The following is a 250,017-nucleotide window of genomic DNA, read 5'->3' as shown; positions in this document are numbered from 1 at the left end:
TCTCTCTTACCTCGCACTGCCTTTCTCTCGCACTCTTACGTCGCACTGTCATTCTCTCACGCTCTTACCTCGCACTGCCTCTCTTGCGCTCTTACCCCGCACTGCCTTTCTCTCGCGCTCTTCCCTCACACTGCCTTTCTCTCACGCTCTTACCTCGCACTGCCTTTCTCTCGCGCTCTTACCTCGCACTGCCTTTCTTTCGCGCTCTTACCTGGCACGGCCTTTCTCTCGCTCTCAAAGCTCGCACTGTCTTTCTCTCGGGCTCTTACCTCGCACTGCCTTTCTGTCGCTCTCTTACCTGGCACTGCCTTTCTCTCGTGCTCTTACCAAGCACTGCCTTTCACTCGCGCTCTTACATCGCACTGCCTTTCTCTCGCGCTCTCTCGCTCGCACTGTCTGTCTCTCTCTCGCGCTATCTCCCTCGCACTGTCTGTCTCTCTCTCGCACTCTCTCCCTCGCAATGTCTCTCTCTCTCACGCAATCTCCCTCGCACTGACCCTCTCCGTCACATGTTCTCTCTCTCTGACGACCTCTCTCCATCTCCCTCGGACTGTAGCTCTCTCTCTCTCTCTCTCTCACTCGGACTGTCGCTCTCTCACTCGCGCTCTCTCACTCGGACTGTAGCTCTCTCTCTAGCGCTCTCTCACTCGCACTGACCTTCTCTTTCTCTTGAGCTCTAAACTCGCACTGCCTTTCACTCGCGTTCTTACCTCGCACTGCCTTTCTTTCGCGCTCTTACCTCGCACTGCCTTTCTCAAGCGCTCCTACCTCGCACTTCCTTTCTCTCACGCTCTTACCTCGCACTGCCATTCTCTCGCGCTCTTACCTCGCACTGCCTTTCTCTCGCGCTCTTACCTGGCACTGCCTTTCTCTCGCGCTCTTTTAACCCGCACTGCCTTTCTCTCATACACTTACCTCGTACTGCCTTTCTCTCGCGCTCTTACCACGCACTGTCTTTCTCTCCCGCTCTTACCTCGCCCAGCCTTTCTCTCATGCTCTTTGCTCGCACTGCCTTTCTCTCGCGCTCTTACGCCGCACTGCATTTCCCTCACTCTCTTACCTCTCACTGCCTTTCTCTCACACTCTTACCTCGCACTGTCTTTCTCTCACGCTCTTACCTCGCACTGCCTCTCCCGCGCTCTAACCCCGCACTGCCTCTCCCGCGCTCTAACCCCGCACTGCCTATCTCTCGCGCTCTTACCTCGCACTGCCTTTCTCTCGCGCTCTTACCTCGCACTGCCATTCTCTCGAGCTCTTACCTGGCACTGCCTTTCTCTCGCGCTCTTACCTCGCACTGTCTTTCTCTCCGGCTCTTACCTCGCACTGTCTTTCTCTCGGGCTCTTATCCCGCACTGCCTTTCTGTCGCTCTCTTACCTGACACTGCCTTTCTCTCGTGCTCTTACCTCGCACGGCCTTTCTCTCAAGCTCTTACCTCGCACCGCCTTTCTCTCGCGCTCTTACATCGCACTGCCTTTCTCGCGCACTCTTACCTCGCACTGCCTTTCTCTCGCGCTCTTACCCCGCACTGCCTTTCTCTCGCGCTCTTACCTGGCACTGCCTTTCTCTCGCGCTCAAAATTCGCACTGTCTTTCTCTCGGGCTCTTATCTTGCACTGCGTTTCTCTCGCGCTCTTATCCCGCACTGCCTTTCTGTCGCTCTCTTACCTGGCACTGCCTTTCTCTTGTGCTCTTACCTCGCACAGCCTTTCTCTCACGCTCTTACCTCACACTGCCTTTCTCTCGCGCTCTTACCTCACACTGCCTTTCTGTCGCTCTCTTACCTGGCACTGCCTTTCTCTCGTGCTCTTACCTCGCACTGCCTTTCACTCGCGCTCTTACCCCGCACTGCCTTTCTCTTGCGCTCTCTCCCTCGCACTGTCTGTCTCTCTCTCACACTCTCACCCTCGAACTGTCTCTCTCTCACGCAATCTCCCTCGCACTGACCCTCTCCGTCACATGTTCTCTCTCTCTGACGACCACTCTCCATCTCCCTCGGACTGTAGCTCTCTCTCTCTCGCTCTCTCACTCGGACTGTTGCTCTCTCTCTAGCGCTCTCTCACTCGCGCTGACTTTCTGTTTCTCTTCCACTCTAAACTCGCACTGCCTTTCTCTCGCGTTCTTACCTCGCACTGCCTTTCTTTCGCGCTTTTACCTCGCACTGCCATCCTCAAGCGCTCCTACCTCGCACTGCCTTTCTCTCACGCTCTTACCTCACACTGCGTTTCTCTCACGCTCTTACCCCGCACTGCCTTTCTCTCGCGCTCTTACCTCGCACTGCCTTTCTCTCGCGCTCTTACCTCGCACTGTCTTTCTCTCGCGCTCTTACCCTGCACTGCCTTTCCCTTGTGCTCTTACCTCGCACTGCCTTTCTCTCGCGCTCTTACCTCGCACTGCCTTTCTCTCGTGCTCTTACCTCGCACTGCCTTTCTCTCACACACTTACCTCGCAATGCCTTTCTCTCGCGCTCTTACCTCGCACTGCCTTTCTCTCACACACTTACCTCGCACTGCCTTTCTCTCGCGCTCTTACCTCGCACTGTCTTGCTCTCCCGCTCTTACCTCGTCCTGCTTTTCTTCACGCTCTTTCCTCGCAATGCCTTTCTCTCACGCTCTTACCCCGCACTGCATTTCCCTCACTCTCTAACCTCGCACTGCCTTTCTCTCACACTCTTACCTCGCACTGTCTATCTCTCACAGCCTTACCTCGCACTGCCTTTCTCTCGAGCTCTTACCTCGCACTGTCTTTCTCTCACGCTCTTACCTCGCACTGCCTTTCTCTCGAGCTCTTACCTGGCACTGCCTTTCTCTCGCGCTCTTACCTCGTACTGTCTTTCTCTCGGGCTCTTACCTCGCACTGCCTTTCTCTTGCGCTCTTATCCCGCACTGCCTTTCTGTCACTCTCTTACCTGGCACTGCCTTTCTCTCGTGCTCTTACCTCGCACAGCCTTTCTCTCACACTCTTCCCTCGCACTGCCTTTCTGTCACTCTCTGTCCCTCGCACTGTCTGTCTCCCTCTCGCGCTATCTCCCTCACACTGTCTGTCTCTCTCTCGCACTCTCTCCCTCACACTGTCTCTCTCTCACGCAATCTCCCTCGCACTGACCCTCTCCGTCACATGTCCTCTCTCTCTGACGACCTCTCTCCATCTCCCTCGAACTGTAGCTCTCTCTCTCTCTCTCTCTCTCACTCGGACTGTCGCTCTCTCTCTCACGCTCTCTCACTCGGACTGTCGCTCTCTCTCTAGCGCTCTCTCACTCGCACTGACTTTCTCTTTCTCTTGCGCTCGAACCTCGCACTGCCTTTCTCTCGCGTTCGTACTTCGAACTGCCTTTCTTTCGCACTCTAACCTTGCACTGCCTTTCACTTGGTCTCTTACCTCGCACTGCCTTTCTCTCGCGCTCTTACCTCGCACTGCCTTTCTCTCGCGCTCTTACCTCGCACTGCCTTTCTCTCGCGCTCTTACCCCGCACTGCCTTTCTCTCACACTCTTACCTCGCACTGCCTTTCTCTCACACTCTTACCTCGCACTGTCTTTCTCTCGAGCTCTTACCTGGCACTGCCTTTCTCTCGTGCTCTTACCTCGCACTGCCTTTCTCTCGCGCTCTTACCTCGCACTGCCTTTCTCTCGCGCTCTTACCTCGCACTGCCTTTCTCTCGTGCTCTTACCTGGCACTGCCTTTCTCTCGCGCTCAAAGTTCGCACTGTCTTTCTCTCGGCCTCTTACCTCGCACTGCCTTTCTCTCATGCTCTTATCCCGCACTGCCTTTCTGTCGCTCTCTTACCTGGCAGTGCCTTTCTCTCATGCTCTTACCTCGCACAGCCTTTCTTTCGCACTCTTACCTCGCACTGCCTTTCTCTCGCGCTCTTACCTCACACTGCCTTTCTCTCGCGCTCTTACCCCGCACTGCCTTTCTCTCACACTCTTACCTCGCACTGCCTTTCTCTCACACTCTTACCTCGCACTGTCTTTCTCTCACGCTCTAACCTCGCCCTGCCTCTCTCCCGCTCTTACCCCGCACTGCCTTTCTCTCTCGCTCTTACCCCGCACTGCCTTTCTCTCGCGCTCTTACCTCGCACTGCCTTTCTTTCGCGCTCTTACCTCGCACTGCCTTTCTCTCGAGCTCTTACCTGGCACTGCCTTTCTCTCGTGCTCTTACCTCGCACTGCCTTTCTCTCGCGCTCTTACCTCGCACTGCCTTTCTCTCGTGCTCTTACCTCGCACTGCCTTTCTCTCGTGCTCTTACCTGGCACTGCCTTTCTCTCGCGCTCAAAGTTCGCACTGTCTTTCTCTCGGCCTCTTACCTCGCACTGCCTTTCTCTCGCGCTCTTATCCCGCACTGCCTTTCTGTCGCTCTCTTACCTGGCAGTGCCTTTCTCTCATGCTCTTACCTCGCACAGCCTTTCTTTCGCACTCTTACCTCGCACTGCCTTTCTCTCGCGCTCTTACCTCGCCCTGCCTCTCTCCCGCTCTTACCCCGCACTGCCTTTCTTTCGCGCTCTTACCTCGCACTGCCTTTCTCTCGTGCTCTTACCTCACACTGCCTTTCTCTCGCGCTCCTACGTTGCACTGCCTTTCTCTCGCACTCTTACCTCGCACTGCCTTTCTCTCGCGCTCTTATCCCGCACAGCCTTTCTGTCACGCTCTTACCTCGCACTGCCTTTCTGTCGCGCTCTTACCTCACACTGCCTTTCTCTCCTGCTCTTACCTCACACTGCCTTTTTCTCGCGCTCTTACCTCGTACTGCCTTTCTCTCGCGCTCTTACCTAGCACTGCCTTTCTCTCGTGCTCTTACCTCGCACGGCCTTTCTCTCACGCTCTTACCTCGCACTGCCTTTCTCTCGCGCTCTCTCCCTCGCACTGTCTGTCTCTCACTCACGCTCTCTCCTCGCACTGTCTGTTTCTCTCTCGTGCCCTCTCCCTCGCACTGACTGTCTCTCTCCCGCGCACTCTCCCTCACACTGTCAGTCTCTCTCTCGCCCGATCTCCCTCGAACTGTCTGTCTCTGTCTCGCGCACTCTCGCTCGCGCTGTCTGTCTCTCTCTCGCACTCTCTCCCTCGCGCTAGCTGTCTCTCTCGCGCTCTCTCTCTCGCACTGCCTCTCTCTCTCACACGCTCTCACTCGAATGGCCTTTCTTTCTCTCGTGCCCTCTCCGTCACACTCTCTCTATCTCTCCCTGGCAATGTGGCTCTCTCTCTCTCCCTTGCACTCGCACTGTCTCTCCCTCTCTCTCGTGCTCTCCCCTTGTGCTGCATCTCTCTCTAGTGCTCTCACCCTCGCAGTGTCACTCTCTTGTGCTCTCTCCCTCGCACTGTCTCTCTCTCGCGCTCTCTCACTCGCACTGTCTCTCTCTCGTGCTCTCTCCCTCGCACTGTCTCTCTCCCGCGGTCTCTCCCTCGCACTGTCTCCCTCCCGCGCTCTCTCCCTCGCACGGTCTCTCTCTCGCGCTCTCTCCCTTACACTGTCTTTCTCTCTAATGCTCTCTCCCTTGCACCATCTCTCTCTCTCTCTCATGTTCTCTCCCTCGCCCTGTCTGTCTCTCTCTCATGCGTTCTCCCCTTCACACTGTCTCTCTCGCAATGGCTCTCTCTCTCATTCTCTCCCCCTCGCAGTCTCTCTCCCTTCCTCGCACGCACTCAGACTCGCACTTTTTCTCCCTCGCACTGTCTCTCTCCCTCGCGCTGCCTCTCTGTCTCGCGGTCTCTCCATCGCACTGTCCCTCTCACTCACTCGCGCTCTTTCGTGCTCTCTCCCTTGTGCTGTATCTGTCTCACTCATGCTCTCTCCCTCGCACCCTCTCCCTTGCACTGTCTCTCTCTCTCGTGCTCTCTCCCTCGCACCCTCTCTCTCTCTCTCATGCTCTCTCCCTCGCATGCACTCCGTCGCACTGTCTCTCAGAATCTGTCGCGCTCTCTCCCTCGCAGTACCGCTTTCTCCCTCGCACTGTCTCTCTCTACCTCTCGCCCTCGCACTGTCTCTCTCTCTCATGCTTTCTCCATCGCACGGTCTCTCTCTCACGCTTTCTCCATCACGCGGTCTCTCTCTCACACTTTCTCCGTCGCGCAGTCTCTCTCTTACGCTCTCTCCCTCGCACTGTCTGTCTCTCTCTCGCGCTCTCTCCCTCACACTCTGTCTCTCTGCCGCGCTCACTCGCTCGCACTGTCTGTCTCTCTATCCCACTCTCTCCCTCGCACTGTCTGTCTCTCTGTCGCGCACTCTCCCTCGCACTGTCTGTCTCTCTCTTGCGCTCTCTCCCTCGCGCTGTCTGTCTTTCTGTCACGCTCTCTCCCTCGCACTCTCTGTCTCTCCCTCGTGCTCTCTCCCTCGCACTGTCTGTCTCTCTGTCGTGCTTTCCCCCTCGCACAGTCTGTCTATCTCTCGCGCTCACTCCCTCGCACAGTCTGTCTCTCTCTCGCGCTCTCTCCCTCGCACTGTCTGTCTCTCTCTCGCGCGCTCTCCCTCACACTGTCTGTCTCTCTGTCGTGCTCTCTCCCTCGCACTGTCTGTCTCTCTGTCATGCTCTCTCCCTCGCACTGTCTGTCTCTCTGTCGTGCTCTCTCCCTTGCACTGTCTGTCTCTATGTTGCGCTCTCTCCCTCGCACTGTCTGTCTCTCTCTCGCACTCTCTCCCTCGAACTGTCTCTCTCTCGCGCTCTCTCCCTCGTACTGCCCTCTCTCTCCCTCGGACTGTAGCTCTCTCTCTCGCGCTCTCTCACTGAGACTGTCGCTCTCTCTCTCGCGCTCTCTCACTCGGACTGTCGCTCTCTCTCTCGCGCTCTCTCACTCACACTGTCTTTCTCCTTCTCTCACGCTCTAACCTCGCACTGCCTTTCTCTCGTGCTCTTACCTCGCACTGCCCTTCTCTCGCATTCTTACCTCGCACTGCCTTTCTTTCGCGCTCTTACCTTGCACTGTCTGTCTCTCTCTCGCGCTCTCTCCTTCGCACTGTCTGTCTCTCTCGCGCTCTTTCCCTCGCACTGTCTGTCTCTCTCTCGCGCTCTCTCCCTTACACTGTCTTTCTCTCTAGTTCTCTCTCCCTCGCACCGTCTCTCTCTCTCTCTCATGCTCTCTCCCTCGCACTGTCTGTCTCTCTCTCGTGCGTTCCCCCCTTCGCACTGTCTCTCTTGTACTGGCTCTCTCTCTCGTTATCTCTCCCTCGCAGTCTCTCTCCCTCCCTCGCACGCAATCTGACTCGCACTCTTTCTCCCTCGCAATGTCTCTCTTTCTCCCGCTGCCTCTCTGTCTCACGGTCTCTCCATCGCACTGTCCCTCTCACTCACTCGCGCTCTTTCGTGCTCTCTCCCTTGTGCTGTATCTCTCTCACTCATGCTCTCTCCCTCGCACCCTCTCCCTTGCACTGTCTCTCTCTCTCGTGCTCTCTCCCTCGCACCATCTCTCTGTCTCATGCTCTCTCCCTCGCATGCACTCCGTCGCACTGTCTCTCAGAATCTGTCGCGCTCTCTCCCTCGCAGTACCGCTTTCTCCCTCGCACTGTCTCTCTCTACCTCTCGCCCTCGCACTGTCTCTTTCTCTCTCACGCTTTCTCCATTGCGCGGTCTCTCTCTCACGCTATCTCCCTCGCACTGTCTGTCTCTCTCTCGCGCTCTCTCCCTCACACTCTGGCTGTCTGTCGCGCTCTCTCCCTCGCACTGTCTGTCTCTCTCTCTCGCGCTCTCTCCCTCGCACTGTCAGTCTCCCTGTCGTGCTCTCTCCCTCGCACTGTCTGTCCCTCTCTCGCACTCTCTCCCTCGCACTGTCTGTCTCTCTCTCGCGCTCTCCCTCACGATGTCTGTCTTTCCCTCATGCTGTCTCTCTCTCTCAAACTCTCTCCGTCGCACCATCTCTCTCTCGCGCACTCTCCCTTGAACTGTCTCTCTCCCTCACACTGTCCCTCTCTCTCGCTCTGACTCTCTCTCTCGCGCTCTATCCCCCGCACTGCTTCTGTCTCTCACGCTCTCTCACTCGCATGGCCTCTCTCTCTTGTGCCCTCTTCGTCACACTCTTTCTCTCTCCCTGGCACTGTGGCTCTCTCTCTCTCCCTCGCACTCGCACTGTCACTCCCTCTCTCTCGTGCTCTCCCCTTGTGCTGTATCTCTCTCTCTCTAGTGCTCTCTCCCTCTCAGTGTCTCTGTCTCTTGCTCTCTCCCTCGAGCTCTCTCGCGCTCTCTCCCTCGCACTCTCGCAGTCTCTCCCTCGTACTGTCTCTCTCTCGTGCTCTCTCCCTCGCACTGTATCACTCCCGCGTTCTCTCCCTCGCACTGTCTCACTGCCGCACTCTCTCCCTCGCACTGTCTCTCTCTTGTGCTCTCTCCCTCGCTCTGTCTCTCTCTCGCGCTCTCTTCATCGCACCGTCTCTCTCTCTCTCTCTCTCATGCTCTCACTCTCGCACTGTCTGTCTCTCTCTCGTGCGTTCTCCCCTTCGCACTGTCTCTCTCGCACTGGCTCTCTCTCTCGTGCTGTCTACCACGCAATCGCTCTCACTCCCTCGCGTGCACTCTGCCTCACACTTTTTCTCCCTCGCACTGTCTCTGTCCCTCACGCTGCCTTTCTGTCTCGCGCTCTCTCCATCGCACTGTCCCTCTCACTCACTCGCGCTCTTTCGTGCTCTCTCCCTTGTGCTGTATCTCTCTCACTCATGCTCTCTCCCTCGCACCCTCTCCCTTGCACTGTCTCTCTCGTGCTCTCTCCCTCGCACCATCTCTCTCTCTCATGCTCTCTGCCTCGCATGCACTCCGTAGCACTTTCTCAGAATCTGTCGCGCAGTCTCCCTTGCAGTATCGCTTTCTCCCTCGCACTGTCTCTCTCTACCTCTCGCCCTCGGACTGTCTCTCTCTCTCACGATTTCTCCGTCACGCAGTCTCTCTCTCGCGCTCTCTCCCTCGCACTGTATGTCTATCTCTCGCGCTCTCTCCCTCACACTCTGTCTCTCTGTCGCGCTCTCTCCCACGCACCTTCTGTCTCTCTGTCGCACTCTCTCTCTCGCACTGTATGTCTCTCTGTCACGCTCTCTCTCTCACACTGTCTGTCTCTCTCTCGCGCTCAACTCCCTCGCACTGTCTGTCTTTCTCTCGCGCTCTCTCCCTTACGCTGCCTCTCTCTCTCTCGCACTCTCTCCGTCACACCGTCTCTTTCTCTCGCACTCTCTCCCTTGAACTGTCTCTCTCCCTCACATTGTCCCTCTCTCTCGCTCTGCCTCTCTCTCTCGCGCTCTCTCCCTCACACTGTCTCTCTCTCGCGCTCTCCCTCACGATGTCTGTCTTTCTTTCGCGCTCTCTCCGTCGCACTGTCTCTCTCGCTCTCGCGCTCTCCCTAGAACTGCCTCTCTCCCTCACAATGTCCCTCTCTCTCGCTCTGACTCTCTCGCGCTCTCTCACTCGCATGGTCTCTCTCTCTCGTGCCCTCTCTGTCACAATCTCTCTCTCTCTCCCTGGCACTGTGGCTCTCTCTCTCTCCCTCGCACTGTATCTCCCTCTCTCTCGTGCTCCCCGCTTGTGCTGTATCTCTCTCTCTCTAGTGCTCTCTCCCTCGCACTGTCTCTCTCTTGCGCTCTCTCCCTCTCACTGTCTCTCTCTCACGCTCTCTCCCTCGCACTGTCTCTCTCTCGCACTCTCTCCCTCACTCTGCCTCTCCCTTGCTCTCTCTCCCTCACACGGTCTCTCTCTCGCGCTCTCTCCCTTAGACTGTCACTCTCTCTAGTGCTCTCTCCCTCGCGCCATCTCCCCCTCTCTCTCATGCTCTCTCCCTCGCACTGTCTGTCTCTCTCTCGTGCGTTCTCTCCCTCGCACTGTCTTTCTCGCACTGGCTCTCTCTCTCATGCTGTCTCCCTCGCACCCTCTCCCTTGCACCCTCTCTCTCTCTCGTTCTCTCTCCATCGCATCATCTCTCTCTCTCATGCTCTCTCCCTCGCATGCACTCCCTCGCACTGTCTCTCAGAATCTGTCGTGCTCCCTCCCTCACAGTTCCGCTTTCTCCCTCGCACTGTCTCTCTCTACCTCTCGCCCTCGCATTGTCTCTCTCACACGCTTTCTCCGTCGCGCGGTCTCTGTCTCACGCTTTCTCCTTCGCGCAGTCTCTCTCTCGCGCTCTCTCCCTCGCACTGTCTGTCTCTCACTCGCGCTCTCTCCCTCGCACTGTCTGTCTCTCTGTCGCGCTCTCTCCCTCGCACTGTCTCTCTGTCACGCTCTCTTCCTTGCACTCTCTCTGTCGCGCTATCTCCCTCGCACTCTCTGTCTCTCTGTCGCGATCTCTCTCTCGCACTGTGTCTCTCTGTCGCGCTCTCTCTCTCACAGCGTCTCTCTGTTGCGCTCTCTCCCTCGCACTGTGTCTCTTTGTCGCGCTCTCACTCGCACTGTCTGTCTCTCTCTCACGCTCTCTCGCTCGCACTGTCTGTCTCTCTCTCGCGCTCTCTCCCTCACACTGTCTGTCTCTCTCTCGCGCTCTCTGCCTCGCACTGTCTGCCTCGCTCGAGCTCTTTCCCTCGCACTGTCTGTCTCTATCTCGCGCTCTCTCCCGCGCACTGTCTGTCTCTCGCTCGCGCTCTCGCCCTCGCACTGTCCGTCTCTCTCTTGCACGTTTTCAATCACATTGTCTCTCTCTCGCGCTCTCTCCCTTGCACTGTCTGCCTCTCTCTCGCACGCTCTCCCTCAAACCATATCTCTCTCGCGCTCTATCCCTCGCACTGTCTGCCTCTCTGTCGTGCTCTCTCCCTCGCACTGTCTGTCTCTCTGTCGCGCTCTCTCCCTCGCACTGTCTCAATATCGCGCTCTTCCTCACGATGTCTGTCTTTCTCTCGCGCTCTCTCCCTCACGCTGTCTCTCTCTCTCGTGCTCTCTCCATCGCACCGTCTCTCTCGCGATCTCACCCTTGCACTGCCTCTGTCTCTCACGCTCTCTCACTCGCATGGCCTCTCTCTCTCGTGCCCTCTCCGTCACAATCTCTCTCTCTCTCCCTGGCACTGTGGCTCTCTCTCTCTTCCTCGCACTCGCACTGTGTCTCCCTCTCTCTAGTGCTCTCACCTTGTGCTGTATCTCTCTCTCTCTAGTGCTCTCTCCATCGCAGTGTCTCTCACTCGCGCTCTCTCCATCGCACTGGCTCTCTCTCGCACTTTCTGCCTCACACTGTCTCTCTCTCGCGCTCTCTCCTTCGTGCTCTCTCGTGCTCTTTCCCTCGCGCTCTCTCTCGCGCTCTCTCCCTCGCACTGTCTCTCTCTCACGCTCTCTCTCTTGTTCTGTCTCTCCCTCGCGCTCTCTCCCTCGCACTGTCTCTCTCTCGCGCTCTCTCCCTCACACTGTCTGTCTCTCGCGCTCTCTCCCGAGCACTGTCTCTCTCTCGCGCTCTCTCCCTCGCACCGTATCTCTCTCGCGCTCTCTCCGTCGCACGGTCTCTCTCTCGCGCTCTCTCCCTCGCTCTGTCTCTCTCTTGTGTGCTCTCTCTCGTACTCTCTGTCTCTCTCGCGCTCTCTCTCTCGCACTGTCTGTCTATCTCTCGCGCTCACTCCCTCACACCGTCTGTCTCTCTCTCGCGCGCTCTCCCTCGCACTGTCTCTCTCGCGCACTCTCCCTCGCACTGTCTGTCTCTCTCTCGCGCGCTCTCCCTCGCAATGTCTGTCTCTCGCGCGCTCTCCCTCGCACCGTCTCTCTCTCGCGCTCTCTCCCTTGTACTGTCTGTCTCTCTGTCGCGCTCTCTCCTTCGGACTGTCTCTCTCTCGCGCTCTCCCTCACGATGTCTGTCTTTGTCTCGTGCTCTCTCCCTCACGCTGTCTCTCTCTCTCTTGTGCTCTCTCCGTCGCACCATCTCTCTCTCGCTCGCGTTCTCTCCCTTGAACTGTCTCACTCCCTCACACTGTCCCTCTCTCTCGCTCTGTCTCTCAACTTGCGCTCTCTCCCTCGCACTGCCTCTCTCTCACACGCTCTCTCACTTGCATGGCCACTCGCTCTTGTGCCCGCTCCGTCACTCTCTCTCTCTCCCTGGCACTGTGGCTCTCTCTCTCTCCCTCGCACTCGCACTATCTCTCCCTCTCTCTCGTGCTCTCCCCTGGTGCTGGATCTCTCTCTCTCTAGTGCTCTCTCCCTCGCAGTGTCCCGCTCTTGCGCTCTCTCCCTCGCACTGTCTCTTTCTCGCGCTCTCTCCCTCGCACTGACTCTCGCGCTCTCTCCCTCACACTGTCTCTGTCTCACGCTCTCTCCCTCGCTCTGTCAATCTCTTGTGTTCTCTCCCTCGCACGCACTCCCTCGCACTGTTTCTCAGAATCGGTCATGCTCTCCCTCGCAGTACCGTTTTCTCCCTCACAGTCTCTCTCTACCTCTCGCCCTCTCACTGTCTCTCTCTCTCATGCTTTCTCCGTCGCGCGGTCTCACTATCACGCGTTCTCCGTCGCGCGGTCTCTCTCTCACGCTTTCTCCATCGCGCGCTCTCTCCCTCGCACTGTCTGTCTTTCTGTCACGCTCTCTCCCTCGCACTGTCTGTCTCTCTGTCGTGCTCTCTCCCTCGCACTGTCTGTCTCTCTGTCGCGCTCTCTCCCTCGCACTGTCTGTCTCTCGCGCTCTCTCACTCGCACTGTCTCTCTCTCGCGCTCTCTCCCTCGCACTGTCTCTCTCGCACTGGCTCTCTCTCTCATGCTCTCACCCTCGCAGTCTCTCTCCCTCCCTCGCACGCACTCTGCCTCGCATTCTTTCTCCCTCGTGCTGCCTCTCTGACTCGCGCTCTCTCCATCGCACTCTCCCTCTCTCACTCACTCGCGCTCTTTCATGCTCTCTCCCTTGTGCTGTATCTCTCTCACTCATGCTCTCTCCCTCGCACCCTCTCCCTTGCACTGTCTCTCTCCCTTGTGCTCTCTCCCTCGCACCATCTCTCTCTCTCATGCTCTCCCCCTTGCACGCACTCCCTCGCACAGTCTCTCAGAATCTGTTGCGCTCTCGCCCTCGCAGTACCGCTTTCTCCCCCGCACTGTCTCTCTCTACCTCTCGCCCTTGCACTGTCTCTCTCTAATGCTTTCTCCGTCGTGCGGTATCTCTCTCACGCTTTCTCCGTTGCGCAGTCTCTCTCTCGCGCTCTCTCCCTCGCACTGTCTGTCTCTCTGTCACGCTCTATCCCTCGCACTGTCTGTCTCTCCCTCGCACTGTCACTGTCGCACTCTCTCCCTCGCACTGTCTCTCTGTCGCGCTCTCTCCCTCGCACTCTCTGTCTCTCTCTCACCTGCACTCCCTCGCACTCTCTGTCTCTCTCGCGCGCTCTCTCCCTCGCGATGTCTGTCTCTCTCTCTCGCGCGCTCTCCCTCGCACTGTCTGTCTCTCTCTCACCCGCACTCCCTCGCACTCTCTGTCTCTCTCACGCGCTCTCTCCCTTGCGCTGTCTCTCTCTCTCACGCGCTCTCCCTTGCACCGTCTCTCTGTTGCGCTCTCTCCCTCGCACTGTCTCTCTCTCGCGCTCTCTCCCTCACACTGTCTGTCTCTCACGCTCTCTCCCGAGCACTGTCTCTCTCTCGCGCTCTCTCCCTCGCACTGTATCTCTCTCGCGCTCTCTCCGTCGCACGGTCTCTCTCTCGCGCTCTCTCCCTCGCTCTGTCTCTCTCTCGTGCGCTCTCCCTCGTAATCTGTCTCTCTCGCATTCTCTCCCTCGCACTGTCTGTCTATCTCTCGCGCTCACTCCATCACACCGTCTGTCTCTCTCTCGCGCGCTCTCCCTCGCACTGTCTGTCTCTCTCGCGCGCTCTTCCTCGCACTGTCTCTCTGTCTCTTGCGCTCTCTCCGTCGTACGGTCTCTCTCTCGCGCTCTCCCTTGAACTGTCTCTCTCCCTCACACTGTCCCTCTCTCTCGCTCTGTCTCTCTCTCGCGCTCTCTCCCTCGCACTGCCTCTCTCTCTCACACTCTCTCACTCGCATGGTCTCTCTCGTGCCTTCTCCGTCACACTCTCTCCCTAGCACTGTGGATCTATCTCTCCCTCGCACTGTCTCTCCCTCTCTCTCGCGCTCTCTCTCTCGCACTGTCTCTCTCTCGCGCTCTCTCCCTTGCACTGTCTCTCCCTCGCACTGTCTCTCTCTTGCGCTCTCTCCCTTGCACGGTCTCTCTCTCGCGCTCTCTCCCTTACACTGTCAATCTCTCTAGTGCTCTGTCCCTCGCACCGTCTCTCTATCTCTCTCATGCTCTCTCCCTCGCACTGTCTGTCTCTCTCTCGTGCGTTCTCTCCCTCGCACTGTCTCTCTCGCACTGGCTTTCTCTCTCATGCTCTCTCCCTCGCAGTCTCTCTCCCTCCCTCGCACGCACTCTGCCTCGCACTCTTTCTCCCTCGCACTGTCTCTCTCCCTTGCACTCTCTCCATCGCACTGTCCCTCTCTCACTCACTCGCGCTCTTTCGTGCTCTCTCCCTTGTGCTTATCTCTCTCACTCATGCTCTCTCCCTTGCACCCTCTCCCTTGCACTGTCTCTCTCTCTCGTGCTCTCTCCATCGCACGCACTTCCTCGCACTGTCTCTCAGAATCTGTCGCGCTCTCTCCCTCGCAGTACCACTTTCTCCATCGCAGTCTCTCCTACATCTTGCCCTCGCACCGTCTCTCTCTCACGCTTTCTCCGTCGCGCGGACTCTCTCTCACGCTTTCTCCATCGCGCAGTCTCTATCTCGCGCTCTCTCCCTCGCACTGTCTCTCTGTCGCGCTCTCTCCCACGCACTGTCTCTCTGTCGCGCTCTCTCTCTTGCACTCTCTGTCTCTCTGTCACGCTCTCTCTCTCACACTGTGTCTCCCTGTTGCGCACTCTCCCTCGCACTGTCTATCTCTCTCTCGCGCTCTCTCCCTCGCACTGTCTGTCTCTCTGTCGCGCTCTCTCCCTCGCACTGTCTATCTCTCTGTCGTGCTCTCTCCCTCGCACTGTCTCTCTGTCGCGCTCTCTCCCTTGCACTCTCTCTGTCGCGCTATCTCCCTCGCACTCTGTCTCTCTGTCACGCTCTCTCTCTCGCACTGTGTCTCTCTGTCGCGCTCTCTCTCTCACAGTGTCTCTCTGTTGCGCTCTCTCCCTCGCACTGTGTCTCTTTGTCGCGCTCTCACTCGCACTGTCTGTCTCTCTCTCGCGCTCTCTCACTCGCACTGTCTGTCTCTCTGTTGCGCTCTCTCCCTCGCACTGTCTGTCTCTCTCTCGAGCTCTCGCCCTCGCGCTGTCCGTCTCTCTCTCGCACGCTTTCAATCACATTGTCTCTCTCTCGCGCTCTCTCCCTCGCCATGTCTGTCTCTCTCTCGCGCGCTCTCCCTCACACCATATCTCTCTCGCGCTCTATCCCTCGCACTGTCTGCCTCTCTGTCACGCTCTATCCCTCGCACTGTCTGTCTCTCTGTCGCGCTCTCTCCCTCGCACTGTCTTTCTCTCGCCCTCTCCCTCACGATGTCTGTCTTTCTCTCGTGCTCTCTCCCTCACGCTGTCTCTCTCTCTCGCGATCTCACCCTTGCACTGCCTCTGTCTCTCACGCTCGCTCACTCGCATGGCCTCTCTGTCTCGTGCCCTCTCCGTCACAATCTCTCTCTCTCTCACTGGCACTGTGGCTCTCTCTCTCTTCCTCGCACTCGCACTGTCTCTCCCTCTCTCTCGTGCTCTCTCCTTGTGCTGTATCTCTCTCTCTCTAGTGCTCTCTCCCTCACAGTGTCTCCTTCTTGCGCTCTCTCCATCGCACTGGCTCTCTCTCGCACTTTCTCCCTCACACTGTCTCTCTCGCGCTCTCTCCTTCGTGCTCTCTCGCGCTCTTTCCCTCGCGCTCTCTCTCGTGCTCTCTCCCTCGCAGTGTCTATCTCTCGCGCTCACTCCCTCACACTGTTTGTCTCTCTCGCGCGCTCTCCCTCGCACTGTCTGTCTCTCTTGCGCGCTCTCCCTCGTACTGTCTGTCTCTCTCTCGCACGCTCTCCCTCGCACTGTCTGTCTCTCTCTCGCGCTCTCTCTCTCGCAATGTCTGTCTCTCGCGCGCTGTCCCTCGCACCGTCTCTCTCTCGCGCTCTCTCCCTTGTACTGTCTGTCTCTCTGTCGCGCTCTCTCCTTCGCACTGTCTCTCTCTCGCGCTCTCCCTCACGATGTCTGTCTTTGTCTCGTGCTCTCTCCCTCACGCTGTCTCTCTCTCTCTCGTGCTCTCTCCGTCGCACCGTCTCTCTCTCTCTCGCGTTCTCTCCCTTGAACTGTCTCACTCCCTCACACTGTCCCTCTCTCTCGCTCTGTCTCTCTCTCTTGCGCTCTCTCCCTCGCACTGCCTCTCTCTCACACGCTCTCTCTCTTGTGCCCGCTCCGTCACTCTCTCTCTCTCCCTGGCACTGTGGCTCTCTCTCTCTCTCGCACTGTCTCTCCCTCTCACTCGTGCTCTCCCATTGTGCTGGATCTCTCTCTCTCTAGTGCTCTCTCCCTCGCAGTGTCCCGCTCTCGCGCTCTCTCCCTCGCACTGTCTCTCTCTCGCGCTCTCTCCTTCGCACTGACTCTCGCGCTCTCTCCCTCGCACTGGCTCTATCTCGCGCTGTCTCCCTCGCGCTCTCTCCCTCACACTGTCTCTGTCTCACGCTCTCTCCCTCGCTCTGTCACTCTCTTGCGCTCTCTCCCTCGCACGCACTCCCTCACACTGTCTCTCAGAATCTGTCATGCTCTCTCCCTCGCAGTACCGTTTTCTCCCTCGCAGTCTCTCTCTAACTCTCGCCCACTCACTGTCTCTCTCTCTCATGCTTTCTCCGTCGCGCGGTCTCTCTATCACGTTTTCTCCATCGCGCGGTCTCTCTCTCACGCTTTCTCCATCGCGCGCTCTCTCCCTCGCACTGTCTGTCTCTCTGTCACGCTCTCTCCCTCGCAATGTCTGTCTCTCTCTCGAGCTCTCGCCCTCGCGCTGTCCGTCTCTCTCTCGCACGCTTTCAATCACATTGTCTCTCTCTCGCGCTCTCTCCCTCGCCATGTCTGTCTCTCTCTCGCGCGCTCTCCCTCACACCATATCTCTCTCGCGCTCTATCCCTCGCACTGTCTGTCACTCTGTCACGCTCTCTCCCTCGCACCGTCTGTCTCTCTGTCGCGCTCTCTCCCTCGCACTGTCTGTCTGTCTCTCGCGCGCTCTCCCTCGCACTGCCTGTCTCTCTCTCGCGCGCTCTCCCTCGCACTATCTGTCTCTCTCTCGCGCTCTCTCCCTTGCACTGTCTATCTCTCTCTCGCGCTCTCTCCCTTGCACCGTCTGTCTCTTTCTCGCGCTCTCTCCCTTGCACTGTCTGTCTCTCTGTCGCGCTCTCTCCCTCGTTGTGTCTCTCTCTCGCGCTCACTCTCTCGCACTGTCTCTCTCTCGCGCCCTCTCTCTCGCACTGTCTCTCTCTCGCACTCTCTCACTCGCACTGTCTCTCTCTCGCGCTCTCTCCATCGCACTGTCTCTCTCTCGGTTCTCACCCTTGCTCTGTCTCTCTCTTGCGCTCTCTCCCTTCCACGGTCTCTCTCTCGCGCTCTCTCCCTTACACTGTCTCTCTCTCTAGTGCTCTCTCCCTAGCACCATCTCTCTCTCTCTCTCTCATGCTCTCTCCCTCGCACTGTCTGTCTCTCTCTCGTGCGTTCTCTCCCTCGCACTGTCTCTCTTGCACTGGCTCTCTCTCTCATGCTCTCTCCCTCGCAGTCTCTCTCCCTCCCTCGCACGCACTCTGCCTCGCACTCTTTCTCCCTCGCGCTGCCTCTCTGTCTCGCGCTCTCTCCATCGCACTGTCCCTCTCTCACTCACTCGCGCTCTTTCATGCTCTCTCCCTTATGCTGTATCTCTCTCACTCATGCTCTCTTCCTCGCACCCTCTCCCTTGCACTGTCTCCTTCCCTCGTGCTCTCTCCCTCGCACCATCTCTCTCTCTCATGCTGTCTCCCTCGCACGCACTCCCTCGCACAGTCTCTCAGAATCTGTTGCGCTCTCTCCCTCGCAGTACCGCTTTCTCTCCCGCACTGTCTCTCACTACCTCTCGCCCTCACACTGTCTCTCTCTCACGCTTTCTCCGTCGCGCGGTCTCTCTCTCACGCTTTCTCCGTTGCGCAGTCTCTCTCTCGCGCTCTCTCCCTCGCACTGTCTGTCTCTCTGTCACGCTCTATCCCTCGCCCTGTCTGTCTCTCCCTCGCACTGTCTCTGTCGCACTCTCTCCCTCGCACTGTCTCTCTGTCGCGCTCTCTCCCTCGCACTCTCTGTCTCTCTCTCGCGCTCTCACCCTCACACTGTCTGTCTCTCTCTCGCACTCTCTCCCTCGCGATGTCTGTCTCTCTCTCTCGCGCGCTCTCCCTCGCACTGTCTGTCTCACTCTCGCCCGCACTCCCTCGCACTCTCTGTCTCTCTCACGCGCTCTCTCCCTTGCGCTGTGCTCTCTCTCTCACGCGCTCTCCCTCGCACCGTCTCTCTGTTGCGCTCTCTCCCTCGCACTGTCTCTCACTGTCGCGCTCTCTCCCTCGCACTGTCTCTCTCTCGCGCTCTCCCTCACGCTGTCTCTCTCTCTCTCGCGCTCTCTCCGTCGCACGGTCTCTCTCTCACGCTCTCCCTTGAACTGTCTCTCTCCCTCACACTGTCCCTCTCTCTCGCTCTGTCTCTCTCTCGCGCTCTCTCCCTCGCACTGCCTCTCTCTCTCACACTCTCTCACTCGCATGGTCTCTCTCTCTCGTGACTTCTCCATCACACTCTCTCCCTAGCACTGTGGCTCTCTCTCTCCCTCGCACTGTCTCTCCCTCTCTCTCGTGCTCTCCGCTTGTGCTGTATCTCTCTCTCTCTAGTGCTCTCTCCCTCACTGTGTCTCTCTCTCACGCTCTCTCTCTCGTACTGTCTATCTCGCGCTCTCTCCCTCGCACTGTCTCTCTCTCGCGCTCTCTCCCTCGCACTGTCTCTCTCTCCTGCGCTCTCTCCCTCGCTCTGTCTCTCTCTCGCGCTCTCTCCCTTGCATGGTCTCTCTCTCGCGCTCTCTCCCTTACACTGTCTCTCTCTCTAGTGCTCTGTCCTTCGCACCGTCTCTCTATCTCTCTCATGCTCTCTCCCTCGCACTGTCTGTCTCTCTCTCGTGCGTTCTCTCCCTCGCACTGTCTCTCTCGCACTGGCTCTCTCTCTCATGCTCTCTCCCTCGCAGTCTCTCTCCCTACCTCGCACGCACTCTGCCTCACACTCTTTCTCCCTCGCACTGCCTCGCTCCCTCGCGCTCTCTCCATTGCTCTGTCCCTCTCTCACTCACTCACGCTCTTTCGTGCTCTCTCCCTTGTGCTGTATCTCTCTCACTCATGCTCACTCCCTCGCACCCTCTCCCTTGCACTGTCTCTCTCTCTCGTGCTCTCTCCATCGCACGCACTCCCTCGCACTGTCTCTCAGAATCTGTCACGCTCTCTCCCTCGCAGTACTGCTTTCTCCATCGCAGTCTCTCCAACCTCTCGCCCTCGCACTGTCTCTCTCTCACGCTTTCTCCGTCGCGCGGTCTCTCTCTCACGCTTTCTCCGTCGCACAGTCTCTATCTCGCGCTCTCTCCCTCGCACTGTCTGTCTCTCTGTCGCGCTCTCTCCCTCGCACTGTCTGTCTATCTGTCGCACTCTCTCCCTCGCACTGTCTCTTTGTCGCGCTCTCTCTCTTGCACTCTCTGTCTCTCTGTCGCGCTCTCTCCCTCGCACTGTCTGTCTATCTGTCGCACTCTCTCCCTTGCACTGTCTCTCTGTCGCGCTCGCTCTCTTGCACTCTCTGTCTCTCTGTCGCGCTCTCTCTCTCGCACTGTGTCTCTCTGTCGCACTCTCTCCCTCGCACTGTCTATCTCTCTCTCGCGCACTCTCCCTCGCACTGTCTGTCTCTCTGTCACGTTCTCTCCCTCGCACTGTCTATCTCTCTCTCGCGCTCTCTCTCTCGCACTGTCTGTCTCTCTGTCGCGCTCTGTCCCTCGCACTCTCTGTCTCTCTGTCGTGCTCTCTCCCTCGCACTCTCTGTCTCTCTGTCGCGCTCTCTCCCTCGCACTGTGTCTCTTTGTCGCGCTCTCACTCGCATTGTCTGTCTCTCTCTCGCGCTCTCTCGCTCGCACTGTCTGTCTCTCTGTCGCGCTCTCTCCCTCGCACTGTCTCTCTGTCACGCTCTCTCCCTTGCACTCTCTCTGTCGCGCTATCTCCCTCGCACTCTCTGTCTCTCTGTCGCGCTCTCTCTCTTGCACTGTCTGTCTCTCTCTCGCGCTCTCTCCCTCACACTGTCTGTCTCTCTCTCGCGCTCTCTCCCTCGCACTGTCTGTCTCGCTCGAGCTCTCTCCCTCGCACTGTCTGTCTCTCTCTCGCGCGCTCTCCCTCACACCATATCTCTCTCGCGATCTCACCCTTGCACTGCATGTGTCTCTCATGCTCTCTCACTCGCATGACCTCTCTCTCTCGTGCCCTCTCCGTCACAATCTCTCTCTCTCTCCCTGGCACAGTGGCTCTCTCTCTCTTCCTCGCACCCGCACTGACTCTCCCTCTCTCTCGTGCTCTCTCCTTGTGCTGTATCTCTCACTCTCTAGTGCTCTCTCCTTCGCAGTGTCTCCCTCTCGCGCTCTCTCCATCGCACTGGCTCTCTCTCGCACTTTCTCCCTCACACTGTCTCTCTCTCGCGCTCTCTCCTTCATGCTCTCTCGCGCTCTCTCCCTCGCACTGTCTCTCTCTCACGCTCTCTCTCTCACACTGTCTCTCTCTCGCGCTCTCTCCCTTGCACTGTCTCTCTCTCGCGCTCTCTCCCTCGCACTGTCTCTCTCTCGCGTTCTCTCCCTCGCACTGTCTCTCTCTCGCGCTCTCTCCCTTGCACTGTATCTCTCTCGCGCTATCTCCGTCGCACGGTCTCTCTCTCGCGCACTCTCCCTCGCTCTGTCTCTCTCGTGCGCTCTCTCCCTCGTACTGTCTGTCTCTCTCGCGCTCTCTCCCTCACACTGTCTGCCAATCTCTCGCGCTCACTCCCTCACACTGTCTGTCACTCTCTCACGCGCTCTCCCTCGCACTGTCTGTCTCTCTCGCGTGCTCTCCCTCGCACTGTCTGTCTATCTGTCGCACTCTCCACCTTGCACTGTCTCTCTGTCGCGCTCTCTCCCACGCACTGTCTCTCTGTCGCGCTGTCTCTCTTGCATTCTCTGTCTCTCTGTTGCGCTCTCTCTCCCTCACACTGTCTCTCTCTCGCGCGCTCTCCCTCGCACTGTCTCTTTCGCGCTCTCTCCCTCGCACTGTATCTCTCACACGTTCTCTCCCTCGCACTGTATCTCTCACGCGCTCTCTCCCTCGCACTGCCTGTCACGCGCTCTCTCCTTCGCACTGTCTCTCTCTCGCGCTCTGTCCCTCGCACTGACTCTCTCTTGTGCTCTCTCCCTCGCACTGTCTCTCTCTCGCCCTCTCTCCCTAGCACTGTCTCTCTCTCGTGCTCTCTCCTTCGCTCTGTCTCTCTCTCGCGCTCTCTCCCTTGCTCTGTCTCTCGCTTTCGCTCTCTCTCTCGCACGGTCTATCTCTCGCGCTCTCTCACTTACACTGTCTCTCCCTCTACTACTCTCTCCCTCGCAGGGTCTCTCTCTCTCTCCTGCTCTCTCACTCGCACTGTCTGTCTCTCTCTCGCGCTCTCTTGCTCGCACCGTCTGTCTCTCTGTCGCGCTCTCTCCCTCGCACTGTCTCTCTGTCACGCTCTCTCCCTTGCACTCTCTCTGTCGCGCTATCTCCCTCGCACTCTCTGTCTCTCTGTCGCGCTATCTCTCTCGCACTGTGTCTCTCTGTCACGCTCTCTCTCTCACAGTGTCTCTCTGTTCCGCTCTCTCCCTTGCACTGTCTCTTTGTCGCGCTCTCACTTGCACTGTCTGTCTCTCTCTCGCGCTCTCTCGCTCGCACTGTCTGTCTCTCTCTCGCGCTCTCGCCCTCGCACTGTCCGTCTCTCTCTCGCACGCTTTCAATCACGTTGTCTCTCTCTCGCGCTCTCTCCCTCGCACTGTCTGTCTCTCTCTCGCGCGCTCTCCCTCACACCATATCTCTCTCGCGATCTCACCCTTGCACTGCCTCTGTCTCTCATGCTCTCTCACTCGCATGACCTCTCTCTCTCGTGCCCTCTCCATCACAATCTCTCTCTCTCTCCCTGGCACAGTGGCTCTCTCTCTCTTCCTCGCACCCGCACTGACTCTCCCTCTCTCTCGTGCTCTCTCCTTGTGCTGTATCTCTCTCTCTCTAGTGCTCTCTCCCTCACAGTGTCTCCCTCTCGCGCTCTCTCCATCGCACTGGCTCTCTCTCGCACTTTCTCCCTCACACTGTGTCTCTCTCTCGCTCTCTCCTTCGTGCTCTCGCGCTCTCTCCCTCGCACTGTCTCTCTCTCACGCTCTCTCTCTCGCGCTGTCTCTCTCTCGCGCTCTCTCCCTCGCACTGTCTCTCTCTCGCGCTCTCTCCCTCGCACTGTCTCTCTCTCGCGCTCTCTCCCTTGCATTGTATCTCTCTCGCGCTATCTCCATCGCACGGTCTCTCTCACGCGGACTCTCCCTCGCTCTGTCTCTCTCTCGTGCGCTCTCTCCCTCGTACTGCCTGTCTCTCTCGCGCTCTCTCCCTCGCACTGTCTGCCTATCTCTCGCGCTCACTCCCTCACACTGTCTGTCACTCTCTCACGCGCTCTCCCTCGCACTGTCTGTCTCTCTTGCGCGCTCTCCCTCGCACTGTCTGTCTCTCTGTCGCGCTCTCTCCCTCGCACTGTCTGTCTATCTGTCGCACTCTCTCCCTCGCACTGTCTCTCTGTCGCGCTCTCTCCCACGCACTGTCTCTCTGTCGCGCTGTCTCTCTTGCATTCTCTGTCTCTCTGTCGCGCTCTCTCTCCCTCACACTGTCTCTCTCTCGCGCTTTGTCCCTCGCACTGACTCTCTCTTGCGCTCTCTCCCTCGCACTGTCTCTCTCTCGCCCTCTCTCTCTAGCACTGTCTCTCTCTCATGCTCTCCCCTTCGCTCTGTCTCTCTCTCGCGCTCTCTCCCTCGCACTGCCTGTCTCGCGCTCTCTCCCTCGCACTGTCTCTCTCTCGCGCTTTGTCCCTCACATTGACTCTCTCTTGCGCTCTCTCCCTCGCACTGTCTCTCTCTCGCCCTCTCTCCCTAGCACTGTCTCTCTCTCGTGCTCTCTCCTTCGCTCTGTCTCTCTCCCTTGCTCTGTCTCTCGCTTTCGCTCTCTCTCTCGCACGGTCTCTCTCTCGCGCTCTCTCACTTACACTGTCTCTCCCTCTACTACTCTCTCCCTCGCACCATCTCTCTCTCTCTCCTGCTCTCTCCATCGCACTGTCTGTCTCTCTCTCGTGCGTTCTCTCCGTCGCATTATCTCTCTCGCGCTGGCTCTCATTCTCATGCTCTCTCCCTCGCAGTCTCTCTCCCTCCCTCGCACGCACTCTGCCTCGCACTCTTTCTCCCTCGCACTGTCTCTCTCCCTCGCGCTGACTCTCTGTCTCGCGCTCTCTCCATCGCACTGTCCCTCTCTGACTCACTTGCGCTCATTCGTGTTCCCTCTCTTGTGCTGTATCTCTCTCACTCATGCTCTCTCCATCGCACCCTCTCCCTTGCACTGTCTGTCTCTCTCTCGCGCTCTCTCCCTCGCAATGTCTGTCTCTATCTCACGCAGTCTCCCTCGCACTGTCTGTCTCTCTCTCGCGCGCTGTCCCTCGCACCGTCTCTCTCTCTCTCTCGCGCTCTCCCTTGAACTGTCTCTCTCCCTCACACTGTCCCTCTCGCTCGCTCTGTCTCTCTCTCACGCTCTCTCCCTCGCACTGCCTCTCTCTCTCGCATGGCCTCTCTCTCTCATGCCTTCTCCGTCACACTCTCTCTCTCTCTCCCTGGCACTGTGGCTCTCTCTCTCTCCCTCGCACTGTCTCTCCCTCTCTCTCGTGCTCTCCACTTGTGCTGAATCTCTCTCTCTCTAGTGCTCTCTCCCTCCCTGTGTCTCTCTCTCGCGCTCTCTCCCTCACACTGTCTCTCTCTCGCGCTCTCTCCCTCGCACTGTCTCTCTCGCGCTCTCTCCCTCGCTCTGTCTCTCTCTTGCGCTCTCTCCCTTGCACGGTCTCTCTCTCTCGCGCTCTCTCCCTTACATTATCTCTCTCTCTAGAGCTCTCTCCCTCGCACTGTCTCTCTCTCTCCCATGCTCTCTCCCTCGCAATGTTTGTCTCTCTCTCGTGCGTTCTCTCCCTCGCCCTGTCTCTCTCGCACTGGCTCTCTCTCTCATGCTCTGTCCCTCGCTGCCTATCTCCCTCCCTCGCACGCACTCTCCCTCGCACTGTCTCTCAGAATTGTTGTGCTCTCTCCCTCGCAGTAAAGCTTTCTCCCTCGCACTGTTTCTCTCTACCTCTCGCCCTCGCACTGTCTCTCTCTCTCACTCATACTCCATCGCGCGGTCTCTCTCTCGCGCTCTCTCCCTCGCACTGTCTCTCTCTCGCGCTCTCTCCCTCGCACTCTCTCTCTCTCGCGCTCTCTCCCTTGCACTGTATCTCTCTCGCGCTATCTCCGTCGCACGGTCTCTCTCTCGCGCACTCTCCCTCGCTCTGTCTCTCTCTCATGCGCTCTCTCCCTCGTACTGTCTGTCTCTCTCGCGCTCTCTCCCTCGCACTGTCTGCCTATCTCTCGCGCTCACTCCCTCACACTGTCTGTCACTCTCTCACGTGCTCTCCCTCGCACTGTCTGTCTCTCTCGCGCGCTCTCCCTCGCACTGTCTGTCTCTCTGTCGCGCTCTCTCCCTCGCACTGTCTGTCTATCTGTCGCACTCTCTCCCTTGCACTGTCTCTCTGTCGCGCTCTCTCCCACGCACTGTCTCTCTGTCGCGCTCTCTCTCCCTCACACTGTCTCTCTCTCGCGCTTTGTCCCTCGCACTGACTCTCTCTTGCGCTCTCTCCCTCGCACTGTCTCTCTCTCGCCCTCTCTCCCTAGCACTGTCTCTCTCTCATGCTCTCTCCTTCGCTCTGTCTCTCTCTCGTGCTCTCTCCCTCGCACTGCCTGTCTCGCGCTCTCTCCCTCGCACTGTCTCTCTCTCGCGCTTTGTCCCTCGCACTGACTCTCTCTTGCGTTCTCTCACTCGCACTGTCTCTCTCTCGCCCTCTCTCCCTAGCACTGTCTCTCTCTCGTGCTCTCTCCTTCGCTCTGTCTCTCGCTTTCGCTCTCTCTCTCGCACGGTCTCTCTCTCGCGCTCTCTCACTTACACTGTCTCTCCCTCTACTACTCTCTCCCTCGCACCATCTCTCTCTCTCTCCTGCTCTCTCCATCGCACTGTCTGTCTCTCTCTCGCGCTCTCTCCCTCGCAATGTCTGTCTCTATCTCGCGCAGTCTCCCTCGCACTGTCTGTCTCTCTCTCGCGCGCTGTCCCTCGCACCGTCTCTCTCTCTCTCTCTCGCGCTCTCCCTTGAACTGTCTCTCTCCCTCACACTGTCCCTCTCTCTCGCTCTGTCTCTCTCTCACGCTCTCTCCCTCGCACTGCCTCTCTCTCTCGCATGGCCTCTCTCTCTCATGCCTTCTCCGTCACACTCTCTCTCTCTCTCTCCCTGGCACTGTGGCTCTCTCTCTCTCCCTCGCACTGTCTCTCCCTCTCTCTCGTGCTCTCCACTTGTGCTGTATCTCTCTCTCTCTAGTGCTCTCTCCCTCCCTGTGTCTCTCTCTCACGCTCTCTCCCTCACACTGTCTCTCTCTCGCGCTCTCTCCCTCGCACTGTCTCTCTCGCGCTCTCTCCCTCGCTCTGTCTCTCTCTTGCGCTCTCTCCGTCGCACCGTCTCTCTCTCTGGCGCTCTCTCCCTTGAACTGTCTCTCTCCCTCACACTGTCCCTCTCTCTCGCTCTGACTCTCTCGCACTCTCTCCCTCGCACTGCCTCTGTCTCTCACGCTCTCTCACTCGCATGGCCTCTCTCTCTCGTGCCCTCTCCGTCACAATCTCTCTCTCTCTCTCCCTGACACTGTGGCTCTCTCTCTCTCCCTCGCACTTGCACTGTCTCTCCCTCTCTCTCCTGCTCTCCCCTTGTGCTGTATCTCTCTCTCTCTAGTGCTCTCTCCCTCGCAGTGTCCCTCTCTCGCGCTCTCTCCCTCGCACTGTCTCTCTCTCGCACTCTCTCCCTCACACTGTCCCTCTCTGGCGCTCTCGCCGTCGCGCTCTCTCCATCGCGCTCTCTCTCATGCTCTCTCCCTCGCACCGTCCCTCTCTCTCTCTCATGCTCTCTCCCTAGCACTGTCGGTCTCTCTCTCGTGCGTTCTCTCCGTCGCATTGTCTCTCTCGCGCTGGCTCTCTTTCTCATGCTCTCTCCCTCGCAGTCTCTCTCCCTCCATCGCATGCATTCTCCCTCGCACTCTTTCTACCTTGCACTGTCTCTCTCCCTCGCGCTGCCTCTCTGTGTCGCGCTCTCTCCATCGCACTGTCCCTCTCTCACTCACTTGCGCTCTTTCGTGCTCTCTCCCTTGTGCTGTATCTCTCTCACTCATGCTCTCTCCCTCGCACCCTCTCCCTTACACTGTCTCTCTCTCTCGCACTCTCTCCCTCGCACTGTCTGTCTCTCTCTCGCGTTCTCTCCCTCGCACTGTCTGTCTCTCTCTTGCGCTCTCTCCCTCGCAATATCTGTCTCTCTCTCGTGCACTCTCCCTCGCACTGTCTGTCTCTCTCTCGGGCGCTCTCCCTCGCACTGTCTGTCTCTCTCTTGCGCTCTCTCCCTCGCACCGTCTCTCTCTCTCTCGTGCTCTCCCTTGAACTGTCTCTCTCCCTCACACTGTCCCTCTCTCTCGCTCTGTTTCTCTCTCGCGCTCGCTTCCTCACACTGCCTCTCTCTCTCGTGCCTTCTCCGTCACACTCTCTCTCTCTCTCCCTGGCACTGTGGCTCTCTCTCTCTCCCTCGCACTGTCTCTCCCTCTCTCTCGTGCTCTCCACTTGTGCTGTATCTCTCTCTCTCTAGTGCTCTCTCCCTCCCTGTGTCTCTCTCTCGAGCTCTCTCCCTCGCACTGTCTCTCTTTCGCTCTCTCTCCCTCGCTCTGTCTCTCTCTTGCGCTCTCTCCCTTGCACGGTCTCTCTCTCGCGCTCTCTCCCTTACACTGTCTCTCTCTCTAGTGCTCTCTCCCTCGCACCGTCTCTCTCTCTCTCTCTCATGGTCTCTCCCTCGCACTGTCTGTCTCTCTCTCGTGCGTTCTCTCCCTCGCACTGTCTCTCTCGCACTGGCTCTCTCTCTCATGCTCTGTCCCTCGCTGTCTATCTCCCTCCCTCGCCCACAATCTCCCTCGCACTGTCTCTCTCCCTCGCGCTGCCTCTCTGTCTCGCGCTCTCTCCATCGCCCTGTCCCTCTCTCACTCACTCGCGCTCTTTCGTGCTCTCTCCCTTGTGCTGTATCTCTCTCACTCATGCTCTCTCCCTCCCACCCTCTCCCTTGCACTGTCTCTCTCTCTCGTGCTCTCTCCCTCGCACCGTCTCTCTCTCCCTAATGCTCTCTCCCTCGCACTGTCTGTCTCCCTCTGGTGCGTTCTCTCCCTCGCACTGTCTCTCTCACACTGGGTCTCTCTCTCGTGCTCTCTCCCTCGCAGTCTCTCTCCCTCCATCGCACGCATTCTCCCTTGCACTCTTTCTTCCTTGCACTGTCTCTCTCCCTCGCGCTGCCTCTCTGTCTGGCGCTCTCTCCATCGCACTGTCCCTCTCTCACTCACTTGGCTCTTTCGTGTTCTCTCCCTTGTGCTGTATCTCTCTCACTCATGCTCTCTCCCTTGCACCCTCTCCCTTACACTGTCTCTCTCTCTCGTGCTCTCTCCCGCGCACCATCTCTGTCTCTCATGCTCTCTCCCTCGCACGCACTCCCTTGCACTGTCTCTCAGAATTGTCGCGCTCTCTCCCTCGCAGTACAGCTTTCTCCCTCGCACTGTTTCTCTCTACCTCTCGCCCTCGCACTGTCTCTCTCTCTTACGCATTCTCCATCGTGCGGTCTCACTCACGCGCTCTCTCCGTCGCACCGTCTCTCTCTGGTGCTCTCTCCCTTGAACTGTCTCTCTCCCTCACACTGTCCCTCTCTCTCGCTCTGACTCTCTCTCTCGCGCTCTGTCCCTCGCACTGCCTCTGTCTCTCACTCGCATGGCCTCTCTCTCTCGTGCCCTCTCCGTCACAATCTCTCTCTCTCTCCCTGGCACTGTGGCTCTCTCTCTCTCCCTCGCACTGTCTCTCCCTCTCTCTCGTGCTCTCCCCTTCTGCTGTATCTCTCTCTCTCTAGAGCTCTCTCCCTCGCAGTGTACCTCTCTCGCGCTCTCTCCCTCGCACTGTCTCTCTCTCACACTCTTTCCCTCACGCTGTCTCTCTCTCGCGCTCTCTCCATCGCACCGTCTCTCTCTCTGGCGCTCTCTCCCTTGAACTGTCTCTCTCCCTGACACTGACCCTTTCTCTCGCTCTGACTCTCTCGCGCTCTCTACCTCGCACTGCCTCTGTCTCTCGCTCTCTCAGTCGCATGGCATCTCTCTCTCGGCCCTCTCCGTCACAATCTCTCTCTCTCTCCCTGGCACTGTGGCTCTCTCTCTCTCCCTCGCACTTGCACTGTCTCTCCCTCTCTCTCGTGCTCTCCCCTTGTGCTGTATCTCTCTCTCTCTAGTGCTCTCTCCCTCGCAGTGTCCCTCTCTCGAGCTCTCTCCCTCGCACTGTCTCTCTCTCGCACTCTCTCCCTCACACTGTCTCTCTCTCGCGCTCTCACCGTCGCGCTCTCTCCATCGCGCTCTCTCCCTCACACTGTCTCTCTCTCGCGTTCTCTCCCTCACACTGTCTCTCTCTCGCGCGCTCTCCCTCGCACTGTCTCTCTCGCGCTCTCTCCCTCGCACTGTATCTCTCACGCGCTCTCTCTCCCTCGCATTGTATCTCTCACGTGCTCTCTCCCTCGCACTGTCTCTCTCGCGCTCTCTCCCTCGCACTGTCTCTCTCTCGCGCTCTGTCCCTCACACTGATGCTCTCTCGCGCTCTCTCCCTCGCACTGTCCCTCTCTCGCCCTCTCTCCCTAGCACTGTCTCTCTCTCTCGCGCTCTCTCCAGCGCTCTGTCTCTCTCCCTTGCTCTGTCTCTCTCTTTCGCTCTCTCTCTCGCACGGTCTCTCTCTCGCGCTCTCTCACTTACACTGGCTCTCCCTCTACTACTCTCTCCCTCGCACCGTCTCTCTCTCTGTCTCATGGTCTCTCCTTCGCACTGTCTGTCTCTCTCTCATGCGTTCTCTCCGTCGCATTGTCTCGCTCGCGCTGGCTCTCTTTCTCGTGCTCTCTCCCTCGCAGTTTCTCTCCCTCCCTCGCATGCACTCTGCCTCGGACTCTTTCTCCCTCGCACTGTCTCTCTCCCTCACGCTGCCTCTCTGTCTTGCGCTCTCTCCATCGCAATGTCCCTCTCTGACTCACTTGCGCTCATTCGTGCTCCCTCTCTTGTGCTGTATCTCTCTCACTCATGCTCTCTCCCTCGCACCCTCTCCCTTGCAGTGTCTCTCTCTCTCGTGCTCTACCCCTCGCACCAGCCCTCTCTCTCTCATGCTCTCTCCCTCGCACTGTCTGTCTCTCTCTCGCACTCACTCCCTCGCAATGTCTGTCTCTCTCTCGCGCACTCTCCCTCGCACTGTCTGTCTCTCTGTCGTGCGCTCTCCCTCGCACTGTCTGTCTCTCTCTCGCGCTCTCTCCCTTGCGCTGTCTGTCTCTCTCTCGCGCGCTCTCCCTCGCACCGTCTCTCTCTCTCTTTCTCGCGCACTCCCTTGAACTGTCTCTCTCCCTCACACTGTCCCTCTCTCTAGCTCTGTCTCCCTCTCGCGGTCTCTCCCTCGCACTGCCTCTCTCTCTCGTGCTCTCTCCCTCGCAGTCTCTCTCCCTCCATCGCATGCATTCTCCCTCGCACTCTTTCTCCCTTGAACTGTCTCTCTCCCTCGCGCTGCCTCTCTGTCTGGCGGTCTCTCCATCGCACTGTCCCTCTCTCACTCACTTGCACTCTTTCGTGTTCTCTCCCTTGTGCTGTATCTCTCTCACTCATGCTCTCTCCCTCGCACCCTCTCCCTTACACTGTCTCTCTCTCTCGTGCTCTCTCCCGCGCACCATCTCTGTCTATCATGCTCTCTCCCTCGCACGCACTCCCTCGCACTGTCTCTCAGAATTGTCGTGCTCTCTCCCTCGCAGTAAAGCTTTCTCCCTCGCACTGTTTCTCTCTACCTCTCGACCTCGCACTGTTTCTCTCTCTCACTCATACTCCATCGTGCGGTCTCTCTCTCGCGCTTTCTCCGTCGCGCGGTCTCTCTGTCGCGCTCTCTCCCTCGCACTGTCTGTCTCTCTCTCGCACTGTCTGTCTCTCTCTCGCGCTCTCTCACTCGCACTGTCTGTCTCTCTCTCGCGCTCTCTCCCTCGCACTGTCTGTCTCTCTCTCGCGCTCTCTCCCTCGCACCGTCTGTCTCTCTCTCACGCGCTCTCCCTCGCACCGTCTCTCTCTCGCGCGCTCTCCCTCACACCGTCTCTCTCTCGCGCTCTATCCCTCGCACTGACTGCCTCTCTGTTGCGCTCTCTCCCTCGCACTGTCTGTCTCTCTGTCGCGCTCTCTCCATCGCACTGTCTGTCTCTCTGTCGCGCTCTCTCCCTCGCACTGTCTCCATATCGCGCTCTCCCTCACGATGTCTGTCTTTCTCTCGCGCTCTCTCCCTCACGCTGTCTCTCTCTCTCACGCTCTCTCCCTTGAGCTGTCTCTCTCCCTCACACTGTCCCTCTCTCTCGCTTTGACTCTCTCTCTCGCGCTCTCTCCCTCACACTGCCTCTGTCTCTCACTCGCATGGGCTCTCTCTCTCGTGCCCTCTCCGTCACAATCTCTCTCTCTCTCCCTGGCACTGTGGCTCTCTCTCTCTCCCTCGCACTCGCACTGTCTCTCCCTCTCTCTCGTGCTCTCCCCTTCTGCTGTACCTCTCTCTCTCTAGTGCTCTCTCCCTCGCAGTGTACCTCTCTCGCGCTCTCTCCCTCGCACTGTCTCTCTCGCGCTCTCTCCCTCACACTGTCTCTCTCTCGCGCTCTCTCTGTCGCGCTCTCTCCCTCGCACTGTCTCTCTCTCGCGCTCTCCCTCACGATGTGTCTTTCTCTCGCGCTCTCTCCCTCACGCTGTCTCTCTCTCGTGGTCTCTCCCTCGCACTGTCTCTCTCTCCTGCGCTCTCTCCCTCGCTCTGTCTCTCTCTTGCGCTCTCTCCCTTGCACGGTCTCTCTCTCGCGCTCTCTCCCTTACACTGTCTCTCTCTCTAGTGCTCTCTCCCTCGCACCGTCTCCCTATCTCTCTCATTCTCTCTCCCTCGCACTGTCTGTCTCTCTCTCGTGCGTTCTCTCCCTCGCAGTCTCTCTCCCTCCCTCGCACGCACTCTGCCTCGCACTCTTTCTCCCTCGCACTGTCTCGCTCCCTCGCGCTCTCTCCATCGCACTGTCCCTCTCTCACTCACTCGCGCTCTTTCGTGCTCTCTCCCTTGTGCTGTATCTCTCTCACTCATGCTCACTCCCTCACACCCTCTCCCTTGCACTGTCTCTCTCTCTCGTGCTCTCTCCATCGCACGCACTCCCTCGCACTGTCTCTCAGAATCTGTCGCGCTCTCTCCCTCGCACTGGCTCTCTGTCGCGCTCTCTGTCTTGCACTCTCTGTCGCGCTCTCTCTGTCGCACTGTGTCTCTCTGTTGCGCTCTCTCCCTCGCACTGTCTATCTCTCTCTCTCACGCTCTCTATCTCGCACTGTCTGTCTCTCTGTCGCGCTCTGTCCCTCGCACTGTCTGTCTCTCTGTCGCGCACTCTCCCTCGCACTGTCTCTCTGTCACGCTCTCTCCCTTGCACTCTCTGTCTCTCTGTCGCGCTCTCTCTCTCGCACTGTGTCTCTCTGTCGCGCTCTCTCTCTCACAGTATCTCTCTGTTGCGCTCTCTCCCTCGCACTGTGTCTCTTTGTCGCACTCTCACTCGCACTGTCTGTCTCTCTCTCGTGCTCTCTCGCTCGCACTGTCTGCCTCTCTGTCGCGCTCTCTCCCTCGCACTGTCTCTCTGTCACGCTCTCTCCCTTGCACTCTCTCTGTCGCGCTATCTCCCTCGCACACTCTGTCTCTCTGTCGCGCTATCTCTCTCGCACTGTGTCTCTCTGTCGCGCTCTCTCTCTCACAGTGTCTCTCTGTTGCGCTCTCTCCCTCGCACTGTCTCTTTGTCACGCTCTCACTCGCACTGTCTGTCTCTCTCTCGCGCTCTCTCGCTCGCACTGTCTGTCTCTCTGTCGCGCTCTTTCCCTCGCACTGTCTGTCTCTCTCTCGCGCTCTCTCCCTCACACTGTCTGTCTCTCTCTCGCGCTCTCTCCCTCGCACTGTCTGTCTCGCTCGAGCTCTCTCCCTCGCACTGTCTGTCTCTATCTCGCGCTCTCTCCCGTGCACTGTCTGTCTCTCTCTCGCGCTCTCGCCCTCGCACTGTCCGTCTCTCTCTCGCACGCTTTCAATCACATTGTCTCTCTCTCGCGCTCTCTCCCTCGCACTGTCTGTCTCTCTCTCGCGCGCTCTCCCTCACACCATATCTCTCTCGCGATCTCACCCTTGCACTGCATGTGTCTCTCATGCTCTCTCACTCGCATGACCTCTCTCTCTCGTGCCCTCTCCGTCACAATCTCTCTCTCTCTCCCTGGCACAGTGGCTCTCTCTCTCTTCCTCGCACCCGCACTGACTCTCCCTCTCTCTCGTGCTCTCTCCTTGTGCTGTATCTCTCACTCTAGTGCTCTCTCCTTCGCAGTGTCTCCCTCTCGCGCTCTCTCCATCGCACTGGCTCTCTCTCGCACTTTCTCCCTCACACTGTCTCTCTCTCGCGCTCTCTCCTTCATGCTCTCTCGCGCTCTCTCCCTCGCACTGTCTCTCTCTCACGCTCTCTCTCTCACGCTGTCTCTCTCTCGCGCTCTCTCCCTTGCACTGTCTCTCTCTCGCGCTCTCTCCCTCGCACTGTCTCTCTCTCGCGCTATCTCCGTCGCACGGTCTCTCTCTCGCGCTCTCTCCCTTGCACTGTCTCTCTCTCGCGCTCTCTCCCTCGCACTGTCTCTCTCTCGCGCTCTCTCCCTCGCACTCTCTCTCTCTCGCGCTCTCTCCCTTGCACTGTATCTCTCTCGCGCTATCTCCGTCGCACGGTCTCTCTCTCGCGCACTCTCCCTCGCTCTGTCTCTCTCGTGCGCTCTCTCCCTCGTACTGTCTGTCTCTCTCGCGCTCTCTCCCTCACACTGTCTGCCAATCTCTCGCGCTCACTCCCTCACACTGTCTGTCACTCTCTCACGCGCTCTCCCTCGCACTGTCTGTCTCTCTCGCGCGCTCTCCCTCGCACTGTCTGTCTATCTGTCGCACTCTCCACCTCGCACTGTCTCTCTGTCGCGCTCTCTCCCACACACTGTCTCTCTGTCGCGCTGTCTCTCTTGCATTCTCTGTCTCTCTGTCGCGCTCTCTCTCCCTCACACTGTCTCTCTCTCGCGCGCTCTCCCTCGCACTGTCTCTCTCGCGCTCTCTCCCTCGCACTGTATCTCTCACACGTTCTCTCCTTCGCACTGTATCTCTCTCGCGCTCTGTCCCTCGCACTGACTCTCTCTTGCGCTCTCTCCCTCGCACTGTCTCTCTCTCGCCCTCTCTCCCTAGCACTGTCTCTCTCTCGTGCTCTCTCCTTCGCTCTGTCTCTCTCTCGCGCTCTCTCCCTTGCTCTGTCTCTCGCTTTCGCTCTCTCTCTCGCACGGTCTCTCTCTCGCACTCTCTCACTTACACTGTCTCTCCCTCTACTACTCTCTCCCTCGCAGGGTCTCTCTCTCTCTCCTGCTCTCTCACTCGCACTGTCTGTCTCTCTCTCGCGCTCTCTCGCTCGCACCGTCTGTCTCTCTGTCGCGCTCTCTCCCTCGCACTGTCTCTCTGTCACGCTCTCTCCCTTGCACTCTCTCTGTCGCGCTATCTCCCTCGCACTCTCTGTCTCTCTGTCGCGCTCTCTCTCTCGCACTGTGTCTCTCTGTCACGCTCTCTCTCTCACAGTGTTTCTCTGTTCCGCTCTCTCCCTCGCACTGTCTCTTTGTCGCGCTCTCACTTGCACTGTCTGTCTCTCTCTCGCGCTCTCTCACTCGCACTGTGTGTCTCTGTCGCACTCTCTCCCTCGCACTGTCTGTCTCTCTCTCGCGCTCTCTCCCTCACACTGTCTGTCTCTCTCTCACGCTCTCTCCCTCGCACTGTCTGTCTCGCTCGAGCTCTCTCCCTCGCACTGTCTGTCTCTATCTCGCGCTCTCTCCCGCGCACTGTCTGTCTCTCTCTCGCGCTCTCGCCCTCGCACTGTCCGTCTCTCTCTCTCGCACGCTTTCAATCACGTTGTCTCTCTCTCGCGCTCTCTCCCTCGCACTGTCTGTCTCTCTCTCGCGCGCTCTCCCTCACACCATATCTCTCTCACGATCTCACCCTTGCACTGCCTCTGTCTCTCACGCTCTCTCACTCGCATGACCTCTCTCTCTCGTGCCCTCTCCATCACAATCTCTCTCTCTCTCCCTGGCACAGTGGCTCTCTCTCTCTTCCTCGCACCCGCACTGACTCTCCCTCTCTCTCGTGCTCTCTCCTTGTGCTGTATCTCTCTCTCTCTAGTGCTCTCTCCCTCACAGTCTCCCTCTCGCGCTCTCTCCATCGCACTGGCTCTCTCTCGCACTTTCTCCCTCACACTGTGTCTCTCTCTCGCTCTCTCCTTCGTGCTCTCGCGCTCTCTCCCTCGCACTGTCTCTCTCTCACGCTCTCTCTCTCGCGCTGTCTCTCTCTCGCGCTCTCTCCCTCGCACTGTCTCTCTCTCGCGCTCTCTCCCTCGCACTGTCTCTCTCTTGAGCTCTCTCCCTTGCATTGTATCTCTCTCGCGCTATCTCCATCGCACGGTCTCTCTCACGCGCACTCTCCCTCGCTCTGTCTCTCTCTCGTGCGCTCTCTCCCTCGTACTGCCTGTCTCTCTCGCGCTCTCTCCCTCGCACTGTCTGCCTATCTCTCGCGCTCACTCCCTCACACTGTCTGTCACTCTCTCACGCGCTCTCCCTCGCACTGTCTGTCTCTCTCGCGCGCTCTCCCTCGCACTGTCTGTCTCTCTGTCGCGCTCTCTCCCTCGCACTGTCTGTCTATCTGTCGCACTCTCTCCCTCGCACTGTCTCTCTGTCGCGCTCTCTCCCACGCACTGTCTCTCTGTCGCGCTGTCTCTCTTGCATTCTCTGTCTCTCTGTCGCGCTCTCTCTCCCTCACACTGTCTCTCTCTCACGCTTTGTCCCTCGCACTGTCTCTCTCTCGCCCTCTCTCCCTAGCACTGTCTCTCTCTCATGCTCTCCCCTTCGCTCTGTCTCTCTCTCGCGCTCTCTCCCTCGCACTGCCTGTCTCGCGCTCTCTCCCTCGCACTGTCTCTCTCTCGCGCTTTGTCCCTCGCATTGACTCTCTCTTGCGCTCTCTCCCTCGCACTGTCTCTCTCTCGCCCTCTCTCCCTAGCACTGTCTCTCTCTCGTGCTCTCTCCTTCGCTCTGTCTCTCTCCCTTGCTCTGTCTCTCGCTTTCGCTCTCTCTCTCGCACGGTCTCTCTCTCGCGCTCTCTCACTTACACTGTCTCTCCCTCTACTACTCTCTCCCTCGCACCATCTCTCACTCTCTCCTGCTCTCTCCATCGCACTGTCTGTCTCTCTCTCGTGCGTTCTCTCCGTCGCATTGTCTCTCTCGCGCTGGCTCTCTTTCTCATGCTCTCTCCCTCGCAGTCTCTCTCCCTCCCTCGCACGCACTCTGCCTCGCACTCTTTCTCCCTCGCACTGTCTCTCTCCCTCGCGCTGACTCTCTGTCTCGCGCTCTCTCCATCGCACTGTCCCTCTCTGACTCACTTGCGCTCATTCGTGCTCCCTCTCTTGTGCTGTATCTCTCTCACTCATGCTCTCTCCATCGCACCCTCTCCCTTGCACTGTCTGTCTCTCTCGTGCTCTACCCCTCGCACCGGCCCTCTCTCTCTCATGCTCTCTCCATCGCACTGTCTGTCTCTCTCTCGTGCTCTCTCCCTCGCAATGTCTGTCTCTATCTCGCGCAGTCTCCCTCGCACTGTCTGTCTCTCTCTCGCGCGCTGTCCCTCGCACCGTCTCTCTCTCTCTCTCGCGCTCTCCCTTGAACTGTCTCTCTCCCTCACACTGTCCCTCTCGCTCGCTCTGTCTCTCTCTCACGCTCTCTCCCTCGCACTGCCTCTCTCTCTCGCATGGCCTCTCTCTCTCATGCCTTCTCCGTCACACTCTCTCTCTCTCTCCCTGGCACTGTGGCTCTCTCTCTCTCCCTCGCACTGTCTCTCCCTCTCTCTCGTGCTCTCCACTTGTGCTGTATCTCTCTCTCTCTAGTGCTCTCTCCCTCCCTGTGTCTCTCTCTCGCGCTCTCTCCCTCGCACTGTCTCTCTCGCGCTCTCTCCCTCGCTCTGTCTCTCTCTTGCGCTCTCTCCCTTGCACGGTCTCTCTCTCGCGCTCTCTCCCTTACATTATCTCTCTCTCTAGAGCTCTCTCCCTCGCACTGTCTCTCTCTCTCCCATGCTCTCTCCCTCGCAATGTCTGTCTCTCTCTCGTGCGTTCTCTCCCTCGCCCTGTCTCTCTTGCACTGGCTCTCTCTCTCATGCTCTGTCCCTCGCTGCCTATCTCCCGCCCTCGCACGCACTCTCCCTCGCACTGTCTCTCAGAATTGTTGTGCTCTCTCCCTCGCAGTAAAGCTTTCTCCCTCGCACTGTTTCTCTCTACCTCTCGCCCTCGCACTGTCTCTCTCTCTCACTCATACTCCATCGCGCGGTCTCTCTCTCGCGCTCTCTCCCTCGCACTGTCTCTCTCTCGCGCTCTCTCCCTCGCACTCTCTCTCTCGCGCTCTCTCCCTTGCACTGTATCTCTCTCGCGCTATCTCCGTCGCACGGTCTCTCTCTCGCGCACTCTCCCTCGCTCTGTCTCTCTCTCGTGCGCTCTCTCCCTCGTACTGTCTGTCTCTCTCGCGCTCTCTCCCTCGCACTGTCTGCCTATCTCTCGCGCTCACTCCCTCACACTGTCTGTCACTCTCTCACATGCTCTCCCTCGCACTGTCTGTCTCTCTCGCGTGCTCTCCCTCGCACTGTCTGTCTCTCTGTCGCGCTCTCTCCCTCGCACTGTCTGTCTATCTGTCGCACTCTCTCCCTTGCACTGTCTCTCTGTCGCGCTCTCTCCCACGCACTGTCTCTCTGTCGCGCTGTCTCTCTTGCATTCTCTGTCTCTCTGTCGCGCTCTCTCTCCCTCACACTGTCTCTATCTCGCGCTTTGTCCCTCGCACTGTCTCTCTCTCGCCCTCTCTCCCTAGCACTGTCTCTCTCTCATGCTCTCTCCTTCGCTCTGTCTCTCTCTCGCGCTCTCTCCCTCGCACTGCCTGTCTCGCGCTCTCTCCCTCGCACTGTCTCTCTCTCGCGCTTTGTCCCTCGCACTGACTCTCTCTTGCGCTCTCTCCCTCGCACTGTCTCTCTCTCGCCCTCTCTCCCTAGCACTGTCTCTCTCTCGTGCTCTCTCCTTCGCTCTGTCTCTCTCCCTTGCTCTGTCTCTCGCTTTCGCTCTCTCTCTCGCACGGTCTCTCTCTCGCGCTCTCTCACTTACACTGTCTCTCCCTCTACTACTCTCTCCCTCGCACCATCTCTCTCTCTCTCCTGCTCTCTCCATCGCACTGTCTGTCTCTCTCTCGCGCTCTCTCCCTCGCAATGTCTGTCTCTATCTCGCGCAGTCTCCCTCGCACTGTCTGTCTCTCTCTCGCGCGCTGTCCCTCGCACCGTCTCTCTCTCTCTCTCTCGCGCTCTCCCTTGAACTGTCTCTCTCCCTCACACTGTCCCTCTCACTCGCTCTGTCTCTCTCTCACGCTCTCTCCCTCGCACTGCCTCTCTCTCTCGCATGGCCTCTCTCTCTCATGCCTTCTCCGTCACACTCTCTCTCTCTCTCCCTGGCACTGTGGCTCTCTCTCTCTCCCTCGCACTGTCTCTCCCTCTCTCTCGTGCTCTCCACTTGTGCTGTATCTCTCTCTCTCTAGTGCTCTCTCCCTCCCTGTGTCTCTCTCTCGCGCTCTCTCCTTCACACTGTCTCTCTCTCGCGCTCTCTCCCTCGCACTGTCTCTCTCGCGCTCTCTCCCTCGCTCTGTCTCTCTCTTGCGCTCTCTCCGTCGCACCGTCTCTCTCTCTGGCGCTCTCTCCCTTGAACTGTCTCTCTCCCTCACACTGTCCCTCTCTCTCGCTCTGACTCTCTCGCACTCTCTCCCTCGCACTGCCTCTGTCTCTCACGCTCTCTCACTCGCATGGCCTCTCTCTCTCGTGCCCTCTCCGTCACAATCTCTCTCTCTCTCTCCCTGACACTGTGGCTCTCTCTCTCTCCCTCGCACTTGCACTGTCTCTCCCTCTCTCTCCGGCTCTCCCCTTGTGCTGTATCTCTCTCTCTCTAGTGCTCTCTCCCTCGCAGTGTCCCTCTCTCTCGCTCTCTCCCTCGCACTGTCTCTCTCTCGCACTCTCTCCCTCACACTGTCCCTCTCTGGCGCTCTCGCCGTCGCGCTCTCTCCATCGCGCTCTCTCTCATGCTCTCTCCCTCGCACCGTCCCTCTCTCTCTCTCATGCTCTCTCCCTCGCACTGTCGGTCTCTCTCTCGTGCGTTCTCTCCGTCGCATTGTCTCTCTCGCGCTGGCTCTCTTTCTCATGCTCTCTCCCTCGCAGTCTCTCTCCCTCCATCGCATGCATTCTCCCTCGCACTCTTTCTACCTTGCACTGTCTCTCTCCCTCGCGCTGCCTCTCTGTGTCGCGCTCTCTCCATCGCACTGTCCCTCTCTCACTCACTTGCGCTCTTTCGTGCTCTCTCCCTTGTGCTGTATCTCTCTCACTCATGCTCTCTCCCTCGCACCCTCTCCCTTACACTGTCTCTCTCTCTCGCACTCTCTCCCTCGCACTGTCTGTCTCTCTCTCGCGTTCTCTCCCTCGCACTGTCTGTCTCTCTCTTGCGCTATCTCCCTCGCAATATCTGTCTCTCTCTCGTGCACTCTCCCTCGCACTGTCTGTCTCTCTCTCGGGCGCTCTCTCTCGCACTGTCTGTCTCTCTCTCGCGCTCTCTCCCTCGCACCGTCTCTCTCTCTCTCGTGCTCTCCCTTGAACTGTCTCTCTCCCTCACACTGTCCCTCTCTCTCGCTCTGTTTCTCTCTCGCGCTCGCTTCCTCACACTGCCTCTCTCTCTCGTGCCTTCTCCGTCACACTCTCTCTCTCTCTCCCTGGCACTGTGGCTCTCTCTCTCTCCCTCGCACTGTCTCTCCCTCTCTCTCGTGCTCTCCACTTGTGCTGTATCTCTCTCTCTCTAGTGCTCTCTCCCTCCCTGTGTCTCTCTCTCGAGCTCTCTCCCTCGCACTGTCTCTCTTTCGCTCTCTCTCCCTCGCTCTGTCTCTCTCTTGCGCTCTCTCCCTTGCACGGTCTCTCTCTCGCGCTCTCTCCCTTACACTGTCTCTCTCTCTAGTGCTCTCTCCCTCGCACCGTCTCTCTCTCTCTCTCTCATGCTCTCTCCCTCGCACTGTCTGTCTCTCTCTCGTGCGTTCTCTCCCTCGCACTGTCTCTCTCGCACTGGCTCTCTCTCTCATGCTCTGTCCCTCGCTGTCTATCTCCCTCCCTCGCCCACAATCTCCCTCGCACTGTCCCTCTCCCTCGCGCTGCCTCTCTGTCTCGCGCTCTCTCCATCGCCCTGTCCCTCTCTCACTCACTCGCGCTCTTTCGTGCTCTCTCCCTTGTGCTGTATCTCTCTCACTCATGCTCTCTCCCTCCCACCCTCTCCCTTGCACTGTCTCTCTCTCTCGTGCTCTCTCCCTCGCACCGTCTCTCTCTCCCTAATGCTCTCTCCCTCGCACTGTCTGTCTCCCTCTGGTGCGTTCTCTCCCTCGCACTGTCTCTCTCACACTGGGTCTCTCTCTCGTGCTCTCTCCCTCGCAGTCTCTCTCCCTCCATCGCACGCATTCTCCCTTGCACTCTTTCTCCCTTGCACTGTCTCTCTCTCTCGTGCTCTCTCCCGCGCACCATCTCTGTCTCTCATGCTCTCTCCCTCGCACGCACTCCCTCGCACTGTCTCTCAGAATTGTCGCGCTCTCTCCCTCGCAGTACAGCTTTCTCCCTCGCACTGTTTCTCTCTACCTCTCGCCCTCGCACTGTCTCTCTCTCTTACGCATTCTCCATCGTGCGGTCTCACTCACGCGCTCTCTCCGTCGCACCGTCTCTCTCTGGTGCTCTCTCCCTTGAACTGTCTCTCTCCCTCACACTGTCCCTCTCTCTCGCTCTGACTCTCTCTCTCGCGCGTTCTCTCCGTCGCACTGTCTCTCTCATGCTGGCTCTCTTTCTCGTGCTCTCTCCCTCGCAGTCTCTCTCCCTCCCTCGCACGCACTCTGCCTCGCACTCTTTCTCCCTCGCGCTGCCTCTCTGTCTCGCGCTCTCTCCATCGCACTGTCCCTCTCTGACTCACTTGCGCTCATTCGTGCTCCCTCTCTTGTGCTGTATCTCTCTCATTCATGCTCTGATCCTCGCACCGGCCCTCTCTCTCTCATGCTCTCTCCCTCGCACTGTCGTCTCTCTCTCGCACGCTTTCAATCACATTGTCTCTCTCTCGCGCTCTCTCCCTCGCACTGTGTCTCTCGCGCGCTCTCCCTCACACCATATCTCTCTCGCAATCTCACCCTTGCACTGCATGTGTCTCTCATGCTCTCTCACTCGCATGACCTCTCTCTCTCGTGCCCTCTCCGTCACAATCTCTCTCTCTCTCCCTGGCACAGTGGCTCTCCCTCTCTTCCTCGCACCCGCACTGACTCTCCCTCTCTCTCGTGCTCTCTCCTTGTGCTGTATCTCTCACTCTAGTGCTCTCTCCCTCGCACTGTCTCTCTCTCACGCTCTCTCTCTCACGCTGTCTCTCTCTCGCGCTCTCTCCCTTGCACTGTCTCTCTCTCGCGCTCTCTCCCTCGCACTGTCTCTCTCTCGCGCTCTCTCCCTCGCACTGTCTCTCTCTCGCGCTCTCTCCCTTGCACTGTATCTCTCTCGCGCTATCTCCGTCGCACGGTCTCTCTCTCGCGCTCTCTCCCTTGCACTGTCTCTCTCTCGCGCTCTCTCCCTCGCACTGTCTCTCTCTCGCGCTCTCTCCCTCGCACTCTCTCTCTCTCGCGCTCTCTCCCTTGCACTGTATCTCTCTCGCGCTATCTCCGTCGCACGGTCTCTCTCTCGCGCACTCTCCCTCGCTCTGTCTCTCTCGTGCGCTCTCTCCCTCGTACTGTCTGTCTCTCTCGCGCTCTCTCCCTCACACTGTCTGCCAATCTCTCGCACTCACTCCCTCACACTGTCTGTCACTCTCTCACGCGCTCTCCCTCGCACTGTCTGTCTCTCTCGCGCGCTCTCCCTCGCACTGTCTGTCTATCTGTCGCACTCTCCACCTCGCACTGTCTCTCTGTCGCGCTCTCTCCCACACACTGTCTCTCTGTCGCGCTGTCTCTCTTGCATTCTCTGTCTCTCTGTCGCGCTCTCTCTCCCTCACACTGTCTCTCTCTCGCGCGCTCTCCCTCGCACTGTCTCTCTCGCGCTCTCTCCCTCGCACTGTATCTCTCACACGTTCTCTCCTTCGCACTGTATCTCTCTCGCGCTCTGTCCCTCGCACTGACTCTCTCTTGCGCTCTCTCCATCGCACTGTCTCTCTCTCGCCCTCTCTCCCTAGCACTGTCTCTCTCTCGTGCTCTCTCCTTCGCTCTGTCTCTCTCTCGCGCTCTCTCCCTTGCTCTGTCTCTCGCTTTCGCTCTCTCTCTCGCACGGTCTCTCTCTCGCACTCTCTCACTTACACTGTCTCTCCCTCTACTACTCTCTCCCTCGCAGGGTCTCTCTCTCTCTCCTGCTCTCTCACTCGCACTGTCTGTCTCTCTCTCGCGCTCTCTCGCTCGCACCGTCTGTCTCTCTGTCGCGCTCTCTCCCTCGCACTGTCTCTCTGTCACGCTCTCTCCCTTGCACTCTCTCTGTCGCGCTATCTCCCTCGCACTCTCTGTCTCTCTGTCGCGCTCTCTCTCTCGCACTGTGTCTCTCTGTCACGCTCTCTCTCTCACAGTGTTTCTCTGTTCCGCTCTCTCCCTCGCACTGTCTCTTTGTCGCGCTCTCCCTCACACTGTCTGTCTCTCTCTCACGCTCTCTCCCTCGCACTGTCTGTCTCGCTCGAGCTCTCTCCCTCGCACTGTCTGTCTCTATCTCGCGCTCTCTCCCGCGCACTGTCTGTCTCTCTCTCGCGCTCTCGCCCTCGCACTGTCCGTCTCTCTCTCTCGCACGCTTTCAATCATGTTGTCTCTCTCTCGCGCTCTCTCCCTCGCACTGTCTGTCTCTCTCTCGCGCGCTCTCCCTCACACCATATCTCTCTCGCGATCTCACCCTTGCACTGCCTCTGTCTCTCACGCTCTCTCACTCGCATGACCTCTCTCTCTCGTGCCCTCTCCATCACAATCTCTCTCTCTCTCCCTGGCACAGTGGCTCTCTCTCTCTTCCTCGCACCCGCACTGACTCTCCCTCTCTCTCGTGCTCTCTCCTTGTGCTGTATCTCTCTCTCTCTAGTGCTCTCTCCCTCACAGTCTCCCTCTCGCGCTCTCTCCATCGCACTGGCTCTCTCTCGCACTTTCTCCCTCACACTGTGTCTCTCTCTCGCTCTCTCCTTCGTGCTCTCGCGCTCTCTCCCTCGCACTGTCTCTCTCTCACGCTCTCTCTCTCGCGCTGTCTCTCTCTCGCGCTCTCTCCCTCGCACTGTCTGTCTCTCGCGCTCTCTCCCTCGCACTGTCTCTCTCTTGCGCTCTCTCCCTTGCATTGTATCTCTCTCGCGCTATCTCCATCGCACGGTCTCTCTCACGCGCACTCTCCCTCGCTCTGTCTCTCTCTCGTGCGCTCTCTCCCTCGTACTGCCTGTCTCTCTCGCGCTCTCTCCCTCGCACTGTCTGCCTATCTCTCGCGCTCACTCCCTCACACTGTCTGTCACTCTCTCACGCGCTCTCCCTCGCACTGTCTGTCTCTCTCGCGCGCTCTCCCTCGCACTGTCTGTCTCTCTGTCGCGCTCTCTCCCTCGCACTGTCTGTCTATCTGTCGCACTCTCTCCCTCGCACTGTCTCTCTGTCGCGCTCTCTCCCACGCACTGTCTCTCTGTCGCGCTGTCTCTCTTGCATTCTCTGTCTCTCTGTCGCGCTCTCTCTCCCTCACACTGTCTCTCTCTCGCGCTTTGTCCCTCGCACTGACTCTCTCTTGCGCTCTCTCCCTCGCACTGTCTCTCTCTCGCCCTCTCTCCCTAGCACTGTCTCTCTCTCATGCTCTCTTTTTTGCTCTGTCTCTCTCTCGCGCTCTCTCCCTCGCACTGCCTGTCTCGCGCTCTCTCCCTCGCACTGTCTCTCTCTCGCGCTTTGTCCCTCGCACTGACTCTCTCTTGCGCTCTCTCCCTCGCACTGTCTCTCTCTCGCCCTCTCTCCCTAGCACTGTCTCTCTCTCGTGCTCTCTCCTTCGCTCTGTCTCTCTCCCTTGCTCTGTCTCTCGCTTTCGCTCTCTCTCTCGCACGGTCTCTCTCTCGCGCTCTCTCACTTACACTGTCTCTCCCTCTACTACTCTCTCCCTCGCACCATCTCTCTCTCTCTCCTGCTCTCTCCATCGCACTGTCTGTCTCTCTCTCGTGCATTCTCTCCGTCGCATTGTCTCTCTCGCGCTGGCTCTCTTTCTCATGCTCTCTCCCTCGCAGTCTCTCTCCCTCCCTCGCACGCACTCTGCCTCGCACTCTTTCTCCCTCGCACTGTCTCTCTCCCTCGCGCTGACTCTCTGTCTCGCGCTCTCTCCATCGCACTGTCCCTCTCTGACTCACTTGCGCTCATTCGTGCTCCCTCTCTTGTGCTGTATCTCTCTCACTCATGCTCTCTCCATCGCACCCTCTCCCTTGCACTGTCTGTCTCTCTCGTGCTCTACCCCTCGCACCGGCCCTCTCTCTCTCATGCTCTCTCCATCGCACTGTCTGTCTCTCTCTCGTGCTCTCTCCCTCGCACTGTCTGTCTCTCTCTCGCGCGCTGTCCCTCGCACCGTCTCTCTCTCTCTCTCGCGCTCTCCCTTGAACTGTCTCTCTCCCTCACACTGTCCCTCTCGCTCGATCTCTCTCTCTCTCACGCTCTCTCCCTCGCACTGCCTCTCTCTCTCGCATGGCCTCTCTCTCTCATGCCTTCTCCGTCACACTCTCTCTCTCTCTCCCTGGCACTGTGGCTCTCTCTCTCTCCCTCGCACTGTCTCTCCCTCTCTCTCGTGCTCTCCACTTGTGCTGTATCTCTCTCTCTCTAGTGCTCTCTCCCTCCCTGTGTCTCTCTCTCGCGCTCTCTCCCTCACACTGTCTCTCTCTCGCGCTCTCTCCCTCGCACTGTCTCTCTCGCGCTCTCTCCCTCGCTCTGTCTCTCTCTTGCGCTCTCTCCCTTGCACGGTCTCTCTTTCGCGCTCTCTCCCTTACATTATCTCTCTCTCTAGAGCTCTCTCCCTCGCACTGTCTCTCTCTCTCCCATGCTCTCTCCCTCGCAATGTCTGTCTCTCTCTCGTGCGTTCTCTCCCTCGCCCTGTCTCTCTCGCACTGGCTCTCTCTCTCATGCTCTGTCCCTCGCTGCCTATCTCCCTCCGTCGCACGCACTCTCCCTCGCACTGTCTCTCAGAATTGTTGTGCTCTCTCCCTCGCAGTAAAGCTTTCTCCCTCGCACTGTTTCTCTCTACCTCTCGCCCTCGCACTGTATCTCTCTCTCACTCATACTCCATCGCGCGGTCTCTCTCTCGCGCTCTCTCCCTCGCACTGTCTCTCTCTCGCGCTCTCTCCCTCGCACTCTCTCTCTCTCGCGCTCTCTCCCTTGCACTGTATCTCTCTCGCGCTATCTCCGTCGCACGGTCTCTCTCTCGCGCACTCTCCCTCGCTCTGTCTCTCTCTCGTGCGCTCTCTCCCTCGTACTGTCTGTCTCTCTCGTGCTCTCTCCCTCGCACTGTCTGCCTATCTCTCGCGCTCACTCCCTCACACTGTCTGTCACTCTCTCACATGCTCTCCCTCGCACTGTCTGTCTCTCTCGCGTGCTCTCCCTCGCACTGTCTGTCTATCTGTCGCACTCTCTCCCTTGCACTGTCTCTCTGTCGATCTCTCTCCCACGCACTGTCTCTCTGTCGCGCTGTCTCTCTTGCATTCTCTGTCTCTCTGTCGCGCTCTCTCTCCCTCACACTGTCTCTATCTCGCGCTTTGTCCCTCGCACTGACTCTCTCTTGCGCTCTCTCCCTCGCACTGTCTCTCTCTCGCCCTCTCTCCCTAGCACTGTCTCTCTCTCGTGCTCTCTCCTTCGCTCTGTCTCTCTCCCTTGCTCTGTCTCTCGCTTTCGCTCTCTCTCTCGCACGGTCTCTCTCTCGCGCTCTCTCACTTACACTGTCTCTCCCTCTACTACTCTCTCCCTCGCACCATCTCTCTCTCTCTCCTGCTCTCTCCATCGCACTGTCTGTCTCTCTCTCGCGCTCTCTCCCTCGCAATGTCTGTCTCTATCTCGCGCAGTCTCCCTCGCACTGTCTGTCTCTCTCTCGCGCGCTGTCCCTCGCACCGTCTCTCTCTCTCTCTCTCGCGCTCTCCCTTGAACTGTCTCTCTCCCTCACACTGTCCCTCTCACTCGCTCTGTCTCTCTCTCACGCTCTCTCCCTCGCACTGCCTCTCTCTCTCGCATGGCCTCTCTCTCTCATGCCTTCTCCGTCACACTCTCTCTCTCTCTCCCTGGCACTGTGGCTCTCTCTCTCTCCCTCGCACTGTCTCTCCCTCTCTCTCGTGCTCTCCACTTGTGCTGTATCTCTCTCTCTCTAGTGCTCTCTCCCTCCCTGTGTCTCTCTCTCGCGCTCTCTCCCTCACACTGTCTCTCTCTCGCGCTCTCTCCCTCGCACTGTCTCTCTCGCGCTCTCTCCCTCGCTCTGTCTCTCTCTTGCGCTCTCTCCGTCGCACCGTCTCTCTCTCTGGCGCTCTCTCCCTTGAACTGTCTCTCTCCCTCACACTGTCCCTCTCTCTCGCTCTGACTCTCTCGCACTCTCTCCCTCGCACTGCCTCTGTCTCTCACGCTCTCTCACTCGCATGGCCTCTCTCTCTCGTGCCCTCTCCGTCACAATCTCTCTCTCTCTCTCCCTGACACTGTGGCTCTCTCTCTCTCCCTCGCACTTGCACTGTCTCTCCCTCTCTCTCCGGCTCTCCCCTTGTGCTGTATCTCTCTCTCTCTAGTGCTCTCTCCCTCGCAGTGTCCCTCTCTCGCGCTCTCTCCCTCGCACTGTCTCTCTCTCGCACTCTCTCCCTCACACTGTCCCTCTCTGGCGCTCTCGCCGTCGCGCTCTCTCCATCACGCTCTCTCTCATGCTCTCTCCCTCGCACCGTCCCTCTCTCTCTCTCATGCTCTCTCCCTCGCACTGTCGGTCTCTCTCTCGTGCGTTCTCTCCGTCGCATTGTCTCTCTCGCGCTGGCTCTCTTTCTCATGCTCTCTCCCTCGCAGTCTCTCTCCCTCCATCGCATGCATTCTCCCTCGCACTCTTTCTACCTTGCACTGTCTCTCTCCCTCGCGCTGCCTCTCTGTGTCGCGCTCTCTCCATCGCACTGTCCCTCTCTCACTCACTTGCGCTCTTTCGTGCTCTCTCCCTTGTGCTGTATCTCTCTCACTCATGCTCTCTCCCTCGCACCCTCTCCCTTACACTGTCTCTCTCTCTCGCACTCTCTCCCTCGCACTGTCTGTCTCTCTCTCGCGTTCTCTCCCTCGCACTGTCTGTCTCTCTCTTGCGCTATCTCCCTCGCAATATCTGTCTCTCTCTCGGCACTCTCCCTCGCACTGTCTGTCTCTCTCTCGGGCGCTCTCCCTCGCACTGTCTGTCTCTCTCTCGCGCTCTCTCCCTCGCACCGTCTCTCTCTCTCTCGTGCTCTCCCTTGAACTGTCTCTCTCCCTCACACTGTCCCTCTCTCTCGCTCTGTTTCTCTCTCGCGCTCGCTTCCTCACACTGCCTCTCTCTCTCGTGCCTTCTCCGTCACACTCTCTCTCTCTCTCCCTGGCACTGTGGCTCTCTCTCTCTCCCTCGCACTGTCTCTCCCTCTCTCTCGTGCTCTCCACTTGTGCTGTATCTCTCTCTCTCTAGTGCTCTCTCCCTCCCTGTGTCTCTCTCTCGAGCTCTCGCTCTCTCCCTCGCACTGTCTTCTCTCGCTCTCCTCCCTCGCTCTGTCTCTCTCCTTGCGCTCTCTCCCTTGCACGGTCTCTCTCTCGCGCTCTCTCCCTCGCACTGTCTCTCTCTCGCCTCTCTCCCTAGCACTGTCTCTCTCTCGTGCCTCTCTCCTTCGCTCTGTCTCTCTCCCTTGCTCTGTCTCTCGCTTTCGCTCTCTCTCGCACGGTCTCTCTCTCGCGCTCTCTCACTTACACTGTCTCTCCCTCTACTACTCTCTCCCTCGCACCATCTCTCTCTCTTTCCTGCTCTCTCCATCGCACTGTCTGTCTCTCTCTCGCGCTCTCTCCCTCGCAATGTCTGTCTCTATCTCGCGCAGTCTCCCTCCACTGTCTGTCTCTCTCTCGCGCGCTGTCCTCGCACGTCTCTCTCTCTCTCTCTCGCGCTCTCCCTTGAACTGTCTCTCTCCTCACACTGTCCCTCTCACTCGCTCTGTCTCTCTCTCGCGCTCTCTCCCTCGCACTGTCTCTCTCGCGCTCTCTCCCTCGCTCTGTCTCTCTCTTGCGCTCTCTCCGTCGCACCGTCTCTCTCTCTGGCGCTCTCTCCCTTGAACTGTCTCTCTCCCTCACACTGTCCCTCTCTCTCGCTCTGACTCTCTCGCACTCTCTCCCTCCGCACTGCCTCTGTCTCTCACGCTCTCTCACTCGCATGGCCTCTCTCTCTCGTGCCCTCTCCGTCACAATCTCTCTCTCTCTCTCCCTGACACTGTGCCTCTCTCTCTCTCCCTCGCACTTGCACTGTCTCTCCCTCTCTCTCCGGCTCTCCCCTTGTGCTGTATCTCTCTCTCTCTAGTGCTCTCTCCCTCGCAGTGTCCCTCTCTCGCGCTCTCTCCCTCGCACTGTCTCTCTCTCGCACTCTCTCCCTCACACTGTCCCTCTCTGGCGCACTCGCGTCGCGCTCTCTCCATCGGCTCTCTCATGCTCTCTCCCTCGCCACCGTCTCCCTCTCTCTCTCTCATGCTCTCTCCCTCGCACTGTCTGTCTCTCTCGTGCTCTCTCCCTCGCACCGTCTCTCTCTCTCTCTCTCATGCTCTCTCCCTCGCACTGTCTGTCTCTCTCTCGTGCGTTCTCTCCCTCGCACTGTCTCTCTCGCACTGGCTCTCTCTCTCATGCTCTGTCCCTCGCTGTCTATCTCCCTCCCTCGCCCACAATCTCCCTCGCACTGTCTCTCTCCCTCGCGCTGCCTCTCTGTCTCGCGCTCTCTCCATCGCCCTGTCCCTCTCTCACTCACTCGCGCTCTTTCGTGCTCTCTCCCTTGTGCTGTATCTCTCTCACTCATGCTCTCTCCCTCCCACCCTCTCCCTTGCACTGTCTCTCTCTCTCGTGCTCTCTCCCTCGCACCGTCTCTCTCTCCCTAATGCTCTCTCCCTCGCACTGTCTGTCTCCCTCTGGTGCGTTCTCTCCCTCGCACTGTCTCTCTCACACTGGGTCTCTCTCTCGTGCTCTCTCCCTCGCAGTCTCTCTCCCTCCATCGCACGCATTCTCCCTTGCACTCTTTCTCCCTTGCACTGTCTCTCTCCCTCGCGCTGCCTCTCTGTCTGGCGCTCTCTCCATCGCACTGTCCCTCTCTCACTCACTTGGCTCTTTCGTGTTCTCTCCCTTGTGCTGTATCTCTCTCACTCATGCTCTCTCCCTTGCACCCTCTCCCTTACACTGTCTCTCTCTCTCGTGCTCTCTCCCGCGCACCATCTCTGTCTCTCATGCTCTCTCCCTCGCACGCACTCCCTCGCACTGTCTCTCAGAATTGTCGCGCTCTCTCCCTCGCAGTACAGCTTTCTCCCTCGCACTGTTTCTCTCTACCTCTCGCCCTCGCACTGTCTCTCTCTCTTACGCATTCTCCATCGTGCGGTCTCACTCACGCGCTCTCTCTGTCGCACCGTCTCTCTCTGGTGCTCTCTCCCTTGAACTGTCTCTCTCCCTCACACTGTCCCTCTCTCTCGCTCTGACTCTCCCTCTCGCGCGTTCTCTCCGTCGCACTGTCTCTCTCATGCTGGCTCTCTTTCTCGTGCTCTCTCCCTCGCAGTCTCTCTCCCTCCCTCGCACGCACTCTGCCTCGCACTCTTTCTCCCTCGCGCTGCCTCTCTGTCTCGCGCTCTCTCCATCGCACTGTCCCTCTCTGACTCACTTGCGCTCATTCGTGCTCCCTCTCTTGTGCTGTATCTCTCTCATTCATGCTCTGCCCCTCGCACCGGCCCTCTCTCTCTCATGCTCTCTCCCTCGCACTGTCTGTCTCTCTCTCGCGCTCTCTCCCTCGCAATGTCTGTCTCTATCTCGCGCACTCTCCCTCGCACTGTCTGTCTCTCTCTCGCGCGCTCTCCCTCGCACTGTCTGTCTCTCTCTCGCGCTCTCTCCCTTGCGCTGTCTGTTGCTCTCTCGCGCGCTGTCCCTCGTACCGTCTCTCTCTCTCTCTCGCGCTCTCCCTTGCACTGCCTCTCTCTCTCATGCTCTCTCCCTCGCAGTCTCTCTCCCTCCATCGCATGCATTCTCCCTCGCACTCTTTATCCCTTGAACTGTCTCTCTCCCTCGCGCTGCCTCTCTGTCTGGCGGTCTCTCCATCGCACTGTCCCTCTCTCACTCACTTGCGCTCTTTCGTGTTCTCTCCCTTGTGCTGTATCTCTCTCTCTCATGCTCTCTCCCTCGCACCCTCTCCCTTACACTGTCTCTCTCTCTCGTGCTCTCTCCCGCGCACCATCTCTGTTTATCATGCTCTCTCCCTCGCACGCACTCCCTCGCACTGTCTCTCAGAATTGTCGTGCTCTCTCCCTCGCAGTAAAGCTTTTTCCCTCGCACTGTTTCTCTCTACCTCTCGCCCTCACACTGTCTCTCTCTCTCACTCATACTCCATCGCGCGATCTCTCTCTCACGCTTTCTCCGTCGCGCGGTCTATCTGTCGCGTTCTCTCCCTCGCACTGTCTGTCTCTCTCTCGCACTGTCTCTCTCTCGCGCTCTCTCACTCGCACTGTCTGTCTCTCTCTCGCGCTCTCTCCCTCGCACTGTCTGTCTCTCTCTCGCGCTCTCTCCCTCGCACTGTCTGTCTCTCTCGCGCGCTCTCCCTCGCACCGTCTCTCTCTCGCGCGCTCTCCCTCACACCGTCTCTCTCTCGCGCTCTATCCCTCGCACTGTCTGCCTCTCTGTCGCGCTCTCTCCCTTGCACTGTCTGTCTCTCTGTCGCGCTCTCTCCCTCGCACTGTCTGTGTCTCTGTCGCGCTCTCTCCCTCGCACTGTCTGTCTCTCTCTCGTGCTCTCTCCCTCGCACTGTCTGTCTCTCTCTCACGCTCTCTCCCTCGCACTGTCTCTCTCTGTCGCGCTCTCTCCCTCGCACTGTCTGTCTCTCTCTCGTGCTCTCTCCGTCGCACTGTCTGTCTCTCTCTCGCGCGCTCTCCCTCACACCATCTCTCTCTCGCGCTCTATCCCTCGCACTGTCTGCCTCTCTGTCGCGCTCTCTCCCTCGCACTGTCTCCATATCGCGCTCTTCCTCACGATGTCTGTCTTTCTCTCGCGCTCTCTCCCTCACGCTGTCTCTCTCTCGCGCTCTCTCCGTCGCACCATCTCTCTCTCTGGCGCTCTCTCCCTTGAACTGTCTCTCTCCCTCACACTGTCCCTCTCTCTCGCTTTGACTCTCTCTCTCGCGCTCTCTCCCTCGCACTGCCTCTGTCTCTCACTCGCATGGGCTCTCTCTCTCGTGCCCTCTCCGTCACAATCTCTCTCTCTCTCCCTGGCACTGTGGCTCTCTCTCTCTCCCTCGCACTCGCACTGTCTCTCCCTCTCTCTCGTGCTCTCCCCTTCTGCTGTACCTCTCTCTCTCTAGTGCTCTCTCCCTCGCAGTGTACCTCTCTCGCGCTCTCTCCCTCGCACTGTCTCTCTCGCACTCTCTCCCTCACACTGTCTCTCTCTCGCGCTCTCTCCCTCGCACTGTCTCTCTCTCGCGCTCTCCCTCACGATGTGTCTTTCTCTCGCGCTCTCTCCCTCACGCTGTCTCTCTCTCGCGGTCTCTCCCTCGCACTGTCTCTCTCTCCTGCGCTCTCTCCCTCGCTCTGTCTCTCTCTTGCGCTCTCTCCCTTGCACGGTCTCTCTCTCGCGCTCTCTCCCTTACACTGTCTCTCTCTCTAGTGCTCTCTCCCTCGCACCGTCTCCCTATCTCTCTCATGCTCTCTCCCTCGCACTGTCTGTCTCTCTCTCGTGCGTTCTCTCCCTCGCAGTCTCTCTCCCTGCATCGCACTGTCTCGCTCCCTCGCGCTCTCTCCATCGCACTGTCCCTCTCTCACTCACTCGCGCTCTTTCGTGCTCTCTCCCTTGTGCTGTATCTCTCTCACTCATGCTCACTCCCTCACACCCTCTCCCTTGCACTGTCTCTCTCTCTCGTGCTCTCTCCATCGCACGCACTCCCTCGCACTGTCTCTCAGATTCTGTCGTGCTCTCTCCCTCGCACTGGCTCTCTGTCGCGCTCTCTCTCTTGCACTCTCTGTCTCTCTGTCGCCCTCTCTCTCTCGCACTGTGTCTCTCTGTCGCGCTCTCTCCCTCGCACTGTCTATCTCTCTCTCGTGCTCCCTCTCTCGCACTGTCTGTCTCTCTGTCGCGCTCTGTCCCTCGCACTGTCTGTCTCTCTGTCGCGCTCTCTCCCTCGCACTGTCTCTCTGTCACGCTCTCTCCCTTGCACTCTCTCTGTCGTGCTATCTCCCTCGCACTCTCTGTCTCTCTGTCGCGCTATCTCTCTCGCACTGTGTCTCTCTGTCGCGCTCTCTCTCTCACAGTGTCTCTCTGTTGCGCTCTCTCCCTCGCACTGTCTCTTTGTCACGCTCTCACTCGCACTGTCTGTCTCTCTCTCGCGCTCTCGCTCGCACTGTCTGTCTCTCTGTCGCGCTCTTTCCCTCGCACTGTCTGTCTCTCTCTCGCGCTCTCTCCCTCACACTGTCTGTCTCTCTCTCGTGCTCTCTCCCTCGCACTGTCTGTCTCGCTCGAGCTCTCTCCCTCGCACTGTCTGTTTCTATCTCGCGCTCTCTCCCGCGCACTGTCTGTCTCTCTCTCGCGCTCTCGCCCTCGCACTGTCCGTCTCTCTCTCGCACGCTTTCAATCACATTGTCTCTCTCTTGCGCTCTCTCCCTCGCACTGTCTCTCTCTCGCGTGCTCTCCCTCACACCATATCTCTCTCGCGATCTCACCCTTGCACTGCCTCTGTCTCTCACGCTCTCTCACTCGCATGACCTCTCTCTCTCGTGCCCTCTCCATCACAATCTCTCTCTGTCTCCCTGGCACTGTGGCTCTCTCTCTCTTCCTCGCACCTGCACTGTCTCTCCCTCTCTCTCGTGCTCTCTCATTGTGCTGTATCTCTCTCTCTCTAGTGCTCTCTCCCTCGCTGTGTCTCCCTCTCGCGCTCTCTCCATCACATTGGCTCTCTCTCGCACTTTCTCCCTCACACTGTGTCTCTCTCTCGCTATCTCCTTCGTGCTCTCTCGCGCTCTTTCCCTCGCGCTCTCTCTTGCGCTCTCTCCCTCGCACTGTCTCTCTCTCACGCTCTCTCTCGCGCTGTCTCTCTCTCGCGCTCTCTCCCTTGCACTGCCTCTCTCTCGCGCTCTCTCCCTCGCACTGTCTCTCTCTCGCGCTCTCTCCCTCGCACTGTCTCTCTCTCGCGCACTCTCCCTTGCACTGTATCTCTCTCACGCTCTCTCCGTCGCACGGTCTCTCTCTCGCGCACTCTCCCTCGCTCTGTCTCTCTCTCGTGCGCTCTCTCCCTCGCACTGTCTGCCTATCTCTCGCGCTCACTCCCTCACACTGTCTGTCACTCTCTCACGCGCTCTCCCTCGCACTGTCTGTCTCTCTTGCACGCTCTCCCTCGCACAGTCTGTCTCTCTCTCGCGCGCTCTCCCTCGCACTGTCTGTCTCTATCTCGCACTCTCTCCCTCGCACTGTCTGTCTCTCTGTCGCGCTCTCTCCCTCGCACTATCTGTCGCACTCTCTCCCTCGCACTGTCTCTCTGTCGCGCTCTCTCCCACGCACTGTCTCTCTGTCGCGCTCTCTCTTGCATTCTCTGTCTCTCTGTCGCGCTCTCTCTCCTTCACACTGTCTCTCTCTTGCGCGCTCTCCCTCGCACTGTCTCTCTCGCGCTCTCTCCCTCATACTGTATCTCTCACGCGTTCTCTCCCTCGCACTGTATCTCTCACGCACTCTCTCCCTCGCACTGCCTGTCTCGCGCTGTCTCCCTAGCACTGTCTCTCTCTTGCGCTCTCTCCTTCGCTCTGTCTCTCTCCCTTGCTCTGTCTCTCGCTTTCGCTCTCTCTCTCGCACGGTCTCTCTCTCGCGCTCTCTCACTTACACTGTCTCTCCCTCTACTACTCTCTCCCTCGCACCGTCTCTCTCTCTCTCGTGCGTTCTCTCCGTCGCACTGTCTCTCTCGTGCTGGCTCTCTTTCTCGTGCTCTCTCCCTCGCAGTCTCTCTCCCTCCCTCGCACGCACTCTGCCTCGCACTCTTTCTCCCTCGCACTGTCTCTCTCCCTCGCGCTGCCTCTCTGTCTCGCACTCTCTCCATCGCACTGTCCCTCTCTGACTCACTTGCGCTCATTCGTGCTCCCTCTCTTGTGCTGTATCTCTCTCACTCATGCTCTGCCCCTCGCACCGGCCCTCCCTCTCTCATGCTCTCTCCCTCGCACTGTCTGTCTCTCTCTCGCGCTCTCTCCCTCGCAATGTCTGTCTCTATCTCGCGCACTCTCCCTCGCACTGTCTGTCTCTCTCTCGCGCGCTCTCCCTCGCACTGTCTGTCTCTCTCTCGCGCTCTCTCCCTTGCGCTGTCTGTTTCTCTCTCGCGCGCTGTCCCTCGCACCGTCTCTCTCTCTCTCTCTCTCCCTTGAACTGTCTCTCTCCCTCACACTGTCCCTCTCTCTCGCTCTGTCTCCCTCTCGTGCTCTCTCCCTCGCACTGCCTCGCTCTCTCGCATGGCCTCTCTCTCTCAGGCCTTCTCTGTCACACTCTCTCTCTCTCTCTCCCTGGCACTGTGGCTCTCTCTCTGTCCCTCGCACTGTCTCTCCCTCTCTCTCGTGCTCTCCACTTGTGCTGTATCTCTCTCTAGTGCTCTCTCCCTCCCTGTGTCTCTCTCTCGCGCTCTCTCCCTCACACTATCTCTCTCTCGCGCTCTCTCCCTCGCACTGTCTCTCTCGCGCTCTCTCCCTCGCTCTGTCTCTCTCTTGCGCTCTCTCCCTTGCACGGTCTCTCTCTCGCGCAATCTCCCTTACACTATCTCTCTCTCTAGAGCTCTCTCCCTCGCACCGTCTCTCTCTCTCTCTCTCTCTCATGCTCTCTCCCTCGCACTGTCTGTCTCTCTCTCGTGCGTTCTCTCCCTCGCACTGTCTCTCTCGCACTGGCTCTCTCTCTCATTCTCTGTCCCTCGCTGCCTATCTCCCTCCCTCGCACGCACTCTCCCTCGCACTGTCTCTCTCCCTCGCGCTGCCTCTCTGTCTCGCGCTCTCTCCATCGCCCTGTCCCTCACTCACTCACTCGCGCTCTTTCGTGCTCTCTCCCTTAAGCTGTATCTCTCTCCCTCGCACCCTCTCCCTTGCACTGCCTCTCTCTCTCGTGCTCTCTCCCTCGCAGTCTCTCTCCCTCCATCGCACGCATTCTCCCTCGCACTCTTTATCCCTTGAACTGTCTCTCTCCCTCGCGCTGCCTCTCTGTCTGGCGGTCTCTCCATCGCACTGTCCCTCTCTCACTCACGTGCGCTCTTTCGTGTTCTCTCCCTTGTGCTGTATCTCTCTCACTCATGCTCTCTCCCTCGCACCCTCTCCCTTACACTGTCTCTCTCTCTCGTGCTCTCTCCCGCGCACCATCTCTGTCTATCATGCTCTCTCCCTCGCACGCACTCCCTCGCACTGTCTCTCAGAATTGTCGTGCTCTCTCCCTCGCAGTAAAGCTTTCTCCCTCGCACTGTTTCTCTCTACCTCTCGCCCTCGCACTGTCTCTCTCACTCATACTCCATCGCGCGGTCTCTCTCTTGTGCTTTCTCCCTCGCACTGTTTGTCTCTCTCTCGCGCTCTTTCTCTCGCACTGTCTGTCTCTCTCTCGCGCTCTCACTCGCACTGTCTGTCTCTCTCTCGCGCTCTTTCCCTCGCACTGTCTGTCTCTCTGTCGCACTCTCTCCCTCGCACTGTCTGTCTCTCTCTCGCGCTCTCTCCCTCGCACTGTCTGTCTCTCTCTCGCGCTCTCTCCCTCGCACTGTCTGTCTCTCTCTCGCGCGCTCTCCCTCGCACCGTCTCTCTCTCGCGCTCTCTCCCTCGCACTGTCTGTCTCTCTCTCACGCGCTCTCCCTCACACCGTCTCTCTCTCGCGCTCTATCCCTCGCACTGTCTGCCTCTCTGTCGCGCTCTCTCCCTCGCACTGTCTGTCTCTCTGTCGCGCTCTCTCCCTCGCACTGTCTCAACATCGCGCTCGCTCTCACGATGTCTGTCTTTCTCTCGCGCTCTCCCCCTCACGCTGTCTCTCTCTCTCGCGCTCTCTCCGTCGCACCGTCTCCCTCTCTGGCGCTCTCTCCCTTGAACTGTCTCTCTCCCTCACACTGTCCCTCTCTCTCGCTTCAACTCTCTCTCTCGCGCTCTCTCCCTCGCACTGCCTCTGTCTCTCAATCGCATGGGCTCTCTCGTGCCCTCTCCGTCACAATCTCTCTCTCTCTCCCTGGCACTGTGGCTCTCTCTCTCTCCCTCGCACTCGCACTGTCTCTCCCTCTCTCTCGTGCTCTCCCCTTCTGCTGTACCTCTCTCTCTCTAGTGCTCTCTCCCTCGCAGTGTACCTCTCTCGCGCTCTCTCCCTCGCACTGTCTCTCTCGCACTCTCTCCCTCGCACTGTATCTCTCTCACGCTCTCTACATTGCACTGTCTCTCTCTCGCGCTCTCTCCTTCGCACTGTCTCTCTTTCGCGCTCTCTCCCTCACACTGACTCTCTCTCGCGCTCTCTCCCTCGCACTGTCTCTCTCTCGCGCTCTCTCCCTCGCACTGTCTCTCTCTCGTGCTCTCTCTTTCGCTCTGTCTTTCTCTCGTGCTCTCTCCCTTGCTCTGTCTCTCTCTTTCGCTTTCTCTCTTGCACGGTCTCTCTCTCGCGCTCTCTCACTTACACTGTCTCTCCCTCTACTACTCTCTCCCTCGCACAGTCCCTCTCTCTCTCTCATGCTCTCTCCCTCCCACTGTCGGTCTCTCTCTCGTGCGTTCTCTCCATCGCATTGTCTCTCTCGCGCTGGCTCTCTTTCTCGTGCTCTCTCCCTCGCAGTCTCCCTCCCTCTCACGCACTCTGCCTCGCACTCTTTCTCCCTCGCACTGTCTCTCTCCCTCGCGCTGCCTCTCTGTCTCGCGCTCTCTCCATGCACTGTCCCTCTCTGACTCACTTGCGCTCTTTCGTGCTCCCTCCCTTGTGCTGTATCTCTCTCACTCATGCTCTCTCCCTCGCACCCTCTCCCTTGCACTGTCTCTCTCTCTCGTGCTCTACCCCTCTCACCGTCACTCTCTCTCTCATGCTCTCTCCCTCGCACTGTCTGTCTCCCTCTCGTGCGTTCTCTCCCTCGCACTGTCTCTCTCACACTGGGTCTCTCTCTCGTGCTCTCTCCCTCGCAGTCTCTCTCCCTCCATCGCATGCATTCTCCCTCGCACTCTTTCTACCTTGCACTGTCTCTCTCCCTCGCGCTGCCTCTCTGTGTCGCGCTCTCTCCATCGCACTGTCCCTCTCTCACTCACTTGCGCTCTTTCGTGCTCTCTCCCTTGTTCTGTATCTCTCTCACTCATGCTCTCTCCCTCACACCCTCTCCCTTACACGGTCTCTCTCTCTCGCGTTCTCTCCCTCGCACTGTCTGTCTCTCTCTCGCCCTCTCTCCCTCGCAATATCTGTCTCTCTCTCGCGCACTCTCCCTCGCACTGTCTGTCTCTCTCTCGCGCGCTCTCCCTCGCACTGTCTGTCTCTCTCTTGCACTCTCTCCCTTGCGCTGTCTGTCTCACTCTCGCGCGCTCTCCCTCGCACCGTCTCTCTCTCTCTTTCTCGCGCTCTCCCTTGAAGTGTCTCTCTCCCTCACACTGTCCCTCTCTCTCGCTCTGTTTCTCTCTCGCGCTCTCTTCCTCGCACTGCCTCTCTCTCTCGTGCATTCTCCGTCACACTCTCTCTCTCTCTGCCTGGCACTGTGGCTCTCTCTCTCTCCCTCGCACTGTCTCTCCCTCTCTCTCGTGCTCTCCACTTATGCTGTATCTCTCTCTCTAGTGCTCTCTCCCTCCCTGTGTCTCTCTCTCGCGCTCTCTCCCTCGCACTGTCTCTCTCTCGCGCTCTCTCCCTCGCACTGTCTCTCTCTCGCGCTCTCTCCCTCGCTCTGTCTCTCTCTTGCGCTCTCTCCCTTGCACGGTCTCTTTCTCGTGCTCTCTCCCTTACACTGTCTCTCTCTCTAGTGCTCTCTCCCTCGCACCGTCTCTCTCTCTCTCTCATGCTCTCTCCCTCACACTGTCTGTCTCTCTCTCGTGCGTTCTCTCCCTCGCACTGTCTCTCTCGCACTGGCTCTCTCTCTCATGCTCTGTCCCTCGCTGTCTATCTCCCTCCCTCGCACGCACTCTCCCTCGCACTGTCTCTCTCCCTCGCGCTGCCTCTCTGTCTCGCGCTCTCTCCATCACCCTGTCGCTCTCTCACACACTCGCGCTCTTTCGTGCTCTCTCCCTTGTGCTGTATCTCTCTCTCGTGCTCTCTCCCTCGCACCGTCTCTCTCTCCCTCATGCTCTCTCCCTCGCACTGTCTGTCTCCCTCTGGTGCGTTTTCTCCCTCGCACTGTCTCTCTCACACCATCTCTGTCTCTCATGCTCTCTGCCTCGCACGCACTCCCTCGCACTGTCTCTCAGAATTGTCGCGCTCTCTCCCTCGCAGTACAGCTTTCTCCCTCGCACTGTCTCTCTCTTACGCATTCTCCATCGCGCGGTCTCGCTCTCGCGCTTTCTCCGTCGCGCAGTCTCTCTGTCGCACTCTCTCCCTCGCACTGTATGTCTTTCTCTCGCGCTCTTTCTCTCACACTGTCTGTCTCTCTCTCGCGCTCTCTCACTCGCACTGTCTGTCTCTCGCGCGCTCTCCCTCACACCGTCTCTCTCTCGCGCTCTATCGCTCGCACTGTCTGTCTCTCTGTTGCGCTCTCTCCCTCGCACTGTCTCCATATCGCGCTCTTCCTCACGATGTCTGTCTTTCTCTCGCGCCCTCTCCCTCACGCTGTCTCTCTCTCTCGCGCTCTCTCCGTCGCACCGTCTCTCTCTGGCGCTCTCTCCCTTGAACTGTCTCTCTCCCTCACACTGTCCCTCTCTCTTGCTTTGACTCTCTCTCTCGCGCTCTCTTCCTCGCACTGCCTCTGTCTCTCACTCGCACGGGCTCTCTCTCTCGTGCCGTCTCCGTCACAATCTCTCTCTCTCTCCCTGGCACTGTGGCTCTCTCTCTCTCCCTCGCACTGTCTCTCCCTCTCTCTCATGCTCTCCCCTTCTGCTGTACCTATCTCTCTCTAGTGCTCTCTCCCTCGCAGTGTACCTCACTCGCACTCTCCCCCTCACTGTCTCTCTTGCGCTCTCTCTGTCGCGCTCTCTCCCTCACACTGTCTCTCTCTCGCGCTCTCCCTCACGATGTCTGTCTTTCTCTCGCGCTCTCTCCCTCACGCTGTCTCTCTCTCGCGCTCTCTCCATCACACCATCTCTCTCTCTGGCGCTCTCTCCCTTGAACTGTCTCTCTCCCTCACACTGTCCCTCTCTCTCGCTGTGACTCTCTCGCACTCTCTCCCTCGCACTGCCTCTGTCTCTCACGCTCTCTCACTCGCATGGCCTCTTTCTCTCGTGCCCTCTCTGTCACAATCTCTCTCTCTCTCCCTGACACTGTGGCTCTCTCTCTCCCTTGCACTTGCACTGTCTCTCCCTCTCTCTCGTGCTCTCCCCTTGAGCTGTATCTCTCTCTCTCTAGTGCTCTCTCCCTTGCAGTGTCCCTCTCTCGCGCTCTCTCCCTCGCAATGTCTCTCTCTCGCACTCTCTCCCTCTCACTGTCTCTCTCTCGCGCTCTCGCCGTCGCGCTCTCTCTCACGCTCTCTCCCTTGCACTGTCTCTCTCTCGCTCTCTCTCCCTCGCACTGCCTCTCTCTCTCGTGCCTTCTCCGTCACACTCTCTTTCTCTCTGCCTGGCACTGTGGCTCTCTCTCTCTCCCTCGCACTGTCTCTCCCTCTCTCTCGTGCTCTCCACTTGTGCTGTATCTCTCTCTCTAGTGCTCTCTCCCTCCCTGTGTCTCTCTCTCGCGCTCTCTCCTTCGCACTGTCTCTCTCTCGCGCTCTCTCCCTCGCACTGTCTCTCTCTCACGCTCTCTCCCTCGCTCTGTCTCTCTCTTGCGCTCTCTCCCTTGCACTGTCTCTCTCTCTAGTGCTCTCTCCCTCGCACCGTCTATCTCTCTCTCTCATGCTCTCTCCCTCGCACTGTCTCTCTCGCACTGGCTCTCTCTCTCATGCTCTGTCCCTCGCTGTCTATCTCCCTCCCTTGCACGCACTCTCCCTCGCACTGTCTCTCTCCCTCGCGCTGCCTCTCTGTCTCGCGCTCTCTCCATCGCCCTGTCCCTCTCTCACTCACTCGCGCTCTTTCGTGCTCTCTCCCTTGTGCTGTATCTCTCTGTCTTGTGCTCTCTCCCTCGCACCGTCTCTCTCTCCCTCATGCTCTCTCCCTCGCACTGTCTGTCTCCCTCTGCTGCGTTCTCTCCCTCGCACTGTCTCTCTCACACCATCTCTGTCTCTCATGCTCTCTCCCTCGCACGCACTCCCTCGCACTGTCTCTCAGAATTGTCGCGCTCTCTCCCTCGCAGTACAGCTTTCTCCCTCGCACTGTTTCTCTCTACCTCTCGCCCTCGCACTGTCTCTCTCTCTTACGCATTCTCCATCGCGCGGTCTCGCTCTCGCGCTTTCTCCGTCGCGCAGTCTCTCTGTCGCACTCTCTCCCTCGCACTGTCTGTCTCTCTCTCACGCTCTTCCTCTCGCACTGTCTGTCTCTCTCTCGCGCTCTCTCACTCGCACTGTCTGTCTCTCTCTCGTGCTCTCTCCCTCGCACTGTCTGTCTCTCTCTCACGCTCTCTCCCTCGCACTGTCTGTCTCTCTGTCGCGCTCTCTCCCTCGCACTGTCTGTCTCTCTCTCGTGCTCTCTCCGTCGCACTGTCTGTCTCTCTCTCGCGCGCTCTCCCTCACACCATCTCTCTCTCGCGCTCTATCCCTCGCACTGTCTGCCTCTCTGTCGCGCTCTCTCCCTCGCACTGTCTCCATATCGCGCTCTTCCTCACGATGTCTGTCTTTCTCTCGCGCTCTCTCCCTCACGCTGTCTCTCTCTCTCTCGCGCTCTCTCCGTCGCACCGTCTCTCTCTCTGGCGCTCTCTCCCTTGAACTGTCTCTCTCCCTCACACTGTCCCTCTCTCTCGCTTTGACTCTCTCTCTCGCGCTCTCTCCCTCGCACTGCCTCTGTCTCTCACTCGCATGGGCTCTCTCTCTCGTGCCCTCTCCGTCACAATCTCTCTCTCTCTCTCCCTGGTACTGTGGCTCTCTCTCTCTCCCTCGCACTCGCACTGTCTCTCCCTCTCTCTCGTGCTCTCCCCTTCTGCTGTACCTCTCTCTCTCTAGTGCTCTCTCCCTCGCAGTGTACCTCTCTCGCGCTCTCTCCCTCGCACTCTCTCCCTCACACTGTCTCTCTCTCGCGCTCTCTCTGTCGCACTGTCTCTCTCTCGCGCTCTCCCTCACGATGTGTCTCTCTCTCGCGCTCTCTCCGTCGCACCATCTCTCTCTCTGGCGCTCTCTCCCTTGAACTGTCTCTCTCCCTCACACTGTCCCTCTCTCTCGCTCTGACTCTCTCGCACTCTCTCCCTCGCACTGCCTCTGTCTCTCACGCTCTCTCACTCGCATGGCCTCTCTCTCTCGTGCCCTCTCCGTCGCAATCTCTCTCTCTCTCCCTGACACTGTGGCTCTCTCTCGCTCCCTCGCACTTGCACTGTCTCTCTCTCGCGCTCTCTCCCTCGCACTGTCTCTCTCTCGCGCTCTCTCCCTCGCACTGTCTCTCTCTCGCGCTCTCTCCCTCGCACTGTCTCTCTCTCGCGCTCTCTCCCTCGCACTGTCTCTCTCTGGCGCGCTCTCCCTCGCACTGTCTCTCTCTCGCGCTCTCTCCCTCGCACTGTATCTCTCTCACGCTCTTTCCATCGCACTGTATCTCTCTCGCGCTGTCTCCATCGCTCTGTCTCTCTCTCGCGCTCTCTCCCTCGCACTGTCTCTCTCTCGCGCTCTCTCCCTCGCACTGACTCTCTCTCGTGCTCTCTCCCTCACACTGTCTCTCTCACACTGGGTCTCTCTCTCGTGCTCTCTCCCTCGCAGTCTCTCTCCCTCCAATGTATGCATTCTCCCTCGCACTCTTTCTACCTTGTACTGTCTCTCTCCCTCGCGCTGCCTCTCTGTGTCGCGCTCTCTCCCTCGCACTGACTCTCTCACGCTCTCTCCCTCGCCTGTCCTCTCTCTCTCGCGCCCTCTCCGTCACAGTCTCTCTCTCCCTCGGACTGTCGCTCTCTCTCTCTTGTTCTCTCTCACTCGGACTGTCGCTCTCTCTCTCGGGCTCTCTCACTCGGACTGTCGCTCTCTCTCTCGCGCTCTCTCACTCGCACTGTCTTTCTGTCGCGCTCTTACCTCGCACTGCCTTTCTCTCGCGCTCTTACCTCGCACTGCCTTTCTCTCGTGCTCTTACCTCGCACAGCTTTTCTCTCGCGCTCTTACCTCGCACTGCCTTTCTCTCGCGCTCTTACCTCACACTGCCTTTCTCTCGCGCTCTTACCTCGCACTGCCTTTCTCTCGCGCTCTTACCTCGCACTGCCTTTCTCTCGCGCTCTTACCTTGCACTGCCTTTCTCTCGCGCTCTTACCTCGCACTGCCTTTCTCTCGCGCTCTTACCTCGCACTGCCTTTCTCTTGCGCTCTTACCTCGCACTGCCTTTCTCTCACGCTCTTACCTCGCACTGTCTCTCTCTCTCTCTCTCTCTCTCCCTCGCTCTGTCTCTCTCTGCCACGCTATCTCCTTCGGACTGTCGCTCTCTCTCGCCCCCTCTCACTGTCTTTCTCTTTCTCTCAGGCTCTCTCACTCGCAATGTCGCTCTCTCTCTCACACTCTCTCTCTTGTACTGCCTCTCATTCTCGCGCTGTCTCCCCCGCACTGCCTTTCTCTTGCACTCTCTACCTCGCACTGTCTCTCTCTGTTCCTCGCACTGTCTCTCTCTCTCTCGTGCTCTCTCCCTTGTGCTGTATCTCTCTTTCTAGCACTCTCTCCCTCATGTTGTGTCTCTCTCTCCCTCACGCGCTCTCCCTCGCACTGTCTCTCTCTTCCCCTCACACTGTCTCTCTCTCTATCTGTCTATCTTTCTCTCTCCCCCTCACCCTGTCTCTTTCTCTCTCTCCCCCTTCAATGTCTCTCTCTTTCTGTCCCCCTCAGTTTCTCCTCTCTCTCCCTCTCACTGCCTCTCTCTATTGCAAACCCCTCACAATCTCTCTCTCCCCCTCACACACTCACTCCGTCTCTCTATCCCCCCATCACACTGTCTGGAACACAGTGCCGAAAGAGAATGAATGATCTTCTCTGTTCCACCAAGCTAAGTCACACTCATCACTTTCAACTCACACACTGACAAACCCATCACACATCCACAGGGCCCTCACTCACTGCCGGTTCAAGGGACATCACCGTTCACTCTCTCACACTCACCTTCATTGTCCTTATCCCGTCCATGGACCACTCACTACCCACACATGCCAGGCATAGTAATCATCTGGCCTGGCATGTTCCTGCTTACACTTTCTCCGTCTCTTTTCATGTAGGACAAGCTGGCACACAACAAGGAGGTTGCAGACCGGTGAAGGAATGACTGAAATCAAGGTCCTCATGGACTTTAAAAACAGAGCCATCCAGCTGGCCGGTGAAGGTCCGGACCGGTCCTGTGCTGGCGGTGAGGTAGACGGTGCTCTACGAAGTGAAGATCCAGCAGTGCAACATACATCAGACAGCCATGTTGTGAGTAATGTGTACTGTTTCACAGGCCACTGCCATGCACTAATTATCTCTCCTTGCTTCTGCAGGCACATCTGGGAAACTGCCAACAGAGTCCATGACACAGGCCCTCCAATCAAGACCCGAAGAAATCTCTGAAGAGAAATATGGAGGCACTCTCCTTGAAGTCCTGTCACAGTGCTCACCCACACCCTCCACCAGCACAGAGACACACACCTTGGTGGGACCTAGCTTTAGAATAGCCTCGGGATCACAATCTGGTGAGAACATCACACTGTCTGATCCACAGCAAAAGGGACTTCCCAAGTCCCTGACACTCAGAGGACTGCTGGACACCAGAAATTTGCTGAGTCCGAGTCAGATGGCGAGCCCCTGGACTCAGTCATGTCACAGTTGCTGGAGCTGCAAAGGCAAACTCCAGAACATCAGGAAGCGATGTCCACTGTACTCCTCAGATTGCAAGGAATGATGGAGGAGTCTGTCCACTTTCACTCTGAGGTGATAGCGCTGGCATGCCAACGCACCGAGGTCAACACTGGTAGGATGGTAGCCGCCATGAAGACCTTGGTCCAGGACGTTGCTCCTGCCTGCAGCGTGGTCTCAACTCCATTGCTGATGCCACAGTTGACCTCCAATAGTATGTATGCGAGAAGGTTGCCGGGCAGCTCGATCTCACTCCAGCTACCCCTTCTCCTCAAGGAGTCAGCCAGGGTCCTCAGGCACCCATTGGAAGGAATCAGCAGGTGCACACTCCGGGCCCATCCACCCAGGTGACTCCCGGAATGTCCGGCCCATCTGAATCCCCTCTTCTTGTGATCTCAACAGCTCCAGCTCCACTGCCACAAAGCAGGACCCCAAAAGCAGGCCAGGACCCTCCAAGTCTTGGCCCTTCAGAAGGATGCCCACCAAGGTCATCACAGAGTGTCGCGGTCAGCAGGCTGCCTCCACCTCCACTGTGGATGTCTGGGGAGCACCGAGATGTAGTGGCAGGGTCAGGAAAGTTAAGAAGTAGTAGCTGCACAGCCTGGGAACGGGTGTTAATCACTTGTATATGCTGTTCACTATTGTCAAAAAAACTCCCAAGAATGTTTCCCTGCCTTGTTCTGATGAGCAGTGTTCTTGTCACTCAGATGTGAAATCTTTCTGCACAAGATAAAGACAGGTGTCTGAGTCCCAGCCCAGTCCAGCACAGTCCCTGTGCTCTGTGCAGCCTTCAGGCCAAAGTGATGGTTCGGGCTCACACTCCCTGAACACATTACCGATGACTGCACCTCGGCGGTACTTGTCAATGCTGCCAGAATGTGCCACAGAGTTCTCACATTCTCTCTGTGTGCTCTCAGCAGCTTTAAGGTGGGGCTGGCCCCCCTCTCTAAGCATCTGTGACCACTGATACTGTGCTGCTGAAGGCAGACAAAGGATCAGGTGCTTCTAAAGTTTTATGGCTGTTTCTCTATGATATGACCCTGATCACAGAGTGCAAGCGAGCTGCCCTCAGCCAGACAGGAGTCAGACATTCTCAGAGGCTATGTGAAGATCTATGGAGTGTCCGCACTGCATGTTGCCATCATCCTCCTGCAATCGAATGACTATTAGGGTTTCGACTGTGTCTCCATGACAGGAGCATATCGCAAGAGGATATTTGCACTGTCATAAGCCAGACTGGCGTCAAACGTTCACAGATGCAATGGGAGGATCTATGGGGTCACCTCACTGCATGTCATCATCCTCCAAATCTAGCAGCTACGAGGGCCTCCCAAGCACGCCTGCCTCGTCTAGCCAGTGCGATGGCCTCATCCCTGTCATCGTCACATTCGAGGACCTCCTCACCCTCATCCCCCTCAGTGTCCTCCTCATCAGAGACCTTCAGCTCCTTCAACTCCTTCTCAGCCAGCTTGTGTCCCCGTTGCAGCGCCGGGCTGTAAAGAGCACAGCAGGCAACGGCCATGCGTAACACCCTCTGCGGACTCTCTTGCAGGGCACCACCACTGTCCAGGCACTGGAACGTCATCTTCAGCATCCCGATGGTCTACTCCAAGTTGCGAGCTGCAGCATGAGCCTCATTACACCGTCCCTCTGTTGCAGTCTGAGGCCGCTGCATGGGTGTCATCAGCCACAGCCTGTGCGGGTAGTCCTTATCCCCTAGGAGCCAGCCCTGCAGCTTCTGTGTACCATGGAAGATTTCAGGAATCTGTGATCGACTGAGGACATCCTGGGACTCTCTGGGGACCGTGTGCACACCTGCAGGATGTGTTTCTGGTGGTTGCACACCAGCTGCACAGTGAGTGGAACCCCTTATGGTTGATGTAGTTCACCATATGTTGCGCCCGAGATCTGAATGAGTACAGTCGATCGCACCCTGCACCTGTGGGAAACCAGAGATCTGGGCAAATCCAATTGCTCTTGCATCCTGGCTGCCCTGATCCCGGATGAAATGCACAAAGTTTTGTGACCTCGCAAAGATGACATCCATGACCTCATGGATGCATTTGTGGGTGGAGGCTTGAGATCCCACAGAGGTCACCTGTGGAGCCCTGAAAGGAGCCAGTGGCATAGAAATTGAGCGCCACGGTCACTTTCACGGCCACTGGCAGTGGATGCCCTCCATGTTCTCATGGTGCCAAATCCTGCATATGTGACTGACTAGTTCCCTAGGCATGCGCAGTCTTCAACAACACTAGTTCTCGGTCATCTGCAGGAATGAAAGGTAGCATCTATGGACCCTGGGTTTCGCTAGGCGCTGACCAGCGATGGCTCGCTGTGGCTCTTTGGCGGTTTGCGTGGGAGCCCCAGTTGCCCCTTCTTCCTGAGGTTGTTACTTCTGCCTCTGCGCAGCCAGGAGCCTCAGTCACTCTCTCCTCCATCCTCTTCGCTCTCTGTAGGCCATCAGGCAGACAGCTGGTTCACCAGGCTCCATGATGTTAATGTACTTCTCCTGCAGGATGGAAGAGAGGGGTATGTAGGTTAGCATGGGTGTACTAAGAACCTGTGCTGGTTAAGTATGCTTCCCAAAGGGTGCTGGCCACCACTTGGGTGGTCACGAGATTAGTGTGCTGCATGGCTGCCCGAAACCCCACCTCCGTCCCACTTCACCCAACCGATTGGCAGCAGCTTTACCCATTGAACAGCATGCTGTGCTCTCAATTCAGGCGTAGGCATTCTCCTTATCCATCTGTAAGGCCGCACTGTTAGCTTCAATCATGGGGGAGGCTGGTCCAAACCAGGATGCTGACATTACAAGGGACTGTGAGCGCCTCCAGCAGCGACTACTCCATGGCCAGCTTTCGGGAAGAGATTGTACAACATGTGCAGTTGCCCATGAATTTTCAGTCTGAGCCAGGGTTTGAGGGTGGAGGGGTGGGGTTGAAAAGCTCTGGAGCACTTGGTGGTACTTTGGTGCCTCTGCATTGCTTGAGTGCAAAGATAAGCTTGAAGCCGGACTCCAATTATAGCACTGTGGTTGCGCCTTAACTGTCTCAGTTACAGAGGAATGGTCACTGTATACAGGTTTCCCTAATGTGTTGCTGCTTCCCTCACCCACCCCACCCCAAATGCTTGTGTGCTATATTGAACAGCAAGGCAGTCCTTGCACCCCTCTCACCAAAAAAAAATCCCCTCAGCCGCAAGGAAGCTCTTGCCCCCCTGCACAAGTCACCTCAATGGCAGAGCTGCCCTTAACCACCCCCCCCACACAAGTTGCCTCAATGGCAAGGCTGCCCTTAACAGCCCTCACCCACCCCCCCAACCCGGGGCGAGTTGCCTCAACTGCAAGGCAGGCCCTTGCTCCCCCAAGTCACCTCAACCGCAAGAAAGCCCTTCCCCCTCCCCCCCCAAAAGTTGCCTCAATGGCAGGGCTGCCCTTAATACCACCCCCCCCACCGGACAACTCCCCTCAAGCTTGAAGTCCACCAGGTCACCCTGGCAGGAGTTTCCCAACTGATACTGTGTACTCACCTCCGAGTTCCCCTCAAAAGTGCAGCCTGCCAAGTGCACGCCTTCCATGAGCTGTTGTGAAACACATCAGCATGCTTTCCTGCCAACGTGGACAGACGATCCAGCAGTGGTGGAGGGGGGGGGAACAATTCCAGCGGGCTGGCCTAATAATGATATGCAGACATAAAACAATGAGGTTCCTGATGTCTGATGGTGGGAAACGTGGCCCGCCATCGCAGGGCTGAGGGGACAATCGCCGTTGTGAAAGCGATCGTGCCATATTGTCTGCTCACGCCTGACAGAAATAATCCTGTCTGCTGCTCTAATTTTAATCTCTCTACTGGTACTCTATCTGTTGGCTATCCCTTTTAAAAGTTTGGGTTTTCTAGCTTTCAGGCGAAATTCTAATTCTAAGTGCCTTCGTAAATCTTATAACTGTTCGAGGGACAGAACTATTATATCCTCAAAAGTAACTTCCCCTAATTCTCCTAGAAAAGCACTGGCATCAAATGTGGACATTTTTACTCTTTAATAGTACAGACTCAAGAAAGCCTTTTTGCAAGTTTTAAAATTGCTTTCAAAGAAACAATTTACTTCTCCACCCTAATTCATTTGTTTCTTCTGTGGGAAAAATTCTGGCACTGAGCCCCAACTTGTTATGACCGGTCCCTGAGCGAGGTCCCCAATTTATGATGATGCCGGATAAGGTACCCCAAATTGTTATGCTCCCGGGTAGGGAGGGGTGAACTGGCTCCCTTTCTTTATTCAACCGCCTTGGTTGGTTGCAACAAGGTTAATTTAAAAGAGATCCTTTCCCTAGTAGATACCTTTTCCCAGTCCAAATGTATTTATGTCTTAAAAGGAGCCAATTTAACCAGATTGTCTTGAGTGAAAGAAACTGTGAGTTTATTACTTACTAAATGCGAGAAAAAAAAATGCAACACCCATACACACAGATTAGAAATGAGAAAGAGTCCAAAAATAAAAGTTAAAAAGGTAATGAATCAGTCCTTTGGCTTGTTAGTGAGCAGTAGATGGTGAAACTTTGTGGTCATTAAGTTGGAGTGATTCTGATAGAGATTACTTTGGTAGTTGACCAGTTGGTTTGGAGATTCTTGGGTCAGCAGGTTAGTTGAAAGGAGTTGTCCTGTTTCCTTTTTGATTGTGCTTTTGCTGACTTGTGACTTGCTTCCAACAATCAGAGTTTTTTTTAATCTGCAAGAGCAGGGATGCCCAGTTGGTGTTCTTCAGCTGTGACGTTCACAGCACAACATACCAAAACAGAACACCAGCGTAACACACAGAACTAGGGTTGCAGTTGTATATTCTGGAAAGGAAAAACAAACATGTCTTTCACCCAGATTTGTTTTCTTTTCAACTCAGTTCATGTTTGCAGTCCGGGAGATAACTCAACAGGAGGTGGTTTTGGCTGAGATGGTAATCACCACCACCATTAACACTCACTTTGTCTTGTGTCCATACAACTTTGCCACTCTCTCCTTAACACTCCCCTCCCCAATCGCTGACCTTCTATCCATCTTCACCTGCTCCACCCCACTTAAACAGTATAAATTTCATCATATTTCTACTTCTCTTTAGCTCTGAAGTCATACGGACTTGAAACGTTAACTCTGTTTCTCTCTCCACAGATGCTGTCAGACCTGCTGAGATTTTCCAGCATTTTCTGTTTTTATTTCAGATTTCCAGCATCTGCAGTATTTTGCTTTTATCTTATGATAATCATTTGTCCATTATCTCCACAACCACAGGAGATTACAGTTCAGTTTGCATTGTATCTTTTCCTTTTAAACACCTATATCTGAAGTAGGCTGTGTCACACCTTTTAGGTGTGACATTCCGTTCTCTCTGAACTAGTTGGTCAAGTAATCCATTTAGGAATTTTCCAGCAAGTGGTTACCTTACAGTTTCAGCCAGGTCTTGCTTGTATGTTCTTCTTTAAAAACACGTCTTACTTAAAAGTTCAGTATGTCCTTAAGTAATTCAGGGATAGGATCTGTGGTCCTGGCATAGACAGCAGTGTTCCTCAATGGTCAGTCACAAATCACTGCTTTTTTGATATTAACTTGGATATTGAAATACAGAATAAAATTTCAAAATTTGCTGATGATACCAAACATGGATGTGTAGCAAACAGTGAAGATGAGACTAATCGACCACAATAGGAGATAGATAGGCAAACAGAATGAGCAGGCAAGTGGCAGATGGAATGTAATAAGTTTGAGGTGATGCAATGGGGATAGTGAAATGGAGCATATATATATATATATATATAGATTTAGCAATATAGACTTGATAGGACCGAGATAGATAGGTTCTTGATTGGTAAGGGGATCAAAGGTTACGGGGAGAAGGCAGGAGAATGGGGTTGAGAAACTTATCAGCCATTATTGAATGGCGGAGCAGACTCGATGGGCTGATTGGCCTAATTTCTGCTCCTATGTCTTATGGTCTTTAAAGAGTGTGCAGGGACAGAGGGATATGGGCTTTCACATGCTTTTTGCTTTGAAAATGGGAGGACACATTCAGAGAGCAAGTAACAAAGCATATGGGATTTTGGGCATCATAAATAAAGGTATTGAGTTCAATTTCAGGGAAGTAATGTTGAACCTTTATAAAACTCTGGTTAGGCTACGACTATTCTGTCCAATTCTGGTCACCACACTATATAACGGATGAGAGAGTTTCCTCAAGGAGGTGCAGAGATTTACCACAATGGTTCCAGGGATAAGAGATTTTAGCAACAAGATTACTGGAGAAGCTGGGGTTGTTCTCCTTGGAGAGAACAAGATTGACGGAAGATCTGATACAAGTGTACTAGATTTTGACAGTTTTAAATAAGGTAGAGAAAGAAAAAAAATCCCATTAACTGACGATACAAGAACTAAGGTTCACAGATTTAAAGTTTTGGGCAAGAGATGAAAGATGAATGTTCGGAAGAACCTTTTTACAGAGCGAATGGTATTTGCCTAGAACTATGCAGATTACAAGGATGGTTGAAATGGAGATGATCAATGATTTCAGAAGGAAATTGGATGGGCACTTGGAAACAGACTTTGAGAGCTACCGGGATAAAGCAGAGGATTGATTGCACTACACAAAGCCGGTATGGACTCAATGGGTCAAATCGCCTCCTTGTAATGACTCTATGATTCCAGATTAAAATTAATAGCTCTCTTTGAACTAACAGCAATTTCTGCATGTAACTGCACATAATCAGACTCCAAAAAGTGTCAGGCTTAGAGGAGTAATAACAACAAGCACTGACAATTTCGCCGCCATTACGACTCAAACATCCAGGCCTAAAAATTGAACGGTGACGTAGACCCAGGTCCCTGTATGGTCTATTCTTGTTCTTATATTCTGCCAAAGAAAGATATGGTGGGAAAACAGTTGAACACAATGAAAATTCTACCTGCACATGTTGAATTTCGAGATAAAAAAACTAAGCAGTGTCCCAGCAGAGAACAATTATCGCACCACATTTGTATCAAAACGGCTGCAAATCAAATTTCATCAATTATCTCAGAATAATAATCATCGATCTTGTTCCTTTCCAAGTACTCTATGTATCCCCTTTCCAGTAGCCCTTTGCCTTGTTTCCCATGTACACATTTCAGTTGTCGTCCTGTCCTCCTGTTGCCTGATCCCACCCCTTGCCACCGCTGATTGGCTGCTTTGGAAACTGCCTGATCAGTTATTGGTCGAGCATTTTGTCAATCAGGGACGGGTTTCAGCGCCTAATTCTCCATTCCCTCCTCGTGTAAAACGAGGTATGCTTGATGACGTCACTTACAGACTTCCCTCCCCCCCCTTCTTTGCTGTTGTGGGAAGCACTTGGAGGTGCAGGAGATTTCTTCAGAGTCGGAGAGAAAAGTGAACAAGGTAAGGTGGGCAGGGACAAGCACCTGGTGGGGGAGACGGCACCTAAAGTTTACTTCAGTTCTTTTTCTCGTCTCGAACTAATCGATAAACTACTGACACAACTGGCGATAAGACAAATCTCGCTTGTTCTGCTTTTATCTTTTTGTGGAGCAGTAGCCCCATACTTTGAATTTCCTTGCTTTCAGATTTCCCCACGATTACGCTGACGCATCATGAGGTGACAGCAGAGAAATAAACTTGTGGATCGAGGCTGGCGTCAATTTTAGTCCGACAACAGCCAACTACCCCGCCCTACCCCCACCGGACTCTCAAAAATGTAAATTGCCCCGCTGTGAGAGTAAGGGTCCGTAAGGACCCACGTGAGCAGAGAGGATTAAAGTGTTGATGAGTTCCCATGTGCGCGGCCAGCTCTTGGCTCCATTGCCCCGTTTCGAACACAAGTGAGTTGAATAAAGTGTTTCGGGCCGGTTCCCGCCGGCGCGCGCTGTCCCACCGAACTCAAAACCGTTTAACTGGAAAAGAAGCCCCGGAGCGCAGCGTTCCATGGCCTCGAGCTAGCCCGTTATCACGCGCTACCCCACACGAGTTTGTTCATGTTAGTGTCGAGTAAAGGAAGCACAGCCCGCTCGCATCACTCTACTATCGCTGATACTAGGTGGGGTTCGTATTCTGATCCTTTATAATGAGGTACTGTAACTGGAAAGTCAGCATCCCAGCCAGAACAGGTAGCAGTTAGATTTAGATCTTGTAAATGAGCCCACATATTGATTCACTCGTTCAACCAATGAACCGTGTCTACTTTTCAATGACACATTGAAACCAAAAAAACGGTAGTTAGCAGCTGCGCACTGTTCCCTCACACTTTTTAACAAGGCGTATTGTAAAGTCACGACTTTGACCAAAACGAACCACTGGAAAAGATGCATTTATTGTGGGGAAAAGCAATGATTGCAAGCCTCATTAAAAAATAGTGCTTAATAATTAACGTTCAAGTTAGACCCACCAAAAGTCATATTCTTCGTTATAGCAATAGGCAACAGCAATGAACACCTCCGATTTGCTTCTTCGAATGGCTGATGTAAGCATTTTTATTTATTTTGATACCCATTGGATTTAATTAGTTGTTTGTGATTTTTGTTGTTTATGAAGGACTAAACAGAGTCATCAATAGCTATTTCAATCATATCATAGGTTTGTGTTTCCTTTGTCTTACTTTCTCCATCAAGACTTAGTGAAGTCTATTGAAGGACGAGAAAACAATCTTAAAGATGATATTGGTAGGAAGAGTGAAGTCAGACAGTGCAAGAAAACCTTCACTGTCAGTGGTTGAGGTAGTGATTTGAGATTGGGTATGTATCTTAAACAAGGATGGCTTCCAATTGCTGTCCATGACATCAATTAAGTCTTTGGAACTGTTTTTTGTAGGTACGGGTTAAGTTTGTACCAACTGGCATTGTGTCCCAGTTAATTCTCCATTAGGAGTTTTCTATAGCAAATAATTCTAACTTTATAGTTTAATGCATTCTGAAATGATAGCATATATCAAGTTGAAGATTGAGTTCAAGTTGAATTGTCTCCTACGCTTTCAGAAAGTACTGGCCATTGTTAATGAAGAACCTTAAAATCTTTAGCTTTGATTATTTGTGGAAGCACTAAGAACAGAAATTGGGAAAATAAATACATTGAAAGCAAAGAAACAAGTAAACGATTAATCACCTTGTCAGATGGTCTGAAAACTTAGTCTTCCAGCAGTGAGAGAAGAAATACCCGGAACCAAACATTTCCCCAATTGAAGTAGGGCTTCTTCTGCCTTGCTTTCAATCTTGTTGGAATTATTAGGTAACAATTTGACTCATCTATCCAGAAGGATCTATCATTCCTCCCTTCCTCCCCTGTGAATGTTTTTTTTTACGTGATTCCAGAGTTTGCGACTCTGTCCTATTCAAAACACATTCCACGTGTTGATTATTTTTGTGTGGATGAAGCTACAAAATTTAGCCTAATACCGTGAAGCCATATTTAAACTTGCCGTTTTCTATTTTATGTACTTAAATAAGTCCACCTGTTGCTTTCTTGCACACCTGAAAAGCCTAAGTTTTTCTTAATTCATTGCTTTAATGCTATATGTTAGTTGTAACCAAACTATAGTGGGCAGGATTTTCCAGTAGGTAGTGATGGTGTTCTGTTCAATTTGACTGAAATTGAGCAATCAAAAGGCAAAAAAAACCCACAGAAATTTAAGCACATTGCAGAAAGTGTTTCTGCTATCTTTTGTGCTGGTTTAAAAATAACACATTCAAAGCTGGTCCTAACCACAAAACTGGTTACACTGGACTTATCGATTCCACCCAAAGCGGAAACTAGGTTTTTATTTTTCTTAGAGCAGTGATGCTTCCCAAAATTGTTTCCCCGCACCCCCCCGCCGCCCCGGGTTAGAAGTATCTTATTCTCTGTCAAAAAAGATTTTCAGAGATTTATCACAGATATCAGCCCACTTAACAATGAACAGCAAATTGGAGCTGTGTGAATATGTTCTGGATACTGACCACTTTGGCAATGTTATTCTCTAAAGAAGTGAAAACATTTTTTTAAATTTCAGTGAGAATAGTTTAATTTCAGGTAGAATCAAATGGAATGATGTCTGTTTTACCCACCCATCTTTGAATGGGATTCAAGTCTTACCTCTATTTTAATTCCAAGTAATTTGACAAAATTGTATATACTGGATAGGCTACAAAGCAATAATTATAAATGTATAGCATACCTCTAACAATGAAACACAGGTATCATTGAAGTTTTAATCTGTGGTAATCAAGTGGAATCAGCTGTTTGCTGCAATACCTATCAATACCAAAAAAATCTTGAAGAAAACAGAATAAAATATGACCCAAAAACTCCACTTCCATGTAAAACAAGAATTAAACTAGACCACATCCTGTATATCCTGAAAGTGTTTTGTATTATGGTTATGATAGATTAGGAAACAGTAATAAAACAGTAGTTGGAGCAAAGAAGGCTCTCACAGGATGGGAATATCATGGAAGGGACCATACTTAATGTGCTGCATCACATTCATTGGTGTTGTCATTGCTATAAATAAACCTGAAGTAAAAAAAGACTTGAATGATGATTGGTATCAGTTTTACTATTCTGTGGAGGGGAAAAAAGACATTACATGTACAAAACAGTAACAAAATAGGGGATTCAAACGATGAGAAAGTCTAAAGCTTGTCAATTTGATTCCATTGTTGTTACTGAATATAATAATCTACATACGGGAGCCATTTTGTCCTGAAGATTTATATGAAATACATCCAAACTATATTTTTCTTCCTTTTTGACAGCTGCTAATGAGTTTTTTGATGAGGTTACAGAGGGGGTTGATGAGGGTAGTGCTGACGATGTGAGAACAATTCCAAAACTTCCAAAAGTTTTTGATAAAGTGCCACGTAACAGGCTTGTCAGCAAAGTTAAAGCCTGGGAGGGAGGGAGGGGAGGGGGGTGGGGGCCGGTGGTGGTGGTTGAGGAGGGACAGTAGCAGTGTTGAAACAAAGGTGGCTGAGGAACAGGAAACAGTTGTTCAGACTGGCAAAATGCATATAGTGGCTTTCCCTGGGATCTTGTTGTTAGGACCACTGTTTTTTCTAAATTAATGAATTAGACCCATTTGAATTGAGGACAATAGTGATAGATCTGAGGAGATTTGATTGAGGTGTTTAAAGTCATGATGGGTCAGGATAGATGGGGAGAAGTCCCATTGCAGAAGGGTTAAGAAACAGGACATTTTAAGGTGAGTGGCAAAAGAACCAAAGGCAATTGGAGAAAAGCCTTTTTTTGTGCACTGAGCGGCTAGGATTTGGAATACATTGCCCGAGAATGTGTTGGAGGCAGATTCAATCTTAGCTTTGAAAAGAGATTCGGATAATTAGCTGAAGAGACAAAATTTCACAATCTTTACAGTGCAGGAAGAAGCCATTTGGCCCATCGAGTCTGCACTGGCCGTCTGAAAGAGCATTCTACCGAGCCCCACTCCCCCACCTTATGCCTGTAACCTTGCACATTTTCTCTTTTCAGGTAGCAGTCCAATCCCCTTTTGAATACCTTGATCAAACTTGTCTACACCGCCCTCTCAGGAAATTCATTCTACACTCCAACCTCTCCTGGGTGAAAAAAATTTTTTCCTCTCACTTTTATTCCTTTTGCCAATTATTTTGAATCTGTGCCCTCTAGTTTTTGATGTTCCCTTGGGTGGGAACAGTTTCTCACTAGTTGCCCTGTCCATAACCCTCAGGATCTTTAAATACTTCTATCAAGTCTCCTCTCAACCACCTTTTCTTAAAAGGAAAACTGATCCAACCTATCCTCTTGGCTACAGTTCTTTTATCCCTGGAATAATTCTTGTGAATCTCCTCTATACTCTCTCCAATGTCTTCACATCCTTCAAGTATGGTACCCAGAACTGGATGCAGTACTCCACTTGAGGCCTAACTAGTGTCTTATACAAGTTTAGCATGACTTCTACACACATGCACTCAATACCCCTATTGATAAAGCCTAAGATACCAAATGCTTTATTAACTGCTCTCTCAACATGCCCTGCCATCTTCAATTACCATTTCACCATATTTTCCCTGCCAGAATGAATCACCTCACTTTTCTGCATTGAACTTCATCTGCCACTTGTCTCCCCAATCCAGACCTCCTTCCAGTCTGAAAAATAACAATTTATCACTACAGTTTACTGTCACTCAGCCAATTTCTTAACCAAGTGCCTACTTTCCTTTGTAGCCCATGAGCTAGGATTTTGCTCACAAGTCTGTTGTGTGGCACTTCATCGAATGCCTATTGAAAATCCATACGTACCACATCAACAGCCCTTATCAACCTTCTGTTACCACCCCAAAATACTCCTAAGTTAGTTAAACATGATTTTCCCTTAATGAATCCATGCTGGCTTTCCTTGATTATCCTGCATGTGCCTAAGTGATTGATTTTATCCTGAACTAATTTTCCAGAAGTTTCCCTAACACTGAAATCAAACTGACTGGTCTGTAGTTGCTATCATTATCCTTGCAACCCTTGTTGAACAAGGGTGTAACATTCACAATTCTCCAGTCCACTGGCACCACCCCTTTGTCTAAGGCAGACTGGAAGTGCCTCTGCAATTTCTGCTCTCACTTCCCACTACCCTTGGATGCATCTCATCTGGTCCTGGTATCTTGTCTATTTTAAGTAAAGATGTCCTTTCTAACACCACCTCCTTCTCAATTGTAAATTTTCCTAGTGTACCAGTAACTTTGTCTCACCTTGGCCTTGGTGGCATCATCTTCCTTTGTTATGACACATGCAAAGTGCTCATTTAATATTTCTCCTAACTCCACGTGCAAGTCCCCCTTTTGAACTCTGATTGGCCCTATTCATTCTTTTGACACCCTTTTATTGTTTATATGCTTATGGAAGACCTTTTCAGCTTCATTTCTATCTCTCTTGTCATCCAGGGCGCTCTGGATTTATTTCTCCTACCTTTCCCCTTCAAGGGAATATACCTTGACATTGTCTGCAGTATTTTTTCAATGAAGGTGGCCCAGTGCTCAGCCACCGCCTTTTCTGCCAACGTTTGATTTCAAGTCACTTGACTCAGATACATTCTCACCCCATTGAAGTTGGCTTTCCCGCCAATTAATTATCCCTACTCTAAATTGTTCCTTGTCCTTTACCATGGCCAACCTAAACCTTCTGATACAATGGTCACTGTCACCTAAATGCTCACCCACTGATATTTGACCTACTTGGGTGAACTCATTCCCCAGAACCAGGTCCAACAGTGCCTGCCCATTTGTTGGACTGGAAACATATTGCTGCAGAAAATTATCTTGAACACATTGGAACTTCTTGTCCCTTTGCACTATTTCTATCCCAGTCTATATTTGGATAATTGATGTCCCCCATTATAATTACTCTATAATTCTTGCACCAATCTAATTTTTTTGCAGATTTGTTTCTCTACATCCATTCGACTGGTTGGCGGTCGATATACTACATATACTCTTGGGTTCGAATCCCGCCGCACAGATGGTAGAATTTTAATTCAATAAAAATCTGGAATTAAAAGTCTCGTGACCATAAAATCATTGTTGACTCTTGTAAAAACCCAACTGGTTCATTAATGCCTTTCAGGGAAGGAAATCTGCTATCCTTATCTGGTCTGGCCTACATGTGACTCCAGATCCACAGTAACGTGGTTGACTCTTAAATGCCCTCTGAAATGGCCTATTAAACCACTAAAAAATCAATAAAAAGGAATGAAATGGATAACCCAGCATTGACCTAGGCACCAGAAATGACAACAGCAAACCCAGCTCTCTCCACTCTGCAAAGTCCTCCTTACTAACATCTGGGGACTTGTCAAAATTGGGAGAGCTATCTCACAGACTAGCCAAGCAAGGGCCTGACATAGTCATACTTATGGAATCATATCCTGAATATCAAGTCCCAGACACACATCATATAAGTCCTGTCCCACTGGTAGGCCTGATCCAGTACACTCCATGTTGAACACTACTTGGAGGAAGCACTGAGTAGCAAGGAAGCAGAATGTATTCTCGGTGGGGGACTTCAATGTCCATCACCAAGAGTATCTCGGTAGCAGCACCAGCACAGACTGAGCTGCCTTGGTCTTAAGTCCTAAAGGACATAGCTGCGAGACTGGGTCTGTAACAAGTGGTGAAGGAACCAGCAAGGGGGAAAAGCATACTTGACCTCATCCTCACCTGCCTGCTACAGATGCATCTGTCCATGACAGTATCGGTAGGAGTGACCACCTCAGTCGTTGTGGAGATGAAGTCCCGCCTTCACTTTGAGGATACCCTCCATTGTGTTGTGTGGCACTACCACCGTGCTAAATGGGATAGATTTTGAACAGATCTAGCAACTCAAGACTGGGTATCCATGAGGCGCTGTGGACCATCAGCGGCAGCAGGATTGTACTTGAACACAATCTGTAAACTCATGGCTTGGCATATCCACCCGACCATTTCCACCAAAGCAGGGGATCAACCCTGGCTCAATGAAGAGTGCAGGAGGGCATGCCAGGAGCAGCACCAGGCATACTTAAAAATGAGGTGTCAACCTGGTGAAGCTACAACACCAGCTACTTGCTAAGCAGCAAGTGATAGACAGCGCTAAGCAATTCCACAACCAACGGATCAGATCTAAGCTCTGCATTCTGCCATATGCAGCCGTGAATGGTGGTGGACAATTAAACAATTCACTGGAGAAGGCTCCATAAATATCCCCATCCTCAATGATGGAGGAGCACAACACATCAGTGCAAAAGATAAGGCTAAAGCATTTGCAACAACTTTATGCCAGAAGTGCCAAGTGGATGATCCATCTCTGCCTGCTCCAGAGATCCCCACCATCACAGCTGCCAGTCTTCAGCCAACTCTATTCACTCCACGTGATATTAAGAAATGGTTGAAGGCACTGGATAGTGCAAAGGCTATAGGGCCCGACAACTTTTCAGCATTCTAGTTAATGAAAAGGAGTGAAATATTTGATACGATAAACGTAATGGGAGGAAGCACTGGAGGGACTGATTTCCTTGAAGGTGGATAAATCACCAGGGCCAGATGGACTGTATCCCAGGCTGTTTAAGGAAGCAGCGGAGGAAATAATCGATGCCCTGAGGATCATTTTTCAATCCTCACTCGGTACAGGTGAAGGACCAGAGGATTGGAAGTCTGCGAACGTTGTACCATTGTTTAAAAAGGGTATGAACGGTAAGCCAAATAATTATAGGCTAATCAGTCTGACTTTGGTGGTGGGCAAATTATTAGAATCAATTCTGAGACAGCATACGACGTACAATAGAGGCACAATTGGGAAATTTGCAAATGACAAAAATTGGCCGTGGAGTTGATAGTGAAGAGGATAGCTGTTGACTCCAGAATGTTATCAATGGTTTGGTTGAGTGGGTGGAAAAGCGGCAAATATAATTCAGCCTGGAGAAATGTGAGGTAATGCACTTTGGAAAGGAATACACAATAAAAAAAGAGATTGAGAGGGGTAGAAATGACAGACCTTGGAATGCATGTCCACATGTCCCTGAAGGCGGTAGGACAGGTGGTAAAGAATGCTTTCCTTTATTGGATGAGGTATAGAATACAAAAGCAGGGATGTAATGCTGGAACTGTATAAAACGCTGGTTAGACCACAGCTGGAGTTTTGCGTACAATTCTGGTCTTCACATGACAGGAAGGACATAATTGCTCTGGAGAGAGATTACAGAGGAGATTTACAAGAATGTTGCCAGGGCTCAAAAATCGCAGCTAAGATTCGGTAGGCTGGCATTATTTTCCTTAGAACAGAGGAGGCTGAGGGATGACTTGATTGAGGTGTACAAAATTGAGGGGCCTGGACAGAGTAGACAGGAAACGCTTGTTTCCCCTAGAGGTCAGTTATCAGGGGCCACAGATTTAAGGTGATCGGTAAAAGGATTAGAAGGGACATGAGGGAAAACCTTTTCACCTGGAGGGTGGTAGGTATCTGGAATTCGCTGTCTGGATTGGTGGTTAAGGCAGAAACCCTCAAATCATTTAAAAGGTACCTGGATCGAAACCTGAAGTGCTGTAATCTGCAAAGCTATGGAGCAGGTGCTGAAGGTAGGATTAGAATGGGTGGCTAGTTTTTTCAGCTGGCACAGGTGTATAAAATTATGAGGGGCATAGATAGGGTAGACAGGAAGGAACTTTTCCCCTTGGTGGAGGGATCAGTAACCAGGGGGCATAGATTTAAGGTAAGCGGCAGGAGGTTTGGAGGGGATGAGAGGAAGAATTTTTTCACCCAAAGGGTGGTGGGAACCTGGAACTCGGCCTGAAAGGGTGGTAGAGGCAGAAACCCTCATAACATTTAAGTAGTATTTGGATGTGCACTTGATGCCATGGCATACAAGGCTATAGGCCTAGTGCTGGAAAATGGGATTAGAATAGTTAGGTACTTGTTTGACCAGCACAGACTTGATTGGCCGAAGGGCCTTTTTCTGTGCTGTAGACCTCTGACTCTGAGCTGAATGGTCTCTTTCTCTGCTGTAACTTTTCTATAGTTCGAGTTGTTTTGTTGACAAAACCCGAAGAGGTGGTATTTCAGTGCGGTAGTCATCTTCAGCTTGTTGACTCTAGTTGCAGTCAGTCTTCGTTGAACAATTCCTGTCATGAGATGCAAGAAATTCCACCACGTAAGCCACCACTTCAAAGCCAGACTCCCTCGCCAAGGTGGTGATTTCACGAGGAACCTTAGGGACAGCGTTGTGAGATTCTCCATGACCACTGACACAATCAAGCCACAATTTCTGCCACACCGTTCAGACATCATGATGGGAGTTCATCCCATGTAACAGCAATTTTGTCAATGCCCTTGAGGATGTTATTGCCATGCCAAAGTTCCCTGACTGATGGTGCATTCTCACCATCTGCTATCTTGATGAGCTGGGAGAAGATATAGTGTAGGTAGTCTGTCTTGAATGTGCAGTTGCTCCCTGACCCTTGGGCTGTAGCAATGAAGTAGTGTTGGATGCTAAGAAAATGGCCTTCATATTTTCAGACAATTCATCAAGGCTGACAGGATGACCCGTCAAGAGGAGCAATATCTTGAAGGTGAGATTCTCTCTGGCACAATATTCCCTCCAAGCAGGGATGGCATACAAGGAAAGCAGCTGTAAATGTGCACAGGCTGATAGCTTCTTGGAAATTACTTGCTTCCCTTTCTGCAAGTACCCATGGCCATTAGGGTAGCTCAGCATGAACTGGTCACATTCCTTAATCAAAGTGTTCATTTGTCAGTGAGTAGTATAACCTAAAAATAACAGATGTGTGCACAGTTCACAGGGAGGTGCCATGTTGCCACCATATTTTGGGAGCAGAATGTGCTGCCAGTTTTTTAACTGAGCCATCCAGCATGCAGGGGGCTGATAGACAACAACAATAACCCTCCAAACACATGAGTGCTAATACTGCCTATGCACTCTGACAGAATAGCGCTGCAATAGAGCCACAGTAATCCTCATATCTGAAATAATGCGTCTGCTGCCTGCATTGTTCATGGGGCACACTCTGATATTGGCTACACCAAGTTCACTGCCTGGTGGTGGTTTGCTAAATAATACCTTAACTCAGTACACCCAAGTATAGGTATTAGCAATAAAAAAACATGCTGGAAATACTCAGGTTTGGCAGCATGTGGAGAGCGAAAGAGTTAATGTTTCAGATTGTGACCAATGAATTGCTTATGGACATGAGCATCTAGAAGCTGGCCATGACTTGGTGTGGGCGAGAAAATGGAATGATTTTCAGTAGTGCAATCTGGCAGCTAGAGACACCCAAATACCTCACCAATTATCGTGGTTTTCTTCCGAAGATCAACCTTTGACCAACTTATGAGTACTGTGCACAATTCTGATCTCCACTTTACAATAGAGATGTAGAAACATAGAGGAAAGTGCAAAAAAAGTTGTGCAAGAATGTTACCAGATCTGAGAGAGTGCAGCTATCGGGAAAGACTGAACAAGTTGGGGCATTTTCTAGAAAGATAGAGACCTGATAGAGGTTGTTAAAATTATGAAGGAGCTCAAATGGATAGATAAGATGTTTCCACTTGTGTAAATATTAGATAATCACTAAAATCTAATAGGGAGGAGAGGCTCTGTGGAAAAAGGAATAGAAGGATATGTTGATAAGGTATGTTGAGGTAATGTGGAAGGAGGCTTGTGTAGCGCATAAACATTGGCATAGACATTGATTTGATTTGCCTGTTCCTTTGCTGTAAATTCTGTGCAGCAGTGGTCCTTTCATGCATGTGCACAAAGATACATGTATGTACACATATCTAAACAGTCCAAATCTTTTTCAGCTTCCAACAGCGATCAAACAATATAGCCACTGATGGTGTTACCAGATAATGTCTTTCCTAAGTCCATCGTTTGCCATTTCACTGCAACTGGAGGGGCTGTTCCTGTGACTTAAGCATGATTGGTGGAAGGATGCTGTTGTTCAAATGAGTACTAGAGATAGCTATTTACTGGCAACTTCTAGGCCATGCGACATAATGGCTGAAGTCAATACACCTTGGCTGATGCTAGAACTATTTGGCTCAGCTGAGTTAGTGGCACTTATACAGGCATTGGAAGAGCATGTGAGGAGCATGCAGCTTCATTGCTCTTTGTCCTTCCTGTGGCATTGTGCCTGGCTCCATTGTGTGACATGGCCACACTGATTTACGTGACAATAGCTTGCTGGAAATGTGTAATCTGATGCAAATCGGTATTCTCCATTCCTCCTTCCAGTCAGTTCACTTCTGGATAACTTTCCCAGGTTGGAGGAGATTGTGGACACCAGAGGTTGAATGATAGCAGTTTGATTTTTCAGTGAAGCGACCACACTGGTGACAAAGACTTGTAAATTGTAAGCTTTGTTGTAGCTTCTACGGAAAAGACCACAGATGCCATGTTAAAGTGCTGAGTGTTGCATGTTGATTTCTCCATGTTTCAGCCATATTTTGGCAGCTCCTCGTAAGGTTGCCCAATGCATCCACTGGCGTATTGCCAAGATCCTCTTAAAAGTGAGGGCAGTGAAAAGTACATTCCTGCTTCTTCAACAGTGCTTGGGCATGGATTCATTCTCCAGGCAATCGTGTTCTCGTCTATCTTCTATCACTGCCAGCTGCTGCTGATTTGTTATTCATTTACTCATTTATTTATTCACTTACTCAGTGAAGACTCCTTTAACTCCTATCTTAAATGTCCTCTGAAATGGCCGAGCAAGCCACTCAGTTGCGTCTAACCGCTACAAAGTCTGAAAGGAATAATGAAACCACAATAATGAATCACCCAGCATTGACTTAGGCATCAGAAACACCAATGGCAACCCCAGCCCTGTTGACCCTGCAAAGTTGTCCTTACTAACAGCTGGGGGCTTGTGCCACAATTGGGAGAGCTGACCCACAGACTGTCAAGGAACAGCTTGACAATCATACTCTCAGAATCGTATCTTACAGGCAATGTCCTAGGCACCAGCACCACCATCCCACTGACAGTACAGAACCACCACCAGAGGTGGCAGCACAGTGATATACAGTCAGGGAGAAGTTGCCACAGGAGTCCTCAAACATTGGCTCTAGACCCCATGATGTCTCATGGCATCAGGTCAAACTTGGGCGAGGAAGCTTCCTGCTGAGTACCACCTACTGACCGAGGTGGCTGTGTCCTAAAGGACATAACTGCTAGACTGGGTCTTTGTCAGTTGATGAGGGAACCAACGAGGGGGTGAGGGGGAAGTGTACTTGAGCTCATCCTCACCAGCCGACCTGTTGTAGATGGATCTGTCCATGACAGTATTGGTAGGAGTGCTCACTGCACAGTCCTTGTGAAGACAAAGACCCGTCTTCACAGGTAGCATTGGTGATCTTTCAAAATTCTATCAACTCTGGAACGGTTACTGCAAATTGGAAGGTGGCAAATGTAACCCCACTATTTAAGAAAGGAGGGGGGAGAGAAAATTGACAACTACATACCTCTTAGGCTGACATCAGTAGCAGGGAAAATGCTCAAATCTATATTAAAGGATGTGTTAACAGAAAATAATGGTAGGATTGGGCAGTCAACATGGATTTATAAAAGGGAAATCATGTTCAACAAACCTGCTGGAGTTTTTTGAAGATGTAACTAGCAGAATTGATAAGGGGAACTGGTGGATGTGTAATATTTAGATTTTTGGAAAGGTTTTGATAAGAGGTTAGTAAATAAAATTACAGCACATGGAATTGGGGGAGTATATTGGTATGGATTGAGAACTGGTTAATGGACAGAAAACAGTAGGAATAAATGGGTCATTTTCAGGTTGGCAGGCTGTGACATGTGGGATACCGCAAGAATCAGTGCTTGGGTCCTAGGTATTCATAATCTATATCAATGAGCTGGATGTGGCAATTAAAGTGATATTTCCAAGTTTGCAGATGACAAAACTAGGTGAAAGTGCGAGTTGAGGAGAATGCAAAGACACTTGCAGGAGATTTGGGGAGACAGTGAGTATGTAAAAATTTGGCAGATGGAATAAGATGTCGAAAAATGTGAGGTTATCCACTTTAGTAAGATAAACAGAAATACACTGGCCCAGATTTTTACCTTGTGCAGGCGTGGCGGGCGGGCCCGGGAGCAGTTGTGAAGTCAACCACCGCCTGCGACCAGGCCCTAACAGATTTCATGCTGGTTGGCCAATTAGCAGCTAGCCAGTGTGAAAGACGCATTGCCGGGATGGGGGCGGGAGGAGGGCGAGTGCGGACGTTGCCCAAATGTGCGCAATATAAGTGCACTGAGGTACAGAGCCGCCTCAGAGCTGAAGATTTAAAAATTCAAATAAAAAAACTTACCACTGTTTAAAAATATGTCCCCTAATGTGACTGTCACATGAGCAGGAACATGTTATGAATTAAATTGAAAAGTCTTTAAATTTAATTTTTAATTGTTGTTGGAAACCTCATCCTGTCCGTAGATGAGGTTGCCTAAAAAATCCAAAGGCCACTTGGCCTTTTCGCCTGCCCACCAACTGTGAATTTGGACGGGCAGTGAGAAATTTCATTCAGTTGTGACTTTAATGTCTTTAATGGGCGTGTTAACTGTTGTGCTGCTGGCTCCTGCGTGCACACGCCGACTGAAATATCACATGAGTGCGCAATGACGTCGGGATGCTCTCCCAATGTCATCGCACGTCATTTTACACAAGCGGGCACGCGGCCACCTGCGCAGCGCAAATTTCAGCCTAGTATTCCTTAACTGGTGAGGGGCTGGGGAGTGTTGAACTTCATGGACTTGGTTGTCTTTGTTCATGAATTACTGAAAACTAACACGCAGGTGCAGCAAGCAATTAAGGAGGCAATTGATACGTTGGCCTTTATTGCAAGATGGTTTCTGTATAGAAGTAAAGATGTCTTGCTGCAGTTATATAGAGCCTTGGTGAAACTGCATGTGTGCGCAGTTTTAGTATCCTTACATAAGGAAAGATATACTGACCATTGAGGGAGCGCATGGAGGGAATGTTCACAAAATTGATGCTGGGATGGTGGGTTTGTCCTGTGAGGAATGATTAAATGTACTGGGCCATTATTCTCTGGAGTTAAGGAGGTTAGGTGATCTCATTCAAACATAGAATTCCTACAGGGCTTGACGGGGCGATGAACCAGAGGATACAGTCTCGGAGTAAGAGCAGGCCATTTAGGACTGGAATGAGGACGAATTTCTTCAGAGGATGGTGAATCTTTGGAATTCTTTGCCCCAGAGGGCTGTGGAGCTCTGTCGTTGACAATGTTCAAAGTGGAGATGGATATAGTGCAGGAAAATGGTGTTGGAAGTAGATGATCAGCTATGATGTCATTGAATGGTGGAGCAAGCTCGAGGGGCTGAACGGCCTACTCTTCCCTCTTACGTTCGTATCCCACAACCAACAGATCAGATCTAAGCTTTGCAGTCCTGCCACATTCAGTCATGAATGGTGGTGAACAATTAAACAAATAACTGAAGGAGGCTCCACAGATATCCCCATCCTCAATGATGGAGAAGCATCATTGCAAAAGATAAGGGTGAAGCCTTTGCAACCACCTTTGGCTGGTGCCGAGTGGATGACCCATCTCGGTCTCCTCCTGAGGTCCCCAACATCACAGATGCCAGTCTTCGGCCAATTTGATTCACTCTGTGATGTCAAGAAACGACTGAAGACACTGGATGATACAGCAAAGGCTATGGGCCCTAACAAGCATCCGGCAATAGTACTGATGACTCATGCTTCAGAACGAGCCACACTCCTAGCCAAACTGTTCCAGTACAGTTACAACACTGACATCCAGCAATATGGAAAATTGCCCAGGTATGTCCTTCCACACAAAGCAGGACAAATCCAACCTCTCCAATTAGCACCCCATCAGTCTACTCTTGATCATCTGGAAAGTGTCGTCGGCAGTTTTATCAAGCTCAGGGATAACCTCGCTGACTCTGTTTAGGTTTCCCCCAGGGCCACTCAGCTCCTGACCTCACTACAGCCTTTATCCAAACACGGGTAAAATAGCTGAGCTCCAGAAGTGAGGTGAGAGTGACTGGCCTTGACATCAAGGCAGCATTTGACATTGTGGCATCAAGAAGCCCAAGCAAAGCTGGAGTCGATGGGAATAAGGGAGAAACTTCTCCACTGGTTGGAGTCATATCTAGCACCAAGGAAGATGGTTGTGGTTGTTGAAAATTAATCATCTCAATCACTGAATCTCAATGACACAGAAGGAGGCCATTCGGCCCATCATAGCTGCAACGGAACTCCAAATGAGCATTATGACCTAGTGCCATTGCCCTGCCTTTTCCCTGTACCCTTGCACATTGCTTTTATTCAAATAATCATCTTAACGTCCACTTGAATGTCTCAATTGAACCTGCCTCCACCACACTTGCAGGCCTGAACCACTCATATGAAAAGGTTTTTTTCCTCATGTCACACTTGCTTCTTTTGCAAATCACTTTAAATCTGTGCCCTTGCGTTCTTGATCCGTGTACGAGCGGGAACAGCTTCCCCCTATCTACTGTCCAGCCCCCTCATGATTTGGAACACCTATATCAAATCTCCTCTCGGCTGCCCTTTTCGCCAGAAAAACAGTCCCAGCCTCTCCAATCTATCCTCATAGCATCCCTGGAACCATTCTTGTAAACCTCTAATGCACTCTGCCCAGTGTGTTCACATCCTTCCCATAATATGGTGCCCAAAACTGTACACAATATTGCAGCTGAGATTTGATCAGTGTCTTATATAAATTCAGCATAACCTCCCTGCTCTTGTATGCTATGCCCCTATTAATGAAGCTGAGGATACTATATGCTTTATTAACTGCTCTCTCCACCTGCCCATCACTTTCAATGAACTGTGCACATTTACACCCAAGTCTTTCTGCCCCTGCATCCCCATCAAAATTTCACCTCTCATTTTATATTGTCTGTCCATGTTCTTCCTACCAAAATACGTCACCTCTCACTTCTCAGCATTGAACTTCATCTGCCACCTATCTGCCCACTGCACCACCAACTTGTCTGTCCTATCAAAGATCCACACCACCGTCCTCGCAGTTCTCAACACTCCCAAGGTTCGTAACACAATCTCTCAGTGCAGAAGAGGCCCTTCAGCCCATCGAGTCTGCACCAACACGTGAGAAACACCTGACCTACCTACCTAATCCCATTTACCAGCACTTGGCCCATAGCCTTGAATGTATGACATGCCAAGTGCTCATCCAGGTACTTATTAAAAGGATGTGAGGCAACCCACCTCCAACACCCTCCCAGGCAGCGCATTCCAGACCGTCACCACCCTCTGGGTAAAAAAGTTTTTCCTCATATCCCCCCACTAAACCTCCTGCCCCTCACCTTGAACTTATGTCCCCTTGTGACTGACCCTTCAACGAAGGGGAACAGCTGCTCCCTGTCCACCCTGTCCATGCCCCTCATAATCTTGTACACCTCGATCAGGTCACCCCTCAGTCTTCTCTGCTCCAACGAAAACAACCCAAGTCTATCCACCATCTCTTTGTAACTTAAATGTTTCATCACAGATAACACCCTGGTGAATCTCCTCTGCACCCCCTACAAAGCAATCGCATCCTTCCTATAATGTGGCGACCAGAACTGCACACACTACTCCAGCTGTGGCCTCACCAAGATTCTATACAACTCCAACATGACTTCCCTACTTTTGTAATCTATGCCTCGATTGACAAAGGCAAGTGTCCCATATGCCTTTTTCACCACCCCACTGACATGCCCCCCCCCGCCGTCAGAGATGTATGCGCACACACACCAAAGTCCCTTTGTTCCTCAGAACTTCCTAGTGTCATGCAGTTCATTGAATACTTCCTTGTCAAATTACTCCTTCCAAACTGTATCACCTCTCACTCAGGGTTAAATTCCATCTGCCACTTATCTGCCCATTTGACCATCCCGTCTATATCTTCCTGTAGCCCAAGATTTGTCCACTTTTATGCCTGCCAACACCTCCAATACCTTGTCACTCCCTATATTAATTTGCTCAAGAACCTCGCAGTCTCTCTCTGTGTTCCATACCTTCATCCTCATTCTATACCTTCATCCTCATTCTCTTGGGTGAAGACGAATGTGAAGTATTCATTCAGCACTTTACTTATGTCTTCTGGCTCCACCCATGGATTGCCCCCTTGGTCCCTAATGGGCCCTACTCTTTCCCTGGTTATCGTCTTCCCATTGATATACTTATAGAATATCTTGGGATTTTCCCTACTTTTACCAGCCGGAGCTTTCTCATATCCCCTCTTTGCTCTCCAAATTGCTTTTTGAAGCTCCACCCTGCACTTTCTGTACTTCGCTAGTGCCTCTACTGATTTGCTCCCCTTGTACCTGCTAAAAGCCTCTCTTTTCCTTCTCATCGTACCCAGAATATCTCTGGTCATCCATGGTTCTTTGGGCTTATTACTCCTTCCTATCACCCTAGCGGGAACATGTTGAGCCTGTACCCTCCCCATTTCCTTTTTGAACACCCCCCACTGCTCTTCTGTAGATTTCCCCACAAGTATCTGTTCCCAGTCTATCTTGGCCAGATCCTGCCTTATTTTATTAAAATCCGCTCTCCCCCAATCCGAAACATTTTTTGCAACTTGTTTATTTCTTTGTCCATAACAAGCTTAAATTGTACCATGTTGTGGCCGCTATCACTAAAATGCTCCCCCATCACCACCTCAGCCACCTGTCCCGCTTCATTCCCCAGAATTAGGTCCAGCACTGTGTCGTCCCTTGTTGGACCCTCTACATATTGACCTAAAAAGTTCTCCTGTGCACATTTCAAGAAATCCACTCCATCTAAGCCCTTAACACTATGTCTATCCCAATTAATGTTGGGAAAGTTGAAATCACCTAATATAATTACTCTATTGTTATTGTTTTTACACACCTCCACAAATTGTGCACATATTTGCTCCTCAATTTCCCGCTGACTGTCTGGGGGTCTATAATAAACACCTACCAATGTGGTTGCCCCTTTTTTATTCCTAAGCTCTACCCACAAAACTTCATTCGATGCCCCCTCCAAGATATAATTTCTCCTTACTGCAGTAACTGACTCCTTAACTAATAATGCAATGCCTCCTCCTCTTTTATCCCCTGTCTTGCCTGAAGATTCTATGTCCAGGAATGTTGAGCTGCCAATCCTGCCCCTCCCTCAACCACGTGTCTTTGCTGGCTACTATATCACAATTCCACATGTCAATCCTCACCCTTAACTCATCCGTTTTACCTGTAATACCACTGGCATTAAAGTAGAGGCCATGCAGCCTTGCCTTACCCCCACCCCCTGAAACTTAATGCAGCTCTACTCCCTCTGACTTGATTGTTTTATTGTATTATGATGTGTCCCTATTCTGCTAACATTCTGTGTCCCCTCCCCTTGCCGAATTAGTTTAAACTCCTCCCAACATAACTAGCAAACCCACCCGCAAATTTTGAAATTTTTTTTATCAATGTTGCTACTGTCCCCTTTATTCCATTTCTCTCAAGTCGGTCGTGTGGCACTGATAAATGCTTCCATGTACGCCACATCAACAACATTACCCTTATTGACCTTTTCTGTTACTGCTTCAAAAAACTCCAAGTTAAATACGATTTCCCCTTTAGAAATCCATGCTGGCTCTTCCTTATCAGCCCATATTTTTCCATGTTACTACTAATTCTAACCTGAATAATTGTTTCTAGAATCTTTGACACATCTCATCCAGTCCTGGTGCCTTGTCGACTCCAAGTACCGGCAGTCTGTTCAACACTTCTCCCTTATCAATTTTGAACCCTTCTACTGACTGAGTTTCCTCATCTGTCACCATGGCCTGTGTAGCATCTACCTCCTTGGTAAAGACAGATGCAAAGTATTCATTTAATATCTCAGCCATGGCCCCCTTCGTCCATGTGTAAATTCCCTTTTAGGTCCCTAATCGGCCCTACTCCTTCTACCACCCTTTTACTATTTATTTGCCTTCATGTTGGCTGCCAGTCTTCTCTCATAACTCTTTTTCACTTCGGTAATACGCTTTTTCACTTCCCCTCTGAACCTTCTGTATTCCCCTTGGTTCTCAATTGTATTTTCTACCTGACACCTGTCATAAATGCACTTTTTCTTCTTTATCTTAATTTCAATCTCCTTTTTCATCCAGGAAGCTCTGGATTTGTTTGTCTTGCCTTTCCTTTCAGTGGAATATGCCTTGATTGTGCTCAAACTAATTCTTTTTTGATCATTGTTCAGCTATAGTTTTTCCTGCCAATCTTTCGTTTCAGTCTATCTGGTCCAGCTCCATTCTTGTCCAGTTAATTTTTACTCTGCATTGCCTATAGTCCTTTTCTATCATCATTCTAAAGTGTACAATACAATGATCACTGTCTCCTAAATATACCTCCAATGACACTTGATCTACTTGGCCTGTCTCATTTCCAAGAACCAGGTCCAATAGTGCATCTTTTCTTGTTGGATTGGACCCATACTGCTATAGAAAATTCTGCTGAACACAATCTAGTAACTTTTGCCCCTCTCTGCCCTTTACACTATCACTATCCCAGTCTACATTCGCCTAATTAAAGTCACCCATTATGACTACTCTATAATGCTTGCGTCACTTTAATTTCCCTGCAGATTTGTTCTTCTCCCTATTTGACGGTCTACAGACTACACTGAGCAATGAAATTGAGCCCTTTTTGTTCCTTAGCCCTAGCCAAATTGATTCTGTCCTTCAACCCTCTGGGACATGCTCTCTCCAGCACTGCAATGCTCTCCTTAACCAATACCGCTACCCCTCCTTTCCTATCTCTTCTGAACACCTTGTATCCAGGAATATTTAACACCCAGTTCTGCCCTTCCTTGAGTCAGGTGTCTGTTATCGCCACAACATCATATTTCCACATGGCAATCTGCGCCCATAACACCCTGATCTTATTTATTATACTCCATGCATTCACACACATGTATAGTCACCCTGATTTAGATTTTGTTACTTTTCCCCCTTACTCCGACTTTACTTATTAACTTACTATTCTTTATATTCGTGCTATCTGTCTATCCCAGTATTTTGTGCACCCTGGTATTCCCCTCATATTTTTTCTTGGTTCTCATACCTCTGCCGAGTTTGTTTAAAGCTTTCCCAACAGCACTAGCAAAATGCCCCGCAAGGAACTCAGTCCCAGCCCTGTTCAGGTGCCATCTCCCCCTGAGCCAGTCCCAGTATCCCAGGAACCCAAACCCCTCCCTTCTACACCACCTTTCCAGCCATGCATTAATCTGCCTTATCCTCCTATTTCTGTGCTCACTGGCACTGGGCACAATCTGGAGATTACTACATTTGAGGTCCTGCTTGTTAATTTTCAATCTAGCTCCCTAAATTCTGATTGAAGAACAACAACCCACTTCCTACCAAAGTAATTGTTACCAATGTGGGTCACAACCTCTGGCTGATCACCCTCCCGCAGAAGAATGTCCAGCAGCCACTCTGAGACATCCTTGACCCTGGCACCAGGGAGGCAACTTACTATCCTAGAGCCACATCTACAGCTGCAGAAATGCCTGTCCGTTCCCTTAATCAATGAATCCCCCATCGCTATAGCCCTTCCTTCTTCCTCCCCTGCTGTACAGCCGAGCTGCTTGTGGTGCCACAAACTTGGCTCTGACTGCACTCCTTAGGAACAAACACCTTCATCCTCACCAGCTTCCAAAATGGAAAACCTACTTCTCTTGGACTGCCTGGTGGTCACCAATTCCCTCTCTGTCTCCAGGCCCCTAAGCTGTGGTATGACCGTCTCTCTGAACATGCTATCCACATAGCTCTCAGCCTCACGGATGCGCCACAGTGACTCCAGCTGCCAATCGAGCTCTGAAACCCGGAGCTCAAGTTTCCGCAGCCGACAGCACTTCCTGCATATGTGGTTGCCTCGGACACTGGTAGCATCCATGACTTTGCACATATTACAGGACACGCATTTTGCTTGATTGAGCTTCCCTGCCATGTCTTAACTCTACTTCCCTTACGTTAACTTTATTCTACTTTGGATTATTTATATTACTTTATTATATTGGCCCTAAATTTCCCTTATTCCTGGCGCTTCGCAGTAAATAGGAACTTGAAAAATATTACACTTTTCCAATTTACTCACCAGTTCCTACTTACCAAGGCCGGCGCTCTTCTTTCTGAGCAAGGGTAGAAAAAGAAAGGAGCACTTCCTCCCTTCTCACCAAACTCCCTCAGTCACCAAATTCCAACTGACACTCTCTACTGCAGCCAAACACAACACCCCAGTGCAGACAAGGTTAGCACCATAAGATGGCCTACTTTTATACTCTCTGAACCTAGCTTCTGAAAACCTGATTAAGCCAGTTAACTAGTTGCAGCTGCAAGCAGAGCCTGTATGAGCCCTGTTTTAAGGCTGAACTAATGTGTCAGCTGTGGCTCAGTTCATAGCACCCTCGCCTTTGAATCAGAGGGTTGTGGGTTCATGTCCCACTCCTGGAAAACCAAGAACTGTGATTGTACTCGAAAGAAGTTGCAATCTGTGACTGTTGGTAACTCGAAAGAGTTTCCAACCCTAACAGCAACTTTTAGCCAATTGCTAAATTTAAGAAAGACTAGACTTTAGATGGAATTTAACCCTTAAACTCCCTCAATCACCAAACTGCAACTGAGGCTCTCTACTGCAGCCAAAAACAGCACTCCAGTGCAGACAAAAAAAAAATCACTGCAGCAGCTCTTCAGGATAGTGTACTGGGCCCAACCACCTTTAGCTATTTCATCAATGACCTTCCCTCCATTATAAGGTCAGAAGTGGATGATAGCACAATGTTCACCATTCGTGTCTGCTCAGATACTAGGTGGGGGACATAAGTTCAAGGTGAGGAGCAGGAGATTTAGGAGGGATGTGAGGAAAACTTTTTTACCCAGAGGGTGGTGACGGTCTGGAATGCGCTGCCTGGGAGGGTGGTGGAGGCGGGTTGCCTCACGTCCTTTAAAAAGTACCTGAATGAGCACTTAGCACTTCATAACATGGACCAAGTGCTGGTAAATGGGATTAGGTGGGTAGGTCAGGTGTTTCTCACATGTCGGTGCAGACTTGATGGGCCGAGGGGCCTCTTCTGCACTGTGATTCTGTGAAGCAAGACCTGAACAATATCCAGGCTTGGGCTGATAAGTGGCAAGGAACATTCACGCCACAAGTACCAGGCAATAATCGTCTCCAACAAGAGCAAATCTAAACATTTTCCCTCAACATTCAATGGTATAACCGTCACTGAATCCCCAGTATCAACATTCTAGGGGTTACCATTGACAAGAAACTGAACAGGACCTGCCACATAAATACGATGGCTACAAGAGCAGGTCAGAGGCTGGGAATTCTGGGGACAGTAACACACCTGACTCCCCAAAGCCTGACCACCATCTACAAGGCACCACAAATAATTCACTGCAAGTAAATAATTCATTACAAATCAACCACTCATGTATTCAGTTCATAAGTGTAAGATCGATTTGTAGTGCCTTGTAGATGGTGGACAGGCTCTGGGGAGTCAGGAGGTGTGTTACGCTCCACAGGATCCCCAGCCTCTGTCCTGCTCTTGTAGCCACAGTATTGCTATGGCTGGTCCAGTTCCTAAATAATTCACTGTAAATCAACCACTTAGTTCATAAATGTAGGATCATACACGTTCTCTGTTTAACTTAGAAGTGTAAATATTTTACAAACATTCATCTAAGTTATACATAAATCAAAAGTGGGAGACCTTATAAAGGACATTTTAAGAAAGAAAACAAAACATGTTTATTATTGTTTTCTCATACAGATTCAAAATACCCTTTGTGACCATGACAGCGGAAAGCCTGGACATGACAAATGGTTCCCATAAACTTGGATCTGTGACCCAGAATGAAGCTGCACTCCTTGCTTTGATGGAGCAGACAGGCTACACAATGATACAAGAAAATGGACAAAGGAAGTTCGGTGGACCACCACCAGGTAGGAATGTGATGTGAAAACTGGAGCAAGAATTTCTGTAAGGTTTCCCAATTTCCCATCTCAACATCAACAGATTGACAGAAACATAAGAGAAACAGCATAAATGGTGAAGATCAAAGAACCTCCATGAAAATCCCATGGATAATTGAAGATAGGAGCATTTCTTATAAGATTTTAGCTACAATTTACGATATAAGCTACAACTTACGTAGCTACAAGCTATGATTTTAGCTACACTTGCGTTACATAGACTATGGCCTAAGCAATTAAGGGGAGATTGTACATGCTGATTCTTTCTAACACTGATTGTGCTGGATTTAGTGGTAGGAACTTCATATTTTTGGGGCTGATGTGTGTCCTTACCACTACTCCTGAATTTTGCTCTTGTTCCCTCCTCCCAGAGAAACTATTTATGTATCTGTTACACATTTTGCATCTTGGCTTAGGTGTTCCCTTGGGTATCATGGCACTACTCCACCGTCTGATTGTCTTATGTCTAGGGGTGTGTCTGCCTATTATCTGACTATACACCAGACTAATTCAGGGGTGTAATTATAGTAACCATTGCAAGCTGAGCTGGACACTTTTGATAAAAGCAAAATACTGCGGATGCTGGAAATCTGAAACAAAAACAAAATAGCTGGAAAAACTCAGCAGGTCTGACAGCATCTGCGGAGAGGAATACAGTTAATTATATTCCTGGACATTTTTGACTTCGTACATGTTTTTTTTCAACCTTTCAAGGGTGAATGAAAAAAGCATCTGGCAAGGCCAAATAGAAGTCGTTAAGCTGCTTTATTTTCACAGTGGAGTTAAGGCCACAATCAGATTAGCCATGACTTTATTGAATGACGGAGGTGGATGAATGGGCCAGATAGTCGATGATTACTAAGTAAGAGGATGCTGACAATATATTCGTAGAAGTGGAGATGGTAGATGCATTGAAGGAGAAAAAATTGAGAGGTAGGGCGTCTGGAAAGGCTGGCTATTCTGCAAGTGGACAAGTCATCTAGTCTCGGTGGCATGCATTCCATGTTGTAAAGGATTGGAAAGGGGATGGAAATAGTGGAAAGGCTTGCCATAATCTTTCAATCTTCCCTGGATACAGATAGGTATCAGAGGATTGGAAAGTGGCAAATGTAACACCTTTTGTTCAAGGAAGGGTGTAGGGACATTCCTATTGACTACAGGCCAATTTAACATCAATGTGGGTGAGGCTTTAGAAAAATAACCAGAAAAAAAAACAGGGACTGGGAAAGGCTTCAGGTGATTAAGAAGAGCCACCCCAGATTTGTAAAAGGCAGATCATGTTTGACCCACATGTTTATATTTTTGAAGTAACAGAGAATGTTGATGAAGGAAATGCAGTGAATGTTATCCATATGGATTTTAAGAAAGCATTTGACAAAGTACCACATAAAGGCTTGTTAGCATAATTGAGGCTCATGGAATAAATGTCAGCTTCAGAATAAAAAATGGAGTTGTGGTAAATGGTTGTTTTTTGGACTGGAGGATGGTAGGTAGTGGTGCCCCTCAATGTTCAGTGCTAGGACCAATGCTTTATTTTATATACATATGAATTATTTGTCTATTGGATTATGAAGTAAAACGTAAATATTGGTACACTAAGTTTGGTGGTATTGGTAGATCAACTGCATCATGACAAATGTAATAGAAGGAATAGAAAAGTGGCAGATGGAATTAAATCCCAAGACGAGTGCATTTTGATGGAAAGAATAGAGAGGAGCAATGTATACTGTGTGGCACAGTTCTAAAGAATGTGCAGGGACAGAGGGACCTTGTGTCAAGTAGTGAGAGTTCAAGGAGTACGGGGCCATAAAGAGCAGTGAGAGTTATAGAATCATACAATGGTTACTGCAAAAGGAAGGCCGTTCAGACCATTGTGCCTATACTGGCTAATTGCAAGAGCAATTTCATTAGTCCCATGCCCCTGCCTTTTCCCCATTATCCTGCGAACTATTCCTCTAGAGATAATGATCCAGTTCTCTTTCACAGAATCTCAGTGCAGAAGAGGCCCTTCGGCCCATCAAGTCTGCACCGACATGTGAGAAACACCTGACCTACCTACCTAATCCCGTTTACCAGCACTTGGCCCATAGCCTTGAATATTATGACGTGCCAAGTGCTCATCCAGGTACTTTTTTAAAGGATGTGAGGCAACCTGTCTCCACCACCCTCCCAGGCAGCACATTCCAGACCATCACCACCCTCTGGGTAAAAAAAGTTTTTCCTCAAATCCTCCCTAAACCTCCTACCCCTCACCTTGAACTTGTGTCCCCTTGTGACTGACCCTTCAACTAAGGGGAACAGCTGCTCCCTATCCACCCTGTCCATACCCCTCATAATCTTGTACACCTCGATCAGGTCGCCCCTCAGTCTTCTCTGCTCCAACGAAAACAACCCAAGTCTATCCAACCTCTCTTCATAACTTAAATGTTTCATCCCATGCAACACCCTGATGAATGTCCTCTGCACCCCCTCCAGTGCAATCGCATCCTTCCTATAATGTGGCGACCAGAACTGCACACACTACTCCAGCTGTGGCCTCACCAAGGTTCTATACAACTCCAACATGACCTCCCTACTTTTGTAATCTATGCCTCGATTGATAAAGGCAAGTGTCCGATGTGCCTTTTTCACCACCGCATTAACATGCCCCTCTGCCTTCAGAGATCTATGGACACACACGCCAACGTCCCTTTTGTTCCTCAGAACTTCTTGGTGTCATGCCATTCATTGAATACTTCCTTGTCAAATTACTCCTTTCAAAGTGTATCACCTCACACTTTTCAGGGTTAAATTCCATCTGCCACTTATCTGCCCATTTGACCATCTCGCCTATATCTTCCTGTAGCCCAAGACACTCAACCTCACTGTTAACCACCCAGCCAATCGTTGTGTCATCCGCAAACTTACTAATCCTACCCCACACATAGTCATCTATGTCGTTTGTATAAATGACGAATAATAGGGGACCCAGCACAGATCCCTGTGGTACGCCACTGGACACTGGCTTCCAGTCACTACAGCATCCTTCTGTCATCACCCTCTGTCTCCTACAACTAAGCCAATTTTGAATCCACCTTATCAAATTACCCTGTACCCCATGTGCATTTGCCTTCTTTACAAGTCTCCCATGTGGGACCTTGTCAAAAGCTTTGCTGAAATCCATATAAACTACATCAACTACACTACCCTCATCTACACACCTGGTCACCTCCTCAAAAAATTCAATCAAATTTGTTAGGCATGACCTCCCTTTGACAAAGCTATGCTGACTATCCCTGATCAAACCTTGCCTCTCCAAATGGAGATAGATACTCTCCTTCAGAACTTTCTCCAAGTTGTTTCCCTACCACTGACGTGAGGCTCACTGGTCTGTAGTTCTCTGGCTTATCTCTACAACCCTTCTTAAATAGCGGAACCACATTGGCTGTTCTCCAGTCGTCTGGCACCTCCCCCGTGCCCAGAGAGGAATTACAAGTTTGGGTCAGTACCCCTGCGATGTCCTCCCTTGCCTCCCTCAGCTGTCTGGGACACAAATCATCCGGACCTGGAGATTTGTCCACTTTTAAGCCTGCCAACATCTCCAATACCTTGTCACTCCCTATATTAATTTGCTCAAGAACCTCGCAGTTTCTCTCCCCAAGTTCGATACCTTCATCCTCATTCTCTTGGGTGAAGATGGATGTGAAGTATTCGTTCAACCGCTCAACCAATGTCCTCTGGCTCCACCCATAGATTGCCCCCTTGGTCCCTAATGGGCCCGACTCTTTCCCTGGTTATCCTCTTCCCTTTGATATAATTATAGACTATCTTGGGATTTTCCCTACTTTTACCAGCTAGAGCTTTCTCATATCCCCTCTTTGCTCTCCTAATTGATTTCTTAAGCTCCATTAATGCCTCCACTGATCTGTTTCCCTTGTACCTGCAAAAAGCCTCTCTTTTCCTTCTCTTCATATCCTGAATATCTCTGGTCATCCATGGTTCTCTGGGCTTGCTCCCACTAGGGTGATAGGAAGGAGTAACATGTTGAGCCTATACCCTCCCAATTTCCTTTTCGAACGCCCCCTACTGCTCCTCTGTAGATTCCCCCACAAATAGCTATTCCCAGCCTACCTTGGCCAGATCCTGCCTTATTTTACTAAATCCGTTCTCCCCCAATCCAAAACTTTTTTTTGCAACTTGTCTATTTCTTTGTCCATAACAAGCTTCAATTGTACCATGTTGTGGTCGTTATCACTAAAATGCTCCCCCACCACCACCTCAGCCACCTGTCCGGCTTCATTTCCCAGAATTTGGTCCAGCACTGCGCCATCCCTTGTTGGACCCTCTACATATTGACCTAAAAGGTTCTCCAGTTCACATTTCAAGAAACCACTCCATCCAAGCCCTTAACACTCTGTCTATCCCAATTAATGTTGGGAAAGTTGAAATCACCTAATATAATTACTCTATTGTTATTTTTTTTACACACCTCCGCAAATTGTGCACATATTTGCTCCACAATTTCCTGCTGACTATCTGGGGGTCTATAATAAACACCTACCAATGTGGCTGCCCCTTTTTTATTCCTAAGCTCTATCCACAAAGCTTCATTCGATGCCCCCTCCAAGATATCACCTCTCCTTACTGCAGTAACTGACTCCTTAACTAATAATGCAATGCCTCCTCCCCTTTTACTCCCTCGCCTGAAGATTCTATATCCGGTTTTGAATTTTCCCTCTTCAAGCGCAGGTCATGTCCTCTGGTTCGACTGTTCTAGACGAATTGAATTAACTTGTCATGGCCTACATTATCTAGTCTCTTATCCTATCACCTCTCAACCTTTTTTCCAGTGAGAACATGCCTGTTTACATAATTGCTCCTCATAATGCCAACCCTCCCTCCATCTGAATCATGCTGTTCTTCCGTATGCTTTCAGGGGATACAATATTCATTTTAACAAGGACCGTTACTGCCAAAAGTATTTCAGTGCAATGGTACTAATGATTTACAAATTGGCCCTATTACCTTCAAAAAGAGCAAGGCCAAGCGAAGAGAGGTTAAGGACCGCAGGGTTATAAAAAGTGGCGTGAGTTCAAGGAGAGTGGGGCCAAGCGGAGAGCATGGCCAAGCGGCAAGAGCTCGAGAGCAGAGCCATGAAAATTGGCGAGGGCTTGGAGAGCAGGGCCGAGGAGAGCAGGGCCAGTCTATCCAGTCAGTGGGTTCAGAGCCCACATTTGGAAATAAAAAATCAAGGTCTGAAATCACAGGTAAGCAGGTTTGTGATTGCTAGTGGGTATTTCCTACTTGTCTTGCCCAATCTATAGAAATTCAATCGGGGCAGCTGGAAGATTATTGAAATAAGAATATAAGCACAGGCAAGACTAGATGCATTAAATTTTTTTTAAAAGTTTATTAAAATGCAATACAGATTGCAGTGCTGGTTTGCAGTATGTGGAAGTTTGTTGACACTGCAGATCTGGCCACAACAGATCAGTGTCTCTGGTTCAAAGAACTTCGGCTCAGAGCCTTTGAACTGGAGACCAAACTACAGACGGTGCAATGCATCAGGGAGGGGGAGAGTTCCCTATATTCTCTAGCCTAAGGTGTGTGAGTGCCTTCTAGAACTGTGTGTTTTGATTTGGTTAATGGTCAGTGACAGGAGGGTGTACTGTGGGTGAGGCAGGTATGGGGACCCAGAAGGTAGAAGTGGAGGAGCCTCAGTCCTCTTTTGGCCAACAGGTTGGAGGTTCCTGCAGCTTGTATGAATCAGAGCGGGGGTTGCAGGGTGGATGAGTGAATTGACCATGGCACCCTGGTGCAGGAATCCATTCAAGTGGGGGAATTAAGTAGAACTATAGTTTACAGTATAGACTGGGGGATAGATATAGTTTGCTGCAGCCAAGAGTGAGTCCAGATAGCTCTGTTGCTTGCCTAGTGCCAGGATTTGGGACATCTGCTTGGGCTGGAGTAGAACTTGCAGTGGGAGGGGGAGGATTCAGGTATTGTGATTCACGTAAGTACCAACAACATAGGTAGAACTAGGAAAGAGGTTCTGCATGGGGAGCATGACCAGCTAGGGGCTAAATTAAAAAGCCGAACCTAAAAGATGATAATCTCGGGATTATTACCTTAGTCACGAGCAAATTGCCGTAGGGCAGGTAATATTATGGAGTTGAATGTGTAGTTCAAAAATTGGTGTGGGAGAAATGGGTTTCAGTTCATGGGACATGGCACCAGTACTGGGGAAAGTCGGAGCTGTACCATTGGGATGGTCTTTGTCTGAACCATACTGGGACCAGTGTTTTCACAAGTCGCATAACTAGGGTGGTGACGAGGGCTTTAAACTAAATAGTTGGGGGTGGGTTATGTGAGGGAAGATGTGGTAAATTTAAATGTAAAGGATGAGGCAAAAGAAGAAGTAGCAGTAAGGATAATGACAGCCAGAGGCAGGAAGGGGCAGGGTACACAAACTTGAGTGTTACAGCTGATAAGGCCAGAGTTTGCAAAAATAGTCAAAAGCCAAAACTGAAGGCTCTGTATCCCGAATGCCCAAAGCATTCGTAACAAAATGGATGAATTGTCAGCTGAAATGGAAATAAATATGTATGAGGCTCCTTAGACAGCGCCTCCCAAACCCACGACCATTATAACCTAGAAAGACAAGGGCAGCAGAGACATGGGAACACCGCCACCTGGAAGAACCCCTCCAAGCCACTCATCAGCCTGACTTAGAAATATATTGCCATTCCTTCACTGTCGCTGGGTCAAACTCCTGGAACTCCCTCCCTAACAGCACTGTGGGTATACCTAAATCACATGGATTGCAGTGGTTCAAGAAAGCAGCTCATTAACGCCTTCTCAAGGGCAACTAGGATTGGGCAATAAATGTTGGCCCAGCCAGCGAAGCCCACATCCTTTGAATTCATTAAAAAAATGACCTGATGGCAGTCAGAGATGTGGCTGAAATGTGACCAATGCTGGGATCTGAATATTCGAGGTTACTTGACATTTCAGGAGGATAGGAAGCTAGAAAAGGGTGGTGAGGTTGTCGTCTTAATTAAGGATGACATTAATGCAATAGTGAGAGATGACCTTGGTTCGAAAGATCAAGATGTAGAATCAGTATGGGTTGAGATAAGAAATAGCAAAAGGAAGAAGTGAGTTGTGGGAGCAGTTTATAGGCCTAATAGTAAGGATGCTGTAGGCTGGGATGTGCAGGTAGAAATAATAGGGGTTTGTAAGATGGATGTTAAAATTGTGGGTGATTTTAATAAAAATATAGATTGGACGAATCAGATTGGAAAAGGTAGCCTGGAAGATGAGTTCATCGTGTATTTTTGGGACAACCTCTTAGAGTCTCATGTTCTCAAGCCAACCAGAGAGCAGGCTATTCTAGCCCAGGTATTGTGCAATGGGGCAGGTTTAATGAATTACCTCATAGTACAGGAGCCTTTGGGCATCAGTGATCATGATTGAATTCAGTTTGAGGAAGAGAAGAGTGGATCTAAGACTAGTGTTTTAAACCAAAGGCAATTAAAAGGGTCTGAAAATGGAGCTGATTAAATGAGCTGGGGAAACAGGTTAAGGTCAGTAGAAATGCAGCAGCAGACATTTAAGGAGATATTTTATAACGTTCAGCAAAGATAGGTTACAGTGAAAAAGACTCTAGGAGATGCTTGCACCATCCGTGGCTAACTAAGGAAGTTAAAGATAGTATTCTGCGAAGATTAGTGGTAGGTGCGCAGGTTGGACAGAATTTTAAAAACAAGCAAAGAATGGCCAATGTAATGGGGAGTATGAGAAATAGCAATTAGAATATAAGAGAAATCTAGCTAGGAATATAAAAACAGTAAGATTTTCTACAAGCACTTAAAAAGGAAAAGAGTAACTGAAGTGAGTGAGAGTCCTCTAGAGAGAATTAATAATGGGAAATAAGCCAATGGCCGAAGCATTGAACAGATAATTTGTCTGTCTTCACTGTTGATGCAAGTAACACCCCAGAAATACTTGTAAATCAAGAGGTGAAAGGGAGGGAAGGAACTTTCAATCACCAGGAAAAGGGTGCTGAGAATATTAGGACTAAAGGCTGACAAGTCTCAAGGGTCAGATGGATGTCATCCCAGGGCCCTACAAGAAGTGGCTGTGGAGATAGATGCATTGGTTTTCATTTTCCAAAATTCCCTTGATTCTGATTGGGGGAAAAAAAATGTAACACCTCTATTCAAGAAAGGAAGGAGACAGAAAGCAGGTAACCTCAGGCCAGTTAACCTAACATCTGGCAATTTTGGGGGAAATGTTAGATTTTATTATTAAGGAGGTTCTAGCAGGGCACTTCGAGTCAACAAGGTTTTGTGAAAGGGAAATTAGTCTTTCTAATTTATTAGATTTCTTTGAGGAAATAACATGTAACATGGAAACTGTAGTTCTGATGTACTGGAATTTTCAAAAGACATTTGATAAAGAGCCATATCAGAGGTTGTTACACAAAATAAGAGCTCATGGTGTAGGGGATAGAGATTTGTTTGGCAAACTGGAAACAAAGTAGGGATAAATGGGCCATTTTTGGGTTGGCAAGCTTTAACCAGTGGAGTGCCATGAGGATCAGCGCTGGGGCCTCAACTATTTACAACCTGTATCAATGACTTGGATGAAGAGACTGAATGTATGGTGATTAAATTTGCTGATGACACAAAGATAGGTAGGAAAGTAAATCAAGGAGGGCATAGAGTTAACAAAGGGATTTGAATAGGTTAAATGAATGGACAAAAAAAAATTTGCCAGATGAAGTATAATTTGGGAAAATGTGAACTTGCTCACTTTGGCAGGAAGACTAGAAAAGTGATATATTTAAATAGAGAAGGAAAGATTGCAAAACTCTGGTACAGAGATGGGAGTACATAGGAACTTAGGAAATAGGAGCAAGAGTAGGCCATTTCTTATCTAGATCGTTGCTGATTGGAGGAATATCTTTTAAAGCGTCCTTGACAAAGTCACCCATGAACAAGTATTTGTATGTGGGTGTGTGTCGTCTTACCCGAGGAGTGAGAAATTCAATTTAAAACAACCCAGCAGCAAAGCTTTTTTAGTTGAAAGGTAAAGGTTAGTTTATTTCACACTATTGCTCTGGAAGTCACCTGAGAAAATGTAAAGTTACTACTGCATCAAATGAAGATAATTAACTTCGGTCTGTAATTGGTGTATGCCCAATATGTTTTGAAGTTGTGTGTTGGCTGAAGTGAAGGTCGTTGGGCTTTAGTGTTGCCTCTGCAGCTGCGATGGCTTCCACTGTTGAATTGCCAGAGGTTGCTTTAACAAGTGAGTTTAGGTGAAATCAGTTTTATAGGGAGGAAAGAAGGTTCCTTACTTCCATTTGCAGCTGTGGCATTTTTATCTTCCTAGTTACTTTGCAGCAGACCAGTAGCTGTTTTTAGATGCCTTTCTATGTCCCTCCCTGAGTTGAAGCTTCAAGATGGATCTCTTGAACCAGGTTGAATTTTCCGACTACATATACCTTTAACAGGGAGCCAAGATGGCCATGCTGTCATGTGATCAGGACGCAATGCCAAACAGTAATCCCATTTTGCAATCCAACGTCTCCTTGACAGTTAGTGTCTTTGTGTGAAGTCAATTAGTTTCTGTTTACTCATTTGAACAATCATTCAATTTCAAAATGGTTTATTTTTCTAGACAATGTGTCTGGAGATGTATCTGTGCCTTCTCGGGAGGTAACAGAAAGATGGTTGAAATCCACAATTCTATCTGATGGGTTGAAGCCACTTTGAGAACAGTCTTTAAACTCGGGCTGGAATTTTCCAGGCATGTTGGCATTATGGCACTGGGGGGACGGGGGATGACAAAATGGCAAGAAGGCCAAAAATCAGTTTTGCACTGTCGGTGGGCCGTGTTTCCCACTGCCACATGTCAGGAAACTAATTTCAGTACTTTAGCATCCCATTGGATCTTCCGAGCGCCCACGCTGACGTATTTCACGATTGTACATAAGTGACATGCGCCTGGTAAGCTGCCCTGTGCTCGGGACTTCGAGGTTTGTTTGCCTACCTTGATTCAGGCAGCACTCGCGGTAATCAGCACCAGGCTTTGCAGGCAGCAAAACATCACTGTTAGGGGGGCTCATGGGTAGGTCTTTACCTACCAGACCAGGGTGTGTGTGGTGGTACATGTTGATCTCTACAAGTGGCCTCAAGATGGTGAGGGCTGAGGAGGCAAGTCTCCAGAGAGAGGAGGCCAAATGTGAGGGTATGCGTGAGAGTGAGTGGTGATGTCCCTTGAGCTGGCAGACTGAGTGAGATGCCAGTGAATGTGTGATGGCCTTGTAAGTGTGAAAGTTTAGAGTGATAAGATAGTTGCCTTATCCTGGCAGCACGGATGAGAGCATTCATCCGTTTTCTGTACTGGATGTCAGACCTTGTGTGGCATTGGCACTGACCACCTCTGCCACTGCCTCTCAAGCCAGAACAGTGAGACTGATGGGCCTCCTGCAGCCAGAGTGGGGGTAGAGGACGTCGCAGCAGGCCTCCACAGTATCCAGAGGGCATCCCAGGGTTGCGTCATTGATTTGGGGAGCTGTACTCTTGGCTTTTGGGGCCATGTCTTCACTGGTGCTCTCCTGGGCTGCAAGCATTGAGAAGTATGCATGCAGCTGCAAATATGGCACCCTGCAGGAGGAAGCAGCAAAGTAATATCATGACGGCCAAATCAGAGGCTGCCCGCCAGTGAGACGGTATGTTTCCTGTGGCTGCATAATTAATGGGAGACGAAAACCTGCCATTGGCGGCCTGCGGGTAAAACAACTTTTTTCCCGCCTGCTATTGCACTTTGTGTAAATCTGGGACGATTCCGCCCTCTGTTTCAAAAAAATATAACCTATAAGAATACCTTTCTAAAATCATAACTGCGCACCGTAACACAGATCTTTTATTTCAATACCATTTTCCTGCATTATCCCCATATCCTTAGATTTCTAGAAATTTAAGCTATCAATCAATCTTTGCCTTGAATATACTCGATGATTGAACCTTCACAGCCCTCTGGGGTACAGAATTCCAAAGATTCACCATCCTGAGTAAAGAAATTCCTCCTCGGCTCAGTCCTTAATGGCCTCCTTCTTATTCAGAGACTCTGTCCCCTGGTTCTCAACACACCCCAGCCTGGGGAAACATCCTTCCTGCAACTATCCTGTCGAGCTCTGGTTGAATTGTGCATGCTTCAGTGAGGTTACCTCTCGTTCTTCGAACTCTAGAGAATGTAGGGCCAATCTCTTCTCCTAGGACAATCCCACAAGCCCAGGAATCAGTCTGGTAAACCTTTGCACTGCCCCTATGGTAACTATATCCTTTCTTAGGTTAGGAAATCAAAACTGTATGCAGTACTCCAAACGCGATCTCACCAAGGCTGCATACATTTGCAGCAAGACTTCTTAACTCTGTATATAAATCATCGGACCAGCAAATCATTGCCTTTCGATTTGCTTGCTACACTTGCACGTTATCTTTCACTGGCTTACGAACAAAGATGCCTAGGTCCCTTTGGACATCAACACTTCCCAATGTCTCACCATATAAGAAATGTGAATGAATATTATACATATAATATAAAAATACATGAATCATAAGATTAGTATGCAGGTACTGAAAGTGATTCAGCAGGCAAATGGAATGTTTTGGTTTATTGCAAGTAGGAAAGTCTTGCTACAATTGTATACGGCGTTGATAAGAACATACGAATTAAGAGCAGGAGTAGGCCACTTGGCCCCTCAAGCCAGCTCCACCATTCAATAAGATCAGAGCTGATCTGAATGTAACCTCAACCCACATTCCTGCCTACCCCAGATAACCCCTCACCCCCTTGTTAATCAAGAATCTATCTAGTTCTTCCTGAAATATATTCAAAGACTCTGCTTCCACTGCCTTTTGAGGGAGTTTCAAAGATTCAAAACTCTCAGAAAAAATTTCTACTCATCTGTCTAAATGAGCGACCCCTTATTTTTAAACAAGTTTAAACTGGTTCTAGATTCTCCCACAAGAGGAAACATCCTCTCCACATCCACCCTGCCAAGGACCCCCTCAGGATCTTAAAGGTTATGGAGAAAGGTTGGGCCTGTATCCTTTGGAGTTCAGAAAAAAAATTTAGAAGAATTGAAAGATATAAGACCCTGAGAGGAATTGAGAGGGTGAATGCTGAGGCAATGTGGGAGAGACTAGAACTAGGACTTAAAAATAAAGGGTCTCCAATTTAAGACTCAGATGAGAAATTTTTCTTTGAGGGCCTGTGGTCTTCCCTAGAGAGCAGTGGAGGCAGGGTCATTTAATATTTTTAACAATGAATTATGGATTCTTGATTGACAAGGGAGTCAAAGGATATAGGGGATAGGTAAGAAAGTGGAGTTGAGGCCATGGTCTTGCCAAATGATTGAACAAGCTCGAGGGGCCAAATGGTTTACTGCTTCGAATTGATATGTTTGTGTTTAAGTTCGCATATGGGATCTTAGGCTACAGAAATAGAGGGCAGAATTTTTAGCTCAGCGTGTGGGCATGCGCCTGACCTGACCAAGCGTGAAATAATGCTCGATGACGTCAGCTGAGCGTGCAGACGTCAATGCGCAGTCGCGCGATAGTTGGTTGGCGGGTGTGCGCCGGAGCCGGCAGCGCACCTGCCAACAATTAAAATGCCTATTAAGGCCATTAAGTTAACAATTGACTTCAGTTTTTCACTGCCCATCCAACCTAACGGCTGGCGGGCAGGTTAAAGGGCAAGCGGCCATTGCATTTTTTTTGGGAAACCTCATCCATGGGCGGGATGAGGTTTTCAAAAGCAAATACAAATAAAATAAAAATTTTAAAAACATGTCCCTGCTGATGTGGCAGTCACATGAGGGGACATGTTTTGTTTTATTTTTCTGCTCTTCATTATGTTTTTTGAAAATTCTTCATTTCCCTGAGACAGCTCAGTGCCCCAGGGAGATTATTCAGTGCTCTCTGGCGCACAAGGCCTGCTCATGCCCTTTCCACTCCCCCCCCGCCCCCCCATCCGCTTCGCACAAGCCACGCTCAGCGCTGCCGCTAACGTATCATGCTGTGCGGGCCTTAATTGGCTCGCCTGTGTAAAATCGCAGAGCACTGCCGATCATGGGTGGCGGTCGGCTTCCCGACCGCCCCTGCCGATCCCGCACGCGAAGGGCAAAATTCTGTCCAGAGGCATTGGCCTTGGTGTTTTTGCTCCCGAGGTGGGTGTGCCGAGCTGTGAAATTGCTGGCTTGCTGTACCTGTCTCTGGAAAAAGTGCCCCATGTGGCAGAATCTTCATTCCAGGCATATGGGGGTGCTGCAGTGGCAGGGGTGTGCTGCATGGCGTTGGGCCTGCAGTGCCCAGATGTAGATTAGAGGCAGCCATGAGCTGCTGAATGTCGAGGCAGACTGTTTAAAATTTCTGCCTTGGTTCCCTGCCACTTTTCTCCCAATTGTTTTCACAAACATTAAGCTCTCTAGCCCTCACCCCTCTACCACTTTGACCACTGCCCATGCCTATTACATGCCAACTCATGTCAACTTGCCCCCACCCACCCCCTTGGCTCCATTTAGCCCCATGCCAACCTAGTGCCAATTGTGCCAACTCATGACCCACAAACCTTCACTATGGCCCCTATTAAAAGCCCATATGCCAACTTGATGCTAACCAATGCCAGCTTGTGACCTGCAACCCCGCCCCCACCCCACCTTCCATACCAACTCACTCAGAATCCACCATGGGCATTCCTGAGGAGCCATACTGAGATTAAATAAAATAAAGTTCTGAATATTTATTACAAAGTAGTTGTATTCACAGCCCCCAATCAAAGAGAGCTAATCTTTAATAATCCCATTGAGCTGTCAATCAGATTGGATTTAACAGTCAGTTGTGGAATGAAGTCAAGCATTAACAGTGGCGTACCACAGGGATCTGTGCTGGGTCCCCTTTTATTCGTCATTTATATAAACAACATAGATGACTATGTGGGGGGTAGGATTAGTAAGTTTGCGGATGACACAAAGTTAACAGTGAGGCTGAGTATCTTGGGCTACAGGAGGATATAGGCGGGATGGTCAAATGGGCAGATAAGTGACAGATGGAATTTAACCCTAAAAAGTGTGAGGTGATACACTTTGGAAGGAGTAATTTGACAAGGAAGCATTCAATAAATGGCATGACACCAAGAAGTTCTGAGGAACAAAAGGGACCTTGGCGTGTGTGTCCATAGATCTCTGAAGGCAGAGGGGCATGTTAATGGAGTGGTGAAAAAGGCATATGGGACACTTGCCTTTATCGTTCGAGGCATAGATTATAAAAGTAGGGAGGTCATGTTGGAGTTATATAGAGCCTTGGCCACAGCTGGAGTAATGTGTGCAGTTCTGGTCGCCATATTATAGGAAGGATGTGATTGCAGAGGAGATTCACCAGGATGTTTCCTGGGATGAAACATTTCAGTTATGAAGAGAGGTTGGATAGACTTGGGTTGTTTTCGTTGGAGCAGAGAAGACTGAGGGGCGACCTGATCGAGGTGTACAAGATTATGAGGGGCATGGACAGGGTGGATAGGGAGCAGCTGTTCCCCTTAGTTGAAGTGTCAGTCACGAGGGGACATAAGTTCAAGGTGAGAGGCAAGAGGTTTTTACCCAGAGGGTGGGGACGGTCTGGAATGTGCTGTCTGAGAGGGTAGTGGAGGCAGGTTGCCTCACATCCTTTAAAAAATACCTGGATGAGCACTTGGCACGTCATAACATTCAAGGCTATGGGCCAAGTGCTGGTAAATGGGATTACATAAATAGATCAGGTGCTTCTCACGTGTCGATGGGCCGAAGGGCCTCTTCTGCACTGAGATTCTGTGAGTGATGCTGTCATAATAGCAATTAGGGTTATGTCAACAAAGTTATTGAATCTGATAGAACAGATTTTATTTCATCTCTCAGATAAAGGCAAGTAGTTTTTTTTTCAGTTTTCAAAGAGCTTCATGAGCATTTACAACTTCGCTAATGATTCGCAACTCCCACACTGTGGGGTAAGGCCCTTACTGCAGTGAAAATTTTGTCTGTTTGAACTCTGCGCTCAGCTGAAGTGGTCCTGCAGAGTTTGGGTTTGTATAATCCACAGCTGAAGCCAGTGGATACTGCAAAGGCTATGGGCCCTGACAATATTCTGGCAATAGCACTGAAAACTTCTGTTCCAAAACTTGCTGTGCCCCTCGCCAAACTCTTCCAGTACAGCTTACAACACTGGTATTGTGGAAAATTGCCCAAGGTATGTTCTGTGTACACAACACAGGACAAGTTCAACCCAGCCAATTAGTGTCCCCTCTGTCTACTCTCAATCGTCAATAAAGTGATGGAAGGGGTCATAAACAGCGCTATCTAGCGGCATTGCTTAGCAATAACCTGCTCACTGACACTCAGTTTGGGTTCTGCCAGGCCACTCTGCTCCTGACCTCATTACAACCTTGATTCAAACATGGACCGAAGAGCTGAACTCCCGAGGTGAGGTGAGAGTTGCTGCCTTGACATCAAGACAACATCTGATTGAGTATGGCATCGCGGAGACAGTGAGAAATGGGGGAAACCTTTCTGCTGGTTGGAGTCATACCGAGCACAAAGCAAGGTGGTTTTGGTTATTGGAGGTCAATCATCTCAGTTCGAGGATACCATTGCAGGAGTTCCTCAGGGTGGTGTTCCTAGGCCAAACCATCTTCAGCTGCATCATCAATGATCTTCCTTCTATCATAAAGTCAGAAATAGGGGTGCTCGCTGATGGTTGCATATGCGACGACTCAGATACTGAACCTCCATGTCCAAATACAGCAAGACCTAGACAATATCCAGGATTGAAAAGTGGCAAGTAACATTCACGCCACGCAAGTACTACGCAAAAAGAGAGAATCTAACCATCGCCCCATGACATTCGATGGCATTACCATCAGTGAATCCCCAACTGTCAACATCCTGGGGGTTACCATTGACCAGACACTGAACTGGACTAGACATATAAGTACTGTGGCTACAAGAGCAGGTCAGAGGTAGGAATCCTGCAGCGAGTAACTCACTTCCTGACCACCCCATCCCATCCCAACCAAAGCCTGTCCACCATCTATAAGGTACAAGTCAGGACTGTGATGGAATACTCCCCACTTGCCTGGATGAGTGTAGCTACCACAACACTGAAGAAGTTGGACAAAGCAGCCCGCTTGATTGACAATGGTTTCATGGTCGTTATTAGGCTTTTAACCTCCATGTTTTTTTATTGAAATCACATTTCACTGTCATGGTGGGATTCGAACCCTGGTCCCCAGAGCATTACCCTGAGTCTTTGGATTATTCGTCCAGTGACAATACCACTACCCCACCCCGACAGCTGGACAGCTCTTTGAGAGCTTTGACAGTTCCAGTGAGCTTATGCATAAAAAGTACACAATTATGTTCATTTTTAACAAGCCCATAGGATGCCTTGCCTCTCCCAAAGGTGTTCGGGAACCTATCCAAAGGGATAGGAGCATACTATATTCCCAAACACCTCTCCCAAGGGATACCCTGGCTATTCAAACAAATCCATCAAGTTCAGACCTCCCCTTACTTGTCCTAATCTACACTGCCTGGATTCCACACTCCTGGCCTTACAAAATCTCACTTCAGGGGAAGCAGCTGGTGACTTTAAATAACCAGCTGTCTCCATGAATTGTGCATGCGCAAACCCTGGACTGACTCCAGTTCCATGCCTGCGAAAATGAGAAATGCTGGGTTCAGGGCATGACTTAGAAGCTTTCTGCCATTTCTGGGGGTGTGGCGAAAAACCGGACCATTTTCTTGGAAGTGTGTGAAATTTTGGATGGGATGAAAGATGTTTGGCATCCTTGAAAGTGGATAACTCATCTGGACCAGATGGAATAAGTACTAGATTGTTAAGAGAAGCAAGGGAAAAAACAGCAGAGGCGATGGTCATTATTTTCCAATTCTTTCTAGCTATAAGGCATGGTATAGGAGGATTGTTTGCATATCATTATTTAAAAAGGGAGGAATAGATAGCTTGAATAATTGAAGGTCTTTCATCCTGACCTCAGGCAATTTATTGGGAAAAAATTCAGACAGTGTAAATAATCATTTTTTAAAAACACACAATCATTAACAGCATAAATTTGTTATGGGAAGGTTGGACCTGACTGACTTGATTGTGAAGTGGTAACAAGGAGAGTCAATAAAGATAATGTGTTTGCAGTCTATGTGAATTTTAGGCTTTTGATAAGGTCCCATGTGGCAGACTGGTCAGAAAATTTAAAAGCCCGTGGTATCCAAAAGCAAGCAGCAAGTTGGATCCAAAATTGATTTAGTGGCACAGAGCAAATGGTAATGCACGACGGCTGTTTTTGTGTCTGGGAGGCTGTTTCCAGTGGAGTTCCACAGGGCTCAGTGCTGGGTCCCTTGCAGTTCATGGTTTCTACCAATGATTGAGACTTAAATGTAGAAGGCATGATTAAGAAGTTTGCAGGTGACATGAAAAATGCATGTGTGGTTGATAGTGAAGATGAAAACTATAGATTGCATTAATGGACTGGACAGGTAGGCAGAAAAGTGGCAAATGGCATTCAGCCCAGGGAAGTGTGTGAGTTGATAATGCTTTTGGGTAGAGCAAGCAATACTTGGAAGGATTCTAAAATGTCGAGACACAGTGGGACCTTGGAGTGCATGTCCACAGATTCCTGAAGGTAGTAGGGCATGTAAATAAGGTGGTTATGAAGGCAGGCATAATTTCCTTTTATTAGTTGAAGCATAGGTATAAGAGTAGGGATGGTATGCTGGAACTGTTAGACTGCAATTAGGGTGCTGCGTACATTTCTGGTCACCAAATTACAGAAAGGATGTGATTGCATTTGAGAGAGTAAAGAAAGGAATTGAGGATGTTGCCAGAAATGGGGAATTTTAGCTGATTTTTTTGGACCAGAGGAAACTGAGGGGAAAATTAATTTAGCTGCATAAAGTTATGATAGAGTGGATAGGAAGGACCTATTTCTGTTTTAAGGCAGCAGTCGATAGATTCTTGTTAGGCAAGGGAATCAAAGGCTATCGGGGGTAGATGGGAATGTGGAATTCGAAACAAGATAATCAGCCACGATCTGAGTGAATGGCAGAACAAGCTCAAGGGGCCAAATGGTCTACTCCTATTCCTATTTCTTATGTTCTACTTCTGTTCTTTAAGGTTTTTAGTATTTTTTGTTTTTATTTATTTACGGGATGTGGGTGTACCTGGCTAGGCCAGCATTTATTGCCCATCCCTAATTGCCCTTGAGAAAGTGATAGTGAGCTGCCGCCTTGAACTGCTGCAGTCCCTGTGGTGTAGGTACACCCACAGTGTTGCTGGGGAGGGAATTCCAGGATATTGACAGCGAAGGAACGGCGATATACTTCCAAGTCCGGATGGTGAATAGCTTGAAGGGGAACTTGCAGTTGGTGTTCCCATCTATCTGCTGCCCTAGACCTGCTAGATGGTAGCAGTTGTGGGTTTGGAAGGTGTTGCCTAAGGAGCCTTTGAGTTCCTGCACTGCATCTTGTAGATAGAACGCACTGCTGCCACTGTTTGGTGGTGGTGGTGGAGGGAGTGAATGTTTATGGAAGAGGTGCCAAATCAAGTGGGCTGCTTTGTCCTGGATGGTGTCAAGCTTCTTGAGTGTTGGAGCTGCAATCATCCAGGCAAGTGGAGGGTATGCCATCACACTCCTGACTTGTACCTTGTGGATGATGGACAGGCTTTGGCTAGTCGGGAGATGAGTTACTTGCTGCAGGATTCCTAGTCTCTGACCTGTTCTTGTAGCCACAATATTCATACGCCTAGTCCAGTTCAATTTCTGGTCAATGGTAATGCCCAGGATGTTGATAGTTGGGGGTGTTCAGTGATGGTAATGCCTTCGAATGTCAAAGGGCGATGGTTAGATTCTCTCTTGTTGGAGGTGGTCATTGCCTGGCACTTGTGCAGCACTAATATTACTTGCCACTTGTCAGCCCAAGCCTGGATATTGTCCAGGTCTTGCTGCATTTGGACATGGACTGCTTCAGTATCTGAGGAGTTGAAAATGGTGCTGAACATTTTGGAATCATCAGCAAACATTCCCACTTGTGACCTCATGATGGAGGGAAGGTCATTGATGAAGCAGCTGAAGATGGTTGGGCCTTGGACACTATCCTGAGGAACTCCTGCAGTGATATCCTGGAACTGAGATGACTGACCTTCAGCCAGCAGAGTGTTTTACCCCCCCCAATTCCCATGGGCTCCTTGAAATCAAAGGCAGTCATTCCCATCTCCCCTCTGGAGTTCAGCTCTTCTGTCCATGCTTGAACCAAGGCTGCAATGAAGTCAGAAGCTGAGTGACACAGGCGGAACACAAACTGAGCATCAGTGAGCAGGTTATTGCTAAGCAATAATCATTGCTGATGACCCCTTCCATCACTTTACTGATGATCAAGAGTAGGCTAATGGGGCAGTAATTGGCCGGGTTGGATTTGTCCTGCTTTTGTGTACAGGACATAGCTGGACAATTTTCCATATTGCCGGGTAGATGCCAGTGTTGTAGCTGTACTGGAACAGCTTGGCTAAGTGTGCAGCAAATTCTGCAGCACAAGCCTTCGTTGTTATTGCGGAATATTGTCAGGGCCCGTAGTCTATGCAGTATCTAGTGCCTTCAGCTGTTTCTTGAAATGACATGGAGTGAAGCAAATTGGCTCAAGACTGGCATTTGTGATGCTGAGGATTTTTGGAGGAGGCTGAGATGGATTATCCACTCTGAGGAGGCGATGGCGTAGTGGTATTATCCCTGGGCTAGTATTCCAGAGACCCAGGGTAATCCTCTGGGACCCTGGGTTTGAATCCCACCACAGCAGATGGTGAAATTTGAATTCAAAAATCTGGAATTAAAATCTGATGACCATGAAACCATTGCCAATTGTCATAAAAACCTATCTGGTTCAGTAATGTCTTTTCGGGAAGGAAATCTGCCATCCTTACCTGATCTGGGCTACTTGTGACTCCAGACCCACAGTAATATGGTTGACGCATTGAAACAAGGGCAACTAGGGATGGGAAATAAATGCTGGTCTAGCCAGCGACACCCACATCCCATGAACGAATAAAAAAAAAACTTCATGGCTGAAGATTGTTGCAAATCATTCAGCCTTATCTTTTGCACTGATGTGCTGAGCTTCTCCGTCATTGAGTTTGGGGATTTTGTGGAGCTGCCTCCTTGAGTGAGTTGTTTAATTGTCCACCACCATTCATGACTGGATGTGGCAGGACTACAGGTCTTAGACCTGATCCATTGGTTATGCAATCGCTTAGCTCTATCACTTGCTGCTTATGCTCTTTGGCACCTAAGTAGTCCTGTGTTGTAGCTTCACCAGGTTGATACCTCAAATTTTTAGGTATGCCTGGTGCTGCTCCTGGCATACTCTCCTGCACTCCATTGAACCAGGGTTGATCCCCTAGCTTGGTGGTAATGTAGAATGGAGGATATGCTGGGCCATGAAGTTACAGATTATGGTTGAGCACTACTACTGATGGCCCACAGCGCCTCATGGATGCCTAGTCTTCAGTTGCTAGATCTGTTCATTTAGCACAATGGTAGTGCCGGAACACAATGGAGGGTATCCTCAATGTGAAATCAGGACTTCATCTCCACAAGGTTGCTCCTGCAGGTACTGTCATGAACAGAGGCATCTGCGACAGGCAGGTTAGTGAGAATGAGGTCAAGTATGTTTTTCCCTCTTGTTGGTTCCCTCACCATCTGCTGCAGGCCCAGTCTCGCAGCTGTGTCCTTTAGGACTCGGCCAGCTCAGCCAGTGGTGGTGCTACCGAGGCACTCGTGGTGATAGACATTTAAGTTCCCCACCCGGAGTACATTCTGAGCCCTTCCCACCTTCAGTGTTTCCTCCCACGTGGTGCTCAACATGGAGAAGTACTGATTCATCAGCTGATGGGGAGGTGGGGTGCGGTGCATGGTGATCTGCAAGAGGTTTCCTTGCCCATGTTTGACCTGATGCCATGAGACTTCATGGGGTCCAGAGTCGATGTTGAGGATTCCTAGGGCAACTCCCTCCTGACTGTATGCCACCCTGCCATCACCTTAAGACCATAAGACATAGGAGCAGAAGTAGGCCATTCGGCCCAGTAGTCTGCTCTGCCATTCAATGAGATCATGGCTGATCTAATAATCCTCAACTCCACTTTCCTGCCTTATCCCCATAACCCTTGATTCCCTTACTGATAATCTGTCTATCTCAGCCTTGAATATACATAACAACCCAGTCTCTACAGTCCTCTGCGGTAGGTTGACTACCCTCTGTGAGAGAAGAAATTCCTCTTCATCTCTGTCCTAAATGGGCAACCCCTTACTCTGAGATTATGCCCTCTGGTCCTAGACACTCCCACAAGGGGAAACAGCCTCTCAGCATCTACCCTGTCAAGCCCCCAAAGAATCTTATGTTTTAATAAGGTCGCCTCTCATTCTTCTAAACTCCAAATGAGTACAGGCCCAACCTACGCCACCTCTCCTCAAAAGAAAACCCCTCCATACCCAGGATTAACCTCGTGAACCTTCTCTGGGCTGCCTCCAATGCTGGTATATCTTTCGTTCGATAAGGGGACCAAAACTGCTGACAGTATTCTAGGTATGGTCTAACTAGTGCCTTGTATAGTCTTAGCAAGACTTCCTTATTTTTTATGCTCCATTCTCTTTGAAATAAAGGCCACCATTCCATTTGCCTTCCATTTACCTGTTGAACTTGTATGTTAGCTTTTTGGGATTCATACACAAGGACTCCCAAATCGCTTTTCTGCAGTCTTTCTCCATTTAAATAATATTCAGCTTCTCTATTCTTCCTGCCAAAGTGCATAACCTCACATATTCCCACATTATATTCCATCTGCCAAGTTTTTGCCCACTCACTTAACCTTTCTGTATCCCTCTGCAGACTCTATGTCATCCTCACCACTTGACTTCCTGCCTATTTTTGTATCATCTGCAGACTTGGCAATGGTACATTCACTTCCCTCGTCTAAGTCATTAATATATATTGTAAATATTTGTGGCCCCAGCACTGACCCCTGTGGCGCTCCACTAGTTGCAGCTTGCCATCCTGAAATTGCCCCCCCTTACTACAACTCTGTCTCCTATTCGTTAGCCAATCCATCCTAATATACTATCCCCAACACCATGGGCTCTTATCTTGTTAAGTAGCCTTATGTGCAGTACCTTATCAAACGCCTTTTGGAATACTGATTCCCCTTTATTCTGCTAGTTACCTCCAGAAAGAATTCTAATAAATTTGTCAGGCATGATTTCCCCTTCATGAAGCTATGCTGACTCAGCTTAATTATATTATGCATTTCTAAATGCTCTATTACATCCCTTATAATAGACTCTAACATTTTCCCAATGACAAATGTTAAGCTGACTAGTCTATAGTTAGCTTTTTTTTGTCTCCTTCCCTTTTTGAATAAGGATGTTACATTGACAGTTTTCCAATCTTCTGGGACTTTTCCAGAATCTAAAGATTCTTGGAAGATTACTACCAATGCATCCACTATTTGCACGGCTTTAATATGCTAGGATGCAACCCATCAGGTCAAAGGGACTTATCGGCCTTTAACCCCATTAGTTTCCCAAGTACTCTTTCTCCAGTGATAGTTATTGTATTTATTTCCTCCCCCCATTTTGCCCCTTGATTATTTAGTATTTTTGGAATGCTGTTAGTGTTTTCTACTGTGAAGACTGACGCAAAGTATTTATTCAACTTCTCTGCCATTTCCTGGTTCCCTATTATTATTTCCCCAGCCTCATTCTCTAAGGGACCTATGTTCAATTTGGCCTCTCTTACTTTTTATATATTTAACGAAGCCCTTTACTGTCCATTTTTATATTACTTGCAAGTTTACCCTCAGTTTATTTTCTCCCTTTTTTTTGTCATCTTTTGGTTTTTAAAACTTTCCCAATCCTCTGGCTTACCTCTAATCTTTGCTACATTGTATGTTTTTTCTTTCAATTCGATATTATCCTTAACTTCCTTGGTTCGTCATTGTTGGTTTATTCCCCTTCCGAGAATCCTTTTTCCTCAGTGGAATATATCTTTGTATATCTGTTGAGTCTGTCCTGCTGGTGGGAGAGGACATACTCTGGGATGGTGATGGTGGTGTCTGTGACATGATCTTTAAGGTATGATGCAATGAGTATGACCATGTCAGGCTGCTTGACTAGTCTGTGAGACAACTCTCCCAATTTTGGCACAAACCCTTAGTTGTTATTAAGGAGAACTTTGCATGGTTAACAGGGCTGTGTTTGCCATTGTTTTCGGTTCTAGGTCGATGCTGGGTTGTCCATCTGGTTTCATTCCTTTTTATTGACTTTTTAGTGGTTTGATACAGCTGAGTGGCTTGCTAGGCCGTTTGAGAGGGCATTAAGAGTCAATCACATTACCGTGGATCTGGTGACCAGGTGAGGTTGGCAGATTTCCTTAATGGGCCTTAATAACCAGATGGATTTATACGACAATCGACAATGGCTTCATAGAAACATAGAAGATAGGAGCAGGAGTAGACCATTCGGCCTTTTGAGTCTGCTCCGCCATTCATTATGATCATGGCTGATCATCCAACTCAATAGCCTGCTCCCGCTTTCTCCCCATATCCTTTGATTCCTTTCCCCCCCAAGAGCTATATCTAACTCCTTCTCGAAAACATAGTATTTTGGCCTCAACTACTTTCTGTGGTAGCGAATTCCACAGGCTCACCACTCTGGGTGAAAAATCTTCTCATCTCAGTCCTAAGGCCCGTATCCTCAGACTGTGACCCCTGGTTCTAGATTCCCCCACCATCAGAAACACCCTTCCTGCATCTACCCTGTCTAGTCCTGTTAGAATTTTATAGATTTTTATGAGATCCCCCCTCATTCTTCTGAACTCCAGTGAATATATCCTAACCCACTCAATCTCTCCTCATATGTCAGTCCTACCATCCCAGGGTTTCATGGTCATCATTAGACTTTTAATTCCAGATTTCTTTTCATTGAATTCCAATTCCACCATCTGCCGTGGTGGGAGTTGAACCCGGGTCCGTAGAGCATTGCCCTGAATCTACATTACTAATCCAGCAACAATATTATTACATCACTGCTTCCCCCTATATGAGAGCAGGAGATAGCACTGATTCAATCATCTATGTGCTGGAGAAAGAGGTGAGGGAAGGGACATGAGTGGGACTGGAAAAAAGAATGGAAAAAAGGCAGGCATAGTTATGCACATGAGGCCATGCATACGAACCCCTATGGGTTCAACAGCAACGCCTTTTCAGAGTGAGTGAGTGGAGTTAAAGGGGAAGAGAATGCACAGCTGCAAGATCAGAGAGGGATAGGTTGGAGTGCATGGGGGGGGACGGGGGAGCAGAGCATTCCATTCTCGCAGGTTCTTATACCCTCTTTTACTGGTACATTAAGAACATAAGATAAGAAATCAGAGCAGTTGAAGGCCATTTCTCACCCTTGAGCCCCCTCTGCAAATCAGTAAGATTATGGATTTAACTCCATATTCCTGCATAAATCCTCCTGCAACGATCCCGCCGCCCCAAATATTTGACTCCTTTGTAAATCAAAAACCTGTCTAACTGAGTCTTGAATATGTTCAAAGATACAGCCTGCACTGCTCTCTGGAGTAGTGAATTGTAAAGATTAACGACCCACTGAGAAGAAATTCCCACTCATCTCTGTTTTATTTTACAACTGTCTGCCCTAGTTCTAGATTAACCCACAAGGGTTAGCACCCACTCAGCATCTAACTTGTCAGCCCCCTCAGAATTTTGTGTTTCAATAAGATCATCTCTCGTTCTTCTCAACTGGAATCTGTGTAGGCCCAACCTGCTCAACATTTCCTCTTAAGCCAACCTCTTCATCCCAGGAATCAACCTAGTGAACTGTTTTAGAACTGCCTCCAGTGCAAGAATATTGCTCCTTAAGTAAGGACACAAAACTGTACACAGTACAAAACCTCCAAGTACCCTAGGTGCAGCCTCGCATTAGCCTGGTACAGTTGTAGCAAGATGTCCCTACTTTTATGCTCAGCCCCCTTTGCAATAAAAGCTTCCTAATTGCTTGCCATACCTGAATGCTAACACTTTGTGATTCATGTATGAGGACACCCAGATCCCTTTGTATCGCAGCGTTCTGCAATCTCTCTCTCTTTAAATAATAATCTGCCTTTTCCATTCTTCCTGCCAAAGTTTTCAACCTCACATTTCCTACATTATGCACTATCTACTAAATTTATACCCAAACACTTTACCAATATTCTTTTGCAGGCTGTGTCCTCTTCACAACGTGCTTTCCAATCTGTTGTTGTATCATCAATAAATTTGGTTACAATACACTCCGCTCACCTATGTCATTAATATGGATTCTAGTTGATTGAGGCCCCAGCAATGATCCCTGTGGCACCTCAGCTAATTATAGTTTGCCAACTGGAAGATAACCCGTTTATCCCAACTCTGTTTCCTGTTAGCTGCCCAATCCTCTATTCATGCCAACATATTGCCCCATAACCATGAGCTCTTATCTTGTGTAGTAACCTCTTATGTGGCACCTTGTTGAATGTCTTTTGGAAATCCAAATACATAGATCTACTGCAAAACAAAAATAAAAATACCTGGAAAAACTCAGCAGGTCTGACAGCATCTGCGGAGAGGAACACAGTTAACGTTTCGAGTCCGTATGACTCAACAGAACTAAAGAAAAATAGAAGAGAGGAGAAATATAAGCTGGTTTAATGGGGGGTGGGACGAGTAGAGCTGGATAGAGGGCCAGTGATAGGTGGAGATAGCCAAAAGATGTCATAGACAAAAGGACAAAGAGGTGTTGACAGTGGTGATATTAGCTAAGAAATGTGCTAATAGGTGACATTGAGCAGGACGAGCAAGGTACAGATAGCCCTAGTGGGGGTGGGGTGGGGGGAAGGGATCGAAATGGGCTAAAAGGTAGAGATAAAACAATGGATGGAAATACATTTAAAAGTAATGGAAATAGGTAGGAAAAGAAAAATATATTTAAAAATTATAAATTATTGGGAAAGGGGGATTGGAAAGGGGGTGGGGATGGAGGAGCGAGTTCATGATCTGAAGTTGTTGAACTCGATGTTAAGTCCGGAAGGCTGTAAAGTGCGTAGTCGGAAGATGAGGTGCTGTTCCTCCAGTTTGCGTTGAGCTTTACTGGAACATTGCAGCAGGCCGAGGACGGACATGTGGACATGAGAGCAGGGTGGTGTGTTGAAATGGCAAGCGACAGGGAGGTCTGGGTCATGCTTGCGGACAGACCGAAGATGTTCCGCAAAGCGGTCACCGATTCTGCGTTTGGTGTCTCCAATGTTGCCTTCATCACCTTGCAGCCTTCCACACCACTGTAAAGGTTGCCTAAAGTAGCATGTTCTCTGGTTTGCTTCCAGAACCTTTTGTTCTAAGAAACTCTATGAACCCATCATCAAGGCCACCTTTGTTAATTTGATTTGTCCAATCTGTATGAAGATTAAAATCATCCACAATTTTTTCATTTTTGTGTTGTGGGGAGTATTCCATCACACTCCTGACTTGTGCCTTGTAGATAGATGGTGGACAGTCAGGAGGTGAGTTATTCGTTGCAGGATTCCTAGCCTCTGACCTGCTCATGTACCCACAGTATTTATATGGCTAGTCCAGTTCAGTTTCTGGTCAATGTTAACCCCCAGGATGATGATGGTGGGGAATTCAGTGATCATACTGCCATTGAATGTCAAGAGGCGATGATTAGATTCTCTCTTGTTGGAGATGGTTATTGTTTGACACTTGTGTGGCACAAGTGTTACTTGCCACTTATAAGCCCAAGCTTGGAAATTGTCCAGGTCTTTTGCATTTGGACATGGACTGCTTGTGGTTCTTTTACAAGCCACATTATTTCTTGATTTTATTCTCTGTCCTACAATGTAACTACTGTTAAGAGGGGGGACATATAAACTATTAACAGCGCACTTCCTCCCTTGATGATCTGAGCCAGGATCATTCCTCACAACTGTAGTAATTTCATATTTTATTAACAGAGCTATCCCATCTCCATATCCCTCTTTCCTCTCCTTCTGAAATGTTAAATACCCATGAATATTCCATTCCTTGTCTTCATCACCTTGCAGCCACACCTCTGTAAAGGTTGTCATGTCCATTTATTTCAAATTATGCTATCAATTTATCCATCTTGTTAGGAGTGCTGCAGGAATTCTGATAAAGGGTCTTTATTCTGCCTTTTAACCATTTTTCCTACTCTGACCTTATTTGCTGGTGCACTTTAATGTTTGTATGCTCTGTTCCTTCCTGTTGCACTCTGCTTATCATTACCTGCATTGCCACCCTGCAATAACATCTTATCCTTTGTCATTAACTTTCTAAATTCCCCCTCCTATGAAGCCTCCCACCCCCACCCGCTCAACCCCCTGCTACTGTCCCTGACCACGGACCAAATCAGAGGCACCTAACCCAACTTGTGTGACTGCCTCCTGGATCAGAATGACCAGGTAACTTTTCCCTGATTCATCGCAGTGTCCAAAGCTCCAACTCCAGCTCACCGATGCAGAGCCAAAGTTCTTTGAGCTGCAGACACTTACTGCCAATATGTGACAAATATAATGCAGTATTAATATCTCCCCAGTACTATTGTCCCAATTTAGAGAAAAATAGAACCCTAAAAACCCTAAAATTCACCAACCAATCACTTACCTGCTTACCCCATTAATGCCGCTGCACTTCAGTTTTCGGGTCTCACTCTCCCTCGGACCACTCCTTGTTCTGTAAAAGACTCTTTCGCTCACTGCACCAAACTCCCTCACTCACCAAATTCCTGGGTTCAGTACTTTGTTTAGCAGTACTCTGTCTCCATGCTATTTACTCTTGTCAGTGAGCAAAAACCTGAAATTCCAAAGATCTGAGTCAGGCCCTGCTGGCTAGGGAACCAGTTCTAACTAGCCATCTAATTAATTAACTGTACGACTGCCACTAGCAGGCTGACTAAGACTAGAAGAAACTACGGCCAGAATCTTGTGCTCTTGTTCGTAGTGAACTTGGAACAGGGAATTTAATAAGACTTCTGCCCTGGGTCTTGATTCCAGGAGAAGGCCTGCTGCTGCCTGATTGGCATATTGGGCAGTGGGTCTTCCCAAAAAGAGACAGTACTGGGGTCTCGCCAGCTCTCCAGCCAGCAGGTGAGACCCTTGACTCCTCAGTGAGATTTCACCCTACAAGATGAAGAGGTGAATGTTTAAGTTGGTGGATGGGGTGCTGATCAAGCAGACTGCTTTGTCCTTAATAGTGGAGAGGCCTGAAAAGCCATCAGTCTGCTCAGTGTTCACTGGTTTCGATGTTAGAAGCAGGACTCCAGGCTGAACAACAGCCTGCTCCTCAATGTCTATCGCTGCTGGAAAATATCCTACCATCCTATGCAGAACTGACCTAGTCTCTGTGTGCCAACTTCATTTTATGGTATCAGCTACAACTGTAAAGAGAACTCTACAACTCCGGTCTTCGGCCAGCTGAACTCTAACTCCTTCGTGAAAGAGTCCTCACTGGACTTTGATGTTCACATAAATATTCATTTGTGGTTCTTTTACTGTTACTATCCATAGCTGTAAAACTTTCTCTCTCTCTTTATCCCCCACCCCCCACCCTTATTGTGTGTGTGTGCATGCGCGTGCATGCACGTGTACTGGAGTGAGACATTGCGAACACTCCTCCCACGGGTTTGAATGGGAATAAGCTAACGCTCTGAGTCAATCCTAATGTGAGCTTGCTGTGAGTTATTCATAAATTGGATCTCACAAATTGAGGGTTTGGGAAAACATGCCACAGCCTACTTTAAAAATAATTCAAAAACACCTTCTGCTTCTGGACAGTTTGTGACAAAAATTTGCCTTTCCTGTCCGTAACAACAATGACACTCAAAAAAAAAAGTAACTAATTAGTTGTAGAGTTGTTTTGGACATCTTGAGATCACGAAAGGTGCAATGCAAATATATGCAAGTCTGTCTTTCTCTCTTCCTACTGAGGATGTGGAACTGAAGCCCAAGATCAGCTATGATGATATTGAATGGTAAGGGAGGTTCAACAGGCCATATAGTCTACACCTGCTCCTGACTCTTGTTGTGATGCTCTGATCCAGGTGCCTAATTTAAAAAAAACCTTTAGATTTTTTTTCTTTCAAATATTTATGTGGACCTGCATTCCATATAAACTTGGACATGAGGTGGATCTGATTTATACCAGCACTGATCTAGTTGTATAAAATGATTGGATTTCAGATTGTCAGACAATTGAAGATCAATGTGCTGTAATCACACCTATGAAAGCCAAATAATTAGGCCAGTAAATGGTGGAAATTGTGGAAAGGGAAGGAAAATTACTTTTAATTCCAAATGTTCCTTTATTCTATATTGTAAAATGGTATTAACATAATACTGTTCCCACTAGTAGAAGGATTGAGAACAAGAGGGAACAGATTTAATTGGCAGGTGTAGCAGATATGTAGAGATTTAATTTGATTGATTGTGAGATTGCGTAGCTCTTTCTAAAGCATACTGCTCCCACAGTTCAGGATGTTTGCAGGCCTGTGTTGTAGTTTCACCAGTTGGTGCCTCTTTGGGTATGCTTGGCTATGTTCCTGGCTTGCTGCCCTATGTTATTCATTGCATCAGAGCTGGGCGCTTGGTTTGATAGTAACAGTAAAGTGAAAGATATGCTAGACTGAGGTTACAGATCACAGTGGAGTACAATTCTACTGCTTCTGATGGCCAGCAATGCCTCGTTGAGGATGCCCAGATTTGAGCTGCTTGATTTGATCTGAAACTATCCAATTAAGCATGGTAGTGCCACAAAACATGATGGAAGGTGTTATCAATGCAAATATGTGACTTTGCCTGCGCACAGGCTATGCAGTAGCCACTTCTGCCAATACGATCATGACACATGTATCTGCAACAGGTAGATGGTGATGCAAGGTCAAGTTAATTTTTTCCTCCAGCTGGTGTTCTCACCACATGCCACAAACACAGTATGGCAGATATGTCCTTCAGGATTTGCACTGTTCAGTCAATAATGGTGCACCTAAGCCAATGTTGATAAATTCCCAGACAGAACTTAGTGTGCATTTTCTAATGGCTGCTTGAGGGACAGTTTTTGGAGAACTCATGGTACTGGCTCTCCATATGTTTAATTACAATTAGTGCCTGACCTGAGAAAAGGGGACAACATAATTTGAGGAAAAGGTTTCAAGTGCATACCAGAATTTAATATAAACAATTTTATAAGTAAATCTATTTTTGTGATCTTATTCAGATGTAATTTGCTGCAAATAAATGTTCAATTTGAAATTGTGGCATTAAAAGTTAATCTGTTTTTATACTATCATATCTAATTTTGTAATTTTGTAACTTTGTACGTTTTATTATTTATAGCATGATTCCTAATCTATTAATTACCTGATACTGATTGTACCAAATGATTAAACACATCTTCTGCTTTAACAGGTTGGGAAGGTCCTCCACCACCTCGTGGATGTGAAGTCTTTGTAGGAAAGATTCCACGAGACATGTATGAAGATGAACTGGTACCTGTGTTCCAGCGGGCAGGGAAAATTTATGAGTTTAGACTGATGATGGAATTTAGTGGTGAGAATCGAGGTTATGCTTTTGTAATGTATACTACAAGAGAAGAAGCTCAGAATGCAATCAAAATGCTTAACAATTATGAAATTCGACCTGGAAAATTTATTGGTGTTTGTGTTAGCTTGGATAACTGCAGATTGTTCATTGGTGCAATTCCAAAGGAGAAAAAAAAGGAAGAAATCCTTGAGGAGATGAAGAAGGTTACCGAAGGTGTCGTCGATGTTATTGTCTACCCCAGTGCCACTGACAAGACTAAGAATCGCGGATTTGCATTTGTAGAATATGAATCTCACAGAGCTGCTGCAATGGCTAGAAGAAAACTTATCCCAGGTACAACGTTATTTTAAGAGGAATTTAATATGGCAGCCTGATGTGACTGTTGAATCACCAAATTTATCAACCCTAATTTTGTTATAGAAGAAATCTAGGGGAGAAAAAAAACATTGACACAAGAACTTCTTCTAAAAAAGGTGACTCAACCTGTAGAATGTTATCATCAACTACTTTTAGGCTCCTGATTTCAGCTGGGCCTTTGATAGAGTTATTGAGTGAGTGTCAGGATTTACTCTTGGCGAAGGACAAAGGGAAAACCCAAATTGAAGTCACATTTCTTGGTTTCACACAGGCCCTGGAGCCCAATCCAGAGTGACTTAAATAGAAAGAGTGGTGCATGGCCCTTTTGTTTCGAAATGGGTTAATCTAAAAAGAGGCACTAAATTATACACAAATCACAGAATCTCACATTCTTCAGCCCATGTGTCTGCACTCACACGTGAGAAACGCCTCACCTACCTACCTAATCCCATTTACCAGCACTTGGCCCATAGCCTTGAATGTTATGATGTGCCAAGTGCTCATTCAGGCACTTTTTAAAGGATGTCAGGCAACCCGTCTCCACCACCCTCCCAGGCAGCGCATTCCAGACTGTCACCACCCTCTAGGTAAAGAAGTTTTTCCCCTCATCGTGACTGACCCTTCAACTAAGGGGAACAGCTGCTCCCTATCCACCCTGTCCATGCCCCTCATAATCTTGTACACCTCGATCAGGTCGCCCCTCAAGTCTTTTCTGCTCCAACGAAAACAACTCAAGTCTATCCTCTCTTCATAACTGAAATGTTTCATCCCAGGCAACATCCTGGTGAATCTCCTCTGCACCCCCTCCAATGCAATCACATCCTTCCTATAATGTGGTGACCAGAACTGCACATCGTACTCCAACTGTGGCCTCACCAAGGTTCTATACAACTCCAACATGACCTCCCTACTTTTGTAATCTATGCCTCGATTGATAAAGGCAAGTATCCCAAATGCCTTTTTCACCGCCCCACTAACACGCACACACGCCAAGGTTCCTTTGTTCCTCGGAACTTCCTAGTGTTATGCCGTTCATTGAATACTTCCTTGTCAAATTACTCCTCCCAAAGTGTATCACCTCACAGTTTTCAGGGTTAAATTCCATCTGCCAATTATCTGTGCTCGGTCCCCTATTATTTGTCATTTATATAAACGACATAGATGACTATGTAGGATTAGTAAGTTTACGGATGATACAAAGATTGGCCAGGTGGTTAACAGTGAGGTTGAGTGTCTTGGGCTACAGGAAGATATAGACGGGATGGTCAAATGGGCAAATAAGTGACAGATGGAATTTAACCCTGAAACGTGTGAGGTGATACACTTTGGAAGGAGTAATTTGACAAGGAAGTATTCAATGAACAGCAAGGCACTAGGAAGCTCTGAGGAACAAAGGGACCTTGACGTGTGTGTCCATAGATCTCTGAAGGCAGAGGGGCATGTTAGTGGGGTGGTGAAAAAGGCATATGGGACACTTGCCTTTATCATGCCTGGGATGAAACATTTAAGTTATGAAGAGAGGTTGGATAGACATGGGTTGTTTTCATTGGAGCAGAGAAGACTGAGGGGCGACCTGATCAAGGTGTACAAGATTATGAGGGGCATGGACAGGGTGGATAGGGAGCAGCTGTTCCCCTTAGTTGAAGGGTCAGTCACAAGGGGGCATAAATTCATGGTGAGAGGCAGGAGGTTTAGGGGGGATGTGAGGAAAAATGTTTTACCCAGAGGCTGGTGACGGTCTGGAATGCACTGCCTGTGAGGGTGGTGAGGCAGGTTGCCTCACATCCTTTAAAAAGTACCTGGATGAGCACTTGGCACATCATAACATTCAAGGCTATGGGCCAAGTGCTGGTAAATGGGATTAGGTAGGTAGGTCAGGTGTTTCTCACGTTTCGGTGCAGACTCGATGGGCCCAAGGGCCTCTTCTGCACTGAGAGTCTGAGATTTGCCAATCGAGTCTATATCTTCCTATATCCCAAGATACTAAACCTCACTGTTAACCACCTGGCCAATCTTTGTGTCATCTGCAAATTTACTAATTCATCTCACCACATAGTCATCTATGTCGTTTATATAGATGACGAATAATAGGGGACTGAGCACAGATCCCTGTGGTACGCCACTGGACATTGGCTTCCAGTCACTAAAGCAACCTTCTGTAACCACCCTCTGTCTCCTACAACTAAGCCAATTTTGAATCCACCTTATCAAATTACCCTGTATCCCATGTGCATTTGCCTTCTTTATAAGTCTCCCATGTGGGACCTTGTCAAAGGCTTTGCTGAAATCCACATAAACTACATCAACTGCACTACCCTCATCTACACACCTGGTCACCTCCTCACAAAATTCAATCAAATTTGTTAGGCATGATCTCCCTCTGACAAAGCCATGCTGACTTTCCCTGATCAAACCTTGCCTCTCCAAGTGGAGATAGATTCTCTCCTTCAGAATTTGCTCTCGATAGTTTCCCTACCACTGACGTGAGGCTCACTGGTCTGTAGTTCCCTGGCTTATCTCTACAACCTTTCTTACATAGCGGAACCACATTAGCTGTTCTCCAGTCCTCCGGCACCTCCCGGGTAGGTCATTCAGGACTGAGACGAGGAAGGATTTCTTTACTCAGAGCATGGTGAATCTTCAGAATTCTCTACCCCAAGAGGGATGTGGAGGCTCAGTCATATATGTTCAAGACAGAAATCGATAGCTTTCTAGATAATTAAAGACAACAAGGGAAAATGGCATTGAGCTAGAAGGTCAGTCATGATCTAGTTGTATAGCAGAGCTGGCTCAAGAGGCCAAATGGCCTACTCCTTTTTTTCTATGTTTTTAATTTCTGCCACACTTCTGGTGCATTTATGGGCAGAGCAGGGGAAGTTATGAGGAAGTTCACCCTATGACAAAAGAGATTGCTACCTTTAGAACAAACAGCTTAAGTTTAAATGAGTAAGATTTCCGTGAGTTTCCCCAGTATGTTGTCATTATTTTAGCAAAACCCTGAAGCATTGAGGTTTCTGTGAGGTTATGGCCAGAGATTGGAGAACCACAACATAACAGGCATAATATTGAGATGGAACTGTTTATAAGGTGAACCAATTCGAGAAGAAAATGCTACCGTTTCCATTCTTTTACTACCACACACAACAGTGGTTCCTACTCGTTTATATATAGTGGCATTATGAAAGTTCACCTGGTTCAGATTGTTCTAAATTTCTTAAATAGATAGTATCCTTCAGAATATATTTTTCCCATGGGATCCTATTTGTAGGTGTTGATCGAATATGGAGGACCCTATCTGGTATAGGTAATGTAACATTTATGGATCTTAAGCATTCCTTAATAGAATTTTAGTAGTAGTTTGGTACAACACAGTTCCAACATATAGAGTCATTATGTCACATCGGGTCCATGTAGACTCTGTACAACAATCTAGTTAATCCCATTACCCTGCTCTTTCCCCATGGCCCTGCAAGTTTGTTTCTCTCATCAAATTTCGTTTTGAAATGGTTGATCATCTCTGCTTCCACCACCCTTGTAGGCAGTGAGTTCCAGGGTATTCACACTTGCTGTGTAAAAATAAATAAATCTTTCTCACTTCCCCCACATCTATTTCCAAAACCTTAAACTTGTGTTCCCCAGTTTGATGAGCAAATAGAGATTGCTATTCTTTGTCTTCTTTATCTAAACCTGTCATAATCTATACAGCACTATCAAACCTCCCCTCAATCTCCTTTGCTGTAAGAACAACCCCTGCTTTTCAAACTAACCTTGTAGCTAAACTCCCTCATCCCTGAAATCATTGTTACATCTTCTCTGCAAGCTGTCAAGGACCCTCAGACTTTCCAAAGTGTGGTGAGCAAAATTCGATGTAGTTGGAGGCAAGTTGGGGCCTAGCCAGAGCTTCAGAATGGTTCAGCATAATTTCCCTGCTTTGTTACTCAATGCCTCTATGAAGCCCACGGTCCCATATGCTTTGCTAATTAGTGCCTCAACATGTCCTGCCAAGTTCAGGGAACTTTGCATGTGAACTCACCCCCTGCCCCTGGCCTTCTGCCCTTGCACACTCTTCAAAATTGTGCCATTTAACCCATATTGTCCACAATGCATCATCTCATATTTCTTTGAGTTCAGTTCCATCTGCTACTTATCTGTCCACTCTACTAGCCTATCTATGTCGTGTTGTGATTAATTGGTACCGTTCTACCATTGACCCTTGGGGAACATCATGCTTATCATTCTACATGGTAAACAACTATTTACCCAACAGCAAAACTAATCCAACCATGGCTAACAAAAGAGTATGTATTAGATCAAAGGAAGAGGTTTATAAAGTTGCCAAAAATTAGTAAGCCTGAGGATGGTAAGCACTTTAGAATTCAGCAAAAAGGGGCCAAGAAACTGATGAAGAGAAAATATAATATGAAAGTAAACTAGCGAGAAACATGAAAACATACTGTAAAAGCTTCTATAGGTATGTAAAAAGGAAAATTCTAGCAAAGAAAAATGTAGGCCCGTTTCAGGCAGAGACCTGGGGAAAAAGGAAATGGCAGAGAAACCAACAAATACACTGGGTGGAATTTCCCACTTCCGTCAGCTGAGAGAATTGTGGCGGGCAGAGGCACAAAATTTGGCATGATGGAAAAAGTCAGTTTCCGCCTCCAGGAAATTAGTTTGGAATCTTGTTCTCCCGACTTTGGTGGGTTAAAGGTCGGTCAGGTTTACCACTCATATCTGCCAGGAGCCATATTTGCATTTATTTTCATCTCAAGAATGTGCATTAAAAGGCCTGCTACCCGGAATCTCTCTCCCCCTCCAAATTAGAATGGTCTATTTCCCGACTGTAAAGATAAAAACAAAAAACTGCGGACGCTGGAAATCCAAAACAAAAACAAATAACTGGAAAAACTCAGCAGGTCTGGCAGCATCGGCCGAGAAGAACAAAGTTGACGTTTCGAGTCTTCATGACCCTTCAACAGAACTAAGTAAAAATAGGAGAGGGGTGAAATATAAGCTGGTTTAAGGTGGGGGGGAAGGGGGGTTAGGGGAGAGAAGTGGTGGGGGGGAGTGGGTGTAGGGACAGGCAAGCAGTGATAGGAGCAAATAACCAAAAGCAGTCACAGACAAAAGAACAAAGAGCTGTTGAAGGTGGTGACATCTAAAAGAATGTGCTAATTAAGAATGGATAGCAGGCCACGCAAGGTACAGATAGCTCTAGTGGGGGTGGGGTGAAATAAGACTAAAAGGGCATAAAAGGTATAGATTTAAAAATAATGGAAATAGGTGGGAAAAGAAAAATCTTATAAATTATTGGAAAAAACAAAAGGGAGAGGGAAGAAACGGAAAAGGGGTGGGGATGGAGGAGGGAGTTCAAGATCTAAAGTTGTTGAACTCAATATTCAGTCCGGAAGGCTGTAAAGTGCCTAGTCGGAAGATGAGGTGCTGTTCCTCCAGTTTGCGTTGAGCTTTGCTGGAACAATGCAGCAAGCCAAGGACAGACATGTGGGCAAGAGAGCAGGATGGAGTGTTAAAATGGCAAGCGACATGGAGGTCTGGGTCATTCTTGCGGACAGACCGAAGGTGTTCTGCAAAGCGGTCGGTCGCCCAGTCTGCGTTTGGCCTCTCCAATGTAGAGGAGACCGCATTGGGAGCAATGAATGCAGTAGACTAAGTTGGGGGAAATGCAAGTGAAATGCTGCTTCACTTGAAAGGAGTGTTTGGGCCCTTGGATGGTGAGGAGAGAGGAAGTGAAGGGGCAGGTGTTGCATATTTTGCATATGCATGGGGAGGTGCCGTAGGTGGGGGTTGAGGAGTAGGGGGTGATGGAGGAGCGGACCAGGGTGTCACGGAGGGAACGATCCCTACGGAATGCCGCCAGGGGGAAGATGTGTTTGGCGGTGGCATCATGCTGGAGTTGGCGGAAATGGCGGAGGATGATCCTTTGAATGCGGAGGCTGGTGGGGTGATAAGTGAGGACAGGGGGGACCTATCATGTTTCTGGGATGGAGGAGAAGGCGTGAGGGCGGACGCACGGGAGTTGGGCTGGACACGGTTGAGGGCCCTGTCAACGACCGTGGGTGGAAAACCTCGGTTAAGGAAGAAGGAGGACATGTCAGAGGAACTGTTTTTGCAGGTAGCGTCATCAGAACAGATGCGACAGAGGTGAAGGAACTGAGAGAATGGGATGGAGTCCTTACAGGAAGCCGGTAGGCTTGTAATGGATATTGGTGGACAGTCTATCACCAGAAATTGAGACAGAGAGGTCAAGGAAGGGAAGGGAAGTGTCAGAGATGGACCATGTGAAAATGATGGAGGGGTGGAGATTGGAAGCAAAATTAATAAATTTTTCCAGGTCCCGACGAGAGCATGAATCAGCACCGAAGTAACCATCGATGTACCGGAGAAAGAGTTGTGGGAGGGGGCCGGAGTAGGACTGGAACACTTCTCTTCAAGAAATGCCTACCTTGAAGAAGTTTTGTGCTACTCTCTGTCAGGATTTTCGAATCTCTCTCTTGCCTTGTTCACCTTCATTGCTTTCCATTTCTCTCCTGGTGTTTGACAAGGTGTTTACTGAAACCCGCTTTCACAGCCATATTTCCTTATTTCCTTTCTCAGTGACTGTCTCCCTCTCCGGCTTACCCCACGTGGATTTCAACTGAAATTCCGTCCCTCATGTTTTGAACCCACCCAGGATTACAGGTATCTCCGGGACATAAAACGTTTCTCGGACTGCTGTTCCCGTCGCATTCTGAGATCCACACCCAGTGCCATGCTCCGCCATATGAACACACTCGACCTCTCCCTCCAGCAGTACCGCCGCACCCTTTCTCAATGCTGCGCGTGCCCCCAGTTTCATTTTATTCTTCGTCTCATCCGACGCCTCAACAAGAAACTTGTTCTCTTTCTCTCAAGTGCTAAGGAACGCAAGCCCCAACAACTCATCAGCACCAACACCCATTTAGGACCCTCCACCCCTGCCTGTCCCTCCGTCCCCACCCCATCTTCCAATCCCAGCCCCGGCCGTGTATTCACTATACCCCCTGACCTTCCCCTCTCCGACGCTGAACGTTCAGTGCTCAGCAAAGGACTTGGTTTCATACCCTTACGCCCTCATCTGAATGAATTTTGGGCTCGGCACGATGCTGAACTCTTCTTCCGCCACCTTCGTCTCCGTGCTCACTTCTTTGGGCAGGAGTCTTCTCCCCGTTCAACGGACCCTTTTACCCACCTCCAATATTCTCCCTCCACCTGGACCCCTCCCTCTGGATTTTTACCTTCTCTTGATCTTTTCATTGAGAACTGTCGGCGTGACATTAGTCGTCTCAATTTCTCTGCTCCTCTCACCCATTCTAACCTGTCTCTCTCTCAACTTACTGCACTCCGTTCTCTCAGGTCCAACCCTGACATTGTCATCAAACCCGCTGACAAGGGTGGTGCTGTTGTTGTCTGGCGCACTGACCTCTACCTCGCGGAAGCTGAGCGTCAACTCGCAGACACTTCCTCCTATCTCTCCCTGGACCATGACCCCACCACTGAACATCAAGCCATTGTTTCCAGGACTATCACACCTCATATCCTCTGGAGATCTTCCTCCCACAGCTTCCAACCTGATAGTCGCCCAAACTCGGACGGCCCGCTTCTACCTCCTACCCAAAATCCACAAACAGGACTGTCCCGGCAGACCGATCATGTCAGCCTGTTCCTGCCCCACGGAACTCATTTCTTGTTATCTTGACACCCTTCTCTCTCCCCTTGTCCCGCCCCTTCCGACCTACATCCGTGATTCCTCTGACACCTTACGTCACATCAACAATTTCCAGTTCCCTGGCCCCAAGTGCCTCCTCTTCACCATGGATGTCCAATCCCTCTACACCTCCATCCCCCACCAGGATGGTCTGAGGGCTCTCAGCTTCTTCCTCGAACAGAGGCCCAAACAATCCCCATCCACCACTACTCTCCTCCATCTGGCTGAACTTGTTCTCACACTGAACACTTTCTCCTTTAACTCCTCTCACTTCCTCCAAATAAAAGGTGTGGCTGTGGGTACTTGCATGGGCCCCAGCTATGCCTGTCTCTTTATGGGGTATGTGGAACATTCCTTGTTCCAGTCCTACTCCGGCCCCCTCCCACAATTCTTTCTCCGGTACATCGATGATTACTTCGGTGCTGCTTCATGCTCTCGTCGGGACCTGGAAAAATTTATTGATTTATTGGCGTGAGGCCCAGGTTGTGTACGGCTGCAGCGTGAGGCCCAGGTTGTGTACGGCTGCAGCGTGAGGCCCAGGTTGTGTACGGCTGCAGCGTGAGGCCCAGGTTGTGTACGGCTGCAGCGTGAGGCCCAGGTTGTGTACGGCTGCAGCGTGAGGCCCAGGTTGTGTACGGCTGCAGCCTGAGGCCCAGGTTGTGTACGGCTGCAGAGTGAGGCCCAGGTTGTGTACGGCTGCAGCGTGAGGCCCAGGTTGTGTACGGCTGCAGCGTGAGGCCCAGGTTGTGTACGGCTGCAGCGTGAGGCCCAGGTTGTGTACGGCTGCAGCGTGAGGCCCAGGTTGTGTACGGCTGCAGCGAGAGGCCCAGGTTGTGTACGGCTGCAGCGAGAGGCCCAGGTTGTGTACGGCTGCAGCGTGAGGCCCAGGTTGTGTACGGCTGCAGCGTGAGGCCCAGGTTGTGTACGGCTGCAGCGTGAGGCCCAGGTTGTGTACGGCTGCAGCGTGAGGCCCAGGTTGTGTACGGCTGCAGCGTGAGGCCCAGGTTGTGTACGGCTGCAGCGTGAGGCCCAGGTTGTGTACGGCTGCAGCGTGAGGCCCAGGTTGTGTACGGCTGCAGCGTGAGGCCCAGGTTGTGTACGGCTGCAGCGTGAGGCCCAGGTTGTGTACGGCTGCAGCGTGAGGCCCAGGTTGTGTATGGCTGCAGCGTGAGGCCCAGGTTGTGTACGGCTGCAGCGTGAGGCCCAGGTTGTGTACGGCTGCAGCGTGAGGCCCAGGTTGTGTACGGCTGCAGCGTGAGGCCCAGGTTGTGTACGGCTGCAGCGAGAGGCCCAGGTTGTGTACGGCTGCAGCGAGAGGCCCAGGTTCATTGCTCCCAATGCGCTTTCCTCTACATTGGAGAGGCCAAACGCAGACTGGGCGACCGCTTTGCAGGACATCTTCGGTCTGTCCGCAAGAATGACCCAGACGTCCCTGTCGCTTGCCGTTTTAACACTCCACCCTGCTCTCTTGCCCACATGTCTTTCCTTGGCTTGCTGCATTGTTCCAGCGAAGCTCAACGTAAACTGGAGGAACAGCACCTCATCTTCTGACTAGGCACTTTACAGCCTTCCGGACTGAATATTGAGTTGAACAACTTTAGATCTTGCACTCCCTCCTCCATCCCCACCCCCTTTCCGTCATGAGGACTCGAAACGTAAACTTTGTTCTTCTCCGCCGATGCTGCCAGACCTGCTGAGTTTTTCCAGGTATTTCTGTTTTTATTTCCCGACTATAAAGGTTGGGTGCACGGGAGGGAAGAGTGAGTTGTGAAAACTGTCCTGGGGCAAGAGTTATAAGACTGTCCTGCGGCTGAGGCCGCGCTGTCAGGGGCATCTTGTATAGACTGTCCTGGGGCTGAAGCCAAGCTGTCAGTAGCATATTGAGTACTCTCCTGGGCTAAGGCCCACTCTTGGGGACATATTAAGCGGACTGCCCTGGGGCTGTGTGGACCATGTTAGAGGCCTCTGCATGTCTTGGTTCCACTTTGTGAGGGGGAAGGCCTCTTTGGGCAGTGATGGTCATGCACCTTTTAGTGTACAGGGCGTGGTCAGTCACCTAAGGAATTTAGTCCTCGGAGTTAGCGGCAGCGTATTGAGGCAGATGGCACAGTCGCAGTCAGGGGAGGCATATGCATCCTGTAAGCCGGGAGCTGTAAATTAATCGGGGTGTATTGGATGGTCTCATGGTGGAGGGGGAGACCTGGAAAGTGAATCACAAAGTGGTATGTGGATCAGCTTGACAAAGGGCAAGGGGACATCAACACTAAAGGGTCCGGGGGGAAGAACAGGAATATCAGCATGAATAATGATGGGTTCAAGGGTAATGGGGAGGCTGGATAGTGATTGCAGGAAGGGGAATTAGGAGGCGGTGAGGATGGAGGAGGATAGGAGGGACTTGGGTGACAGCGGGAGGTTGGAAGCTGGTCTCTTACGCGAATATTAGTAGCACCATTTTCGACTTGCCTTCCAATGGCACGGTCCGAAAATCAAGCTAGAGAGAAAAACGGTCAAGGAGGGGTCTTGGTGTGTGGGAGGAAGTCACAGCAAATATTGGCTGATTGAAAGAGCACCCTATAACCTTCCTGTGCAAACCATGGAGAGCATGGCTCACCTGAACTTAAGGGTCTCATATGCACAATGAATCAGCTTGGTTCTTTTTCTAATGATGTGCATTCAGGCCGCAATCCATTGTGCATTCAGGCTGCAATCCATTAAGTTTAGATGCTGTACTGCATATGGTCCTAAGCATCTGCTTCTCTCAGAGGCATGTCTGAATGGATGCAGGCTTCAAGAGCCAATGGTCACACATGCTGCACAGATGCAGCATGAGCCGTACAAGCCTCCATCTTCCCAGTGCATTGAAGGCACCACTCTTGCAGTCAGGACAGATTTGCAAGGACTGGGTACCCATAGCTGTAAATGTCACTGGAGGACAACCACAAGGCTGACTGACTCCTCGGACTTTGGCCTTTTGACACTAATGAACACCCTCTTTCTGAATGTGTCTTCCAAGTCTGAGGGGATCTGCCACCTGTCTTCAGGATGTTATCATCCAGCAAGGAGTGGCCTTGGTACTTGATGTTCAGTCTAAGGGAAATGCAAAGGCTTGTTGAGAATGCATAGCTGCCTTGTATATGGAGGAAAACAAATAAACAAGAATAACATTAATTTCTCAATTCACAGAAACAAGGTGGATTTGAGAATGCAGGCTGGAGGCAATGCTGCCACCTTTACCTTTTCAAAAAAGCTCACCATTACGTGCAGTTCAGCATGGATGAAGCAAGCCGGCCTGCCAGAGCTATGGGATTCGCTGCGACCTCAGGCTTTCCACAGGTGCAGGGCACCATTGACTACACACATGTAGCCTTGAAAGTACCCTGGCAGCAGCCTGAGAGATTCATTAATAGACGACGTCCAACTAATCTGTGATCACAGGACGCAGATCATGCATGTTTGTGCTAGATAGCCAAGGGGCTGTCATGGCACTTACATCTTGTCACCAACAGGTGCCACAGAACTTTGAGGGCCTTAGTGCTTAAGAGGGTTGGCTCCTCTTTCTTAAGGGGTACCCCCTAAAGACATGGCGAATGACGCCTGTCGGTCGTTTAGAGTGCATCTGAGGAGAGATACAATGCCACAAGGTCCTTGATAGAGCAGACTGTTGGCCTCTGAAAAATGCTTTTCAGATGTTTGGACCGATCAGGCGAAGCTGTCCAGTGCTCGTCAGAGAGGATGTCCCAAATCATCATTGCTTGCTGTGCCCTACAGAACCTAGTGCTGCCAAGGGGGATGCATTGCCAGCGGGAGACACAGAGGAACATGTCTTCTCTGATGAAGATGTTGAAGGTGATGAATTTGAATAGGGCGAGGATTCAGAAGAGCCACGTGATGCCATTGCATGAGTATGACAACGAAAGATGTGCCCATGGCAACCTTATAGCTACAGGATTCAGGAGGAGTAAGGTGAAGACAAGTTAATAAGCGCAGTTCTCTTCACACTTCAATGCAGGGGAGACAGTAAGACCTCATTATTCATCTTCAGCATCTCGCAAAAGGTCATCAATCTCAAAATGATAATGAAGGAAACATAAGTCATCTTCAACCCTAATGATGGGGTCACCCCTTGAAGGGGCAGTAGCCTCTGGTTGCTGTGTAATGGGGTAAGCACTCCACTAGTGCACATCTTTAGACAACTACACACAATGCATTCCTTTCAACCAAGTTGCAAAAATGTCAGCCACGGCAGCCTTCAAGAGGCAGAAATGCTATTGCACACATTGATGCATTTATTACCAGTGTGACAGTAACTTAGCAAGGTGGTCTAAGAGGAAAAACATCCATCAGTGGTTATTGCTTGACCGTCTGAAGACAAAACTACATCCGGACAGCATTATCTCTCCTGCATCTTGATTCTGAACCCCAAGGTGTCTCTGGACATTTGGACACAGTGATCTGTCACATGACAGCATGGACACAAGTCTGCATTATATTAGCATTGTACGGGACATTCTGCGGGACCATCGTCTGATTATTGACAAACACTGATAACCCTGCATTGGTTGGAAGACAGCCAAGTTTACGTCGTGCATTGCCTTGGCATTTGGGACAGATGTGGCCCAGTCACTTTTGACGCAGCAGTCAATGATAACTTAACCCCTTCATAGATACTGATGAGCACCAGGAGACATGCCAGAGCATCCCTTTCATAACCATTGCAGTTCTTGATATTGTGAGATGGACAAAGGTCAATCCTTGCTATGAACCCTAAGCTACTGATTGCACAGTCATGCAATGAATTCCATATCACTTAGCATTGTGACCTCGCAAAGGGATTCCATTAAGCATCACTAGGCAAGTTGTTCAGGCGTAAAGTAACATCCTCACTGGTAATTTTTAAAATATATTATTCAGGGCTTGTGGGCTTCGCTGACTGGGCCAGCATTTATTGCCCTTCCCTTGAAGGTGGTGGTGAGTTGCCGCCTTGAACCGCTGCAGTTCATGTGGTGTAGGTACACCTACATGCTGTTAGGAAGGGAGTTCCAGAATTTTGACCCAGCGACATTGAAAGAACGGCAATATATTTCCTAGTCGCAATGGCGAGTGACTTGGAGGGGAACTTCTATGTGGTGGTGTTCCCATCTATTTGCTGCTCTTGTCCTTCTAGATGGTAGTGGTTATGGGTGTGGAAGTTGCTGTCTAAGGAGCCTTGGTGAGTCCCTGCAGTGCCTTGGACAGCTTTATCAGGATGAACACGCACCTCTGACATCTCACACACATTCCCATCTAGCAGATATCTCAAATGTCACCAAGTTGAATGAGCTTCCATCGCTCAGCGTCACACATGGGGAGAGAGGGAATTAATAAAGGAGTAATGTTCAGCCTTAAAAGCAGAGACAAAATAATGCTGCAGAGTGGCATGAAAGGCTTTGGAACTTGACAATGAATAATACTTTTACCAAAGCCTCGCAGTTACAAAGTAAAAGCAATGGTATTGTGCACTTGCATGGAAAGATGCCAACGTGGGTCGCAATAAATACTTATAATGTCCACAAAGAACAGACTTCAGTGCGGCAGCAGCAGGAAAATCAGGATAATCTTCCATGAACAATTATCATTGTCATGAAGATGTATATAATATCGGAAATTATTTTTTTTTAAGAGGTTTAGTCTGTGGGTGTTGTCTGTGTGTTAATTGGATTAAAGATAGCTAGTCTGGGTGCTTTGATGTATAGTAGGTTTGAAATGTAAACTCAGTTAGAGGACATTTGCATTTTGTTGAATAGAGCATTCAAAGACTGGGTGAAATCTTACATCTAGTTAGGAGACACCAAGCATTGTTTATGTTACTTATAAAATTGGTACTATGAAAGGGGTTTTGTTATTAGAAGGGTTGGAGTGCAAAGGGCCTGGGGGTACAATGAAAATTTACATTCAAAGAGAAGTGCTGGGTATAACAGAAAGTGGTTTTGTGTGTGCAGGGCAGAGGAATGTAACATTAAAGCAGCTGTAAGCCTACAACTGTCTGCAAATGAACCAAAGTGAAAGGAACCTCACTTTGAACTTGTAAGGTGAAAATGCTTTGCCTGATATCTGCTTAAAGTCTATGGGTTATTGTTGCCTCAGAGATTAGTTTGGGAATTTGTTAAAATGTCGTGATAGTAATTTGTAGCCATGTGTATTTGTTTAACTTGTGTAAATTAATAAATGTCTCATGTAGTTTGATATAAAAACCTCTCGAACTGGTGGTCTTATTCCTGAATTTAGAGCTGTAACTCAAAACACACCACTTGAAAGTATAGGTTATGACAGTTGTTTAAAGTTTCCCTCTGGGATTTTAAATAACAGCCTTTTCCAACTGCTGTGTCACAATAGTCATGAGGTCACATTGAGTCCAGCCATCATTTCCTTATAGGAAGTGGCCTTGTTCGTGTCACTGTGGAACTAAAGGTGATTGACTGTGATGAGATTGAGAGACACTTCATGGAGCTGAGGGGCAAGATGGGAGATAATTGTTGGGGGTGGGGGGGCAAACAAAATGGGAGATAATGGGGGGGCATCATCAGATACCCTTGATTGAACCTTGCATTACATTGATTAGCCATTCAATACTTGTGATTTGGAGAGGGCCAAAACTGAAATATATTTACAATAGTGCAGATAGTATATAGTGAATGAATGCCTGTGCCACTGTTGTACATTCAAAATATATTAATTTTTCTTACCCTACTGCTACGTTTAGGTGCAGCCCTGACATCCGCAGCAGAGGTGAAGACACCCTGTTGACTGAGATTACTTTGGTGGGCATCCTCTGGAGATCTGAGGCCTGGAGAGCCCTCACCTGCTAAGGGCCACCTGTTCCAGGGTAGGTGTGCACCCTCCTTGGCCTGACCTCCTGTAGTTGATGGGGTCACAGGCAGAGGGGGTTTGGAACGCAGGGCACCCTTGGAGACTCATGGGTGGGTGCTCCCAGGGTGTCCGGTTGGCACTCCTCCTCCCTTTGTGTGTCTGTGGGCCCCTTCCTGACTCCTCAAGGAGTAGAGGCACCTGGAAGGAGGTTGAGGTGCCCTGTCCCACCCCCTCCCCCCGCCTCGCCTAGCCACTGCTGGAACTCACCCATGGCTAGAGCATTGGAGTGCAGGCCCAACTGCAAATCTGGCAGAAACTCAGCGTTCTGCTGGATCTGGGTCTTCAAGGTGGCCACCACCCTTCCCATGGAGACTTCAATGAGCTCGCATGCCAGAGCCAGGACATCAGACCACGTGGACGGACTCCCCCCTCAAACAACCCTGCCTGATGTTCCCCCACCTGTCTCTATACCTCCAACATTTCTCTCCACCTCCAACTTTTCTCTCCAGGCTGATTGTAGAGATTCATCATCAGACTGTGACCCTGCAAAAGCCTGGTCTCCCGCAGTTGTCTAACTGCTCGAGACCTCGGCTTTCACTGCCTCTGCCTGCTGTGGACAGATTGTGAACCCGAGCCTACTCTAGAACTAGGACCCACTGAATTGCGTGTATTTGTGCTGTTGGAGGGTGCAGGTGAACCCAGAGACAGATCTTCATCAGACGAGTGTTCAGCATCATCATTTGAGGTGGGCTGGGGTGCTTGCTGGTGGTCTTTCTCCACCTTTTCTCGCTGGTAACTGGAACAGAGAAGAAAGATAATTAGTGATTGACAAGGCAGGCTCCTACACTATAGGTCACTCAGTCATTGTCTGAATGTGATGTATACTGGAGGACCCTGACTGGCTTGTTGGGGAGGCCAATCTCGTCTTCTGCACAGGAATGATCTCTGTTCTTTTGCTTTTATCTGTTCTCACCAGCTAGCTCTGCAGTCTGCTCTCCCTGGGATGTAAATGCCCTCGGGTTCAGGATACCCACTCTGGCCTTGGCCCTTTTACACTGACTATGAGCAAGTTTGTGCTGCATAAAGACAGATGGATTTACTATGAGCACTATGGATGAAAGAGGAGCTCAGAAGCATGCATGCCTGCGGTGTGCTGAGCCCTTCCCAGTAAGGGATGAAGATGCCATTTGTGCGGGATCTAACATAGGATGGGGATCTTAAAGTGGCTGGCAGACATGCAGTGCTGATGTCCCATCTGGCCATGTGTGACATCCCTGTGGACTCTAATCCTTAGTCTGCTTAATGCCTTTATGGGAGTGGGAGTTTTGAGTGAGAAGGTGGTTCACTTCCCCTGGCAGGGTCCATCAGATAATTCATGCTTTTCCTGCGCTGACCTCCCTGGCGACCTCCCTCTCAGGCTGGCAGTGTGTGTGTGTGTGTGTGTGTGTATGTGCCTGCCAAGACCTTCGACACCATAAGGTATCAGTGGGATGGACGAATAATTGCCTACCCCCCCACGAGTTTCGACAAGCTCCTCGCTGGTGCATAATGAATGAGCTGAAAAGCTAAAGATCTGGTGTGAAAATCCACCCTGTTGCCCAGTGGGAATCATGCCGACTTTCCGGCCTGCCACCGCACTTAGTCCCCAGAATGGAAAATTCCACTCCGTGTCTTTCAGAGGAGGTTACAAAAGCCTCCCAGAGTACAAGACAGCCAAGGGACTAGCGAGAATGAGGAACTGAAATAAATTAGTATTTGTAAAAACAGCGGTACTTGAGAAATTATTGGGACTGAAAAGCTGAGATAAATCCCCTGAATGTGATGATCTACATGCCAGAATATGGAAAGAGGTGTGGAAGTGGTGGTCATCTTCCAAAATTCTGTAGATTGTGGAATGGTTCCTGCAGATTGGAAGGTAGGAAATGTAACCACCTCCCCGCCCCAGCCCTTCAGAAAGAAGTCAGAGAAATCAGGGAACCACAGACCTGTTAGTCTGACATCAGTAGTAGGGAAAATGCTAGTATCTATTTATTAAAAAGGACATGATAACTGGACACTTAGAAAATAATGGCAGGATTGAGCAGAGTCAACATAGATTTATGATGGGGAAATCATGTTTAATAAATCTGTTGGAGTCATTTGACGATGCAACTAGCAGAATAGATAAGGGGTGACTAGTGAATGTGGTGTATTTGGATTTTCAGAAGGCTTTCAATAAGGTCTCAAGAGGTTAGTAAACAAAATTAGAGTAACTCACTGGCATGGATTGAGAATTGGTTAACGGTCAGAAAACTGAAATAGGAAAAAGTGGGCAATTCTCAGGTTGGTAGTCTGTGTCTAGTGGGGTATCACAAGGGTCAAAGCTTGGACCCCAGCTATTAACAATCTATATCAGTGATTTGGATATGGAGACCAAGTTTGCTGATAACACAAAACTAGGTGGAAATGTGAGTTGTGAGGAGGATGCATAGAGGCTTCAAGGGGACTGTTATGATGCGGCAGATGTTGTGTGCCAGGCGGGTCAAATCCACGAGGGAAACTTAATCATGCTATCACAATGGTTTTGCAATTTGTATTTATTTTGAGATGCGTGCCCTGAATTCAGAAGTAATAAGTCTACCAGGACCTCATTTTTTTTTTAAAAACTGAATTAAACATTTATTAACAAAAGAAAAGATTTCAAGCACATAGGTCTACAAATTACTACTGTTATAACTCCTAAAACCCCTTTTTAATCTGGCTTTCAGTTAAACCTCCATTAAGACAACAGTTTTAAAAAAAAAAATAGATTTTAAATAGATCCAGCAAGTTAACACAATACCCTGGACAATAGAATTCAAAGTGGCTTTTTCCAGCCTCAGTTTCTGTGGACAGAAATACTAGAGGCTTCTCACGCTTCTGTTAAAGCTTACAATGCCTTCCTGACACACAGCCTCATTCTCTTTTATACATGCTTGTCCTTTTAATATGTAATTTCCATTGTCCATATGTCTTTGGAACTTTACCTTTCTCATAATATAAATCATTTCATGTTGCCACTATACTGTCAATAAAAATAAACACATTCCTTAACTTGTTTGTCTGACTGTTTGTAAACGGACAGATCCCTTTGAATACCAAACCCCCCCACTTATCTAAAAATGCAAATTCCCGTTACACTTTGCATGCTAGGACCCCAACCATGTTTACTCATTAATATATTAAAGACACTTCTACACCTTACCTCTTGATAACTTCAACCTGCTTGGCTACAGAATGTAGTTAAATCTCTCTCAAACAGACAACAACACAACCCCTCATAAACCTACTTTACACTAAACCAAAAAAAAATTATGAAAATTATTATACCTTCATCACAGAGATTTAGACAGGCTAAGTGAATGGGCAAGAACATGGCAGATTGAGTATAATGTGGAAAAATGTAAAGTTATCCACTTTGGTTGGAAAAACAGAAACGCAGACTATTTCCTAAATGGTGAGATTGGGAAGTGTTGATGGCCAAAGGGACCGGGTGCCTATGTTCATGAGTCACTGAAAACTAACATGCATGTGCAGCAAGCAATTAGGAAGGCAAATGATATGCTGCCCTTATTACAAGAGGATTTGAGTACAGTAGTCTTTCTGCAATTGTATAGAGCCTTGGTGAGACTGAACCTGGCGTATTGTGTACAGTTTTGGTCTCCTTACCTAAGGAAGGATATACTTGCCATAGAGGGACTGCAACAAAGGTTCATCTGGGATGGCAGGCTTGTCCTAGGAGGAGAGATTGAGGAGACTGGCCTATATTTTCTAGTGTTTAGAAGAATAGGAGGTGATCTCATTGAAACATACAGAATTCTTACAGGGCTCGACAGGATAAATGCAGGAAGGATGTTCCCATTGGCTGGGAGTGTAGAAGCAGGCAATAAGGGAAGAATACTTCGAACTGAGATGAGGAGGAATTTTTTCGCTAACTGGAATTCTCTAGTGCTGTGAAGGCTCAGTCATTGAGTATGTTCAAGTCAGATCAATAGATTTCTAGATATTGAAGATATCAAGTGATATGGGGATAGTGTGGGAAAATGGCATTGAGGTAGAAGATCAGCCACAATCTAGAATGGCAGAGCAGGTTTGAGAGACTGAACGGTCCAATCCTGCTCCTACTTCCTATGTTCCTATTTATCATGTTTTCTGTCCTTAAACCATATTTTCTATCTGAGCTGACACTGATCCTCCTATTCCAACGGCCTCTTTTTTTAACTAACCTTTTATATGTACTTAGTCAAACACTATCTTAAAATCCTTATAGACAACATCCATTGCCTTCCCTGCATCAACCTTCTCTATTCCATCAAAAAGTTGAATTTGATTAGTTAAGCACAGTCTGCCTGTTACAAATCTATGTTGGTTCTACTTAATTAGTGTAAATCTCTCTGCCTCTTCCATTTTTGCCTGCTTATTGTTTCCAAAACCTTACCTACCACTGATGCTCAACTGACCTGCCTGAAGTTACTAGGAATTATGGTGGCCATTGCTGGACACCAGAGTGGCAGCACTATGGCACAGGAGGAAAGACCTCCACCACCACACCGAGAACTATAGGCCTCCCATCCACAAGGCTGCAACTAAAAACACACTAGGAGCATCTTTGTTTTTCTCAGTCAGCCGTGCTTTCTTATTAATAACATGAGAAAAACAAATGTCATCCACCGAAAGCAAATCTGAGCCCAGCCAGCGCAAAGTGCTGATGCTGTGGTTCTTCGACAAGCTATTGCCACTGATGGAAAAGCCAAACCAGCCCCATTTGCTCATAACCATAACATGGGCCTGCTGCACATGACGAACTTAAGAAACCCAGAGCCTAGTAGGAGCAGGCGAGGCAGGGTCGCATTACTGGGGTAGCTATGATCTATAAGCTTTCACCAATTCACACCCAGGACGCTGTGTCTGATCTTTGTGCCTGTTGCATTTTCCAACACAGCTTTGGGATGTGACATGGGATAGTGCTGGGCACATTCCTAGATACAGATGCTGGTCACGGGTCTGTCAAAAGTTAGTCATGGTAATGTTTAGGATATGGTATGGGTAGAATCCCTCCTTTCTAAACCTTTACGTTTGAGTGTGTTTGCTAAGTGAGGGGATTCAATGGATACCCTTGCCCCAAGCAGCAGGTTTGAAACCACAATTGGCTTTATGCTCCCCGTATGGGATCGCACCAAAGATGGTGAGAGTCTGTTCCCTCCTGGGAGGTTTACTTGCCTTTGCTCCATATGTTGAAATAATTTTGCAAAATTACTTTAGGTCCTTGCCTGTTTAAATGATTCTTCAGCCCTAACCCTAATTTCCTGAAAATAAAGGCATCCAGTACCAGGCAGTGGACAGGCAACCTTACTAGGAATCTCCTTATACCCTTCCTTGGATAAGGGTGTTGCATTTGCCACTCTCCAATCCCCTCCTCCTCCTTTATATCTAGGGAAGAACAAAAGATTTTCACAAGCTTTCCACCCTAACTTCCTTTAGAACCTGGGGCGCAAGTCACCTGGACCAGGTGATTTACTACTCTTGGCATGGCTATCCTTTCCATTACATCTTGCATATCAATTTTCATCCCATCCATTAACTCTAGCATCTGTTTCTACCAATATTTTGTCTGCAACTTCTTCCTTAATAAACACTGGCACAAAGAGTAATTAAGTATTCTAGCCTTGCCCTTGGCATGTCGGTAGAAAATTTTTGGTTTCCCTTTCACGCTGCCATTCTATTCTCACATTCTCTCTCAGTCTTATTTTCCCCTCCACCTTCTCAACTTATTGTATTTGACCTGGTTTTCACTTGAAGAATTCACATGTATCAGATCTTTTTTATTCTGTTCTCTCTTTCTTTTATCACTTTAGGAACCCTTATTTGAATGTACCTAGTCTGTACTGAAACTTCTTACAGATCACACATTTTTCTATTACAGTTTTTCCTGTCAATCTTTGGCTCTGTTTTTTGTTGGCTAGGTTCTCCCCACATCCCATTGAAATTAGCACGCTTTCTATTTGGAAGTTCTCCTTTAGATTGCTCCCTTCCCTTCTCCATTACTAATGTAAACTTTATGATATGATGGTCACTCTTCCCCAGGTGTTGTTCTGCCAAAGGCACTTGAAAAATTTTGGCCCACCTCCTTTACCAGCACCAGATGCAGTAATGCCTCCTCCCGAGTTGAATCGAAAACATACTGGCCAAGTAAGTTCACCTGAACACGTTTTAGCAATCTCTCCCCCTCCTTTCTTTTTACTCTAACATTTTCCTAATTGATAACACTGAAAGAAATATTCGGGATAGAATCAGTAGTCACATGGAAAGATATGGGTTGATAAGGAAGAGCCAGCATGGATTTTTAAAGGGGAAATCGTGTTTAACTAACTTGCTGGAGTTTTTTGAAGAGTTAACACAAAAGGCAATGCTGTTGATGTGGTGTACATGGACTTTGAAAAGGCATTTGACACAGCGCCACACAACTGACTTGTGAGAAAAGTTATTGCTCATGGAATAAAAGGGACAGTAGCAACAAGGATACAAAATTGGCTGAAAAATAAGAAGCAGAGAGTAATGGTCAATGGATATTTTTCGGGCTGGAGGAAGGTTTGTAGTGGAGTTCCCCAGGGGTCAGTGTTGGGGCCCTTGCTTTTCCTGATATATATTAATGATCTAGATCTTGGTATGCAGGGGACAATTTCAAAGTTTGCGGATGATACGAAGCTTGGGAGTGTTGTGAACTGCGAGAAGGAGACAGTGTGGAATGTCAAAAGGACATAGACAAGTTGGTGGAGTGGACAGATAGATGACAGATTAAGTTCAATGCAGGGAAATGTGAGATGACATGTTTCGGTGGGAAGAACATGGACAGGCAATATAAAATAAGGGGTGAAATTTTGAAGGGGGTGCAGGAGAAGAAAGACTTGGGTGTATATTTGCATAGATCATTGAAGGTGGTAGGACAGGTGGTGAGAGCAGTTAATAAAGCATATAGTATCCTGGGCTATATTAACAGGGGTATGGAGTACAAGAACAGGGAGGTTATGCTGAATTTATATGAGACACTCATTAGACCTCAGCTGGAATATTGTATACAGTTCTGCGCACCATATTATAGGAATGATATAGGAATGAAGAGAGTGCAGAAGAGGTTTACAAGAATAGTTCCAGGGGTGAGAAACTTCAGCTATGAAGATAGATTGGAGAGGTTGGCACTGTTCTCCTTGGAGAGAAGGTGGCTGAGGGGAGATTTGATGGAGATGCTGAAAATCAGGAGGGGGCTGAACAGAGTCGATAGGGAGAAACTGTTCCCACTCGTAAAAGGATCAAGAATGAGAGGGCACAGATTTACAATGATTTACAAAAGAAGCAAGTGTGATGTGAGAGAGAACTTTTTCACATAAGTGGTTCAGGTTTGGAATGCATTGTCTGGAAGTATGGTGGAGGCAGGTTCAATCGAGGCATTAAAGAGGACATTAGATGATTATTTGAATAGAAACAATTCACACGGTTACTGGGAAAAGGCAGGGCAATGGCACTAGGTCATAATGCTCATTTCGAGAGCCGTTGCAAGCATGATGGGCCGAATGGTCTCCTGTGCTGTTAAGATTCTGTGAAGTCTCCCAATATCACCACTCTTTCACATCCATGAGTACCCTGCAGATGTGCTCCTCTATTTGCTGTTTGGAGGCCTGCAGAATATCTCCAGTAGCATGATTATACCTCTTGTTTCTTAACTCTAACCAAATGGATTGTTCCTGACCCCTCAAGGACACCCTCTTTCCAACACTGCATTGTCTTCCTGAATCAGCACTGCCACTGCATCTCCGTTTTCTCCTTCCCTATCTTTAATGAACACTGTATCCTTGAATGTTAAGTGACCAGTCCTTCCCATTTTAAAGCCTGGTTTCCATTATTGCCACTACACCTTACTCTGTCATGGTGATTTGTGCTTGTTAGCTCAGCAACCTTATTCACTGCATCTTGTGTTTACATACATACATTCCAAACCTGTCATTATATTCCTTGTAGTACTCCTTTAGTGTGCTCCTAATTAATGTGGTACCATTCCTTCTCAAGTAGTATCCAATGTGTTCACTCATTTATGCACCTAATTCCTTTTCTCCACTTCTGTATACAAAGAACAAAGAAAAGTACAGCACAGGAACAGGCCCTTCAGCCCTTCAAGCCTGCGCTGATCGTATTGCCCGTCAACTAAAACATTTTGCACTTCCAGAGTCCGTATCCCTCTATTCCCATCCTATTCATGTATTTGTCAAACTGCCTCTTAAACACCACTATCGTACCTGCTTCCACCACCTCCTCTGGCAGCGATTTCCAGACACTCACTACCCTCTGCATAAAAACTTGCCCTGCACATCTCCTCTAAAGTTTTCTCCTCTCACCTTAAATCTATGTCCCCTACTAATTGACTCTTCCACCCTGGGAAAAAGTTTCTGACTATCTACTCTGTCCATGCCACTCATAATTTTGTAAACTTCCAAGTCGCCCCTCAATCTCCGTCGCTCTAGTGAGAACAATCCGAGTTTCTCCAACCTCTCCTCATAGTTAATGACCTCCAGAACAGGCAGCATCCTGGTAAACCTCCTCTGCAACCTCTCCAACGCCTCCATATCCTTCTGGTAATGTGACGACCAGAATTGCATGCAATATTCCAAGTGTGGCTTAACCAAAGTTCTATACAGCTGCAGCACGAGACCAAGGTTCTATACGGCTGCAGCACGAGACCAAGGTTGTGTACGGCTGCAGCGTGAGACCAAGGTTGTGTACGGCTGCAGCGTGAGACCAAGGTTGTGTACGGCTGCAGCGTGAGACCAAGGTTGTGTACGGCTGCAGCGTGAGACCAAGGTTGTGTACGGCTGCAGCGTGAGACCAAGGTTGTGTACGGCTGCAGCGTGAGACCAAGGTTGTGTACGGCTGCAGCGTGAGACCAAGGTTGTGTACGGCTGCAGCGTGAGACCAAGGTTGTGTACGGCTGCAGCGTGAGACCAAGGTTGTGTACGGCTGCAGCGTGAGACCAAGGTTGTGTACGGCTGCAGCGTGAGACCAAGGTTGTGTACGGCTGCAGCGTGAGACCAAGGTTGTGTACGGCTGCAGCGTGAGACCAAGGTTGTGTACGGCTGCAGCGTGAGACCAAGGTTGTGTACGGCTGCAGCGTGAGACCAAGGTTGTGTACGGCTGCAGCGTGAGACCAAGGTTGTGTACGGCTGCAGGGTGAGACCAAGGTTGTGTACGGCTGCAGCGTGAGACCAAGGTTGTGTACGGCTGCAGCGTGAGACCAAGGTTGTGTACGGCTGCAGCGTGAGACCAAGGTTGTGTACGGCTGCAGCGTGAGACCAAGGTTGTGTACGGCTGCAGCGTGAGACCAAGGTTGTGTACGGCTGCAGCGTGAGACCAAGGTTGTGTACGGCTGCAGCGTGAGACCAAGGTTGTGTACGGCTGCAGCGTGAGACCAGGGTTCTGTACGGCTGCAGCGTGAGACCAAGGTTCTGTACGGCTGCAGCGTGAGACCAAGGTTCTGTACGGCTGCAGCGTGAGACCAAGGTTCTGTACAGCTGCAGCATGATTCAACATTCAAAGTGGTTATTTATGTTATAAGCAGCTTTCTGCCCTTTTTGATGTTTTTTTTGCAGGTAAGCCATAATGGCCATTATTATCATGTGACTTGTACAAGAACACTGAGCCACTTTCCAATAGTGGTAATCTTATTTTGCAATCCGAAGTCTCCTTACCACCTGCCGTGTTCAAAAAGGCCTGAACTGTTCACACCTAGTGGCTTATCATTTAGTCTCTTTGTGTTTGGAGGAAAAACCATCAAGTCAATGAGTTTCCGCTTACTAATTTGGAACACTGAATTTCAAGATGTCTTTTTTTAAATCTGTCGGGATGCAACCTTGTCTTCTCAGTCGGTAAGAGAAAGGCAGTTGAAATTCACGATTCTGTTTGGTAGCTGGGAGCCATTTTGAAAAGAATCTTTAAACTCAATACAAGCTTTTAGAATAAAATAAATTATTATACAGGATTTTAGAACTTTGGAACAGTTTTCTAAAAATTTGTAATATCATAACTGTGCACCATCATAGTCCTCCCTTTGTGGAAAAAAACTGCAATTCCTTTTTTTACATGTTTTTTCTTATGAAACAAAAGATAAAAGAAATACATACACTCCTTTTTGTTTTCTTCACATGCACAGTTGGCTGATGCAATACAGCTTCCTATTGCATTCTTTCCCTCCCAGTATTTTCCAATTACATTTCATCTGATGAATGGCTTTTATAGTTAGAACACAAAAGTTAAGAATTGGAAATATCAACCATAAGATTCCTAAAGCAGTTAGCATTTGAGGAAAATTTAGAATTCATGCAGGTTGTTAAAGCAATGTCAAATGTCACCAGGTTGCTGTTGGAATGAAGGCTGATAATATGCAAATTAAGTTGCCTGCCTGGAGAAAGGTGTTGGAAAGTTTGCTTGGATGTGTTCAAAATCCAGGAGCTTGTGAACTCCGGTGTCAGCTCACTGAGGATTTGCACTTTTAGGATGATGGAGTGGGGTACATTTGTTTTGGACCCCTGGGACATGTCAGCAGCACTTGAACTTCCTTTTGGGCTCTAATCTGTGCAAGAATGCCAAATCACTTTTCAAATAGTGGTAATCCCATTTTGCAATCCGAAGTCTCCTGTTACACCTAGTGGCTTATCAGTTAGTATCTTTGTATTTGGAGGAAAATTCATCAAGTTGATGAGTTTCTGCAGTTTTGCTTTTGAGGTAATCATTCCCCACAGTAACAGAACTGGGGAATGGGTTGGTCTGCAATCTGCCTCATGTCTTTTGGGAGACCCTGAGTCACAGGTGGCTGGCTGGCTTCTGCTGCCCTGCCCTGTGGCTGTTCAAGTGGGTGAGGCGTCTCCCTCACCATCTGTTTGTCTGTTTGGGAACTCTCCTGCTCCCCCTCTAAATCTGGAAAGGTTTCTGCAAGCCACACTGCAGGCAAATCTTCTTCAACCTTTAACTTCCCTGTTTCAACCATTTGTGTTCCCCCCCAGGCTCTGTCTTGGCCATCTCAAGGTCAGTAGGCTCTAACCCAACCTCTTAATTCAGTAGGTTCTCCCAATACCCCTTTCAGGCTCTGTCCTGGGCTTTTTGACTTCTCGTAGCTTCAGTTAGACATCTTTTGACTCGGTGGCTTCTCCTGAACCACTTCAACCCTCATGGGTCCCATTGCCTCCTGCAGGGCCTCGGAACCTTTTCCAGCTTTCTGCACTCTTGCAAAATTCTCTCTCTTTCTCTGACCTCTTCAACCTCTCTGGACTGACCCTGAATTTTTGGGGTAACACCTTCTAGCCTGCCAGGTCCTTCCCCAATAAAAGGTCAAACAAAGTTTAAAAACAAACTTGCATAGGCAAGTTTGGGATCATACCTACCATTACCAACCCCATAACAAGTTAAGTCTTTAAGTGATTTTTTTTTACTACTGGTTCCTCAATACATTCTCCAGTGAGTCCCTTGACTAGTACATTGGAATTTGTTCTGCTTCTGCGTGGGAAATCTTCTGTTTTCCCTGCTAGTGGTGTCTGTAAGTACCCAGTATCTCGGAAAATGTTAAACTCCTTTTCTGGCTCCTTAGAAATACGAGGGGGCCACCTTCTAGAATACAAAATCCTGATGTGCCCACTCTGTAATGTTTGCACAGAGACTTACAACTTTTGTGATCAGATACTGGCTCGCTGTGGTTCTCCAGGCATGCCAGCAGTTCTCCTTGACATTTCCTGGCTTGCCACAAAAGCAGACAGGGCGTGGCCTTGCTGGTTTGTTTTCCAGTTCCTGCTTTTAAAAGTTGGAGATTGGTTACTCTCCTCTTCCTTAATCTACTTCTGTTCTGTCTGTTCTCCCTTTTATCTCTTCCTTGCTGATATGAACTTCCTGACCCAGGCCTATTGTGATTTACTTGTTGGGAGTCAGTTCGTAGTCCTCAGCCATAACTGCAGCCGCCTTTGTTAAAGTAACATTTTGTTCTTCGAGGTGCATTTTTATATTAAAGTGAAGGCAAATTTTAAACATCTCTAACAGCACCAATTCCCTTATCCTCATTAAAGTGCAGACTCTGGTCAAATATGATCTGTCTAATTCTTTTGAATTCCAAATACGTCTGTGTGGTTTTCTTATGGGAATTCTGGAATTGCTGATGCTAGGCCTGTGGGACCAACTCATAAACACTAAGAATTGTGGCTTTGGTCTGTTCGTAATTAGCCATCGCTTCAGGGGACAGCATGGATTAGATTTCCTGGGCCTTCCCTAACAGCCGACCCTGTATCATGAGTGTCCATAATTCTTGTGGCCATTGTAGCTGATCTGTTATCTTCTCATAAGTGATTTAAAAAAAAAATGATTCTACATCTCCCTCTTCAAACTTGGAACAAATTTGGAGAATTTTAGGGCCTCAAAACCTGTTTCTGGGTGATAGGGATTTGTTACCAGGCAGAGTGAGATTTATCCTTGCAGCCTCAAGCTGTCTTAGGCCTCTCTCTTTCTGTGCATGCAAAGCAGCTCTGATTTTTTTGAGCTGGAAAACCATTTCTTCTCTTGTGCTTCCTTTATTTTTCCCTTTTTTTTCTGAGCTTCTCATTCCCTCTCTTTTTCTTTTTCCTGAAACTCTAGCTTTATTTTCAGGTTTTGCAGCTGTATTTTGACTAAAGTAACCTGTTCTGGTTCCAATTTGGCTTCTTCTACCTGTCCTGACTCTAGGCTGAGTCCCAAATTCTCAGCCAGCATCTAGAGAAACTCATGTCTAATTGGGTATTTGAAGTCCTACCTCTTCAGCTCTGGCTTTTAGCTGTTCTATGATTCAGGATGCTAATTTTTGCCACATTACATTCTCCTAGCCTATAAACATCTGTGCATTAAAACTAGTCATAACTTCTGTTGTTAGTTTTTTCAGAAACTACTTGCTGCAGGTTCTCATTTTATTTCAAACAATCCTGCTCTATCTTATTAACCCCTTCTACTTCCAATTTTTTTAAAATTCAAATTTTGCTGGTTTGCAAATGGATTCAATCCTGGATTCAAGCCCCCAATTTTCATGGGTGCTTTAAAAGCTGTTCGTTTTTTTAAAAATTCGATCATAGGATGAGGGATTCGTTGGCTGGATCAGCGTATTGCCCATCCCAAATTGGTGGTAGTGAGCCTCCGCTTTGAACTGCTGCAGTCCACGTGTTGTAGGAACACCTAGAGCTATTAGGAAGGGATCTCAGGGATTTTGACTGGTGATAAAGTTCTAAACCAGGATGGTGTATGGCTTGGAGGGAGAACTTGAAGGTGGTGGTGCTCCTGTGCATCTGTTGCCCCTTGTCTCTCTAGGTGGCAGAGGTCGCAGATTTGGAAGGTCAAAAGAGTCCTGAAGAGTACACCATCTTGTAGATGGTGTGCACAGCTGCCACTGCGTGTTAATGCAGGGGGGTAGTAATGTTTAAGGTGGTGAATGGGTGCTCATCAAGAGAGCTGCTTTGTCCTGGATGGTGTGGGTGTGGGGGGGTAGAATTTGGTGGGAGGGGCAGAAATTGGTTTCACACTGGCACCAAACCATAGCAGGATCATCGATGGTGTCCGCCATGGTGCATTGCGAATCCCGCTTCCAGCCAGCGTGAATCCGATTTGCATCCCGCGAATGGGATGCAAAGTAAGGCCTGACCAGAATCGTCCCCCCATTCCCGATTTACCATTAACGCCGCCGGGCAAACATGCTGGCCCAGAGCACGTCTGGACAAGCGTGCCGTTGAGAAATTGGGATTTACCTTTCGGGCTTTGCTCAAATCGCGGACATCTGAGGAGATGATGATGCTGGACCCCTACAGTTAACGGACCCTGGAGGAATATGTGCATCGCACGAGGCTCCGCCATGATGCAGCTCTCAGAAGCTGGGAGGTCTCCACGCAGCAGCTTCAACTTCCATTGAGGCTTTGGACCTTCACGGGCTCGCACCATCTTCCATGGTCTCCGTTGATGTTTTGGGCCTGCTTCGACCATCACGGACTTCGCCGTGGGCTCGAACCATGTTCTGTGGTCTTCGTTGATGCTTCGGGCCTGCTTCGACCTTCACTGACTTCGCCATTGGCTGGTATGAATGATCAGATAAAGTGGGGGGTGGTGAGGAAGGTCTAGGTGTGAGTAGAAGAGGAAGGTGTACAAGCAGGGGGTTAGGTTCGGGGAGGGGGTGAAGGCATCTGGGGATAGCGGGGAGTATTGGGGGAGGAGGGTGTAACGGAGAAGAATGTTGCAAGTGGGGAGGTAGGTGTAAGGAAGGAAGTTTGGAGAAGGGAAGGTATCCAGAGGAAGGAGGGAGTTTGGGGGGCGGAGGGGTGGAGGGGAAAGGTGCCCTGGGGAAGGAGGGAGTTTGGGGGAGAGGGAGAAGGTGTCCGGGAGAAGGAGGGAGCTCGGGGGTGGTGGAATGTCCAGGTGAACGTGTAAGGGAGTGGTCAGTGGAGTCAATGACTGCCTCTTGGGGAGCGAACTCGGGGTGGGCGTGATAGGATGGGATGCTGAGTGTGAGAGGGGGCAGAGGGTGCCGGGAGGGTGAGGGTGCATCGGTACTGGTAGAAGAGGCAGTGAGGGTGCTTGGTGGTATTGTAGTTCACCTTACAAATCACCAGAGACTCCGGTATAGGCTACGATCGTTTATTTATTCTTCAAGCGTACGCAGGGAGAGACAGCCTTCGGCAGTCCAAGCCCGTGCTCTACAGATTACAGCAAAATCACCTTTTTTTAAAACAGTCATATACATGCATTCTAATCTTACCAACTCAATCACATGCTCAGCAGTTGCCTCTGGCTTTGGTCACTTATTTCCTGTGTGTACAGCCACTAGACATTGTTCTTGTCATTGTAAGAGCACCACATCTTGCTGATTGTGCAGGAGTCTGGGCCTCTTTGATTCCAACACCCACTCCTGGACCTTGTCCTTTGTTTTACTAGCTTGCCTATCTCATTTCTTATCCTGCCTGAAACACATCTGTTAACTTCCCAGTTCTGCTTTTCTGCTGACAGTTCTGTTTTTACTGAAACATATCGATGGGAATACGGAGGCAAACATGGATCCTGGGGGTGGGAAGGAAGAGGCTGGCGAGGTCGATGTGGATGGTGGTGGGATTTTCACGAAGGTAGGAAATGTGCACAATCACCTGAACATTCATGAAGTAGGAGGGTTTCAGGTTGTAGAGTAACGGTGAGGAGGTTGACTCTGATGGAGGAAAGTACATGGGCGACTGGGGAAGGGGAAAGGATAGGGGCAATTTCAAGAAACTTAACTACGACCAACTTATTCAAATCGAAAGCGAGCAGAGCCTCGTGTTGGACGGGCACAGGTGTGCACTCGGTGCGCAGAGATGCAGATCAGCTGAGATGGACAACTGAAAGAGAACTCCAGGCAGCATTGAAAATGCTTGAGACAGATGAGTGTGATGGATGAAGGCTCTCCGTGTGCATGGGAGAGCACTTGCACGAGCCTTCGAAAGGCACTGCCACACACGCACACTTCCTCCAGAATCATTCCTGGTCCAGCTGAACTGCTAGTGGGGGTGGATGCAAGGGGAGGACTCGCGAAGCCAGTAAATGAAACTGAAAGACAACATCACACATTATTCAGTGAAAGTGAGAATATTTTCAGATTACAGCGACAAAATGTGTTCACCCGTGTGACCACTTGTGATCAGAATTTCTTAACTTTTCTAGGCCTACCCTCCTTCTAGGTGCTGCCCTGACATCTGCATCGGGAGTGGAGACAGCCTGTGCAATGGTTGGCCCTGTTGACTTTGATTACTTTGGCATGCGTCCTCTGGAGATCTGAAGCCTTGATGGCCCCAGCTTGCTTTGGCTGCCCTCCTGTGGGCCAGCTGCTCCCTCTGCAATGAGAGAGATCGAGGTTGAGGGGGCCACAGGCAAAGGGGAGTTGGAGGGACCGGACAGCCTTAGATTCCTGACTGGATGACCCAGTAGCGTCCAGCTGTCGCTACTCCTCCCTTTTGGTGTCCAGGGGCCCTGACCTGACTCCTTGAGGGGAAGGAGCACCTGGAGGGACATCGAGGTGCCCTGTTTCCCCCTCGTGTTGCCATTGCAGGAACTTACCCATGGCCACCGCGATGGAGTGCAGGTTGGCACACATCTCCATGTTCTGTTGAACCAGTGTCTCCAATGGCGTCCGCCATCCTTCCTATCCTCCCATGTGCACACGTGGGCACCACTTCACCAGAGATCAGGTGGACGCACTCCTCCAACTCATGTGCCACTCTGAGGGCTTCCAAAAGCTCTGCATGATGTTTCCCCGCCTGTTGACTTTCCATGATGAATTGGAAAGCCGAATCCAGAGACTCATCATCTGATTCAGACCTCACAGATGCCTCTTCCCCAGCAGTCCTCTGAGTGCCAGGGACCTTGGCTGAACCTGCCACCTCCTGCTGCGGACGTGTGCCCGTGTGGTGATCGCAGATTGTGAACTCGAGCCTGCCCTAGATCTAGGTCCCACCAAGGTGTGTGTCTCTGTGCTGGTGGAGGATATGGGTAAGTGCTGTGAAGGGTCTTCCAGACTGCTTATTTCCGTCTCTTCAATGGAGGTAGTATCCTCTTGGCTGGAGGTGAGGGACTGGCTGGCTGAGGGCAGAGTTGCTTGGCAGAGCTCCCTGTGAACCAAAGTAGAGATAATTAGTGCATGGCAGCAGAGTTAAGAACAAGAGAGGGAACACTCAGTTATGATGAGAGAAGGGTGATCTGGTGCAGGATCCTCACGTGGGTGTTTTCCGCCAACCTCTCTGTCGCTGCAGGCACGGTCCACATCCTCACCAGTCAGAGTGAGTGAGGGTCTTAATGTTGGCCACTCCACCCCCAGCCTGGGACCTCTCCCTACTCTTGTGAGCCAGCGTCTCCTGCATGAAAATAGACGGAGAGAGTGTGAGCAGACACATGCCACTGTGTAGAATGTTTGTGTGGTGAGTGGAGCCATGACGAGATGAGGACGCAAGCTCCAGAGGATATGAGCCTGATTGAGATGCAAGGGTGTGTGTGAGAGTTAGTGGTGTCGTCCCTTGAGGTGTGAGATCCCTGCGGATGTGTGAAGGGTTCGGGAGTGTGTGTTGAGATTAATGAGCTGGTTGATTTACCCCAGCAGAACTGATGAGAGCATTCATCCTCTTCCTGCACTGGATGGCTGACTTCCTTTGTGCTCTGCTGGCACTGACCACCTCCTCCAAGGCCGAATTGGTGACTCTGTTGGAGCTCCTGCGGCCAGAGTGGGGGTAGAGGAGTTCGCAGCAGCATTCCATTGCATCCAGGAGGTGCTCTAGAGAGAGGACTGATGTCACCTTTGTTTTCGGGTCCATCTGTGGCCTGGAGCAGTCCTGGTCTGTAGATTTGAAGTAGTCTGTGCTCTGGTGCACTTTAAATATGGTGCCTGGAGGGAGGAAGCGCTGAGGTCACGGCATGGTGGGCAATTCCCTGCCCACCATCCAGCAATCCGTGAATGCGTTATTAATGAGTTGGAACACACTGGGAAAGGGATATTACGATACGAAAATCTGCCATTGTGGCCAGTGGGGAGCAGGTAGTTTTTCACGCCCGCTACTGTACTCAGTGCAAATCTGGGATGGTTCCACCCCTTGTTTTTTTTTGGTTACCTTTTTAACCTCTGCCTGTCCTAACTGACAAGTCTCAAGGTATAAGGCACTCAATATTACTGTTGCCTTCCCCTCTCTATCCCTTAGACTGCTTTTCCTGGGGACCACTTGGGATTCGTGCCTTCCTTAGTCATTTTACTTAAAATCATCTTGTTCTTGTTTGCCAAGAATTTGGTGAATGAACTTTCGGCTCCCCGCTCTGAGTTCCAGCTGCTATTGCTGGCGCTTATAGTCCGACTATTGTCACTCTCCTACGGTAAACGATCTTCTCCCATTTTACCCTCCTTATTCCCTATGGGTCCCATCCCTGTTTTACCCCACGGCTGTTTGTTAATTCGCTTACCTTGAGAACAGGCATCTTTAGTTACTTCACCCATAGACTTATTTTCTGGTTTGGATTCTCAAATCGGCCTGGCAGCTTCCTGTCCTGAACACCGATTACCCTAACGAATAGGAGGTAAAGTAAACTACTCGCCCACCCTCTGATGTCAACATTCGATCCAGCAGTTGGTGTAGTAAAAATTACCATACTCAAATATGAGGTTCAAGCAAGCAAAGATCTTTGAGCACGTGCAAGGGAGAAGCTCCTGGTCACCCAAGGAAGTAGCACCCTTTTTATAATTATTTTAGCACATTCATCACATGGAGGGTTTCTTAACCTAATCAGTGAGCCAGATGATACATGCTTAGCAGATGCTCCCTGCTATCTCAACTTGCAACCTTGGCGTGGCTAGTTTCTACTGTGACACAATCGCCCTGTCTAAAATTCAGCTCCCTTATCTCCTTCTCAGCAGCAACAATAGCAACAATCCTTGGCCAAACCAGACCCTGGAACGTGGAGGTAGGTGGGTGGGGGGGTTAGGGACCAGTCATGTTTTGTTTCAAGTAGTTAAAGGTTGAGATTAAAGACACCTGCTTTTAGAATGAGGCCACAAGATTCCACGGATTTGGAACAAACAAAAACAAAATTTACTATACAAGTTTAGAAACTTTAGTGCTATAAAACACTTATGGCATGTCCTGCGGTCATGAAAGGCACTATGCAACTGCAAGTTTTTTCTTTCTTGAAATCCCAATTGGATTTAATAGTACATATCCTATATGTATGATTCTTAGTTTTGGCCTCCCCGCATGTGGAAACATTTCCTCTATTTGTCAAATGTCATCAATTTTAAAGACCTGTATTAGGTCAACCGACTTCTTTCCAGAGATAAGAGCCTGAGCCTGTTCAGCCTTGCCTAATAAGTACATCCTCTCAGTTCTGGTATCATCCACATAAATCTTTCTTGCATCTTCTCCAGTACCTGTGTATAATTTGTATAATATGGGCACTAGAACTATGCAGAAGTTCTGGAAATCATTAGCCAAAGTAATTCAGTATGCATCTGTAAAGATAGCATTCTTTTCTTAAACAGGCCAATCTAGATTGGTTTTGTGCACTTCCTCTTGGCTTCCCAGAAATATGGTCAAACCAATGTTCAAAATAAATTTAACGTAACTTTTTTTTTCAATTCTTTCTCTCTAGAAACAAAACCCCAGTGCTGTGCTTGCTTTTAAAACATAGATGAGTGCATCTGTGCCCCAGATCCCTTTTCCCCTCTTGCAGCATTTAGACTTTTACTTTCCAAAAAGTTGTGACCTCCTTATTTTTCCAACCAAACAACTCATACTTGTCTATATTAAAATTAATTTATAGATTACACAACTATTCTGCAAGTTCATTTATGTAATGCATTTTGTCACAGTCTTTCGCGGTATCAACTATATTCTCAATTGGATATCATTGCAAATTTTCATATCCCCTGTTCCTGGATTCAGCTTGTCTATTTAAATTGTAAACAACCGTGTTCATGTTCACACCACTTTCCACCTTTGCCAGTCTTGAGTGGCTACCCTTAACTCCTACTCTCAGCTTCCTGTTTTGTAGCTAGCTTTCTACCCATTCTGCTACTTATTCCCTGACTTCGCATGCTCTGACCTTAGTCATGAGTCCACCATGTGATATCTTATTGAAGGCCTTTTGAACCTCCAAATATATTACATCTGCCACTCTTTCTGTTACTTCTTCAAATCCAACCTAATATGGGGCATTATGCTCCTTAAGTTAGTTCATCAATTTCTTCCTCTTTCTGTTTTAAATGTCTATATCTTTTATTATCGCTTCTAACACCGCTTGGCACTTCATTTTCTCCCCAGTAAGTACAGAGGCAAAGTCATTGTTCGATATTTCTATATTTCACTGAGAGTAGTGTAACCTTACCTTGTGCTTGCATGATGGCCCTAACCTGATTTTTTTTGTTATTGATGTATCTGTAGAATATCTTATTTATTTTTATGTTTCTTGATCATTTTGTTTCATAGGATGGAACTTTACGGCCATGTTTTGGCAGGGGCAGGGCTTTAAAATGTGGCAAGCTATTCCAAAGTCCATTGACTTCGCAAGGACTGTAAAATCCCGCCAGCATAAAATTCCGTCTTCTGAATAGTTTGTTCTGCCTTCTTTCCTCATCTCATCGTATTTCCTTTTGTTATCCACTCCTTTGTTGTCTATGGGTAGAATTTTTCACTTGGCGTGCGCCCGACATGCTCAAGTATGAAATAGCGTGCAATGACATCGGGCGAGCATCCCAACGTCATCACACACTCACGTGATATTTCGGTCGGTGGGCACGCATGAGAGTCGGCAGCGAGCCCACCAAAAATTGAAGCCAATTAAGGCCATTAAAGTAGCAATTGACGGCGATTTTTCACTGCCCATCCAACGTTACAGTTGGTGGCCAGGCCAAGCAGCCTTTGCCTTTTTGAGGAACCTCATCCAAGGGCATGATGAAGTTTCCGAGATTAATTTAAAAAAAGATCAAAATGTTTGGACAGAATTTTCAGCATTCGTATGTTGAGGTGACTCATTCTGATGTGTGGACACTTTTCCCGGATTTTACATTCTGTTTTTATTGATTTCAAATGAGTCAGCTCCCTGAGGCAGCTCTCTGCCTTCAGGGAGCTTTCCTACCAAGCTCCCCCCACGCCCACGCTGACTTCAGTGCTCACACTTCTACTGCCCCCACTTGGCAGAGCTGAGCCTTTCATTAATTGAGCTGTTAATCGGCCAACCAGCGTAAAATCACAGTCGGGGGCTGATTGCGGTTGGCAGTCTGTTACCCAGCTGCCCTTGGGCCTGCCAATCGCAGCCGACCAGAAAATTCTACCCTGCGTATTATATATTTAAAGCAGCCTTTTAATAAAACCTGGTGCTTTTCCATTTTAACAGGTTCTGCTCCATGTATTCTAGCATCTAATCTGATGCTCCTTGTATTTCACAGCTGCTGAGTGAAATGGCTAGTTAAATGGGGTATCCATATAACCATAGAAAAGTTACAGCACAGAAGGAGGCCATTCGGCCCATTTTGTCCATGCCAGCCCTCCTCGGGGCACCCAGGTACATTTCTAATCCCACCTTCCTGCACCCGGCCTATAGCCCTGCAGCTTACAGCACTTTAGGTGCAGATCCAGGTACTTTTTAAAAGAGTTTAGAGTTTCTGCCTCTACCACCAACTTGGGCAGCGAATTCCAGACACCCACTACCCTCTGCGTAAAAAACGTTCTTCCTCATGTACCCCCTACACCTTCTGCCACTTATCTTGAACCTATGTCCCCTGGTTCTAGAATTCTCCACCAAGGGAAACAATTTTATCCTGTCCACTCTATCTAATCCCCTCATAATTTTGTACACCTCAGTCAAGTCACCTCTCAGCCTTCTTTGTTCTAAGGAAAATAACCCCAATCTCTCCTCGTAGCTACACTTTTATAACCCTGGCAACATTCATGTAAATCTCCTCTGCGCACTCTCCAGAGCTATTATGTCCTTCCTGTAATGTGGTGATCAGAACTGCACACAATACTCCAGTTGTGGCCTCACCAGTGTTTTATACAATTCCAACATTATCTCCTTACTTTTATATTCTATACCTCTGCCAGTGAAGGAGAGCATTCCATATGCCTTCTTTACAACCTTGTCTACTTGAACTGCTGCCTTCAGGGACCTGTGTACTTGTACACCAAGATCTCTCACTTCATCTACCCCTCTTAGTATATTCCCATTTATTGTGTGATCCCTGTAACTGTTTGACCTCCCTAAATGTATGACCTCACACTCCTCTATGTTAAAATCCATCTGCTACTTTACCGCCCATTCCACCAACCCATCTGTATCGCTTTGGAGATTATGGCTATCCTCTACACTATCCACTACTCGGCCAATCTTTGTGTCATCTGCAAATTTCCCAATCATGCCCCCCACGTTTACGTCCAAATCGTTAATATATAACACAAACAGCAAGGGTCCCAACACCGAGCCCTGTGGAACACCACTTGAGACAACTTTCCATTCGCAAGGGCATCCATTGAGCATTACCCTTTGTTTCCTGTTACAAAGCCAACCTTTTATCCAGTTTGCCACATTACCCTGAATCCCGTGGGCTTTTACTTTCCTGACCAATCTGCCATGTGGGACCTTGTCAAATGCCTTGCTAAAATTCATGTACACAACATCCACTGCACTACCTTCATCAACCCTTTTTGTCACTTCCTCAAAGTATTCAATCAAATTTGTGAGGCAAGACCTTCCTTTAACAAATCCATGCTGACCATCCCTGACTAGTCCATGCCTTTCCACATGACAGTTAATCCTATCTCTCAGGATTGATTCTACTAATTTGCTCTCCACCGATGTAAGACTAACTGGCCTATAATTGTTTGGCATTTCCTTTGATCCCTTTTTAAACAATTAAATTACGTTTGCATTTCTCCAGTCCTCTGGTACCTCCCCTGTATCTAGTGAAGATTGGAAAATCACCTCAGAGCATCTGCTATCTCCTCCCTGACTTCCTTCAGCAGCCTCGGAAACCATCCATCTGGCCCTGGTGACTTATCAACTTTCAAGGATTTCAACTCTTTGAGTACTTTCTCTCTCTTTATGACTATCCTGTCCAATATCTCGCAGTGTTCCTCCTGGACTACTATATCTACATCCTCTCTTTCCTTTGTAAACACAGAGACAAAATATTCATACAAAACCCTTCCCACAACCTCTGCATCCACACACAAGTTTCCATCTTCATCTCTGATAGGTCCCACTTTTTCCTTAACTAACCTTTTAGCATTAATGTATTGGTAAAACATCTTTGTGTTATCTTTAACTTTACTTGCTAATTTTTTTTCATGCCCTCTCTTTGATTTCCTTATTTCCTTTTTTACTTCATCCCTGCACTTCCTATATTCGTCTAGGCTATCTGCAGTGCTTAGTTCTTTGTGCCTATCGTACGCTTTCTTTTTCTGTTTGATCTTCCCCTGTATCCCTCTAGACAACCAGGGGGGTCTTGATTTGGCAGTACCACTCTTATTTTTATAGGGGACATGTCTACTTTGTATCAATGAGAACCTTTTGGAATTGAAGTGGCTTTGCACCTTGCTGTGCTGAGCCATGAATTAGTCCATCTTCTGGTGTTGTAACATTTGATTCTATGGTGTTTAGCTGATTTTACCTGCTCTCTAGCATGTTAACTTTCATTTGGAGGGGAAGGGGCAATTTCCAAAATGCTAACTTAATTTGGAGGAGAACTGAGCCATATCTCTGCCTATTCTGCCACAGGACATTCCCTCGCCATGTCAAACTATTCAGGAGCAGACCTTTAGCAATTGTTGAGTTGCCCCTCGCATCCTGTTTGCTTGATACTAATCAAGTGAATTTGCTGCATAGTTAAGCCCAATTTTTTCAGTGTACTAACTGTGTGAAGATCTTGTGACATGAAAGTTTCTGCTGCAATTGATCCTGGAAATACTCATGGTAGACTGTATTTCCGCAAAACCATAGTGCTTTGGACAAATCCAGATGACTGTCGGGAATACTTATGCTCACGTACAGCACTTTTGAATATATGTTGGACTCTGCAGCTGAGGAAGAACATGCACTGGCCAGATCAGCAGTTTCCTGCTCCTCCATTGTCAACAGCACATGCAGCTAGTCACTCAAGCTTCACGAATGCTCCCTCCTCAAACTAAATGCGTGAGGGTGGTAAAGTCTGCAACGCATTGATGTTTGGCACTGTGAACAGTTGACTTCTTCTGGGCCACTGGAGCCCTGATGTACTCAAGTCGTAAAATATTTTATATCATGAAGTTGTGATACAAAGATAAGTAGGAAAGGAAGTTGTGAGGAGCACACAAGAATCTACAAAGGAATATAGGTAGGCTAAGTGTGTGGGCAAAAATTTGGAGGATTGAGTAGAATGTGAGAAAATGAGGTTGTCCACTGTGAGGAAAAATAGAAAAGCAAAATATTATTTAAATGGAGAGAGACTGCAGAATGCTGCAGGACAGAGATGTCATCGTACATGAATCTCAGAATGGTAGCTTGCAGATACAGCAAGTAATTATGAAGGCAAATGGAGTGTTGGCCTTTATTGCAAGGGGGATGGAGTGTAAAAGTAGGGAAGGCTTGTTGCATCTACATAAGAGAATTGGGTGAAACTATAGAGTTTTGATCTCATTAAAGGAGGGATATACTTGCATTGAAGGCACTTTATAGCAGGTTCACTAGATTGATTCCTGGTTTGAAGCGATTGACTTAGGAGGAAACCTTGGGCCAATGGTCATTGGACTTTAGAAGAATGAAGTGAACATAAGATTCTGAGGCGAGTTGCTGAGAAGATGTTTGCTGTTGTGGAGAAATCTAAAACTAATGGGCACATTTTCAAAAAGGGATCTCCAAATTAAGACAGAGGTGGAGGAATTTCTTTTCTCAGAGGGTCATTAATCTTTGGAATTCACTACCCTACAGAGAGCAGTGGAGGCTCAGGCATTAAATATATTCAAGGTTGAGTTAGACAGATTTTTGATCTATAAGGAAGTCAACGGTTATGGGGGCCAGGGAGGAAAGTGGATTTAAGGCTACAATCAGATCAGCTATGACCTTGTTGAATGACAAAGCAGGTTCAAGGGTCCAAATGGCTTGTGCCAGATTCCATTTTGTATGGTGTTATGTGCACCACTTACCTTCTTGCTGATCCTCCACTCACAGGTTGTTTCTCTCCCATGCTTGTTGCTAACATTCATACTGGTAAGATGCAGTTGTGCCTATTAGCAAGCACAGGAGAGAAACAATAAGAGTGATAAAAGGAGCAGCAGGATGGTGAGTGGCAGCGTATGAGCCTGAGCACTGGCATGGTGGTGGTGCAAAAGCAGCAGCTGCTGGTGAAAGCACTGTCCAAGTGGGAGATGCAGCTGCTTGGGCCGCAGGTTAGCTGGGCAGACATGGCCTTCCCAACTGAGGCTATCACTGTGGTGGAACCATCTCAGAGGTACAAAGGAGTGAGTGGGTGGTAGAGGATGTGGGAAGAGCTAAGTGAGTGGGGAGAGGAAGGGTAGTTGGTAATAGGGGTTTCTGACGAGTGGGGGAGGGGCATTGGGAAGAGGGGCTGATTGAGTGATTTTGTGGGGGAAGAGGGTTTTAATATATTTCTTCCCAACTTCAGGTGCTTCTGCTCCAAAAAAAATCGAGCATATCCATCATATTAATGCTAAGTAAAAATATTACGGAAATATGTTTCTCTGAAATATGTAATTATAATGATTTACAAAACGTCGTTAGAGAGGTAGTGAAAAAAAAAACTGCCTGTAGGTGTATGCAAAAAGTTGGAAAATCTGAATAGGGGTAGTCAACCAGAAAAGTTTGTGAACGAGAAAAGGATGGTTAAATCTGAATTTGGCTTCATCCTTATATGCTCTTTTGATAATTTTATTAGAGATAATTTTATTCCTCAGAAAAAAATATGGTTTAAAACATTTGGGAAAAAATGGTGATGGAGAAAATAATGAGACTTAATAGGGTGGATAGGATGGTTTCTACCCCAGGTAGTATTCGGTACAGAAATTTAAAAAGACATGAGGTGGCAAAAGTAGAAAATGGACTTCAGTGTGGCACAATATGAAGTCATAGCCCAGACTTCAGTGACACATCGATGACGCTGTCTCTGACCATGGAGAACACTTGTCCATTTAGAGCTGGTGATCTCTATGACACAGATTTCCTCTCTCCTTAATTTAATTTGATTTTGATGCAAAGTCAAGAGGATCTGCAGGCATCCAGCAACAATGATGCCAGCAAACATATTAAGCAATCAATCACATTGAAGTGCTCTCCAAGTTAGCAATAGGAAGTATTAGGAATTATTCTTCATTTTTAAGTACGTTTACAGTGAGCAAAATAAATGATTTGCTCAGACAGATGGGATTAAAGTAAGAGCTGAAATACCAAAAACAAGATTTCTAAAATTTATTTTTAAAATGATTTTCTAACATAATGGTGACATTTGACATTGCACAAATTAATTTTGCAGTGCCGGGAAGATCTTTCATCCGGATGTAATTGGTATGCTGTTAAAAACCCAGTTACACCTCATTCAACAAGGATTTTTATATCAACAAAAGAAGGATTGTGTCAACCATAGCACTCTTCGCTCTGAGTCACAAAATTCTAGATTCAAGCTCCATTTCAGGGCTTCAGCACAGCAGTCAAGGCTGTGAAGCTTAGTGGGAGGACTGCATTGTTGGAAGTGCTGTTTTTTGGTTGAGTGTTTAAACTCAGCCACTATCTGCCTTGAGAGGATGTAAATGATCCCATGACACTATTTTGAGGAAAAACAGGGGAGTTACCTCTGGTATCCTGGCCAGTATTTATCCCCCAGTCAGCATCACAAAAGTAGATTATCTGGTTATTATCACATTACTTTTTATGGGAAGTTGCCGTGTTCAAATTGCCTGCCACATTTACTTCAAAAATAGTTTATTGGATGTAAAGCAATTTTAGAAATTCAGTTATTGTGACAATGCTATATAAATGCAACTCTTTTTTCTTTATAAAATGGCAAGTTCTCATCATTTCAGTGATTTCTAACTACAGACTTAAGGTTACTTCAAAAGAACATCCTGTACAGAAATGTAGAATCACTGACAGCAGCGTCTGGATTTCCATATCTGACTGCACGTTTGCAGACTCCAGAAGTTGCTGTCAGTTTCAGAGGAGTAATGACGGCAAACACTGAGGGTGGAATTTTCCCATCCTGCCCGCGGTGGGTGTCGTGGCGGCCGAGAGCAGAGAATCTATCGGGAGCCAAAAAATCTGAATCCCACTGGCATGAAAATAATTTGCAACTCTCCCAATGGCAGGTTGGATATACCGCTGACTGGTAGTGTGAACGCCATTTGCATTCATTACCATCTCATTAATGCTCATTGAATTGGTGGGGGTGGGGGAGAAGGGTAACGGACACATGGGTGGGGGGCAAAGGGGCAGGAAGGCATAGCAAGGAATTGAGGAGGGGAAATACATGGGGGGCAAAGGGGGGACCAAAGGGTGGGAAGCTGGAGCCTGACAAGGGAAATTGAAATGCTGACAAACAAGGGAGGTGAATGGGATACCACCCTATGAATGAGAGGGGATACACACAAACTGCAGAATAGGAAAGGGGAGAGTATGTTAATGTGGCACAAGTGGAGTGTGTCGCTCTGAGACTCATAAGCGGGTGATTGGGAAGGGAGACAGTGTAGTGTTCAGCCCTTAGGGCAATGGGGAACTCATTGAAAGTCAAATCCTTTGGTCTGGGGCTAGCAGGTTGGAGTCAGAGAGTAGAGACATTCCTTGGGCTCACAGTCAGGAAAGAGAACCTCCTTAGGCTCACAGTCAGGAGTCAGAGAGTAGGGACAGTCCTTGGGCTTTGTGGACCTCGGTCAAGAGTAAGAGAGCTGAGACAGTCATGGGTGCAGCAGACCATGCTACTGGGCTATGCATAGCGAGCATGTTGTATTCTCGCTCCAGGGAGGGGCGGGGCTATGTGCTCAGTTGGAATAATGCACAGCTTGGTGTGCAGGGCATTTTTGCTCTGGCTGTCGATGGGCTTGTCTGCATCTGTTATGGTTATGGGAGGCACCTGCAGCCTGTATTTGGGGAAAATAATAAAAAGGGGCTATATGAAGCTTTCATTGGAGTGGGTGGTCTCCTCTGTCGGTGACTATGCACACAGCCTCTGGGCAGGGTAGAGGTCCACATAGGGCATGGGCATATCAACAGTGATGGGCTCAGGATGGAGGGTAGGATTGTCGACCACAACAACAATGGGCTCCAGTATTACTCGGGGAGGCTGGAGAATAATGAGGGAGCACTACCTTCACGTCACAAGGTTTTAGGTGAACTTCTGGGATGCAGACAGTGAGAGGGAGCATAGAAGCTGATCTCGAAATAATAGTGGTGAACCATCATCTTGTATCTGAAACTAATGGTGCAGTTATAAATCAAAAGTAGAAGCAAATTGCATGGGAGTGGTCTGAGGCTGTTATGGAGGAGCTGGAGTGAGAGGCCTTTTCTGGGGGCCCGCTAACTTGTTGGTGCCGCAAGATTAAAATGGAGTCTGAACTGAGAGAAAGGAGGAAGACCTTGAGAAGATAGCCATTGGAACCCATGCCTTTTGACACGCTATAACAGGGAAATGTAGGAGCCTATGGCTTAACATAATAGTGGCTGCATTTCAGCATTAATACACAGGAGTGTGAAATTTGGGAATGCAGGTAACTGTTAAGGACGCACAGGTGTTACATATATAACATCCCATCAATGGAAGACTCGTATGCTTTCCAGAATTGGTGTTCATAACAGGCCAAAGGGCATTCAGTCATTAATCATGAGCAATTTATTGTTAATTAGTATGCCAGATCTGACATTTCTTTGGTGCACTGACCTAGGTCAGGTCACGCATGTTATTCAAACCTTCTCCAACCACTCTGGGATTCAGATGTCAAGTCTCTGGGATGTCGTCATGATCACCCCGGTAGGTCTGTTAGCCCCTCAGATACAAGGCTGCATCAGCAACAATAGAGCCAGCTATAGACCATAACATTTGCAATTAGTTCAAGATGTGAGCTTCACCACGGTCACCTGTTACTCATTATTCTCTTCAATCTACCATTTCAGTGAGAAGGATACAACAGTTACGGATCTAGGGCTCAATGCTGCCTTTTCGAGGGTTCTAATGCAATGGAGGATAAGGGACAGCTTCAGGAGGATGCCCCACCTGAGGTCCAGGGTGCAGGGGAGCCATAGCAAGAACATGAGGATCAGGAGGAGAGACCCAGAGCACAGAGATGACTCGCTAGACCCAGGGTATACTGAAGAAGACTCCTATTTAGATGAGTGAGAAAGAATGTTGTGCATGTCTGCGCTTATCCTGAGCTCTGCCACATTCTTGAAGGTGACTGCAGCGCTCAGTTCCTTTGCCTGCGGATCGTTGCAGGGATCTACAGGGGACCTGTGCGGCATCTCGCAATCCACCACACACACGTGCATCAAGGAGGTCTCAGATGTCCTCTACAGAGGGCATATCATTATGTGAGGCTTACATTCAATGAAGATAGTCAAACTGCGAGATTCAACGTGTTTGCAGCGATCTCAGGCTTCCCAGGAGTGCAGAGTGCAATCAACTCCACCCATGTGGCTTTAAGGACTCCATGGCAGCAGCCCCTAATGTTTATCACCTGTAAAGGCTTTCATTTCATCAATGTTTAATTGGTGTGCAATCATTGGAAGCGCTTAATGCATGTTTGTGTCAGGTACCCAGGGAGTTGCCATGATTCATACATCCTGAGTCACTTCCAGGTGCCTCAGATATTCGAAGGTCCTGAGTGTCTACAGTGATGGCTGCCTGGGGATAAGGGGTACCCACTGATATGCTGGCTCATGACACCTGTACATCGGCCTCAGAGTGTTTGGAGGAGAAGTACAACGCAGTTCACAGCTTGTCACGGTCCCTAATCGAGCAGACCATTGGCATTCTGAAGATGCACTTCCGAATTCTACTGCTCAGGCGGGGCAGTGCAGCACACTCCTGCATCATCACTGTCTGTTGTGCCTTTCAAAAACTGGTGCTGCCTAGGGGCGATGATCCCTTGCCAGAGGGAAAATTGGAGGAGGATGAGAACTTATTGGAGGATGGAGAGCAGGCGGGCCAGGAACGTGAAGAGGGTAATGACAGTCAACTTCCACGGGACGATGCCATCTAGGAAGGGATGGAGCTGAGGTTGGGAAATATGCATGCCCCGTGTGTGAGATGAGCCCCCCCCCGCCCCACTCAGAGGCTGAAGTTGGAGTGTGAGCAGCATGATAGATGAGATGGTAGTGATGTGAATGTTTCCGTGAGACAATCGGTGGTGATATGTATCATCGTCTTCTCATGGTTGTGTGAGATCCCTGAAGAGAGTAGCCCTTTGAGTACATGATGCCATGATGAGTGTTTGATATTGGATGGAGTTGAAGGTTGACTTAACCTGGTGGAGCAGATGAGATCATTCATCCTCTTCCTGCACTGGATGGCATTGCAGGTAGTCAGCCGCACTTACATCCCCTGTGATTGCCTCCCAGGCCAGAGAGGTGAGGCTGGTGTGTTTTCTGGAGCCATCCCTCAGGTACAGCACAGCCTTATGATTTCTGCACTCCTCGAATCAAGGTGTCAGAGCAAAAGCGGGGTGCTGCCGCCACCTTGTGGCTTGCAGACTTCTCCTCTAGTTTCCAGGCATCTCTGTAGGTGCCCTGGAGATAGCTGGCTGGAGAGTGTGTGTGTTCGGGCGCCATTTAAATACGGCGCCCGGACCTTTGCTCCAGTCAGGTAATGGCGGGACAGATGACTCCGCTCCCGACCCGCCAGGTGACCACACTGACCATGCCAACATGGTATTCACCCTTCCCGAGCGCAGCAGGTCATTGAAGCGCTTCCGGTACTGCACCCATGTGCATTGCACCATGCCGTGGCTGCTCACCAGCGCTGCCACCTCCTCCCATGCCTTCTTGGTGAGGTGCGGTGTCTTCCACCTCCCATCTCTGGGGACAGGCAGCCACCTCCTCCAGGAGGACAGCAAGGCATTTATCAGAAAGGCTGGAGGCCGAGTGCCCACCCAACCTGCCTGTCATTTCCAGCCGTACTTGAGTCCATCGGGACAACAAGCAACAGATGCCCTTCTCTGGCAGCCTTCCTGGGGTTGCCTGTGCCGTTTTAAACTGGCCGTCGGGTGGCTATTGGACCCAGCAGCTGACAGGCCCCCGCCCCCGTTTAGCCCTTCCAGACCAGTGAGGAGCAGCGTTAGCTTGAAATCACGGCCAGAGGCCGATCGCGGGCGGTGGGCTGTTTCCCGGCCCCTCCCCCTCCCACCCGACGACCTCAAAATTCTGCCCTGTGTACTTTATTAAGTAACATCACTGTTGAGGAACCGCAGCAGCCAATATGTGTACAGCAAGCCACCTCAAACAGCCATGTGATAATGATCAGATAGTGCTATTGGTCTGATCTTATCTGAAAGTGTACCTCTGACAGTGCAGTGCTCAGTCAGTACCACAGAGTATAAAGCTAGCCTACAAAAAGCATACTGGCTGTCCAAGGAGGTAGGAACATGTAGCGAAGTAAGTTATGCTCGACTTGGTTAGACCCATCTGGACTATTGTATCGCATCTCCGGAAAGGATATATTGGTTTTAGATGTAGTGTAGTGCACATCCCCTAGAATACGATTGGGGCTAAAAAGTGTTGTTATAATGACATGTTACATTAAAGCTGCTTGCATTTCCTTGAGTATAGAAGATTGAGAGGTGAGCGAATTGAGGTATTTAAAATAATAAAAAGATTTGATAACAGTACTGGATGCCTGTGTTCATTGGATGCCTGTGTTCACAAGTTGCACTGACACTGGCCAGACATGGGATGGAATCTTGTGCCCTCCCCCATGGTGAATTTGGTGGCGGGGAAGCATTTAACCCGGCAGGAGGGTGGCAGGTGGGGACCTCGCCTCCTTCCCATCTCCACCCCAATGAAGTCTGTGGCGGGAATAGCCTTCCTGCTCTGCCGCCAACTCTTTTCATTCTTTCATAGGATGCGGGCATCGCTGGCTAAGCCAGCATTTCTTGCCAATCCCTAATTGCCCTTGAGAAGGTGGTGGTGAGTTGCTTTCTTGAAATGCTGCAGTCCCTCTGGTGTGGGTACACCCACAGTGCTGTTAAGAAGAGAGTTCCAGGATTTTGACCCAGTGACAGTGAAGGTAATATAGTTCCAAGTCAGGATGGTTTTGTGGAGAATTTGATTTATGCCCACTTAAGGGCCTCACCGGCAGCAGGCAGGCGGCTCATCATGTAAGGAGCTTGAGAAACAAACCCTGCTGCATTTTCTTGCGGGCTCCCAGGACAGGTCCCTTGTTCAAGGGCACTCAAATGTCTGATTGCGGCACCCAGCATCAGGAGGGTGGGGGGGTGGAACACTGAAAGCCACCCCCTGCTATTGCTGCTGACTCCCCCACGACCCCCAACCCACCATCACTCACCTGCTCCTAGGTCCCTCCTCGATCTGAGGCCCATGATTCTGCTGAGTACAGAAGAGCTGCCAGCCTCTGGTCAGCAGCTTTCAGCATGCTGCTCCTGGGCCCTTGATTCTGGAGGAAGGCCCTTTGCTGCCCTGTCAAGTGCCTGATTGGTATATCATTTGACAGACCTTCCTGAACAGAGGTGACACAGCGCTCTCGCCAGTTCTCCAGCCAGCAGCCACGGCCCCTGTCACCTTCAAAAAATTCGGTACTTGGAGCCTATATGTGCACAGAATAATGCAGAAATCCAAAGGTTGCTGTCAGTAAATGTACCCTTCTCAAGAGGTTGTGCTATTTACGTCACCCCAGATAGCAGACATCAGAAAATCTATGATTAATGAATATACCCGCTCTTCCTTGCAGAATGGACGAATAATCGGTAAATGCAATTCAACACAGATAATGTGATGTAGTGCTTTGGTGGAAGGAGATTCAGTGGTTAAATTCAGACATTACTTGAAGGGGAAAAAAAATGCAGGGTTATGGCAAATGGGCCAGAGAGTGGGGGACTAATTGAACAGCCCCACTAAAAAGATGACACAGGCACGATGGGCTGAATGGCTGTGCTTTTTTTTGTTCTAATGGTTACAGCACAAAAGGAGGCCATTTGGCACATCGTGACATTATGCTGGATCTCTGCAAGAACAGTGTACCAATTACCTCTCCCTTGCCTTTGCCCCTGCAAAGTTTTCCTCTTCAGATAATTATCCAAGTCTCCTTTCAAAGCCATGATTTAACCTACCTCCACCACACTCTTAGGCAGTGCATTCCAGATCCGAATTGCATAAAGAAGCTTTTCCTTACATTCCCTTTGTTTCTTTCGCCAGTCGCTTTGAATCAGTGTCCCCTGGTATCTTGATCCTTCCACCAATGGGAACAATTTCACCCTATCAATTCCATCCAGATTCTTTATGATTTTGAATACCTCTGCCACTACCTCTATAATTTTGGTAGGAAGAATAAAATTCTTACTTGAAAAGTTGCAAGTTTAGGCGGGGTAGAGGAACAAAGGGATCTCGGAGTATTAATGCACCAATCACTAAAAATTGAAGCGGAGATTTACAAGGCCATAAAAAAAGCAAACTAAGCACTAGGCTTTATTTCTAGAGCGATAGAATTGAAAAGTAGGGAAGTTAAGCAAAACCTGTTTTGAACCTTGGTTAGATTACACTAGGGTACTGTGGTCGCCATATTATAAAAAGGAGATAGAGTCACTTGAGAGGGTGCAGAAAAGATTTACAAGGATGATACCAGAAATGCATGGTATATACATACCTGGAAAGGATTGACAGGCTAGGTCTGTTTTCTCTTGAGAAAAGAAGACTGAGGGGTGACCTAATGGAGATCTTTAAAATTATAAAAGGTTTTGATAAAGTGGATACAGAATGTTTCCTCTTGTGGATAAGAGCTTAACTCAGGGATAAGAAACTTCTGCCTTTTGGCAGAATTCTGACTTTTTGATTCTGGAATTCCACCCTTTGAAATGTTTTTCCAACTTTCTCCTTCACAGAGGCATATTTAAAATATATCACACTTGAAATATTTTTTAAAAGAACACAATGCTACCCTAAGTTTATGAATGCAGCAATGGAAAGGGAACAGACTTGCTATTGATTCTGGCAGAGGGGTATGTGTGTGTGCAATGTTCTTGCCCCTGGCTGCCTGTGCAATGTGTTGACATGTGGCTTCGTCGGATGAGATAATAATTAAATAGTAACAATGAAATTGAATAACTATCCCAGGACCACTCAGGCGGGGCACTGCAGCACGCTCCAGATAGGGTATCCTGCAGCATTGCTGTGTGTTGCGCCCTTCACAACCTGGCATCGGAACGGGGCGATCCCTTGCCAGATGGAGAAATTGAGAGGAGGGGGGCCAGGAACATGAAGCGAATGATGAGGGTCAGCTTCCATGGGACGACGCCATTGAGGAAGCATGATGTGGAAGACGTGCCCGTGCCACTTTAATTACTACCAGATTCCAGGAGGAGTAAAGTGAAGGCACTAGGAGGTGGCCATATTACCCCTGTCCTTTGATGCCATTCCATTGCATTGACAGTTATGGCCAACCAGTCATGTAGAGAGCAGGTTCAGCATTTACAGTAGCACCTTACGTCTCACGATTCACCAGGCCTTCATTCTCGAAGGTCAGTGGTGCACTATGTATGCGTTCGTGCTAGCGCACGAAAGTCGAAACAAGAGCGAGAACGCTGCGGCAACTTACTTGTTGCAATCGTCGCCACATTAATGAGAAACTACAGCAGCCAGTGAGATGGAGATATCATCTGCCTGTCCAGGTCTTCTCCTTTGGCACGACCACTGAGGAGGCACAACTGCTGCTGGTCCCTTGAGGCTGCTGAGCTGCCCTCACACAATGGTGTGTTGTGAGGAAAAAGGATTACAAGTGCATTAAGCACACACTTCCAATAAAGATTGTAACATATCTCCACGACATCACACAAGGGTGCAGAAACTATCTTCAGTGAGGTTGGCATCACATGAATGTAAGTCTCACAAAGGGACACTATCACTGAGTGGGTTAATGGCTAAACCTCAAAATAAGAGGATTCATATGTACATAATCACAATGCTTTCAGTTGACTAAGCCATTCACATAAACATAGAATGTATTAAGGAAAGTGCAATATTTTTACAGTGGTTGCTCACCTGTGACCCAAAAGTGATTTCAATATTTTGTAATTTTCTGAACCCTACCACTATGCCTGGGTACAGCCCCGACATCTGCAGCAGAGGTGGAGGCTGACGACTGACTGATAGGTCCTGATGTCTGCAATGACCTTTCGCACGTCCTCTGGTGGCCTGAGGCCTGGAGGGCCCCAGCCTGATAAGGGTCATGGGCAGATGCACCCTCCTCGGCCTGAGCAGTTGGAGTGGATGGGGTCACAGGCAAAGGAGATTTTGAGTGGCTGGATACCCTGAGTGGAGGCCCCTGGGATGTCCGGCTGACACATCCTCCCTGTGGGCTCCCGATGACCTCTCCCTGACTCCTTGAGGAGATGGGGCACCTAGAGAGAGATAAAGGTGCCCAACCCCCTCTATCGTCTAGACATTGATGATGTCCATCAGTGTGTGTGACCATGGAGTCCAGGGCCGAGAGCAAAACCTGCTAGACCAAGGCTTCCATGGTGATCCTCAACCTTCCCGATCTGATCTCGAGGCACTCGCATGTCGGAGCCTTGACATCAGACAGAACATGGGCAGACTCCTCCATCATTTGCTCCAGTCTGCTGAGTGACTTCTGCATCCCTGCCTGATATTCCGCTGCCTGTTGTTACATCTCCAGCATTGTGTTGGTGGCCGCTCACAGAGGCTCATCATCTGACTTGGAGTCAGCGGGTGGTTGGTCTCCAGCAACCCAAAGAGTGCCGGAGACCTCGGCTGTCCCTGCCTCCGACTGCTGCAGGGACATGTCAGTGATTCTCCAATAGGTGACCCAGAGCTTAATCTGGAGCTATGCCCCACCAAGGTGTGTGTCTCTGCACTGTGAGAGGGTGCTGGTGAGCGCAGTGACGTTTCTTCCTAGGTGGTTTCCTCAGTGTCCTCATCTGAGGTGGCCTGGGGGCTGGGGCTTACGTAGTGGCCTCAGTGGTATCCATTTCCCCCTAGTTCAAAGTCTGAAGATAAGGATAAAGAGACAAGGATGATATATTGTGCATTTTTAAAGAATTTCACTTGCAGATTTTATTACCGAGCAAAATATTGGTGGATTGTCTAAATTTAAACAATACCTACAACTAATGCAGTAATTATTTAAACATCTCTCATTTATCTAAAAACAGGACATTCTGGAAGTTGTAGCTTTCAATTGGAAGGTTATAATGAGCTAGTTACTGAACATACATGAAATGACAACTTGTTCTACTGACTTATTTATCACTCAGTAACTATATGTAATAAACATACACATGTCGCGAGCTGCTGGGTGAGGCAGGATACCGGGGACAATTCCAAGATCGAATGTGGCCCTGAGTATGAGGCAGCTGAGCAGAACATCCCTTATGGCTGCTGACTGGGAGGAAATCAAGCAGCTGGCAGCAACTTCCAAAGAGCACAGTTCACAAGCACCATGCAGAGGTACAGCTCAGGCCTGCCCTGGGCAAACTTTTTTTTCTCTCTACCCAATAACCCCAGACTCCCTGTAGGAAACAACTGGAGAGAGGGCTCCCTTTAAGACTAGTGTATCTAGTAGTGCCTGAAGGCCTTTCTGCCTCGGGCCAGTATGTGTGAGTTTAGGGGTAAGGGACACTTTTGTTGAACTGAGTGCCAAACTCGTTTCCTTGGTTTTAAAGAGGGTAATAAGTAATTCCTCTATTTGTGCCCTAATCTCTGAATTCTCTAAAGCTGCTTTGTTAAGCAGCAAGGAAAGTTGAACATGGCTGCATCATTAAAAATGAGCATAAACAGTTACATTGACATAAGACATAGAGCATTCAATTTGTAATTATGTTCTAGCAAACCTTGTAAAATGAGGCAAAAATATGAATTTTAGAAACGTAGCTTAATTAGTTTGGAGATTCCAGTGTTTGGAGAAACTAGTTAGATGTAAAGTTCTTATGTACAAAACAGAAATTTGTATTTACGAAATGCCCCAAGTTCTTGACAGGATCATTATAAAATAAAGTATAATTTTGTACAAATGCATTGGTGCATATTCTTGATGGTAATAGGTAGTAAACAATGGGAAAACTAATATTTCTACCCACTTGGAGTCTAATAATTCAACCCATTTGATGTGGCCTTGAAGCATTTGCATTCACTACAGATCATAAGAAATGCTATAATTGCATGATTCCTTGTTGCAAAACGAGTTCAGGCCTTAAAACTGTAATTAGCCCTTCTTTTCCCACTTTTAGTCTAGTTGCCAGTGCCCGCAGAGTCGCTAGTCATGGGTAAGGAACTTGCCGTCAGACAGGAGCAAGAAGAAACCTTCCCAAGCTCAGCTGAATGACCTCCTGTTTTTCCCTTCTAAATACATCACTGAATTGTACTTGCCAGCCCCTGTCTGTACCAAGTTTGCGCACAATTTTCCCAGGCCCACTTGGCACTCGGTGCTGAAAATGTATTCTAAAGTTAAAGAGCACTTTGGGCTCAATGTCCATCCCTTACTGTTTGGTGGAATTGATCCAGTGGGTCCAGGGCTGTTCCACCAGAGCCTCTGGACTTCGTAGTTTCCTCTCCACAGTCACCATTGCTGCCTCAGCAGCAGTGGGGGTGGTGGGGGGTGTGGCGGCGTGAGGGTGTTGAAGCTCACAACCCCAAAAGCTAACTCTGCTACCCTTCAGCCAAAAAAAATTCCAGATAACTGGTGTTTCCAGATTTCAGAGTTCCGGACTGACAAGGTTAAACTGTACTGGTAATTCATTGTGATAAAAAATAATAAGTATTTTAGCATTTTACAACTTAGATCTAAGCCTATGTTGCCTTTGAATTTACACCTTACCTCATCTATTTTTTCAGGTACTTTCCAATTGTGGGGACATACTATTCAAGTGGACTGGGCAGACCCAGAAAAAGAAGTAGATGAGGAAACTATGCAAAAGGTTAAGGTACTATATGTGCGAAACCTGATGATATCTACAACAGAGGAAACCATAAAGATGGAGTTTAACAAAATCAAACCTGGAGCAGTTGAACGTGTGAAAAAACTCCGAGACTATGCATTTGTGCACTTTTTTGACAGAGATGATGCAGTTGCTGCTATGAATATTATGAACGGGAAGTGTATAGATGGTGCTGGCATCGAAGTCACTCTTGCAAAACCAGTTAATAAAGATGGCTCTTGGAAATACACTCAAGGTAGTCAAGTCAATCTTAATTGTGAAAATCAACGGCTGACGTTTACCAACAAAGAGGATGGGGTACCAAAAACCCCAGGAAGGTCACCAAGCTTACCAGCACGTCTGAATGGCCACCATAGCCCATGCTCACCTGAACTGGAGAGGTGCACATATCCTCTATTCCCTGGAATAAAGCTTACACCTTTGAGTATTTACTCATTAAAGCCTAGTCATTTTCAGTCCTCAGTTACACACTTGGAGTATTACTGCAACAAAAATAACTGGGCACCACCAGAGTACTACCTATACTCAACTACAAGTCAGGACGGGAAGCAACTGCTTGTTTATAAAGTGGTTATTCCATCCCTTGCAAACAGTTCACAAGGTACACTGAGCCATTTCATGCCCGATAAGCTCTGCACAATGCTGGAAGATGCTAAGGAACTGGCAGCACAATATGCATTGACACATTTAGGTAAGTATTTCTGGCTTTCCTGCTTGTGTTAATTTTAAGGTGCACAGAACTAATGAAGTCTGCACTATATCGCAACAATGTACATTTTAAATTAAGGGACCTTTCCAACTGTAGTTTTGAACTAAATAAGTGCTTCACTTTGCCTCGCATATTTAATGGATTTAAAATAAATTTCTGACTTCTACAGATTATAGCCACTGAAATGGAGTGGCATTATTGGGCTACATTCTGAATGGGAAAATTTGCAAAAAAAATTGATTATTTCATTTTGTAATGACATAGGAAGCTTCTCACATGTGAACAGCTCCAGTCTTGCTGCTTTGGAGCACATAGGGATATTCCAGAGATCTCTGCCTAAGGTGTTAAGCTAATATTATCAATAATGCTCAAATCTGGTTTGATTGGCGTGCCATCAGGCCATTTCAGCAAGGTTTGTTCTCCAGAGTCATAAAGCTCCGGGCACTTAGGAAAATGTTATCCATTTTCCAAAGTCAATTACCGCTCCTGATGTAAGAACAAATACAGAGTGGAGCAATACAGCAGGAAGTAGCAAAGATTCATCACCAATAAACATGGCCAACCTTTGTCCCCAAAACTACTTTGCAGTCATTGAGACCAACTGCCAGAATATTTTAAGAAAATTCAGCATGCTGTGACGGGGATAACTTTGGAAAAGTAAAATCACTTTTTTACAGATTCATGATTTAATGGCGGACTATGATAGTGCGTATCTCAATTGCAACCTTTTTTATGAGCCCCAGACATCTTGCTGTACACAACCTATACTTATTATGTGTTACCTACAGAAAGATGTTATGGGCAGAGGAAAAAACATTAGATGCCAAGGAAAACAAAAGGGAAAATGCAAAACTTTAGAATGAGATAAAAGCACAGTTAAATTATGTAGTTCAATGTCAGTGGTGGTAATTCCAGTCAGCGGCAGTAGCTTGGGCCAAGATCTGTGGAAACCCTGGAGAAACAGCATAAAAGCTATTGACGCGATTTCACAGAATCACAAGTGCAGAAGTGGCCCTTCGGCCCATCGAGTTAACAAAATTGTGAGGGTTATAGACAGAGTAAATGCGAGTAGGCTCTTTCCACTTAGATTAGGAGAAATAAACACGAGAGGTTATGGCTTTAGGGTGAAAGGGGAAAGGTTTAGGGGGAACTTCTTCACTCAGAGAGTGGTGAGAGTGTGGAACAAGCTACCATCTGACGTGGTAAATGCGGGTTCACTCTTAAGTTTTAAGAATAAATTAGATAGATGCATAGATGGGAGAGGTCTGGAGGGTTATGGACTAGGTGCAGGTCAATGGGACTAGCGGAATAATATTTCAGCACAGACTAGAAGGGCCGAATGGCCTGTTTTCTGTGCTGTAGTGTTCTATGGTTCTATGGAGTCTACACCGACATGTTAGAAACACCTGACCTACCCACCTAATCCCATTTACCAGCACTTGGCCCATAGCCTTGAATATTATGACAGGCCAAGTGCTCATCCAGGTACTTTTTAAAGGATGTGAGGCAACCCGCCTCCACCTCCCTCCCAGGCAGCACATTCCAGACCATTACCACCCTCTGGGTAAAAAGGTTTTTCTCACATCCCCCCCGAAACCTCCTGCCCCTCACCTTGAACTTGTGCCCCCTCGTGACTGACCCTCCAACTAAGGGGAACAGCCTATCCACTCTGTCCATGCCCCTCATAATCTTGTACACCTCGATCAGGTCACCCCTCAGTCTTCTCTGCTCCAACGAAAACAACCCAAGTCTAGCCAACCTCTCTTCATAACTTAAATGCTTCATCCCAGGCAACATCCTGGTGAATCTCCTCTGCACCCCTTCCACTGCAATCACATCCTTCCTATAATGTGGCGACTAGAACTACGCACATTACTCCAGCTGTGGCCTCACCAAGGTTCTATACAACTCCAACATGACCTCCCTACTTTTGTAATCTGTGCCTCGATTGATAAAGGCAGGTGTCCCGTATGCCTTTTTCACCACCTCACTGACATGCCCCTCCGCCTCCAGAGATCTATGGACATACACGCCAGGATCCCTTTGTTCCTCAGAACTTCCTAGTGTCATGCTGTTCATTGAATACTTCCTTGTCAAATTACTCCTTCCAAAGTGTATCACCTCACACTTTTCAGGGTTAAATTCCATCTGCCACTTATCTGCCCATTTGACCATCCCGTCTATATCTTCCTGTAGCCCAAGACACTCAACCTCACTGTTAACCACCCGGCCAATCTCTGTGTCATCCACAAACTTACCAATCCTATCCCCCACATAGCCATCTATGTCGTTTATATAAATTACAAATAATGGGAGACCCAGCACAGATCCCTGTGGTACGCCACTGGACACTGGCTTCCAGTCACTAAAGCATTCTTCTGTCTTCACCCTCTGTCTCCTACAGCTAAGCCAATTTTGAATCCACCTCATCAAATTACCCTTTATCCCATGTCCCATCCTTCTTTATAAATCTCCCATGTGGGACCTTGTCAAAGGCTTTGCTGAAATCCATATAAACTACATCAACTGCACTACCCTCATCTACACACCTGGTCACCTCCTCAAAAAATTCAATCAAATTTGTTAGGCATGACTTCCCTCTGACAAAGCCATGCTGACTATCCCTGATCAAACCATGCCTCTCCAAGTGGAGATAGATTCTCTCCTTCAGAATTTTCTCCAATAGTTTCCCTACCACTGACGTGAGATTCACTGGCCTGTACTTCCCTGGCTTCTCTCTACAACCCTTCTTAAATAGCGGAACCACATTAGCTGATCTCCAGTCCTCTGGCACCTCCCCTGTGGCCAGAGAGGAATTAAAAATTTGGATCAGAGCACTTGCGATCTCCTTCCTTGCCTCCTTCAGCAGTCTGGGACACAAATCATCTGGACCTGGAGATTTGTCCACTTTTAAGCCTGCCAATACCTTGTCACTCACTGTATCAATTTGCTTAAGAACCTCGCAGTCTCCCCGAGTTCCATACCTTCATCCTCATTCTCTTGGGTGAAGACGGATGTGAAGTATTCATTCAACACTTTAGTGATGTCCTCTGGCTCCACCCATAGATTGCCCCCTTGGTCCCTTATGGGCCCGACTCTTTCCCCGGTTATCCTCTTCCCATTGATGTACTTATAGAATATCTTGGGATTTTCCCTACTTTTACCATCCAGAGCTTTCTCATATCCCCTCTTTGCTCTCCAAATTGCTTTCTGAAGCTCCACCCTGCTCTTTCTGTACTCCATTAATGCCTCCACTGATTTGCTTCCCTTGTACCTGCTAAAAGCCTCTCTTTTTCCTTCTCAAAGTAACCTGAATGTCCCTGGTCATCCATGGTTCTCTGGGCGTGTTACTCCTTCCTATCACCCTAGAGGGAACATGTTGAGCCTGTGCCCTCCCCATTTCCTTTTTCGACGCCCCCCACTGCACCTCTGATTTCCCTACAAGTATCTGTTCCCAGTCTACCTTGGCCAGATCCTGCCTTAATTTACTAAAATCCGCTCTCCCCCAATCCAAAACATTTTTTTGCAACTTGTCTATTTCTTTGTCCATAACAAAGTTAAACTGTACCATGTTGTGGTCGTTATCACTAAAATGCTCCACCACCACCACCTCAGCCACCTGTCCAGCTTCATTTCTCAGAATTAGGTCCAGCACTGCGCCATCCCTTGTTGGACCCTGTACATATTGACCTAAAAAGTTCTCCTGTGCACATTTCAAGAAATCCACTCCATCCAAGCCCTGAACACTATGTCTATCCCAATTAATGTTGGGAAAGTTGAAATCACCTAATATAACCCTATTGTTATTTTTTTTACACACCTCCGCAAATTGTGCACATATTTGCTCCACAATTTCCCACTGACTATCTGGGGGTCTATAATAAACTCCTAACAATGTGGCTGCCCCTTTTTTATTCCTAAACTCCACCCACAAAGCTTCAGTCGATGCCCCCTCCACGATATCATCTCTCCTTACTGCAGTAACTGACCCCTTAACTAATAATGCAATGCCTCCTCCTCTTTTACCCCCTCCCCGCCTCACCCAAAGATTCTATATCCCGGAATGTTGAGCTGCCAAACCTGCCCCTCTCTCAACCACGTCTCAGTGATGACTACTATATCACAATTCCACGTGTCAATCCTCACCCTTAACTCATCCGTTTTAACTGTAATACTCCTTGCATTAAAGTAGAGGCCATTCAGCCTTGCCTTACTCCCTTGAAACTTAATGCAGCTGTACTCCCTCTGACTTGATTGTTTTACTGTATTATGAAGCGTCTCTATTCTGCTAACATTCCGTGTCCCCTCCCCCTGCCGAATTAGTTTAAACTAATCCCAATGCTACTAACTAACCTGCCCGTAAGGATGTTAGTCCCGCTCTGGTTCAGATGTAGACCGTCCCGCTTGTACAGGTCCCACCTTCCCCAGAAACGGTCCCAGTGATCCAGGAATCTAAAACCCATCCTCCTGCACCAACTCTTAAGCCACGTATTCATCTGCGCTATTCTCCTATTTCTGAGCTCGCTAGCATGTGGCAATGGGAGTAATCCAGAGATTACAACCCAAGAGGTCTTGCCTTTTAGTCTACTGCCTAACTCCCTGAATTCTTGGTGCAAGACCTCATCCCTTTTCTAACTATGTCATTGGTATCAACATGTACCATGACCTCTGTCTTATCACCCTCCCCCTTCAAGATGCCCTGCAGCTGTTCAGTGACATCCCAGACCCTGGCATCCTGGAGTCATGGTGACAGCCACATTAGCACCTATCTGTTACCCTGACTATAGAATCCCCTGTTACTATTACTCTTCCTCCCCTCTTGTACAAATAGGCTGCTTGTGCTGCCAGAAGCTTGGCTCTGCCTGCACTCCCTGGAGGAATCAGCGCCCTCATTAGCCTCCAAAATGGAATACCAATTTGCGAGTGGGACCCCAGGGGACTCTTGAACTATCTGCCTGTTTCTCTTGGACTACCTGTTGGTCACCCATTCCCTTCCTTCCTCAAATCCCTTCAGCTGCGGTATGACCGCCTCTCTAAACATGCTATCCACGATGCTCTCAGACTCACGAATGCTCCACAGTGTCCGCAGCCTCTGTTCCCCAGCTCTGAAACCCGAGATTCCAGGGGCTGCTGCCTTGCACACCTCCTGCACACATGCTGGTCCCGGGCACTGGAAATGTCCCCGGCTTCCCACAACGAGCATGCGGAGCACACCACAGCTTTGAGTTCTCCTGCCATGACTTGTCCCTTTAAATTAAACCTTTTCATTCAATTACTCTAGGGCCCTTCTATCCTGATCCTCGTTACTATAGAATATGCAAACTATAAACCACAAAAAGACCTAAAACTATAAGCGATTAAAGTAGTAAATACTTACCCGACCTGACCCACTACTTACCAGTAAGTCCTTTCCCTTTAGAGCCTCTACTACTGCAGCAGGGCAAGACCATGCTCTGAAGATTTAAGAAGTTGGATAGCAAGGAAAAATGCAAAGAGCACCTCTTCCCCTAAGTACCGAATTCCCACTGTGCACCAAATTGCCAATACCCACACTCACTCTGGCTGTGTCTCACTCAGGATGAGCTCTCTCCCCTGTTCGTGTCAACTACCCTTTTTATTTTCTCCGCCTCCTGGGCCAATGGACAACATTTGTTCTTCTTTTCCACTAAATATTTGATAAACCCTGATGTACTCGAGTATCCATCTGGAAGATTGGCATGTGAAGCATCACTAAAAATGGCTAAATTAATTTCTTCTTGATCACTTAAGGCTGGGAACTTGAATGCATTTCTCTGAATTTAATTTCTTTAATGTTTTATTTGCTCTCAGAACTTCCTCAACTGCAGCATATTTCTTACAGCGCTCAATTCCAGTACGTCAAAACTAGTGTCAGTAATAGCGACCACAAAATGGTACAATTTAAGCTTGTTATTGACAAAGAAATAGACAAGTTGCAAAAAAAATGTTTTGGATTCGGGGAGAGCAGATTTTAGTAAAATAAGGCAGGATCTGGCCAAGGTAGACTGGGAACAGCTACTTGTGGGGAAATCTACAGAGGAGCAGTGGGGGGCATTGAAAAAGGAAATGGGGAGGGCACAGGCTCAACATGTTCCCTCTAGGGTGATAGGAAGGAGTAACAAGCCCAGAGAACCATGGATGACCAGAGATATTCAGGATACGATGAGAAGGAAAAAAGAGGCTTTTAGCAGGTACAAGGGAAGCAAATCAGCGGAGGCATTAGTGGTGTACAGAAAGTGCAGGGTGGAGCTTAAGAAAGCAATTAGGAGAGCAAAGAGGGGATATGAGAAAACTCTAGATGGTAAAAGTAGGGAGAATCCCAAGATATTCTATAAGCATATCAATAGGAAGAGGATAACCAGGGAAAGAGTAGGGCCCATAAGGGACCAAGGGGGCAATCAATGGGTGGAGCTAGAGGACATCGGTAGAGTGTTGAACGAATACTTCACATCCGTCTTCACCCAAGAGAATGAGGATGAAGGTATCGAACTCAGCGAGAGAGACTGCGAGGTTCTTGAGCAAAATGATATAGTGAGTGACAAGGTATTGGAGGTGTTGGCAGGCTTAAAAGTGGACAAATCTCCAGGTCCGGATGATTTGTGTCCCAGACTGCTGAGGGAGGCAAGGAAGGAGATCACAGGGGCTCTGATCCAAATTTTTAATTCCTCTCTGGTCACAGAGGAGGTGCCAGAGGACAGGAGAACAGCTAATGTGGTTCCGCTATTTAAGAAGGGTTGTAGAGATAATCCAGGGAAGTACAGGCCAGTGAGTCTCATGTCATTGGTAGGGAAACTATTGGAGAAAATTCTGAAGGAGAGAATCTATCTCCACTTGGAGAGGCAAGGTTTGATCAGGGATAGTCAGCATGGCTTTGTCAGAGGGAGGTCATGCCTGACAAATTTGATTGAGTTTTTTGAGGAGGTGACCAGGTGTGTAGATGAGGGTAGTGCAGTTGATGTAGTTTATATGGATTTCAGCAAAGCCTTTGACAAGGTCCCACATGGGAGATTTATAAAGAAGGCAAATGCACATGGGATACAGGGTAATTTGATAAGGTGGATTCAAAATTGGTTTAGTTGTAGAATACAGAGGGTGAAGACAGAAAGATGCTTTAGTGACTGGAAGCCAGTGTCCAGTCCACAAGGACTGTGCTGGGTCCCCTATTATTTGTCATTTATATAAACGACATAGATGACTATGTGGGGGGGTAGGATTGGTAAGTTAGCGGATGACACTAAGATTGGCCGGGTGGTTAACAGTGAGGTTGAGTGCCTTGGGCTACAGGAAGATATAGACGGGATGGTCAAATGGGCAGATAAGTGGCAGATGGAATTTAACCCTGAAATACACTTTGGAAGGAGTAATTTGACAAGGAAGTATTCAATGAATGACATGACACTAGGAAGTTCTGAGGAACAAAGGGACCTTGGTGTGTGTGTCCATAGATCTCTGAAGGCAGAGGGGCATGTTAGTGGGGTGGTGAAAAAGGCATATGGGACACTTACCTTTATCAATCGAGGCATAGATTACAAAAATAGGGAGATCATGTTGGAGTTGTATAGAACCTTGGTGAGGCCACAGCTGGAGTACTGTGCGTAGTTCTGGTTGCCACATTATAGGAAGGATGTGATTGCAGTGGAAGGGGTGCAGAGGAGTTTCACCAGGATGTTGCCTGGGATGAAACATTTAAGTTATGATGAGAGGCTGCATAGACTTGAGTTGTTTTCGTTGGAACAGAGAAGACTGAGGGGTGACCTGATTGAGGTGTTCAAGATTATGAGGGGCATAGACAGGGTAGGTAGGGAGCAGCTGTTCCCTATAGTTGAATGGTCAGTCACGAGGGAACACAAGTTGAAGGTGAGGGTCAGGAGGTTTAGGGGGGATGTGAGGAAAAACTTTTTTACCCAGAGGGTGATGACGGTATTGAATGCGCTGCCTGGGAGGGTGGCGGAGGCGGGTTGCCTCACAGCCTTTAAAAAGTACCTGGATGAGCACTTGGCATGTCATAACATGCAAGGCTATGGGCCAAGTGCAGGTAAATGGGATTAGGTAGGTAGGTCAGGTGTTTCTCACATGTCAGTGCAGACTCAATGGGCCAAAGGGCCTCTTCTGCACTCTGTGATTCTGTGATCGGATCTAGTCTGAGTGCACAACCAGTTAAACTGTCCAGTCAAACTTCTTAATTCGCCTATTCCTTCCTTGGATGCTGGATCCTCTTTTTGTGAGGACCTGGCCTGATTTATTGGAATGCAATTGACATTTTCTAAATAAGACTGTTTATTCAAGGTCAGTGCTTAATGTGTAAGCCTAACTTCCAATCCTTAAACTCCTTCTTTGTTTCATCTATCACCCATTGCTCAAATTCTGCAGAATATCCTCCCCATAGAAAATCAACGACGTGCATCATAAAGATGCCTGCTAGTTTCTCTTTATGATACCAATAGAACATTGCCGGGTCTGCTTTTAGCTGAATACAACCCGATTTCAGTAGGACAAACCTAACTGATAAATGCCACACTCTTGGGGCATCATTCAACCCATAAACATGCTTGTTTAATTTCCACAGTTTCCCTATCATATGGCCTTTAGGTGGTTTCAAAAACACTTCCCTTTGAGATTTCTCACCCTGCAACATCAATCGCTTTGCATTCCCAGGAATATGTTACTAAAAGAACTAAGAAAATCTTAAAGTTCACTTTACCTGCAGTGGGTATCACTATCTTCAAAATCCTGTGCCACTAGTCTGGCTTTATCCTTATCTGTGCAATCAAGAAGTACCTTTTCTGTGCATATCCACCTGTGTGAGAAGGCTGGCTGTCCCCTATCTACTATTTCAGTGGATACAACAAATACTTTCCAACTCTTTGTTTGGCATCCTTTACCAACTTATCTTCTGATTTGTTAGTAGCCACCAAAACTTCTCGACAATAAGGGCTTCTGCTTCTACTTCCAGTGGCATTCCTAGTCTGTTCTCTATGGTCCTTGTTCTTGTCAAACTATGATCTCTACTCACCCTTCCGTCTCTTTCTGGACTATTACTACACAATCTCTCCATCCTATCATCAGAGTCCCTTTCGCAAGTCTGTGATCATTCTAAGAGCCATGACCATTTTCTGGTTCACTTTTAGAACTCACACTGCATTTTCTGGCCTTCCACATTTTTACCTCATTTTGTCAATCCATGGATCTTACTTACTGTCCCTCACCTTGCACATTCAACTAATGTTTGCATTTGAAGGTGGCTTTTCCTGCTCACCCAATAATGGTGGCATCCCTCTATTCAGTGGCTCCTGCTGGCATATATGTTACTGTAGTGCCAACTTTGGGTAGTTGTCTTTTGGGATAAATAGCCTTATGCTGCACTTCAGTATTCATAATGTGTTCCTCGTAATTGTCCAACATATGTGTATATGAGGTGCGTGTGCCTCTTCACTTTCTGTTACCTGTTCAGATTCTGCAAATGTATAATCGGCGCCAATTAACCTCGAAGAATGTACCCTAATAGTTTGATTGCCATGTTGTAAAAGTAACGTTTTTCCATCACTGCCCATAACTTTACCCGGGCCTTTTGACTCTTTCTGCCCTTCTCTTTTGTAATGTACCATGTCCTTTGCGTTCAAATTTATTTCTAATTGCTTTATTCAGTGTCATAAGGCTGGACAAATTTTCTGAAACCTCGAAAAAGCCTTGATAAGTGCCTTTCCCCCTTGTTATGGCACAGCCGATGATAAATGCTGAGTTGTTCAAATCCCAGAGGGAAACTTGAGACAACTGCCACAACTATTTTTGTAATTTGTATGTTTCGAGATGCGGGCTTTGAATTCAGTAGTAATAAGACCACCGAGCCTTATAGATTTTTACAGAACTAGATTAACATTTATTAATAAGAAAAATGATTTGTAAGCACATACATATGTCTACAAATTAGTACTATAATAACTTCTAAATCCCCTAATTAATCTGACTCCCAGTTACACCTCCATTTAGGCAACAGTAAGACACAGATTTTAAAAGGCCCAGGCAAAGAAACATGATACCCTGAACAATCCAATTCAAAGTAAGTTTTCTTAACTTCAGTTTGTTGTAGACAGCAGCTTGAGGTGTATATGCTGAAGGCTTTTCACACTTGTTAGATCTTAAAATGCCCACCCTTATACACAGCCCGCTCTCATTTATACATATTTTCCCCTTTGAATGCAAATTCCCATTGTTTCACCATGTCTTTGGACTTTACCTCCCTGATCATAAAAAATTATCATAGTACCAATTTTTACCAGTAATCTTTGGGAAAAATAAACACACTGTTTCTGAACTTCAACTGGCTAGGTGACATATTTCACCCCTCCTTTGAAAACAATCTAGTCTGTTTAAAAATGCAAATGTTCCCATTACACCTTACATTCTAAACTTCCCCCATGTTTATCTACTAAACATTTCAAACCTAGCTTATCTTTTAATACATCAAAGCCTTCAGACCAGTGGCCTTTAATCCAATTAAGCCTCACACACAGACATATAAACACAGATACCACTATTTTACAATAAATTTCAATAACATTATTATATCTTCCTGACACCCTACATGCAGAGCATTCAAGTACTCAGAAAAAAATTGATCCAATCATAGTCCCTTCCAAGGCAAGGGGAAGATCCCGCATCACCAAAGGTATTTTTGGGTTTCTCTCAAACTAATTGATAGGGACTATAGCCATTTGAAGTGAATTCTTCACATAGACTTCCCACACCAGGGCAATTGTCAGTTAACAGCTTGTTTGGTCAGCTAAGATTTTGTGAAGCATCTCATCAATTACTGTGTGATTTCTTTCACAAACCCCATTATTAAAGGGACTTTTTGTTGTTATGTTCATTGCTGCGATGTTAATATTTTCACACATTGTTTAAAATTCATCATTGGCAAATTCCTCTCCATCCCATTGTCAGTTAGTAATGTAGCTCCCAGTCCAATTCCTTTCCAGTTTTCCATTAACTCCAGCACAATAACCTTTTTGTCTTTACTAAATATTACTGTTGACAGACTGAATCTGTTGTCATGTCTATGTAGTGTAAGACGAAAATGTTTTTGCCCTTATCCCGTACCTTCAAAATGGGAGACTCACTGCCGGCCATGATGGTGTCCTCCTATATTATTTACACATGTTGCATTTCTCACTGATCTCTTCTATAAGTTTAGTATATTCATCATCCATTACCCCTGCATCCTTTAGTCGGATTTTTACCCTATGGCAAGATTGATGGGCAAACTGATTATGTAGTTAGAAAACAATTTGCCTTTTTTCCTTTAAACTTCTACCCCCGGTGTCATCAATAACACGGTGATTAGAAATGTTAGGTCTTGTTAAGGGGGTACAATAATGTCTCGATTGTGTAAACTGTAAATCTCTACAGATTTCCCAAAATCAATTGCCTTATCGTGTTTCATATCCAATTTCACTCAAGCCTTTTTCATATATGGCTTACTCAACAGTAACACTGGATACTACATCTGTGCTGATAAAATGGTTTACCCTGGCCATTTTACATGGAATCACCACTCTCTTTAGTGACTTTAGCATGTTATCGTTCCCGAACCTGAAGTAAGTAAAACTTTCATATTCCTTAAGTGTTTACTATTCAGAGAATCCAGGTAAGACCTTAATCAAACCACTTCACATACACAGCACATTGAATGAGTCTGTAACTAGAACATCCTTTACTGGACTAAAGGTTCTGGTGACCAGTACAATTCCTTCTGACTGACCAGTATCATCATCTTCCCCTTCTGAACCTTCCATGTCATGTGCCATTTTTAAAATCCTGTTATTCCGTTTCGGACAATTCATCGCATAATGATAATTCGAGTCACATCTGAAACATCTGTTGGCCATTCCTCGGTTATTCCTGGAGTCCATTCTCCTGCCGTAGTTACCCAATTCCTGTTTTCTGTTAGAGCTACTAAAAGGGTCTCTATCCTCATTTATTCTGTTTGTGGTTCTTCTTTTGTATTGATGCTTGCACCCCATATCTAAACAGTCTAGAAATGCTGCCAGAATTGAATCCTCCGTCTTTCTTTGTTACCGCTGAAGGTTCCATTGGTGCCATGAAAGTAGCTGGAAATGAATGTTACCCCAGATTTTTTTTAAAGCTTCAGACATCTGTTCCAAAAGCTTATCTCTTTCTGAGAATCTAACTCCAGTCAAGATCAGGAGTTTAACCATGCTTTTGCACAATCCAACAATTTGAAAACAAGTACTGAATTAAAGATCTCCAAATAGAATTTCTGCAATCTTGTAAATAACCTGTTAAATTCCATGATATTTTCTTCTATGCAATAACCATCCATTTTTCTAACTCAGTGAAGATGGTGGTGTGGTGGTAATGTTGCTGAACCAGTAACCCTGAAACCCAGGCTAATGCCCTCAGGATATGGGTTCAAATCCCACTATGGAAGTTGGTGGAATTTGAATTCTATTAATAAAATCTGGAATATAAAGATTGTGTCAGTAATGGTGACCATGAAACTGTCATTGATTATTGTAAAAACCCACCTGATTCACTGATGTCCTTTAGGGAAGGAAACCTGCCATCCTTACCTGGTCTGGCCTACATGTGACTTCAGACCCATGGCAATGTGATGACTCTGAAATGGCCAAGCAATCCTCTCATTTCAAAGGCAATTAGGGATGGGCAACAAATGCTGGCTTTGCCAACGATGCCAGGATCCCATAAAAGAATATAGGAAAAAAATATTGAAGTCTGACCACGCTTTAGATGCATTTACTTTTTGTTCAGTCTCATAGCTGTCCTCCCCACCAGTGTCTCAGTTGCCCCCTATATATATGTGTGCTCAGTAAATGCCTTTCACCTGTGTATCGTAACAACATAATTAACATACTATTAACAGGAAGGGCAGTTGCAAGGCAGAGGGATTTGCAGAAGCTGAAAGAATGGACGGTGTAGAGCATAGACCAGTGTGAGGAGTGAAGGATATATGCAAGAACTGCATATAATGCAGCCTGAAGCTGACTGCTGAAATAGAATTGATTGAAGTCATGGAGGTATTTGAAGAGGATATTAACATTAAATTGTGGGAGCTCAGGTCTGTTTAGCTTGGCAAGGATGGATGGGATTTTGGACTGATATTCCGAAGAATTTATAATTTATGAAGGTGGGATAGTTAGCTAGGTAAGCATTTTGAAAATTGAGTTTCCAGATAATAAAGACGGTGGGAGTAGGGGGTTATGGTGGGAGTAGGGTGGATGCGGATGTACTATAAGTAATGAATGGAATGGGTCTCGTGATAGAGCCATGTGAGACCTGAGGTGATCCTGCAAACTGGGAAAGAGAAAACATAGGTTCCAAAGACTCTGTTGCGATTTGTATGAATGGAACCGGTTAAGAATGATAACAGGTAGATTTTAGAAGAGAGAATTTATTTGGGGATGAAGTGGCTGGTGATGTTAAAGACAGTGCAGGGATTGAGAAAGATACGCAGCAATATCAAGGCGTATCTGCTGTCATCCAGGATATCTTTTATGATTTTTGACTATTACAGATGCCAAATTGGAAGCTCTAACAGTGTGGTAGGAGAGAAGTTGCAAGAATTTGGAGAGAAATATTGAAAGTAGAAGATGTAAATTTATGAATTAATACTTCCCTCGTGAAACTTTGAATGCTGTATTTTGGGATTCAGACGTGCCCTTCCTTTGATTTTGACCCACTTTATTGTGAAAAGTGAATGCTTGAATTCCCAATGTGCACTCTTACCAGGTAAGGTTCTGCCCTAACAACGTAAACTTGTAAATCTACCTAAAAAATGAAAATTGTTGGAAATGGATAAGTCACAGTTTTGAGTTGAGGGAGGAAGCAATGATAGTAATTTTGAAGGAAGTAGAAACAGTACTGAAAGGTACAGACCATTTTACTGAGTACTCACAGAGTAGTGGAAGAAACTGTAAACCGTGAGTTTGGTTGCATAGAGAAGAGTTGGGAGTTAGAAATTAATTTGGAAGATTAAATTGTTCACATGAAGTCAGGCACACCCAATGTATGGATGCCTTTGATTTATGATACAAAGGTATTGAATTCTTTCTCATATTTAGTGAATGTCCTCTTTCTTTTGAGCATCAGTGACAACCTGCCAAACAGATCTGGGGCTAAACCAAGATTTTCATTGGTTGTTTGCAAGATTTCCATCTGGGACTTATGTGCTGGTTCTCTGCAGGAATTTGCAACTTCATGAGAAAGTATCACTGACTATCTAAAAGAATACCTCCTTCAATTTACAAGCACTCTTCCAGGTCTATGAGTCAGACTTGTGATATCATGGGGCTGAATTTTCCCTTTGGCATGCGAGGGCAGGCTTACACGTCTGCACATAAAATGACGCACGATTACATCGGGCGAGCGTCCCAACGTCAACACGCGCCATCGCAATATTTCGCTGGGCGCGCGCGCGCGATGATGTCCGACACGTGCCCGCCATTAATTAACGGGCCAGTTAAGGCCCTTGAGGTGCCAATCGATGCCAATTTTTTGGCGCCCGTGTGATCTTCGGCTTGGCGCATGGGCGCAACGGGCAGGCGGGTAGGACACATTTGTATTAACGTCATCTATCGGCAGGATAAGAGGGCTCAGTGGGGTCGCGAGTGTGCACAGTCAAGCATTTATTTATGAAAGTTTTTGAAACTTGCCTGTGTGACCTGCAGTACTTCAAAACGCATACCAGCTGCTTTGTCTGGACTCTTAACCTTCAGGTCAGCACTCTGCAGTGAGGAATTTTTTCCGGGCCTGCAGGTTCCAGGAAGCCTTCCCTTAGCCTGGGAATGGAAGTTGAACTATCCACTGGAGGCAGCTGTTCCTAAGGAGGAAGGGAGGGCTAGAAGGGGGAGGAGGCCAGGAGTGCACATTCAGCCTCCAGGGGAGGACAGGCGCAGGCACAAGGGGCGCAGTGCCAAGAGGTAGTCCAAGGCAGAAGGGGCTGCAGAGGACGCCACTATCCTGCTGCCAGGATATACAGGCGACGAAGCAGCTACCTCATTTTGTCTGAAGTGCAGTGCCAAAGGAGGCTCCGTCTCTCAAGGGAAACAGTCAACTCTCAGGGCCTGAGATCTCCATGAACTGTGTGGGTGGACACCCCATGCCTGTGGCTCTGAAGGTCACAGCTGCCCTCAAATTATATGCCTATGGCTCCTTCCTGGGGTCGGTGGGTGATCTTTGCGGTGTCTCCCAGTCAGCTGTGCACACTTGTGTCAAGCAGATTACAGATGCTCTGTTCAGGCGTGCATTGACCTTCATCCACTACCGTTGGGACCAGGCAAGCCAGACACAGCATGCCAGAGGCATTGCGGCAATTGCAGGCTTCCCCTGCGTCCAGGGTACAATAGACTGCACACATGTGGCCATCAAGGCATCATCAGGTGAGCCTGGTGCCTTCGTCAACAGGAAGGGATTCCACTCCATGAACGTGCAGATAGTGTGTGATCACAGGATGCTGATTTTACAAGTCTGTGCAAGGTACCCAGGCAGCTCCCACGATGCCTATATCCTCAGACACTCCCAGGTGCCAGGGCTCTTCAGTGCTCCAGCCTGGCTTGATGGATGGCTGCTGGGTAACAAGGGCTATCCCCTCAGAAGTTGGCTCATGACGCCTCTCCCCATCCAAGAACAGAAGCTGAGCAGCGGGACAATAGGTGCCACGCCTCCACAAGGGCTGTGGTGGAGAGAACCATCGGTCTTCTCAAGATGTGCTTTCGATGCCTGGACTGCTCAGGGGGCGCACTCCAGTACCCCCCAGATCGTGTCTTGGTGATAGTGGTTGCATACTGCGCTCTCCACAGTCTTGCACTGGAAAGAGGGGGCATGGTGGACAATGAAGATGTCGACTAGTGGCTGCGGCTGCACACGATGAGTCCAGCAGTGAGTCCGAGGATGAGCACGCACAGGGAAATGCTGAGGGGGTAGTTGCTGACCCGGGCTTACTCCAGGGAGGCAGGGACACCCGGGAGGCTTTAATCCAACAAACCTTCAGCTGGCACACCACAGATGGACCACCAGGACAAGCCTTGGCTGTAGGCTCGATATTCGACACGTAAGTGCAAAATCTGCCAGGTCAGTAACAGTCACTTAGGGCCTTGTTAACAAAGCTGAATGTCCAACCAAGCACTCATTACAGTTTTGGAAACCATACACATGCAGAAGAAAAGAGGCACCCTCAGCCATGGTGACATATCTGAATTTATTCTGTCAAGCAAACCAACTTATTCCAAAAAAAGAAGTGTTATCCAAAAAACGACAAATCATATGGACCTCATCTCAGGCCAACACAAACACACCAGTGAAAAACCCATGGTGTGCCTAAGGTGCCTTATGTTTTCGTTTCCAGGTGCTACATCTTGGTGCTGCCCCATCGCACAGAGTGGCATCTGAGACAGCCTGCTGATTCTGCTGTCCTGTTCGCCTTGATGATCTCGGCAGTCATCCTCTGGCCCATGGAGCCAGTGCTGGCCCAGCCTGGGAGGGAGCTGCCAGTTCCACAGCTGGCATCTCCCCAGTCGTCGCAGCCTCACCGGATGCCACAGTCACTGGGAGAGGGACGGAGGAGCTGCTGCCCTGATCCGGAGAGCCCTGCGAGGTGCCCGCAGAGACGACAGGCAGCTGCTGTGCCGAATTGAGGTCGCTTCGGACGTCCATGCTCACTATGGAAGGATGGGCACCAAGCTGGGAAAGTTGATGCCCAAACCATCTCCCACACTGGCACTGGCCAGCTGAGGTCAATGCCGATGTGAGGTCTTGCTGGTCAGAGCACATCCCCAGGAAGCCCTGACGGGTCTCCTGGAGGAAGCTCTCCACGAGAGTCGCCACTCTCTCCATGGGGGAAGCCCAGCGCTCAGACAATGTGGCTCATTGCTTCGGCGATTGTCCGGGTAGATTCCTCGACCACGGAGACCAAGCCAAGCATAGCCTCATGTATCTCTTCCAGATACTCCCGCACACCCGGCCGCATTTCCTGCACCTGCTGCGTCGGGGACGACTCCAGAGGCACATCATCAGGCACCGACTGAGCATGTGCCTGGTCCCTTGCAGCCCTCCGACTGCTGGCGCCATGGGCACTCTCTGGCTCTGCCAGCTCCTCCAGCGACTGTGAAGTGCCCTCACCACTGTGCCCCAGGACACTAGCCGATGTTCGAATTCCCACTGAGGTACTAGTTTCTGTACTGGTGCCTGCCTCGCAGAAATGGTGTGATGCTGGTGAGGCTTCAGGCCTCTCAGGTGTGAGAGGGGGCCTCTGCTGCTCCTCCTCCCGGCCCTGCTCCGATGATGCTGAAAGGAAGAACAAGTGGATCAGTTAACGTGGAGACAATGTCAAAGTGCATCCCTGTCCCCCAGATCATTGTGCGCTCATCCTTCCATAACCAATGGTCAAACCATGTTGCAAAATTAAATCAATTAACATTCAGCAGCACTATGGCAGTTGGGAGAACAATGCTGACCTCACTGTTGGGCATAAATACCTGGTCATTGCACCCCAGCCTCACCAACACCAGTGGACCTTGGCATTGGAGCCTCTCCAGATCCAGGGCCTGCTGCTCAAAGCGGCTAAGAATGGTGATCTGCACCTGGCCCACCACCAGACCTCGCACGCTCTGCCATGTTGTGAGCATTCTCCTCCTGAAAATGAGAGACGAGCATTGATTAGTGAAAATTGCACATGGACTCTCTTTGCCTACAGCCCACCCCAACCAGAGTGGGACATATCAGGGCTCCAGAGCCTCTTCCCCCCACTGCTGTCGAACACTCACACAAAGATCCTGCCTGCTCCACAGCCCCCCACCCCCACCTTGGACACATGCTGCCTATATCACATTAGGCACCACACGGTATATCCTTCCATAGCAAGGAGGCGCAAGCACGTGAAGCGCAGAGTACAGCAGATGGTTTGTTACCACGCCACCTTGAAGCCCCCCTCCCAGCATGTCATCACCCTGACTTGGACATGTCCTGGAGTTCAAACACAGTGCCTAGGTGCAGCTTCTACAGATTGTCCCCAAACCAGTCACGTGGGACTCAGTGTAACACATGCTGCGGGGGCAATACGCATCTCTTCACCACCCTCTCAGGCTGACCTCAGCATGGGCAAATGCCATTAATGATTCAATGCAGTCCCTACACTCAGACTTTGGGGAGGGCAGTGGGCAGCAGGGGGATAAGACGACCTGCTGGGTTACATGACTAATGCCGACATGGTACTCACGCTGCCAGAGCACAACAAGTCATTGTAGCGCTTGCGACACTGGATCCAGGTGCGCTGCACCACATTGCGGGAGCTCACCACCTGCACCATCTCCTCCCAGGCACGTTTGGTCGTGTGCAGGGAGCCTCTTCCTCCCATTCTGGGGAACCAGCACTTCACGTCGTGCTGCCACCTCCTCGAGAAGGGCAGCAAGGCAGTCATCTGAGAAACGAGGGGCACACTGGCCCCTCCGCCCTACCCTCCGGCCTGGCCTGTCCCGCTGCCCTAACCTCCAGCCTTGACTACCCCGCTGGCCTACCCTCCAGACTGGCCTGCTCACCAGAAGCCCTCTGGTGAGCCCTTCCACTTGACATTGTGAGCAGCCTTGCAAAGCCTGCCAGCGCTTCTGATAATCAGGCCGCCGGGTCGCCATTGGACCCGGTGGTCAATGCACTTCCGCCACCGCAAGCCCCGTCAGGAGTCAGGCATCACACTGGGCGGGCCTTAATTGGCCTGCACGCGTAAAATGGCGACGCGGATCTGATCGCGGGCAGCAATTGGGTCCACGCCTGCTCCCGCTCCACCCCTCCGCCATACAGAAAATTCAGCCCATGGGTTTGTTTTCTTTGATCGTCAACTGCAACATCAGTAGCCAATAGAAAGATTTAATCTGATTAAAAGAAAGTTGATTGATATGCCATGTGTTTTGTGGTTTCCCCTTCTCCCAATCCCAACAAAATGTGTTAGACTTCATATCCTGAAACAGGAGAAATTTAAAGTGAAAACACCTTAGCGTGCCCAAAAGAATAGTTTGGGAGGTACATGATTTGTTTGAAAAGAAGTAAGATGATGTGGGGAGAAGGTGAATGGACCTAATGGGCTGAATGGCCTCCTCCTTCTATGCCATAATTGACTCTATGACTCAATATATAGCATAGACTGGATAAGTTGCATGTAATTTATTAAAGGTTTCAATGACATCCACTCTAAGCAGACTAATGGAGGATTTTGCCTTTTTTGAGTCGGGACCCTGAAGTTAGGCTCAAATCAGGACCACAATGCCATACTGTGTGGGAAACTTCAACTGGCAGTGATTTTCCCCAAATTGGCCAATTAGTAGACAGTGGGATGGCTGTCCATTTAAGGTCAGCGGGCAGTGATTTTCCTCTGGCAGGGTGAATACCATGTTGGCTCTCGAAGCTGGAGGGGCAATAGGTGGCTTGGAAGGAGATGAAGCTTGCATATCAGGCATTTTGAGGCACCCTCTTTTCAACTTTTTAAACTTTGAAAAAATGGCCTCAGAAGCCAGGCTATCATCATAGAGGGTAAACCCTTCCACAGGGTCACCTGCGGTTGTAGCTGAAACCAGGCAGGCACAGAGAGTCTAAAAGACTGCTAACAGGTCGTTGTCTCCAGGTTTAGTCCCTAGTGCCTCGGGGTGCCCCGCAGGTCAACTGGAAAATTTGCCTCAATAGGCTATTAAGTATTTTAAATTGGCTGCCCAACACTTGAGGATAGGTAGCCCTTCGGCTGCCGATCCCGCCTTTGGCTTGGGGTGAGGATGGTGCTGGCACACTGGCCAGTGGTGCTAACTTTTGCGCCCTCCTGCCTCCACACTCACCCCATCAGCTGCTAAAAATCCCTGCCATGATCTCTTTCTTTTCCTTTCCCAAAGATATCATGTTCATATGTAATCTACCATTTGCAAACCCTGATTTTCTTACAAAGCACTTTGCCCATGAATTTGTTGGAAGTTGATTTGTGAGTGTAATGAATATAGATGCACTTTATCTGAATATCTTGTGACTGTAAAGATATCTAGCTATGAAATGACTAGCTGTCAGTATAACAAAAAATATGGAAAGCGATTTGAAACATCTCTTTGGATAAATTATTGCAAAAGCTTATGAAGCAACAATTAAGGCCCTCATGACACAAAATATTGGCTGTCTCAATGTGATGTTTGTAGCCAAAAGGCTCTAACTCTGAGATTATATCATATTTTACATTTTTGTAACTATAACTGAATGTTATAATTATACAATTTTTGTGCAATAATGTGCATATTTATTACTTACAGACTACAGTTTGCGTCGGACCAACTCAGTCAATAGTCTCTCTCAAGTTGGTACACCGCTTCCAACTTCTGCATCCAGTCTGCTGCAATACACATCTAGACCTTACTCCTATCCTAGCTACCCACTGTCAACAACACTACCTCTTGGTAACAACAATCATATTGGACAACGGTTATATGTTTCTAGTCATGGGTCTTTCTTCTAGAGAAGTACTGTAAATGGAATACCCAAGTATTGTAAGTTTTTTTGGAATGCAAGTTAGCTTTCTAAAAATATTTTTGTTCATTTGTTATGCTAAGAAATTTATTGAGGCACAAATGTGTAATTCTTTTCTGTGTATAAAAGCTTTATCAAATTGTTTTACATTCTCGTTAAAGATTTAAGAATACTGTTAATGAACTTGGCAAGTTTTTCATCACAGTAACGGTCTATTTGTCTGTTGCCCTTCAGTTATCTTACTCTTTAATACCTACAGCATTACTCATGCACCAAAATTAAGACCTCTTACTAGGATATTTGGCTGCACTAATGTTCAAGAACAATGCTGTATTTTATTTTCATGTTGCAGTGTTCACTATCATTCTGGGGTCAGTTTTCACCTAACCCATCCGTCAGGAAACTGATGAGATTGGGTGCAACACTATTTTATACCCCTTCCAGTTTGTAGCCAATGGAGAATAATATTAGTTGAGATGTAAAACTGGTGTTCTGCCCAATAACATGCATTTCCACTCAGCGAGTTAGGTTAAAATTACTCCCACTGTTTCAAATTGTTAAGCTTGATATTTTTCTTGTTTATTGCCATGCCTGCATGTTCTAGGTTGTTGAGAGAAAACTATTTATATTGTATTGGTTGAATTGTTGCAATCATGTGTTCAATTAAATATCAGTAAAATTTTTCCTGTTTTTTTAATGGAAAATACATTTTAGGTAAGGTTTATTGATCAATGCGGAGCCAAGCAACCAATTACAAGGTCATAAAATTCACATTGTGGAACTATTGGGTTACATAATGTGGAAAAAATATTTTAAAAAGCTGGAAATTATGTAATTTATTAATTTATTCTTCCTTTACATAATTAGTATGAGAAGCTAACCAGTCAAAGAGACAACCAGAATAGAATAAACACGGTGCTTTTTATATTTAGATAAACAACTCGAATTCAAAAATCATGTGCTTGCATACTGTGCTATGTCTAAAAAGCAAGCACAGCTGTAAAGTAATTGGCTTAAAGTTCCCACTTAAGCTCTTAATGGAGCTTAATCTGGGCAGAGTGGAATGAAATAGTATAAGTCATTTGCGCCCATAACATTTATTTATTTGTTCATGGAATGTTGATATCACCAGCAAAGCCAGCATTTATTCCCTATCCCTAACTGCCCTTGCGAAGGTGGTGGTGGGTTGCTTGAACTGCTGCAGTCCAGGAACACTCATAGTGCTGTTGAGGAGGGTATTCCAGGATTTTGACCACTATTAGGTCACCCCTCAGCTTTTTTTCAAGAGCATAAACACCCAACCAGTCATCCTTTTTTGATATCTATGCTCTCACATTTCACAATCATAATTGCAAATTACTACAGCATCTGCAGGGACTCCATAGACTGAATTTTCATCTCCCACGCTGAGCAAACCTGCATCGGGAGGATTGAGTGGGAGACGTGCGGAGTCACAATTTTATACATACCAGGCCATTCCCATCATCCACCATTTTCCCCAAGTCGGAAAATATAGTGGGTTGCAACCTGACATGCACTTGAAGTGATGTCGGTCGGGTCCACTATTTAAATGTAAGCTCCAAATACAATTTTTCCTTAGGTTGCTATGTTCATTGAGATGGCTGGGTTCCTGAAGCCTGTGGGTACCGGAAGTTCACGAACCTTAAGGAAGCCTGTGTGGAGGCAGGAACTTTTTAAAAGGTAAGTTTAAAAGCTTACCAGCTTCAACTGTCATAATTAGATGCTGTTTGAAAATTGAAATATGTTATGAATTCAGTGATTGATTATAGGGCTCTGCCCTTAAAAGGTAAAGGTCCATCAAATTGACCAGCACTGTCTAAGGGTGCATCAAGTGGATAAAGTCCTCCTCTGCATTCAACAGGATGGAGATTTAAACATTGATTTAATCTGATATCTGATCAGCCTTTGAAGCGCCGTTCCAGTAGCCACTATGCACAAAACCAATGAGCCACATAATAACACTGGCAAGACTTTGTAATGCTTATGAGAAAAAATAACCAGCTATGCAAAATCACCTTGAAAAAAATTACCCTCTTACATGTTAATAAAACTGTCAATCAACAGAGTCATTCATATGCCCATTGAAAAATTGTTTTAATCCACACGACATCTAATCTTGTCCAAATAAAACAAGCAGGTATTGAAAAACCATTTCAAAGAAAGATAAATCTATTACAAGCTCATAAAACTGTCAGACAAAGCTAGCAGTCCCCTTTGCAGCTGTGTAAACATTGCCCACAGAGCTGAATCCATCATTGTGTCTTGGAATTGCACCAAGCATTCATAATGAGACTCCATCTCGCAACTGTATCAACAATGATGGCCAGAAATCTGTTTTGTCAGATGGAAATGACCCAACACATACTTACCCCACCGAAGATGAAATTCAACCCCATATACTTTTCATGAAATGGCAACCAGAAATGCATGTAGTACTAAGTTTGGACTAAACAATGTCACCCTTCCTGGTGATTTCTGCTTACCCACAGAGGTGTGTCTATCTGCATGGTGCTGCTCAAGGACTCTCTTCTCCTCAGAGGTTAAATCTGGTCCCTCAGAGTGCCTGCAGTTACCTATGTTTCATCTGTGGGGGAAGGGAACAAGGATTATGAAGGGATCATCATCATTTAAGATGACTTAGGAAATGCAATATCCTACACACATAGACACACGTTGAAAAGTGCTAACCAGGGTTCAACCCTGAGCCCTTTCAAAATTGAGACACATATTCCTCCCCAAAGGTTGCAAGCCACCAAAGTCAAGCCCATCAATGCTCCCTCCCCACCCCTTCCCTAATTTGCCCACCCCTCCCCACCCCACTTCAGCACAATCATTCCAGTTGAGAGCTAGGGCTCTTGGAATCTCACCACCCCGGGGCTGTCCTCCAGCCTCTCCATCACCAATGGCTGGCTGCCATCTCCAAGACGACCTCCTCCAGGGGAGTCAAGGCCAGGCTTAGTGCTCCTCCTCCAGTCCGTGACCTCTCAAGGGCATTATGTGCCACCTTCTCCTGCAAAGAAAAAGGGAGATTGTTATGAATCTTCTATGGAAAGATCATGCTGTTATTTGAGTGCCCAACATGTCTTTGGTCGGTGACCGCCACTTCACAATGATTCTTGCAAACTAATAGGGTTTTCACTCAGACCCCAGCCCCCCCTCAGAATCCACAGGTGTCATGCAGTATGAGATGTCTGGTGCCTTCTGCACGTGACCCAGACACTAGGCAATGCTACACTTGACACACATTACACCCTCCCATATAGCTCCATCTGCAAATTGTTGTATACTCACCCTTGCCCATTGTAGGAGGTCATACCGCCTCTTACAGCACTTGCGGCCAGGTCCTTTTGATGACTGTACGGCTGCTGAATCCATCCAGACTTCTTTGGTCTGTTGGGTCTTGCCACCCATTGAATGCTCACAGCCTGGAGGAGGACTCATAGAGAGTCATTGTCAAATCTTGGGGTCATCATAGGTCTGGACCCTTACGTTTGTCCCACCTCCATTATTCCTGGAAAATTGTTGAAAAGGGGCAAGTTGAGGTTCCTCCTGTGTGGAGAGACAGGGTTAAAGGGTTAAATATGACTCTTTTTCTGAGGAGTTTTTATTCAGAAGGGGAAGGGGACAGATGTGCTCAGATGTTCTTTCCTCCCTGGCAAGGATCCTGAATGAGACACTTACGGCACAACAGTCACCAAACTGGAGAAATATGCTCGCACTTGTTGCTGCTCCAAATGGATTCAGTCTTCCTACTGGTCTGCTTCCAATGCAACATATGTGGATCTCTTCTCAAGTTGCCACCAAATCAATGTCAATGTTCCTTTAAATGGGTGGCCGTGACAGACTTCCAGTTCGTAGCCATGCACATGCACACCAAGGTCCCTCTAATCCTCGGTACTTCCCAGGGTTCTATCATTCATCGTGTATCCCCATGCCTTGTTTGTCCTGCCCAAGTGCATCACCTCACACTTATCCGGATTAAATTCCATTTGCCATTGATCAGTCTATCTGACCAGCCCGTCTATATCCTCCTGTAATCTAAGGCTATCCTCCTCACTATTTACCACCCCACCAAATTTCGTGTCATCCACGAACTTACTGATCAACCCTCCTACATTCAAGTCTAAATCATTTATATATACCACAAACAGCAAGGGACCCAACACTGATCCCTGTGAAACCCCACTAGACATAGGCATCCAGTCACAAAAACACCCCTCAACCATCACCCTCTGCTTCTTCCCACTCAGCCAATTCTGGATCCAATTTGCCAAATTGCCTTGGATCCCATGGGCTCTTACCTTTGTCATCAGTCTCCCATGCGGGACCTTATCCAAAGCCTTGCTGAAGTCCAAGTAGACTACGTCAAATGCATTGCTCTCATCTACACACCTGGTTACCTCTTCGAAAAATTCAATCAAATTGGTCAGACATGACCTCCCCTTAACAAAACCATGCTAACTGCCCTTGATTAATCCCTGCCTCTCCAAGTGTAGATTAATTCTGTCCCGCAGAATTGCTTCCAATAGTTTTCCCACCACTGAGGTTAGACTGACTGGCCTATAGTTCCCTGGTTTATCCCTTCCTCCCTTCTTGAATAACAATTGATAACTGGCTGTCCTCCAGTTCTCTGGCACCTCTCCTGTGGCCAGAGAGGTATTGAAAATTATTGCCAGCGCCCCTGCTATCTCCTCCCTTGCCTCACTCAACAGCCTGGGATTCATTTCATCCAGGCCTGGAGATTTATCTACTTTTAAGCCTGCCAGACCACTTAGAACTTCCTCCCTTTCTATGCTAATTTATTTAGTTATATCACAGTCCTTCTGCCTGATTTCCATACCCACATCGCCTCTCTCACTTGTGAACACCGACACAAAGTATTCATTTAGAACCCTACGTACATCTTCCGGCTCCACACACAAATTACCACTATGGTCCTTAATGGGCCCTACTCTTTCCCTAGTTATCCTCTTACTCTTAATGTACTCACAAAATAACTTTGGATCTTCCTTTATTTTACCTGCCAATGTTTTTTCATGCCCACTTTTTGCTCTCCTAATTTTCTTTTTAAGTTCCCCCCTATACATTCTATACTCTTCTAGGGCTTCTGCTGTTTTGAGCCCTCAGTATCTGCCATAAGCCTCCCTTTTTCTCTTTATCCAATCCTGTATATCCCTTGACATCCAGGGTTCCCTGGATTTGTTGGTCCCACCCTTTATATTTACTGGAATATGTTGGCCCTGTACTCTCCCTATTTCCTTCTAGAATGAGTCCCACTGCTCTGACACAGATTTCACTAAAAGTAGCTGCTTCCAGTCCACTGTGGCCAAATCATATCTGATCTTATTAAAATCGGCCTTCCCCCAACTTAGAACTCTGATTTCAGGCCCATCCTTGTCCTTTTCCATAACGACCTTGAATTTAACAGAGTTATGATCACTATCTGCGAAATGCTCCCCCACTGATACCTCTACTACTTTCCCGGCTTCATTCCCTAAAATTTAGTCCAGGACCACCCCCTCCTTCTCTTGTAGGATCTTCTACGTACTGGCTTAAAAAGCTCTCCTGGATGCATTTTAAGAATTCCACTCCCTCTAGACCTATCACACTATGATTAGTTAATGTTGGGGAAGTTGAAATCCCCCAATATTACTACACTATTAGTTTTACACTTCTCTGAAATTTGCCTACATATCTGCTCTTCTAATTCTCTCTGACTGTTTGGGGGCCTATAGTACACACCCAGTAATGTTATTGTTCCTTTTCTGTTTTTAAGTCCTACCCATATGGCTTCATTTGAGGAGTCTTCTAAGGTGTCATTCCTCCTTACTGCTGTAATTGATTCCTTGATCAATATTGCGATACCCCTTCCTCTTTTACCTCCTTCCCTGTCTCGCCTGAAGACCCTATATCCTAGAATATTGAGCTGCCAATCCTGCCCTTCTCTCAACCATGTCTCTGTGACAGCAATGACATCATACTTCCATGTGTTAATTTGTGCCCCTCAACTCATCTGCCTTATTCGTCAGACTCCTTGCAATTAAAATAAATACCATCCAACCTTGCCAAACTCCCTTGTGCCTTAACTGGCCTACAATTTCTGTGCCTTCCAGACTCACTTGTTCTCTCTTATAATTTTGGCTGTACATCTCCCTCTGCTGAACCTCCTCTCAGGATCCCATCCCCCTGCCAGGTTAGTCCAGTTCTGGTCTCCATACTTTAGGAAGGATGTAAGGATGCAGAAGTGGTTTATCAGAATGGTTCCAAGAATAAGGGATTTCAGTTACAAGGTTAGGTCAGAAAAACTTAGAACAAAAGAGATTTCGGGGAGATTTGATATAAGTTTACAAGTTCATGACAGGTTGGATAAAGTAACAAGGAAAAACTTTCCCACTTGCGGACAGTGAAAGATCGGGGACACAGATTTAAGATTTTAGGCAAGAGATGAAGCGAAAATATGAGGAGGGGCATTTTTACATAGCAAGCAGCAATGACATGGAATTCGTGAGACAAGGGTGGTAGAAGTGGAAACAATCAATGATTTTAAAAGGAAACTGGATGGGCACTTGCAGGAAAAAACCTCTAGGGCTATGGGATCGAGTGTGGGAACTGACTGGATTGCTCTGCATGGACTCAGTGGCTGAATGGCCTCCTTCTATGCCATAAATGACTCTTTGACTATGATTTTTACTTCTCGTATCTTCTCTGGCTCAATCCTTACTACTAGATCCAATAGTTGAGTTAGAAGCAAGTCCTGTATGTATTGTAGCAACTCCATTCCTTTATCCCCCTTATACCTCTTCTGTCCAATTAACAGAATAGTTGAAATGCCCCCATGATTTCTTGTCTATGTTTTTTTTAAACCAGTTCTCTAATTCATCTACATACTGCTTCTGCCACCCCAGTGATTGAGCTTGACGTCAAGGCAGCATTTGATCAAGTCTGGTGTCAAGAAGCCCGAGCAAAATGGAAGTCAGTATGAATTGGCTTAAAACTCTCCACTTGTTGGAGTCATGCCCAGTACAAAAGATGACGATTGTGGCTGTTAGGGAGCAATCAGCTCAGCCCCAGGATAGTGCCTTAGGTCCATCCATCTTCAAATACTTCACCAATGACCTATCCTCCAGCATAAGGTTAAAAGTAGGGATGTCCACTGATTGTTGCACAATGTTCAGTACCATTCACAACTTCAGATACTGAAGCATGCACACAGCTAGACCTGGCACAGATTTGGGCTTATAAATGGCAAGTGACATTCATGCCACACAAAGTACCAGGCAATGAATATCTCCAACGAGATAGAAGCTAATCATCTCCCTATGACATTCAACAGCATGACCACGTTGAACCCCCAAACACCAACATCATGGGGTCACCATATTTGACCAGAAGTTAAACTTGACCAGCCACATAAGTACTGTGGTTACAAGAACGAGTCAGAGGCTGGGAATGAGTAACTCAATTTTTGACCCTCCAAAGACTGTCCACCATCTACAAAGTACAAATCAGGAGTCTGATGGAATACTCTCCACCTGCCTGGATAAGTGCAGCTCCAACAACACTCAAGAAGCTCAATGCCATCCAGGACAAAGAAGCCTGCTTGATCAGCACCTCTGCCACCACCTTAAACATTAATTCCCGCTACCACCGGCACACAGTGGCAGCAAGATGCACTGCTTTCTCCAAGCTACTGTCCAAGGCTCCTACCACCTAAGACAAAGGCAGAAGATGCATGGGAACACTGTCACCTGCATGTTTCTCACCAAGTCACCATCCTGACTTACAGCTATGGGCCAAATCTTCCAGTCTTTGCATTGTCAGAAATCATGGGAATTGCCTCCATATGAAATTAATTCTTATTAACATTCTTATTAAGAAGGAAATCAAGTATTATTCTTATATGTTTGTTAATTTTGCAGCCTTGGCCACCAGAGAGCAACTCCAAGCATCCTCTATTAACACTGCTGTAACTCTCCCTTATTCTGTCAGCTGGTTTGCAGACTCAGGTTTTTATGGGCCCATGATTCTATTGCTAGCGTACAGAACCTTATACTGTACAATATAATCACAGGAAGCCAAGGCACAGATGTCACTCTTCCAGTATGACAATTGCATGTTTAGTTGTAAATAGAGATACAAGAGCATCAAAGACTCAGGACAAACTAGGTCTCTAGTGCTATTTGGTCCCAAGATTATGGGTCATCATTATGCAAATGCAATCATTAGTGCTCCGTTCTTCAGTACAAACAGATTGTAAGCAGAATTTTTTGCTGCTGGAATGTGCAGATCAGGTTTAGCTTGCAGTCTGATACACAGTAAAATGAGATCATTCCAGCATCAAAATTCACAAATACTCCCACTTTAGAGGATGCCTGGGCCTCTGGGTTACTAGTACAGTGACATTATCACCGTCTCCCCCCTAACATTATTTGAAATTTGGTAGTGAGCCCAAATAAAGACAAGGGACTGGAATTTCCATATGATTCCTGTCTATGCGTCAATGTAATCTGAGAAGAATCAATGGAAATAGCCACTAAAGATCACAGTATTTAAATCACAATTAGTGAGTTACGCCCATGATCATTTCATACTGGACTGCCCATGATCATTTTCCCTGGTTCAAGAGCCCAAATAAGTGAATGCCCACAGAACTGGTGAATGCCCCTGGCCACAATGGCAATAACTCACTGGCTGCATCTATTTGGGGATGTCCATCAAATTGTACCTAGAAATTTAAGCTCACAGGTACCCGTGGTCACATGAATCTGAACTGCAGTGACCAGCAGTCACTTGAAGCTACTGACCCGGATTTGTTTTGCCTTCTGTTGCAGCAATTACTTTAAATTCTGTTTAAATTAGTTTAAATATATGGGGAGGTGGTGGGGTTGTGGGGTAGCAGTATTGTCACTAAACTAGTCTTCCAAAGACCCAGGGTAATGCTCTGGGGACCTGGGTTCAAATCCCACCATGGCAGATGGTGAAATTTGAATTCAATAAAAATCTGGAATTAAATGCCTAATGATGACCACAAAACCATGACTGATTGTTGTAAAAACCCATCTGGTTCACTAATATCCTGGTCTGGTTTACATGTGACTCCAGACCCAAGCAATGTGGTTGACTCTTAAGGGCAATTAGGGATGGGCAATAAATGCTGGCCTAGTCAGCAATGCTCACATCCCATGAACAAATCAAAAAAAGTCAGGTGATCTGCCGTTGGTACATAAGGCCTGTAACCATATGTCAATTGAATTTACTCAATGTGTTCTGCCCTGCGGCAGTAATTGCTTAATAAAATACATCAGTGACAGTAAAGAGAGAAAAGTGAGATTGTGATATTCAGCCTCACTGAAGGGATTTTGTTTCTTTTTCTTAAAGACATACTTTGGCAACAAGGACTTAGTGACTTTTCCCCATTGTGTCTTTGTGCCAGTTGCCCCAGGCTTTAGCAAATCCCTCATCACATAGTCCTGGACCTTGAAATCTTCCACCTGCTACACTTGGTTATCAATAGATCTTTGCATTGGAAGTTTTGGACAGACCAAATAATGCCTTTCACCGAGTTGATAGTTCTCCAACAGCAATTGATTTTCATCTCATTGTGCGTTCCTGAGACATCATATAGAAGCCTGTGTTACGGAACTGAACATGTACTTCACCAAAAACAACTGTATCTCTTTCCAGACTTGCTTTGCAAAAGCACATTCCAGGAGATGGGCAACAGTCTCTTCCCTATGAAGCCGCTTCGAGGGCAGCATGCCAAGACAGAATTTTCCACTATGGAGACTAAGTGCAATGGCAGGCAGGAAAGGTGGCTTGTTTCCCACCACTCATCATGGTAGGTTGCCACACCAGATCATCTGCTTTTCAGCTCATTATATATGCACGAATATGAAACACATCGCATCTCATGGTAGTGGTGGGCTGAGATTCATCCGGCCGGCTATTACCTCAGAGGCCCATCTTTCTGGGCACCATATTTAAACCGCACCCGTGCACACGTTCACTCTGCAGCCCATGAATGGTCATGGCAAGTGATTGCCCCAAAAAGAAAGAAGCCAACTGCCCCATGGTTCAGCAACAATGTGCCGGGGGCGTTTCTTGTTGCGGTGGAAGAATGGCGGGACATATTTTTCCCCAGTGATGGGAGCTAGAGGTCCACCCACCTCACCACGCCATCTTCGAAGCAGGTTGTCAGGACGACCAATGCCAACCTCTGCAGAAGCGGATTGCCATACAGCGCAGGAAAAAGATTAATTATCTCATTTACTGTGGCAAGGTAAGGCAACCTTCTTCTTACTCTCAGCTCACAATCTCACAAGCCCAAAAGGCACTCGCAGGGTTACAGGGATCTCACACACTACCAGCACAAGAGACATCACCACTGACTCTATCACACACATTTTGACATCTTCATCTCTTCTCCTATACTGTGCAGCTAATGTCCTCGGCCCTTACACAAGTCCACTCAACACCCATAGAAGGCAGGCATCATTTGCATTCTATCTGCCCTGCTCACAGTTTGTCCTTTTGTCTTTCTGCAGGAGATGATCGCCCACAACAACAGGGAGAGATCCCAGACCGGAGGGGGTTGCCTGAGCTCAGGCCATTCACCATATATGAAAACCAGATGGCAGAGCCTGCTGGCAAGGACCAAGACTGTGTCTGTGCCAAGGTTGAGACCGGTGTCTCCCAAGCCAATGAGGACCCTGTCATGTCAGTATAACAATTTTCATAATATTCCTCTGGTTTATTGTGAAGTGGGTATAGTTGGGTCTGTGTGCGGTTTAATTATGTTTGGAGTCAAGTAGACTGCAACCTTTAACTAATCAAAAGAAGCTAGGTGCTTGACATGCTATTTAGTAAACATGGATGCTGGCTTAACCTGTAGGGTGTGAAAGGAATTTGCATTTTTAGATAGATGAAGGGAGATTTGGATTTCAAAGGGATCTCAAAGCCTATTTACAACTATCCAGAGAAGCAAGGCTAAGGAATGTGTTTATTTTTCTCAAAGGTTACTGACAATGAATAGTAGCAACATTAAAGTTTTTATACTGTGAGGAAGATACAGTTTCAAAGACATATGAAACAATAGAATTTACATCTTAAAAAAGAGAGAAACATATATAAAGGAGATGTGGCTATGTGTCAGGAGAAGGTATTGTGAGATCTAACAGAAGTGTGTGAAATAGCCTTAATGGAGCTTCCAGCATTTGTGCATAAACCTGATGTCTACCGAAATTGAAGCTGGAGAAAAGCCAGTTAGAATTCCATTATCCAGGGTATTGCATTAATTTGATGGATCTATTTAAAATCTAAAATCTATTTTTGGACCATTGCCTTAGAGGGGGTGTAACCGGGAGTCAGGTTAATTAGAAATTTTAGGAGTTTTTGTAGTAGAAATTTGTAACCTTATATATGTGCTTGAAATTTTTTCTTTTGTTAAATATTTTAATTTAATTTTTAAAAAATCTCTAAAAGTCTTGGTGGACTTATTACTTTTGAATTCAGAGCATGCGTCTCGAAATAAATACAAATTGCAAGTTACCAAGTTTCCGCCTTGGATTTGGTCTGCCCTCGCACATCACCGGCTGCATCCTAACAAACTCTTTGCGGGATATTTGAAATTCCTTGATTGGTTTGGAGTTGGTGAATCTTAAGGTTACGAGTACGAGAAGCACTTTTAATTCAGGAATTGGTGTGAGGGATTTTAATGTGGTGAGACTGCAAAAATGGCTGTATCCATGGCTAAAACTTCTTTGGAATTAGAAGATGTAATGCTGATTGCATTACAAAAAGTATCTAATGGTAAATTGGCAGAGTTGGTGGATAAGTTGCAGCTGAGGTTATCTGTAGGGGCAAAGAAAGCAGACATAGTTGAAGAGATAGCACAGCATTTGAAGTTGGAAGTGATATCTGATACTAGTGAGTCACAGTTGGAGGTAGTGAGACTTCATTTACAAATGAAGAAGCTTGAATTTGAACAAGCAATGGAAATGAAAAAAACTTGAACTAGAGGCAGCAGAAAAAGAAAGGGCAGAGTAAGAGAAAGAAAGGGAAAAGGGAGAGTATTTCAAAGAGAAATGGAAATGCGAAAACTTGATCTCCAGAGGGAGAAGTTAGCAATGGAAGAAAGGGAGAAGGAAAGAGAAAGAAAGTACCAACTTAAAAGACTAGAGTTTTAAAAAAAGACCTCAGGTGGTGAGGATGGTTCTGATGATGAAAGAACCTTCAACCTAAAACCCAGTGGGGAGATGGTTAACTTTGTGCAAGCTCTTCCAAAGTCTGAAGAAAGGTATGTAGAGGCATTCTTTATTTCATTTGAGAAGATAGCGGAACAGATGAAATGGCCACAAGAAAACTGGACATTGCTTTTACAGTCTACATTAGTGGGTAAAGCTCATGAGGTTTGTGCTTCACTGTCAGAAGAAGTGTCGGTGGGTTATGGTGTGGTAAAAAAAGGCTATTTTGAGTGCATATAAGTTGGTGTGTGAGGCATACAGGTAGAAATTTAGGAATATAAGGAAACAGCTTGGGCAGACTTATATTGAGTTTGAGAGAGTAAAACAAAGTAATTTTGACTGGTGGATACAGGCATTAAAGGTAGAGACAACATATGCAGCTCTTAAAGAAGTAATTCTTTTGGAAGAATTTAAAGATTCAATTCCTTCAGCAGTGAGAACTCATGTGGAGGAACAGAGGATTAAAAGGGTAAGACAAGCAGCAGAGATAGCTGATGATTATGACTTAGTTCATAGATCTAAACCTTTTTTTGTTACCCTTTTAAATCAAAGGATAGAAAGTGGGAAGGTGAAAGGAAGGTAGGCAGTCAGAGAATAGAAGGAATAGGTGGAAATTCCCACAAAGTTTTTTTTTCAAACTAAGAAGGAAGATGCTGAGGGCAGAAATGACATTTGAAAATTGAGGTGTTTTGATTGTAATAAAGTTGGGTACAAAAAGTCAATGTGTTGCAAATTACAGAGAAAATCTGTTGCAATTATTGGGATGCAGGAAGTTCAGGAAGTATAAGTACTGTGAGTTCTGAGGTCTAGGAACAGAAAAAAACTGGTTTGTTTGCAGATAAAGCAGGAATAATCTGTGATAGGTAAAGAAGTTTGAATGTGTTCATAATTTACCCAAGGGAGTTCTGAGCAGCAGAAATGTTTAAAGATTTTGTATGTGAAGGGGAAGCCTTTCCATGTGTACAGGGTGGAGCAGGTAAAGATATTAAAATTTTAAGAGACACAGCGGTTAGTCAATCCTTAAAGTTATTGGATAGTGGTATTTGTTGTTCAGAGGGAGTATTGCAGGAACAAGTAAGTGGGGTTCACGGAGATGCTAAACCTATTACATTGTGGAAGGTAAATTTAAAGAGTAGGCCGAAAACAGGTGAGTTGATTGTTGGAGTAGTGGAAAAATTGCCCATTGTAGGGGTTCAATTTATTTTAGGTAATGATATAGCAGGGTCACAGATGTGGGTGATGCCTATGGTAGTTGAACAGCCTATAGTGGTGCTTTCAACAGAAGTGCTGCAGAAAGAGCATCCTGTATTGTTTCCAGATTGTGTAGTAACAAGATCACAAGCTCACAGGTTGAAACAGGAAGAAGGGGAAGTTGAAAGGCAGAGAAAAGGTGTTGAAGTTCAATTAGCTGATACAATCTTTGATAAGATTGCTCAGGAAGAAAGAATGGAAGAGAATGCAGCTGAAGACTTTAGCTCAAGGCAGCTGGTAGGGCTGAATAAAGCAGTTATATCAGACAGTTTACTCAGAAACAGAGGCAGGGTGTATTACAGAATATTACCTTAAGGATAACGTGTTATTGAGAAAGTGGAGACTGTATCAGGTTTCAGCAGATGAAAAATGGATGAAAGTGCATCAGGCTGTTATACCATTTCAATATAGAAATGAGATACTGAGAATAGTTCGTGAAATTCCAACAGGGAGATATTTAGACATTAGAAAGACACAGGCGAAAATACAAAAACATTTTTATTGGCCTGGATTGCATCGAGATGTAATCAATTTCTATAGAACATGTCACACATGTCAGGTGATAGGGAAACCACAAGTAGTGATTAAGCTGGCACCTTTGCTTCCAATTGCTACCAAGCATTTGAGGAACCTTTTACTAGGGTCATGATTGATTGTGTAGGACCCCTCCCTAAGACTAAAAGTGGAAATCAGTACTTGCTGACAATAATGGATATGTCGGCAAGGTTTCCTGAAGTGATACCTTTGAGAAATATTATAACAAAGAGGAAGAGTTGACTAACTTTTTTTACAAGATACGGTTTACCAAAAGAAATACAATCAGATCAGGGTTCAAATTCCATGTCACAACTGTTTAAGGAAGTAATGAATAGTTTGGGGGTAAAACAGTTTAAGTCAACAGCTTACCATCCTGAATTACAAGGGGCTTTGGAAAGATGGCATCAGACTTCAAAAAGCACGATGAGAGCATATAGTCAGGACTATCCACAGGACTGGGTAGAGGAATTTCATTCTTGTCATTTGCTATTAGAGATGCTGCTAATGCATCAACTGGATTTAGTCCTTTTGAATTAGTCTATGGTCATGAGGTAACGGGACCACTAAAGTTGATTCATGAAAAATTGGTGGGTCAAAATTTGGAAACTACTCTCATGGAATATGTATCAAACTTCAGAGAAAGATTGAACAGAGCATGTGAGTTAGCTAGGGAACATATAAAGATATCACAGCAAGTGATGAAAGTGAAAGAGAATGAGGATGAAGATATTGAACTCGGGGAGAGAGACTGCGAGGTTCTTAAGCAAATTGATATAGGGAGTGACAAGGTATTGGAGGTGATGGCAGGCTTAAAAGTGGACAAATCTCCAGGTCCGGATGATTTGTGTCAGACTGCTGAGGGAGGCAAGGGAGGAGATCGCAGGGGCTCTGATCCAAATTTTTAATTCCTCTCTGGCCATGGGGGAGGTGCCAGAGGACTGGAGAACGGCTAGTGTGGTTCCGCTATTTAAGAAGGGTTATAGAGATAAGCCAGGGAACTTTAGGCCTTTGAGTCTCATGTCAATGGTAGGTAAACTATTGGAGAAAATTCCGAAGGAGAGAATCTATCTCCACTTGGAGGGGCAAGATTTGATCAGGGATAGTCAGCATGGCTTTGTCAGAGGGAGGTCATGCCTAACAAATTTGATTGAATTTTTTGAGGAGGTGACCAGGTGTGTAGATGAGGGTAACGCAGTTGATGTAGTTTATATGGATTTCAGCAAAGCCTTTGATAAGGTCCCACATGGGAGACTTATAAAGAAGGCAAATGCACATGGTATACAGGGTAATTTGATAAGGTGGATTCAAAATTGGCTTAGTTGTAGGAAACATAGGGTGATGACAGAAAGATGCTTTAGTGACTGGAAGCCAGTGTCCAGTGCTGGGTCCCCTATTATTTGTCATTTATATAAACGACATAGATGACTATATGGGGGGTAGGATTAGTAAGTTTGCGATTGACCAGGTGGTTAACAGTGAGGTTGAGTGTCTTGGGCTACAGGAAGATATAGACGGGATGGTCAAATGGGCAGATAAGTGGCAGATGGAATTTAACCCTCAAAAGTGTGAGATGATACACTTTGGAAGGAGTAATTTGACATTCAATGAACAGCATGACACCAGGAAGTTCTGAGGAACAAAGGGACTTTGGCGTGTGTGTCCATAAATCTCTGAAGGCAGAGGGGCATGTTAGTGGGGTGGTGAAAAAAGCATATGGGACACTTGCCTTTATCAATCGAGGCGTAGATTACAAAAGTAGAGAGATCATGTTGGAGTTGTATAGAACGTTGGTGAGGCCACAGCTGGTGAACTGTGTGCAGTTCTGGTAACCACATTATAGGAAGGATGTGATTGCAGTGGAGGGGGTGCAGAGGAGATTGCCCAGGATGTTGCCTGGGGTGAAACATTTAAGTTATGAAAAGAGGTTGGATAGACTTGGGTTGTTTTCGTTGGAGCAGAGAAGACTGAGGGGCGACCTGATCGAGGTGCACAAGATTATGAGGGGCATGGACAGGGTGAATAGGGAGCAGCTGTTCCCCTTAGCTGAAGGGTCGGTCACGAGGGGACATAAGTTCAAGGTGAGGGGCAGGAGGTTTAGGGCGGATGTGAGGAAAAACATTTTTACCCAGAAGGTGGTGACAGTCTGGAATGCGCTGCCTGGGAGGGTTGTGGAGGTGGGTTGCCTCACATCCTTTAAAAAGTACCTGGATGAGCACTTGGCACGTCATAACATTCAAGGCAATGGGCCAAGTGCTGGTAAATGGGAATTGGTAGGTAGGTCAGGTGTTTCTCACGTGTTGGTGCAGACTCGATGTGCCGAAGGGCCTCTTCTGCACTGTGTGATTCTGTGAAGGCAGATAGGAGAGCCACAGCTTGTAGTTTTGGTGCAGGGGAAAAAATGTTTTGTTACCCGTGTTGGGTGACTCGTTAAAGGCAAGGTTTAGTAGGCCTTACAGGATTGAAAAGATAAAAACAAAAAACTACTGCGGATGTTGGAAATCCAAAACAAAAACAGAATTACCTGGAAAAACTCAGCAGGTCTGGCAGCATCGGCGGAGAAGAAGAGTCAACGTTTCGAGTCCTCATGACCCTTCAACAGAACTGAGTATAGTTAGGAGAGGGGTGAAATATAAGCTGGTTTAAGGTGGGGGGAGGGGGGGAGAGAAGTTGAGGGTAGGGTGGTTGTAGGGACAAGCAAGCAGTGATAGGAGCAGATAATCAAAAGATGACACAGACAAAAGGATCAAAGAGGTGTTGAAGGTGGTGATATTATCTAAGAAAATGTGCTAATTAAGAATGGATGGCAGGACACTCAAGGTACAGCTCCTCACACCCCGCCTCCTGTAAGGACTCCGTCCCATTCTCTCAGTTCCTTCGCCTCCGTCGCATCTGTTTTGATGACGCGACCTTCAAAAACAGTTCCTCTGACATGTCCTCCTTCTTCCTTAACCGAGGTTTTCCACCCACGGTCATTGACAGGGCCCTCAACCGTCTCCGGCCCATCTCCCGCGCATCCACCCTCACGCCTTCTCCTCCCTCCCAGAAACATGATAGGGTCCCCCTTGTCCTCACTTATCACCCCACCAGCCTCCGCATTCAAAGGATCATCCTCCGCCATTTCTGCCAACTCCAGCATGATGCCACCACCAAACACATCTTCCCTTCACCCCCCCGGCGGCATTCCGTAGGGATCGTTCCCTCCGGGACACCCTGGTCCACTCCTCCATCACCCCCTACTCCTCAACCCCCACCTATGGCACCTCCCCATGCCCACGCAGAAGATGCAACACCTGCCCCTTCACTTCCTCTCTCCTCACCGTCCAAGGGCCCAAACAATCCTTTCAAGTGAAGCAGCATTTCACTTGCATTTCCCCTAACTTAGTCTACTGCATTCGTTGCTCCCAATGCGGTCTCCTCTACATTGGAGAGACCAAACGCAAACTGGGCGACCGCTTTGCAGAACACCTGCGGTCTGTCCGCAAGAAAGACCCAAACCTCCCTGTCGCTTGCCATTTTAACACTCCACCCTGCTCTCTTGCCCACATGTCTGCCCTTGGCTTGCTGCATTGTTCCAATGAAGCCCAACGCAAACTGGAGGAACAGCACCTCATCTTCCGACTAGGCACTTTACAGCCTTCCGGGTTGAATATTGAATTCAACGACTTTAGATCTTAAACTCCCTCCCCCCATCCCCACCCCGTTTCTTCCCCCTCCCTTTTGTTTTTTTCAATAATTTATATAGATTTTTCTTTTCCCACCTATTTCCATTATTTTTAAATCTACAACTAATACCTTGTCAGTCTTTCCACCCCACCCCCACTAGAGCTGTACCTTGAGTGTCCTGCCATCCATTCTTAATTAGCACATTTTCTTAGATAATATCACCACCTCTTTGATCCTTTTGTCTGTGACATCTTTTGATTAACTGTCACTACTTGCTTGTCCCTACAACCACCCCACCCTCAACTTCTCTCCCCCCACCCGCCCCCCACCTTAAACCAGCTTATATTTCACCCCTCTCCTAACTATACTCAGTTCTGTTGAAGGGTCATGAGGACTCGAAACGTCGACTCTTTTCTTCTCCGCCGATGCTGCCAGACCTGCTGAGTTTTTCCAAGATTGAAAAGAAACTGAGTAAAATAAATTATTTAATAAATACTCCAGAAAGAAGAAGGAAGCAGAGGGTGTATCTTGTAAATATGCTTAAAAATGCTTTGAAGCTCACAAAAAGAGGTATTAGTTGTGATAGATAAGGAGAAAGAGGTAGAAAAGAAGGATTCTGAAATTGATTTTCCTCTAATCAAATTGGATAATGAGGGGGTACTTAGAAATTTAAATGTAATATTGAGTTACTTTCCAGACAAGTGTCAAAGTGATTTGAAGAAGTTATTGCAGTCACACAAGGCTATTTGTGAGAATAAGCTGGGAAGGACAAATTTAGCTTTGCATGATGTGGGTGTAGGAGGTTCACCTTCAACAAGGCAACATCCTTATAGATTAAGTCCAGCAAAGTTATCACAAGTACAGAAAGAAATTGAATTTATGCTTCAAAATGACATCATTGAGTCTAGTTGCAGTAACTGGAGTTTGCCTATTGCGATGGTACCGAAACCAGATAGAACACAAAAACTGTGTGGACTATCGAAAGGTGAATGCAATGATAAAAGCGGATTCATATCCTATACCACACTTGGAAGATTGCTTTGAGAAAGTGGGACAATCAAAGTTTATTACACAGATTGACTTGCTGAGAGGATATTGGCAAGAAGCCAAATCAGAGAGACCAAAGGAGATATCAAATTTTGTGATGCCAGATGGACTAAGTCAGTTTAAAGTCATGCTATTTTGTATAAAAAATGTACCAGCAACATTTCAAAGACTGACAAAGTAATTGCAGGACTGAGCAATTGTGCTTTATATTGACGACTTCATAGTTTTCAGCCAAACGTGGAAGGCGCATTTATAACACCTGGATGAATTATTTAATCAACTACACGAAGCTAATTTGGTGATGAACTTGACCAATAGTGAATTTGCAAAAGCGCAAGTTACATATCTAGGCCATACCATTAGACATGGTAAAGTGGCTCTGAGAGATGTGAAAGTCAATGCTATCGTGGATTTCCCCGTGCCTAGGACAAAACAATAAGTTTGAGACTTTTGGGCATGAGTGGGTTTTGCCGGAAATTTGTCCCAAATTTTAGCAGTGTGGTTGCTCCATTGACTGAACTACTAAAAAAGAACAAGAAGTTTCAATGGACACAGGAGTGTCAGAAGGCATGTGACAGTTTAAAAACTGTATTGGAGTCAGTAAGTTCTCGGATGCACTTGTGGTCAGGTGCTTGAGAAATCCCTCCTCCAGTGGACCCCTGGAACGAGCCACTCATGAAGAAGTTCAGAGTGGCAGACATTTTAGAGCCACTGGCAATGGGTGGCCTCCCAGGCCATGCGGTGTCAACTCCTCCTGGAAAATGTGACAAATGTGAGCCACCGTCCAGGACAAAGCAGTCCGCTTGATTGGCATCACATCCACAAACATTCACTCCCTCCACCACCGGTGCATAGTAGAAGCAGTGTGTACCATCTACAAGATGCACTGCAGGAATTCACCAAGGCTCCTTAGACAGCCCCTTCCAAACCCACGACCACTAACACCTCGAAGGACAAGGGCAGCGGATAGCTGGGAACACCACCACCTGGAAGTTCCCCTCCAAGTCACTCACCATCCTGACTTGGAAATATGTTGCCGTTCCTTCACTGTGTCAAAATCCTGGAACACCCTTCCTAACAGCACTGTGGGTGTGCCTACACCACATGAACTGCAGCAGTTCAAGAAGGCAGATCACCACCACCACCTTCTCAAGGGCAGCTAGGGATGGTCAATAAATGCTGGCCTGGCAGCAAAGCCCATATCCCGTGAATGAATTAAAAAAACACATCCTTTAACCAGCAATGGCATCTACGGGACTGTCTCTTGCCCATCTGGAGGTATGAGAAGCAACTTCTGGTCTTGCGAGATGCCTCCACTCAAAGTGTCTGCCAGCCTCAGCTTCAGGGTCTTGAGGGGGCCCAGCTGGTGCTTGCTGATCAGGGTGAGGCTCTTTCCTTTGCCCAGCATGGTGGCGACAGGCCTTCTCCTCCTGCTTAGTTGCCTGATCGCCAGGATGAATGCAACGCTGGCTGCTCCATCCATTATGTACTTGAGCTCAGTCAGCAAAACATTGGACAGACACATAAATGTAAAGAAGCCTGCATGGTCACCTTCCAGTTGCGAACTAGGGAGTTATTGTGAAGCCCATGGGTTGTTTCTATCCCAGTCACTCCGTCCCCACTTAGTCCCTTGGAGGTAGGACAGCCCCCCCGCAGCCACCATCGCCTCCCCATTCAAATGCCACAGGCATGACAGGGTTTTGACACGGGGGCAGAATTTTACTCTCGGTGTGCGGGCACACACCTGACATGCCAGAGCGCAAAATGACACGTGATGATGTCGGGCATGCATCGCAACATCATTGCGCAGTCTCGTGATATTTCGTTCGGCGGGCGTGTGCCGGAGTCGGCTGCACACCCGCCGATAATTAAAAGTCCTATTAAGGCCATTAACAATCTAACTAAATTCAAGTTTACGCTGCAATTCAAATCTAAGTTGAATTTTTTGCTGCCTGTCCAATCTTATGGTTGGCTGGCAGGTGAAAAGGCCAAGTGACCTTTGCACTTTTTAGGAAACCTCATCCGCGGGCAGGATGAGGCTTCCTAAAGCAAATAAAAATAAAATAAAAATTTTTAAATTTAAATAATAACATGTCCCTGTATATGTGACAGAGTCACATGAGGGGACATGTTTAATAACATTTTTCGATTCTTTATCTTTTCTTGAAAACTCTGAGGCACAGAGCTGCCTCAGGGATTCTCAAGCACGCGCTCCCGTGTGCATGCGCGAAGTTCGTGCTTGCTCCGCTCGCCCTCCTACACCCCCCCAAAACAGGCAGCACTGAGCACTGCCACTCACGTTTCATGCTTGGAGGGCCTTAATTGGCCCACCAGCGTGAAAGCTCCTTCCAGCCTCAATCACAGCAGCTTCCCGACCACCCCGCAGAGCCTGCCTGACGAGGGCTAAATTCTGTCCTTGATTTTCAGTTACTTATGAACAATGACAGCCAGGTCCCTTTGAACATCAACACTTCCCAATCTTTCTCCATTTAAGAAATACTCTGCATTTCTGTTCTCCTGACCAAAGTGGATAACTTCATATTTTTCCACATTAAATTCCATCTGCTATGTTTTTGCCGATTCATTTAGCTTGTCATGAAAATCAGATTACAGCCACGATTTACTGATGGGCCAAATTGAACTTTTTTTTAAGGAAGACCTGTGTTTTCAAAAGAAATACAAGTAAAGACTGATCAAAAGATGACTGATAATGTAAAGTGACCACTTTCTGGAAAATTCCTACGTGGATTATACTGACAGACCGGCCTGAGAGAACTTGGAATGTTATACCTGAAAGGTGTCATGGCCTTCTTCAAGCAGAAACATTTGAAAGGGAGATAGGAAATATGCAAAAGACTGAACTTTAATCTCCTGTGGATGCGGAGAGAAAGGACTGATTTGCACATCCCAGCAATTTTCCAAAAATACATCTCCTGTTTATATTATTTATTTATTTATTTATATCTCAGAATATGTAAAATGGTCTGAGGGGCAGAATTTTTCACTAAGTGGGAGGGCATGTGCCCAACCCGCTCGAGCGTAAAATAGCACGTAATGATGTCGGGTGAGCATCCCAACATCATCACGCCCTCGCGTGATATTTCGGTCGACATGCACATGCGGGAGTCAGAGCTGCGACCGCCATCAATTACGAGACCAGCTAAGGCCATTAAAAAGGCAAAGTGCAGCTAGCGTGCAACCACAGGATGCATATTCTGCAAGTTTGTGCAAGGTACCCTGACAGCTCCCATAATGTTTACATCCTGAGACACTCCCAGGTGCCGAGGCTCTTCACTGCTCCAGCCCGACTGGATTGATGGCTGCTGAGTGACAAGGGTTATCCGCTTAAATGGTGGCTTATTATGACGCCTCCCCACCACCCAAGAACAGAGGCAGAGAATAGTTACAACAGGAGTCATGCCTCTACAAGGACGGTGGTAGAGTGGTCCATAGGTCTTCTGAAGATGCGTTTCCGATGCCTGGACCATTCAGGGTGTGCTCTACAATATCCCCCCAGAGTGGGTTTCACTGATAGTGGTTACATGCTGAGCTCTCCACAATCTGGCAGTGGCAAGGGGGTCCCACTGGAGGAAGAGCTGCACAGGCCACAGATGATGAATCCAGTATTGAGTCAGAAGAGGAGCATGGTGAGGAGAACGTTGAGGGCAAAGAGGCAGACTTCAGAAACCTCCAGGGAGGCAGGGACACCAGGGATGCCTTGATGCAACAATCCTTCAGCTAGGCTGCCAAAGATCTGCTTCCATCTCATTCCAGGGCTGCCGCTTTCATCCCGGATGTCTAAAATGATCCTTTCTTTCGAATACAAAGAACACTCAGTACCTGTGCAATAAAGCTCAGACTTTACGTCCAGCATTACATATTGACATACCCTGAACCAATAAAATAAAAAGCTGAAGCTTACTTAGGCCATGACGACACAAACAAAATTTATCTCATTTTGACAATTCCAAATTATTTACATAAACTTCTCTGGTCTTCATTCCCAGACCAGTGTAGATTATTGAAACATAAATTAATGTAAAATCACCCGTTACCTGTCCCTCTTGTGCTCATGGTGTCTTTAACTTACACTTGCAAGTGCTGAGGACCACCTGAGGTCAGTGCCTGTGTGAGGGCTTGCATGTCCAACCACAACCCCAGGAACCCCTCATTCTGCCCCTGGAGCTGCCTCTCCATGAGAGTCGCCACTCTCTCAAAGGAGGAGGCAGGGCATTCAGCCATGACGGTTAACGCAGTGCTCAGGCTCCACATGGACTCCTCCACCACGGAGACCATGGCATACAGACTCTCACAGATCTCAGCCAGATCCTCCCGCACATCTCACTGGACATCCAGCATCTGCTGCCTTAATAGACGACTCCAGAGGCTTATCATCAGCCTTCGACTGAGTGGTGTCCTGGTCCCCAGTAGTCCTCCGACTGCTGGCGCCCTGGGTACTCTCTGCCTCCGTCTGCACCTCAAGCGAGTGTGAAGTGTCCTCACCAATGTGCAACCACATTCTAGCCATTGATCTAATGCCCACCGAGGTGCTGGTATCTGCGCTGGTGCCTGGTTCAGAGAGTGGGTGTCACGCAGGTGCAAATGAAGCCCAGTGGTCCTCTGGGGTCAGGGGTGGCCCTTCAGTGTCCAGAGAGCAAGTGCGTGCTGGTGAATCTAAAGGAGAACAAGGACATGTCATTAGTTTAAATCGCCACACTGTCACTGTGCAAACCAGGTACCCTGGTGAGACAATGGAGATCTGCATCACAGTGCCATCGTCTTTCAATGATCAATGGGGACTCCAGGTTCGAAGCTCCCATCAATGAAGAGAATGGTTGCACAATCCAAAAATCTCACTTCTGTGCACTGCCCTCTTACCTTTGTCTGGCACCCCCACCTCTCCACACTCAGTTGTATGTGGAGCATGCCAGCTCTCCAGCTCAAGGGTGTCCTGCTTGAACCTGGTGAGCAGCAGTAAGTTGGGCCTGCACGTGATCTCTCTGATTGGTTATGGCTCATCTTCTTCTGAATGGACAGAGGGGCATTGATTAGTCCACTCTCTAACTGCAATGCCATTGCAGCTTGGCCAACCCCAGCTGAGGAACACCTCGCAGGGCACATCCGAGTCTCGGCCCTCGAGCTGCAAGGCACTCACTCCAAGCAGCTAGAGCTCACCCTCATGGCCAGCTCCAGCGTCATTGACAGTTGGCGCACAGACTCTTGTGCCCCCGAGGTCCAAGGGGGGACGGCCACACCTTAACACTTCTGCACACTGGCCCAGGCCAACATGGTACTCACCCTTCCTGAGCACAGCAGGTCATTGAACCTCTTCCAGCACTGCACCCATGTGAGCTGCACGACGTCATGGCTGCTAACCTGCACTGCAAGCTTCCTCCATGCCCTCTTTGTGAAGTGCGGTGGCCTCCTCCTCCCATTTCTGGGGACAAGGGTGTCCCCCCTGGCAGTCACCTCCTCCAGCAGGATGGCAAGGCACTCATCGGAAAAGTTGAGTAACAAATTTGATTGAATTTTTTGAGGAGGTGACCAGGTGTGTAGATGATGGTAGTGCAGTTGATGTAGTTTGTATGGAATTCAGCAAAGCCTTTGACAAGGTCCTACATGGGACACTTATAAAGAAGGCAAACGCACATGGGATACAGGGTAATTTGATAAGGTGGATTCAAAATTGGCTTAGTTGTAGGAGACAGAGGGTGATGACAGAAGGATGCTTTAGTGACTGGAAGCCAGTGTCTGGTGGCGTACCACAGGGTTCTGTGCTGGGTCCCCTATTATTCATCATTTATATAAATGACATAGATGACTATGTGTGGGGTGGGATTAGTAAGTTTGCAGATGACACAAAGATTGGCCGGGTGGTTAACAGTAAGGTTGAGTGTCTTGGGCTACAGGAAGATATAGACGGGATGGTCAAATGGGCAGATAAGTGGCAGATGCAATTTAACCCTGAAAAGTGTGAGGCGATACACTTTGGAAGGAGTAATTTGACAAGGAAGTATTCAATGAATGGCATAACACTAGGAAGTTCTGAGGAACAAAAGGACCTTGGCGTTTGTGTCCATAGATCTCTGAAGGCAGAAGGGCATGTCAATGGGGTGGTGAAAAAGGTATATGAGACACTTGCCTTTATCAATCGAGGCATAGATTACAAAATAGGGAGATCATGTTGGAGTTGTATAGAACGTTGGTGAGGCCACAGCTGGTGAACTGTGTGCAGTTCTGGTCGCCACATTATAGGAAGGATGTGATTGCAGTGGAGGGGGTAAGAGGAGATTCACCAGGATGTTGCCTGGGATGGAAGATTTAAGTTATGAAAAGAGGTTAGATAGACTAGGGTTGTTTTCGTTGGAGCAGAGAAGACTGAGGGGTGACCTGATCGAGGTGTACAAGATTATGAGGGGCATGGACAGGGTGGATAGGGAGCAGCTGTTCCCCTTAGTTGAAGGGTCAGTCACGAGGGGACAAAAGTTCAAGATGAGAGGCAGGAGGTTTAGGGGGGATGTGAGGAAAAACATTTTTACCCAGAGGGTGGTGACAGTCTGGAATGCGCTGCCTGGGAGGGTGGTGGAGGCGGATTGCCTCACATCCTTTAAAAAGTACCTGGATGAGCACTTGGCACGTCATAACATTCAAGGCTATGGGTCAAGTGCTGGTAAATGGGATTAGGCAGGTAGGTCAGGTGTTTCTCACGTGTCGGTGCAGACTCGATGGGCCGAAGGGCCTCTTCTGCATTGTGCGATTCTGAGTGCGCACCCGACCTGCCCTCCTGCCTGGCGTCTCCAGCTGCACTCGACTCCATCACCTTAGATAACAAGAGACAGAAGAGACATTCTTCCATGGCAGCCTTCAAGGCGTTGCCTGTGCCATTCTTAAACCAGCTGCTGGGTTGCCATTCGACCCAGCAGCGGACGGCCCCTCGCACCTTCCCGGCCCTTCCCGACCAGTGGGGAGCCGTGTTTCACACTAGGGGGGCCTTAATTGGCCCACCAGCGTGAAGTCGCAGCTGGGGACTGATCACAGGCGGCGGCCTGATTCCTGGCCGATCCTGGGCCCGCCAACCACCCCTGCCCGCCGAACTGAAATTTCTGCCCACAGACTCTGGACGCAAGACATGACTAATTCCCCTCCCAGGAATACACAAGAAAAATGTGTTAAAAAGCTGGATGCAGACCAGTAATAGTGAGTGTGTCAGAAGAAAAAAAAAGTTACCCCTGCAGTTTGTAGGTGAAATCTCGCTCTCTCTCTCTCTCTTGCTGGAGGCAAGGCTCAGCAGAAGCCACAAGCAAAAGGAAATAGGACAGCTTCTTCAGCTACCCTGCAGAACCAGGATTCCTTGCCCAACGACAAGCCAATAAGTGTCTCCAAAAGACTGCAAATCTACCAAAGTCAGCTCTACCGAAATCACCCAGCTTAACAGCTGCAACGTACTACCATCCATGCTTCATGGACAAGCCAAGGACTGATTTGTTTATTTTTAAACTGTTATTTGGACTCTTAACTTCTCATTTCTGATCTGTGTGTTTGAGTTGCATTTTTATTATTTTTCTCGGGTTTTAGTAACCAGCAAACTTACTCTTTCTTTGACTCAGGAAAGCCTGGTTAAATTGGCTCCTTCTAAAAAGTAAATACATTTGGACTGGGAAAAGATATCCAAGGGGAAAGGGTTTTTAAATTAACCTTGTTGTGACCAACCAAGCGGGTTGAATAAAGAAGGGGAGCCAGCTGATTCCTCCTCACCTGGGATCAAAGCAAAATTTGGGTCTCGACTTGGTTGTAACAAATTGGGGATCTTGTCCGGGACTAGTCGTAACAAATTGGGGGCTCACGCCAAGATTGTTTCCACAGACAAAACAAAAGAATTAGTGTGAGGAAAGTAAATTATTCCTTCAAAACCAATTTTTAAAAATGCAACACAAACAGAAAGTGCTGGAAAAACTCAGCAGGCCTAACAGCATCTGTGGAGAGAAAAAAAAAGAGTTAACATTTCGAGTCATATGGACTCAAAACGTTAACTGTTTTTCTCTCTCCACAGATGCTGTTAGACCTGCTGAGCTTTTCCAGCATTTTCTGTTTTTGTTTCAGATTTCCAGCATCAGTAGTATTTTGCTTTTATCTTAAAAGAACGCACAAAGGCTTTCTTGAGTCTGTACTGCTAAAGTGTAAAAATGTTCACATTTGATGCAAGTGCTTTTCCAGCAGAAGGGGAAGTTACTTTTGAGGATTTAAAAGTTCTGTCCCTCGAAGAGTTAGGCACTTAGGATTAGAGATTCCCTCAAATGAGATGAGATGTGTAATATTACAGTAGGTTACTATGAAAAGAATTGCTGAGAATGCAGCTAGAACAGAGATGAAAAGAATTAGAATATGAGAGAAGAAGAGAAAGAGGCAGGAAAGAGAGAGAGAGAGGAAAGGGAAAGAGAGGAAGCATTCCAAAGACAGAAATGGTAAGAAATGGAAGCTTTCCAAAGAGAACAGAAAGAGAGACAGGAAAGAGAAAAGGAAAGGGAGGAAGCTTTCCAAAGAAGACTACTTGAACTGGAAAGGAAGTTAAAGGTTGGCAAAAAGGATAGTACTCCTGAAAAGTCAGGAAAAATCTCTTGAATCAGAAGAAGCTGAAAGGGCTGGAGGAAGCCAGCCAGGACCTGTAAGAATAAAGGGAACCCAGAATGGCTCAGAGGCCTTAAAGGGGGCAATAGAGCCTGTAAAGGTTGGAGTAGTTAGACAAGGGCTCCTTGCAATCATAGATAGGGAACATGCAGCCAGAGTCTGCAGAGAGGCAGAGAGCTGAACAGTGTTCAGGGGCCCAAAAGGAGATGATAGAATCATTGAAGGTTGGAGTAGTTAAAGAACAGCTTCTTGAATTTAAAAAGGCCAAGGTTAGGTCTGTAAAGTTAACGAGAGTCGAGAAGAGACCAGTGGAAATTAAAACAGGCAGAAAGGATAACCTGGAAATTGAGTTAGTAGGGACATTTTTGCAGAATTAGACAGGGACCAAGGGAGTTCCAAGACAAGTAAGGAGACTGAGAGACGTGCCATGCCAAGCTGCAGAGCCACTGGAAGTTAAAAGGGCCAAAGACAGGCTTGCAGAAGTACAAAGAAACAAGGTAGAACCTGAGCAAGTTAAAAGGATCAAAGCTACATCAGCAGTAATAAAAGAGGTCCATGAGGGACATGTAAAGATTAAAAAGGAGGATAAGAGTAGGCCTGTTTAACAAACAGCTTCATGGCAGATTTAAATGGGGACCAGGGGAGTTTCCAAACAGAAAGACAGATAGTGAGGGAGATGCCTCAACCGGTTGAACAGTCACGAGGGAGTACAGCAGGAGCTGAACATCCACTTGAACGCAGTAATGTTCCAGGAGACGTGGAAAAGGTTAGGGGAATGCAAATTCCCAAGACAACAGAGGGCGCTATCGAACCAATGTCCTGTTTGATTGATATCTTTGTGGCAAATTTAAATAGGGAACAGGGAAATTCCCAAATTGGGCAGGGAAGAGTGAGGGTGATGTCCCACTTAGCTGAAGAGCCACAGGGCACAGCAGCTGAAGTTGATCCAACTCTTGTGAGCGAAGCCCTCCCCAAAGATATAGGACAGAACAGGGACGCAAAAACGTCCCAAACCAGGCAAAATGTTTGAAAAATAGAAAGACACCTGCATCCCTGCGGGATGAGCCAGAGGTCTGGCTCATCCACACTGTGTTTCCAACTTTACAGGGAGAACAGGGAAAGTCCAAAGAAGACATGCAGATACTGAGGGGGATGCATTACCTAGTTAATGAGCTGCAGGGCATTGCAGCAACAGCAGGAGAGCCACCTGAGGGCAGTAGTGTCCTAAACAAAATGGGACAGGTTAGGAACCAACCCCTCCCCAGCTCTTCAGAACCCTGAAACTCCGCCACTCTTGGGATTACCACATGGGGAGTTCAAGTGCAGCTGAAGCGAAGTTGAACCCAGAGCCCAGACAACCAGTGAATTTCTACCAGGGGGTGGACACCTCGGAGGGTAGCCAGGAGGGACAGGTTTCTTCTCCAGTTGAGCCTCCGGCTGCCAGACTGGCAGACCCTGGAATCTCAAATGCCCAATCAACAATCCTGGTCCATGAGTAGTCGGAGAATGTGACAGCCCTGCTCAGGAAATTTAAAGAAATTTACAGTGATCCTCAGTCCATGATGTGGATGTGGGAGAACCCTCACCAATAAATCAAAAGCCGTACCAGCCAGCCCAGGTGAGGCAGGAAACCCAGCACATGCTGAACCCTGATATAGCTGAGCCCCAGAGCAGCTGGAGCTCCCCTCCCCCAATGCCCTGGAGTTGGATCTTGCAGCCTTTGAACTGACAAAATAAATTACTCGCACTGACACAAGGTTACTGACCAGAGATGACTTTAAAATAAAGCAACTTTGAAACCTGGATACCAAGCTAATCTGTAAATGAATGCAACTTTTGTAGAAAGTTTTAAAGCACAGAATACCAGGTTATTCTATTGGAATTTGTTTCTCCAGCCGTATCACCTAAAAATCACCCACATTGCTGGGAAATCAAATGTGATTGCAGACACCCTGCCCTGAACTTAAAGAGACCCAGTTAGAACTGAAGAGATAATATTGACCAAGACTAAAAGAATGAATGAGAGTGTGTGTGTCTGATTGTCTTATGTTTTTCTCCCTGTTGTAATCAAATGAGAATGAATCTCATTTCATTCGTGGTGCAGGGGAAGTGTCATTAAAAGCAGGTTATTGCCATGAATTACTTATGGGCATATTGAACTTCTTTTAAGGAACATTTGTGTGTTTTTTAAAGAAATATAAGTTAAGACTGATCAACAGGTGACTGATAATGTAAAGTGACCTCTTTCTGGAAAATTCCTATTTGGATTATACTGATAGATCTGTCCTGAGAGAACATGGAATGTTGCACCTGAAAGGTATCATGGCCTTCTTCAAGCAGAGACACTTGAAAGGGAGATAGGAAAGATGCAAAAGACTAAACTTTAATCTCCTGTGGTTGCAGAGACAAAAGACTGATTTGCACATTTCAGAAGTCATCCAAAAACCCACCTCCTGTTGCTTTATATCACGGAATGTGTAAAATGGCTTGAGATGAAAGAAAAACGGACTCTAGGCGGAAGACATGACTATTTCATCTCCCAGGAATACACAAGAAAAATGGGTTAAAAAGTTGAATGCAGACCAGTGTTGGGTGAGTGTGTCAGCAAGAAGAGAAAGCAATCACCCCTGTTTCTTGAAGCCTCTTTGAATCCTTCTCAACTCCCTTCTACCAAGTTTTGTGTCATCAGCAAACTTGGTCCCCACAACCAAATCGTTCAAATGGATTGTGAATAGCTGGGGCCCAAGCACTGATCCTTTCGGTACCCTACAAGTCACAGTCTGCCAACTTGAGAATGATCTGTTCATCCCTACTCTCTATATCCTGTCTGTTAACAAATCCTCAATCCATACCAATATATTGCCCCCAATCCGGAGCTCTAATTTTGTTTACTGACCTCTTATGTGGGTCCTTATCAAAAGCCATCTGAAAATCCAAATACGCCACATCCACTTCCCCCTTATCTATTCCGCTAGTAACATCCTCAAAAAAATTCCAACAGGTTTGTCAAACATGATTTCCCTTTCATAAATCCATATTGACTCTGCTCAATCTCACCACTATTTTCTAATTGCTCTGTTATCACATCCTTTAGGGCAGAAATTTTCGCTCGGCGGGTGGGCACGTACACGACCTGCTCGAGCGTGAAATGATGCGTGTTGACGTCAGCTTTGTGTGCCGACGTCAACGTGCAATCGTGCGATAGTTCAGTCGGCAGGTGTGCACCAGAGCCGGCAGCGCGCCCACCAACAATTAAAAGGCCTGTTAAGGCTATTAAGTAAACAATTAAATTTAAATTTTCACCGCCCGTCCAACCTTATGGTTGATGGGCAGACGAAAAATTTGCATTTGTTTGGAAACCCCATCCACGGGTGGGATGAGGTTTCCAAAAGTAAATAAAAATAAAATAAAAGTTTTGCAATTGAATTAATAACACGTCCCTGCTCATGTGACATGTTTTATTACCTTTTTGTTTTCTTTATTATTTTTTGTTATACCTCTTCATCTCCCTGAGGCAGCTCCATGCCTCAGGGAGATTGTGCAGCACTTACTCGCGTGCATGCATGAAGTTCATGCTTGGCCCGCTCATCGTCCTGCCCATCCCTTCCACACAGACAGCGTTCAGTGCTGCCACTCGTGTTTCTCGCTGGGCAGGCCTTAATTGGCCCACTAGCGTGAAATCGCAGTGCATTGCCGATCATGGGCAGTGGTCGGCTTCCCAACTGCCCCTGCCGAACCCGCCCGCCGAGGGCAAAATTCTGCCCTTAGAATAGATTCTGGCATTTTCCCTACCACTGATATCGGACTAACAGGTCTGTATTTCCCCATTTTCTCTCTCCCTCCTTTCTTAAATACTGAGGTTACATTTGCTACCTTCCAATCTGCAGGCACCATTCCAGAATCTATAGAATTTTGAAAGATGATCACCAATGCAGCCACTATCTCTACAGCTGCCTCTTTCAATACTCTGGGGCGTAGATCATAAGGTCCAGGGGATTTATCAACTTTCAATCCCATTAATTTCTCCAGCATTACTTTTTCACTAATTTCTTTCAGGCTCTCATTCTCACAAGTCCCTTGGCTCCCCAAAATATACAATCATATAAACGTTACGGTGTAGAAAGAGGCCATTCAGCCCATCATGTTTGCACTGGCCAAAAAGGGAAGAAAAGAAACTAGCTGCTCATTTTTAGTCCCACTTTCCAGCACCTGGTCCGTAGCCTTGCAGATTACAGAGCTCTAAGTGCAGATCCAGGTATCTTTTAAATGAATCACAGAATTGTTACGTTACAGAAGGAGGCCATTGCATTTCAGCCTCAACCACCAATTTATGTAGAGAATTCCAGACGCCCAACACCCTCTGGGTGAAAAAGTTTTTCCTCTAATCCTTCTACCAATCACCATAAATCTCTGCCCCATGGTAATTAACCCCTCAGCCAGGAGAAACAGATCTTTCCTGTCTACCCTATCTAGGCCCTTCATAATTTTGTACACCTCAATTATGTCACCCTTCTGTCTCCTCTGTTCTAAGGAAAACCACCCTAGCCTATCCAATCTTTCCTCATAGCTGCAATTTTCAAGCCCTGGCAACATTCTTGTAAATCTCCTCTGTACTCTCTCCAGAGCAATTATGTATTTCCTGTAAAGTGGTGACCAGAACTGTACACAAAATTCCAGTTGTGGCCTAACCAGCGTTTTATACAGTTCTAGCATTGCACCCCTGCTTTTGTATTCAATACCTCGTCCAATAAAGGAAAGCATTCCATATGCTTTCTTGACCACCTTACCCACCTGTCCTGCAACCTTCAGGGACTTTTGGACATGCACTCCAAGATCTCTCACTTCTTCAAGCCTGCCCAATATCCTCCCATTTATTGAGTTTTCCCTTGCTTTGTTTGCCCTTCCCAAATAAATTACCTCACACTTTTCCGGATTGAATTCCATTTGCTACTTCTCCACCAATTCAACCAAACCATTGATAACATTCTGGAGTCGACAGTTATCCTCTTCACTATCAGCTACATGGCCAATATTTATGTCATCTGCAAATTTCCCAATAATCCCTCCCACATTTTAAGTCCAAATCATTAATATATACAACAAACAGCAAGGACCCCAACACTGAGCCCTGTGGAAAGCCATTAGAAACCACTTTCCATTTGCGAAAAACATCCAATGACCATTACCCTTTGTTTCCTATCACTGAGCCAATTCACCATGTTCCCCTACATCCCATGGGATCTGCCATGTGGGGCCTTGTCAAATGCCTTAATAAAATCCAAGTAAACAACATCCACTACACTACCCACATTAATCCTCCTTACTTCATCAAAGAATTCTATTAAGTTAGTAAGACACGATCTTCCTCTAACCAACCATGCTGACTATCCCTGTTCAATTCGTGCCTTTCTAAGTAACAGTTTATCTTGTCTCCCAGAATTGATTTGAATAATTTTTCCACCACCAAAGTCAGACTGACCGGCCTATAATTTTCTGGCCTATCCCTCACACCCTTTTTAAATAATGGTACAATGTTCGCAGACCTCCAATCCTCCGGGACCTCGCCTATACCTAGTGAGGATTGGAAAGTGATCCTCAGAGCATCCGCTATTTCCTCCCTGGCTTCCTTTAACAATCTGGGATACAATCCATCTGGCCCTGGTGATTTATCCACATTCAAGGATGTCATTCCCTCCAGTACTTCCTCTCATTATGTTTATTGTATCTAATATTTCACACTCCTCCTTTTTAACTAGAATGTCTGCATCATCCCTCTCTTGGTAAAGACAAAGTACTCATTGAGAACCCTGCCCACATAAAACCATAAGACATAGGAGCAGAAATTAGGCCATTCGGCCCATCGAGTCTGCTCTGCCATTCAATCATGGCTGATAAGTTTCTCAACCCCATTCTCCCGCCTTCTCCCCGTAACCTTTGATCCCCTTACCAATCAAGAACCTATCTATCTCGGTCTTAAATACACTCAATGACCTGGCCTCCACAGCCTTCTGTGGCAATGAATTCCATAGATTCACCATTCTCTGGCTAAAGAAGTTTCTCCTCAGCTCTGTTCTAAAAGGTCTTCCCTTTTACTCTGAGGCTGTGCCCTCAGGTCCTAGTCTCTCCTACTAATGGAAACATCTTCCCCACGTCCACTCTATCCAGGCCTCTCAGCATTCTGTAAGTTTCAATCAGATCCCCCCTCATCCTTCTAAACTCCATCGAGTATAGACCCAGAGTCCTCAAACGTTTCTCATATGTTAAGCCTTTCATTCCTGGGATCATTCTCGTGAACCTCCTCTGGACCCTCTCCAGGGCCAGAACATCCTTCCTGAGATATGGGGCCCAAAATTGCTCACAATATTCTAAATGTGGTCTGACCAGAGCCTTATAAAGCCTCAGCAGCACATCCCTGCTTTTATATTCTAGTCCTCTCGAAATAAATGCCAACATTGCATTTGCCTTCCTAACTACCGACTCAACCTGCAAGTTAACCTTAAGAGAATCCTGGACTAGGACTCCCAAGTCCCTTTGCACTCCAGACTTCTGAATTCTCTCCCCATTTAGAAAATAGTCTATGCCTCTATTCTTCCTACCAAAGTGCATGACCTCACACTTCCCCACATTGTATTCCATCTGCCACTTCTTTGCCCATTCTCCTAACCTGTCCAAATCCTTCTGCAGCCTCCCCGCCTCCTCAATACTACCTGTCCCTCCACCTATCTTTGTATCATCTCCAAGCTTAGCCAGGATGCCCTCAGTTCCTTCATCTAGATCATTAATGTATAAAGTGAAAAGTTGTGGTCCCAACACTGACCCCTGCGGAACTCTAGTCATTGGCCGCCATCCCCACTCTCTGCCTCCTGCCAGACAGCCAATCTTCTATCCATGCTAGTACCTTGCCTCTAACACCATGGGCTCTTATCTTACTGAGCAGCCTCCTGTGCGGCACCTTGTCAAAGGCCTTCTGGAAGTCCAAGTAGATAACATCCATTGGCTCTCCTTTGTCTAACCTACTCGTTACCTCCTCAAAGAATTCTAACAGATTTGTCAGGCATGACCTCCCCTTGATGAAATCATGCTGACTTTGCCTGATTTTACCATGCACTTCCAAGTATTCTGAAATCTCATCCTTAATAATGGACTCTAAAATCTTACCAACGACCGAGGTCAGGCAATTTGGCCTGTAATTTCCCGTCTTTTGCCTCACTCCCTTCTTAAACAGGGGGGGTTACATTAGCAATTTTCCAGTCCTCTGGGACCCTCCCTGACTCCAGTGATTCCTGAATGATCGCCACTAATGCCTCCACTATCTCTTCAGCTATCTCCTTCAGAACTCTGGGGTGTAATCCATCTGGTCCAGGAGTTTTATCCACCTTCAGACCTTTCAGTTTTCCTGGCACCTTCTGCTTGGTATTTGCCACCATACTCACCTCTGCCCCCCGACTCTCTTGAACTTTGGGGATGTCACTCCTGTCTTCCACTGTGAAGAGTGACGCAAAGTACCTATTCAGTTTCTCCGCCATTTCTTTGTTCCCCACTACTACTTCTCCAGAGTCATTTTCCAGCGGCCCAATGTCCACTTTTGCCTCTCTCTTACCCTTTATATATCTAAAAAAAACGCTTGCAATCTTCTTTTATATTACTGGCTAGTTTACCCTCATATTTAATCTTCTCCCTCCTTATTTCTTTTTTAGTTGTCCTCTGTTGGTCTTTGTAGGCTTCCCAATCCCCTGGTCTCCCACTGCTCTTTGCCGCATTGTATGCTTTCTCTTTAGCTTTTATGCTGTCCCTGACTTCCCTTGTCAGCCATGGTTGCCTTGTCCTCCCTTTAGTATGCTTCTTCTTCCTAGGGATGAATTTTTGCTGTGTCTCCCAAATTACTCCCAGAAACTCCTGCCATTGCTGTTCCACTGTCTTTCCTGCTAGGCTCATCTCCCAGTCAATTCTGGCCAGCTCCTCCCTCATGCCTCTGTAGTTGCCTTTATTCAACTGTAATGCCGTTACATCTGATTCCAGCTTTTTCCTCTCAAATTGCAGGGTAAATTCTATCATATTATGGTCACTTCCTCCTAAGGGTTCCTTCACCTTAAGCTCCCTTATCAAATCTGCCTCATTACACATCACTAAATCTAGAATTGCCTGTTCCCTCGTGGGCTCCACACAAGCTGCTCCAAAAAGCCATCTCGTAGACATTCCACAAATTCTTTTTCTTGGGATCCACTACCAACCTGATTTTCCCAGTCTACCTGCATATTGAAATCCCCCATGATCACTGTAACCTTGCCTTTCTTACACACCATTTCTATCTCCTGGTGTATCTTGTGCCCCACATCCTGACTACTATTCGGAGGCCTGTCCATAACTCCCATTATGGTTTTTTTACCTTTGCGGTTCCTCAACTCTACCCACACAGATTCTACATCATCTGACCCTACATCATTTCTTGCTATCGATTTAATTTCATTTCTTACTAACAAAGCAACCCCACCCCCTCTGCCAACCTGCCTATCTTTTCGATAGGATGTATGTCCTTGGATATTTAGCTCTCAGTCCTGATCCCCTTGTAGCCATGTCTCCGTAATGCCCACCACATCATAACTGCCAATTTCAATCTGCGCCACAACCTCATTTACCTTATTTCGTATACTGCATGCATTCAGATACAACACCTTCAGTCCTGTATTTCCCGTCCCCTTTCACATCTTCAGCATCAATGCACAAATTACCATGTACATCTCTGTTAGGCCCTACCCTTTCCTTAGTTATTCTCTTTCTTTTAATGTGCTGGGAAAACATCTTTGGGTTTTCTTTGATTTTACCTGCCAGTATTTTTTCGTATCTTAACATACGAACATATGAAATAGGAGCAGAATGGGCATTTGACATATTCAACATTCGACCCCTCGAGCCTGCTCCACCATTCAATAATATCATGGCTGATCTGTTTGTAGTTCTAATTCCACATTCCCATCTACCCCAATAACCTTTGTGGTCTCACCAATGCCCTGTATAACTGAAGCATAACATCCTTATCATTATGTTCAATTCCTATCGTAATAAAGGATAGCATTCCATTAGCCTTCTTAATTACTTGTTGTACCTGCATACTAACTTTTTGTGACTCATGCACAAGAACCTCTAGATCCCTCTGCATATCAGAATTCTACAGTTGTTCTCCATTTATGTAATACTCTGCTTTTTTATTTTTCCTGCCAAAGTGAACAACTTCACATTTTCCTACATTATACTCCATCTGCCAGATTTTTGCCCACTCACTCAACCTATCTATATCCATCTCAACATCCTTATGTCCACTTCACAATGTATTTTCCTACCTATCTTTGTGTCATCTGCAAATTTAGCTACCATGCCTTCACTTCCCTCATCTAAGATATTGATATAAATTGTAAAATGTTGAGGCACCAGCACAGACCCCTGTGGGACTCCACTTGTTACATACATCCTGCAATCTGAAAATGTATGCCCATTTAGGCATACTCTTTGTTTTATGCCAGTCAGCTAAACCTCTATCCATGCTAAAATGTTACCCCCTGCACCATGAGCCATTATTTTCTGCAATAACCTTTGATGTGGCACCTTATGAAATGTCTTCTGGAAATCCAAGAACAGTGCATCTACAGGCTCCCCTTCATCCACGGCACAAGTTACTCCTTCAAAGAACTCCAATAAATTGGTTAAACGTGATTTCCCTTTCACATAACCATGATGACTCTTCCTTCAATTTTTCTAAGTGCCCAGCTATAACCTCTTTAACGATCGATTCTAACACCTTCCCCACGATACATGTCACGCTACCTGGCCTATAGTTTCTGCCTTCCTCCCTCCTTGAATATGAGGTGTTACATTTGCTACTTTCCAGTCTGATGGAACCTTTCCCAGAATCTAGCAAATTTTGGAAAATTAACACTGATGCATCTACTACCTCATTAGCTACCTTTTAAGACTCGAGGATGAAGTCCATCAGAGAAGGACTTGTCAGTCCGCAGCTCCAACTGTTTGCTCAGTAAGTCTTTCCTAGTGATTGTAATTTCTCCAAGTTCCTCTCTCTCTTCCACCTCTTGCTTTACAACTATTATGAGAATTTTTTTGTATACCCCATAGTGAAGACTGAAACAAAATATTTGTTCATTTCATCTGCCATTTCCTTATTATCTACTATTAACTCCCCATTCTCACTCTGTAGAGGACTAACACTCATTTTACTTACTCCTTTCTTTTTTAAATGCCTATCCGTTGCTTTCCGTTTTTACATTTTATCATACTCTAATTTCTTACTCCTGATTAACCATTTAGTCATTCTCTGCTGTTCTTTATATTCTGACCAATCATCTGGCCTGCCATTCATCTTTGCGCAGTTATATGCTTTTTCCTTAAGTTTGATGCTTTCCTTAACTTCTTTAGTTAATCAAAGATGGTGGGTCCTTCCCTTAGAATATTTCTTTATAGTAGGAATATACTTACATAGAAACATAGAAAATAGGAGCAGGAGGAGGGCAGTCGGCCCTTCGAGCCTGCTCCGCCATTCATTATGATCATGGCTGATCATCCAACTCAATTGCCTGCTCCCGCTTTCTCCCCATATCCTTTGATCCCTTTCGCCCCAAGAGTTATATCTAACTCCTTGAAAACATACAATGTTTTGGCCTCAACTACTTTCTGTGGTAGCGAATTCCACAGGCTCACCACTCTCTGGGTGAAGAAATTTCTCCTCACCTCGGTCCTCAATGGTCTACCCCATATACTCAGACTGTGACCCCTGGTTCTGGACTCCCCCACCGTCGGGAACATCCTTCCTGCATCTACCCTGTCTAGTTCTGTTAGAATTTTATAGGTTTTTATTAGATCCCCCCTCAATCTTCTAAACTCCAGCGAATATAATCCTAACCGACTCAATCCGTCCTCAAATGTCAGTCCTGTGATCCCAAAAATCAGTCTGGTAAACCTTCGTTGCACTCCCTCTATAACAAGAACTTCCTTCCTCAGATAAGGAGACCAAAACTGGACACAATATTCCAAGTGTGGTCTCACCAAGGCCATGTATAATTGCAGCAAGACATCCCTGCTCCTGTACTCAAATCCTCTCGCTATGAAGGCCAACATACCATTTGGCTTCTTTACCGCCTGCTGCACCTGCATGCTTACCTTCAGCGACTGGTGTACGAGGACACCCAGGTCTTGTTGCACATTCCCCTCTCTCAATTTATAGCCATTCAGAAAATAATCTGCCTTCCTGTTGTTGCTACCAAAGTGGATAACCTCACATTTATCCACATTATACTTGCCATGCATTTGCCCACTCACTCAGCTTGTCCAAATCACACTGAAGCATCTCTGCATCCTCTTCACAGCTCACCCTCCCACCCAGCTTTGTGTCATCTGCAAATTTTGAGACATTACATTTAGTTCCCTCATCTAAATCATTAATATATATTGTGAATAACTGGGGTCCCAGCACCGGATCGGTACCCCACTAGTCACTGCCTGCCATTCAGAAAAAGACCCGTTTATTCCTACTCTTTGTTTCCTGGCTGCAACCAGTTTTCTATACATCTCAATACACTACCCCCAATCCCATGCGCTTTAATTTTACACACTAATCTCTAATGTGGGACTTTGTCGAAAGCCTTCTGAAAGTCCAAATAAACCACATCCACTGGCTCCCCCTCATCAACTCTATGAGTTACATTCTCAAAAAATTCCAATAGATTTGTCAAGCATGATTTCCCTTTCGTAAATCCATGCTGACTCTGTCTGATTCTGCCACTGTTTTGCAAGTGCTCAGCTATTAAATCTTTTATAATGGACTCTAGAATTTTCCCCACTACCGACGTCAGGCTGACTGGTCTATAATTCCCTGTTTTCTCTCTATCTCCCTTTTTAAATAGCGGGATTACATTAGCTACCCTCCAATCTGTAGGAACTGTTCCAGAGTCTATAGAATCTTGGAACATGACCACCAATGCATCCACTATTTCTAGGGCCACTTCCTTGAGTACTCTGGGATGTTGATTATCAGGGCCTGGGGATTTATCGGCCTTCAATCCCATCAATTTCTCCAACACCATTTCCCTACTAATACTGATTTCTTTCAGTCCCTCCCTCTCACTAAACCCTGTGTTCCCCTACATTTCTGGTATGTTATTTGTGTCCTCCTTTGCGAAGACAGAACCAAAGTATGTATTTAGTTGGTCAGCCATTTCTTTGTTCCCATTATAAATTCCCCTGTTTCTGACTGTAAGGAACCTACATTTGTCTTCACCAATCTTTTTCTCTTCACATACCTATAGAAACTTTAACAGTCTGTTTTTATATTCCCCACAAGCTTACTCTCGTATTCTATTTTCCCCTTCTTAATCAATCCCTTGGTCCTCCATTGCTGAATTCTAAAGTGCTCCCAATCCTCAGGCCTGTTGTTTTTTCTGGTCAATTTGTATGTCTCTTCTAATACTATCTCTAATTTCCCTTGTAAGCCATGGTTTGGCCACCTTTCCTGTTTTACTTTTGCACCAGACAGGAATAAACAATTGTCACAGTTCATCCATGCACTCTTTGAACGTTTGCCATTGCCTATCCACTGTCATCCCTTTAAGTAACGTTTCCCAATCCATCATAGCCATCTCGCGTCTCATACCATCGTAATTTCCTTTATTAAGATTCAGGACCCTAGTCTCAGAATCAACTACTTCACTCTCCATCTTGATGAAGAATTCTACCACATTATGGTCGCTCATCCCCAAGGAGCACAACTAGATTGCCAATTATTCCTTTCTCATTACACAATGCCCAGTCTCGGATGGCCTGTTCTCTAGTTGGTTCCTCAACGTATTGGTGCAGAAAAACATCCCGTATACACTCCAGGAATCCCTCCTCTATGGTATTGTTACTAATTTGATTTGCCCAATCTATATGCAGATTAAAGTCACCCATAATTACAGATGTTCCTTTATTGCATGCGTCTCTAATTTCCTGTTTAATGCCATTCCCAATATCACCACTACAGTTTGGGGGTCTATATACAACCCTTACTAATATATTTTGTCTCTTGGTGTTTCTCAGCTCTACCCATACAGATTCCACATTGTCAGAACTAACATTTTTCCTCACTATTGCGTTAATTTCCTCTTTAACCAGCAATGCAACTCCCACCGCCTTTTCCTTTTTGTCTGTCCTTCCTAAATACTGTATACCCCTGGATGTTCAGTTCCCATCTCTGGTCACCCTGCAGCCATGTCTCCGTAATCTCCATTATATCATATCTGTTTACATCTATTTGTGCGGTTAATTCATCCACTTTATTGCGAATGCTCCTCGCGTTAAGGCACAAAGCATTAAGGCTTGTCTTTTTAATATTACTTGTCCCGTTCCCACTATCTTTCCCTGAGGCCCTGTTTGATTCTTGCCCTTGATTTCTCTGCCTATCACTTTTCTTATTCCCCTGTCTGTCTTTTGTTCTTGTCCTTGATTCCCCTTCCTTTGACTCTTGCATAGGTTCCCATCCCCCTGCCAATTTAGTTTAAACCTTCCCCAACCACTCTTGCAATATTCCCCCTAGGACATCAGTCCCGGACCTGCCCAGGTGTAACCCATCCAGTTTGTACTGGTCCCACCTGCCGCAGAACCAGTCCCAATGTCCCAGGAATCTGAAACCCTCCCCCTCACAACATCTCTTCAGCCACATAGCCATCCGATATATCCTGCTATTTCTACTCTGACTAGCACGTGACAATGGTGGCAATCCGTGTAGCACGACCACTGGCTGTTCACCCTCCCCCTTCAGAATGTCCTGTAGCCGCTTTGAGACATCCTTGACCCTAGCACCAGGGAGGCAACATACCATCCTGGAGTCTCGTTTGCGGCCACAGAAACGCCCTTCTATTCCCCTTTAAATTGAATCCCCTATAACTATTGCATTCCCATACTTTTTACTCTTCCCCTGTGCAGCAGAGCCAACCATGGTGCAACGAATTTGGCTGTCACTGCTTTCTCCTGAGAGGCCATTCCCCTGTTTGCTCATCCACCCTGCAGTCCCCACTCTCGTCCATACAGGTTGCAAGCTCCTGGAACCTGTTGGACAATTGCAAGGGCTCAGGCACCTCCACTCATACCTTCTCGATCACCGTACCTGCCTCACTTGCAGTCACACCCTCCTGCTTCTGACCAATACAGAAGATCCTATTTTAAGTGGTGTGACTGCCTCATGAAACACAGTGTCCAGGTAACATTCCCCTTCCTTGATGTTTTGCAATGTCCACAGCTCAGCCTCCAGCTCAATGACTCTGAGCCGAGGCTCCACAAGCCAAAGGCACTTGTTGCAGATGTGTTTGCCATGGATCACATTGGCATCCAGGAGCTCCTACATCCTGTAGTCACAGCACATCACCTGACCTGCCATCCTTATTGTATCTTAATTAATTAATTATTTAATTATTTTCTTAATTAATTTTGAATTAAATTAATGCCTTCTGTCACTACTTACTGTACTAACTTAAAACTTAGTAATTCAATAAATACTATCATTAAGAATGAAATAAATAATGGACTCACTAGTTTCTTACTTCCCTTCTGGTATTGTTTCTAAATTAATTATAAAGTACTTTAGGGTTGTTTAAAAGTTTACATTTTTCTAAATTTCAACTCTTTATAGACAGTCCCTAACAGCAGTTACTCACCAGCCAACCAAACAACTTACAGTTTTCCTGTGAGGACTGTTTAATTTTTTTCTCTCTCTCTCAAACTCAGCGCACACTAGAAGCTGAAGATGCTCTTTGTAGCCCCACTGCTCTCGCTGATTGTTGCCTCTTGGGCTGAGTTTAACTAACTTTATTAAGTTTTTTTGATGAGGTAACAGATATGGTTGATGTGTATATGAACTTTTAAAAGACATCTGATGAAGTGCTACATAATAGACTTGCCAACGAAGCTAAAGCCCATGGTACAAAAGGAAAAGTGGCCACAAGAATGCAAAGTTGGCTGAATGACAGAAAACAGAGAATAGTGATGAGCAGCTGTCATTTGGACTGGAGGAAGATATACAATTGGGTTCCTCGGGGGTCAGCACTAGAACCACTGCTTTTCATGATATATATTAATGACCTACACACATGGCAGCTGAAATTTAATGCAGAGAAATGTGGAGACCGAGGCCAGGATTTTCCCAGTGGGGGGCGGGACCCGCTTGCCGATGCATAAAATGACACGCGGTGACATCAGGCGGAACTCCTGACGGCACCGCGCCCCATTTAAATTTTCAGGTAGGCGGGGGCTCAGCAAAATCAGTGTCACATGAGGGGACATGTCAGGGATTTTTAATTTTTAATATTTTTTACAGTAGAGCCGATCTCCCTGAGGCAGCACTTAACCTCAGGGAGATGAGTGCACTCTTTCGTGCGCATGCGCTAAAGAGTGTACTCTCGGGTTTAGGGATTCCCCCCACCACCCCAGTTCAAGATCCCCCACTAATAGAAACATCTCTCAACATCTGCCCTGTCAAGCCCTCTCAGAATTTTGTACATTTCAATAAGATCACCCCTCATTCTTTTAAACTCTGATGAATAAAGGCCTAACCTGTTTATCTGTTCTTGATAAGTCAACCCTTCAATCCTGTCCGCAGAGCAATCCAGTCAGTCCCATTTCCCTGCTTGATCCCTATAGCCCTGCAAGTTTATTTCCTTTAAGTGCCCATCCAATTTCTTTTTAAAATAATTGATTGTTTCTGCTTCCATCACCCTTGTGGGCAATAGGTTCCAGGTCATTACCACTCACTCCTCACGTTCCCCCTGGATCTCTTGCTCAAAACCTTAAATACATGTCCCCTAGTCGCTTGTACCAATAGGAACAGTTTTTCCTTGCTGACTTTTCCAAACCTGTAATAATCTTAATTTCCTTTGCTCTAAGGAGAATAATCCCAGTTTTTCCAACCTAACCTTCTAACTAAAATCCCCCACTCCTGGAACCAGATAAATCTCTTCTACACCCTCTCAAGGACCCTTACATCCTTCCTAAATTATGGTGATCAGAACTGGATGTAATACTCTAGCTGGAGCCTAATCAGAGCTTAATAAAGGTTCAGCATAATTTCCTGCTTTTGTATTCAATGCCTCTATTTATGTTGGTACATCTTGGTAGCAAGAGGCAATATAAAATAAAGGGCACAATTCTAAAGGGGGCTGTTATAATCTTTGCTTTTTAAGACTTACTATATCAATAAACTAAAAAATACAATTGACTAAACACCATTTTCTTTTGTAGGCAGCTTAAACGTTGAACTTTGGAAATAAATGGTTCCTTGTTCCTTATCATATGCCACACTTTGCATGATATCACAGGTCTTACAGCAAACTGATCACAGTTGTCCCCAGCTTCCCATGGGTTGATGCCTTTTACTTTTTCAACTGGATAACTTCTAATCCCATTGTTAAGCTGTAGATTTCTTCACCTAAACTAAGCAAATCTTCCAGTCTCCTTTGACTTCTCACAAACACGACCTTCAATGTAAGTGCGAGCTCCCGCCTGTGTCTGCATGGCAAATGATAGAGTCAGTATTTTCTCTTGCTTAATGTGCAGACCTGGCTGATTCTATTTCTTACTCCCTAATTCTCATTTGACTGCAGACCACAGAAGACAAAAATGCAACTGCTATCTGTGTATGATATGCCTGGAGAAGCCTGACCCCAAAATGGGTTTCTCCACCCTCTTCCCTATGGCAACAGGAAACACATCAGCTGGAATCTTCCTGGCCCGTCTGAGCAGGAAGCTTGGCGGATGGGGGAGCTTAATTTAGCGGGAGGACAAAAATCAGATTCCTGACGGCGGGATGAACTTTTACAAGTAAGTTCTTGGGACTTTAAGGCGGATCGAGCTTCCCGAAGACCAGTGTATTTGCATATTATGCATGCTCATTAAAAGGCCAGCTCACCAGAATTAAATGTGCCAGCTTTGTGCTCTGAATGCTTCTTTATCTTTCTTTCCCTAATACGTCCTAATAATTTTCCTAGGCATAGCCCAACATCCACAGTTGAGGTGGGGGCAGCCTGCTGACTGTAATGCCCTGTTGACTGTGATGACTTTGGCAGGTGTCCCCAAGGCCTAGAGGACCCGGGCCTGCTAAGGCTCTCCTGCTTAGTTGTAGGTGCACCCTCCTCAGCCTGACCTGCTGGAGGCGATGGGGTCACTAGCAGAGGGGAGGCTGAGCAGCCGGGCACCCTTGGAATGTCCTTGGATGAAACCATTGGGATGCCTTGCTGGCGCTCCTCCTCCCTGTCGGTACCCAATGACACCTTGACCCCTTGAGGCAATAGAGCACCCGGAGGGAGGTTGAGGTGCCCCGTGCTGCACTGCTCCCAGGGTAGAGCAACGGAGTGCAGGTCTGAGTGCATATCCGGCAGCCACTGTGTGTTCTGGTAGACCTGAGTATCCAAGGCAGCTGTCACTCTTTCCAGGGGTGGAAGCATGCAGAGCCACAACAGCAGACTGAATATGAACAGACTACTTCAGCCTTTGGTCCAGTCTGCACATGGCCTCTGGCATCTCTGCCTGCTGTTCCCCTGCCTGTCTCTGCATCTCCATCAGATCTGTAAAGGCCAAGTCCAGAGACTCATCATCTGCATGAGGCTCAAAAGGATCTGGTTTCCAACTGTCCTCCGAGTGTTAGAGACCTCGGCTGTCACTTCCTCCAATGACACACGTGTCATTGATGAGTTCACCAGACTGTGATCCTACTCTACTCCAGAATGTGCACCCACAGAGGTGAATGTCTCTGTGCTGGTGGAGGTGATGGCCATGACAGTGCATCCTCAGAGGATTCAGAGGCATCATCCTCAAAGGTGAGGTTGGAGCTGGAGCTGTCACCTGGGTTCTTTTGCTCCCCCTTTTCTTGCTGGTACCTGGAATGGAGGAGAGAAAGATTTAGTGGAAACTTAAGCAGGCTCCTTTATTAACACAATGTCTCACTCTGTTGGCGCATCTGACAGCTGCAGACTGGAGACATCCTCACACTGGCTTGCTGGAGGAATCTGTCTCACCTTAAGCGCATGCATGGTCCCGGTCCTTCCTGGCCAGTTCAGCAACTGCTTTTCTAAATGTGTGAGGACTCAGAGGTCTGGCATGTCGCTGCTGGTCTTGGCCTGCTCCCTCTGGTTGTGTGCATTCTTTTCCTGCAGAAAGACAGAAGGATTGAGTGCCGTCCAATGTGTGAATGAGCAGTTTAAGAACATGCATGCCTATGCCTGCTCCTGAGCCCCCCCACCATAAGTAATTAACAAGCAGGAAGTCCGGCAACTGATATAACGTTGAGAGCATGAAGAGGCTGGCACGCATTCAGTACACATGTCCCATCTGCTGCTGAGTCCTACAACCTAAACTGCTGTCTGACATCCCTGTACACTCGCACACTTACACTGACTGATGCCCTTATCAGTGTCACTTTGAAGTGAGTAGACGGCACCACTTACCCTGGTGGAGCACATCAAATCGTTTATCCTTTTCTTGCACTGCTGGGTGGTCCCTTTGTGGGCCCATGGGCGCTAACCTCTGCTGCAGCCTCCTGTTGCCATCTCGGGAAAAAAGGATCTCCTGCCTTTGCTGGATGGCCTGGAGGAAAACCTGCATGGAGGCATCACTGAACCATGGGGCCACATGCTGTCTGCTCTGGAACATTCTGGATGAATAATCTTGCAGTAAGTGAATGGCTATCTGGATGCCCTTTAAATATGGCTGTAGGACATCAACCTGCTGAATTAAATGTGAGGGCAGGGATGGTGACTTTCTGCCCATCCTCACCACAGGATTCGCTGAGCTCTTCATGCATGCATATGTAATGAGTTGAACGGTGCAAGATTATACATGGCCAGTGGTCCCAAACCCGAGTGCAGGTCACTCTCATTTTTGCCCCCGCCACCCAATTTATACTCCAGAACACAAGATACTGCGCATCATCTTTGTATCTATGTAGAAATGCTAATCAGTTATCTTTGATCCCAACTCTTTTTTGTCTTTAGAAGTAAAGGGCTAGCTTACAGCACAACTGTTTACAACTTAATAACAGTTATGATATTACAAGTGTTTTTGGAAAAACTGTTTGGAAGGTCATATTTTGTAAACCGTGGGCTAAGTTTAAAGAGTGATTCCAAAATGGAATCTGCGGGTTATGAGACTTTCTCCTTGTGGATTCGGGCTGGAACCCCTTCAGCCAGACAAAGAGGAAACATCCTCTGAGGTGCACATTTAAAATTCAATGTGTATTCCAAAATAGTAAACAGAAACTCAATGACATGATGGCTTTTCCACCAAACACAAAGACATTAACTAATAAGTCACTGGAAGGTGTGAACAACCTTGACCCTTTTGATCATGAAGGGGGTAAGGAGATATCGAATAACTGCAATGGAATTACCACTTGTACAGGTCACATGATAATGGTGGTCATTTTGTCTTGCCTTGCAGGATGTATTGAAAAGGGTAGGAAGCAGGCAGATCCACAGAGAACCATCTTGATGAAGTTTCAACCCACAGAGAGACAGACTAAGCAGCTAAAAGTGCCATGCCTGCAGAACAGAAGTAAGGAATCTTCTCTCCTCCCTGTAAACCTGATTCCGCCTATTAAGTTCACCTGTTAAAGTGACCTCTGGCAATTCAACAGTGGAAGCCATTGCAGCTGCAGAGACAATTCTACAACTTCAAGACCTGCACTTCAGACAACGCAACATGTTGACTTCAAAAATATTATGCCTGCACCAAATATGGACTAAACAGATCCAATTTTTATGTGTCATTTTATCTTCATTTGTAACTTAACTTTGTATGTATGTGTTAGTAACTTTGTCTTTTCTTAACTTCCAGAGGAATAGAGTAAAATAAACTAACCCTTTTCTCTTTTTAAGTAAAAAGGCTATGCTGCTGGGTTACTTTAAATTGAATTTCTCACTTCACGGCTATATACACACATCCACATATAAGTACATTGTTCATGGGTGACTTTGAGAAAACACCTTTTAAAGCATCTATGACAATAACTATAACACCTTTTTGGGACTTTGAGAGACTTAGGGCGGAATTGCCCCAGATTTGCACTAAGTGCGGTATTGGGTGGAAAAAAACGTGTTACCCACTAGCCGCAATGGCGGCTTTTTATGCCATATCGTCCCAATCCCACCGGGCACCATATTTAAAGTGCAGTCACACGCACACACCTCAGTGCTTCCAGCCCAGGACTGCTGCATGGAAGACATGACCCTGAAAGGCAAAAAGACTGCTCGGCCTCCAGGTTTAGTGACACGTCCCTTTTGGACACAGTGGAGGGCCGCCGTGATGTCCTCTACCTCTGCTGTGGCCGCAGGATGGGCCGCAACATCACCAATCCGACTTGGGAGGCGGTGCAGCATTGATCAGTGCCAACGTTCTGTAAAAGAGGGCAGCAACCCAGTGCCGCAAGAGGATGAATAATCTCCTTCACTCCGCTAGGATAAGTCACTCTTCTCATCACTCTTAATTCACACACTCACAAACCCATCACGCATCCACAGGGATCTCACTCAATGCCCGTTCAAGGGACATCACCATTCATTCCCTCACACACTTTCATTGTCCTCATCCTGTCTGGTCAAATGCCAGGTATATTTATCATCTGGCCTGGCAGGCATCCTGCTTACACCTCTATTCACGCAGGAGAAACTGGCACACAACAAGATGGAGAGGTCGCAGACTGGTGAAAGAATGCCTGAAATCAAGGTCACGGACTTTGAAAACAGAGCCATCCAGCTGGCCAGCAAGGATCTGGACCATTCCTGTGCTGATGGTGAGGTTGGTAGTGCTCAACCAAGTAAAGATCCAGCAGTGCCACATCCATCAGACAACCAAGCCGTGAGTGATGTGTCCTGTTTCACAGGCCATTGTCATGCGCTAATTATCTCTCCTTGCTTTCACAGGTACATCTGGGAAACAGCCGACGGAGTCCACGACCCAGGGCCTCCAATCAGGCCCCAAAGAGGAATCTGGAGGCACTCTCCTTGAAGTCCTGTCACAGTGCTCACCCATACCCTTCACCAGTGCAGAGACACACACCTCGGTGGGACCTAGCTTTAGAGTAACCTCGGGATCACAAACTGGTGAGCACATCGCACTTTCTGATCCACAGCAGGCGGCGGCAGGGAGTTCCTAGGTCCCTGGCACTTAGAAGACTGCTGGAGACCAGAAATTTACTGGGTCCGAGTCAGATGATGAGCCTCTGGACTCAGTCATGTCTCAGTTGCTGGAGCTGCAAAGGCAAGCTAGGGAACATCAGGAAGAGATGTCTGCTGTAATCTTCAGATTACAAGGCATGGTGCAGAAACCCATTTTCAGGCCGAGGTGATAGCGCCAGCATGCCAATGCACCAAGGTCAATGCACAGCCTGGGCACGGGTGTTAATCACTTGTACATAATGTTCACGATTGTCAATAAACTCTCAACAATGCCTCCCTGCCAATGGCTCCTTGTTCTGATGAGCAGTGTTCGTGTCACTCAGATGTGAAGCCTTCTGCACAACAAAGGCAGGTGACTCAGTCCAGGGCTTCTTCCTTATGCTTTGAGCGGTCTTCAGACCAAAGTGATGGTCTGGCCTCTCACTCCCTGGACACATTATTGATGCCTGCACCTTGATGGTGCTTGTCATTACTGCCAGAATGTCATGGGGAGTTGTCAGAGTTCCGTCATTCTCTGTGCTCTCAGCAAGGTGGGGTTGGCCCCCAACTCTTCATCTGCGACCAGTGATGCAGTGCTCCTGAAGGGGTCAGGTGTTGAAGGCGGACAAAGGATCGGGTGCTTTTAATGTTTCATGGCTGTGTCTCAACGATATGACCCTGATCACAGAGCACAATTCAGCTGCCCTCAGCCAGACTGGAGCCAGACATTCACAGAGGCAATGTGAAGATCTATCTGTCCTCACTGAATGTCATCATCATCTTCCTAGAATCGAGTGACTATTAGAGCCTCCACTGCATCTCCATGACAGGAGCATTCTCACAGAGGGTATGTGCGCTGCCATAAGCCAGACAGAAGTCAAACGTTCATAGATGCAATGTGAGGATCTATGGTCTCTCCTCACTGCATGTCATTATCATCCTCCACAAATCCAGCAGCTATGTGGGCCTCCCAAGCACGCCTGCCTCATCTGGCCAGTGCAAAGGCCTCATTTCTATCACTGTGTCCTTCGAGGACCTCCTCACGTTCATCCCTGATGATGTCCTCGTCATTGGAGGTGACCTCCAGCTCCTCCATTCCCCCCTCAGCCAGCTCCTCTCCCCATTGCAGTGCCAGTTGCAAAAGGTGCAATATACTGCAGGGCTTCACCAGACCAGTCCGAGCACTAAAACCTCATTTTCAGCATCCCAATTGTTTGCTCCACCAAGTTGTGAATTGCAGCATGAGCCCCATTATACCTTTGCTCTGCTTCAGTCTGAGGCCCCTGCACGGGTATCATCAGCCATATCCTCTGCAGCCTTTGTCCCTGAGGAGCCATCTCTGCAGCCTCTGTGGACCCTGGAAGATATCAGAGATCTGTAGCCAACTGAGGATGTAGGAGTCGTATTCACTCCCTGGAAACCATGCGCAGACCTGCAGGATGTGCTTGTGGTGGTCGCACACCAGCTGCATATTCAGCGAATGCAAGCCCTTACGGTTGACATAGTTGACTGCTTGTTGCCATGGAGACCTGAGCACCACATGAGGGCAGTCGATCGTATCCTGCACCTGTGGGGTATGCCCTCACAAAGATGGCACCTGTGACCTCATGGCTTGTGAGATCCCACCTGTGGAGCCCTGAAAGGAGCCACTGGCGTAAAAATTGATTGCCGCGGTCACTTTCACAGCCACTGGCAGTGGATGCCCTCCATGTCCCCATGGTGCCAAATCCTGCAGTACCTGGCAGCTGTGAGCAACCAGCTCCCTAGACATGCGCAGTCTTCGATGACACTGGTTCTCTGTCATCTGCAGGAATGAAAGGCGGTGCCTATAGGCCCTGGGTCCAGCTTGGCGCCGAGCAGCGACGGCTTGCTGTGGCTCTTCGGCGGCATGTGCGGGAGCCCCAGCTGTCCCTTCTTCCTGAAGGTGCTGCTCCTCCCTCTGCCCAGCCAGGCGCCTCTTCTCTGTCGTCTTCGCTCTCTGTATGCCACGAGGCATACAGCTAGGTCACCAGGCTCCATGCTCCTGATGTACTCCTCCAGCAGGATGAAAGAGAGAGACACATGGGTTAGCTTGGGTGTTCTAAGAACCTCTCTTGGTTAAGTCTGAAAGCCCCTTAGCGCATTCTGGAGTGTGCTGGCCACCACTTGGATAGCCAGAGGTTAATCCGCTGCATGGCTGCCCGAAACCCCACCTTCCTCCACCCCACCCCACCCAACCAATTGGGGGTAGCATTGCCCACTGGTCTGCATGCTGTGCTCTCAGCTCAGGCCCAGCGTTCTCCTAACCCACACTGCAAGGCTGCACTGTTAGCTTGGACCATGGGGGAGAGTGGTCCATACCTGAATGATGACATTGCAAGGGGATGTGAGTGCCTCCACCAGTGACTTTTCCATGGCCAGCTTTAGCAAGGAGATTGTACAACATGCACAGTCGTCCAAATGGCCTGTAGTCCACTAAAACGCTCTTTAGTGCGCAGTCTGTGCACAAGGGGTGAAAAGCTCTGGATCACTTGGTAACACTTTCATGCCTCTGCTTTGCTTGACTGTGCAGATAAGCTGGAGACCTGAATCCACGCATGTCAATGTAGCTGCATCTGAACTGTCTCAGCTGCAGAGGAATGATCACTTTATACAAGGTTCCCCTAGTGCATGGCCATTTCCCTCTGCCCCCCACTCCGATATACGTACCAGTGCACTACCTTTAAGGGCAGCCCTTGCCACCACCTCTCCAAGTTGCCTCAATCTTGAAGTTGA

At 48.4% G+C, this 250,017-nt stretch overlaps 1 protein-coding gene across 1 annotated transcript; it reads left to right on the top strand.

Annotated features, from left to right (window-relative positions):
- The first annotated feature begins 93,898 nt into the window (after nucleotides 1–93,898).
- Nucleotides 93,899–198,687, top strand: rbm46 (RNA binding motif protein 46). Its single transcript, XM_078546848.1, has 4 exons — nucleotides 93,899–94,065; nucleotides 124,670–125,137; nucleotides 177,345–178,139; nucleotides 198,485–198,687. Exons 1-4 carry the CDS (start codon nucleotides 93,915–93,917, stop codon nucleotides 198,685–198,687), a joined length of 1,617 nt encoding a protein of 538 aa, XP_078402974.1. The 5' UTR covers nucleotides 93,899–93,914.
- Nucleotides 198,688–250,017: the final 51,330 nt, after the last annotated feature.

Source organism: Cetorhinus maximus, chromosome 1 (assembly GCF_964194155.1).
Source record: "Cetorhinus maximus chromosome 1, sCetMax3.hap1.1, whole genome shotgun sequence".
In the NCBI taxonomy this organism is placed as follows: domain Eukaryota; kingdom Metazoa; phylum Chordata; class Chondrichthyes; order Lamniformes; family Cetorhinidae; genus Cetorhinus; species Cetorhinus maximus.
Note: the sequence above shows the minus strand (reverse complement) of the source record. Positions and strands in the feature narration are given on the sequence as shown.

What these genes read in the sequence shown, in the direction of transcription:
- rbm46 (XM_078546848.1), top strand. Translation starts at nt 93,915, where the DNA reads ATGACAGCGGAAAGCCTGGACATGACAAATGGTTCCCATAAACTTGGA. An exon ending in GTTCGGTGGACCACCACCAG is followed by an intron (nt 94,066 to 124,669) that starts GTAGGAATGTGA and finishes CTGCTTTAACAG; the next exon opens with GTTGGGAAGGTCCTCCACCA. An exon ending in TAGAAGAAAACTTATCCCAG is followed by an intron (nt 125,138 to 177,344) that starts GTACAACGTTAT and finishes CTATTTTTTCAG; the next exon opens with GTACTTTCCAATTGTGGGGA.